At 37.0% G+C, this 237,582-nt stretch overlaps 1 protein-coding gene and 1 non-coding gene across 3 annotated transcripts; one reads left to right on the top strand and one right to left on the bottom strand.

Moving 5' to 3' along the window:
• Positions 1-23,103: 23,103 nt before the first annotated feature.
• ABCC9 (ATP binding cassette subfamily C member 9) lies at positions 23,104-140,344 on the bottom strand. 2 transcript variants are annotated; one of them, XM_049783877.1, is made up of 38 exons: positions 140,197-140,344; positions 136,033-136,174; positions 133,550-133,671; positions 130,033-130,199; positions 128,702-128,944; positions 125,700-125,891; positions 123,408-123,560; positions 122,677-122,832; positions 120,622-120,756; positions 118,540-118,702; positions 111,572-111,612; positions 110,145-110,287; positions 101,278-101,386; positions 89,575-89,682; positions 88,248-88,320; positions 86,937-87,042; positions 77,982-78,020; positions 76,365-76,466; positions 73,274-73,358; positions 71,743-71,823; positions 69,889-70,026; positions 69,410-69,535; positions 66,998-67,094; positions 61,944-62,173; positions 61,072-61,220; positions 60,590-60,659; positions 58,076-58,233; positions 53,296-53,388; positions 49,809-49,911; positions 39,563-39,664; positions 38,890-39,010; positions 37,154-37,284; positions 36,550-36,628; positions 35,472-35,580; positions 33,380-33,483; positions 30,360-30,493; positions 28,408-28,470; positions 23,104-23,278 (listed from the first exon to the last, which is right to left on the bottom strand). In XM_049783877.1, the coding sequence occupies exons 1-38, from the start codon at positions 140,336-140,338 to the stop codon at positions 23,141-23,143; spliced, it is 4,647 nt and encodes a 1,548-aa protein (XP_049639834.1). In that variant the 5' UTR covers positions 140,339-140,344; the 3' UTR covers positions 23,104-23,140. The 2 variants fall into 2 exon arrangements, with proteins under 2 accessions (XP_049639834.1, XP_049639835.1); XM_049783878.1 differs by lacking the exon at positions 23,104-23,278 and adding an exon at positions 27,593-27,763.
• A 72,315-nt stretch (positions 140,345-212,659) lies between these two features.
• On the top strand, positions 212,660-212,766 carry LOC126023715 (U6 spliceosomal RNA). Its single transcript, XR_007500801.1, has one exon. It is a non-coding gene; the product is annotated as a U6 spliceosomal RNA (small nuclear RNA).
• Positions 212,767-237,582: the final 24,816 nt, after the last annotated feature.

The raw sequence follows: 237,582 nt of genomic DNA, 5'->3' as shown, positions 1-237,582 counted from the left end.
GGAAAATTCGTTTTGTGGCAATATTCAGACAATTTTTGTTTAGTGGCATATACTCGGCGTATAAGAAGACCCGATTTTTTGTTGACTTTTTTTTTTTTGTTTCAAAAGTCATCTTATACGCCAGAAAATATGGTACTTCTTTTTTTTTTTTTTTTTTTTTGGTTTTGGGCAACACCCGATGACACTCAGGGGTTACTCCTGGTTATGCGCTCAGAAAACGCTCCTGGCTTGGGGGACCATATGGGACCTCAGGGGATCGAACCGCGGTCAGTCCGAGGCTAGCACAGGCAAGGCAGGCACTTTACCTCTAGCCCCACTACCGACCCCAACCACTACTTAATAGAGAGAGACCTAAGAACCCAAATAAAGACCCTGCTCATATTTGGGAAGAAGTTGTTAGCAAACAAGTAGTCAAATAATATATAATTTTATACAATTATGTAATACCTTTACAGTCAATGGTGCTAAATTATAATAACAAATGAAGCAATAGAAAGATTGACAGTAACTGGGACTGGGTACTGGCAATCTCCAGTGCATAGAGGTTGGGAAAGTTCTTTATGAAGAAAAAAAATATATTTTAACAAAGACCAGGTAGATGTTCAATGGAAAAAAGAATGTCTTGGGCAGCTCTATAGCAAATCTAAAGGCTCTTTAAGGCAGGAAATAGTAGGGTGTATTTAAAGATGAACAACCAGATAAATATCTCAGAGGGAGTAGAGGAAGGAAAAGGATGAGATGAAGTAGGAGCACAGTGAATTTACTAATTTGACCACCTCTCCATGTACTCAATAAATATTGGCCGAGAGTCTGTAATTGCTATGAAATATATTCACCTAATCCTTGATGCTTCTGTATATTAGGTCATTTCATTTATTTTACATACCAATCAATTGAAATGTATCATAATGGTTAGAAGTTAATTCCTATAGGTAGAAATTTATAAGACAAACTTTAGAATCCAAATCTCTTTTTTCTCAATAGATCCTGTTTCAAAGGGATAATAAGTAATCCATGGTTCAGTTAAATGAGAATCACCAGTGACATCATATGGTTCTACAGGATAGGTCCCTCAAACAAAAATATTTTTCTAATTTTTTATTTAGTTATATTAATATACATTTTAATTGAATCATCATTAAATACACAATTATAGCAGTTCAGTTATACAATGCACAACACTCAGCCCTTTACCAGTGCACATTTCCTGCCACCAATGTTCCCAATTTCCCTCCTGCCCCTCCCATCATCTCCCTGCCTTCCTCTGTGGCAGACATTTTCTCTCTCTCTCTCTCTCTCTCTCTCTCTCTCTCTCTCTCTCTCTCTCTCTCTCTCTCTCTCTCTCTCTCTCTCTCCTCTCTTTCTCTCTCTCTTTCTCTCTCTCTCTCTCTCTCTCTCTCTCTCTCTCTCACCCTTTGTTCCCTTTAGAACAGTAGTTTGCAATTCTGTTACTGAAAGAGTATCATGCATATCACTTTATGTCCTTTCAGCAATTGTCCAGAGTGATCATTTCCAACTATCTTTGTCATAGTGGTGCCTTCTCTGCCCTAACTGCACTCTGTACTCCCTCACTATTTGTGCCAAGCTTCTGACCATTTGTCTTTCCAGCCCTGATCTCATTTTCTTTGAATATTATTACCATACTATTTTTATACCCCACAATTGAGTGTCATCATCCTATGTCTAGCCCTCTCCTTTTGACTTATATTACTCAGCATGATATTCTCCATAACCATTTATGCATATGCAAATTTCACACATGCATTTTTCTAAAAGCTTCTTAGTTTCTGTTATGTGAATGTACCATTGTTGGAATAATCAGTTTTTCCCTGAATCAGTATGACTTATTAGACTTCACCCTTAACCACTATGGTTCTTCTTTTACATATCAAAACCCATCTGGGTGGGAGCACCTCTGGATAGGCTTTCTACCCCCAACCCCTGTTCTCTATCCATGGGGGTGGTTCTATCTTCCTAATAAAGACTTTGGTTGGTCTGGCAGGTCTTTCTCTTCATGTGATAGAAAGGTACCCAGACCCATGTTTCATCTCTCAAGTCTGGTTTGGATTATTTCCTGTGGCAGCCCTGTTCCAGACCTGCTTCCCCTTTCCTTTTAGGATTGCATTATGAGGAATTATCCATATACCACTCTATATAGATATATATTTTTTTTTATCAACTCTTCTGTTCTCAGGTACTTGGGTTGTTTTTAGAGTCTGCTACTGAGAATAGTGCTGCAATAAATACAATAGTGCAGGAGAGCTTTTTTGCTTTGTGATTTTGTATCCCTAGATCATATACATAGGAGTAGTCTTTCTGGGTCATATAGAAGCTCAAATTCTAGTGTTTTGAATATCCATATTATTTTCCAAAAAGGCTAGACCAGTCTATGTTCTTACCAGAGTGAATGAGAGTCCCTATTTCCCCATATCTATATCAACAGTAGTTGTTCTTATTCTTTTTGATGTGTTCCAGTCTCTGTGGTATGAGATATTTCATTGTTTTGTTTTGCATCTCCTGATGATTAATGAGAAAATTTTCATGTGTCATTAGCCATCTATATTTCTTTTTTGATAAAATATCTGTTTATCTCTTCTTCCCATTTGTATATGGGGTTAGACTTTTTATTTTTCTAAGCTCTAACAGTGCCTTACTTATTTTAGATATTAACCCCTTATTAAACTGTTATTGGTTAATATTTTCTCCCATTTCATGGGCAGTCTTTGTATCTTAGGCATCATTTCCTTTGAGGTGTGGAAGCTTCTTAGTTTAATATAGTTCCACTTGTTTATCTTTGCTGCTACCTGCTTTGTCAGTGGTGCTTCATGTTTGAAGATAACGTTAGCTTCAATATCATGGAATGTTCTGCTTACATTTTTCTCTATGTACCTTATGGTTTTACGTCTGATATCAAGGTCTTTAATTCACGTTGATTTGTCTTTTTTGCACATCATTAAAGTGAGGTCTGAGTTCATTATTTTTCATGGAATAGGCCAGTTTTCCAAGTCCATTTGTTGAAGAGGCTTTCCTTGCTCCACTTCATATTTTTTGTCCCTTTAATCATAGATTAATTGATCATATACCTGAGAGTCAGTCTCAATAAAATTTATTTCCTTGATCTGAAGTCTATTTTTATATCAATACCATAATGTTTTAATGACTACTGCTTTATAGTTCAGTTTGAATTTGGGGAAAGTGATGTCTATATTCTCCCCCTCTCCCCAAGGATTGTGATAGTAATTGTGGAGTTTATTTTGCCATTTGAATTTTAGAAGTGTTTGATCTATTTCTTTGAAAAATGTTATGGTTTTCCTTATAAGGATTGCATTAAATCTGTATAATGCTTTGGGAAATATTGCCATTTTAATGATGTTAATTCTCTCAGGTTTAACAGGAGGATTAATACAATTAACAGGATTAATGAGGATTAACAATTGTATTTCTATTTCTTTGTGTTTTTTTTTTATTTCTTGAACAGTGTTTTGTTGTTTTCTTTGTATAGGTCTTTTACCTCTTTAAGTTGATTCTAAGATACTTAATTTTCTGAGGAACAATGACAAATGGAGTTTTTTTTTTTTGAGGGGGTGCGGTTTGGTCACACTCGGCAGCACACAAGGGTTACTCCTGGCTCTACACTCAGAAACCGCTCCTGGCAGGCTCGAGGGACCATATGGGATGCCGGGATTCGAACCACTGTCTTTCTGCATGCAAGGCAAGTGCCCTACCTTCATGCTATCTCTCCAGCCCTGAGTTTTTTTAAAACTCTCTTTCTTTTCTTTCATTATTTGTATAAAGAAAAGCCATGAATTTTTGTACATCAATCTTTGTAGTCTGCCACTTTACTATACAAATTTATTGATTCTTGAAGGTTTTTTTGTAGAGTCTTTAGGACTTTATAAATAAAGTATCATGTAATTTGCAAATAGTAAGAGCTTGAATTCTTCCTTTCCTATATGGATGTCCTTGAGATTCTTAATATGGCCAGTCCTGCTAGTACTATATTGAATAGAATTGGCAAGAGACACCAACCTCATTTTGTGCTGAATCTTAGAGGAAAGACTTGTAGTTTTCCTCCATTGATAATATTTTCCACAGGCTTGTGGTCAATGGCTTTAAGTATATTGAGGAAATTTTCTTCAATTCCCATCTTGAGAGTTTTTTTTTTTTCTTTCTTTGGGGGAGCACACGTAAGTGTACTTAAGGGTTACTCCTGGCTCTGTGCTCAGAAATCAAACCTGGCAGGCTCAGGAATGTGATGCTGGGAATCAAACCTGGGTTGACAGTGTGCAAGACAATAGCCCTACCTGCTGTGCTATCACTACTGCCCAAGAGATTTTTCTTATCATGAATGAGTGCTAGGTCTTCTCAAATGCTTTCTCTGCATCTGTTGATATGATGTAGCTTATTTTTTCTTTTATTGTTATGGTGAATTATGTTGATTGATTTGCATACATTAAATTATCTTTGCATTTTGATATAAAATCTACTTTGTCATCATATATACTCTTTTTGATGAATTATTTGATTCTATTTGGTAAAATTTTGTTGAGGATCTTCGCATCTGTGATCATGAAGAATATTGGCCTGTAATTTTCTTTTTTGTGTGATGTCTCCGTCTGCTTTAGTATCAGGGTGATATTAGCTTCATAGAAACTATTTGGGTGTGTTTTTCTTCAAATTCTTGGAAGAGCCTGGAAAGGATTGGCAATAAGTCCTCTATAAAGATTTGAAATAATTCACTAGTGAATCCATTTGGGCCTGGATTTTTGTTTTTTGGAATGTTTCCCAACAAAAATACTTTATTGGGAAGATATAATCATCTAATAAAATAATAAATATTTATTTTTTGTTACAGGTTTTAAAAAAGTATATTATTTTTGAAGTTAACATGTGCCCAATAGAAAATGGAAAATAATAAGAAACAAAGAACTCACAATCACACAGTTATTTCTGAAATGCCCTTTCAAGGTACTATTTACCTACACTACTAAGCATCCATTATGTTATTAAAATAACAGGTTTATGTATTATGCTTCTTTATACATTTCAAAGTCCCAAAGCCATTATGAGTATTTGGTAAACAAGAATACACAACACCAACTCAGTTTGGAAAAAAAAAAGCAATCCAGTCTCTGGTGGCAATGAAAATTTATTAAAAGACAAAAAGCAACAATAAGGCTTCTAGATAGATATTAAAATAATAAACATTTGTAAATGACATAAGCCAGAGGACAAACACAAGTATTTAGAATAACTGGGCAAGGGAATGCAATATTTTAAAGGGAGATACCTAGATCACTATTGGCCCCAGAGTGTAGGGAGAAAGATAGAAAAGAAAAGAAAAGAAAAGAAAAGAAAAGAAAAGAAAAGAAAAGAAAAGAAAAGAAAAGAAAAGAAGGGGCCGGGCGGTGGCGCTGGAGGTAAGGTGCCTGCCTTGCCTGCGCTAGCCTAGGACGGACCGCGGTTCGATCCCCCGGCGTCCCATATGGTCCCCCAAGAAGCCAGGAGCAACTTCTGAGCGCATAGCCAGGAGTAACCCCTGAGCGTCACAGGGTGTGGCCCAAAAACCAAAAAAAAAAAAAAAAAAAAAAAAAAAAAAGAAAAGAAAAGAAAAGAGAAGAAAAGAAAAGAAAAGAAATCAAAAGCAGGCAATAGGAGACAGACATAAAGCAACAACGAGGAGAGGCAAGGATCAAGGTGGTTCAGTTACATTGGTCGTATAAAGGAAGGATACAGTTAAATAACCAAGCATCAGATTCAATGACACTGAAATAATGAGATCCAAAATTAACAACTAAATTAAAAGGTACCTGTCAAGGTGCATTTCAGGGAGAAAACCTAGGTATACTGTTGGAGGGAAGTAGATACTGGTGGTGGGTACACGGAATGTGTAAAACTCAACGATGAAGAACTTTGTGAATAAGAGTGCTTTGACAATATTTTTATTTGAATTTTATTGAAACTTTTATTTTATTGTGATTTACAAAGTTGTTCATAGTTGGGTTTCAGATATACAATGGATCAGGACCAATCCAACCACTAGTGTCTGCCTCCCTCTACCAATGTTTCCCAAGTGCACCCCATACCACCCATTCTGACCACAATCCCCCAAAGCCTGCCAGTATAACAGGCCCATTTTAACTTTAGATTGTTAAAGTTTGGATTTCTTGATTCCATTGTTGTTGCCTTTGGCTTGGATATTTAGTTTTGTTCTTTTTTTTTTAACACTACTAATGCACCTTAATGTTTGACCTCTGGCCCCAATCCTTTTATATTTGTGTTTTTCCTCTTCTACTCAGTTTCTTTCCTTCTCCTCACTATACTCTGGGAACAAGGATATTTGAAACAACTCCCATTTAGACCATTTCATTCCTTCATGCAGTTAATCTAAATACCACAGGTAAGTGATATTATTCTGTATCCTTCTTCTGGCTTATTTCATTTAACATAATATCTTCCAGTTCCATCCTTGTTGCTCAAAATTTGCATGATTGCATCATTTCCTACATCTATGTAGTATTCCATTGTAAATATGTACCACTACTTCATGATCCACTCATCTTTTGTTGGACATCTAAGTTGATTCCAAGTCTTAATTATTGTACTGAGTGCTGCAATGAATAGCTGTGTGAATACATCCTTTTGGGTGAATGTTTTTCTATCCTGGTAATAGATACCCCAAAGAGGGACTGATCGGTCATATTCTAGCTCAATTTTGAGTTTACAAAGAAATCTCCATACTGTTTTCCATAGGGATTGGACTAGGCAGCTGAATAATTTTTTTTAAGGAAATGAGTATTTAAAAAGTTTCACTGGAGATTATCTTCCCACTTATGTATAAGAACTTCAGAGACTTGTTCTGAGGACAAGATGACATGATTCCAATAAAATGAGTAGAGAAGTAACAGATGATTGATAAGTAAGTACCTCATGTGTATTTGTTCTCATTAACTTCTTAGGGTTGTTATTTTTGATAATAGTAAAACAAATCTCAGAATTGGAGGTGGAGAAGATATAGATCCACTGGTTTCTTTATTGGTTTTCTAATTTAAGATGAAAAAAACAGCATCATCTTTTATAAACTTGATTGCTATTTTTGAGAGTTCACCAGGCATTGGAGTGCTAGCTCCTATTGGCATCTTCTCAATTCTTACATTTAGTCTAGACACTGGGGACTGAAAAAAAAAAACCAGCCAGCCAAGGTACTGGCCATAAAATAAGGACCCAGGAAATCCACATATCTGTTTTGCTGTAACAGGGTCTCCAGGAGAAAATTTTCTTAGATCAAGTAGAAAGTACTCAGGACAATTATTGACTGCTTGTTGTGTATGAAATACTAATACAATGTGAGCCTGGTAATTTGGAAAATTTCCCAAAAAAAAGATGAAAAAGAAGCATTTATTTTCATGGCCTTGAAGTAAATGCCTTGATATTTTGTCATGAAGAAAGATATTTTCAAATGATCTTGGGATCCATCCTGCCACAGAAATACTTCCCAGGTTTTTCTTAAGCTCTTAGAGAAAGAACAATTCCCAATAATGTCTTTATTCTTTGCTAAGCTTTCACATCACTATGTTTTGAAAGCTCAGTGACTCATGTAGTGCTTGGAAAGAGAAAGCTGACATTTTCCAGAACTTTCTGTGGGTGACTCCTATTGACACCTTTAAAAAAATGCCAGTTCTGCAGAAGGGATTATTGAGGTTGGAAGCATTAAAGGAATATTTAGACTTTGGGGCAGTAGGGATCATTGGTCAGAATTTCTTTTTTTTCTGTTAAGTAATGTGGATTATCCTGTAGGTTAAAATGCATCGTGCCAGAAAAGCTTTCATCAGATCATTTTTATAAATAGGTTCATACTCAAATTTGATATTTGTTGCTAATTAAAAATGCCAAATGAGAGGCCAGAGAGATAGCATGGAGGTAAGGCATTTGCCTTGCATGCAGAAGGTCGATGGTTCGAGTCCCGGCATCCCATATGGTCCCCTGAGCCTTCCAGGAGCGATTTCTGAGTATAGAGCCAGAAGTAATCCCTGAGCACTGCCGGGTGTGACCGCCCCCCCAAAAAACCAAATGACTCACTGATTGCTCAAATTTAAATTTGGTAAAAAATGATTTTCACTGTAAAACAATGGAATATTTTAAAGTATTTGCATCTTCCATTAAATTAATGGAAGACTTCTATATATTATTATATATTATTACAATTATATAAGTAATCAACAGAGTGTTAGAAAGATTGGTGTGATGTCCACTTCTTGCCATTTACTTGGTGGGTGGCATTTAGCTATATGTTTAATCTCTTTGAGCCTCAGTTTCTTCTGCTGTGGAACATACAGATATCAAAATTACATCTCTTAAAAGAGATGAAAGTGGAAAGAATCCAGAGGTCCACTCATCAAAACACATTTTCTGGTTTGGAGAGATAACATGGAGGTAGGGCATTTGTCTTACTTGCAGAAGGATGGTGGTTCAAATCCCAGCATCCCATATGGTCCCTTGAGCCTACCAGGAACAATTTCTGAGTGTAGAGCCAGGAATAATCCCTAAGCGCTGCTGGGTGTGACCCCTCCCCCCAAAACCCCACACATTTTCTATAATGATAACATTTGGTAGTTTATTTAATCATTTGTTTTTTATTGATTTATCACTTAATGTTTTCAAATCAATATAACCTAATAATATGGATATTTTTATAATGATAAATGTTTTTTCATAGTGATTTGGAGAAAATATTTGATTTTCTGAATATAAAATTTATGTAGTTATCATTTTAAGTAGTGTATTTTTTTTCTGTTTTCGTGATCACAAGATATCTTCTTGAGCATGTATCAAAGTGCTTTTTCTTTTTTGGCCAGTGATCTAGTAAATGAATTATATTAATTAATTATATTAAAATGATGGATTACTTTTACATTTATAAACTAAAGCAATGAGTCATTATAATTAATCATTTAATGTTATTATTTTAAAATTTTATTTATTTAAAATAAATGCTTCACATACTTGACATAGTTGATCATACATTGTTTCTACATAAGTGTTGTAGAAGAATGGTGGTTCGAATCCTGGCATCCCATATGGTTCCCCTGAGCCTGCCAGGAGTGATTTCTGAGCATGGAGCCAGGAGTAACCCCTGAGCTCTGTCGGGTGTGACCCAAAACCAAAAATAGAAAGAAAGAAAGAAAGAAAAAAAAGAAAGAAAGAAAGAAAGAAAGAAAGAAAGAAAGAAGAAAGAGAAAGAAAGAAAGAAAGAAAGAGAGAAAGAGAGAAAGAGAGAAAGAGAGAAAGAGAGAAAGCGAGAAAGAGAGAAAGAGAGAAAGAGAGAAAGAGAGAAAAAAGAAAAGAAAGAGAAAGAAAGAAAGAAGGAAGAGAGAGAAAGAAAAAAAGAAAGAGAAAGAAGAAAGAACAAAAGAAAGAAAGAAGAAAGAAAGAGAAAGAAGAAAGAAAGAAAGGAGAAAGAAAAGAAAGAAAAGAAATCGCTCCTGTATCCACATGGATACCATGTGGGACACCGGGGATCAAACTATCCTGGGTCAGCTGCTTTCAAGGCAAATGCCCTATCAGTGCGCTATCGCTCCAGCCCCTATCTTCCATTTTCTTAAAATTGTTTTGACTTTTCTGGGAATTTACAAATGATAGCTAGTATTTGTTCTAAGATCTTGAAGAATGTCACTCAAAATTTGCTGATGGTTGCACTGAATTTACATAATGCTTTAAGTTTCCCTTATTTTTCCATCTTATTATGATGGACATTTGGACTGATCTTATTTTTAGTTTCACTGTTATAGTAAAGTTGTCTTGAACATATCTGAAGGATTCTTTATATAAACATAGCCTCCATTGTTATGGGATACATACCCAGGAGTGGAATTTCTGAGTTCTAAGATTAGCACATCACTAGCCTTTATAGTAAAAACTGCTGGTTTTCCATACTATTTGTATAATTTATGTCATGTGAGTTATATATGTTATTTTCAATATGCTGATGTTTTGTACTGCTGGGCTCTTTTTTTTTTTTTTTTGGTTTTTCGGGCCACACCCGTTTGATGCTCAGGGGTTACTCCTGGCTAAGCGCTCAGAAATTGCCCCTGGCTTGGGGGGACCATATGGGACGCCTGGGGATTGAACCGTGGTCCTTCCTTGGCTAGCGCTTGCAAGGCAGACACCTTACCTCTAGCGCCACTTTGCCGGCCCCAGACAATTTTTCATGATCTTTTTTTTTTTGGGGGGGGGGCACACCCGGCAGTGCTCAGGGGTTACTCCTGGCTGTCTGCTCAGAAATAGCTCCTGGCAGGCACGGGGGACCATATGGGACACCGGGATTCGAACCAACCACCTTTGGTCCTGGATTGGCTTCTTGCAAGGCAAACGCCACTGTGCTATCTCTCCGGGCCCTATTGCTGGGCTCTTAGTTTTATTATTTTGTTGTTCTGATTGTTTTTCTTTGCATTTGATTTATATTATTAATAAAGGATGATGTTGAACACATTTTACATACTTATTGTCCTATTTTATAATATCAGCGATTTTTTGTTTTTAGTTCTTGTGATTATATTCATATTTGTGGAATTTCTCCATTCTCATAGAGGTTAATTTTGTCATGTGATTTTAATTTTGAATGTAAAGAAACTTTATTTTTGTCTCCTCTCTTCAAGAGATCAAGATTGTATGTCAACAGGCTGATTTGTATTTATCTTTTTCCCAATTACAGGGCTATTAGTATTGTAGAGCTAACTTTATATACTTTTTCAGCCATAATATGTCATCTTGTTATAAATTAGAATCATATAGAAATTTAATAGGTGCTAACAGCTAAAAGCTTACTGCATGAGTGAAAGAAAACCATGCAGTCTCTCAAGATATGGCATATGTAGTGGTGTTCAATACTAAAATTTAGGTCAGCTTTTTAAATCATAAAATTGTTTCATCCCCATTCATTTTGGGTACTCACAAAAAAATCACTGAAGTCAGCATGGTGGTTACTGTTATACTTTTTTGATTTTACTTTCTGCAAATGAGTACATGTAAGCTCAGATTGTAAGTGAAAATTAAATATATACAAACTTAAGATATATCCAAGATATGATTCGAGACTAGAACTCAGGTCTTTTCATTCTTGAACCAGTTCCTTTTATGCTATAATTTAGTATAATTGCATCTTAACTCACATAATTATTCTTCATCATATATATGATATACTATAAAACTTCTTAAGCTCTATGGAAAATTAGTTTACTTTCTCATTTGCAATTTATATTGGTATTTTCAAGTATGCCTTGAAGTAAGGGCCTCAGTTTGTATCTCAATTTTATTAATTCTGGCAAGTTCATTTTCTCATTTTGAACTTCAGTTATAAATGGAGTTATTAATATTTACCCCAAAGTTAAGTAATATAGTACTTAAAAGGTTCATATTAAGTCTACTCAATATATGCTAGCTTTTATTATACTTTCACTAGTATTCTAAAGAGATGGCTTATGCAGCATATATTAGATTGACAGTTGAGTAGATCTCATATCATTTCTCTTTTCTTTTCCCAGGGATTTTGCTTCTTTCATGCAGCTTGATATAAGATGGTCCTAGACATTACAGAGATTGTATGATATTTAAATCATAAATCATTATGTCATCTCTAGATTCTACTGGCACACGTAACTGAGCTTTATTAAAATATTATTTAAGCCAAGAACTTCTCATGGAATATTATACTTGCTAATTTTTTCCCCTGTTTTTGGTCCAGAGCCTAAATGTCTTGTGTTTTCAATATAGTATTTCACTGCATTTAGTATATGCTAGAATTTCAGTCAAGGAGAACAAAGAAGGCCAACTCCTATAGACAGGTGAAATCTTGTCACTGCCAATCCATCACCTTTGTTATCTTCTCTTCCTTACTTATAAAGGTCACAGAGCATGCAGCTCCTGGGTCAAGCCCTGGACATTTGACAGATTTTAAGTCTCAAGTTACTGGCATAAGGTGATAGCACACTTCAAGTGATGATATTACAATCAATAGGGTGCTTGCCTTGCATGCAGCTGAACTAGTTTTGATCCCTAACTACCCATATGGTACCCTGATCACTGTCAGGAGTGATAGTTGGGTGTAGAACCAGGAGTAACACCTGACTATTGCCAGGTATGCTCTACCCCCAGTAGTCATTGGGGTAAGTTGGTGCCTTTCTCGAAAGTTGTCTTGTAACTTTTCATAGCTGCTGAGAAGCCTAAAATGCATAGGATAATGCAAGTCACTGCTTGAGAATGCGTGGTTGGGGAAGATGCCTCTCAGGCTCTGTGTTATGTTGTCATTCCCATAGCGAAGTAAAATGTGGGCCAATATTTAGAGGTCATCACGCATGGCAGGAGATTTTTGTTTTGTTTGCTTCTTTGTAAAGAGAACAATACCTTCTTTGGAGCAAAGGAAGAATATGGGACCATATAGGTCCTGGAGGATTTGCCAATTGTAAGCTTACTCATGTGACTAAAGAAAACCTTTCTCCTTTGCAGGTTGGTGATTGAATTTGGTGGTAGAGCATATGTTTTGCTTTTATGAAGTTTTAGGTTGGATACCCAGAACCTCAACTGAAAAAGAAAAAAGATTTTCATTTCCTTTGAAATGACTTTTTTTTTTTTCAAAGAAAAAATTACCAGTAGGCAACTGATCTTATCACTCTTTCTGGAACTATTGTTTGTGATTTGGATTCCGTTCCTACTTTCCTGTTGCTTTCAAGGCTCTTTTAAATTCTTGTCAACGTAAGGAATTGCTTCCTTTTGGAAGATACTGCCTGACCACAGCAATTTAGGTTGGAATTCGATCTTTGACCCAGTGTAAAGTTTTCCCGCCACATATAACACAGAAAAAGAATCTAGATAAAGTAAATTCCATGCTTGGTGTGTTTTGATTAGGCTGGAAATGAAAGAAAGGAAGTCGTGGCCCAGGCATTGGGAGATGTAGTTTCAGGTAGAAGTTGTTCTACATAAAAAGAGATAATTAGAGGGATAGAAATGGCACTGAAGGAAGCTGAGAAATTTAAAGCAAAGAAAGAGCTGAGATATGTGCTGTGGTCCCTGGACCTGGGTCAGAATTCATTTTCCATAAGCCTGATTATTCTGCTCTCTCAGATTCATGTACTAAGAATCATTTCAATTCCATATTATTTACCCATTATTACCTCCAGTGGCTTCTCTACAGTCAAATAAACTTGTAAATGATTGGGGGCAATTTATTTATTTATTTATTTGCCTCAGTGTCCTAGATAATACATCCAGTATGTTTTATTTTAGAAGAGTTACACATTACTTTTTCCTTATTAATACTTAACGATTATCTGTTAGTTTTAACACCTGGCATTGAGTAACGGTGTCATGCCTCAGTATATGAGTATGCTACATTGTACCCACCACTGAAGTTCTACTGCCATCTACCACCTTACCACCATAACAACCCCCGCCCATCCTCTTTTTTGCTCCTCTGGGAACTGCCATGTTTTCTTTTTTCAGTCTAGGAGTTATTTTTGTATGTTTTGTTAGTTCATTTGTGTTGTTTGTATTTCATGTATGAGTAAAACCATCTGGTATTTATCAGTTTTCTAACTTATTCACATAGAATAATCTCCTCACATTCCATCCTATGTTGTCATCAATGGCAAGAGTTCATCTATTTTCATGGTTGAGTAGTACTACATTGAGTATATAAATATATACTTATATGTCACTGGAGACTTGGGATGGTCCCATGTGTATAGTGCTGCAAAAAACATTGGGTTGTATAAATATTTTTAATTAGTGTTTTATCCATTGGATAAATGCCTGGAAGTGATATTGCTTGGTCAGATGATATTTCTAATTTTTTTGTTAGATTGATTTTGGGCTATACCCAGTGATGCTCAAGAGTTAGACCTGACTATCTGACCATGATTCATTCTTGATAATGCTTGGGAGATCATATAGTATTCCAGGGATCAAATCTGGGTTAGCCTTGTACAAAGCAAGTACTTTCCATGCTGTACTATCACTCTGGCCCCAATTATAGCTTGTTAAGGCATTTTCATCTCTTTTCTATAGAATATATACCAGTTTACATGCCTATCAAAAATAATTCCTTATAACCACACTCATCAATACTTGTTTCCAATCTCTCTGATATACATCATTTTCATAGGAATGAGATGATATTATGACTGATTTAGAGTTTCCTGATAAGGCTGTTCAGCATTTTTTATGTAGCTGGAGATATCTATAGGTCTATGAGAAAAGTGTCTATTCAGAGTTTCTGCCATTTTCAAATTTCTTTTGCTATTGTATGGTTGTATGTGTTCTTTATATATTTGGGTGGTTCTGGTAATATTTTACTGAGTCAAAAAGTTGTCATTACCTTTTATTTAATGTAAGGTTGGAGGGAACAACTGGCAGTACTTGAGGGCTTTTCCTGACTACATTTCAGGGGTCACTTCTGGCAATGCTTGTGGGATCTTATGAGGTGCCTGGCACCAAACCAGAGATGGCATGTGCAAAGCAAGTGCCTTTTATACCGTTCCAACACTAGCCCAAAAGTTGTCTTCCTGTTATGGTGGTTTCTTTTGTTGTACAAAAGCTTTTGTTTATTGTAAATTTATTTGTTTATTATTTTTTACTTTTTTCCCTTGCTATTGGCATGGAGTCCCCAAAGATATCTCTAATGCTGAATTGTTATTTTAATATAACACATATTTAATACAGTGATTATATGCATTACAATATATATTACAAGTATGTAACATAAAATTTATACTACTTTTCCTGTGAATACCATTTTGTCATTAAAAGGTAAAGACGCTGAAGATATGAATAAACTTATCGATGAAAATGAAATAACCAAAGTTAACTTATTGTTTCCTCAAAGTTAAGTTATTGTCACATTCTGAAGAAGGGAGACAATGACATTTGTCACAGACTTCTGTGACAACTATTTTATTTTTCAGAACTATAAAAAGAGCTTATGCACGATAGCTAAGAAATGTTACTATTGTTTCCTTGGAAAGCAGTTTTAAAACTGGTTTGATCTTCCTATGACTGGAAATACAACTTGTGATCAAGGACACACTTCCTGAGGTGGCAATGAAAAAGCTACACTTATATGCTATTGTGATTGGTTTAATGTTTGTTCGGGGGCCAGGCCCAGTAGTGCTCAAGGATTTCCCCTGGCTTTGATTTTGGAGATCACTCCTGGTGATTCTTGGGCAACATATGCAGCATTAGGAATTGATCTGCAATGACTGCATGCAATGAAAGCACCTTAAACCCTGTACTATCTTCCAGCCCTAGATAGTTATGATTGTCAGAATCTGACTCTTCTTCTTTTTCTTTTTTTTTCAATAATATTTTTTATTTAAACACCTTGGTTACAAACATGATTGTGGTTGTGTTCAGTCATATAAGAGGACACCTCTCATCACCAGTGAAACATTCCCACCACCAATGTTCCAAATATCCTCCTCTCCACCCAACAATCTGACTCTTCAACTACTTTCCATTCAAGGTATCTATAATTAACTTGACTAGTCAGTGTATTCATATGACACCAACATTCATAACTACAGTACACTTCTAAGTAAGTCAGATAAATCTAAATAGATATGCATGTCCTAATGTGGGAATAGAGTTGTTATAGAAACTGAGGTGTTGAAGCTAAGCAGAAACCTATAAAGAAAGGATAGCAGTATATGTCGATGGATTAAAATGGTGAGGAGCTTTGTTTATATCTCGAATTGATTAACATTTTTGGTATCTTTTCTATCAAGATTTTTTTGGCTGGGGCCCTTCCAATAATTTTTACTCAATCAGTTTGGCAGTTCAATGTAAGTGCCTAGGATGCAGCCCTGCTTCAGCCAGTCAGTTCTAGGAATTACCTGGGCTACCCAGCAATGTTTGGGGATGTCCAGTTTTAAACCCAAGGAAGATTGGGTGACCATGTGGCTTCAGGTCCGAACTGTGTTATCATCATGTAAGACACATTCATTGCTTAGCATGGATGAGCTAGCTAAAATCTACTTGGCTTTGGCAATAAAAAAAAAGGTCAGTACTCTTTCATTCAATAATAGCTTATAATGTGCATAAAGAGTATATATACAGTCTTCATAGAAAAATGAGAACTAGTTATTTATGCAGTAGGAAGATTATATTTGTGTAACTGTTTGTATGTGGTTGTGCATGTGTATTTGTATGGTCCTGAGGGTTGAACCCAACGCCTCACATATGTAAGACAAGTGCTCTATTACTGAGCCACATCCATCTGGGTTGGTTGCATACATATAAAGTGTCCTACATGCTGTGATATCTCTCTAGACCTGGAGTATTTGCTTTGAATGAAGGAGCACCTGGTTTGATCTCCAATACTGTGTATTCCTTCAAGAACTAAGCTAGAAATGACCTTCTCCCTAACCTAAATAAATATCCATTGCTGGTTATTAACCTCAACCAAAGTAAGTAGAATATTAAGAGAGATCAACAAACTTTTTGTTTTGGCTTTTGGGTCATAATGGCTATGCTCAGGGATTACTCCCAGTGGGTTCTGTAGAACATATGTGGTACTAAAGATCAACCTTGTTTTTATTTTACTGTTTAAAAAATATTGGCTTGGTATTGTATAATAAATTACTCTTTTAGGTTGATCAAAGAGATTTTTTTATAACCAAGATTGATTTATAGATAGATGTAAATCACCAAGGTGATACCTGGCTCTTCTGAAAAGTATATTTTATATTTACTCCATTTCATTTATTTTTATACAGAATAAAGGGACAGTCTCCTTTTTTGGGAAGGAGAAGCCATACCCGGTGGTGCTCAAGGGTTACTCCTGTCTCTCTGCTCAGAAATTGCTCCTGGCAGGCGTGGGGGACCATTTGGGATGCTGAGATTCAAACCACCATTGGTCCTGGGTCAGTTGCTTGCAAATCCTACAGGCTGTGCTGTCTCTCCGGCCCCCTACAGGGACAGTCTCCTTAAACAGAAGAGTTTTATGAATAAATGCCACCACATCTCTAATCAAATAGCATAGAATAATCTCCTCACATCCCATTCTATGTTGTCATCAATGGCAAGAGTTCATCTTTTTTATGGCTGATTAGTACTACATTGAGTGTATACATATATACTTACATGTCACTGGAAACTTGGGATGGTCCCATGTATATAATGCTGCAAAAAACATTCAGTTGCATAAATATTTAATTAGTATTTTGTCCATTGGGTAAATGCCTGGAAGTGATATTGCTGGGTCAGATAATATTTCTAATTTTTTGTTAGATTGCTTTTGGGCTATACCCAGTGATACTCAAGAATTAGACCTGACTAATCTGATCATGATTCACTCTTGATAGTGCTTGGGAGATCATATAGTATTCCAGGGATCAAATCTGGGCTAGCCTTGTGCAAGGCAAGTACTCTCCCTGCTGTACTATCGCTCTATCCTAGACTTTGTCCTAGGATCTGTGAAATACAAAGATCTTTAATGACAGAGGACTGATTTAGTCAGCCACAACTGAGCAGAATGTTTCCTGGCAACATAAAAAGACCTTGGGGTTCGATAATGAGTATCTCTAGAACCTGTAGTTGCTAGCATGACAGTATGCTTCAGAAGTGGAGAAACCCTGAATCTCTTGGGTCAAAGGAATTCCCTTTCTAATATCCCCAACCCATTTTTTGCCTATGCAAAAACAAAACAAAACAAAACAAAACAAAGGGAACCTTACCACAGTAACCCTCCCCCTGTTTTCTTTCTCTCTTTTATTTTTGTTTTCTTTACTTATTATTGTTGTTTTGTTGATTTTTCTTCTTGCTGTTGTGTTTTATGTCATTGCTGGTTTTGTTTTTCCAACGGAACCTGAATCATCTCATCTTGTCCTGCTTCAAAAATTGAGGGGAGAGGGAGTGAATGATACCAAGAGCAAACAATCACTTGAAATTTGAGTGGAAATAAAAAATGATCAGACCTAGACACCAAACCCAAAGTCAATGAAAACAAATCAAGACCCCCAATCTATAATAAGTGATACACAAAGGAGACCTGTTTGACCAGGGGGGCAAAAGAGATAGGTATCGGATGCCTGCTGAGAACAGGGGGAAAGGGAGGACAATGTTGGTGGTGGGAATGGCCCTGATTCACTGTCACTATGTACCTTAAATATAATGTGAAAGATCTGTAACTCACGTTTGGTCGACAATAAAAATTAAAAAAGATAAAGAATGGTTGCCAGAATTTGAATAGGGATTGCATTAAATCTATATAGTAATTTAGGTAAGAGTGATTATTTTTATATTGATTCTTCCAACCCTTGATCATGGACTATGCTTCCATTTCCTTAGGTTCTCTCTAATTTCTTTCTGAAGTGTTTTGAAACTTTTGTGGTATAGGTCTCTCACCTCTCTTGTTAGGTTAATTCCTAAGGTACTTAATAGTTTAGACACTATTTTAAGATGGCTAGACTTTGACCTCTTTCTCTCTGAGTCATTATTTGGTATAAAAAAATGCAATAGATTTGTTTGTTTTGACTTGGTGTCTACCATCGCACTTTGCTGTATTGCTTTATTGGTTTCTAAGAGTTTTTCTGTGGACCTCTTTAGAGTTTTTGATGTATAGCAACGTATCCTCTGGCAAATAGGGATATTTGACTTCCTCTTTTTCTACTTGAATTTCCTGTGATGCCCTTCTCTTGTCGATAGCTATTGCTTAGGATGTTTTTTAATACTATTTTGAATAAGAGTGGGAGACAGTGGTCATCCTTGCCTAGTGTTAGGACCTTAGTGGAAATTCCCCCCCCTTTCAGTTTTTCACCTTTAAGAATAATATTGGCTGTGGGATTCTTATAGATGACTGTTATTATCTTGAGGAAGGTTCCTTTCATTCTATTTTGCTGAGTGTTTTCATCATGAGTGGTTGTTGAATTTTGCCAAATGCCTCTCTGCATCAATTGATATGATCATGTGGTTTTTTGTCCTTCTTTTTGTTGATATGGTGTATGTCGACCAATCTTTGCATCCCTGTGATGAAACTCACTTAGTCGTGATGTATAATGTTTCTGATGTGCTGTTGGATTTGATTAGCTAAGATTTTGTTAAGAATTTTTATATTCTTGGGCCCGGAGAGATAGCACCGGCAGTGCTCAGGGGTTACTCCTGGCTCTAAGCTCAGAAATCGCTCCTGGCAAGCTCAGGGGACCACCTGGGATGCCGGGATTCGAACCACTGTCCTTCTGCATGCAAGGCAAATGCCTTATCTCCATGTTATCACTCCGGCCCCTTGATCCAACCTTCTACCCTGTGCCTTTTGATGAGAGAGTTTTGTCCATTGGCATTTAAGGAAATTATTGACTGAGAGGACTGTTGTGCCATTATATTGTATAGAGTTGTTGTTTTAATGAGGTAATTAGTTTGTGTAATTTATCTCTGAGTAGTTCATTTGGAGTTGGTTTGGTTAGCACAAATATTGTGAGTGCCTTTTTTGTCTGAGAATTTTTTAACCCTCCCTAATATGTTAATGAGAGTTTTGCTGGGTAATGGACTCCAGTTGAAAATTTCTTTTATTCAGTAGTTTAAATATGTCATTCCACTCTTTTCTTGCCTGGATTGTTTAAAATAGAAAATCTGGTTTGATTCTTATGTCCTTTCATTTATACTTGAGGAGTTTTTTTCTCTCATTGCTTTAAAGAGTTCATTTCTTTTTTTTTTTTCCATTTGAATCACTATATGTCTTGGAGTTATTCTATTAGGATCTATTTTGTTTGGCACTATTTTTGCCTCTTATATTTATATTGCAGCCTCTTTCCAGAAATTGGGAAAGTTTTTTGTTATTATTTGCCTAACTACTTGTTCTTCTCCTTTTCCTTTTTCCTCCCTTTCTGGTATATTTTGTCTCTGATTTCTTTATTGAAGTCTTTGTCATTGCTGCTTATAATTTTTCTTAGAGTTCATTTTTGCTATACTCCACATGTGTAATTCTGCTATTATGGCTTGCTAACATGTTTTTTAGTTCCCTTGGTTCCATTTGTATGTATTATCTCATCTTCTGAGACTTCTTCTTTAAGTTCATTGAATTGTTCATCTATAAATTTATATTTTTTCTTTAAATCTATAGACTTCACAATTTTGCAGGTCAGTGATTCTTTGATTTCTATCACTAAGACATTGAGTGCTGATTTTAGGTCATCATTTTTAGACTTCTGTGTTTTGGCAGACTTGGAAATTTGCTAGAATTTCTCTCTATATCCCCAAATGCAGATGTCTTAGTTTCCCCATAGTTCTTTGCATTTGGTGGGTTGGAATGCTAGATTTTCAAGGTGTTTAAAAAAGTGGTCTACTCAACTGTTTGTAAAGAGGTGAGTAGAGGTGTATCTGTTTTTTGAGGTTATTTTTTTCTAGATAAGTGATGCTATTTAAGTGTGATAGAAATATTGCAAACTACTTTCTTGTTTTGTTCTTTTCTCTTTCTTCTTTCTTTCTTTCTTTCTTTCTTTCTTTCTTTCTTTCTTTCTTTCTTTCTTTCTTTCTTTCTTTCTTTCTCCTTCCTTCCTTCCTTCCTTCCTTCCTTCCTTCCTTCCTTCCTTCCTTCCTTCCTTCCTTCCTTCCTTCCTTCCTTCCTTCCTTCCTTCCTTCTTTCTTTCTTTCTTTCTTTCTTTCTTTCTTTCTTTCTTTCTTTCTTTCTTTCTTTCTTTCTTTCTTTCTTTTTTGGCTGTACATTATCTAAAGGAAAGAAATGCTAGGACAGAGGTGCCATGACCTTTATGGTAGCGGGTGAAGAGTTCTTAGGGGGGGTGTCAGGTGTGTTTAGAGGGGCTCATATGGGACTCAGTGGTACCTCTGCCAAGCTAGGTGTTGCAAATCAGCCCTTGATGGGGTTGACTGATGGAGGGATGGAGGATGAGGTCTTTCCCCTCCAGCTCGGAGCACACCTCTGCCACCCTGTTCAGCCAGCGGTTCTGCGGTGAAGCAGCGGATAAACAGCTAGCAGACAGTCAGGCTTGTGAAAATATTAGCTTTATTCGGTGGACAAGACTGAAGCCCAAAGCCTCAGCGTCAGTTCCAGCCAAAAGCCTCCCGCCTTCCACAGACCCTTGCTTTTATCTCCCAGAATCAGGTACCACCTAATGGTGGGAGCAGAATCAGGAACCACCCTAGGGTGGGAGCAGAATGCCAGGTCACACCGTAGGGTAGGGCACAATCACGGATCAGGGTAGGGTCAGTAACATAATAATCCCATTGAAATGTTTACATACACAACACTAGGTAGGATTTTCATGCTTTGGGAATGGGATGGCCGATTGGGCGGAGCCCACAGATCTGACTAGGTAGTCAGAAGTCTTCTCTCTGTGTTAATTTTTAATGCTCATGTGTCAGACTACAACAGTCCACAATCCTCTTAGCAAAAAATTTTGTCTTAACAAAATCCTGTTATTTTAGTATAAGTCATTATTGTATGTATTGCTTTGAAGAAACATTCAGAAATTAAAACATATAAAACTGGGAGAGCTAGCATTGTTTTTTATAAGCTATAGACTTTCATTTTCTCAGTACAAAATATTTCAAGATGAATTATTTCTACATTCTATAGGTAATACATATGACAGAATAAATGATTAGGCAATGGAAAAATAATTTCAACTTTAATCAGTTCAATTTTGGTAAACAATTTAGCACATTGACTTAAACACACTTAATTAAACTAATTGATGGGAAGCTGGTGAGCACCTGTCTCTAAGAATGTTGACCGGGATTATCTATTCAGTATTATTACACATTAACATCTGCTGAAGCTGCAACATGAAGCAATATTTCTCTGGGTAAACTGTTCATTTTTTCTGTTAAAATAAACTAACATGATTACAAGCATCATTTAATTCAGCCCTACAAAATTTTGTAAGATCCAGTAATTAGTAATTTTGTTTTAGTGTTCGGAGGCAAAAAAAGTTTTTAATATAGAGATGAAAGGGTGATGATTTAAGCTAAAAAATAAAACAGAACTTATTTTCCATTTCTGAGGAATTTATTTTTGGTTAAATATAAAGACTACATTCAGATAAAACCTTGCCTTATAGTGTATTATGATAGATTATCCAAGTGTGAATATACAACATAATAGACTGAACTCAGTAGTTATAGGAAGAAAAACTAAATTCTCTGCCTCTATCAGTTGTAACTTTGAATCTTAGAATGCATATAGGTCATCATAAAATCAGTAATATATAGATCTGATATAAAAATAACTGAACTAGATGGGCACAGAACTGAAGCAGTTAGCTTTGGCTGCTAGCTCCAGAGTAAACATAACTTTTAAAATTAGAGCAAAACATGCATATGTGATATGACTGGGCATACATATAAAGCAAATATACTCTTCCTCCTGGGAACAGTCATACATTCCTGTACATACATACAACTATTTGTGTGTCTTCTGCACAAATAAGGTCCCTTGCCTATGCTTCCAATGTTTGACTAATAAGGCATTTTTAAGATACTGGACCATAATCACAGATATTCAAAACCTTTTTAGTCAGTGCTTTGGTTTTAAAATATATGTCATAACTTCTTGACAACAGGAAACAACTTAGATGAGAGACTGCTAAAAGAAGTATTCATATTACTAAGTCTATTTAATACTGAAGAGAATCTCTTGAAATATATAATAAAGTCAAGTGTCTCATTTTCTGACTAGAAAAATTTTCTGTATATTTATCCAGTAGCACTCAGAGACACCAACAAAAAAGGAAAATAGGCTCTTACATAAGAGTATAATAATAATACTGACTTTTATGCCTGGGACATACTCTCCAGACTTAACATTATGAGAAGACATTGCTGTGAATTTTTCACTAAAAGCAGCTTATGTGTCAGTGCACTCTGCTATTAAAGAAAAATCGACTTCATTATTAGATGGACAGTGTTATCTTGGGAAGCAAAACAATGTAGAAGAACAAGAAGAAAGGATAATGTGTGCCTAATGCAATATTCACTAGATGAGCGACACTGTTACTCATTACAAAGTTCCTTAACAGAAGCAGTGAGTTTTTTACAGAAATGTGAAAAAATTTAAGAAATGCCACTTCTTAAAGTTCAGTCTGGTGATCCTCAGTTTTAGATATTATTTGAAGTACACCTTTTGTTCGAAGGTACCCCTTTACATGTCTGCACGAACAAAAGAAGCAAATACTCCATCTTCTTGAGCCAAGAGGCTTTCAGGCGTGTCATATTCCAAAATATTCCCTCGCTTCATCACAATCACCAGGTCTGCTGTCAGAATGGTGTGAACACGATGCTGTGAGTGAAAAAAATGTACATTTGTTACAAATTTCTGGACTTGAAACCAAGCAATGGGAGACTTGGCTGTTATTCAATCAGGATATGCAACAGGATATGCAAGAAGCATAACTCCTTTTTTTGGGTGTGGGGCACAATAGGCAGCACTCTGAGGTTACTCCTGGCAGGCTTGGGAACCAATATGGGATGCTGGGGATTAAACATGAATCGGCTACATGCAAGGAAAACACCCTACCTGCTATGCCATTACTCTGGCCCCAAGTCTTCAGTTTTGTATTCAAAGTAGCATTTGGTTAAAAACTTAAACACTGACCATTGTGACTAGTTTCATTTGGGTTGTAAGAGGTTGAATCTAGAAGAATTATTAGTTTTATGGAAATTGAAGTAGACAAATAGAAATTGGTCAGATAATTCAAAAAGAAGAGGAACCATCAAGAACCAGAAGAGTGATTGTTTAGTTTAGACCAAAGTTTCTGATATCTTCTGTAGAGTCCACTAATTATTTAGGTAACACAATTGGAAGAAAGCAATTAAGTTCTAGGAAAATAGCAGGGGAGGGCTATACTAACATGTACTCTTGAATAAATTATATTATATTTAGAGCCCGGAGAGATAGCACAGCAGTGTTTGCCTTGCAAGCAACTGGTCCAGAACCTAAGGTGGTTGGTTCGAATCCAGGTGTCCCATATGGTCCCCTGTGCCTGCCAGGAGCTATTTCTGAGCAGACAGCTAGGAGTAACCCCTGAGCACCGCCGGGCGTGACCCAAAAACCAAAAAAAAAAAATTATATCATATTTAAAGCATCTCATCTTTTATTGTGAGAGTTCACTGCTTTTCTCTACACATCCTCTGTTGAGAAGCTTTGGTTTTAGTAACCAATAGTGATGGAAAATACCAATTATAGGGTACACAAAATGCTTCCCACATATTCTTGCTAATCATCAATGTTAATGTTCATTCCTCTCTCCACTTGATAAGGAAGACCTTGAAATTCATGGAGTAAGAAGGAAAGCAAAAGACTGCATGGATATGCGTAGCAGAACCAGCCATCAAAACAGGTTGACTGGCTTCAAAGTGTGAATTGTCTGCAGCTGCCATCACTCTCTCAAGAGTATCTGGTTACTCTATGGGAAGATCACCTGCCATAGTTAGCACCATGCAAAGAGCCCAGTTTTTGACAATGTCTGGGTTTGCATTTTATTGTCATTTATCTATGCAATGTTGAGCAGTTGATTTAATTGGGTGCCTCAAGTAGCATAGATTTCACACCTGTAAATGATAACCATAATATCAACCCTGAAGCACAGTGGTGAGAATCAAAGAGACAGTTGGTGTAAACAACTTAGCACCTTCTTTTCTTTTTCTTTTTTTTTTTTTTAGTTTTTGGGTCACACTCGGCAGTGCTCAGGGGTTACTCTTGGCTCTACACTCAGAAATTGCTCCTGGAAGGCTTGGGGTACCATATGGGATGCCGGGATTCAAACCACCGTCCTTCTGCATAAAAGGCAAACACCTTGCCTCCATGTTATCTCTCCACCCCCAACTTTACACCTTCTTAACCCATAATACATAAGCAAGTAATAAAATACATTATTTACATCTTATAAGTAATAAGTGTGGAATATATATATTTTAATAGTTTTCAAGGGAGAAATCTGTACTACTACTTGCTACTTGTACTTCTATTCTGGGTAAGATCAGACCTATTCAACAAAAACATATAATCCATAGGGAACAAAGGTGATACAAATATTAATTTTTTTTTAAATTTTCGGTCACACCCAGCAACATTTAGAGGTTACTCCTGGCTCTACACTCAGAAATCACTACTGGCAGATTAGGGGGACCATATGGGATACCGGGATTCGAACCGCCATCCTTCTGCATGTAAGACAAATGTCTTACCTCCATGCTATCTCTCTGGCCCACACATGTTAAATTTTTAGGGATTGCATTTTAAGTTACAGAAAAACAGGTGAAATCTATTTTAATAATGCACTTTAACTTAGTATATCCAAATTTGTAACTGTTCAAAGTAGAATCAATGGGAAAACTAATTATGTATTACTTAACAATGAATATTTATTCTGAAAAATGTATTTTTAGGGGGATTATTCTGTGCTAATTAAGTATACCAATCTAGGTGGCATATTTACTGTAGACCAATAGGACCACTGTTGAATTTGCATATAGAGAATGACTGGAAGGCTAACAACTATCCATGGCTTTAACAATACAATATTTTAATCCTTGCATGAGTTCTAAATTTTTTGAAATTGAGTTTTTCACAATTATAGTAATTACCCTTAATATGAAATACCTAATATCAATTTTTAGCTAGATAAATGAGATGAGGGGCTACCACACTTCACTTAGACCATATGGATCAAGACATCAACATTTCCACAGGCAAGGGAAACTAGAAAAATTAGTCTTCAGAAGTTCAAAAGGTTTTCATAGAACCTAAAGTTCAACCTAAAGCCTTTCTGAAGGGCAAAAGTCTTTCTTCTGCTCTAGACCTGGTAGTCTCAATGTTAAGACTTACAGAAACATGAGGAATTGGTCATAGTTGGGTTTTACAGCTAGAAAAGAGAAGATCCACATAAATGAATTGTGATAACGATGCCAACTTAGAACATGGATAACTATTTCCAGCATCTGAGACAAACATGTTACCCATTAAATAATGGTAATACATGATGTATACTTAAGGAATTATCAAAAATTGTAGAATATTGTTTGCAAAATGACAGAACTGCTATGTACATCCATGCATTCAGCAGAGAAAAGCCCAAATAACTAAAATAGTTAATATAAACTATGCATTTTCTCTTTAACAATTAGTCTTTAATAACCATATCATAGATGTTAAAAAAGTACTTGACTTCTAAGTCCATAAATAGAATACTACAAACATTACTTTGCTATTCTTAAATAATGTTTATTTTAAAAATAACATTGAAAATTGAGCCAATAAAAATAAAGATATCTGGCTTTTATTTTATTATTCCAAATTATATTTTTGCTTGAGAAAGTGTGGTATAAGTTGTACTCATGATTATGATTTTTTTCAAAATGGTCTAGAGAAATTAATCATGAGTAAATAAATTACTTTCATAAACAAATGCCATACACTTAGCCATGAAGGCCTTTTTATTTGAAAAGTCAGAGGAATTTATTTTTTAAGTTCTAACATAATTTTCAGAGGTAGTTAACAAAATTAATGGAATGCTTTATAGCAGTGGAGGAAAATACTTGTGAAAGCAGTGAATCATTTTACAAGGAGGAACGAGGAACTTGCAAAGGAGAAATGCTCCCTTGGAAATTTATCCTCCTATACAGCTTCCTTTATATCATTTAATATAAATACATATATATACCATATATCCATTTCTATCTATCTATCTATCTATCTATCTATCTATCTATCTATCTATCTATCTATCTATCTATCTATCTATCATCTATCTATCTATATCATACATCCATCCATCCATCCATCTATCTATCTATCTATCTATCTATCTATCTATCTATCTATCTATCTATCTATCTATCTATCTATCTATCATCTATAAATCTCAATATCCTAGTCACAATACATTGTAGGAGTCTTAAAAGACTGAATGGGTAAAATATTTTAAATCTATAGAAAAATATTTATTAAATGGAGAAGAAAATGAAATTATAGAAGAAAATGTAAAACTTTGTTATATAAGGCAGTCTCAAATCATTTCCAAAAAACTATTTCACCATGACATGCTCCATGCAAAAAGCAAAAACAAAAAAGCCTTTTTAGGAAGCAAGTGTTTGCTTTCTTCTCCCATTCCAAATAGCACCTACTTTCTTGAGTAAGAAAGCTCTTGAAACTATTAGTGAACCATATTTCAAGTTAGCCTTTGTCTCGCTCACCCACAAAATCCTTCATCCTTTAGTATAAAGTAGGGATTTCTCTTGATTTCAACAGAAGAAACCAAAGTTCATTAGGAAAGTGAGAAGAAGCTCTGTTTGCAGAAGATGGTTCCTGACAAGGAATAATTTTCTGTCACCTTGAAGAAAAAACTGTTCTTGAAACTGCTTTTTTCTCTATGGCATCACACAACAAGATGGATGCCTATACATTGTTGTATGTGTATTCTTTGCACGGCATACAGGCATGTGCAAACATATGCATGTGCTACTTATGGTATTGGACTAAGTGTGTAATTATGCCCCAGTGTTAGTTCCTGCCCCACATGCCTCATGCCTCCCCTATTAATCACTGCAGTTGCCTTGCCTTCTTAAGGGCTGTTGCCAAGATAACTACCAGAGAATTGAGAGACTTGGCAGAGAAGTACATCATGGTCTACTTGTGGGTCATCACCAAAGTAGAAAAGAGGCCATTCTTGTGGGCGAGCAAGCTTTCAACAGTACCACACTCCACTAAAATACCCTCAGAAAAGACTAAAACCAGGCCTGCATCCATAATAGAAGAGACACGGTGCTGGAAAGAAAAGTGGAAAGAAGAGAAAGAGTCAGCAAGAGGGAAACTTTCCAAGAAACACATTAAAAAGAGATTTTGCTAAACATTAAATCTGAGTGTGAGAAAGAATCCCTTCATCTACAAATAAGGAAGACGGCTACTCTTCTATTCAGCAAAGATACAGCATAAACTCTGGAGACTGAAAGGATCCTTCAGTTTTGGGCTATGGAAAGTCAGAGCAGTGAGATGTTCTGTTTCTGGGTAAATAGATAAATGAAGAGAAACAGAAATGGAGTATAAATGGCTATAGTATTGGCTGTTAAATTTAGGGTATTTTTTGAGACTGCTCCCCAAATAATTATGGCAAATAATCCCATATGAATTATCATCTGTAATTGGGGATATAACACTGGTTTTTACAACCCTCGTATTTGTGGTGTTTTATCATTGAAATTTGAGGGATAGAGGAAAAGACAGTTTTGGAGAAAAGTATCAAAGTTTTCTTTACAGCTGTTTTAAAATATGATTTTTGCATAGGTATAGAGCCATGATCAGATAAAGACATATTTCAATATAAAAGTGGTGTAATTAGTCAAAAGTAGAGGCAACTTAGGCTTGGAACAGAAATCAGGGAGGAGAAAAACAACTCCATCAGCCATACTTACAGCTATTGTGACAACCGTGCGGTCTGCAAAGGCTGTCATTACCACTTTCTGTAAAATGTTTTCCTGCAAAATAAAAAAGGTAGTCTGAATTTTCTTTAGACTATTTTTGTTACCATACTAATTGATTCACCAAAAACAATGTACCATGATGTCCAAACCTAAAATCAAGTGCTGCTAAGCCTATGAATAAGAAAAGGTGTGGATCAGTCATAGCATGGAGATCATGCTGAAATCTAGAGAGATTTCTAAAATGCACATAAAATACAGTGACCAAAAGAGAATGGTTGTGAGGTACAGGGAAGAGAAAAGGGGTATCAAACGGGCATAGGAATGCCCTTTCAAATTATAGAACAAGACTAATAACACCCTAAAATTGTAATATCAGTTGTAATATTAGTTGTGTATAGAAAATGAAAAATGATTTATATGCCCCAAATTGAATTTTGGCCCATAAAAAGAAGGACTTATATTCCTACCACAAGTCATGTATCTATTTCACAATATATTTTGGGAGACTGCCTTAGGGAAAAGATTGAGTATCTAAACAATTATTTTCCCTTTTCTACAGCATCTTTTATTTTTTGAGTGCCTTATTATTTTTTATTCTTCTCCTTTTTTTTTAATCACACCAGTGATGTTTAGGAGTGACCCCAGGCATTGCTCAGGAGATCATATGGTAGTGCTGGGGATTAAACTGAGATTGCACATACAAGGAAAAAGTCTTAACAATGCATTATTTCCCTTGCTCAGAGTGCCTAAGATGGCCTAAAATGTTTGCAGCTAGTAGTTTATGGGCAGGTATAGGTCCATAGTTTTAGAAATGTTGAAAACCATTGGCCTACAGCACTGGTTATAACTACTGGTTTATGGACCAGGGTGTGGGACAAGTGCTGATATGCAGATAAAATAAAGCCACAGAACACCACCATAATCCTAACTGAATAAGGTTTTTCTTTCATTCTGGAGTCTTACCATCAATTTTATTCTCTTTCTCCTTCTTTCCTATTTCTCATGTAATTGATATAATGTTTATATTATTGTTTTTTTTGTAAAGTAATTCTACCTATTTAGCGAAATGACTTGTTAGACATTATATTAACTTTGAGATGCTAGAGATATAGTACAGGCATAACATGCTTTGCACACAATTTACTGAACCCAGTTAAAATCTTGGAGCTGCCAGGAATGATCCTTTAGAATAGAGAGACCAGAGTAAGCTCTGAGTACCACTGGGTCTGGCAAAAAAAAAATACACAAACATGCAAACAAACAAAATTCTATACTGATATATATATGTATATATACATACATATATATAATTTCTTTAAAAAGGCAGAGTTTGTGGTTTTTATTTTGTTTGCCTTTTGGACCACACCCAGCAGTTCTTAGAGGCTTCCTCCTGACTCTGCACTCAGAGATTATGCCTGTCAATGTTCCAGAAACTATATGGAGTGCTCGGATTGAATTTACTAAGTCAGCTGCATACAAGGCAAACATTCTATCTGCTATACTATGTCTCCTGCTCTAAAAGCAAAGATTTTTACCTGTAACCATGATCCCATTGAGAAGATGATTATTAATTCTAGAGAATACTTCACATTGGTTTGGTAATCAAAGTTTGACAGACCATATTTTAGAACATGTATGAAATATAAACACTTGCATGCAACATCATTTTACATCAATGAAGTACTCAAGTTTTGTTTGGAAAATTTTTATATGATGGAAAATAAATAATTTTAAAATGATGGCAAATTGAGGCTTATTGGCGATATTAACTGCTAGAAAGAAGTTAGGTCACCTACTTGTAATTCCCAGTGGACTCCCATAGAATAGACAAGGAAATGAGGAAAAGACACTTCAGAGTGTTGAGGATTGAGGGACCAATATGGAAATATTTTGTGGTACGTGTGTTCAGCTTATCCTTTGAGAAATTTGAGGCAGACACTCACTGTGGCCATGTCGATAGATGCTGTGGCCTCATCCATGATGAGAATGCTACTTTTTCGGACAAAGGCCCTGGCCAGGCAGAACAGTTGTCTCTGTCCAACGCTGAAATTCTCCCCTCCTTCAGTGACCACTGCATCTAAGTCAGAGAAAGAAGTATGAATATATGAAAAGAAAATGCCACTAAACACAGCATTGGAAAGCATATATGCAGCCTGGAAATCATTAGGCAAAGGGACAAGGACTAAATTTACATGGAAAAAGTGAAGAGGGATTTTACTTTGAGGCATTGAAAATGATCTAAGGCCATCTTTTTTTTTTAATAGAAGCAAATTCTTTCTAGGATGATATAAGAACAACACTAAACATTTTGAAAACTAGAAGACTTTGGATACTGTTTCATTATTGAATATGATTCTTTAACGAGTTTATATAATATAATATCTAGTTCTCAGAACATTGAAATTATTGCCCACGATGACCTGGTTAGCCTGGAGATAAGAATGTTCATAGAATATTCTCAATTCTATTTCTGGTTTTTTTTTATTCTAACATTACACTGAATTATAAAATGGAATTGGATAAGAACTGGGTTATTTTTTGTACATCTGTATATTCCCAGGATTTTGGTACCTGATACTAGGCTAAATAAGACAATATTGCATGGAAATAAGTTATATTTTCATTATCATCTCCCTATTTTTGTTTCCACCCACATTCCATAAACTGTACCGCTTTCTTTCCAAAATATTTCTCATTAGAATTCAGGCACTTTACTAGAGTCCTGGGGGAAAATATCTACCGATTATATTTTCATTGCATCAGATTCTTAGTTTCTCATGCTCAGTTATTCATTTATTATCCAAATTATATTTTCATAACAAATAAGGAATTGAGTGGAATGATGACTTTTACCCCAGATCAAGACTAAGCCAAATTATTATCAAGAAATTGAGGAGAGGGGCTGGAGCAATAACACAGCGTTAGGGTGTTTGTCTTGCATGCAGCCAACTCAAGATGAACTTGGGTTCAATTCCTGGCATCCCATTTGATTCCCCAAGCCTTCTAAGAGTGATTTCTGAGTTCAGAGCTTGGATTAAATTTAAAAAAATTGAGAAGAAAGAGAAAATAATGGCTGCCAATACTTCCCAGCTAATCCAGTCAGATACTTCTGTGATATTCTCATCTCTCTATATAAGCACATTCCCTTTTCTAAATGAACTACAGCAGTCCAACACCATATCCTACAGCTTCAACAGAAACAGCCCAGTTCCACAACTTAACTTTATAAAATGGACAATCCACAAAATCTATATTCGATCTATAGATCTTGGATCATATGTAGCCATGTGACACCTCAATATTTTATAGTAGTGTCAATCCAATAGTATCACAGGAAAACTGATGGAAAAACTGCATAGTAAACTACCAACCTCAGTAAGAATAAACAGTATTAACACCATAGTAAATCCTTCTACACTGACTTTAGCAACACCATGGTAAAATATAATTTTTTTTTCAAATTGACTCTTGATTGATCTAAGTTGTGTTAATTTCATTTGCTTTTGTGTTGTAACAAATGATATGGAAAATATTTTTTTGTGCCTACATGAAGGAAGTCTATGGATGGGAAATTGATGAAGGGTGGTGGAATTGGTGTATGAAAATTTGATGACTGAAATAACTGTATTAGGAACAATTTGGTAAATGGTGGTATTATTAAAATTACAAAATAAAATAAAAAGAAATGGAGGAGACCCTTATTAAGACAGTTATACATGGCATTGTAATTTTGTATGAAAGTCAGTGTCAAGTATCAGACCTCATTGCTTACACTGTACTATAACTCTCAAACACTGTATTGTTACCCCTAAATACATGCCAGAATTCAAAACACAGTTGCCTGTAGTTCTCATGTTAGTGAAGAGGACAACTGTCTTGATCAGAGGTGTGGTGTGTTCTCTAAATACCCAGGGAAAGGGTCTACATGCATTGCTAATTTCTCAAGTTCAGTGGTTGAGTTCTCCAGAGGAAATGTAAAAAATATTATTATGGGAAAGGTCAACAGACCTCTGGAATTACTGCCATGGCTAGGACAATAAAATTGCTCTTGAAGACATTCTGTCTCAGATTTTTGTTTATGAGAATACCATCTCTTATAGCTTAATTAAAATGATAAAAATGTTATTTTGGAGTACATTCTCTTCTGACTAAATAAACACATAACCATATTTTATCTTATAAAAGTTTCAAATTGAAGCAATACTGTATGAAACACTGTGAGTTTTTATTTCAGACCTACTGGTTGAGGACAAGTGGTTATGGAGATCACATCACATGATCAGAATGGCTAAAAGGAAATATTCTGACTAAAGTTATATGTGCCCTCTGATAGTGAAAAGATAAAAAGATATAAATGTATGAACTGGATATGCCTTTTTTTTATTTTGGTATTTGGGTCACACTCGGAGGCGCTCAGAAGTTTCTCCTGGTTCTGTGTTCAGAAGTTGCTCCTGGCAGGCATGGGGGATCATATGGGATGCCGGGATTCGAACCGAGGTCCGTCCTGTGTTGGCAGTGTGCAAGGCAAACACCTTACTGCTGTGCTATCGCTCTGGCCCCAGAACTGGAAATACTTTGGAGTGCATATGTAAAATAGAGTATGGTAAGTTTCACCCTATTGAACCCTTTTATAAATCTTTAGGTTGTGAAGAATCTTAAAGATCTTTAGATAATATTTTTTTGTTATTTTTTGTTTATTTTTGGGCCATACCCTGGCTATGTTACTCCTGAGTATGTGATCAGAAATTGCTCCTAGCTTGACCATATGGGACACTGAGGACTGAACCCAGGTCTGTCCTCTGTCAGCTGCAAGCAAGGCAAATACCCTACCACTGCGCTATCTCTTCGGCCCCTTTAGATAAATTTAAATACAGAAAGATTCAAGATTAGCATAAATTACATATGGAAATATGTAGACTTAGTTTTTGTTTATTAAAATAAATAAACTATTTAGAAAACATACCAAGACCTCCTGGTAGAGATTTGACCATATTCTTCAGTTGAGCAATTTCTAGGGCCTCCCAGAGTCTATCATCTGTGCATTTGCATTCTGGATCCAAATTAAACCTACAGGAAAAAAATCAATTAATAAATAGATTTAAATGCTTAAATCAAGTTTGCTTTAGATGTTATTGATTCTCAGTTTTTAGAGTAGAGGGTACAGCAAATATTTAATTCATGAATTTACCAGAATACTAAAAATGAATTTTCATGATAAAAATAACAAATTTATATGCATCTATAAAATAATTCATTATTTGAATCATATTTTCATACTGGGTCAATATAACTTGAACAGTATCTATGAAAATATTCCTACTGAATTGCTACTAAATACATAAACCCACATGGGAACATGGAATACTATTTTAGAGAGTTTTTTGTTTTGTTTTGTTTTATTTTGTTTGCCAAACCTGGTAGTCCTCAGTCTTACTACTGACTCTGTAATTATGAATCACTCTTGGGGATCACACTTAGTGTCAAGGATCAAATCAGATTGTAACATGCAAGGTAAGTGCTATGCCTGCTGTACTCTCTCTCCATCTCCATAGAAAGCAATTTTAGATGTGTTATGCTGTACCTATTATAGCATTCGTATTCACAATAAGTATGTGCAGAGATTTAAATTCAGCAAGGGATTGCTAAATAACTTGAATAAAATAAAATAAAATAATTTTAGAGATGAAATGTTAACAGTTATGCATACATTTTCTCTTGAATACAGAATTAATCGTTAAGGAAGTGGAAAATATTTCTTGTAATTAAGTGGAGATGATAAAAGAACAAAGGAGAACCGGGAATTGATGAAGTGAGTCAGTGGGAATAGGTGGATGACCACATGTAGATATGGATTCATAGTCCTACATTTTATTAAGTGGGTGAACTAGGTCAAGTGCTCTGAATTCAGGACCCTCACCTGTAAGATGAAAATAATAGTATGGATTATAGAACAGTGAGTTGATAACTGATTAGGGCCACATAAATTAAAGTTACTGGAAGTTATAAAGTAGATAACACTGTTTTGCCCACTTTGTGCACAATGGGAAACCTTATCTCAGCAAGGACATGGTGGAAACAGCTTCTTAAAAGCAAATTATTTATTTATTTTTGAGCCATACCTGGCAGCTCTCAGGTTAGTTCTATTTCTGTGCTCAGAAATTACTCCTGACAAACTTGGGAAATGAGATGCCTGGGATTGAACCTGAGTTGGCCATATGCAAGGCAAATGCTCTACCTGCTGTGCTATCATTCTGGCCCCTCAAAAGCAACTTTTAAAATTAAACCAGCATGAGATATAGAGTTAAAAAGTAATTTATAGTTAAGTTTCAGTCGTACAATGTTCCAACACCTATCCCTTCATCAGTGTTCATTTCTGCCACTAATTTCACCAGGCTCTTGTCTTCCCACCAAACTCCTAACTCCAGCATGCCTCTATGGCAGGCACTTTTCTTCTATCTCTTTTCCTTTTAAGCACTTTTGTTTGCAATATAGAAGAGGCATCATGCAGACTACTTTATTTTCTTTCAATTTCCAGTTTTATCCAGAGTGATAATTTCCAACTATTATTGTTATAGTGGTCCATTCTCTATCCCACCCGTCATTTTTATTGTCCTTAAAAGCAAGTTAGTTGGGAAAAAAGTTGTGATATCTGGGGTTGAAGTGAAATTTAGAAATAAGTCAAGCGTGGTATCTGCTGAGATAGGGGCTTGAGAAAAGACAGCAACTCTTTGAGGAAAAAATTTTTGTACACACCAGCCAAGAGTCCCTGTCCCTGTGACAGAGAGAAAATTGGCTTTTGTAGCATTAAATTGGAAGGGAGGAGCTCTTGAGGCATGAGGGAGTGCTCAGCAATTGCTATTCGTAGTTTAATTTCACCATTCTTGGATTTCTTAAGCAAAATATTTTCCATTTAAGCATTAAAGACAGGAGATTTAATGCTGTCATCAAGATGACCTCACTTCTTCTCACCCAAGAAACTGTTCTGAGAAACTCCCAAACAGAAGCAAAGGGCAAATCTCTTTTGTACCTAAATTTCTGTCTAACTCATCACTTACCTAATAGATCCACTGAAGAGAATTGGATCCTGCAGAATGATTGAGAGCCTCGAACGGAGAGTGTGCAGTGGGAGTTTTGAAATATCTATTCCGTCAATGACAATCTTCCCTGTTAAGGAAGAACAAAAATGACAAGCATGTAGGAAAATTACATGCAAAATATTTGTCAACAAACTGAAATTACTTTCTAGTGCAGGGTTGAAATTTAGAAGATAAAACTTCCTATTTAAGCAATAAAACATCACTATGTGAAGGAGAGAGTTAGATGCAGAATAGTCTCACTCATCTATGGGTTTTAAGAAAAATCAAAGACATTTTTGCAATAATTCTCAGAGACAAAAGAGAAGAAGGCTGGAAGGTCCAGCTCACGACATGAAGCTCACCACAAGGAGTGTTGAGTGCAGTTAGAGAAATAACTGCATTGAGAACTATCATAACAATGTGAATGAATGACGGAAGTAGGAAACATGTCTGGAGTACAGGTGGGGGTGGGGTGGGGAAGAGGGAGATTTGGTACATTGGTGATGGGAATTTTGCACTGGTGAAAGGGGTGTTCTTTACATGACTGAAACCCAACTACAGTCATATTTGTAATCAAGGTGTTTAAATAAAGATATTAATTCTCACTAAGCATGTAACATAGGTTTTGGAGATATTTTCCCCCAAAGAGTTTTGTTTCTTTGTGTTGTACCCAGTTGTGCTCAAGTCTTACTTTTGGCTCTGTATCAGGGATCACTTCTGGTAGTGCTCAGGGGACCATATGTGATGTTGGCATTCTAATCCTGATTGTTTATGTGCGAGGCCAGCTCCCTCCCCACTTGTTAAACCAAAGTTCTGGCCCAATATTTTTTAAGCAACAATCTCTAGAGATGAGTTCATGGCTAATAATTTTATTTTTCCAATTCTACATTCTTTCTTTCCATCCGGAATGTTTTTCTGGGATACCTGCCTCAAACCATGCATTGTAAGATACAGAGTCCTCATAAATATTTGGTTTTGTTTTTGCAGGATTAAATACTTTCTTGTTGCATTTTTGAACACGAGAGCCAGTGGAAAAATTGGTTTGCAACTAACTCACCATCAAATATGTCGACCATTCGGAAGAAAGCCAGAGACAGTGAAGACTTTCCACTACCAGTGCGGCCACAGATTCCCACCTGAAAAAGAAGCAATGCTCAGGGAAGGGCATGGACAAAGGACATGGAATGGGTAAAAGCATGCTAACTGGGTTGACAGAACACAGTGAAACTGCAATTCCTCATTCTCTTTTCCAATTTTCCATATTATTTTAGAAGTGAGAATTTCCTAACAAAAGTAGATCAAGTTCTTTTATTTAATTTTAGTGCTTACTAGCTCTCTTCATAATAACTAAAATAAACTAGTTTGAGACTAGACCTAGTATAAATTCAAGTATTCTCAAGGGAATTATCTAGTTTTGTCAGGAGCCAGAACTTTTGAAAAATATTGACCCTTCCCATCTTCAATGGAAGATTATGAGTGGCGATATAATCTAGAGACTTCATACTTTATCCTGATCCTGTGCTACCTTTTCTCTCTAGGGAAGGTATTATGATGTGAGTCTTACAGAGTACCAGGGAGGATTTCCTAAGAGCTTCAGTGAAAATGGAGCAGGTGTTCAGAGGTTTAATTTGTAATGAATCAAATGGCAATGAGTTTCATACCTTTTGCCCAGGTTTGATGTAAGCTTTGACATGTTTAAGAACAGGTTTGAGATTATTTTCATATCTGACACACAGATCATGAATCTTGATCTCCCCTTCCTGTGGCCAATGCTCTGGAACTTGGGAAATATCTGGGAGTGTGTGGGAGGGTGAGAACAGGGCGTGGGGAGAGAGAATAAGAAAAGGGAGGGGAGAAAACAGATAAATGTCTATACATGTACATATACATATATATTCTCTAAATATAAAGTAATACTGAACAAATTAATTTTATTTTCTTTGGTATCTTTATTTAAAAACCTTGATTACAAATATGATCGTAGTTGGGTTTCAGTCATGTAAAGAACACCCCCCTTCACCAGTGCAACATTCCCATCACCAATATCCCAAGTCTCCCTCCTCCCCACCCCACCCCTGCCTGTATTCTAGACAGTCTTTCTACTTCACTCATTCATTTACATTTTATGATAGTTCTCAGTGTAGTTATTTCTCTAACTGCACTCATCACTCTTTGTGGTGAGCTCCTTATTTTTTAAATTAAAATCACATTCAAGAGCCTCTTAATTTATTACGTTTAAAATAAAATTTAAATTTTAAGAAGATATTAACAAACAATTTGCCTCTTAAGCATTCTGGAACTGAATACTAATCAAAATTGTTTGTGAATGGAATCATTTGGTCCAAAAGTTGGTCATCAAATACCAGTGATTAAAATGTAAGAAGTGTGGTGTAAAGAGCTGTTTCAACTCATGTGATGCCAAGTTATTGTTTACAGAGTCAACACCTATACCTGAAAGGACCATGACATGATAGAAGTCAATTCAGGTGGGCAAGGAGCTCCATGTTCTAGGGGACTTAAAGGGGACAAAGAGGATATTTGAGAAGAATCTCAAATAATGAAGTATGAAGGCACATGTTTGCAATACATGCAACATTGGTAAGAGCAACAAAGAAGGAAGGGAAGTTTCGCGTGTGTATAGGCAGGAAGAAAAAAATATGGGTGGATGATGAGAAATGAGATAACTGGTAAATGGGCAAGAGTGAAACGATGGTCTTATCTAACTGCAATCTGAATTTTTTCCTTAAATTTATATATTTCTTAGAGGATTTAAGCATCTGAAGCACAAGTGTAACAGTTGAGATAACTCTGTTCTCAGTACTAAGTTTCCAGCCTGTTTTATGCTAACAAAGCTATATCTCAATCAATATTTTGAAATGCAATATTTTTTGTTTTTCTGTTTGTTTGTGGTTTTGTGCTACACCGGTGGTGCTCAGGGGTTACTTCTGGCTCTACACTCAGAAATCATTCTTAGGAGGCTCAGGGATCATATGGGATGCTGAGGATTGAACCCAGGTCTGTCCCGGGTGGGTTGCAATGCAAGGAAAACATCAACATCCTATCGCTCTGTTATCACTTCAGCCCCTGATATCCAAATTTCTTGACATCTAAGTTTTAAAGGTCAAAGGATTCAATCAATCAAATTGTATGTCACTGGTTAGTGTAATCAAATGCAAATATATAATAATTATTTTTTGATATTTGTAAATAATATTTATTTGTACTGCATATTTAAATTTTTCAGGCCTAAATAGCCCTATATTTTCAGGAGAACATAAACAAAAAAGTGAGGTTGATAGGGGATTCTTTAAACTGGAGTGGAAAACAAAAGCAATGAGCTATAATAAATATTGGTTTAAAATATTCAAGTGATATGCAATAATATTCAGAACAATACCCATTGTGCCTTCATAGTTTTCAGACTCCATAGTCAAGAAACTGTTCACTTTTTTCACTGCCCCCATCTGGACTTCCAAGTCAGCCAAGTTCCTCACAACCCAGTTCAAATAATTGGTTATCTGTGTTAGGTGACAACAAAATAAACACATTGATATTAAAATAGTAGTTGTAATCTTGGATATCTGATTACTTTCACACAGTATATAGTAAAAAGCACACATCTTTAAGTGTTACTAGATATCAAGGCCAGAGAAGATGACATAGACCCATGTTGGCTAAGAAGACCTTTGCTCTTATCCAACAGTCTCAAATGTCATTGTTTAATCAATCTTCATCTGGTTTCCCTAAAAGAAAGATAGTTGTGGGTCCTTCTATTTGCCCTTTTCTCATTTTTATGCATTTTATGTCTCCAAAGTATTTTTAAGGGGCCAGAAATGGGGTAAGGGATCAGGTCAGGGATCTCTAATAATATAGTCATAAGGTTTGAGGAGTTAAAAACAATCTGGTTCATGCTCTCAGAAGTAAATCCAAGCTGTCCTACAAAGCTGAATTTAGCCCCAAATTGATAAATATTTGCATTATGTAATCTTGTCAGGATTTCAGACTTTTCCTGTAACATTCATTAATGTACATTCAACATTACACCAAAGAAGATTTTCAGCCAAACCTACCGTAAGTGCATATAGCAGACCTAATCCTACCAATCCTGAGTTGGAAGACCCACTAATTGATGCAATGGAAGCAGTGAGGACAATGCATGCTCCCAAATAATCCTAAAAAGGAAAAAATAAATAGGTTAAGATATTTTTCTCAAAGTCTGAAACCAAAAATCACAATTAACTTAGAGAAATTAAAATAGAAAACATACCCCATTGCTGTACATTCTGATATGTTTCCCAGGAAGACTTATCAAGACAAGAAAGAATGAACACTACCTTAGAGATGGAATGAGTATGATACAAGGGTCTCATATTCATGCATATAAGGAGATAGAGAGCCAAAAACTTTTCCAGAAGTTCAAGTGCATTTGATGGTACAAACAACATCAAACACAGATTTTGTTTCCCCCATACTCCTCACCCAAACTTTCTGCTGCACTTTGTTGGCCAGACAGACAAATATTTTGGACTTGATTTCTACCTGAAATGTTATGCCCACTTAGTCTAGAGTTGTGACAGATGCAGTAAGCCCCTGTAGAAATTGGTCTCTGTTTAACTTGTTGGGATCTGTATTTGAATTTTGTGTCAGTTTTATGCTAAGAGTCTGGGACAGTACGGATTGCAGTATCATCATATTCCCTATGTAATTAGATACATGCAAATGTTTTCAGAGGATTTGAATTGTCTATAACTCAATTATAAACTTTCTGGGGGCCAGGCAGGAATCCCATGAAGTGCCCAGAAGATGCAAAAACCACTCCCAGTAATTCCTAGGCTAAATTTATATCTCTTATGAATCAATGCTTCAACCCAGGGGTGCTGAAGGGACTATGTGGTGCCAGGGTTCAAGTTTGGGTCCTCTGCAGCCTCTGCCAGGCTGGTGCTCTAGTCCTTTGAGTCATCTTCCTATGGCAATTCCAATGACTACTCCTTTTAAAATCCCAAAAGTCTCCAAGGTATGCTGGAAACTTAAAGGAAGAATAGGACATATTTGCCCATTTTATGCCATTTTCTTCCATTCTCACTTCCCAGTATTTTAGTGTATTATGATGCCTTGCCATTTGAGAAAGTGATTAAAAAAATGAGTAATGCTTCATGTCCCAGAAATAAGGAGACTATCAGTCATGGACACTCTCTAATATTATCAACAAGAGGCTGAAGCAATTGCACAGTGAATAAGGCATTTGCCTTACATACAGCTGATCTCATTTCAATCCCTGACATACCATATGATACCCTGAACCTGCCAGGATTAATTTTGAGCATGGAGCCAAGAGTAACCTTTCAGCACCATTAGATGTGACTTAAAACAAGTAAACAACCCTCCCCAAAACAAGAAAACAAAATGCACAGTGAGGTTCTAAGACTTTAGTGAAGGTTATGTATAGGCAAAGATACTAGAGTCAGAGGCAGTTATTTCTCAGACCAACTCATATATGCACTTTACTGCTTCTTTGATCCAAAGATTCAACATGGAGCTGACATCTTTAAAGATAAAACTTGGTGAGGGGAAAAAAACTTTAGACTTGAATCAGATAGGAACTTAAATGCTGGCTTTGCCAACTGCTGCCAAGTGACTTTGGGTAATTTTTAATGCCTTGATGACTTAGTTCCTTCTTAGGAAAATAGAGTTGACACCCAGTGCATAGGGATCTTGAAAGCGATAAAGATGTTAAATATCAGTTAGCTAAACCCATTTATTAGTATTCCACCTTTCTTCTGGATCATTTTCAGATGCTTGAAGCAAGCTTAAAAGTTTGTGTGCATCATAAAACATCAAAGTTGAAAACAGATGTTAAAATTTAATTTCCCATTGATTCCTGTGCTCTCTATGGGGAAGATAAAAAGAAATTATCATGAAGAACTAATTCCTGGCACAGCAAATTCCTTCGAGGTAGTAAATACTTCTTTGCTTGCTACTTAGACTATATATCCATTTGTTAACAACATGTTATATCCCAATCATATGTATTTTTCCCCTTAATTTGAAACAAACACTACATGGATGCTATATTCACCCAGTCTGGGCTACTTATTTATGTTTTATTATCACCAACACACTCCCCCAATACTCTAAAATTTTTACAGCAGTATGAGTTTTTTTCATTCTTCTTGAGTAAGTGTAATAATACTTTCAAAGCTGTAAGTTTGCTATCTTAGTATCTTTTCTTCTAAGTGAGAGATTCAAAGAGTTTCTATGACAAGTTCCAGATGTTACTTCTAACAGGCTACTCCTGGCTTGAGGTCTGGGAATATACCATTTGACTTCTGAGAAATGTCTTAGATCATAAACAGCCAGGACTTCATTTCTCTTAACCACCTTCACTCACTTATTAGCCTTTTCCCAGTATTAGAAAGAAGAATTGCATTCCTCCTTTTATTTATGAATTCATTCATCCTCTATCCATACATTTATTCATCCTTTAAGTTTGTGAATTAGATATCATTTCCATGTTTGGGATTATCAAGACCTTCTTTGTACTTAAAAATGATGTAGACTCTGATGACTTAAAAAGAAAGATGTTCGAAAGTGGCTACTCAAGAGCCTACCTTCTCTGACATGTAGAGAACTCTTTCCTGCTTATCCTGCCAATCTTGGGGAAACAAACCTTGTTTCAACCAATGAGTCTGTCTGAAATGCTCTCCCTCAAGTCCTTATACAAGAAGCCTGATTCATGTATGAAAACAACCATATTAAGTGAAGAGTTAGGACCAAGCCTATCAGGAAGAGAAGGAAATAAGCAAGTTGAAAGATGCTCAGGAGAATGTGTCTGGAGTTTGCAAAGGCCAGTATAGCTGGCGAGGAGCACATGGGAGGAGAGATATGGAAGCAGTACTAGGGAATTGTGGCAGGGACTGAGACAGTCTCCACATAGTAGTGCACAGGATTTGCATTTTGGTGAGCTCTGCATTTCTGCTGCAATAAGTTCACATGACAATAAGTAGACTTCTTCCAGAACAGAATGGGTAGGAATAGAAACCCAAACCCAAACCTACAGCTTTCTGAAGTCATCAAAGTATCCAGAAATGTGACAGGTTTCAGAAGGATGTGGGGATTTAGTACTGAGAAAATGAGACAGGTGGGCTGTTCCATACAAGTTATTCCTGTAAGGGACCAGAGGTGTAGGGTATACATGTAAGGACATGCAGAGATAGCATGTAGGGTGGTTTTCTTGCATGAAACTAACCTAAGGTTCAATGCCCATCTCCCTATATGGTCCTCTGGTTTCTTACAGAAGTGATCCTGAGTGAAGTCAAGAGTAGCTCTGAGGATCACTATTGTGACTCCATCACTCCCCCTAAAACCTAATAAGACCAAATAAAACAAAGACAAAGTTACTTTAGGCCAGATTCTTTGGTTCTCAGAGGTTACTACTGCTTCTGCATTTAGGATTATTCCTGGCAATGCTTAGGGGACAATATGAGATTCCAGAGATAGAACTGGAGATCAGCCACATACAAGGCAAGTACCCTACCCACTGTACTATTACTCTGGCCCCAATGGTTACTTCATTAAGAGGCTACTAGGCTATAATAGCTCAGAGATGCTTCTGACTTGGGTTCAATCCCTGGCATCCACCAAGCGTGCCAGGAGTGATTTCTGAGTGCAGAGCCAGGAGTAACCCCTGAGCGCTGTCGGTATGTCTCTCCTCCCCCTCAAAAGATGTAAAAAAATGTCAAAGACTCATTGTTGATAAGAAGTTCTGTAACAAGTCCAAGTCTTCTAATTCCAGACTTAGAAGTGTAAACCAAACCAGTATTTCTTAGAAAACATTGCTATGCCTAAGTGTTAGGGGTTTTTTGCTTCTCTCAAGTGAACAACACTCTGAAGTAGGCAAGCATGATCTTTCAGCGTTGAATTATTATTATTTTATTCTCTCGGTTTTGGAAAAGACTCAATAAACACTGTTCAATTGAACCAAGCCAATAAGCCTACAGTTAATACAGCCATATCTAAGACTTTGAAACAAGATATTATTGAGTTTAAATAAAAAGAGATTAGAAAGCAGGCAATATAAATGTGCAAACAGAGCCAAGATGTGGCTCAGTTGTAGAGAACAGGCACCTTTGAGGCTCTAGGTTCTGGGTTCAACCCCTAGCATACATTATTAATATTTTATCATCTACTTAAGTATTAGGAAGGAAATGCAAAATTTTATGTACTCTTGGTCCCTTCTATCTGTTCTCCCTTGCCATTAAGTTTACTTAATGTGGAATCTTTATAGTTTGAAATGGGTTCTGGAGTTACTTGTAATAATGAATGGTAGCCTTATTCTGATAATAGAGTCATGGGGTCATGAAATTGATAATGGGTAATAATATTGAAAACCAGAGTGTCTAAAAGAAAAAAAAAGAAAGAGAAGAAAAAAATGTCTGTCATAGAGCAAGCAGGGGAGAGGGCTAGGGGGATTGCAGAAGGGAAATTGGTGGCAGAAAATGTGCACTGATGAAGGGATGGGTATTGCACATTGAATGACTAAAGCTCAACCATGTACACCTTTGTAACTGTATCTCACAGTGATTCAATTAAAATTTATTTATATGGGGCCGGAGAGATAGCATGGAAGCAGGGCATTGGCCTAGCATGCAGAAGGACGGTGGTTCGAATCCGGCATCTCATATGGTCCCCCGAGCCTGCCAGGAACGATTTCTGAGTGTAGAGTCAGGCATAACCACTCAGTGCTACCGGGTGTGACCCAAAAACCAAAAAAAAATTATTTATAAAAAAGGGTCAGATGGAAAGAGCTGACCAGTGAGTGAATGGACATCTCTGCTCTCCCTGGGTAATTTATAAACTATTTTCATAGTTTTCACTATGATTATTAGACATTATTATTATTTAGTTGTTATTTTAGAAAATAAAATATGCCAAAATATATGTAAATAAATATTGAGTTGTTTTTCACACCTTAGCAAAAAAGCTTTTAAAGCATAAGCATAGCAAAATGTTCACGCAATGTAGCCATTTCAAAAGCTGAAACATACTAAACTTAAATACCAATGAGTGCGAATGTCTTCAGTTTACTATACATAAAAATGTCCACTTATTTATCATTATAATATTCCTATACTTTGGTTTAAAAAATGAGGTACAGTTCATATGAACTCCTTACACCAACTTTTCAACTGCTTTCCAGATTATTATCATCACTCAAAAATTATTTTTCTAAGGCCTGAGCAAAGTTTAGGGAGTATCTCACTAGGATTTTTATCTTAATCAGAAGAAAATGGGAATTTCTTTTGTGTCTAGTGTTAATTGAGGGAGTTCAGAGCAAAATCACATAATTGCATAGGGTAGTGCTAAATGAATATATCAGAGCCCCTTGCCCATTTTTCTTCTTCTGTCTTCCTCCTGTGCTTCTCTCTTTGTTGCTTTATTCTCCCCAAATCTGCAAAACCTGAGTGGACCAATTCTTTAGTATTTAGCCCCTCTCCAGGTTCCCAGTTAGTAGCTTTTTTAGCACATCTGTGAGCTGACAAGCACTGTTTGAGGAGGCTGAATATGCTGTGCTAATGGATCTCATTAAATTCTACTTACAGATGTTCTCTTAACATAATTGAGCTGTGGTGAACTAAAGAGGACTAAAAATTAATTCATATATATGTATATGTAGATGTAGATGTATAGCCCAATTTATGGTTGGATAATTAGAGCCCAACTCACAGTTTTTCACATCACTCTTCTAACTTTCCAAACCATCCACGTATCTCTCTCTCACCAAAGTTATCCCTGACCAATGACCCTTAGGCTCAATGTATTGACAGTTAAATCTGCTCTAGCCTTTGTGGAGATGCTGGTTTCATGGCACGTTCAATTCATTGACCATAATTAATCTTAGGAAAGTTCATGAAAGACCAAGCGACCCTGAATTCACTCCTTCTTCCATTTCCTCTGTAAAAATGATTGAAAGGCAATATATTAAACTAGGAGCAGCAGATGGTTCAAATAACCCACATGGTAGAGACATCACCCCAAGGATACTGGCCATGTGTCCTCTGCTGCTGAGGCTGGAGGCATTGAAAACTGTTCCTTAAACACCCAATCATTCTAGTGGTAGAAAACCATGTAAGATGCAGAAGAAGTAGACTGAGCAGAGGAAATAGAAGTTGCCACATATATGTCTGACTCATTTACAAACACAGGCCAATCCTGTGATATTTTCTGTTGTGAGTGGTGAGGTTTGTCTCATTTAGTTTGTGAACTTGACCCCCTTCTCCAGAAGGCCATGTCTAAGCAGACATGGTAAACAATCAAGGAATTCTGAGCCTCAAACTCTCTGTGGGATCTATAAAAATGGAGATTTCCACTTAGCAGACTCACCCATGAATAGTTTTTACATCATCTCTCTCTTTCACATGGTCCTAGAAGAACCCAACTAAGGAATCATATGTGTTTAGGAGAATGTAGGTAGACCTCAGAAGAGCAAGATCAATAATCTTTGTGTACAGGAGTCGTGTACATAAAAACTCAGTGCTTGCTTCACACATAGCCCCGGAGTCAAGTTCACCCTCAAAACCTTACACTTCAGTCTTTTCATTCTCAAGGCCTTTTTGGCTTTGGCTTTTGTGATGTGAATTTTCTTTTATCCCATTTACCACACAGCAAGACAAAACCTTGGAAAGACATCCTTGAGATAGAGTTACACAATGTTCGCAAATGGAAACACCAATGCCAAAGAACTGGGATTGTTTAGTGCAAAGGGATGAAGAAAAGAGCCGAGCTGAGCAAAGGGACGTCAGCAGTGTTCAGAGCTTAGGCTTAGCACAAAAGGGGCCCCCCATCCCTTTCCTTGGTCCTCAGCAGAAAAACAGGCCTTCTGCTGCCAGAGACGCCCGGTGGTCTGCCAGCCAAATTCATTTATCTTCTCAGATTCTTGTTCTTTCTTGATTTGAGTGTGTTGTGACCTTTTATTTTATTATTTTTTCTAATTCAAAATAAGTATGAAATGAACATGGTGGGTAGGGCCAAGTCCTCCATAGGGAATACTCTGCTCAAAGAAGGAAATAACTTGGGATTGGCCAAACTTTTACTTCACATGACAAGGGAAAGAAATAAGACTTATTACATGCATATATTATATTTATGAACTTATATATTTATATCTTTTAAATTAGAGTATCAAGTCAAGTTGATATTAATTTGGATCAAGGGTTAAAGTTAGGGTTAAATTCAACAACATATGGTGCCTTTATTCTGCATTTCTTCTTGAGGTTTTGTCAGAAGAATTATAGTGACATTGTTTTTGGGAAACTAGAATAGGGAATGGAAAAAAAGGGCAGAGAAAACAATGTTCCTCTCATCTCTCTATCAAGGTGCTGAGTCCATGAATCAGATCCATCCCCAATCTGGATCAGAATATCCCAGCGCTCTCCCTTGACTTAGCTTGTACCAGGCAACCCTCCTTGTCCTGTTACTTTATTGTTTCTCTGCTTTGGGAACTTTACTAATCTTTGCTTTAAGCAAAATTGAAAAGAAAGGTAAATTGTGGGTACTGTGGATAAATATAAATGCTGAGTCCCCAAGCCAAATGTTTGCTACTTTTATTTTGTTTTTGTTAAATTTCTGGGCCACTGCCAGGCTCTACACTCAAGGATCACTTCTGGCAGGGTTCAGGGGGCCATATGCATTGTGAAAGAATTAAAATATGGGTTGGCCCTTTGCAAGGCAAGTGCCTACCCACTGTAGTATTTCTCCAGCCACAAGTTTCTGTTACCTTAAAAAACAGTAATGACTTATAAGGGAGACTGTGTCCAGCTGTGGGGGTTAAAGAGCATATCACACCCTGGTCTCTGAGGAATTGTATCACAACATTCAGCTTTCTGGCCCAAAATACACTTGTCTCCAGTGGTGGGTGAAGTCCTCATGAAGCCACTGTCTAATGTTGACTTCCCACTGGGGGTAATCTGCTTCTTCCCACACAACTTTTAGATTACAACATTTTTACTCAAGGGCACTGGAATAAAAGGGAAACTTTTCATTTCCCAGAAAAACAGAGGGAGCACATCTTTAAGCTTTAGCTTTAAGCAGTGTCAATATTTAGAGGGAATGTGTGGGTACACAGATGTATTCAAACACACAAATTTACTGACTTAAATACCACAAGACATACAATCTGAACACAGAGGACTTGAGACTTTCACTTCTTCTGCCAGCAGATACTTTTAGAACTTTGCAATGAATGTGCTTCTAGATTTTAAATGGCTTATCTTGGTAGTAAGACCAGACAGTGCAACTCAAAAATTATAATGCATGGAAAAGATGTAGTAATGGATGTCTTTGGTACTGTTGTAGAAAGGTATAGAATGAATAGCAGTTTCTATTTCAAATATTAGTGTTTTCATTTTCTATAGGAGGATCAAAATTGTATTTTTTCCATTTGTTTTCTGAGGACACATCCACAGAATTAGCTACTCCCAAGCAATCCTTAAAGGACCATGTAGTCCCAGTGATCAAGCCCAAGGCTCCCACCTGCAGTGTCTGTGCCCAGCCTTTTGAGACACTTCTGTAGTCCTCCTAAAAATAAGATTATTTTTTTATACAATGAACATAAAATTAAGTCTTCATACTCTTTCATGTGAGTTTAAAGGACTGGATTTTTAGTCAAATAAAAGGAAAACATTTGAAACTGCTGACTATGATTTACTCCCCACCATCCATTTTTGGCAATCTAAAGACATTGTTATTTTACCTCCTGGCTAGGAGAACAAATATAGTGTTTGTCTGAAGAATCTTCAGGGCATAAGATACTGTCCTACCCAATCCACGGCTATCTGGAAGGTGTTTCTTGTTCAACAGGCAAAGCATCTCTTTAAAATGTGTAAGACATATTGCTATATTACTAGGTACTCTCTACATTAATATTTTTATTATGGTAGAGAGTTATGCTCACTAGACAGACACCATGACAACTAAAGCTGGGAGGAGGGGCAAGATCAACCTTCATTCTCTCATCCACAACTGAAATTTTAAGTTTGGGTCCTGTAGTTGCACCATGCCATGTCAACTTTCAATTTTCTATCTGCCCTTTTAGATATGTGGAGTATTGAAAGAAAGCCTGTTTGTGCTAGGGATGCTTGTTTGCTGAAGCAGCAAGAGAGAGGCTCTTAAAATAGCACAGATAATCTTTTCTTATCTCAAACTCACCACCAAAGTCACCCATTCCTATTGTAAATTAAGCAGACCAGTTTGTATTTCCCTCTGTCTCCTTTGTCTCCTTCCTATTCCTGATAATTGACTGACAATCACTTACTTACTGGGGCTGGTATCATTTTTATTCCTTTCTTTCTTCAAAACCATTTCTATTCAGGACCAAAGTGGTAGCACAGTGATAGGGCATTTACTTTGCACTTGGCTGACCCAGGATGGATCCCTGGCATCACAAATGGTCCCCCAACCCAGGAGCAATTTCTGAGTGGAGAGCCAAAACAAACAAACAAACCCCATTTCTATTCAAATGCATATTTCACTTTTGGAGAGTGATTTAAGCATACCCATTGGTTCAGTTCTATTTCCTGCTGGTATTCGGAGACTATGCAGTACCAGGAATCAAATTGTGATTAGCGTATTCAAAGCAATCACTTTAATCCCACTACTATGGCTTGTGCCATTAAAATTCATATTTAATTTACTGCATCTTTAATTAAAATGCATATTTAATGTAAACAGGGGTCTATACTATTTATTTTAAATTCTAAATCCATACAATATATGCCCTTATACTTATTTTTAAGAGGGAGGAATTGGGACACACATTAACTTTTTAAGTCAGTACCCCACCAAAACCTGTGTCTTGCTCCTTTGTTTCTATTTCATAGGAATCAGAGGATTAATTTTTTTTCATTTTTAACATTTGGTGCCCACTGGATCTTCCACTGAATTATAGCATAAGAAGTTGCTTTTCTCCAGACCTATCTGGTTCAGTGGAGGAGATGAATGCATCTGTTCACGTATCAAATTTGTTCTTTTGGAAAAAATAAATGTTGAAGTTATACAAATATTTGCCATTCCATTAACTTATGTAATCTAGAGACTAATGATCACAAGATGAATTTTTGCTTTTGCTGGCTATTTGTCTTGCCATTAGCTAAAACATGAAGACAATTTCATCTGTAATATAAACAAACTAGAGCTATTTTCAAGGGCAGAAAATATGAAGTTTGAGCCGAGTTTCCAAAGCAGGCTAACTTTATAGTTCTCTCCCCCTTTGCATCAGGCCTCTCCTTTAGTCTCCATTTCAAAATCATGCAACGAACGTACCGTTCTGACCTCCAGCCATCTGTTGGCAGCCGAGAGAAATAAGTAGGCAATGTTGTTTGTGTCTGTCAGCTCCAGCATGCGTTGCTTAAATCTGGTTTCATGCCTGCAGAAAACAAAAATATTATGACGTTAGCCACCCAATGGGAGGAATAATAAAAAACAGAAACACTACTAAGCTACTGACTTAACATGGTGACAAAGTGACAGGATCCAATGGCCAGTCAATGGATTTCTACTCCAGAATCAAGGCCAGGTGCTGCCGAACACATTCATGTTACAACTTTGTCCTCTTTTCTTTGTTCTTCGTCTATTTTCTTTGCTGTTTTGATAATGAGGAGGGGATGCACATGAGGTTTAGTGCTTGCTGGTGGTCACACATTGCAGCACTCACACTCACCTGGCTGTACACCTGAGATCGAACATCATATGTCAAGGGTCCCAGACAGAAGAGATGTAGGGACCTCACTGTGTGCATCTAAGGGACACCAGAAGTCAAACTTTGGGCCTCATGCCTGCAAGGAAGTACTTTAGGCACTGAGTCATTTCTGGGGCTCCAAAAGTCTTTGTCTCATGACAAAGTCCTATGAAGGAGCATTTCATGAATTTCCACATAATCTTATACCTGTAGAGACAGGGTATGACCTGTGTCTCAAAGGCTTTACCCAAAACAGAAAATGCTACATAGAATAACAATATACCCTACCTACTCTTTAAGGCATTTACTTTACTATCCCAAAAGATACAGTTGAACTTGAATGAAGGGAGCTAGATGATATCCAGAGAAGACAGAAATTGCTTTCGCAACAGGCAAAAATGTACTTTTCTAGTTTTCCAAGGTGCTACTGGAAAGCAAAGAAGAAAACTAGCATGCCAAGAAGTTAATTATGGGGAAATTATTGGACTTGGAAGATATTCTCATTAAGAAAATATCACTTATGCCCACGGTGCTGAAGGACTGAACTTTGGGTATGCAGGATTTATGGTGTTCTCAATTACATACAGTTAGATATTGACTCCAGACCAAATTAAGCTTAATTCCTAGTGATGGACATGTTCTAACCAAATTCTATTACCTGTATTAGAAATAATTTTTTTTTGGCTTTTGGCCCACACCTGGCAGTGCTCAGGTTACTCTTGACTCTGCCTTCAGGTATTAGTCTTGGTAGGCTCAGGGGACCATATGGGATGCTCAGGATTGAACTTGGGTTGGCTACATACAAGGCAAAAGCCCTATCCACTATATTATTTTTAAGGCCCCAGAAATAAAACATTTTATATAAGCCTCATCCATTTGAACGTGCGATCCAGTTTCTCATAGAAATGCCTGCTGCAGGGTGTAAATTGTATCTAAGATACATGCAAAAAAAGACTCAATTTTTCTGCTACCATCCTGGAATGACAGAAACAATGAAAAGCTAGATAAAATAATTAAAATAACTATTTGGAATGGTGGAGGCAATACCAAACTTAAATTTTGGCTTATATACTTTCCACCATGAAGACTTGCTCTATGGAGAAGTTTGTCTCCACATTATATTTACAAAGAACTGAATTGTCTAACAGTGATTTGTAGCATTTTCTTAGATAGGAGATGGTCCTAAACTGCCCCCATATTTAAGTAATTTTACAAACTGTTATAGTGAACCTTTACTTATGAAAAAATTAAAAGAGATGCTGGGTAGGGCATTTCCTTGGCCTGTGAAGACACCTACATAGGCTAATTTAAAGCAAATATTTGATATCTATCCAATCAATCTGATCCTTCCAATATGCCAAAACTAGATAAATCAGATCATTGACTCAGATAGCAAGGTATGACCTACAATAATCAAAGGAGTCAGTAATCTTTTCCAAATAATGACCCTGCTGAGAAAAATGGAGTCTGGACTCCAGTGGTAGGCACAGGAGAAAACATGTTGACCTGAAACACATCAAGGTGAGTCAGAGCAGTCCTGGAACATGAATGTCCTGGTGTGTGTGAACACTTGTAGAGTGGAAGAGTGAAAATAAAATGGTACAAGGGAAGGCTTGCAAGGGATAGGATTTACTGTGACGGTCTATGTGCCCTGTAAAGAGGTATCAGAAGGAACATTTTCTCTATGCTTGGAATGTCTAATTGATTTTTATTTATTCATTCAACTCTACACAAGACATTAGAACCTACAGAGACAAGACAGCACCTCAGTTCTGGAGGAGTCAACCACTGGGTGAAGCCAGTAGACATGGTGGAAACACCATATACTGCATAAATATTAGGGTACAGAGAGGGTGGATCCCACAGACCAGAGAATCCATATCAGGAAGTGCATTAGTGGATAAGGAGAGAAGAAAGATGAAGTGGGGGAAACCTAGAGGGTTGGGGGGGTGGGTTGGGTGTTCAAGAGTGGCTAAGGATGAGCTGAAATTTTCAAGGAAAGAAAAAGCAGACAAATAAGGTCAATAAGAGCAAAGACACAGAAGAGAACACCCTGAATCTTTAGGGGCTTTAGACAGCATCTTTCCTAGAGGACTGGGGGAGGGAAGGATTGAGGGATAGGAATATGGGTAAAGTGAACGGGATAGAGCCCTAAATGGCTTCCCTCCATCCAAGGGTGCCCTATAAGACTCTCCCTGGAGTTTGGAGGTACTTTTTCAGATCTACTCTTTAAGCATTTGTAAATGGAATTGGCAACAGCCTGGAGCAGCAGTGAAAGGGGAGGGGTGGAAACACAGTGAACATTCTTTCTGTGTGTTTCTATTTGGCAAGAAACCTTCTGTTTTCCTAATGGAAACTCTGACACACTCAGCCTGTATCTTTTCATCCAAATCCAGCTCATCTTCTGAACATTCTTAGACCTTTATTCTGTCAGAAAAAAAAAGCAGGAAAGGTCACAGAAATCTCAGTCTAATTTAACTGCGATACTTTGGTGGTAAAGAATTGAGGGAGTTGACTGCAGCTTGGGAGTACACTGCGAACCCCAAATACAAGAAAGAGAGAAATCAGCCTCAGCAATAAACCCAAAGTTTCCAAGAACTCGAAAGACTCTGGGGATATTGGAGAGACTGAAAAAAAAGGAATTAATGGACGAGGAAAGTGCGTATTTGATTCTTGACCACAAGCACCAAATGTTCCAGTCCCCAAATCTTCCACCTTCTTTTGGTTTGTAAAAGCTGGTGTTTATGCTATTGACTTCACAATGAATCCAGATGAGCCTGAGAAGGCAATTGTACCTAGAAATTGAGTTTTCTTTTACTTCTTCCAACCATAATTCAAGCACCAATGTTCTGCTCTTTCACTGTGATCTAGAATTTTCCTAATAAGATCAGAATATAGATTTTTGTCTGAATCACTATATTTCGTTATTAAAGTCTAAGGCTGTTCTTTATCATTGTATTTTCCTTATTTTTAACAGAATCCTGCTAAGCACAAATAGTAATTATCAGTTTTTCATAGGTAAGTATTTGTGGATGACTGTACATTCAATTAATGCAAACCAACCAAACCTACCTAAATGCCCGTATGGTTGTGAGTCCTTCAGCTGTTTCTGAGAAGTGGCAAAGAAGAGGGAGCTGTGTGCTGTCATCAAGTTCCTGGAGATCCCTGGACAGAGAAGAGGGTCATTGGAAATAGCCCATGCACCATTTTTTAGAGAAAACTATGTTCCTTCTCAATTAAGTTTATTTAAAAAAAAAGTGGGGGAACGCCAAACCCTACCACTCCAGCACCCACACTTTTTCTTGTTTTGTCTTGATTTGTTAGTTTTTGACTTTATTTTCCTTCTCTTTTTTCTTCCACTTTTCTCATTCTTTTTCACTCTTGTGGTTATTATTTAGAGGTTTATTTTTATTTTTATTTGCTGGGTCCATTTTTTTCTTTTTTCTTCCACGTTTCTTTTCTTTTTTTCTCTCTCCCTTCTTTCTTTTTTTGGTAGTTGTCACCAAATTTTTTTCTCCCCTTTTTCTTATCCTTTTTATCTCCAATGATGGTGGAATAGATGCTCAATCTACAACAAGCTTAAAGTGGAGACCAGTTGCACTAGCATACTGGGGGGTAGAGGAGGGAGATATGGGATGCATACTGGGAACAGGGGCAGAGGGAGGACAGCACTGGTGGTGGGAATGCCCCTCATTCATTGTCACTATGTACCATAAATGATGCAGTAAAAGATTTGTAATGCACTTTGGTCACAATAAAAATAAAAAAAAAGATTATTTTAAAAATTATTCTATTTTTTCTCTAGTGCCCAATTAACACAACTTGTAATAGTTTTCAGTTTAAAGAAGAGCAGAATGATGGGTTTACAGTAAATATGAGTCTAGGTTGGACATTCATCAGCTAAAGTAAATCACTATGGGTGCCTAGGAAAAAGCAATTAATTGAAATGTAGGGGATTGGTAATATATATATTTTTAGCAGGCAGATTAGGTAAAGACTTAAACACAAGAAAGGTTCAACAAAATAGACACATAGTGAAGCAGATGCTTCATACACCTATCCCTAGGGATTGGGGAAACTTGGGTCTGGAAGCAACATTGGCACAGAAAATAAACCACAAAAAATTGTAGCAATAGAACAGGTTCAGGAAAACTTCCACCACAAGCTATCTACTAGCAGGTAGATAGTAGCTGTGGAAACTGAAACTGTAAGCAGCTTCTCCCTGTCACCTGAGGTCTTTGTTGGGAAGAGAAAGACCACCAATTCAGAGGTACTTCCAGTCCATGAATGACAAGTACAAGCAGAGAAAAATTATCCTAAATAGAATGAAAACAAGTTACTCCAACAAAGTAGTACAATCTAATCCAGGGCACAACATTCAGTACAGAAAAAAAAAATCTGGCAAGTTCTTTGAGGTTGAGCCTACAGTCCCTTCTGGTGCTATATTTGGGAAGAAGATCAAGCATGTTAGGATTAGGACATATTTTAAAAAAGGATTAGAAATGAAATGATCTGGGATGTACAATAGCAATCTATTTTGAAGAACTTCTAAAGGATCAAAGAAAGACACAGGGTAGTTTGTAGGCAAAGCAATTTTTGTTTGTTTGTTTGTTTTGGACCACACCAAGTAATGCTCAGGGGTTATGCGCACAGGAATCTCTCCTGGCTTGTGTGATCATATGGGATGCCAGGGATTGAACAGAGGTCTTTCCTGGGTTAGCTACATGCAAGGCAAACACCCTACCACTGTGCTATTGCTCCAGCCCCATGGTAGAGCAATTTTAATAGTTCTGACTTAGGGACCAGAGATATAGTACAGAGAGTAGGGCTTGTTGTCTTGTATGTGGCTGAAAGGTTCAATTTCTGGACCCCTATAAGGTCCTCTGAGCCCTTCCAGTATTAATTTCTGGTCACAGAATCAGAAGTAATTCTTGAGCACTTATGACTGTAGACTACAAACAAAAAACTAAATAAAATTTCTGAACTAGTGTGAAGTTGGTGAGAGTTAAAATAGGGAAGAACAATGAGTAAGTCTTTGGGAAATTGAATTTCTAAACTATTATGACTAAGAGCTAGGGAAATAAGAGAGTAGAACACACCATGATGCTATCCACAGGACCTCCAAGGAACTAAACATGAGTGCAAAGGTTTATTTGATAGATGCCTGAGTCTGTCACTGTCCAAAACTCAGCATACTTGGAAACCTTTTTCTTCCCCAGATGAGCTCCACTTTGTAGAAGACAAGTTAAGAGCTATGCCACATGTTTGAAAAATTTCTTGCTTTTTATGTTTTCAGTAATATTTTCCCTGCCCCATCTCCTTATTCAAAAAATAAGAACATCAGCCTGGTCATTCAATTAACATAATGAATATGATTAGATAATTAATTTTAAACAATTACTTTGAGCCAATCTGTGCTGTTTGTGTAACTACCAAAACAAATATTTCTAACCCAGGTGTGTGGGTTCACTGACCTCTTCAGAGGAGAGGAGAAGGTAAATGACTATAGTGAAGGGGAAAAATCTGCTTCTTTTATAAACTAAGAGACTATTTATAAATTTGACACTACAACAGGTGGCCACTACTCTGAGAGTCTGGTGAGAGGAGACAAATTAGGGAGGAGAGAGTCTTTGCTTATAACTATATTTTCTGAAGCCAAAAGTCCCAGCTTGACTGTGTACTACTATAAATAGAAAACTCTTAATTTCAGAGCTAAGTGCACTTTAGACCTCTGATTTTAGATACTTCAGATTTTCTGGCATTTCCTGTAGTGAGTCTCCCATTTAAATGCTCTTTGGTATTTCTTTTTTTTTTTTTTTTTTAATTTTTTTTTGCTCTTTGGTATTTCTAAAATAATCTGTCACCTCAACTTTTCCTCAAGTCCCAAAAGTAGTCCAGAGGAGACACAGGGACCATATTGGACATCATGGGCACTTGGGTGGTGGGGTATGCAATAACTTTGTACCTCTAAACCTAACACCATAGTAACCATATTACCTAAACTTCTAATAGTAATTATAAAATACTCCTTTGAATACTTTTGTAGTAGTCATATTTGCTAACTTTCAGATGATTTCCATGGGAATGATATACAATTCACTGTCATTAGCAATTCTTTCTAAAACTGATCATCCCACTGGTAATTTACACCCATAAATGCTGTATTGTAGCAGTCACTCACTACCAATGCTTACAGATTACTTTTACAATGAACAATGAACAATTCTGATTTATAATGGACAAGAAATATTTTCTCTAACATTTGCACTGAATTTGTCTTGCTGGAAGTACATGATTAAGGTAGGATCTGACTGTTGGATATGAAATATCCAGAGGGAAGAATTCATCAGGAAACTGCCAACAATATAAGGCAGCTGTGAATTTTCTGCTCCTCCAGCAGAATCAGTTTTAATACTGAAAGTGAAAGGAGGAATTTGATTGACTTCTCTCATTCAGTCTGACTTGCAACATAAAAATAAGGATGAGGCTGGCAATAAAAAAAAGTTCCTTTTAGTTAAATAGAACCCTAATAGGCAAAAGACCCTGCTACATAGGACCCCAAAAGACAACGTGTGTGTGTGTGTGGTGCGTGCGTATGTGTTTGTGTGTGTGTGTGTGTGTGTGTGTGTGTGTGTGCTTGCATGCTAAGACAAATCCTGACCCCAACTAGGTTTGAGGACAGAAGTTATACACCACCCATTGATGCCCAGAGGCTATTTCCAGCTGTGCTCAGGGCAATCTATGTGGTGCCAGAAAATGAACTAGGTGACCTCACAGAAGATAAGAGACTTACTACCTGTATTATATCTCCAGTCCCCCAAATAGTTTTTTTTGGGGGCACACCTAGTGATGTTCAGGGATTACTCCTGCCAATGCACTCAGAAATTGCTCCTGACTTGGGGTACCATACGGACGCTGGGGATCCAACCACAGTCTGTCCTAGGTCAGCTACTTACAAGGCAAACACCTTAACGCTGCATCACTGCTCTGGCTTGTCAATACTGCTTAGCTGAGAACCACTAGGGCTATACCCAGCAGTGCTGTGGATCCCTATGCTTTGTTTTAAAAACAGATTATGTTTTAAACATTTGAAATTTTTTCCTACTGTAGACTATACTGACATTAGATCATTTATCCTTTGGAATTCTGGTTTGTAAGTTTCCTGTCAATGTCACATTCAGAGGAAAAACAAAACAACAGGAAATACAAGATGTGAAAGTGTCTAAAATCCCAAACTTCATGGATTACCCAAACTTATTTATGGATGATTTCAGGCTCAGCTAGGCAGTTATAGTGACAATTATAAAACATATCTAAATTAAATAGAATATCAGTATAGTTTTTGTCATGTTAAAAGAGATAGTATTTCTGCATGATGGAGCCCTAAGTTTAATACCGGTACCAACACAGGTTCAATACTCCCAGTACAGTATAGCTCACCCCCTCAAGTACCCCCCTCCATTATAGAACCAGAACAATAGATTATGGCTTCAAAAAAAAGTATTTTTCACCTAAATAGAATTTTACAAAATCACTTTTTAAAAAAAAATTGCTTCTTTGTCTTAGCAAGGTTTTAAGATATATTCATATTGTTGCCTCAATAGTTTGCTCTTGATCACTGCTGAATTGTGTGCCAACTTTGTAGTTCTTCAACCTTCTTATAAGGGGCAGATAGCATGTTTCTAGTGTTTTGGTATAGCAGATCAAGTTTCTAATATTATACAAGTGAACAAAATTGTTTGCCTTTTCAAATCCTCTCCCTTATCTTGAGAAAACACTGCAGCAAATATGGATCAGAATAGGTCAACTACATAGGATCTTTTAAAGATGACTAGATCACTGTGTTACTTACTTAGAGGCTACACGGAAATATTTCTGGATAAAATAAAAGGCGACTCCAAGAGGCACAAGTGCAACCAGGAACACTGGAGTAGCGTAAGAAATCATGCCAATAGCTGACAAGCAGAGGAGTGTTGAACGAGTTAGAGATTCCAGTGTTGGAGGGATGTGCTGTTAAGGAAATAATTTGAAAGGATAATGTTTTAGTTCAAATAAAACATTGGCTACAAAGCAATACCATGGTCACTTACTTTCTTTATTCTTAAGTATAGAGTTACAAAAGTACCATATAAACATTTTCATCATAAGCATTTCTTCACTTCTTTTTCCGGATTCACTCACTTCAGTTTTGTATATATATTCCATAACCTGCCTACTTAGAGGACAGTTGTCTACTTATCTGCCTATTTATCCAGGAGAATTAAGTGGAATTATACAATAAATATAATTTGCCCATTTGTTTTATGTTATGGGAAAAACAGATTGTTCATTTTCCGGTGCCACTTTATATAAATCTGTTCCTTTTTAATGGTTGCTTGTAATCAGAAATAAGATTGACAGAAATGACTGTAAAGTGCTAAGTAGTTAAAAAAAACAGCCAAGGCTGGGCCTGGAGAGATAGCACAGCATATAATAAATATGTTATTTATTCCCCTAGTGCACTATTTTCCAAAGAGGATAATAGCAACTCCTGGGGGGGTTCTGGGATGGTCTAATTGTGGAAATAGCCTCAGATACACACTGGGTTGGTTCCCTTAAAAAAGATAGATTTCCAGGGGAACTCTAGAGTTTTTTTTTCTGAAAACGGTTAATAAACCATAAAGTTTGGGAAGCTCTGCTCTACTGTAAGGTTTTTAATTTGGGGTGTTTTTTTCCTTTATAAAATTTAAATTTTTTAAATATCGTAATTTAAGCACTATGATTACAACCATGTTTTTAGTTGGGTTTCAATCATAAAAAAAGAAGACACCCTTGACCAGTGCAATATTCCCATCACCAATGCCCCCTCTCTTCTCTTCTCCCCCTACAAACTATAAAATATTTTTTTTTGGTTTTTGGGCCACACTCGGTAATGCTCAGGGGTTACTCCTGGCTATACACTCAGAAATCGCTCCTGGCTTTGGGGACCATATTGGACTCTGGGAGATTGAACTGCTATCTGTCCTACATCAGCTGCATGTAAGGCAAACACCCTACAGCTGCATCACTCTGGCCCCTACAAACTATAGATTTTTATAATCTTTCTGTATGTATGTTGTGATATATACATTATATTATATTTGTATATACAGATATGCATATGTTGCAATGTATTCTGTATATATTTTCTTACAGCTAATCTGCTATATTTTAAATCTACCTTGGCTGTTTTTAACTACTTAGCACTTTACAGTCATTTCTGTCAATCTTATTTCTGAGTTTTTTCTTATCTTTAGCTAGACTTTCTAACCTTGATCTCTGTACTTGGTCTCCTATATCTTATTTTACAGTGTGATATTTTTATATGGCTCTCTATTTCAGTTTTGTTGTTTATATAGATGCCTAATTGTTTTCTGACACTTTACTAAAATTTTAATCCTTTTCCTTCTGATTTAAGGCACCGTAAAAATTTTGAGTATGTTGTTATTTTTTAATTCTTTAATGTTGTCTTTCAACATCCTTGTTTTTTATGATCACTGCTTTGCTTAGTTTTGCAGCTTTTGTTCTTGTTATCTTGTAGGGAAAGTCTCTATAGAACTATATGATTCATAGGATTGTTGAATATGTTTTCTTCACTTGAGGTTTATTTATACTTTTATAGACTTTTGTTATTATTTAATATAAATTTTCACTTAATAAGTTTTAATAAGTATAGAGGGTTACTGTTATGATATGTTTATACAGATATTATATTGAGTTTTTTAATTATTGTACTAATTATGTTTATATTATCTTTGTAATAAGCTCATTTGCTTCCAGCAATATTGGGGGATAAGTACTATAGGGAAAGGAAATCCTCAGAAATTGACAGATGGAAATTAGACTTTGGGGGGAGACCATAGTTTACTTTCTACATATTTCAAGTAATGATCTAGACCTGAAACATTTGGTGTTATGAAGCAATATCAAACATGCATTTTAAGAAACTCAATAGAGTTTCTTAAACATTTCTTGATTTTGGCTCCCTTCCAAGCTTGTTTTCTTCCTGTATTCTTCCTTTACTATTGGTTACTGCCCTAATTTTATACCTTAGTCTTACACTTACATGATTTTTTTTTAACCTGGGGCCTCCTGGAATATTTTAAGAACCTATAGGATGCTATATAGGCCCCAGTTAAGAAATGCTGCCCTTAGTTTGAATGAAAGTTTTCCCTTAAGATTTTGCTCTAGAATTCCCTAATGGTATCATATCTGCATGAATAAAAATAATCCTTCATTCAAGTATAGAAATTTTCTGTTTCCTTGAGGAATTATTATGCTTTGTCTTAAAATGCTATTTAACCTATACTTGGAAGTTCATTTTTGAATTTGGAAGTAACTTACTTACCTGATCTATAATATTGGTATCAGCTGAAAAGCGGTTGAGAATTAGACCCAAGGGTGTTGTATCAAAGAATCTAGGCAATAAACAGATTTAAAATATGACATTGAGATATTCTCTGAAACAAGATAATGTTTGTGTATGATAATGTACAGCTTGAGAATCATAAAAATTAGAAATTCTCTACTTACAGGGGCCGGGCGGTGGCGCTAAAGGTAAGGTGCCTGCCTTGCCTGCGCTAACCTTGGACGGACCGCGGTTCGATCCCCCGGTGTCCCATATGGTCCCCCAAGCCAGGAGCAACTTCTGAGCACATAGCCAGGAGTAACCCCTGAGCGTTACTGGGTGTGGCCCAAAAACCAAAAAAAAAAAAAAAAGAAATTCTCTACTTACAATCATACTAAAGAAGTTCTTTAAAACCTCACATTTTAATAAAAACTGTAAATATAAAATTTCATATGTGAAGATCAGAAACAACTTTTCTTTACCTTATTGGGCCAAGAATTATTTTATTGAGTAGATTGTGGTGAAGATTTTTGGCAGCTGTGAGGCCCATCCATTCCACAGTGAGGGATGTGACAAGGCAGAGGAAAATACCTGCTCCACAGAGAATGCTGAATCCAGCCACATAGAAGGTCTAAAGGCAACCAGCACACAAAATACTTTGAAAATGAGCACTGGGTTTTATCTGAATAGAACATCCATCTTTGATTCATATAGAACAATATTATCAACTTCATTTTCTCTGTCATTTAGACAGTTGCAATAATACAGTTTTTGAAGATTCAGGGTAATATCAATCATAATTTCTATGTCAAGGCCTCCATTATTTCATTCATTGTTTTTACATTACTAAAGGAAGATGGGGCACTAGAGTCTTATTTTCATATGTAAAATATTCTTGACTTTCTATATGGTAGAGTTCATTTTTTCTACTTGAATTTTAGTATGATCAACTCATACATTTGTGTAGGGAGATAGTAACAAAATTCCAAGTGTTTGTTACACACACACACACACACTCACACACACACACACACCTTATTTGTATCTATCTCTCTTGAATCCAAACATTATTTTTATTTGATTCTTATAAATTTGAAAAAGAAAAATGAGAGCCAGGGAGATAGCTTAAGTGGTGGAGGACATGCTTAGTATGTGCAAGACCTTGAATTTGATTCCCAATACAGCACACCCTTCCCTTTGTATGTCCCCTGCCTCTATCCTAGCACTACTGGTTATGGTACTGATTTTTTTCAGGACTAAGTCTAATGATGAACTTTGAATCATTACAAAAGTCCTATGACATTTGGGATCTCATTGCTAATCCCAGATTTTTCCAGGTGATTTGAAAACAAACCTGATCAGCTTTGCCTGTGTTGTTAATTTTATATTCTGATGTCCATGTGGCCAGCCAGTAGTCAATTGCTACAATAACTGAATGCTTCAGAAGCTTTGAAAAAATCATCAGGAAGAGCAGGAAGAATCCTCCTGAAGTCAGGTATCGCCAGCAGGTCTTCCATGGCATTTTAGTCCTCAGTCTCAGCACTGTAGACATGTTGTCATCCTCATCTTCCTCCTCTTCTTCCTCTGCATATAAACATTTCCACAAGATTCAGGTGAGCATGTACCAGAAATGTTTGTATTATAAGCAAACAGTACAAGTACACATGGGATATTCTTAAAGGATCTCTCTTTAATTTAGTAGAAATATAAATACTTGTCTTGGAATTTTTTTAATGTTTTTAGTAGGGAGAAGTGTTCTTTTACTAAAATAGGAAAAATGATTGAATAAATAATTTACAAAGAAAACATAATATGCCTACATGAGATACAATTGCATGTCAGATTGGCTGGTGTAATGATTTTTAAGTATATTATATTATTTAAAGGATTGTGTTGCCTAGGGGCCGGAGAAATAGCATGGAGGGTAAGGTGTTTGCCTTTCATGCAGAAGGTCATTGTTTCAAATCCCGGTGTCCCATATGGTCCCCCGAGCCTGCCAGGAGCGATTTCTGAGCATAGAGCCAGGAGTACCCCTGAGCAATGCCAGTGTGACCCAAAAAACAAAAACAAAAACAAACAAAAAAAAAGAATTGTGTTGCCTATAAAACCACATGAGAATATTATAACCTGCCAACATTATAATTTTATTGAACTCTAAAATTTTGAATTTCTAATATTGCATCAGGGGAAACAGGTTCTTAAGTTTGTGTCTAAATTGAGAAGAAACAAAGTGTGGTCTCTGTCTATGTCATTTCATATGTGGTCACACAAGAGCTGAGGCAATGAGATACCTAAAGAGGGCAGAGGAGGTTGTCATGGAGAATAATAACAGAGAACTTCAGAGATGTTTACAGTGGGATTCTTTGGACTAAAGAGTGAGTAAGGTAAAGTAAGGAAAGGCATTTGACTTGCATGCTCCCACTCTGGATTCAACCCTTGGCACCACATAGTGTCCCCTGAGATCAGCATTGAGTGGTCCCTGACAAATCCAGGAGTAAGCCCTGAGCACTGATGAATATGGCCCCCAAACTGAAAAAATTAGAATACTTCAATAATTTTAAACCTGCCAACTGCACCTGTTCCACACACTAAAATATGGATTATCAATTATATTTTAATCAGTAGACCAGTGATTTTCCTTTCTAGACCTGTAGACTGAAAGCCATCACTGGATGAATTTCACTAGTTTTCCAACATACTCTAAATGTAAGAAATTGTGACATTTCTTTTTAGAACACCATGATCATACATACAGTCCTACAACTCTTGTTTCTTTTCTCTCTTTTTTCAAAGGCACTTTTCAATGCTTAGCTGTGTGTGCCCATGATCATAATTGTGTGCATATTACAGGGTGGGGGAGCAGAACTGGTCTTTGTTTAGAAGATTATCAAACCACAGAGAGAAAAATAGGAATTCCGTGGAATACCAAGCATCTGACATTGGAGCAGAATAATCAATGAACAAGTCCCAGATCATTTACCCTTTTGAAGAGTACAAGAATCAAAACCTCCATGTCCAAAGGAGTGGGCACTCACAGAGAACTAGCTATCTATCTCAAATCCATTCATTGTCTCCATAAGGAATGGAATTTCAACTTTCTATAGCAATTCAGCTTAGGAACACGTTTCTCCACATGATCTCATTCATTTATGTGAAGGGCTGGCCATGTAAGTACAAACAATACAAACAACTACTTTCCTTCTTGCCTTCCTGGTGGCCTGCACAGACATATTGATGAGACCCAGAGCAGCATCCTAAACTATAATGTGAATGTCCTCATCTCTTTTCATGTAAATATTATCATTTTACTGGTAAACTCTTTATTTTTATTTCATACCCGAGAAAAATGGTTTAACACAAGTCTAAAGTCCTAAGAACATTTTGAGAGGATTATGCGAGAATACCTGGGCTGCTCCTCTTTCAGATATCAGTAATTTAGAAACATACTTAAATTCATGTCTCTTTCATAATTTTCTCTTCTCTATTTTTTATTTTTACCTATTCTTTAAAAAGTCATTATTACCATTTTTTACTGAGGTACCAAGATTTGCAATGCTGTTAGTGTTATTTTTATGCATACATCATTCTACTACCACACAGGCCATAAGTACCCATCTATTATTTTTTTTTCTGGTGTTTGGACCACACTTGGTGGTGCTCAGGAGTTACTTCTGGCTATCTGTTCAGAAATAGCTCCTGGCAGGCATGGGGGACCATATGGGATGCCGGGATTCGAACCAACCACCTTAGGTACTGGATCGGCTGCTTGCAAGGCAAACGCCACTGTGCTATCTCTCCGGCCCCCCATCTATTCTTTATAAACATTTTTAAATCAAAGAAAGGAGATTCAAATCTATTCTTCATTCACTCATTTATTCAATAAACCTTTGTTAAAACATTTTTGTTCAAGGGAATCAGAAGGTGCAGCTCAAGACAAAGGTATTTTTTGTCTTGAAGTCACACTTTTTTTTTTTTTGAGTGGGGGAGCACACTGGTGGTGATCAGGACTTACTCCTGTGTCTATGATCAGAGCTTGTTCCTGGTGGTGCTTAGGGGACCATATGTGGTGCCAGGGATTAAATCTAGATTGGCCATATGAAAAGCAAAGACTTTATCTTCTGTTCTACATTTCTGCCCTCTACATTTTTCTCTATTTCTTAACTTGCTTGAACAAATTCAGTTTAGGAAAAATTGCAAAGAAGAGTGGAGCAGCCTCATTTCCTCTATAGACCTAAGTGATTTATCTTACAAATATTTTGGCAATAAATGTCAAGGCCTTGTAATTATTTCAGCTCATTTCTCAAATCTCCAATAATTCTTTTTTCCATCTATACCTTCTTAGATTCATACAATTGAAATGTAATAATTGGCTTTCTAATCCCTTTTCCTGTATTATGATGCTGCTATGAAAACCCCAGGAGAATTTACTGAATGACTCAGTATAAATGTTTCAAAACAATTTTGGAACCTATTTCCCATTTATTGTTTGCTCCTTAAAGAATGATAGTCTATTAAGTTTGTGACATCTCTCCAATTTATCTGAATATTAATATAGATCTTCTTACAGATATATGCCCTTCCCTTCAGTTCTATTTCTCTCATACCGCAAATATATTGTCAAAAATCTATTGTGGGGCCGGGTAGGTGGCGCTGGAGGTAAGGTGTCTGCCTTGCAAGCGCTAGCCAAGGAAGGACCATGGTTCGATCCCCCGGCGTCCCATATGGTCCCCCCAAGCCAGGGGCGATTTCTGAGCGCATAGCCAGGAGTAACCCCTGAGCGTCAAACGGGTGTGGCCCAAAAACCAAAAAAAAAAAAAAAATCTATTGTGAAAGCCTGGGGGGAAAATCATGCAGTTTTCAGCTATGTAAATAGATCTGGTTAGTATCATGATGAGTGCAATTAGTTAAAAGGAGAGGGATAGATACAGACTGATCCCAAAAATATATGGAATATCAAGAATGTAGTAGGGGAATAATAAATGCTCAAAGACAGCAGAAACTGAGATCTAGTGTTTAGTAGGAAGAAGGGTAACGTGGAGAAGACATTGGAACAATGATGGAGGGTATGGTGCTAGAATGGTTTGTGTGTGAAACCCTACCATTTATAGTACTGTAAAAAACAGTGACTAAAATAAAATTAATGCTGGAAAGCTAGTGACAACTGTAAATTTTTCCTTCACATAAATAATAAAATAACTCTACCAAATGCAAACAGATACTGATAACATCATATGAAATAATGATCTTTTAATAAAAGGTTAGAAATGATCAGTGTTGTCGTGTATTCAGAGAAAAAGAAACCCTCATTCATTGCTGCTCAGATTATAAATAGGGTGCAAGGCATTTGCATTGCAGGTGATCAACCCTGGCATCTCAGAACTTCAGAAGTGACTACTGAGTATTGAGCCAGGAGTAAGCACTGAGCACCTCCAAGCTACATACAATTCTTAAAAATAGAACAAATAATCCAGCAATTTCACTTTGCATCTATCCCAAGAATACAAAAAACCTCATTTGGAAAGATATGTGGTCTTGTTCACTGTGGTGCTACTTAAAGTAATTAAGATCTGGGAACTGCTTGAACTACTCACTGCAGGTGAGTGGCAAAGAGTGATGTGGTGTAGGTGCACATTTATATACTACTCAGCACTAGGAAAAGATGAAATCTTACTTTTGCTGCAACATGATCACTGGATAATGTCATGTTACATGATAGTCAAGAAAAGAAAGCAAACACCAAACGATATCACTTATATGTGGGATATACAGAATCAAAACAAGGAAATAAACAATATCCAATCAAAACCAGCCCTTAGAGTTTGACAATAAAATGGAGGCTACTAAAAGGGGTGAATGAGAAGGCACCTGAGGCCAAGTTGGAGGAATATTGGTACTTTAGTGACAGGTGTGGTACCGTAGCATTGTCCTCTCTGAAAATAAATATTAATACTATTGTAAACCATGTGTCCCATAATAATATTAAAATTTTGGTATTTTTCTTGTTTTAGTTTTTTCTTTATTTTTGTTGTAGTGACACACCTAGAAGTATTCAAGCCTCGCTCTCAATTCTGCTCTCAGAAATTACTCCTGGCAGTGTTCATGGGACCATAGAGGATGTGATTAAAACCAGGTTGGTCCCATGCAAAGCAAAAGCCCTACCTCCTGTAATCCAATGCCATTCCTCAAAAAAACAAGTAACTACATTAGATTTTTCATCATGATGTCCTGATTGATTGTCTATACCTTTTATTCCCTACTATTCACCTCCTTTCCAAAATAGTGTATTTGGTTTCTCTCTTCTGCCTCAAAGTGCATTGCTATTCCTCATGCACAGACATCCATCACGGATGTTGGACCCTCACATCATGTCACCTGTTTGGATATTTCATATACATGGTAAAGATCTACCTTCATCTTCATCCTCCATCTGGGCTTTAGCCTCTCTTGAGTACATAGCTCTGCGCAGAGTTTTCCTCTCTAATGTGGTCTGGTCAGTTTCCATGTCCTGCAAGAAATATGTGGCCTTAGACAAAAGTCAATTCAAAGTGAATTAAAGACCTTTATATTAGACCCCAAACTATAAATGTCCCTGAGGAAAACATAGGCAGAACACTGCAAGACTTAGATCTCAAAGTAGTCTTTAATGATTAGATGCATCAAATCTGAACAAATGGGACTACGCCAAAGTAAAAAGTTTCTTATGGTCAAAGAAACATGGAAAAAATTATAGTGACATTTTAAGCATACCAGGCAGAAAGTCCATTGCATTGTACAAATGAAATGGTTCTTGTTGATCATATCACTTTATAACTGAAGGCACATCACTGTGTTTTAACTCATAGATAGAAGATGTGGGCAAGTTAAGTGTGCCAGGTGAATCCATTCATGAAGTCAAACCATCATTAACATCACCTGCCTGTCACCACACTTGAGCTTGTTAGCAACACCTGCCCAAGTTCTCCTTTGTGTGTGGAGGATATTTAGGCACTTGGAGTCCCTAGAACAGCTTTAGGAGTTTGTTGTCCAAACAGCTGCTTCTTGATGGCAGAATGAGTGTTGTCCCATGGGACACAGATACTTTGCCTTCTAAGGAGATAAATGGCAATATTCAGAATCATTCCCGGTTATCACAGCTGTGTGGCAAATACTTCTGGTATCTTATGGGTAGAAGATAGTGATGATACAAAATATGCTACAATATACAGGCACAATCCTACACAAAGTGAAGTTTGTCCCAAAATGTCTCCAAGCTGAGGTGAGCAAGGCTGGCCTTGAGCCCAACACTGATGCAAAAGAAAGAATAGGCCATCCTGTGGAAGATATTAGACAGAATATGGTTTAGATGTTACAGGTGAACATCAAAGAATATATTCAAAAGGTAGTAATAAAAATTGATTTGTAGGGGCCAGAGAGATAGCATGGAGGTAGAGCATTTGCCTTGCCTGCAGAAGGACAGTGGTTCGAATCCAGGCATCCCATATGGTCCCTCCAGCCTGCCAGGAGCAATTTCTGAGCATAGAGCCAGGAGGAACCCCTGAGTGCTGCCAGGTGTGACTCCCCCCAAAAAACCAAAACAAAACAAAACAAAAAATTTATTTGTGAATCACAGTAGTTTTAATAAAGTAAAAATGTTTTCCCTATGGGGAAAAGATCAGGGAGCAGATAGCTTCCACAGAATTCTAAAAGCAATGTCCTGATAGAATATGCACTGTCTGACAGAAGCAGGTTAGTCCCCAGTGAACCTATGTATCTATGCATGGGGTCAGACCTGGTTATCACGAGTGGGAAAAAATAAAATTTTAAAAAATATATTAATATCGTGTCAAGTTCTCTGGTGGTTGTTGTTTTTCCAGATATTTTCAAAGTAAACCATAAGCAGTCCACTCCTTTAGCTGATTATTATTATTATTATAACTATTATTCCATCTCTGGTATATTCCATCTATCATAATATTTCATCCATGGCATCTTGATCACTGAGATTATGTCCTTTGGCACATCCCAGCAAGTTTATCATCAAGTGTCTTACAGTATAATTTGTAAGCAAGCACTTGCTGGCTGAAACTTGTAATGTTTTTTGATGAATATCCTCACTTCAGCACTCTGTGGTTTCTCCTATTCTACTTAAAGATTTTTGCAAGGAAATTTTCTTTTGTGTGAAGTTTGCTTTTGAGCTTTTTGGCAAATAGAAGAGAGAATTCCAGTTTTTCTTTATGAAAAAAAAAACACATTTCTTATTTCTTGGTAATCTTCTAAATTTACTGTTACACAAAGCATCTATTATCATGCTCATTCCTGGCTAGGAGAACTCAATTCTGGACACATTTTTGTTTCACTCAAGAGAAATCATTTTGAAAATTTACTAATATTCAGTTTGATTTTGAACTGTTATCACCTCATTCAGTTCCATCATAGTTAATATGAACTAGAATTGCATTGTATATAGACAATATATAGTTTTAATTCCAACTGGTATCATCTATAATGTCCTCTGTATAACTTTAAGTTCTTTGACCTCTTTGACTATCAGTTTTATTATTTGCAAAAGTGAGATGTTTTCTTTGTCCCCCCCAATGTTTGCTTTGATTATTTATGAGATTTTGTGAAGATAAAATGAACTCACATTATAAAAGGCTTTGTGAACTTTAAAAATATATACACATAATTGTAATTTTATCATTTCAAAATAATTTATTTGTTAATGTTAAAATAAATGCTTCTAATTCCTAATTATAACTATTATATTATCAAATATTAAATGATATCAAATTTTAGTCATCAACTGTATATTCTGGATTCTTCTGAACCCTGAGTAGGTACCTTTTCCAGTTCTTGATCTTGTCGATTCATAAGTGTTTTCCAATGTTCATAAAGCTCAACATCTTTGGTTTGAATATCCTTTAAAGTTCCCTCTCTTAGTACACTTCCGTCTTTCATGGCTATGATCTAAGAAAACACATTGACAGAAACATCATCAGATCTGTGACCAAAAGCTTTAATTAGACAACTGAATTTCTTTTCTCTCAGTAAACATTGATTTGGTTTGGTTTTGGGCCACACTCAGTGATACTAAGGACTTGCCCCTGGAACTATGCTATGGTATAACTCCTAGAGGTGCTAAAAAGGGGGGAAGAGGAAGGTGGCATATTGTGGTTCCAAGATGAAATCCATGTCAGCTACATGTAAGGCAAGAGCTTTAACCCCTGTGCTATTTCTCTGGCCCAGTAAACATATCTTAATATCACTATTCCTGTATAGGACCGATAGAGAAGTGAATGAAATTTCTTTCCATCACATACCCAGTCAGCATGTGTTAGATACTGCAATTTGTGAGTCACAAGGACAAGTGTCCTCTTGTCATCCTGGAGAAATTTCAAAATTCCTTCCTGCATTAAGTGATCACTCAAGTGTATATCCAGGGCTGAAAATGGATCATCCTGCAACCAGAAAAACGAACACGTGATGAAATGTTCCTCAATTTGTATCATAACTCAATTTTTCCTGACAGTAGAAATGCAAATTGACTAAGGACAAACTCTATGTCAAACACAATTTATAATAAACAAACTCTGAATAATTTCCAGTTGCTGGGAAGATATTTTTAACGTTTCTTTTACCTCATTTATAAACTAAATAACTATATTTAAAATAGCTTGGACTTTTAATATACAGACTCATCCAGTCTAAAAACCAACATTATTCAATAGCATACAATAAATAAAAAAATAATGAAATTATAATTTAAATAGTAAACTTTGCATGGTAAAATTGGGCATATACTCTGGGATAACAAGCACAGGAAGTTCCTGCATTTCCGTTCTGCCATGGAGACACAAATATAGAGCTTCTCACAGCAATCTCAACTGTGAGAGATCCACAAGCTAACTTACGGGGCTTCTACTGTGAAAATACTCATGTCCCAATGAACAGGTCAGGTTGAGACATACTCTGACTAAATACTCTACCTCAGCACAAAGTCCTAGAATGTGAAGGGAATTGTTAATTCTAGATTTCACCTGAAGATAAAAGAAGCTGCCTCCAATGACCCAACTGGTAAGACTGCACTCACATCATCACTCTTTGTAAGCTATAAGTGCTTGGGTTTACATATCTCAAAGGATTAAAGCAACCAAAGTAGTTATTATCAGAAACAAGAGCTCAGCACTTGGTGTGGGTTAGACTCTCACCTACAAGTCCATGGAAGAAATCAGAATGGATACTTCACAAGCTGTTACCTGAAGATGCTGGCTGCATCTATTGTCCATATTTCTAGATACTGAAGTCCAAAACTGTCCAAAACATAATGGGCACTTCCCCTGCCCATCTTTTATGCTACCTAACTTTTATGCTACCCAATGAACTGTCTTTCAAATGACATAGCTCTTGGAAGCTGGTGCTGACACATATAAACCCTCCAAAAGTGTATCAAATGTAGAAACAGTTTTTAAACCACTATGCTATTATAATCCATCTTAACACTCAAAGTGCAGGCAGAAGATTAACATTGTGTAGTTCCTTGTCAGATAGAATCCTAATTGGTACAAACTCAGATGCTGCTGGAGGGTTCAGAAAATAAAGCTTAAGAGCTGCATTACATGTAAGGAAATGGACACAGTGATCAAAAATTTCCCAACAAAAAAAATCTAAGGACCAGAGGTCATCATTTTTTGAAGTCACAAACTTCTAAAGAAGACCTAACACCAATGCTTCCAGCCTCAATTTACTAGGTCAGCATTACATTACAATAATAACAAAAATCATTGCAGGAAAAATTCTTATCTACAATTTAATTTGAAACTCCATAGAGTATTCTTCCCTTCTTAATTTCTCAGTTTATCAATAACACGTTCTCCAGCCCTTCTTTTTATGCCATGAAACATAAATGAATATAAGATAATATTCATTTGATCCACCACTATTCACATTTCTCTCAATTTTATTCCTTGTGGTTAAATAATTTATATAAGCAATCCAGTGAGCACCCTGGCCTCTTGGACAAGAATGTGTATCCCCCAACTTTCAATCCAATGCTTTGATTAGATTCATACCAGGAGGATTTATCCCTCCTATATTCTCCTTAAATGTGATACTTTGAGGATTCTTTTGTAGAGGGAAGAAGAATATATAAATAAAAGTATTTATATTAATCTTACCAGGAAGACAATGTTGGTGTTTTGGTAAAGTGCCCGGGCCACACATATTCTTTGTCTCTGACCCCCACTCAGGTTGATGCCCTGGAGAAAATAAGTAAATATTTATAATGTAAGTAACTTCTTCCACTAGTAAATAAATTAGTAAAAAATTACCTGTTAGTAAAAATACTCCTTTAAAATACCAACTCCTCTAAAACTATCTTAAATTAATGGTAATCTATTCATTTAATTATGATATCATGGGCAGAATAAAAGTTACAACCTGATCGATATATTGTTTGACTATGTGAAGACAAATTTTGACTGGTGATAGTAATCTTCCTTGGTAACTGCCAAATATTCAAGTAATTCTAAAACTTTGATTAGTTTTTGTGAATTGTGTCTGTGAATTTTAGTCTGTAGTTCTTAACTTTGGAATTCTATGTTTAGAACTAGGCAGTAACACGCTTTTGTAAACAAGTATTATTTATAAAATGTTTATATGGAAGGATTTAGTATGAGGTCTGTGGGGGGCTTTTAATTCTCATTTATTTTAGTTTTTCAAAATTGCATTAAGTGATTTTGTTTTCATCCTTTCATAAACATAAAAACTAGATTAGAGAAATCAGGTGCATGATTTTTTTTTTTGAATTTTGGGCTACACTCGGTGGTAATTAAAAGCTATACTCATTGCTGCTCAAGGAGCTATGCAGTTCTTCAGAAGCTAGCCCAGGTTTTCTGAATGCAAAGCATGTACTTCAGCCTTTTTATGTCTCTCAAAACTCTTAAGTGCCTGGTCTTAAAAACTGTATCTATAGAGGCTGATACAAGTCAGCTACAGCACTCACTATTAACTGGAATGTTCCTTTACTTCTTTTAGATTTAGCTTTCTCAGCTACAATATGTAGGTCACAACATCTCCCATACAATGAAACTAATGTAAATTTTATAATTCCTCTGAAGATTTTTTTGGGGTAAGGGAACATACCCAGTACTCAGGAGAGACCATATGGCATGGTAGGGAATCTAGCCCAAGTCAGCTGTATGCAAGGCAAGAGTTCTACTCACTGTAGGACTATAGCCTATAATATCATATTATATTATGTATGTTATGCTATATTATTTTTATTATATTATTTTTATATTATATATCCAGGTATGGTAATATTTTGACTATATTTAAGACAAGTTCATAACAAAAACAAAGAATGCTGTAACAAAAATCAATAGATGTTGTGAAGAGTAAAAAATATTAGTAACAATCTCACTTTTCAGATAAATACAAAGTACACTACTAATAAGAAATAAACACTAGAGCAAGGTCAGAGATTATTTTCTTTATGCACTGTGAGTGGCTGGCACTTGTAGGGTAGGATGGTTACTAGGCAAACACTTATGGGAGATTAACATCAAAGAGCTCCCGTTTGCTTCTGGAACTTGTCATCAGAATAACATATAACCCCTAAGTGCTTGGATTTCATAATTAATGGTTAAAGACAACCAGAAGACCTTTCTAAATTGTTGTTTACCACTTAAATTCAACATATCTCACCCGCTCTCCAATTTCAGTTTGGTCTCCAAATGGCAATAAGTCAATATCTGGCTGAAGAGAGCAGGCATCTGTGACAGCTTTGTACCTTTGAGAGAAATGGTTTTGAAAATTCAGTTCACTGTTAGCATTCCACCCATAAACTCAGTCCCAAGACCTTTTTCTTGGCAGAGGAAACACAACCTTGCTTGAACAATTTATAATCTATTGACTTCCAAATAGGATTGTATACAAAGATAAATAGATCTTGTAGCTCAGTCTTAAAAATGAAGCAGAAAATGAATAGCAAAATACACAGTAAAAATGCAGCTTGTTCGGTGCAATAGTGTACGAAGACAGAAAGTACTACTAGAACATACAGGAAAAAAATCACTCTGACAGCTCTGAGGAATCAACGATAGTTCCACAAAGAAGACCATGTGCAAATTGGCTCCTGAAAGTCCTACTTTACCTGAACAATACAAAGAGAGATAGATTAAGGAACTGGCAAAGGGAAAGAATTCTTGGTACTGCACAGGAAAGGCAATATACAAAGTTCAGAAGGGCCAGAGGAGAGGTTGTGTCTATATATGTTCTCATGAAAAGGAAGGAGAATAAAGGACATGAAGGAGTGGCTGTATTCACCTTATCCAAAGCTAGTAATGGAAACTAGATTATAAGAAAAAGGAAGTGTTGGAGGGTGGAGGCATCTAAGCACTTGATTTTCTCAATCCTAATCTCAGTATATAGATACCATTCTTTTTTGTAATATCTTTATTTAAACACCATGTTTACAAACATGATTGTAGTTGGGTTTCAGTCATAAAAAAACACCACCTGTCACCACTGCAACCTTCCCATCACCAATGCCCCCATCTTCTCCCTTCCCCACCCCACCCCCCCCATCCATATTTGAGACAGGCTTTCTACATCCCTCACTCACTGACATTGTTTTGATAGTTCTCAGCATAGTTAGTTATTTCTCTAACTGCACTCACCACTCTTTGTGGTGAGCTTCATATCTTGAACCAGTCCTTCCGGCCCTTATCTCTAGAAATTATTTCAATGTCTTTTATTTTTCTTAAAACCCATGGAGGAATGATACTATTCTGAGACACCATCTTGGTTCTTTCCTCTTCTCCTCATTCTCTTTCCCCTCTTATTCTAGAATGCATTTCAATCACCATCTCTTTTGGTGAAGCAGGTAAGCTCCCTGCTAGCCAAGGCAGCAAATGTTTCAAGTTCAGGTAACTATTTTTTCTACTTCAAATTCATCCATACAAGTTCATATGCACACATATACATATTTATATTTCATCTTATTTATCTGATGATCTCTCTTCCAAAGATTGCCATCATTCTTCCAAATGCAAAGAATTACATTCCAATAATGTTTAAGTCCCTCAGCTATCTAATCTTAGAACTTCCTTTACAATCTACTCTTTTACTCTGCTTACTCATATCTTTTCTGTTTGGCTGGTTCCCAGGACCCCAAAATTCCAAGTGATTTAAGGTCTTTTATTTACACTCTTTGCTTTATTTTGCCCACTCTCCCTCCTTACCAAGTTCTCTTTAACTTTCTTAGAGTCACTCTTATGAAGTCAGCTTAAGGATAAAGTCATTAGGTCTTTGTATGCTCCAGTGGTGTTTAAATTGTAGCTAAAATATGGCTCATCCTGGAGGTTTGCTTTGTTTTTCTGATCCACATCTGGCTGTTTTCGGAGATCACTCGCAGGGCTCAGGGACTCATATGGAATGCCAGGGATAGAATATGGGTCAGCGACATACCTTACCCACTATACTATCTTTCTGGCCCAAAGGTGGTTCATTCCAGATGAATGTCCTCAATCATTAGACCTCTGAGATGCCACATTTATCTCCACAGTTATCAAACTCTTCTTATCTTTAGGTAGGTTCTTTAACAATCAGTTTTATCAATTTAGGTTTATTAATAAGCTCAGTAGTAGCAGTGACACCTAACACTAAGTAAGCACACTTTGACTGAACTGATCAGATATTTGAACAATCTACCACAGTCACCAATTTTTCTACTTAACATTAATTAAATTCCAGATGTTCAATATCACTTAAAATTAGTATTTCTGGGGCCTGAGAGGTAGAAAGTATGGAGGTAGGGACTTGCATTACATGTAACCCACTCAGGTTTAATCCCAAGCATTCCATTTGACCCACAAGTACTACCAGGAATAAAATCTAAATGCAAAGCCAGGAGTAACCCTGAGCATTGCTGGGTGTGTTCCAAAACTATACAAAAAGTATTGCTTGCCTCCTCATGCCAAAATCTCATGGCAGAGATAGTAAACAAAGCAAATTAATCCTTTCTTTTAACATTGCTTTTGTGTTATGGGAATTGATCAGAGAATTAATACCCTTTTATTGATTGGAGTATGTGTGTATATCTGTGTGTGAAGCGAATTAGTTTACTGAATGCAACTTGCTTAGAAAAATGAAAGAGGAAAGAAAGGGGAAATATATTCCAAAGATAAGACAGGCTTCTCCATAGTGGAAATAAGGAGGCACAGAAATAAGCAAGCAAGATATGTGTTCAAAGGAGAACAGGAGTAAGCCAGAATTAACTCTGATCAGTAAAAGAAAGTGTGATAAAACTGTGGTCAGATTCAGAGCGGTTACCCATAGAACAAGTATGAGTAATTAGATATCAGTATCTCAAAGGTGATGATATCTCCCTGGAGGACCTGGAACTAACCCTAGGGAGGGGAGTGGGAGGATGAAATTAGGGAGAGCTTTTTGTTTGTTCAGTGAAGGAAGAGACATTTCCAGTAAGGGGGTGGGGGTGAGTGAATTCTTTTTCTAAAAAGGGACCAATAAGGGGCAGTTTCCAGATAATCTGATTGTAGAAAGGTCAGGGAGGACATTTGGTGTATAAGATGTTCTTGGCAAGTACATGACAAGTAGAAACTTCCAGTGAGACTTAAAGTTGACTCAAAGGAACTAATGTTAGGTTGAAGAAGGGTTAGCAGGAAGGAAACAAGTCCCATGAAAGACTCCAGAAGCCATGACCCAGAAATACTACAAGTACTACTAGGAATCAAAGTATCTGTTTTAATTTTGAACTGTATACATTGAAAGTTACCTCTGTTTGTTGAAAGGACTTCCAAAGGTAATATTTTCTTCTACCGTTGCATTTAATAACCAAGGCTTTTGAGCTGCATAAGCCACAGAATACCTGTTCCGACTGGAAACGGGAATAAAAACAATCAAATTATGCAGGATTCTGTGCTATACATGAATTTCAGTACAAAAATGATAGTCAACAAAATATCTTAAACATAGAAATGAAAAATTTCCTAAAGAAGAGCATTTTAACAACAATCAAACATATTAATGGTTAAATATTCCACCAGATTAAGAGGAATTAGAATATAGTTTTGCATATGCATATATGTATATGTAGTATGCAAAACTGATTTTGGAATAGTAATGCAGTAAATAGATAAATATATAATTATAATTATATTTATATATAAATGTATACATGTATAAATATATATTTATATATTTTAGAAATATTTTATATTTCTATAATTTTATATATTTTATAAATTTATATTATCTTATATATAAATTATATAATTATAATTAAATATATAATTTGTTGAAGCTTTTATTTCACCAATGGCAATAACTTTAAATTTTCTTAAAATAGTAATAACAATTCAGTTTTTTAAATAACCAAATTTATATTAAAATGATTACTCTGCTTTCCTAAAAGTTTTATGCAGATCGCCAAAAATGTGAACTAATTTTATAATTATAGTATATATTTATGATTTTTATGAACATAATCTAAGATAATAGATAGGATGTATTTTAAAACAGAATAATACTTTGACTTACTTCAGTATTGAAATAGCTACAATTTGTAAGTACATATTTCAATACAGATTGAAATAGTTGGCTTTTTTAATGATAGCCTCCTCCCACTTTTTTGGCTTACAAATTTTACCAGATGTCTATACATCAGACTTTAATTTTAAGTAATGAGGAAAAGGCATGTGAGTGATGATAAAGAAGATGAAGGGATTGGGTAGGGAGGGCAGGGCAGGACATTGGGTTAAAGGTCAGATATCCACAATTAGTTCATGGTCTGTAAGTACTAAATAAGGAACTGAGGTTAAAAGAGCACAATAAGAAAAGGAAAAGTTAGGAATATTCTATGACCATCCTGAAATATGTCTCGGGCACTTGGAAAACATTCACATATAGTATATGATACTAGAGTCTGAGGTACCATAAGAAAAATAAAAAATAATTTCCAATCTGAGACATGCCTGTTTCTCCCTCCTGTTATTTATGTGTTTTGTTTGAAATAGATGGAGTACTTGCATCTCCATCTCTATCTTTTTTTAATACTATGTAACTAAAAACAACATATATAGCACAGCTTGCATTTTTGTTTTGTGAGGTTCAAAATTAAGTTTGCTAAGAACAATCAAGTTTCTGCCAAAGTTGAGATGTGTCTGACTCATGGGGATGAAAAGTGTTGACACAATGGGCCATTTTGTTGGGAAGACTCATTCTCTTAGCAGTTTGTAAAGACTGGAAACCACTGTGGTTGAAAATATGCTGGTAAATTTCAATAAACAACTTTGTGAATGATCAGAATGGATAAAAGCTGTAGAAAAGATTGCAAATCAAGTGAAGACTGCATAAGAAAGTTAGTAAATGCAGATTAAAAAATAAATAATACCTTCTGGTTGCTTCAAAAGAAGGTTCAGATTCATTTACACTGCAAGTATGGCAAACAATGTTCATTAATTATGAAATATATAGATTGAATCTGTACACAATCAGGTAAGCTAAAAATAAGCATTAAATTTAGTGACTACATATCCCAAGAAATTTTGATATTAATTTCAAAAACATGCTGGGTAATTAAAATAATTTCCATTTTAACCTCACCTAGGTAATACTTGGTAAGCTCCAAAAGATAAATAATAATGTTCTCTTTACTGTAGAATTTATCGTATCAATTTATTTTCTGGGTTTAACTCTTGTATTTAAAATTTATAAAATTCATCTCTCTATAACAGAATTTTTAAAGCTGTTTCCACTTACAACCCCTTTTCTCCTAGAAATGCTACTTGGATCCTTATTGAGCAGGAACCTAAAATCGTAATATAAATCAAATATTTATTAATAATAAAATTTAAAAATTTATTTTAAAGGTGTTGCTATATTTTCATGGCCTCTACATTCAGCTACAATATCCTAAATAACATTTGATCCACGGTTTATAAAGCTAGACTCTCAATTGAATTTTTTGCTCGTTTAAAGATTTGATATCCTCAAGGCTTGCATACCTATTAAAGTATAAACTTCTTCTATCTTTATTATGGATTCACTCACTGATACATTCACTGTTTCTCTAAAAACATAAGTACATAAAATTTGTTGCAAAAATAAGTAAAAATATATCATCTGCTTTGAATTCCTGACTATCCCAAGGTGTAAGAGAAAAATTTTGGTGAAGGAGGCCCTGAATTAGTTTTTAAAAAAATTCTCATAATAGGTCAAACAGCAACATTAGATTTAGCTAGTAAAATGATTAATATGTAAGGAGCTATTTCCTAACAATCTAATTAATTTTGTATTATGCAAGGACATGAAGATAATTCTTTGCTTTATTTTTCTAAAATATAATTATTCACTTGAATTCCATCATTCTGAAAGATCTAAATTTAAGAAAATACATATAATTAAAACCTAGAAGAGTTCCCCACAATAGATGCTCCTGGTTTTAGAAGGTATATGCCTTTGAGGAGATTTCCCCTTGAACATTACCCAGGATATTTAGCTAATGATTACTAAAGACATTATGGAATGGATAACAGAGTCAGGAACAAACAACCTCAGACTTTATGTTCCCTCTCAGTTATTATACTTTGGTTTAAGCTTTCATGAAAATAATATCCCCACTAAATGCATATATTTCCAAGTGATATTTTTCCCCCATGACATGCTTCATATGCCCCTCAAATTTTTTTTGTCTTTTACAGTGATAAAAAGCTAGTAACTTATCCTCAGTGCTTATCTTAATCTGGGGGAGAACAAGAGCTAAGGAGGAATAGGTGAGTGGTAGAAATTAAAGCAATGAATTAATCTATTCAGGTTCACATGACCAAACATACTGTTTGCCAATTACTATTGTTTAAATTTCAATGATCATCTAGCATTAATTAAAATATGTTTTTGACCCCCTCCAGTGTCAAAGTACTAGCAATAAAGTAAATAAGATAAAGACATCTCTTATTTCTGTTTGTGGGAATATGAAAAAGGAACTAACAGGATGATAGGGGAGAGGAATGGTGATTTCGGTCATAGATAAAGGTCACACGAGTCCTGCATTACCGCAGTCATGTGATGACCAGGATGTAAAGCTGACAAGAGTGGAGCGACTGCTCAAGGAGTAAGGATGGCTAAAGTGGACTCGCCTAGACGTATTTGCTTCTGCTTCCTCTTTTCAGATAATAAATCTCTCATCAGGAAGGAAATGTGCCTTCCTGAAATAAGCAAACAGATAGTATTCTACCACCTCTCTTTTAATAATTACTTTATTTAAGCACTGTGATTAAAAAATTGTTCATCATTGAGGTTCAGTCATACAATGTACATCACCCTTTACCAGTGCACATTTCCCACCATCAATATTCTTAGTTTCCCTCCCATCCACTCATACCCTGCTTCCTTCTGGAGCATTCATTTACTTCTCTCTCTCTTTTTCTCTGATACTGTGGTTGCACTGTTGTTAATGAAGGGGTACCATGCATATCACTTTATCACCTTTCAACACTCAGTTCTTGTCCAGAGTGATCAGTTTCAACTATCATTGTCATAATGGTTCCTTTTCTATCTTAACTGCACTCGTCACTTTTTGTGGCAAGCTTCCTACCGCAGACTGGTCCTCTGGGCCCTCATTACTATTGTCTCTGGATATTATTGCCATCTGTCTTTTATTTTTCTTATATACCACAAATGAGGGAAGTTATTATTTGTCTATCCCTCTCCCTCTGACACATTTCACTGAGCATCATACTCTAGATCCATCAATGTATAAATCAAATGTTATTTTATTGTTCCTAATAGCTGCCTAGTATTCCATTGTGTAGATATACCAACTTCTTTAGCCACTCATCTGTTGTTAGGTACTTGGGTTTTAATTTTTTTTTGAATATCAATAGTTTTCCAAAAGAACTGGACCGGTTTAGATTCCTACCAGCAATAAATGAGAGTCCCTTTCTGTTTCATCCACACCAGTATTGATTAGAAAGTATTCTATCCTTTCTATTTGAGCTATGGGACCACCTGGCTCTTCCCCAGAATCTCCTCTTCTGGGTGTGGTATCATCTCTCTTGGGAAGCAATGACATTAAATAAAAAACAGGAAAAGGCATTTTAGATTAGAGAAAATGCATGTGGTATAACTTGGAGGTACCCCAGTCATGTGATGACCAGAATGTAAAGATGACATATGGGCACAAATAAATGGTGAGGGAAGGAAAATGGGAGGTGGAAGAGGTAGAGGAGAGAGGGAGATAGAGAAAGGAAGAGAGAAAGATAGAGAGAGAAAAGACACAATAGAGAGATAGATGGTGAATGCCAGGGCCAAGAACACTAATTAAAAGAACAAGAGTGGAAAACAGGAAGGCCATGCATATAAATGCCCTGAATCTGGAGAACAGTGAATGGAAGCAGAGTAGGGTGTATATTCAAATGTTCCAGGATTTAATGACTGGCAATACAGGTGAAAAGAGAAGCAGGAGTCACATATAGGACCCTTAGTTATGACAGCACATCTTCTGGGGCCACCAGTGAAAAGGGCAGCAGACACAGGCAGTGTGACTGGGAAGCAGGTTCCTTCCCAATACCACACTGGGAAGCAGGGTTGGAAACTCTGGTGAAACATTTGTAGACAAAGTCTCTAGGATTTCCCTCATAATATCAGCTTCAGACACAGGAATATTGATACCATACTTTTTAATGAAAAGTTAAAAAAAGAAAAGACTTCGAGTCTAACTTGTGTCCTAAATTAGTAAGAGAATAGAAAAAATATAGGAAACGAAGTGGTGGGAAGTTGTGTGATAACCTGGAGAGTGTGGGCAGAGGCAGGAAAGAAAAAGGCAAAAGACAACCCAGAAAAACATTATTATTTTCAAATGGCAGAAGAAAGAAGACCGCAGATTGAGTGAAAAGGTTCTAAGAGGTTGACTGGACCATGAGTTCACTGACAAGTAACAAAGAACATTTATTATTTATTTATTATATATTTATTGTTTTGGAACCACACTGGACACTCAGGGACAGTATAGGATGCCAGGAATCAAACCTGAATCCATCTTAAGCTGCATGCAAGGCTAATACCCTACCACTGTCCTATCACTCGGGCCCCAAGAAGAATTTTTCAATAAGGAATATAGGCAAAAATGTCAGGAGACCAAGTAAGATAATGATCAACAGAGGCCTCAGAATTTAACTCCCTGACCAGACTGCCAGTGTAGAGGAATTATTTTAGTGGAGTGGCAGAGGAAGAATCAAGGAACTGGAGAGAAAGTGTTAAGATGTTTTTCATGAATAAAAGAGAAAGGATAGGGAAATATATGGAAGGTTCTGTGGAGTGGAGGGGAGAGAGAGAGGAAGAGAGTGAAGAAGGGAACTTTTAAATCTATAAATAGAAATGGAAACACTCCAGGAACTAGGTTAGACATGAAACAGATCAAATATGACTTTGACTTTAGGGTGTCTAGTTCTGTGAGGAGAGTAACTCCATTTGTTATATAAACAAAGAGCAGAAGAACTAGAAGAGAAGGCACATTTCATTCCAGCTGGGAGAATGATAGAATGTTTTCAAATGAACCACCAGGCTGGCACTTGCACATTTGAATTGGCACTAGCAAGCTGAGTGAAAGTTTTACTCTAGAGAAGGCTTTCTAGAAGCAGCATATTTTGGGGAACATTAAATGACAACATTTAATTTATTTTTATTTATTTATTTTTTGGTTTTTGGCCCACACCTGGTGATGTTCAGGGGTTACTCCTGGCTATGTGCTCAAAAATCGCTCCTGGCTTGTGGGACCATATGGGATGCCGGGGGTGGGGTGGGGGGAAATTGACTGCTGTCCATCCTAGGTCAGCCAGGTGCAAAGCAAATGCCCTACAGCTGCACTACTGCTCCTGGCCCAAGATACGAGTTTTTAAAAACAACTTAGACAGGCTAGTTCATGTAAGATACTAATAGAGTGAGCAAAGGCTTTTGAATATTCCTTGTCTGCTTTGGCCAACTAAAAGAAGTTATAAGCAAGAAGAGAGTCATTCAAGTTTCATGTAAAAAATAAATCAACAAGTTGAGGAAAGGTGAAAGGACTATTAATGTGGGTTGCTCCCAAAAGTCTCAAGTTCCGGAATGAAGGAGATTAAAATAGACAGAAATGTAAGGACAGACAAGAAAAGTAACTTTGGGTTTTATAGGCAATGGAGAAGACATGGAAGGAAAGACCTGGTTAAATATTTGAACTCTGACTTGGTGTCTCCCAACTGAGCTCATGGAGTGGGGACACAGGCCTACAAAGGTGCAGAGGAAGAAGCAGGTTTTTTATTCATTATTTGTATTTATTTATTATTTTTATTTCTGGGTTTTTTTGGGGGGGGCACACTCATTTGATGCTCAGGGATTACTCCTGGCTAAGCACTTAGAAATTGCCCCTGGCTTTGGGGGACCAGATGGGATACCAGGGGATCAAACTGTGGTCCTTCCTTGGCTAGCGCTTGCAAGGCAGACACCTTACCTCTAGCGCCACCTCACCGGCCCCCATTATTTTTATTTTAGTCATTGTATTTTATTCATCATTTTTATTCATTACCCTAATTAAACCTTTGTTGACTCTAAACTCAAACTTAGCCACATCTTTTTTGTTATTATAAATCTGTTATTCTTCCTGGCATTCATAAAAATACAATCAAATAATTATGAAATGAGTTTCTTACTTTCTCTTCAAATTCCTTACTCAGCAGTAAGTTTCATGAAAGTTAGATTCTTTTTCTTCAACGAGATGTAAAGACCTTGGGTAAAACTGGCCCACACAGCAAAAAGCTGGTCATTTCAGGAAGAAAGGGCATGCCAAGCCTCTACCCTGCCAAAGACATGCTTGCTTCCATCACCCAGAATTACACTTTTTCTGATGGTCCCACCTCACTGCTTGTCTACTATTTCCTTTAGGGACACCAATATGACCAAACTTCATGTATGCTGGTCTCTGATCATTGATATTTGATATCAGCAGGGCTTTTATTTTTGGAGTAAGTGAGGGGTCCTGCCAATCCATATCTTCTTTCTTCCAGGAGACCTGGCAGCTCTGTACATGCCCCTAAAAGTTGCATAATCGGTAATAGTACTTTGAATTTCTGGACAACTTCATTTGTTTGATGCTATCATCCCTATAGGATCCCACCAATTTAACAGAACAGACAGCTAACAATAAAAGCTTAACAACCCTTCTGCCATTGAATTAATGACTTCATTGGAGATACAATAATTTCCTCAAATGTGTTTGCTACTCCACTTTTTCTTTTTTCTTTTTTTTTAAGAACCCTTTCTCTTCCTTTTTCTTTTTATTTATATTTTTCCAATAGATTTTCTCTTATTTATTTGGAAACAAAACTATCATGGTCAAGTATGTCAACTATGTGATTTATTTTCTTTAGATAAAGTTAAATAAAAGAAAAAGAAATGCTCTCCTTGTTTGAGAGACCAATTTTTAAATGGCAGATAATGAAATGTAAAAACAAGAAAGCAAAGACTTTGGTGATGGTGGAGATACAATAAATTTGTAGGACAAAAGCATTGTTACCACAATAATAATAAAAACCGTGTTTTAAAATAACACGAAATTTAAAAGAATTAAGACACTAAAGGCTTCTATAAGAAAGACTGGTTAATGCAGAAAGGTCTAGTATTAAGGTGGAAAAGCAGTTGGTGGTGATTTACTGCTGAACATTTTCTTTGTAGAGTTTGTGTGCCAGTCATCAGAGAGATAGCACAGGGGCAGGGTGCTTGTTTTGCATGCATCTGTTCTGGTTTAAGCTCTGTATCCAATTTGATCCCATAAGCTCTGCCACGAGTGATTCTGAGTGCTTCTAGGTGTGACCCAAAACAACAATAAAAAATTATCCAAAAGAAGAAAAGGTAGATAAATATGATAAATGTGTCATCCATAAATAAATATATTCCTACTCTTGCATTTCCCATGAATTTCCCATGAATTATGTCAGTTCTCTTCTCACATATAGCAAATATGTATAATCAAATTCAACCACATAATTTATTTTTGCTTCTAAAATAAATAAGATTTATTTTAAATTCTAATAACAGGTCTGATCTGATTGCATGAAAATCCTGGATCCATGCCTAAAGTCATCCTCCACCATTGATATGAATGAATAGTGCTGAAGACATCAGCAATAGTAGAGGCCAGGTAGAAAATCCCCTACTATGTGCAAGATGTAGTCCATATTTCTTTAAGAGGACAAGTAAAATTTGATGTTTTAGCTACTTTTAAGTAAGGTAGCTGCTAGCACTTATGGTAGGGGAGAGTGACTTTGGCAAATTGAAATAGGAAAGTACTTACAAGAAACGAGTCTTGAGTATAAATAAGCTATACTATATCTGATCAAGGTAAACAGACCCAAAGCAATGTTCAAAAGGCCCATAAAAAAGAGGAATTCTTCACTTCATCATTCTCTTAGAATCAATCAATGCTATAAAACTGTTTATACTAAAAGGAAGGTGTAATAGCAGGTCAGATGACACAGAGAGAAGAAAGGTTGGTGATAGCATAAATAAGAAATAAATAGAGAGAGAGATCAACAATATTGGACATCTCACATGAAGACCACCATCATAACACATTCTAAAACCATCCAGCAGTTTTATGCCTAACATGCTATATTAATAAGAAGTAATGTTTAACAAGAAATCTGAAAAAATACTCATTTGGGCCAAATATTTACTTTTCAACAAATAGAGGAAACCCAGAAGTCTGAAATTCTGACAATTTGAGAGATTCTTTTTCCAATTCCTTTATCCTTTCCCACTTTGCTGTGGCTACGACAGATAAAATTGACTCAAATGTAGCATTTTCCTAGAAGACATCTTGGCATCTTTTACTATCAGGCTTTAGGAAGGTGTTTCTTAAATGAACAGAAGAACTTCTTCTCCTTCCTAAAGTAAATATTGCTCATAGTAATGGGAAAAGTGTTTTACAGGAATTTGTTCATGCTACCTGGAGAATGTGATGAAAAATAAAATTCATACAGATACCAATTCCTAGAGCTAGAGGCAATGATGCAAGGATGAAAGAAATCTCCTTGAATCCTTTCTTGCTTCATTTCACTTGTGCTGTAAAAAGTTTCATACACTTCAGTGTGTTGAAATTAAAAACGTCTTAGCTCTGTTTTACTATGTCATCTGTCAAGAGCAACCATTTATAAATTAGCTGTGCTTCTAAAATGCTTCTAATGATATGCTGTTAAAATGCTTCTAATAAGCTTTGCTTCTTACTGCCCTTTCTTATTGGACCAGGAATATTGTTTTTCTTTCTTTTATTCTTTATTCATTTTATAAATAAAACAAGAATAAGTAACAAAGAATTATTAATCTATTATTACATCATAACAACACGATCCTGAGTAATTTTATTTTCACAATGTGCTTTGACAATCCGAAACCAACCCCTCAAATGTCCAGAAGTACCATCCCTAGCATTTCTTTCTTTTGTCCCCCAAGTTGTCTGCCTTCCATTTGACCAATCCCTCTCTAAATAACTAACATTTGTTTTCAATGGGTATCAAAAGAAATGGCTGATTCCTCTTGCTAATCCCTTATGAAACCTTTATAAATAATTTCCAGATACTAATCTACGTAGCAAATCATTAAGAATACATTTAGGTTTAAAAAGAGAATGAGTTTTCCTTATATTCTTTTATTAGAGGGTGAATTTTTCATTATTATTAATAGTGTTATCCCAAGTTAAAATTTCTGTAGTATTCCAATCTGATTTTTTTTTTTCGTTTTGTTTTGAAGTCATGTCTGGCTTGCTCAGAACTTACTAATAGCTCAACATTCAGGAATCACTCCTGGAAGTGTTGAGAAACCATCTAGAATGTCAGGGATAGAAACCAGGTCTGTGTGCAAGGAAAGCACACTATCTGTTGTTCTATCAGTCTAGTCCCATTTTAAGCTGATTATTATCGTAGCCAAATAAATATTTTATCCTATGATGAATTTTCAAAATACATTGCTCTACAATTTTAGATTAATGACATTTAATTTTTCTACTCATTTAATTAAAACAATGTTTTGTATTGTGGCCAAACATGTCTGTGATCAGGACTTAATTCTGCTCTGTGCTCAGGAGTCACTCATAGAGGTGCCTGAGGAATCAAGATCAAACCAGGGTCAACTGCATGGAAGGCAAATGCCTTAACCCTTGTACTGTTTCTCTGGCTCTATGTAATTCTTCTCATTTTTTTTTTCCTTAAGAAGAGCCTATTTCCTACTTTTTCTCAGGTGGCAATGTGTGACTCTCATCCATTCCTTGGAAGACATATAGATACAGTAAAAAGCCACAAAAACCAATGAAAAGTGCACATACTTGCTCCAATGAACCTTTCCTCCTAGTGTCTGCATCTCACCAAGGATGGCAAGGAGTAGAGAGGACTTCCCACATCCCACTTGACCCACAATCATGGTTAATTGGCCTAGAGGAATGAAAAGAAAAATAATACACACTTTTCTTAGGAAAATACAAACAAAGCATATTTAGAAAAACCTAGTGATTCATAGCTGGCCAACTTTGAGCTCTAACCATAGGGATTCTAAACAATTCTCTCTGTAATACACAAGATTTCTTGAAAAAGAAAATCCAATTTAAGAAAATATAGGTGACCTCTATTTATTATTTACCAAACCATGAAAATAGTTGGCATCAGTAAAGAGTGCAATGAAATGATTGCCTAAATAACATTATTTTTTTTGTGTGTGTGTTTTTTGGGTCACACCTGGCAGTGCTCAGGGGTTACTCCTGGCTCAATGCTCAGAAATTGCTCCTGGCAGGCCCGGGGAACCATATGGGACGCCGGGATTCGAACCGATGACCTTCTGCATGAAAGGCAAGCGCCTTACCTCCATGTTATCTCTCCGGCCCCAAATAACATTATTTTTAAATTTTAACCCTATTCAGGCAGACAGATTGTTTTGACTTAAATAGATAACTATGATTCAAACATGATAGGGCTATTAGAAAGATATCTCTTCAAGTATTGACTTTTATTTGCATGCAAAATGGGAAAAGCTCAAGCTTCTGACTATGAAACCAAGTCAAGCAATCTCATTCAAATTCTTAGATTATTTGAATAAAAATTGTTGTTTATTGAGTCTTAAATATATTGATGTTTTTTATCATTCTTCTTTCCCAAGGGAAAAAATAATCAAAAAACATTTTCAGTAAATCATAATGGTTTCAATAAAATTAAATTAAAAATCATTTTCACAGAAGCATTCATTAAGTCCCTTCTCATTAAACTATGATATTTCCATTATTGCCATAAGATAAATCAGTAAATGAACTAAAAAAATTTAATTTGCCAGCAGTTTATCCAGGCTCCTGAGCTCCATGCTGCATAATATTTATGTCTTTAAAAGTCTTTTTAGGAGCCAGAGTGGTAGGGCATTTGCCTTGCACACAGCCGACTGAGGATGGATGGTGGTTTGAATCCCGGCACCCCATATAGTCCCCTTTGCCTGCCAGGAGTGATTCCTCAATACAGAGCCAGGAGTAACCCTGAGCACCTTCGGGTGTGATCCAAAAAGAAAATAAAATTAAAGGTCTTTTTATAGGCTCAATGATCTTGAAATCTTATCACTGTGATAATTCACACTTACAGAAATAAATGATTTCTCGTACCTGTTGGAATTCGAATATCTATATTGGATAAGGTAGCTATACCACTGCCCCATGAGAAATACCCATTTGTGACCTAGAAAATAAGAATGTATAAATCAGTCTCTAAAAATCTTTTGCATGTAATTACTCGAGAAAAATCCCAAATACAACAAAGTTTCTTTTTAAAACTCTAAAAGGATTTCACCCCAAAAGTCCAAGAGCAGATAATATATTTTCAAGAAAAGAAACAAAGTTTAATTTAAGAGCTTACTCTAGATAATGTCCATGTTAAACTGAAAGTTATAATACTCTTAAGAGTGGAATATAGGAGCTGGAGAGATAGCATGGAGGTAAGGCGTTTGCCTTTCATGTAGAAGTCATTGGTTCGAATCTTGGCATCCCATATGGTCCCCTGAGCCTGCCAGGAGCGATTTCTGAGCATAGAGCCAGGAGGAGTAAGTAACCCCTGAGCACTATCGGGTGTGACCCAAAAACCAAAAACCAAAACCAAAATCAAAACAAAACAAAACAAAAACAAAAAAAGAATGAAATATGAACAAATAAATGATATAAAAATACATAGAGGCCATAAATAAGTAAAAGTGCATAAAGATACATTTCTGGCAAAGGTTTCAAGTATAAGAAATCATCATTAATAATACTGAAAATAACAGAATCTCAATCAATTAAAACAAAAGAAGATTCATTCTCCAAGGGCCAGAGAAATAGCAGTGCTAAGATGGGTAATGTGTTTGTTTGCCTTGCACGCGGCTGACCCAGGACAAACCTGGGTTTGATCCCCTAGCATCTCATATGGTCCCCCAAGTCAGGAGTGATTTCTGAGTGCATAGCCAGGAGTAACCCCTGAGCATCACCGCGTGTGATCCAAAATTCAAAAAAAAAAAAAAAAGAATATTCATTCTCTAGTTACTAAAGCGTACTGCAAGGGATCCCTGAATTGATCTCTGACATTACACATCCTCTGAAAACTGTCAAGTGTATCAAAAATAAAAATAAAAGGACATACGTGGGGCCAGAAAGATCAAACAGGGAATAAAATGCTGGCCTATCATGAGACCAGTCTGAGTTGAATCAGACATAGGGGTAAACCTTGAGCACCACTGGATGTGACCTCAAAACAAGACAAAAACAAAAACAATAAGGCATGCTTTTTATGATCAATACTGGGGTCAGGCATGAGAAAAGACTGAGAATGACAAGAATCATATGCTCCTTCAAAAATTTGCTTAAATGTAACAATCAACAATAATCACTATAGATAAAACTTAAAACACATTTGTAGAATCTTCCCCTGCAATAGCAAGATATTTCCACTATGAATTATCACCTTGATTGCAATATCCTCTGTCTCCAGAGGACGAAGCCGTCGGGTTGATTGCTCATAGCTGTCCAGTTGGTATCTCCCAGGCTGCTTCCTGTTAAAAGTTTTCGTTTGCTGTATTTCACATGAAAAAAAAAAAAACACAAGTTAACACTTCATGGGAAAATTAAATGAGATTTTAGTGGACATGAAATACATGTTGCTACTTCACTTAAATCCCACAGATAAAGGACAACTGTATGTCCCATTTAAATTATTTCAAAGTACTCCCTCACACACATAAATAAGAAGAATACTGCTGTAATATGAAAGTAAATTCACAGTCTTTTTTTTGGGGGGGGGCACACCCAGCGTTGCTCAGTGATTACTTCTGGCTGTCTGCTCATAAATAGCTCCTGGCAGGCATGGGGGACCATATGGGACACTGGGATTCGAACCAACCACCTTTGGTCCTGGATCGGCTGCTTGCAAGGCAAACGCCGCTGTGCTATCTCTCCGGGCCCACAAGTCTTTTGATAAAAATGAAAATGTGGATTTTTCAGTTTGAAAACAAAGGAAGTCTATATGATCTTAGATATGCCCTTCACCCTCATTATAAAGAACTCCGTATTAGATCAGGGGTTGAGTTGATTCACACAGGTTCAACTTGAATCTAGTTGTGCGACTGCTAAGCTTTGTGACAGTTTCCTTAACATATCTCATTTCCTCAACACATCACTTAAAGGTTCTATATCTTGGATATACAAAGTACTCACAAAAGCTAACTCCACAAAACCCAAAAATCCTATCAAAAATTGGGAGAGGAGATAAACAGACACTTCACTTCTCTGTGGAAGTTCAATAGATAACCAACAGACATATTAAAAATGCTCATCATTATAATTGGGGAAATCCAAATTAAGACAATAATGAGATATCATTTTACACCAGTGAGTATGGCACATATCAAAAATGATGGGAAAAATCACTTTTGGGGATGTGATGAGAAAGGAACTCTCGTGTATTGTTGGTGTGGATTCTGCCTGGTCCAACCTCTATAGAAAACAGTATGAAGGGTTCTCACTAAACTCAAAATTGAGCTGCCAGCAACCCCGCTTTTGGGCATCTATTCCTAGGACCAAAAGACATTCATCCACAAGGATGTATGCACACCACTACTCATTGCAGCACTTCATATAATAGCTAAGATCATGAAGGTGTGGTGTGGTGTGTGTGTGTGTGTGTGTGTATACATATATACATATATACAATGGAATACTACATAGATGTAAGAAATGATATAATAATGCAATTTACAGCAACATGAATGGAACTGGAAGATGGTATGTTAAATGAAGTAAGCCAGACAAAGAATAAATACAGGATTATATCATATGTGTGTGGTATTTAGAATAATCTCATGAAGAAATGCAATGGTTTAAATGGGAGTTTAAACCTTAGCCCATTGAACACCCTTAGCCCCAGAGTATAGCAAGGGGAAAGAATAAAACTGAGTGAAGGAGAAACAGAAATACCAAAAGATGACATTAAGCAGTCTGAGGTGGATTGGAGAAAATAAAAAAGGACAGAACTACATATTCAAGCCAAAGCCAACAACAGTGAAATCAAGAGAACCAAACTCTAACAATATAAACTTTAAATATTCCTGTTATATTGGCAAGCTGCGGGGGTGGGGGGGTGGGAGGGTGATGTTTGGAATATACTCTGGGAACATTGCTGGAAGGAGGTTGACACTGGTGGTGGAACTGGCCCTAATCCATTCATTGTATGTCTTAAATTCAACTATAAAGTACTCTGTAAATCACAATGGTATTCTAAAAAAGGTCTTATCTCCCTTAGTATCCTAAGGTCTAAAATCTCATACAGTCACTGTAATCAGGTTGAAGACAGAAATCATAAACATCACCCAAGCAGTCATTATAGGATGGGGGAAAGAACCACACAAAAATTTAGGAATTTTTCTCAAATGTGTAGATTATTTCACAAGAAGAATCATGAGACTATTAGATTATATGTTCCTTTCCTCAAATATTAAGGCATTATTCTGATTCAAAGGACTAAGTAGGTGGAGGCAGCCTTTTTTTTGCCAATGGCCATTTGGATATTAATAAAATTCATGGACCATGTACAGTGATTGTGGTCCATTGATGCAAAGCATATATATCTGTCTCACCATGGACCAAAGCCAGATAATTTGGACCTTAAATGGTCTTGGGGCCAATGCTCCCCACCCCAAAAGCCTCATTGGAAAGATAAGACCAGCTGCCAGTGGTGGTCTTCAAACACATAAACTTGTTAGGTTATAACTAGAAGTTTGGCATTGTCTATTTTTGACCTTATGTAAATTCAATATATAAGTCAAATATACATTTGACTATATATAATAAATATATACTATATACATATATTCTTTATATAAAAATAGGCAAAGGTAGAAAATTCAGTTGTAAAAATCTCTAATTTAGTAAAATGTGTGAACTCATTTGTACCAACCTGTTAGTAAACTCAGTTATACTAATCTCTAGTTTAGTAAAACGTGTAAATTCAAAACTTGTTCCGTGTGTATAATATGCATATAAATGCAAACAGAGAGAATGATGTCTTAAGTACTTATAGAGTTTACAACAACTAAATAGTTGTATGATTGGAAGTGGTTAAATTACCTACCAAATAATGGAATTCTAGAATTGTGAAATGTTTTTAGGCTAGAATTTCAGGTTTAGATTTTTGAAAAAATACAATGAATTCAGACTATGGTAATCAGAAGAATGATTCATCAGTAACTTAATCCAAAAGGAGAGACTCCATTTCTACTTGTCATCCACTAGCAACAGAATCTCAAGCCATCAAATAACATATTGCTATACTATGCGGAAATAAATACACACAGGATTGGAATCCATTGATTTGAGCTAGCAAGCAGACATTCTGTCATAGAATGCATTTTACTTTTGAAATAAAGGTGCTATCAAACTTTGTCTTAGTTTTATTTTTTTTTCTTCCATAAGTGTCCCTGATGACCCTAAAAGCATTTTGCTTGAGATGATGTAGAAAATCACTGTTCTTCATGCTGATTATCTTTTCCACATAAGACAGGCCCACACCTACACATCAATCCACTCTCTTCTAGCCCTGGAGAGATCCAAAGACATTACTTCATATTCTCCACAGAACTCATGAGAAGATGGGAAGAGAAGTGTTGACAGAACTTGAGTTCCACAGATATAATCTGAAGAGACTTTGGCACTATCATGTCCTTAAAGGTCCACAGAGAGTCTACAACCAAGACTACATATAACACTGTGTTTTTAGAGGACATAGCATCTCACTTTTATTATTTTTAATTTTTTATTTAAAGAACCATGATTACAAAATTATTAATAATTAAAAGCTTTAGGCCCATCATATTTCAACACCAATCTCACTACCAGTATCAACTCCCATTACCAGTATTCCTATACTCCATCATCCCCCTCCCTCATCCCCACTCCCATTCCCTTCTTACCAGGCACATTACAAAGTTTGGTAATTGCAGCTTAGATCTCCATATTTTTAGTGTTGTTGAATCTGTGCTTTGGGTTTATTACCACTTTCACCCATCATCAATATAATGTAAGTACTGACCCTTGCTTCTCTATTATATCCCTTTCTCCTCTTTCTTCCCTTTTTGGTTTCTTTCCTTCTCTGTCCTTCTCCTTAAGATCTAGGATTAAGGGTGATCTCGGCATTCCCCCTTTACTACATTACATTTCCTCGTCTATTTATCCTTTATGCCATATAAAAAGGGGATCGTCCTGAGAATGCAGCATCTTACACACTCTCAAGAAGGATTTGCCAAGGGTGTATTTTTTCTGAACACAAAACATTTTTTGCTCTGTCTTTTAAAGTGGTCATTTGTAGTTTGGCCCATGATTAGTGATGAATGGCCCCCAAATGCATTAAAGTTTGTCTGGTTTTAGTAACACAGAAGATATGAATGCATCTTAAGGGGATTCTTTATTCCCTTAAAAAGAGTCCTCAACTCTTGAGTTGAAGAAAAAGATCCCTAACTCTTTCTCCATTTACATTTCTCCTGTCAGGTCATTTCACGCAGGTCCATCTTTATTTTTTCCTCTAATATAACCATTTCTTTTTCTTTTATTATAAAATCTTTATTTAAGCACCATGATTACAAGTGTGATTGTAGATGGTTTCAGTCACAAACAGAATAGCCCCCTTCACCAATGCAACATTCCCACTACCATTTCATCATCCTACATAATTTCTCACTCTGCTCACACCCTCAGCTCTGAAAGATGACCCATGACTTCTTTGGTAATTCTCATCACCCAAAGTATGACAAGACTATTTTTAAACTATCTTTTCACTCTACTTCATATCCTGGATTTTTAGTCCATGTCTACATAATAACAAATAAGTATTTTTAAACACACTTTAACATGGTTGGTGGCTTCTTCCTAAAATCCACACCTGCTCAATAACCAAACTTAGTAGAGTGAAAAAAAATAAATCCAGAAGAAATCAGACAGTCTAACTATAGTCAAGTTTGAGTCTTCACTATTTTAGTTGTTATAAACAAGATGTATTAAGAGAATTAATAAAGACTGGCTTTTGGTAAAAGGCCTTGAACCCTCAATCAATTCCAGTAAGAATATTGCAGGTGCATTTTTATTTGGTTCCAACAATGATAAACATTTATTTGGGAAACAAATATTTCCTTAAGAGAAACATGAATAGTATTACTATTACATTAAAAAACTCATTAATTTTAAAATAACTTTTCTCCACTTTATTGTCACGAAATATATATGGATTTTAGAAGATTTTCTTCAGAATTTTTTAGACACATTTAGAGTGGTACAGCCCAATGCCACTGATTTAAATATTATCTAATGACTATTATTATAATTATTTAACCCAGTTTAACTCAATTCTGCCTTTTCTTCTAAGATGTCAATAAATATCTTAACATTATCAGGTGCAAATATTTCTTGTTTCCACCCTAATACCAGCCAACTTTGGTTTTACACAATTTCAGTTTTACCCAAGAGTCAAACCAGTAACTTAGAATTCATCATTCAATACACTTTCTCCCTCATTCCTTCATTAACAATCTTTCAGCAAGTCTTTATTTAACATGAAATGGTCATTAAACACTTCTCACATCAACCATCGACAGAGTTATTTTAACCATCATCATTTCTTGGAAATATTTTATGTTAATTTTCTATTTGGGGGGGGCAATGCACATAGAGGTGTTCAAGAATTCTTTTTTTTTTTTTTTTTTTTAATTTTTTTTTTATTTAAACACCTTGATTACATACATGATTGTGTTTGGGTTTCAGTCATACAAGGAACACCACCCATCACCAGTGCAACATTCCCATCACCCAAGTCCCAAATCACCCTCCTCCCCACCCAACCCCCGCCTGTACCCTAAACAGGCTCTACATTTCCCTCATACATTCTCAATATTAGGACAGTTCAAAATGTAGTTATTTCTCTAACTAAACTCATCACTCTTTGTGGTGAGCTTCCTGAGGTGAGCTGGAACTTCCAGCTCTTTTCTCTTTTGTGTCTGAAAATTATTATTACAAGGGTGTCTTTCATTTTTCTTAAAACCCATAGATGAGTGAGACCATTCTGCGTTTTTCTCTCTCTCTCTGACTTATTTCACTCAGCATAATAGATTCCATGTACATCCATGTATAGGAAAATTTCATGACTTCATCTCTCCTGACAGCTGCATAATATTCCATTGTGTATATGTACCACAGTTTCTTTAGCCATTCATCTGTTGAAGGGCATCTTGGTTGTTTCCAGAGTCTTGCTATGGTAAATAGAGCTGCAATGAATATAGGTGTAAGGAAGGGGTTTTTGTATTGTATTTTTGTGTTCCTAGGGTATATTCCTAGGAGTGGTATAGCTGGATCGTATGGGAGCTCGATTTCCAGTTTTTGGAGGAATCTCCATATCGCTTTCCATAAAGGTTGAACTAGACAGCATTCCCACCAGCAGTGGATAAGAGTTCCTTTCTCTCCACATCCCCGCCAACACTGTTTATTCTCATTCTTTGTGATGTGTGCCATTCTCTGGGGTGTGAGGTGGTATCTCATCGTTGTTTTGATTTGCATCTCCCTGATGATTAGTGATGTGGAACATTTTTTCATGTGTCTTTTGGCCATGCGTATTTCTTCTTTGTCAAAGTGTCTGTTCATTTCTTCTCCCCATTTTTTGATGGGGTTAGATGTTTTTTTCTTGTAAAGTTCTGTCAGTGCCTTGTATATTTTGGAGATTAGCCCCTTATCTGATGGGTATTGGGTGAATAGTTTCTCCCACTCAGTGGGTGGCTCTTGTATCCTGGGCACTATTTCCTTTGAGGTGCAGAAGCTTCTCAGCTTAATATATTCCCATCTGTTAATCTCTGCTTTCACTTGCTTGGAGAGTGCAGTTTCCTCCTTGAAGATGCCTGTAATGTCCTGTAGTGTTTTGCCTATGTGCTGTTCTATATATCTTATGGTTTTGGGGCTGATATCGAGGTCTTTAATCCATTTGGATTTTACCTTTGTACATGATGTTAGCTGGGGGTCTAAGTTTAATTTTTTGCAAGTGGCTATCCAATTGTGCCAACACCACTTGTTGAAGAGGCTTTCCCTGCTCCATTTAGGATTTCCTGCTCCTTTATCAAAAATTAGATGGTTGTATCTCTGGGGAACATTTTCTGAGTATTCAAGCCTATTCCACTGATCTGAGGACCTATCCTTATTCCAATACCATGCTGTTTTGATAACTGTTGCTTTGTAGTACAGTTTAAAGTTGGGAAAAGTAATTCCTCCCATATTCTTTTTCCCAATGATTGCTTTAGCTATTCGAGGGTGTTTATTGTTCCAAATGAATTTCAAAAGTGTCTGATCCACTTCTTTGAAGAATGTCATGGGTATCTTTAGAGGGATGGCATTAAATCTGTATAATGCCTTGGGGAGTATTGACATTTTGATGATGTTAATCCTGCCAATCCATGAGCAGGGTATGTGTTTCCATTTCCGTGTGTCCTCTCTTATTTCTTGGAGCAGAGTTTTATAGTTTTCTTTGTATAGGTCCTTCACATATTTAGTCAAGTTGATTCCAAGATATTTGAGTTTGTGTGGTACTATTGTGAATGGGGTTGTTTTCTTAATGTCCATTTCTTCTTTATTACTGTTGGTGTATAGAAAGGCCATTGATTTTTGTGTGTTAATTTTGTAGCCTGCCACCTTGCTATATGAGTCTATTGTTTCTAGAAGCTTTTTGATAGAGTCTTTAGGGTTTTCTAAGTAGAGTATCATGTCATCTGCAAACAGTGAGAGCTTGACTTCTTCCTTTCCTATCTGGATTCCCTTGATATCCTTTTCTTGCCTAATCGCTATAGCAAGTACTTCCAGTGCTATGTTGAATAGGAGTGGTGAGAGAGGACAGCCTTGTCTTGTGCCAGAATTTAGAGGGAAGGCTTTCAGTTTTTCTCCATTGAGGATAATATTTGCCACTGGCTTGTGGTAGATGGCCTTCACTATATTGAGAAAGGTTCCCTCCATTCCCATCTTGCTGAGAGTTTTGATCAAGAATGGGTGTTGGACCTTATCAAATGCTTTCTCTGCATCTATTGATATGATCATGTGGTTTTTATTTTTCTTGTTATTGATGTTGTGTATTATGTTGATAGATTTACGGATGTTAAACCAGCCTTGCATTCCTGGGATGAAACCTACTTGATCGTAGTGGATGATCTTCTTAATGAGGCATTGAATCCTATTTGCCAGGATTTTGTTGAGGATCTTTGCATCTGCATTCATCAGTGATATTGGTCTGTAATTTTCTTTTTTGGTAGCGTCTCTGTCTGGTTTAGGTATCAAGGTGATGTTGGCTTCATAAAAGCTATTTGGAAGTGTTTCTGTTTGTTCAATTTCATGAAAGAGTCTTGCCAAGATTGGCAGTAGTTCCTCTTGGAAAGTTTGATAGAATTCATTAGTGAATCCATCTGGACCTGGGCTTTTGTTTTTCGGCAGACATTTGATTACTGTTTTAATTTCATCAATGGTGATGGGGGTGTTTAGATATGCTACATCCTCTTCCTTCAACTGTGGAAGATTATAAGAGTCCAAGAATTTATCCATTTCTTCCAGGTTCTCATTTTTAGTGGCGTAGAGTTTTTCAAAGTAGTTTCTGATTACCCTTTGAATCTCTGTCATATCAGTAGTGATCTCTCCTTTTTCATTCCTGATACGAGTTATCAAGTTTCTCTCTCTCTCTTTCTTTGTTAGGTTTGCCAGTGGTCTATCAATCTTGTTTATTTTTTCAAAGAACCAACTTCTGCTTTCGTTGATCTTTCGGATTGTTTTTTGAGTTTCCACTTCGTTGATTTCTGCTCTCAGCTTTGTTATTTCCTTCTGTCTTCCTGTTCTTGGGTCCTTTTGTTGAGCATTTTCTAGTTCTATTAGCTGTGTCATTAAGCTACTCAGGTAAGCTCCTTCTTCCTTCCTGATGTGTGCTTGCAAAGCTATAAATTTTCCTCTCAGTACTGCTTTTGCTGTGTCCCATAAGTTCTGAGAGTTTGTGTCTTTATTGTCATTTGTTTCCAGGAACCTTTTTATTTCCTCCTTGATTTCATCTCGGACCCACTGGTTATTGAGCATGAGGCTGTTTAACTTCCAGGTGTTAAAGTGTTTCTTCTGAGTCCCTTTGGAGTTCACAAATAATTTCAGAGCCTTGTGGTCAGCGAAGGTAGTCTGCAAAATTTCTATCCTCTTGATCTTATGGAGGTATGTTTTATGTGCCAGCATGTAGTCTATCCTGGAGAATGTCCCATGTACATTGGAGAAGAATGTGTATCCAGGTTTCTGGGGATGGAGTGTCCTATATATATCCACTAGGCCTCTTTCTTCCATTTCTCTCCTCAGGTCTAGTATATTCTTGTTGGGTTTCAGTCTGGTTGACCTGTCCAGTGTTGACAAAGCCGTGTTTAGGTCCCCCACAATTATTGTGTTGTTGTTGATATTATTTTTCAGATTTGTCAGCAGTTGTATTAAATATTTTGCTGGCCCCTCATTCGGTGCATATATGTTTAGGAGAGTGAATTCTTCCTGCTCTACGTACCCCTTGATTAATATAAAATGTCCGTCTTTGTCCCTTACAACCTTCCTGAGTATAAAGTTTGCATTATCTGATATTAGTATGGCCACTCCAGCTTTTTTATGGGTGTTGTTTGCTTGGATAACTTTTCTCCAGCCTTTTATTTTGAGTCTATGTTTGTTCTGACTATTCAGGTGCGTTTCTTGTAGGCAGCAGAAGGTTGGATTGAGTTTTTTGATCCATTTAGCCACTCTGTGTCTCTTAACTGGTGCATTTAGTCCATTGACGTTGAGAGAAAGAATTGTCCTGGGATTTAACGCCATCTTTATTTCAAAATTTGGTGTGTCTTTTGGGTAGTCTTGTCTTAGATTAGGTCTTTCAGTTTTTCTCTTAAGACTGGTTTTGTGTCTGTGAAGTTTCTGAGCTGTTTTTTGTCTGTGAAACCATGTATTCTTCCATCAAACCGGAAAGTGAGTTTTGCTGGGTATAGTATTCTGGGTGAAGCATTCATTTCATTCAGTCTTGTCACAATATCCCACCACTGCTTTCTGGCATTGAGCGTTTCTGGTGACAGGTCTGCTGTAAATCTCAGGGAAGCTTGCTTGAACATGATTTCCCCTTTTGATCTTGCTGTTTTCAGAATTCTGTCTCTATCTGTGGGATTTGTCATTGTGACTAGGATGTGTCTTGGGGTGGTTTTTCTGGGGTCTCTTTTGGTTGGTACTCTTCGGGCATGCAGGATTTGATCACATATATTCTTTAGCTCTGGAAGTTTCTCTTTAATGATGTTCTTGACCATTGATTCTTCCTGGAAATCTTCTTCCTGGGTCTCTGGGACTCCAATGATTCTTAAGTTGTTTCTGTTGATCTTATCATAGACTTCTATTTTCGTCTGTTCCCATTCTTTGACTAATTTTTCCATTGTCTGCTCATTTGCTTTAAGTTTTTTGTCCAATCTCTCCTGCTGTATGGAATTGTTATGTATCTCATCTTCCACAGCACCAAGTCTATTCTCAGCTTCTGATACCCTGTCCCAGAGCTTATCCATTTTGTCATTCACTTCGTTTACTGAGTTTTTCAGGCCTGTTAGTTGACATGTTATTTCAGTTTGGAGTTTTGTCATTTCTGCCTTCATATTTTCTTGGTTCTTATTAGTGTTCTGTTCAACTCGATCCATGGTTTCTTGGAGTCTGTTGAGCACCTTCCATATTGCTAGTCTAAAGTCCTTATCTGAGAGGTTGATTAGTTGTTCAGTCATTATCTGGTCCTCAGAATTGTCATCTTCATTCTCTATGTCTGATGCTGGCCTGCGCTGTTTCCCCATTGTCACATTTGTATTGTGGGTTTTTCTACGTGTTGTAGTGGTATTCATTGTCTATATGATGTAGGCAGCACACTCCTCTGGCTCCTCCCTTTCTGGATGGGCTGACTTGCCTCTAAGGGAGGGGAGTCCTCCGTGGATGAAGCCTCACACTGGGTCAAATCTTAGGCCCGAGCATGTAACAGAGAAGACAGTCCAGAGAGAAATGTTTGCTTCTGTGATATAGCGCCGTTCTTAGTGTGATTTTTCCTTCTTGTTGCAATGGAGTTCTTTCCTTAGAAAGAGTGCACGGCCGCGTAGCGAAGCGGAGCGGCCGTGCTCCTCTGAGCCTCTTTTTGCCCCACTCGCAAGAGTTTCACGCAAGAGGACAGTAGACAGACATAGACAGGTCACACTCACAGTCTTTCACAGCTGAGCCCCACTGGGCCGGTGTACTTTTGCGGATTTTCCCCGCCTGGTGTCACACACAGGGAGCCAGCTTTTGCAAAGGATAGCCGGTTTTTATGCTCTGAAGTCCCTCCCTGAAAATGGCGTCTGGGCGAGCGAGGTTTCTGGAGGCTCTTTTTGCCCCACTCGCAAGAGTTTCACGCAAGAGGACAGTAGACAGACATAGACAGGTCACACTCACAGTCTTTCACAGCTGAGCCCCACTGGGCCGGTGTACTTTCGCGGATTTTCCCCGCCTGGTGTCACACACAGGGAGCCAGCTTTTGCAAAGGATAGCCGGCTTTTATGCTCTGAAGTCCCTCCCTGAAAATGGCGTCTGGGCGAGCGAGGTTTCTGGAGGCTCTTTTTGCCCCACTCGCAAGAGTTTCACGCAAGAGGACAGTAGACAGACATAGACAGGTCACACTCACAGTCTTTCACAGCTGAGCCCCACTGGGCCGGTGTACTTTTGCCGTTCAAGAATTCTTTACAACTGTGCTAAGAGAAAATTGCAGTGCCAGGGATCACACCCAGGCTTCCCATATGCCTGCATGCATTGGCACTTAGCCACTTGAGCTATCTCTCCCTGGTACTATCTTGTGTTATTGTATATATTTTGCAGTAAAAGATTTTGCCTTTCCTTTTGGATTAACATGCACCATTCTTCTAGGAAGAAGTCCTTGAAGATTTCTAAAGTAGAACCTCTCACATTGTTAATTGATTTTAGATTTTTTTCGAGGCTAGTCCTAAAAATCGGTGACAACTTTTCTTGACGTAAATGTAGAGCTTCCATTCTGTTTCATCCACTCTTGCAATTGGCCCCCTTTACAGATTCTAGAATAAAGAGAAGGACTTACAAGGCCAGTGTGTTTCTTGCAAGACTCAAAGGTAAGAGTGCCTTCCCCAGATCGCCAGCTGTCCTCGCCAATCTCATCACTCAGCAGAAACTCATTCAACTTTTGAACACTGCAAGAGATGGGGAGCAAACACAAATATAAATTAAAACTAAAACCATCATCAAGTACTGCTACTCAGATGAGCCTCCTTCCCATTCATTATCCTGGTTGCGCAGTCCTCTGTCAGGACCGCCTGGGCTTTCAGCTAAGATGAATGAGCCTCTTAACTTGTTCTGCACAGATGAGTTTTTAGGACCTGGTTCTTTTAGTGCTAATATTAGAAAAGACTTAGGAAAACCAAAAGTGATGACCCTGAATGCAGCCATTTTTTCCCACTTTTTTAAAAATCATCATCTTCTTTATTTTAATTTTATTTATATTATTTGGTCATTTTATTCCTGATCAAAGGCTGTAGAATTGGGGAGGAATTTGGAACAAAATAGTTTAAAATAATCCCAATAATAAAGTTTTTTTTATTCAACTGTATACAGAAGAAAACCAAAATGTGGGGTTGTTAAGGGCAATGTTGGAAAGAATTCAGCATGGACCATACAGACTTGGGCCTTATCCTCAAAGCATGTTCCTGAGTCACTTAAAATTTTATGTAGTCTGTAAACTTTTCAAGAAGCGTATCTTCTAGTGACTTGTTACCAAAGGGTGTCCAAGGGCCAGCAAAATCAGCCTCACCTAGAATTCACTAGGAATAAGAGTACCTTATGCCTTTCCACAACCCTCAATACCTACATCATATTCAAGTCCCACCAGCTCCAGGACTGAACCCCAGCACTCTGTTTGAGAAGTCCTGCTCTGACAAAGTGCTTGGCAGACATTCCTGAGTTGCCTTCTCCCTATGCTAGACAGGGATGCTTTGCCCACCCCCATTCTATTCTAATGTTCTTAAGTCAATGTCATGAGATCAGGAACAAACTTCTTCCCTGAAGTAAAATAATACACTAGAAAAAGTTCTATAGGATTGCAAAGAAGAAAGGCTATGTTGATCAAGGTAGGAGGCAGAATGTGGCCACAGTAACAGGAGCCAACCAGTAGCTATGATGGGGCAAGTTAATCTTTGCTCAGAAGGGAGCTAGAAGGTAGAAATCGCATGCTAATAAATTCAAGGATACTTTTTTACCTTTTTTTTTTAAATAGTCAAGTTCTGTACTTCCAAAGAGGTATGCATAATTTGCTTTTGTCAGAGGCTACTAAGTGAAGAAAAGCAAATTTAATCACGTCTAATTCACCATTCTGTGAGTCCTGAGCCTTTATGTCCTACAACCTTCTTCATAATAAACATAACAGAAGAAGATTTAAAAAATGGTGGGCAATGAAACTATTAGCTTACCCATTGTTTTCCTGAAATAATGAAGAAATAATCACTTACAAAATGTTTTGCCTAAGTAATATATTATTGTATGCATATGCCACATTTTGTTTATTATTCCATGACAAATGTTTGAGTTGTTTGGTCATTGTAAATCCTGCTGGTGGTGCACGGACATCCATTCAAGTCCTTTCTTGTGATTCTTTGGAGTATAAGTGTAGCCCTGGAGTGGTAATATAGTAATTCTAGATTTGTTTTGGCTATTTTCCATAGTAGATACACCATGGTTTGTCAATCTGGACTCTTCTCTGTAATGTATTAGGATCATTAAGGCTTTGGTTTGTATACACTGAGTCTTGGTCAGCACAGCTGATCACACAGATTTGGAAGACAGCTTTCAAAAGCCTAATAAAATGGTATTTTATAGCCTTCAATAGCAGTTACATCTCCTTTGCTTGCATTTGGTATACAAAATCCATTTGGTTCTCACAGTTTAAAGAGACTAAATTTTAAGGAGCACAACTTTGTCAACCAAGGAATTCTCATAAAACACTTTGCCCTGTGTCTTTATACACAAAGCAAATTCTAGTCATTGTTTTTCACATGGCTCTCTTTAATGCATTCTGACATAGACTCCATAAATGCTGGCTGAAGAACCAAAGGAAGAAACCAATGATCCAGACCATTTCCTAGTTAGTCAATTCAATCTTCTTGTATATTTGCACATACAAATACACACACCTTACTGGTGGCCTAATGGCTCCTTTTGGGTTGATCAGGATGAAATAATAAAGTTTGAGCTTAACTGGAACATGGGGAAAATCTTTATTTTCTCTTCTCAGCATTCACTTGAAATAAACATCAGACAACTTTGCCATATTACCTTTCTTTGATCCATTCCCTTTTCTGTCCCATGATTCTGAAAAGTAGCAATGCTAACCACTTTACAACTAAAGCATCGAAGTTCCCATGGTTTGGCCTCCCTCAGCTCTTTAGATCCTGAGCTTCTCTTTCATCATTCTTTTTTTTTTTTTTTTTTTTGACTTTATCTTTTCTACCAGAGCATGGATTTTTTAAAAGCAAAGGTTTTCACTTTTCATTAGAACCTAGGCCAATGCCAAAATATAACTCAGTCACTTCTCAAAAAAATGTCTGGTGAATGAACACATGGGTAATACAAAAATCATTGCTTTTGCATGAATGCTTGTGCAGAATCACAGAGAGCCAAAACAATAATGGAGAATGTATGAATCCTGCTCAAGGGTGAAGGGATTTCTGCCATGTACTGAGATGAATGTGTGAAAATGCCAACCTGTTCATGTGATAATTCTTCAATAAGTGCTCCTTGTTCCATAAGAACTTATGAAGGTATCACCTCCTACTTATATTTTAACTTACTTAATTCACAACATACAACAAAGCTATTACTGTGCTCTTTGGTAAGAAAGGAAGCTGAGATATAGAGCCCTAAGTAATAGACCTGGAGTTGATTATTTTGCATTAGAGCTGGAATTTGAGAGGAAGAAGAGCTGGTAGCAACCAATTTGCTATGCTGTCTCCAACATCTGTCCAATTCAGTACTTTGCTAATTTATAATTTATATAAATAATTCACAAAACTATCTGAGGATTTAGAAACATGAGGTAATTTTGAATTTTTCAATTTTTATTTTGGAGGTTTAGACAGTTTGAGAGGTTGTACAATAATTGAGAATAACTGATTTTGCTGTTGATAATTATATGATTTTCTTTTATAGAAACTATGGAATTTTATTCTAATAAAGACCAGGATAAAGCAAAAACAGACTATGATAAATAGCTCTGATAATTTATTTTATTAAAATGCATCAAAATAAACTAGCCCAACATAAATTCTTTTGGGAGGTAGCAAGTCATGTTATGTTCCAAGAAATCAAAGGATTCATCTTACCCATTTTTCCCTTGGCAAATACATCTTTGAACAGAGATGCTGCTTTGTATATCAAGTACCAGAACTTTTCATTCTAGTTATCTACAAAGTGTGAAATTGTTAACATAGATGTTCCTTCAGTAAAGCAAAATATATCATGTATTTTCTTAGTGATAAAGCAAAGTGAAATAAGACAGGTCACCTCAAAAATACCACTTATTGGGGCCGAAGTGATAGTACAGCAGCAAGGCATTTGCACAGGATAGATCCCAGTTCGAATCCCAGCATCCCATATGGTCCCCCGAGCCTACCAGGAGCGACTTCTGAGTGCAGAGCCAGGGGTAACCTTGGAGCACTGCTGGGTGTGACACATAAACAACCAAAAAAATCACGTATTTAAGTATCTGAATATTTTAAGGAACAGTATTTCTCCATTTCTTTAATCTACATTGCAAATGTGGACTAGAACACATATGCATTATATATCACAACTATATCAATAGTGAGAGGAGAGTACCTGGGACTGGCTGTTTTCTACCATCTTTTATTTCTATGTATTCCTACCCATCAAAAACTGACAAAACATTTTTGGTTACTAAACTAAGCAATACTTTTTGCAAGCAAACAGTTTTACTGCATGCAGCACAGGAATTCACAAGGCATGGATCTCCCTAAATTAGAACCTAAATCTATTATGTGTACCTAGGGCCCAAATTGTGTACTCTCACTAAGTTTCTGAACGCATTGAAAGTCACTCCACAAAAAACTTCTGACTCCGTTGTCTCCCAATGAGGTGGTTTCACACTCAGCTGACCAAAGTCTCTGATGATAAACAAACAGCTCAGCTCCTTATGGGCCAACTGGCATGCGAGACTGGTCACAGGTTCCCAGCAGGGAGAAGAATGCCAGACCCAGTCATCAGTGGGAGATACTCACTGGGATTCCCAGGGCCAACACATATTGGGGAAAGGTCAACCACTTCTGTGAACCAACCATCACTGGAGGACTCAGATATTAACTACTGAAAATTACTATAGAAAAACAAGAGTTTATGAATCCATTCTACTTATGAACTCTGGAGTTGAGTCGTAGAATAAAAGACTGGTGTTTTTCAATTGGTAAAGGCTTGATCCCTGTGATGAGCAGCAGAAGTGCTCTGCAGATAGACACACAGGAGAGTCCTACCCTCTGCTTTCCTTGGATTCACTATAGCATAATTGCTATACTATGGACTTGGGATACAATCCTAAGCAATGGGTTTGGTTTTGTTTTGTTTTGTTCTTAAATCAGTCCCTAAAGTGTTTTTGTTGATCCCGTTAATCCCACACTTGGTAACCTCTCAATTTCCAAATTATCCATGATTAAATTGTCAATTGCTTTCTGTCTCTCCTTGAAGTTGAGAGTTAAATTTTAATTAAAAGTGCAATCATGAGAGAGACAGCTAGTAAATGAAGCAAATGAAAGTAAGGACCAAAATAGCAGGGATTGGCCGTTTATCAATTTTATTGTTTGGAGTAGCCTCCCTTCCAGCGCACTGCCTAATATGGAAGTGGTGCTACAAAAATCAGTTCATCATCTGGATGAGAGTTTCAGAGGCAGAACAATAAGAGGAAAATAGATATGAGGAAGTGGGCCTAACATTTGAGCTCCAGTTACTCCATAGTAAGTAACTAATGAGGACCAATTTAGGGAGCAAAATTGAAATCACCTAACAGATGACACCAAGTGACAATCAGAGACTATTAAGGGATGATATACAAACATCACATATACAAACATGTGTTTAAGTGTATGTGTGTATTCCTTCCCTTCCCTTTGCTGTGGTGATCTTGTTTTGTAATGACACACACAGACACAGAGTTAAGGTGCTATCTGGGGGGATATCACATATTTTGTTTAGATATAGTGCTTGCACAGGATTTCAGTTTGTAGGCCTTACTAAGAATCATACCCTTGGTTTCACTGATTATACACATTTGATTGTGGTATGCCAAAGATGTCAGAGTTTGCTATGGCATCAGAGTTCCTCAAGAGTAGAGTTGCCAGGATTGCAGGGAGCCCCTATGAAATTCAAACTCATAGCCTCACTGGGATCTTGGCTTGCAAGTAAAAACTCTGCTTATCTAGCCCTGGGTCCTAGTGTTAAGACTTTGCTAAGTCAATACAACTATTTCTGGAGAGTCTATATTTTTTGAGGCACTATGTTTCTTGGTTATTGAGAGATATTGAGAAAATTATCCTCATTGTGAAAAAAACTCACAATTGACAAGCTATCGTTGTCAAAGGAAACACCATATTCTATAATTTAAAGAGTCAGTTTAAAGATGATAATTTACAGCAACTCAAAATCTTGGCATTATTTTCAAAAGCCACACATGAATATAATAATGGCTGCATATACAACCTTCTGAGGTATTATTGTTGGATAAACAGACACCCAGGAAATAAATATGCTTAGATATAAAGATGATAGACTGAGGAGGAGGGTTCTAAAAGGTGATTTAGGACCCTTAATTACTCATTACTAGAACACTGGCACCCTTAGGGAACCCCTATTGGTGAAGGTCCTATATTCTCTCTTATCTGCCCTTTCTCCCAGAAGATACTTCAAAGACATTAGCTACTACAGGCCCCTCTGATATGTAAAGGCATAACTCAGTTTGCCAATTGCCTGTTAACATTTGCCCTTCTTTTTGTGGATATTGGTTTTAAACAATAAGTATTGTATATGAAGAACAGTCATGGCTCTCAGTCTACAAGGCTACGAGCCCTTGACCCCATGCTTTTCTCTCTTATGTCTGTCTTGTATTTTAAAAAATTTTTTTTCTTTATTTAAACATCTTGATTACATATATGATTGTGATTAGGTTTCCATCATGTAAAGAACACCCCCTTCACCAGTGCAACATTCCCACCACCAATGTCCCAAATCTCCCACCATTCCACCCCACCCCCACCTGTACTCCAGACAGGCTTTCCAGTTCCCTCATTCATTCACATGATTATGGTAGTTCTCAGTGTAGTTATTTCTATAATTGCACTCACCACTCTTTGTGGTGAGCTTCATGAAGTGAGCTGGAAGTTCCAGCCCTCCTCTCATTGTCTCTGAGGATTGTTGCAAAAATGACTTTTATTTTTCTTAAAACCCATAGATGAGTGAGACTATTCTGCATCTCTCTCTCTCCTTCTGACTTATTTTACTCAGTATGATAGATTCCATGTACATCCATGTATAGGACAATTTCATGACTTTATCTTTCCTGATGCTGCATAATATTCCATTGTGCATATGTACCACAGTTTCTTTAGCCATTCGTCTGTTGAAGGGCATGTCGGTTGTTTCCAGAACCTGGCTATTGAGAATAGTGCTGCAATAAATATAGGTGTGAGGAAGGGGATTTTGTATTGTATTCTTGTGTTCTTAGGGTTTATCCCTAGCATACCTGCTTCAGGCCTATTCACCTGGCTTATAAAAGCTGAGAGCAAATCTCTACTCTGCCTTGATCATACTGAGGTAGAAGTTACAGAAGAGCATAGCAAATGTACTGTGGTAAATGTAGTTTTCTATCATACTTACTTATGCAATAGGATTAAAAATGGAGGAAACTAGTCATTATCATATTACAGCTATTTTTGTAATTGTATATTATGGGAAACTAAAACTGGTTAAAAATAAAGAAACTCATTTATAATGGAGATAAAGATTGAGTGCTTTTTCAGTTCATTTCCATTTCCAAAGATAAAAAGCATGAATTTTTTTGTCAGATTACACTGAAATTAAAAGAGTAATTGGTGTTTTATGAACAACTGTCATGGGTGCAAATATAAAGTGGCACAGCTTCTATGAAAAATGTGAATTATTTATCAAAAATAATATAAAGCATTTATAAATTCTGGACTGGGGTTACTGATATATAAAATACATGCCCTGTATTTGCAAAGTTTGCCTTCAATTCCTAACATACACGCCCCATACCTCAGTACTGCTGAGAAGAAACCAAGCAGTCCATAGCAGTATTGAGTCCAAGAGCACCTTATCAAAAGACCAAAGTACTAAACTATCAGGCATGCAAGACCTGACCAGGCATCTCTGAGATGCTCTTTAGGCTTTCCAATTTCACAGGGAATTGTTGCTATAAATAAAACATACACATTCTGACTTATTCATCAAGACCTTAAACATGTGCATTTTTTAAACTAGATTTACTTTTGTATTAATTATTAATTATAAAGTCCTAGTGGTGCATGAATGAATGGTGAGGCCTTTGTTGGCCCATCTGCAGCCCCTATGACCTCACAGGTCTGTAGGTGTCAGGGTGACATCGAAGAAATGATTCACAGGTAGTCAGATGAAGTTTCAGGAGACATCAGCTTTATTACAAGGCCCTAATCACCATGTACATATTCCTCACATCCCCGGCAGGGGTCCTCAAACTTTTTAAACAGGGGGCCAGTTTACTGTCCCTCAGACCATTGGAGGGTCTGACTATAGTAAAAACAAAACTTATGAACGAATTCTTATGCACACTGCATATATCTTATTTTGCAATGAAGAAACAAAACAGATACAAGTACAATATGTGGCCCGGGGGCCATAGTTTGAGGATCACTAAGCAGCCTCTTTCCTGCTCTTGTATCTATCCTGTTTCTCATTTCTCCAGACTGTGTCTGTCCTTCCTATTGCTTCTGATCTCCATCCCTCCCCCAGGCCACTTTAATGATCAACCACAGACCCCTCCCAGCTGTGGAGTGTCTGACCATCCAGGTAAGATTAGCATTTGGCTCTGGGAAGAGGTAACAATTTTCCAAGTCTAGACATTTGACTTAAAAAACAGGAGGAAAGTTTAAAAATAATCAAAGATGTTAGCATTGATGTTACTTATACTATTCAAACAGGAGAGAAAATAAAAATATTCTAATGTCCAAATAAAAGAAAAGAAAATTATCATTAAATTGAGCCCTTCCATATTATGGATTTCCAATGATCAACTAAGTATAGGATAAAAAGGAATAAATAAAACAGTCAAATCTAAATAGAATAAACTTATTTATTTTGACAATACATTATTGTCTTTAGCAATAACACTGTAAAATTAGTTTCTTCTTATTTACTAGGACTGGGAATATATATTAAAACTGGAGAGTACATATATAGTAAATTTACTCTTAATAAGACAGCAGTTACCTAAATTGTCTATAGGACAATTTTAAAAGCATTATTTTTCTAGAGAAAACGTTAAAAAAAATGGAGAAAGGGTTATGGGGGAAGAAGAAACATTGTATAGAGGGAAATGAGAACCAAATTATAATTACCAATTATTTAATTTTTTGTAACTGAGGGGATTGTACTTAATTTTACCTGCTATATTTATCATCTTGACTATAGTAAAAAGTAACAATAAATGTTTTTCCAGTGCATAAAAAGTCAAATCTACATAACTTCAGAAGTTTGAACTTAGAATAGTTATTTAAATACAAAATAAGCAACTGAAAACCAGTACAAAAAAAACATAATAATGTTGTGTTTTTTTTTTTTTATTTAATCTCATGAGCAGATGACCTTCTGTTAGTCTGAGTGCTCAGGACCAGCTGTACTTACCTTATGATGGCTTTAACTGCAAATCTGACCACCGTGGAGAGAAGAAACAGTGGGGTGACCAGGATATGAAACAGAGACAGTGACGCAAAGGCCTCTGCAGGTTTCAGATTGTTTCCACTGGCATAGGCATGAGTCACAAATGTCTGCAGAGACAAAACACTTTCAGAGAAAGCCAGAGCAGTTTCATAAACCCTGACATTCAGTTTGACTAACCTGAAAAATTCTGTGATACCTATCTGTACACTATAACTAGGACCACAATGACCACACCTGAATTACTATTGAAAAGAACAATCCATGCTATGTCTAAATTTTTTTATCAGTCTAAATCTTGATGGTATATGTGGGAAACTTGTGTTCCCACTGGAGATCTTACAAAAACTGCCAATGCTGTATTTAGAGGCAAATTCTTTCCATGTTTCCACACAGCACTAATCATGCTAGGGATCACTGTAAGAGTTCACAATATCCCTACTAGGCTCATGGCAATGCTCTCAAATCCCACTCATCATGTGCCACTTTGCCCACACAATTTTGATATTTTCATTAGTCATAAAGCATCTGGGAAACTTACTAGCACCTTCTTTCAGTCTCTTGTCAGCCTCTTTGAAACTAACTCATTCACTCCATCCACTGGATGCTCTCAGAGTTATTCTCAATGGCTGCATCTTTGTTACTCTCATACCTAAATATTTCTAAAAGTCCTGCACTATGTTGTGGTGGGGGAAGCAGGTAATAGAGAGTAGATTTAATTATTTCTTAACTATTATTAAGAACCCAGGCAGGACCTATTCAACTTCATCTGGAACCTTGTTATTTTATATGGGAGGGGAGTTGAGGGTGAAATACAACTGGCAGTATGTAGGGCCTACTCCCAGCTCAACACTCAAGGGTTGTTCCTGGCAGTGCTCAGGAGACCATATGAAACAGGAGATTAAACCCCAAGCCTCCTATATGCAGAACACTCATTCCAGAGCTTTGAGCTATTCATCCTGACCATGGAGATATTTTTTAAATTGGTCATGAGTAGGGGTCGTTCATAGAGTTCTAGTAGATAGAAGTCAGAGATGATGCTAAATACAGTAAATCAAAGAATAAGTCCTTACAACAAACAATTTTGGATCAAAATTTCCACAGAATCCTGGCTGAAAAATGCTAGTATAGAGCAAGTGCAGCAGAGATTATAAAGAGATAACTAGCTAAAGAGAGGTAATAGAGACCACTGGTCTTCCACTGCCAGTCTGACACACTACCAGTTCAAAGAGATAGAAAGGTTAAAAACCAATGTCTATTGCAGTGCTTATAAATGCCAATGCTCAGGTGTATAAAGGTTAAAGAATGCTTCTATAGACCCACAAACATTTTGCTCACAACTTTTTCGAAACATTACTTAGTTCCACTAGTAAAAGCAAGAAAAGGCTTCTCACCGCAAGAACAGCTGCTATGGGAATGGCTGCATTCATGAAGACTGTGGAAAGAAATCAAATGTATTAGTTTCATTGAGCTGTGAAATGTTTTCAGTTACTTTAACTCATCATCTTTTATCACTTTAATTTTCTGTGAAGACAGGAAGGACCAAGGGCATTAAATAACATTATGTCTGGAATCCACACACATACTTCTGGTTGGTATTTGCTTGTTTGAAGTTGTCTGAGCTCCCACAAATTAGTATTCACCAGAAAATATTTCCTTCCCTTACAAAGTATTTTTATGAAATGTTGCAAGTATCAAAAATAATCATTTGATGATGCAAAGTATTCACATTTAATAGGAGTGCTCTGGAGAACATTTAAAGTCTGTACTTATGGCAACCAATCTAATTAAACATAGGAAAACTGGATTATTACCAACTTTTCTTAGCAGATTATGAACAAGAATTTGCCATTACTAAAATTCTTCTCCCAACAATAATATTTTCAGTTATAGGTCTTTCATTAAACAGTATTATAATGTCCAATCCTCTGCATTTTAAAATAAAGTGTACTCTCAGCTAAGCAGGATAGGAGTAACTGAAGCTAGGATAACTCATTTTTTAGGTTAAATGTTAGTATTGGAAAGTCATAGAAAAACAAAAACTAAGGTGATTACTTGGAGCTATCTTTTCAAAAGCCATACAATCTTGGGAATTAAAGCCCAAAGGATTGTGTGAACTTCTGGTAATAGAAATAGGTAATGGAAGAATATGAGTGAGCAAGTGAGCACACTTGAAGAGTGTCCAAGATCACCTCTGTTACAAAAGCAACTTGTACTTTTGCAGCTCCAGATAGAGACCATTTATTAAATCTTTGTGGCTGGATGGTTCTGAAATCTAGACTTTTTTTTCTGAGATTCAAAATGGCAGTGATGATAAACCACACACTTCTCTTGGCATCTTCTTTCTTTTACTAGTCACCAACATTTATTTTCTTTTTAATACATTTTAATATAAGAATCATGATTTTCAACGTTACTTATTAGTGTGAAACATATAATATTTCAAGACCATCAGTGTTAACTCCCTCCACCAGTGCTCCCATGTTCCTTCATCCCCCAGACACTCATATCTCCTGTCTGCCACTTTGATGGGTGCATTACTAAATTTAGTGGTTGTAGCTTAGATCTCATGTTTTCAGTGTTATTGAATCTGAGTTTGGGATGTATAACTTTACCACTACCATTTCACCAGTATAACATAAGCCCGGTTATATATATTTATAAGGGCATTTTATTCTTTTCCTCTCTTTGTCTTCAGCGCATTTTACTTTCTACAACTTTAGGTTGTTTCCTCTTAATAAAAAATAATAAAGAAAAACTTCTGGACAAGAAGTAGGTGTCAAAAGGCGATAATGTGATATACATAATACTCCTATAATAATATTGCAAATCACAGTTCATTAAAGAAAAAGATAAGGAGTGAGATAGAGAGAGGAGACAAAAGAAAAATGTCTGTCTGCACTAGAGGCAGGCATGGAGGAAGGCAGAGGGAAGACAGGAAGGAAATTGGGGACATTGGTAGTGGGAAATGTGCACTGGTGATAAGATGGTGTTGTACATTGTGTGACTACAACTCATTCATGAATAACTTTGTAACTGTCTCTCATGGTGGTGCAATTAAAATATTAATTTTTTTTAAAAAAATAGGAAATGCTGTTCTCTTAGAATCTGTAGGTGGGGGCCTGAAGAGATAGCACAGTGGCATTTGCCTTACAAGCAGCCGATCCAGGACCAAAGGTGGTTGGTTCGAATCCCGGTGTCCCATATGATCCCCCGTGCCTGCCAGGAGCTATTTCTGAGCAGACAGCCAGGAGTAACCCCTGAGCAATGCCAGGTGTGCCCCAAAACCAAAAAAAAAAAAAAAGAATCTATAGGTGAACTATAAGATGAGATGCACTGGAAGGGCACTATCTCCTGTGCAATGAAAACCCAGGATAATTTTTGACCCTAAAATACTTAACTGAAATTGCTCCTTAGTCTGAAGGGTTTAGTTTCAGGATCCCACTTCCCTGCCTGCTTTATTTATTCAGATACCTAAATATTTTATTTGCTTGGGGGCCAAAATCTGGCTCTACAAGTCCCTTATAATCAGCCTTCCATATTCACAAAATTCTGTGGCCCCAACAGCCATGAACTCGTTCCAACTCTGCTTAACCAGAGTTGAGTTGAATCCATGACTGTGAAGCCTTTGTTTATGTGTAAATTTGAAAATAAGCTTGCGATTAAACTTTCAAAGCTAACCACACCTGTGTTGTTCAAGTGGCATGTTTCTACAGCATCTCGGTACCAGATGCAGGCAGCAGATATTCTTTCTTAGAGTTGAGATAGTCAGGTGAAATTTAAGGTCACACAGCTAGGAGCCAAATCCAGGTATCCTATTCTCAAACTCCACTTACCATTATTACTCCACAACCCTCACTTACTACTGCATGATAGATATTGTATGCATTTTTTAAATTATGTCAACAGCTCTCCTGTACAGAGATGAGCAAGCAGCTTTGGGACAAGGAGGAGCACACAGCATTCCAAAGGAAGAGGCCACAAAGCGAGGATTCAAATCCAGATTGTTCTGGTCTAAGAACTTTATGTTCTTTCCACTTCTTCACATAAAATTTTGTCAAAAAGAAACACATAAAATAGCATCTTTTTTTTCACCAAGAAATTAAATCCATAAGCAGAATGTGACCATTTGGCAATAAGACTAAGAAATTATTTACTATACTTTATTTCCCTCCAAATTATTATCTTAACTGGAAAGAAGACAATTCATAAAAGTTGGGATGGATCTTTAGTCCTACTGATATTTGGGCTGTCAACTTCTGCTTTTTAATATTTTTGAGTAACATTGATATTCAACTTTCAGGTTTCATTTGCTTTTCTAAGCACTTGAGCAACTTTATCTTATTTACTTACACAATTTGCAGATGAAGAAATTGAGATGCTCCCCCCAAAATGGATCAGATGATACAGCCAATTAGTGCCTGAGGTAAGATTGCACTTTAGGTCAGCTTACCCTCTAAGGACCAAAATTACCACAATGTGATAAATTTTATTCCTTTCATCCTACTGGTCTAGTATTATCATATTATCAATATTTCTAAGTTGTGGCACCCTCATGCCTTCAGTCTCATACTCTGTGAGAATTATTATTACTATTACTAGCTCATGGGAGTTTATTAGATAGAAGATCATTTACTAAGGGTTCTATGTGAGATAATGAATATGAAGCACTTTACAGAGAGCCTGGAAGAGGTCAATAACTTGTTCATATTGGCAACATTTTTCTTTACTCTTGACTTTCACCCAACATGGTAGACACTCTTATAAATGGAACAGATTGAAGAACATAAAATATTTGGTGAAAGCTAATAATGAGGGGCTGAGTTGGGCCAGATAGTCAGTTCTATTTGCAACATAGAGCTAATTGAAGCTTTTAAGCTCCAAGAGCATTTTACTTAACCAAATCATAAAGCTTGGAAATGGTCTACTTTAAACTTTATACCACTAACTAAGAATTCTTCCTGCATACCATACACAATTAAGCATGCTTAATTTTGTTACTTATTCTTACTCTTCCTTTGTATGGCCGCCTCTGTCTTCTTTTTTTTTTTTTGTGAACTGACTTTCAAAAGACAACCCAAATCTCATGTTCAAAAAGTAGATTAATTTCATATCTCTGTCACTAAGCAGCAGGGTGATTTGTGGGAAGGTCAAGATACTTAAGCTTCCTATTTTAATATTTTTACTTTCTAAAACATTAACTGATCTCAATTACTAGGCAGTTATGAGTATTCAATAAATATTGAGGATTTTTAATAAATATTCAATATATTGAGGATTAAATATATCCATATATTCTGAGAGACAGTATAGTGGCTAGAGAGCTTGCCTTGTATGTGGCCTACCTGGGTTCGATTCCCAACATTTGATGGTTTCCCAAGCCTACCAGGTGTGATTCCTGAGTGCAGATTCATGAGAAAGCCCTAAGCACATTTGGTTGTGGTCCCAAGACAAAGAATATAAGAAGTATACATCTATCAAGCCACTTGTGCCAATAATTCTCTGAATATCTTAACTTTTTTATCATTGTCATTATGATATCTGACTATAAGACTTCTCCTTAATGAAAATTGGGCTTCACTCTTAGGACTGTATTGTAAGCACTACCAGTAACCAGATATATGAGTAAGTGAATATCAGTTATTCCTCCTTCTGGCATTTCAACACTGTATTAGCACTGTGCACAGCTGGAAGACGAATCTTCTTACATTTCACCTCTAGCATACTAAATATTCAGGCTAGAATAAATGAATAATATAAGGTAAATATTCCTCTAAATCTTTTTTTACAATAGAAGTGCTTATAATCTCTAATAACTAAAGTAGTTTAGTATATAGAGGAAACAATATATAAACCTACAAAAGTTTCATGCCTTCTGGGATCAACAGAAATGAGCTAAGCTGATACAACTCAAATAAAATATTTGTAGGACTGGTTTGGCTGAGCTTGCAAAATTATATAAACATAAATTCTTTTAGAAATTTTTATTTTTATTGAAACCATTGTGCTCTACAAAGTCCTTTATAGTTGAATTCAGATAGACAGTGAATCAGGGCCATTCCCACCACCAGTGTGATCATCCCTCCATCAATGTTACCAGAATGCATCCGATACCAACTCCCGTTGGCCCCTGGTCTGTCAGTATAATAGGCCCATTTAAGTTTAGATTGTTAAAGTTTAGGTCTCTTGATTTTATTGTTGTCTTTGGCTTGGATATTTAGTTCTGTCCTTTTTTTCTCCACTTGGTTCCTAGCCCCCATTCTTTGTTTCACTTTCTTCTTTATTTTATAGAAAAATGCAGAAATATGAGGTAAAACAAAGTAATCCATCTTCCAAGGTTCTATGAAAAAAAAAGAAGCCCCTATTTAAAAGATAAAAAAGAAAAAAAAAGGAAGGAAAAGGGGGTGGCAGTCTTTTGCATAGGCACAGCAAATGTTGGGAAAAATAGAAAAGAAAAACCTTTGGCCTAAAAACAGGAAAACTCTACCCATGAAGTAGCCTCTCATAAGACTACCTACAGGCTCCAGGCATGCTAAAACATAAACTATTTTATTAGGGGTGAGGATAACCATCTATGCTCAGGGATTACTCCTGGCTCTGCACTCAGGAATCACTCCTGGCAGACTTGAGGGACCATATGGAATGCTGGGGATCGAACCCACGTCTGCTGCATGCAAGACATGTTATATTATCTCTCAAGCCCTAAACATAAACTCTTGATTCTTGAGAACATACTTTCACACTTTGAGGGAAATAATGTTTTCTTGGAAACAACTGCTTTTATAAAAAGTGGATTTGAAGTTACAGATACTGTTGTGTTTTTTTATTAATATCTTTATTTAAACACCTGATTACAAACATGATTGTAGTTGGGTTTCAGTCATGTAAGGAACACTCCCCTTTACCAGGACAACATTCTCATCACCAAGTCTCAAATCTTCCTCCTCCCTACCCCACACCCACCTGTACTCTAGGCAGGCTTTCTACTTCCCACATTCATTCACATTGCTATGATAGTTCTCAATGTAGTTATTTCTCTAACTGCACTCATCACTCTTTGTGGTGAGCTTCATGTCATGAGCTGGACTTCCAGCCCTCCCTCCTCTCTTTTGTCTCTGAAAATTTTGCAAGAATGTCTTTTATTTTTCTTAAAACCCATAGATGAGTGAGACTATTCTGTGTCTATCTCTCTCCCTCTGACTTATTTCACTCGGCATAATAGATTCCAGGTACATCCATGTATAGGAAAATTTCATGACTTCATCTCTCCTGATGGCTGCATACTATTCCATTGTGTATATGTACCACAGTTTCTTTAGCCATTCATCTGTTGAAGGGCATCTTGGTTGTTTCCAGAGTCTGGCTATTGTAAATAGCGCTGCAATGGATATCAGTGTGAGGAAGGGATTTTTGTATTGTATTTTTGTGTTCATAGGAGTGGTATAGCTGTATCATATGGGAGCTCAATTTCCAGGGTCTTTTTTTTGTTTGTTTGTTTCATTGTGGTGCTGGGACTAGAATGCAGGGCCTTGGGGCTGGCGAGGTGGCACTAGAGGTTAGGTGTCTGCCTTGCAAGCACTAGCCAAAGAAGGACCACGGTTCGATCCCCCGGCGTCCCATATGATCCCCCCAAGCCAGGGGCAATTTCTGAGTGCTTAGCCAGGAGTAACCCCTGAGCATCAAATGGGTGTAGCCCGAAAAAAACAAAACAAAAAAAAAGAATGTAGGGCCTTATACAGGCACATAGTTGATCAATTGCTTAGACATATCCACATCCCACAAGTGCTCTATATTTAAAAGTTCTTGAAAATGCATTGAAAGTAGAATTTTATGCAAACATCATTTTGTTTCTCTCACCTGAAGATGCTGACAATTCAAAAAAAATGGTATTTGAAGTACAATTTCAAGTACAAAAGAAAATAGAATAACCAAAGGAAGCACCCCCCCCCAAGAGACAGGTAAGACCATTTCAGATCATTTTAAAGCATTTCTGTGGATTAAAAAAGGAAAATGGTAATATAAAAGAATCAATATAGATATAAACTTAAAAAAATTAACTTTCATCCCAATTGTAACTCAAAAAAAAGTTCCAACTCTAGGTATCACCACGAATGTGTCATTTTACAGATAGACCAAATAAGGACTTCAGATATAAAGTAATATGGTCAGCTATAAGGAATTAAATTCAGGTCCAGCTGATCCATAGTTTACTCTAAAAATTAAGTTTAAATAGTGTCAAATGGCACATGGACAACTAGAAAGAGTTTATGTGGAAAATAAATAGACTTTTTTTTTTAGTGAACTAAACTGTTCATTGATACCAATCTAACCCAAATAGGTCACATGTTTTGATGCAACTTACTGGAGAGTGATGTATATAGGGCAAAGGTTTTGAGACTTGATAATTCCTTCATTCTTGTTTCTTCCACACTTTTGCAGAAAATGTGCTCCCAGGCATACAGCTTGAGAAGTTTGATGCCTTTCAGTATTTCATTAGTTTTCTTCAGTCTTTCTGTGGAATAATCCTATAAAACAAAAGCAAGATTAGTGCCCACAATATCCAAGTGCATTAGAGGCAGGTAATAAAAGAAGATTAGAATCTCTGCAAATGCCCCAGCTCTGACTCTAAGATGGGCCATGAGATTCTCAAAATAAATAGTTTAAATTCAGAAGAAAATGTGAATTTTTTTCTCACTAGAATCTTTCAAAATGGCTCTATGACTTTGCTTTATTTCTATCTCTATTTTTTAATTTTTATTTATTTATTTATTTATTTATTTATTTTTTTGTTTTTGGGTCACACCCAGCAGCGCTTAGGGTTACTTCTGGCTCTATGCTCAGAAATCGCTCCTGGCAAACTCGGGGGACCAAATGGGATGCCAGGATTCAAACCACTGTCTTTCTGCATGCAAGGCAAACACCTTGCCTCCATGGTATCTCTCTGGTCCCATGACTTTACTTTAATTAAAAGCAAGTTCTTAGTAATGCACACCTGAAACATATATGATACTATATGCAAGGTTACTTCAACTATACCTAAACAAAGAGCTTCACACTATTTTCTTTAACAATGTCTTCATAGCTCTACATTTAGGGAAAAGAGTGTGCGACTTAGATCCTGCTAATATCAGGATCATTTTGGTCTTCTCCTGTCAGCACTAAGGAGATAATCCATGAATTTAAGTCTATTTGCTCCTTAAACACACACGAGAGTATACACATTTTGCTTCATAATACAATTCTTGAGACCAAACTGATCATCTAAGAAGTTCAATTTACTGACAACTAATTTGCAGAGAAACTTGTAAGAGACTTAAAAATATCAATTAGTGATCCATTCATATTTCCTTCACCAACAATGATTACATGAGAATTACCAGAAAGATACTCGTGGCCTAGAAATCACAAAAAGTAGGGAGAGATTGACCAATCAGACCAATCAGAAAGGAGGAAGCGAAGACCACAATTTTTCATTCATTCTCAGGTCTCAGATGCCTGATGAGTGAGTGTAGAATGAGTGAGTGAACAAAGTGCTAGCAACTAAATCAAAGAATATGTCTGGGACCTTGTCATGTCCTCCTCCTGTACCCTCTCTCATACTTTTCTGTATGCGTGTTTGGAATAAAGAGGGTTGATGGCTCAGACAAAAATCCTGAGTAACTTCCCAGGAATATCAGAAAAACAAATGATCAAATCCACTTGCATGACAGGCATCTTTCTCATCAGAGCAGCCACACCAACTCTGGCACTGATTCCATCGGTGGCTAGGTCCTCACATTTCATGCTTGATTCACAGACAGTTTTGCTCATGGCTGTCTGTTCAGTTGAACTTTATTCTTAAATGTGCTGTCAACAATTTTATTAGTTGAAGTCCTCTCTTTCCAAGAAGACAATTTTGTTGGCTCAAATAAAAGGATTTCATGGCAAAGTGAAACCAGGCAGGGTCAAAAGCTGCTCTTTTTCTGGTTTGCCAAATTGACCATGAACTTCTCAAAGGAGTGAGTGGCTGCTGTGGAAGCAAGGCAGCTCCCAGGGTCCTCCCAGGGTTAGACCCAACCCCAGAGAAAAAGAATTTCAGAAGTTCAACCTGACCCTTTGTTACTTGGTCTGTTTCTTCCTCATCTTATTTGAATCTACTGGCCTCCAGTACATGTAGTATTCTTGAGACAAGTGATGGAGAAGAACCAGTCAGTGGCTTTTCCTTCTGGCTCTGACAAACACTAGAGGTTAAGATACTGGTATTTTGAGTTTGGGATCAGCATGTCTTAGCTTTCAAAATCCACTTCTAAAAGTTATTTCTGCAGCACAGAATATACACAGCTACTATCTACCGCTGAAATACTTCCAAAGAATCCTGAGTGGTCTGCATTCCTTTGCTATATTTTAAAAGTAAAACAGCACCAGTAGATTTTTCCTAATAAAAGTTTCAAAAGATATTACTTACCAGAGTGCTCTTCTGAGCCTCTGCCAACTTGGTGGCAATGAAGTACTGAATTGGTGCCAAGAGCACAATGACAGCAGCACCAACCAATGCACTGGACCCGAGTAAGTTATAAAGCAGGATTACTCCCATGATGATCTAGGGAGAAAACATGAACACAGGGAATTAGTGTATGTGTGTGTTGGAGAGTTTCGACTACTGCATGAAATTAAATACTTTTGCTGGTGAAATGTAGTATTTCTTCATTAACATATTTATTTGGATGTCAATTCAACAACGACAGGGATTTGACTGGGATTTATTTGGAGAAGGCTAAGAGCAGTAGGATCTTATTTTTAGTATGTTGATGCATAGGTGTCAAAACAATTTTCTACAAGAAGTTGTAGAGTGAGCCCATGATGCTCCAATTTCCAAAGCAAGTCTCATATTTTTAAGAGAACATGATGTGACATTTCTTTTGGAAATTATGTCACCTACTATAAATTTGACCTTCTGCCATAGTCCTTAGTCACAGTGCAAGTTGTTCTAGGAAGGAAGGGCAGAAAGCACGACACAACCAACAGTCTGAAAGAGTAAGTACTAAAGTGTTGCTTATTAAATAGGGGAGATTTGAACTCCTGGATTTCTCAAAGATTGCAAAAATTACAAGAAGTCCAAACCTCACTAGAAATGGAAAGTTCTTAAAGTTGGTCCCCATCTCACCTTATTTCTTTTTATTTTTTTTCCTTTTATTTCCCTAAACCCTAAGTGAAGTACTTAGACCATCCATCTTTTATTTGCCATCTTCTTATTACTTCTTAAAAAACTTGGTATCTTTTCTCCTTGAAAACTATTTTCCCTAGTAATTGAGATTAGAATATTGACAAGTGAATTCTAGCCATCAGTTAAAGCATTAACCATAGTGATCTTTTCATCAGACAAAGCATTACTTTGCTATATGTAGATTACTATAGCATGATATTGACATTTTTTGGAGGCTATAGCATATATTAATTGCAAACCAATCAGTTCTTTGGAATCAAAACGAAATTTAAATTTCCTTATTTATCTCTGACCCAAGTCAGATCCTGAAATCACTAGTGTGACTTAGATTATACCAAGCAGGCAGCCATTTAATGACCTTTAATGTACAACTTGAGGAGAAGGTAACAAAGGACACAAGATACTTTACATCTTACAATACTACCTGATATGCACTTTACTTGATTTAAATTGACATTAATAAGGGCAAAATGTATATGACCACATATTCCATATCATCTGTATTTAATGAATGCAATATACAAAAACATAGGGACAGAAACTGAACTCAGTGAGAACTCCAGGCTCTGCACTGTTTACAGGACACATGCTTTGAAAGACAACATTCCATATCATATAGAAGACAAAAATGAATATATTTCTTATAGCACTCTGAACCATAGAAGATGAATGACCTGTGTCTTAACTAAAACTACATTTTCATATAAAATAATTCAATAGCAGTCCCTTCTCAGTGTTTCTATTACCTTATTAAGTTTGGCATTTTATAATATGTAAGTTGTTAAAACCATGGGTGGATTAAAGTAGTAGCTCCAATTTCTATTACAGTTTGCAGAAATGAAAAGGGTGGGTCCTCAATTATGTGACTTGTTCAAATTTAGACAGTAATAATTAGATCTTAATTAATGAATCAATACCCACAAATATTGGGCCCCAAGCTAAATGCTTCCTTCATATTTACTCAATTAATCTTAATAATTTTAGCAATTCTACCAGGAAATACTACTAGCATTACTATTTCACAGTTAATGAAAACCAATGCTGATGGAATGAGGACAAAGGATAGAGCAAATATTTGAGTCTTAGCAGCACCATTGCAATCCCACATTTTAACTTATGTATAATAGCATTTTGAGATTCAGCTCCTTTGTACAAAAACACAATACCAATGGGAATGGGTAACAAAAAGGCATCATAGCAGCACTTTCACAAACTTTACCCATTACCAAGCTAAAAACCATTTATGCCTTATGTTTTGTTTCCTCTATTCATGAGAAACTACTTATGTTGATTTACCTGAACAGGCATAGCCCAGAGATTAGGGCACAGGAACAAAAACCACATAAGTTGATTTGTTTCAATGGCGACCAAGTTATTGATCTGGCCGAGGGTCATCTCACCCATGGATAAATTAGATGTAGAGAGTCTAAGGATTTTATTGTATATCATGGCCTGTAAAGAAAAAATACTAGAGATGTACTTGGAAAATCTAAACATAATCAACAATAGTTATTCTTATAAAAGTATGTTTACACTTTTAAAGGGATGTAAAAACCTATAATATCACCTTCTTAAGCCAACCACTATTTTCATTTTAACAGAACTACTTCTCAGTTAAAGAGACTCTACTTTCTCTTCTAGCAATAAAGCCAAACATACATTCCACTTTAAGCATAAACTTTAGAACACACAGAAAAAAAGAAATGTGAGATTTAAAAGTATTTTTTGCATTGCATTATTATTGCTATTTTTGGTTTGAGGACCATTTCCATTCTTTCTCAAGGGCTATCCCAGCATTGTGCTTGAGAGCTATTCCCAGTACAAAATTTGCCCATTGAGCTGTGTCTGTCTGGCCTTTTATTATATTGCTATAAAAACTAATTTTAGTTCAGTTGGCTTTTCACTAGATATGTGCTTATTTTAATAAGTTGATCCCAGAAGAGCTGATGCTGTAGTATCAAAGTGAAAATGGAATGGAAATGATAGTTAGCCTTTTCAAGAAAAGATCATTCACAGCTTGCACATACCAGCAGAGCCCCACGGAGGTTAATGCCAGTCTCTATGGTCACATAGTAGGAAGCCTGCAAAAATGTCCTTTGTAGAATGAGGGCCAAGAAGAGAAGAACTGCCAGCACATAAGCATTTTCAAGAAATTCCTTTGATGAAAGGGTTTCTGAAGTCTTATCCCAAAAAGAAAAAGAAAAATAGGTGAACACGTGTCTTGTCAGAAACTGAGCATATTGGTCAGATTGTTTTTAAATCTTAAAAACTTCCTATTTTTATAAGTTAACATTGAGATGAGCTATTCAAAGATATTTTGGAATTTTGCTATTTGACAAATGAAATCAGTTAAGTGTGCGAAAGTCTCAACTGACCGTAAATATTACTAGAAATAGTAAAGTGTAGAAAACAAATACATTTTTATCTTTTAAAAATTTGGAAACATTTTCTATGAAGATATATTTTATCAAAGTTAAATGGGAAGGAAGCTGTAAATGAAAACAAAAGTTGTTAGAGTGTTAATTAGAAACTAAACTAAAAAACTAAGTTAGATAGTTGATCCATCAGAACAATGTGACAAAAATATAATATCTGTAGACTTTAAAATCATTCTATCTGGTCAAATTCTGCTGGTTTTCAGCCATCTGAATTTACTCTAAGGAAATAAATTACACAATATCACCAATTTGGGCAACTCCTTGGTTTTCCTACTTTCTATTCTACTTTTAATTCCTTATTCATTCATGGAAAAATGTGTATTTTCTTCTTGAAAAGAAAAACTTGTATAGAACATGTAGGGGAGAAATAACTGTTATTTAGAGTCATGTATATATTAGAGTTAGCAAGAACGAGAAAAATCCCCAGAGGAATATCTGTTAGCTTTAAAACTTAGTGAGCAGAATTAGATCCAAGGATCTGGACTGAGCACTGTTTGTACAGATACGAACAGTTCTGAAGAGCTTACAACCTAGGAAATCAGGCCTTCCATTGAAAAACACTGATTTCATTATCAGCAGTACTTAAGAAGCATGGGTTCAAGGAGAGACAATATGTTCAAATTCAAGGAGAATCTCATTTCAGGAGGACTATCTATCTCACTCTGGAGATGCCTTTAAATGGAGGCTTAAAAACATGAAAAGGTAGAGATTAAGAGATGCAGGGAATCAGACGGAAAAACTAGCTATTGGAAATATATGAATCTGAATTAAGTTTATATTTATGAAACTAGGTTTCTATCTAATTCCATAAAAACTAATTTTCTATGAAATTGACTCACATTTTAGAAACTAAGAAGTTTCTTTTTTCTTTTTTGTTTTTGGGCCACACCCAGTGACGCTCTGGGGTTACTCCTGGCTAAGTACTCAGAAATCGCTCCTGGTTTGGGGACCATATGGGATGCATGGGGACCAAACTGCCGTCCATCCTAAGCTAGTGTGGGCAAGGGAGACGCCTTACCACTTGCGCCACCGCTCTGGCCCCGAAACTAAGAACGTTCTAATGCAGCCTCTTGCATTGGGAAATTAAGTATTTCACTCATATAACAGTAAATGCATAGTTTCTTAGGCCATAGAGCCCTGAGGTAGCGATTATCACTTCTTTTATATATATATATTATATATATATATATATATATATATATATATATTTGTTTTGGGCCACACCTGGCGATGCTCAGGGGTTACTCCTGGCTATCTGCTCAGAAATAGCTCCTGGCAGGCACGGGGGACCATATGGGACACTGGGATTCGAACCAACCACCTTTGGTCCTGGATCGGCTGCTTGCAAGGCAAACACCGCTGTGCTATATCTCCGGGCCCGTGATATCACTTCTAATAGAAAAAATCATAATGTGACTCTCTCCAATAGTTATGGAACAGAAGGATTTTTTTTTAAAGAAGAGAGAACATTTGCATGTATTACCAATCACACTACTAACAATATTGGTCACAGACCTCTGAAATAGTGACTCAGCCACCCACTCATACGCAGGCACAAACATACTTTAATGGGGTGCCATAAAGATCCAAATAAATAATCAGTGTAAAATTTCTGAGCATGGTTTCTGGCACAAGATAGAAACTTATTAAATATTTATAGCCTTTGAATCTAAGAAAAAAAATTGTTGGCCAGATTCATTTAATGAATGCATAAACACATGATTTTCTCTACAAGGAATATTATTGCTTTTTTAAAAGAAAAACATTTAATTCTAGAGAGCTCATTTGAATTGCTTGTAAAAGTATACTGGAAAAAAAAGTGCGAACTGACAATTAAATTGCCAATAATGTCTTCCATTTTCACTAGCTCCAGGGACTTACTCCAGGCGTTTTTGTCATAGTTTGAGTATCATTCACACGCTGAACTATTCCAGAAATGCAGAGAGGGCCAGCAAACCCTAATAAATCAGCAAGGTAGCGGAATGTACTGCTAAGCAGAATTGGTCGCCCAAAAGCTCTGTACATGGCGAGCCATATAGATGGAGTTGAATTGGGGTGATCTGCTGCTTTTTTCTGAAAGAAAGAGAAAAAAACAGATAAACCAAAATAAGACAGTGGCAAATAATTTTAATAACTCTGAAAATTCATCCTGTTATCTTAAAGTGAATATGAATAGAACCCTATACATCCCTTTTAGTATACAACTTTAATTCTGAATCCTTGTAGGCTCTACAAATTGCCACTTTTGGATGCAAGTTTTTGAAGACACAGAATAAAGAATAACTGGGACAGATTTTCAAAGAACTTTTACAAAGAGTTAGTTTTAGTTGTCAAATTATTAAACTGAAATCTAGACTAAAGTCAATTTTCTTTGATTTGGAAAAAGTCTTTGTAATGTATTATTTTATAAATAATGTAAAAATGTAATATTATTTCACGAGTCTTACCAAATAACATCGAAAACATGATGATAAAAAGGTACAAAGATCAAGGTACCGGTATGGTACCAAAAAACTGATCAAGATTTCTGATTACATGAAATTTACCAGTCAAAATTCTTACACTAAACATCTTAATTTCAAATAGTTTTTCCTTGAGTATTTCTTTCCCTCCTTCCCTCCCTCCTTCCCTCCCTCCGTCCCTCCCTCCCTCCTTCCCTCCCTCCCTCCCTCCTTCCCTCCCTCCCTCCCTCCCTCCTTCCTTCCCTCCCTCCCTCCCTCCTTCCCTCCCTCCCTCCTTCCTTCCCTCCCTCCCTCCTTCCTTCCCTCCCTCTCTCCCTCCTTCCCTCCCTCCCTCCCCCTCCCCTCCCTCCCTCCCTCCCTCCCTCCCTCCCTCCCTCCCTCCCTTCCTTCCTTCCTTCCTTCCTTCCTTCCTTCCTTCCTTCCTTCCTTCCTTCCTTCCTTCTTCCACAAATGGTGGCATTCTGAGCCACCTGGCTCTGAGCTCAAATATCGCTCCTGCCAGGCTCAGAGAACCATACGGGATGCCAATCGGGGATCTAACACAAGTCAGCCACATGCAAGACAAATGCCCTACCGACTGTACTATTTCTTGGGCCCCATCTCCTCAGAGTATTTCTTATAGCAAAAGGTTGGATGATGTGAGGACTTGGGGGAGGCACAACTGGCTCTGTGCTCCAGGATCACTTTGTCAGAGCTCACAAGGACAATGCTGAGAACTGTTACTTTCTTGTACTTCCTCTCTCTTTTCAATCCTCTGGCTATTTCTTTTCTTATCTCCATGAATGGTAGACAAAACCTCAGAAAGTTACATTACACTTGTGTTTCCTAATTATTTCCTCAAAGAAATGAAGAATGACATATACTCATACCATCTTATGACTTCTAAAATATATATTTACTTGTTAGAAAGATTTTAAGACAAGAACAATAACAATTTTCTCTTAGAGTGGAGAAAGATAAGTGTTTTTTTAATATTGGATAAGAAGTCAATTTAATGGCATAGATTTTAAACAGGTTTTATATTTAATTTACTATTAGATAACTCATTTGATTTTGTTTTGTTTTGTTTTTTGGGTCAAACCTGGCAGCACTCAGGGGTTACTCCTGGCTTTAGGCTCAGAAATCGCTCCTGGCAGGCTCGGAGACCATATGGGATGCCAGGATTCAAACCACCGTCCTTCTGCATAAAAGGCAAACACCCTACCTCCATGCTATCTTTCCGGCCCCTGATTATTTTTTTAATTATTTATTTTGGTGTTTTGACCATGTGTGCCTGTGCTCAAGAGTTACTTCTGGTTCTGTGCTCAAAATTCACTTTTGGGGGGCCGGAGAGATAGCATGGAGGTAAGGCATTTGCCTTGCATGCAGAAGGTTGGTGGTTCAAATCCCGGCATCCCATATGGTTCCCCGAGCCTGCTAGGAGCAATTTCTGAGCATAGAGCCAGGAGAAATCCCTGAGCACTGCCAAGTGTGACCCCCCCAAAAAAATTTACTTTTGACTGGATGTGGGGTAGTCACTAAAAGGGAGTGCCTAAGATAAAATCCAGGTTGGCAGCATGCAAAGCAAGTACCCTAACTTCTGTACTATCTTTAGTTAAATTTAACAGTTAAACATCTTTTAAATAAATTTACTTCAACTTTATTTATAAAAGACTTTAACAAACTAAATTCAAGATATTCTGCTATAATAGTAACATACTAAAGTTAGGCTATATGTTGCTAGCATATTAATCTTTACTGAAAAAAATTTTTAAATGTTGTGCAATAGTTTTCTACAGAGGTAAAACTGGAAAGATGACTCAGGTTTCTTAAGTAACTATTTCCTGCAACATTAATTTCATAATGAAGCAGATTATTTTCCAGAATTGACTGTCAATGCTTTGTTGAATATTATTTAAAACAGTCAAAACTCAATTTATTCAGCCTCTCAGCATCCATATCATTGAAGTTAATGATGCTCTTTATTTAACTAAGCTTCTCGTTTTGAAACCTATAGAGTGAAAACTTTGATAAAATATTTTAGTTTTTTAATAGTGATTTAATGGTTATATATATTTTTAATATTTGTATTATTGACAATACTTTAAAAACCAGTTAATGACAAAGTTCACTAAATTATTCTGTTTTACGGTAATAAGGATTAGACATACATGATCACTGAGCCCAATTCTTACTTTCCAATTGGCTTCAGATATGAGACAACACTCTCCCTATTCTTCCTCGGGATTGACCACACAAGAAACACACCACAAGTACATTCCACTGGCTCTTGAAGTTTATCCTCACTAACCAAACTGACATGACTCAAAACTACTGGGAAAACATAAAATCTATTAGTTTTTTAGCCAGTGAAAACTATGTTTTTCTATTTAACAGGATATCCTCTATAATTATTGACATTAAAAACAGAGAGAAAATTACCTTTTGTTCTTCATATGCATCTTTTAGGCAAACATAATTGGTTACTGCCCTCATTGCTATTGGTAGTTTTCCAATTGCCTTCAGATCAATAGGCTTCTTATGAGCAGATATGATAAGTGTATTCATCCACCAATAGGTTGCTTTTGACAATAAATTTACAAATGGTTGAAGAAATCGCACACCCAGATCCTGGAGGTCTTCTGGAGGTTTTACTTTCTGAGGATTCATGAAGAATACATATCTCTGTGGCAAGAAAAAGTCCACAGAGTAACAAACAATCCATTTTTCTAGGCATATTCAAAATAAAATAAAAAATTTTAATATTAATGACTGGATGTAACACTTATTTTATTTTCATTTATTCACCTTTGGTTTGGGGGTCACACTCAGTGGTGTTCAGGGATTACTCCTGGCTCTGCATCTGGGAATGACTTAGGCTGGGGGGGACCATATGAGGTACTGGAGTTCAAACCTAGGTTAACCACATGCAAAATAAATGCCCTAGAGGCAGGATTGGTGGCGTTTGCCTTGGGCATGCTGACCTAGGACGAGCCATATGAATTGAGTCCCATATGGTCCCCCAAGCCAGGAGCAATTTCTGAGCACCTAGCCAGGAGTAACCAGCTGTGGCCCCAAACACACACACACACACACACACACACACACACAATAATCACCCTAACCCCTGTACTCCCTCCCTTGCCCAGACTCTTTTTTTATTTTAATATCTCCTTCCATATGTTTCTAAAATATTCTTTGAAATAGTTTTCTTTTGACACATGACATTAACTAGTTAATATCAGAATGTCACATTTTTATCCTCTTGAGGTCAACACATAAAAGGTAAGCTATTTTTCAAAATCAATTTCTGATCATCAATATTTCATATCTACAATAAAGCCAACTCAATTAAGGTTTTTTTTTTTCATTCTCTAGTTTTTGAAACATGTTATCATCACTGGTATTGATGGTCAAATTGTAGTCTTGCTAATGCAAGTAGTGTCTTTTCCACTAGTCTTCAGCATGGCCCTTGCCATTCAGAATGAATTCAAAGGGCTCCACAGAAAACAGAGAGATAAAAATATGTCATTATTATGTCAAACCCCAAAGCTGGAACCATTTTGTACAAGATACTACAGGCCAGATATAAAATGGTTTCATACATATTATAAACTGAACATAATACTTGAAACACCTCAGACACTGGATATTTATGAATGAGTAAACAACTTCTATGGAGATTTCTGGTTCAATTTTATATTATCTTCATAGATAATAAACATTTACTTATGTTGATCATTTTAAAATTAATACTAAGCTGAGATACTTACTCTGACCCGGATGACGTTTATCTCCACAGCCATTAGGAGTCCATTCAAAATGACCATCATAGCAGTGATACAGAAACGCAGATCTGATATTCCCCAACCTGACTGCCAGTACTTGACCAACTTTATGGTTTTGGTAATAAAGGCCATCACCCAATACAGGAACAGAGCTGGAGATTAAGAGAAAAATAGTCCTTCACTGAAATTTTTTTAACTTCAGTTAAAATTTTAATATAATGACAATGCTTTTCGATTGCAAAGATAATTCTTTAATATTTTAGTTCTGGTTCATTTTATTTGTTAAGAGACTAATACATGAGCTTTCCTACATTTTGAAGCTTTGAATTGAAGGCCAAGTGATGATTTCAGGATAAAAGTGATTCCAGTTTAATCACTCATGAGAGTCAGGCAGATGGAAGGCCTGTAAATCAGGACTCTACATTCAGCAGGACATGAGTGTTCATCTGTAGATGGTAAAATTGACGTTGCTTTTTTATTTATTTATTTATTTATTTTTGGTTTTTGGGTCACACTCGGCAGCGCTCAGGGGTTACTCCTGGCTCCACGCTCAGAAATCGCTCCTGGTAGTCTCGGGGGACCATATGGAATGCCGGGATTCGAACCAATGACCTTCTGCATGAAAGACAAATGCCTTACCTTCACGCTATTTCTCCAGCCCCTGATTTCATTTTTAAAGATGTTCTGACTTCATGAAGAATTTGCAAGTTACCAGCAGTGTCATCTGTTCAAGATGATCTTGTGTACATCCAAGAGGTTTAGCTCATGATATTACCCAAAATTACTATGAAATAGGTTTGCCTTACAGATCATCAAAGCAAAAAAGTGACTTTTGTCACCCAAATGATTGGAAACATTACTACAAGTGTTGCCAGAGCAGAGAGAGCAGACATAAACACTATCAGCAGTAACAATTGAATTATTTGATATTCAAACAATATTTCATATAAAATATTTCCAGATTATACATTCTTGTTAATTGTACATTACACTAATATAGACTATATATTCAACAAAAATACAAGAAGAAATTATCATTTTAAAATCACAGATATGGGTGGTGTAGAGAGCTAGCTTAGTGGAGTGGAATATATGATTTGCATGTGGGACTTTCAGTTTTATCCCTTAAAATATTTCCCAGAGTACTGCTCTGGTACTGAGAGGCATGGAAAAAGGTAGATAAGTGATAAAAGTGATAAGTGATAAAACAGAGTAAAATATAAACAAAAGAATCTAGATAAAGGCCTAGGAATAGTTACATAGACATTTCAGTTTTCTGAATGCTGCTATTCATATTATACTCTTGGAACAAAATGACCAGTTCAGAGATCTTTAAATAATTTCTAGCTCAAATTTTTTCTCACTTAAAATAAAGGCCAAGTTGAACTTAAGTCTCTGTAGGTCCTTCTAGCAATCTGATCAAAGTGGATGCTTTGTATGCACAAAAAAATCTGACTCTGCAGGAGAGATGGCTTAATCACCTGACCACATGCTTTGCATGCAAGAGACCCAGGGTTCTGTACTCTATCCCACATGGTTACCACTGGCAGGAATCACCTCCAATCACATAACTGGGTGAAGCCTCTGACAACCACTGGCTATGTTTCCAAACCCAAAAATTTTAAGTACAGAAAAATGGTGACTGAAAATTTTAAGTACAGAAAAATTATATTCTGTTTTCATTTCCTTCAAAATATTATTAACATGTATTTTTTCTGTCTAATTCTATCTTAAACACTCACATTATCATCAGTTTATCTTAAGAGCATAATCTTGCAATAGCTAATCTAAATAAGAACACAACATCACCAAATCTTCCAAAGTAGATTGGTCTGGGCTGACGACTCTGGAATTTTCTTTGAATGGACATGGGCAGATTTTCCTTTTTATCTGGAGGCACAGAAGCCCACTGCCATACCCAACACCCTCCAATGTAGAAATAGCCCAGCTCCACAAATAATCTCATAAAGAACAATAAGGGCCCAAAGAGAATACAGCAAATAAGGCCCCTGCCAACAACCAACCAACTGAGTTTAATCTAAAGTATTCCATTTGATCCCTCAAATACCTTCAGGAGTGATTCCTGAGTTCAGAGCCAGGAGTAATCATGAAACATTGTTTATTGTACCTTCAAACATGTCCCCTTCCTCCAAAAAAAGAATAATGAGAAATTTTATCTTCTCAGGCAGAACAGGTCTACTCACTGAAAACTCTGGAATGTTCTTGTAAGGGGAAAGTCAGATCCCCACCAGCACCAGAAATCCCAGCACCATCCCTCAATACCCCCCATCTCTTAACAGAGAATCATTCGAATTCCACAAATAAATTTTTAAAAGAATACAACGCAGTTGTATCTTTCCAGATAGACTGGTCTGAGCTGACATTTGTGACCTACTTGGAATGGGGGCATGCAGATTACCTTCTGCACCAAATCACAGCAGCTTGAAGTCACACATGAGACCCTCTGACATAGAAGAGGCCCATCTAGACAAATAAACCTCACCAAGCTGCCAAGCCACCACATAGTTTTACCTCCATAGCTCCTGGACATACATGGCCCCACAAAACTTCCAAATTTCACACTACTTTAAGCCCAGTAGGATCACAGAAAATGTATTGTTGCATACAGACAAATAAAATTGCACAGAAGCCACCAAGGTCACTGAGCAAAAATAATAACACAGTAGGATAAACTAGTAAATCCAGTAAATTCTTAGCAATGACTTCAGTAACACCACTGTGAGATATAACAATCATGACAATCATGACAAACTGATTTTTATTGATCTAGCTTTTAATCATTCCATTTGCCTTTGTGTTGTAACAACAATGTGAAGTAAATTTGGTTTTTGAAACTAGGGATTTGAAACTAGGACATTAGAGGAGGAAAGGTCATACTCGTGGTGTTGGGATATTTAATGCCTGAAACAATTGTATTATGATCGACGTGGTAAATTATGTTTATGTTAAAATAAAATATTTTAGGAGTATAATCTAACACTTCAGATTCCTGGTACTGTTTTTTTTTTTGTTTTGTTTTGTTTTGTTTTTTGTAATTACTTCTAGAAACTCAGTTTGTAAGAAGGCAAGTCTGGTACCTAAAGGAACATTCCCACCATGCCTCAGCAGCAGTTCGGGAAAGTTCCCACTTCCATAGAATCCACAAAAGCTTGGAATTTGGCAGCTACTTTCCAACACTGACCCTACATCGGAAAAGTGGAACTAGATGAGATTCAAAGCACAGTACAAAGGCGCTATGAGGTTTTCATAAGACATTGGGCCAATATGTAACCACTGCCACTTAGACACATACTACAAGGGCTACTCCTATGAAATGTCCTAATATACTGAGGATTTTCACCCTAGATGTTCTGGCTTTCTCTTCCTCCTACATGGAAAGGGAGCTACAGAAAAATTCAGTCTTCAGTTCCAATTCCTAGCCTGCTCCAAGAGAACACAAGTAAATCAGCTCATTGTGGAGGAGATAAGTGGTCAAACTTACCTAAGAGCAATTTAGGGAAGTTGGATGTCTCGATGTTATGATAATACACGATGGATGTGGTGGTGGCCACAAAGCCCATCACAGCTGGCATGAAGAGGTGCAAGTGCCTTGACTCCCGGCGCCTAGAGAAAGAAATAGAGAATCTGGGGCTCATTGTGCTCTCATTGTGCTCCCAACTCTTTCCATCCAAATTATTCCCATGTCAGAATGCAGGTGGCAAAGGGAACACAAAAAAGGAGGGTTGGGAGACATCACACTGTACCATAGACACTACCCAGCACAAAGCTCTGGGTGACAAGCCAGGTCTTGTGATCCCATCTTCATAACAGCAGTGCTGAGATAAGTCAACAGCTAGAGCAAGGAAAAGCCACTCAGTGAACCAGAACTCTAAAATCTGCCCAACTGTTTGGTCTTAGGATATTTATTCATTTTTGTTCAACATGTGTGTGCTTGTTTGGGATGCAAGATATTGTTTATGATGACAAAGTTTGGAGTTCCCAGGTCCCAGCAATTATGCATGAGAAACTGTAACTCAGGGACCCAGGGTTCATGCCTGAGGTTTTAAAAGCCTGTAGAGGACCTTTTTAAATGGAAACTTAAAGAAGTAGGAACTTTATACACAGAGACAGATGAAAGTCAGACAGAGGCCCCTGATAGGAGTCCTAATTGTGAACAGTGAAACAAGCTATTCTGGGAGCAGTGAACTGAACCGGGGGGGGGGGGGGTGGGCAAAGAAATAGGATAAAACTCAATATTTGTGATACACAGCCCTCAACTTCATCATAGAAAAAATTTTTCTCAATTCTTAAATATAGCAATGCATAATGATCAAAAAAAGATAATAGTTTAAACTGGATCAACTCTGGGAAATTCATATCTGAAAGGTGTGGTTAATCAGGGTAATCAAATGAAATCTCCAGTAGTAGCTAACTGGTCAGAAATCCAGGTCACTGCCTGCAGCCTGCGTACTTTGTCTAAAGTGGAGGGTAGTCTCAGGAGAACTCCTTCACCTATCAAATCAGCCTCTCTGCCAGAAGCTGGTGTTGAATTAGTTCAGACCTCAGCTCCTGCCAGTGTCTGGGAATTGCAGATTGATGGGGATTAATGTTGATTGGGATTCTGGATAAAGCTTATAGCATAAAAGACTATAAAAGGAGAAGGGAAATAGCGGGGGGAAGCCTTTAACTAAAGAATAGAAGGGGTAAGAGCAAGTTTGCATTTATGCTTTTTTCTTGGAATTTTTTCTGCTTCTTGTATCACTATGAGAATGATTTTTTTTTTTTTTTGCCATGAGCATATTCCTCATCAGTATTAGTTCCAACTGTTCTTTGAACAGTTGGCTATGCATTTGATTATGCTCATGAGCTATATGTCTGGAAAGAATTCAATCCCACCAACCTATTATCCAGTTTTTAGTAACCAATGGGCTGATGTGATATTCATGTTGGCACAAATATAGAAACATGTAGGGTTAGCCCATGTATTGGGGCATAAAGAAAATGAAGACAATTGACTCTATTTCTATAATATAGTGAAAAAGATTTTAGACATTAGCCAACAAATCTTGTGGATATGAAATATAATATAATATTATTTTTCCTTTTATCAAAAATAAGACATTTACAGAAACACAGAGCACTGTTAGAAAACATTATGAAATAGTTGGCCCACGACAAAAGCATAAAAATTTCATTCCTTATTAATTGCAGCAGAAAAACATAAACAGATGTCAGAGAGGTTCTCAGTAGATAAGGGGAAAATTAGTTTGGGAACTTCCTTTCTTACAAACTGTAAAGATCTTTTCATAGAAACTCTGCAGTGAAAGTTATACTATTCATCAGTATTTCATAACCAAACTATTGAGTTTCTTTTTTTACTACATGATAAAAATATATTCCTCACACTAATGCTCAAGATTACAACTAGATTTTACTATAGTATAATTTCACAATACAAAATCATTTTATAAAAATTACAAAATTCCTTCAAAAATAGGAGTCTTACAATCAATCATTTAAAACAAATAATATTGTATTTGTCTTAGTTTATGGCTCAGTTAATTACTGGTTCTTAGACTTCTTCACTGCCTACAATATCTGTCTTTGCTTTTTCACAAAATAAAAGCACCTAAGAACTGACTATACACTTCTATATATTTATTTAAATTCAGTATTAACCAAGTCAAGCCTGCTTTGATATTTACAGCTATTTTGATAGATAATCAAATATGCAATGGGATATTTTAAAGGAAAGAATTCATAGGCTGGGAAGATGAAGGAGAGAAAGAAATAGTCTTGGAGATCTGAACATGTTGTCAATGAAACTGTGCAGTATCTCAAAAATATAAAAACTCATTATCATGACAAAATAGGTAAGAACAAGTATTCCTAATAAATGATGACCAAAAAATTAAGTCTAATTTTGTATACCTCTGGACTCCATCCATATCAAAATACCCACTGATGTGTGATCAGATCACTTACGAATCAGAAACAATGCCTTCTGCTATTTCACACACATGAACAAATAGGAGAGCAAAAGTAAGGATCCATCTCAGGTTATGTCCAGGAAAATGGAGCCATGTATTGTGATGAATTTGTACTTTTGAGCTTTGACTTCCCCAGCCTAAAAAATAGAAAAGTGATCCATGATAATGCGAAAGTTATGTTATTTTGTGATATGCTTTTTGTGGGGAACTCTTGAGATATTAGTGCCTTCTAGGGAAGCTATGGAAATATTTATCTACATTCATTGTTTGTTAATATACGCATTCAGGATCAGGGATGTGACTCAAGTAAAGGACACTGAATTAGAGTTTTGACATTGTGTTTCCCCAACACCACTACCACCAGGTGGTTTCAGAACTTTCAGGAGTGGCCTCACTCCTGAAACAAAAATTTTACACTAGGGTATAGTGCATGTTCATTATAGAATATATAACAATTATTACATTGCTCAGACAGCTGTGAATGATTCCAAAGTACAGAGACAGGAGTAACCCAGAACATCACACATAGCCCAAAAACAAAGAAACAAACAAAAATAAAAAAAAATCAATGATGACAATTTCTCAGGAACAAAATTAACCTTTAAGGGATAATGTTATTCAAAGAGTTCCTAATGACAGATCTTTGGTTTGTTCAAAGGTAAATATATTTAAAATTATTGGATATATGGTTCTCCCATTATGTTGCCTTTGGCCTTCTATTGCTATCTTTCTGTGTATCTTTAAGACCCACATATAAAAGAGATCATTTTGTATCTATCCATTGCCTTCTGACTAACTTCACTCAACATGATATCCACTAGTTCCATCCATGTTTCTACAAACTGCATGGTTTTGTTCTTTCTTAGATATATATAGTATTCCATTGTGATTATCTATTACAACTTCTTGATCCATGCACTTATAGTTGGACATTTGGGTTGTTTTCATATCTTGTCTGTTATACTAAGTGTGGCTATGAACACAGGTGTACATATAATACTAATCCACACAATTGAGTTGGAGGGGGTAGAGGAAAGAGTTCTCTTCAAAGAAGTCACTTGGACTGGTGATGGATATATTATTGGAATTATGTGCATGAGAAACCTTTATTAATAGTTTGTGAACTACAGAATCTCAATAAATGATTTTTAAAAATCATTTGCTATTAAGATGGGAGAGATACTATGGGATACTATGGAAGATATGGCACTTGGTTTGTAAGCAGTCAATCAAGTTCAATTCTTAGCAACACATATGCTCCCTATGGCATATGGTGGGAGTGATTCCCTGAGCACAAAGCCAGGAGTAATTCCTGAAAACAGCTGGGTGTGGTCTCAAAAAAAAAGAAAGAAAATAATAGTTTGGATGTCTAAAAATGATCAAAATATGACCAAGAAAACTAACCCCCCAAACTGTATTTGATGATGTAAAACAGAATTCCTTAGTTGAGTCAGGTTACACTAGCACTATTCAACAGCAGTAGTATTTTTTCAAAGAAAACTACAAACATGCTCATTAATGAGTTTTCCAGAAATCTTTGGAACACTGTGGGTTCTAATAGCTTACATGTATAACAACTTTAGAGATAGAATCTAGTAAAAGTTTGATAATTTCTCCTCAAAACTTTCAACAGAATAATTTCAAATCTTAAATGGTATACTAAGAAAATGATTTCCCGCTTTTGTTTCATCACCTCATTTTTCCTTATTTATTTTTTTCTCGATCATAAAGAAGCCTTATATGCTTCAAAAATAAATGGACCTTTGTGTTTGAAACATTACAAAAAGTGATTTCTATAAAAGAAATTGATTTATTTCTTAGCTGTTCCTGAATAAACTTCACTATTGGAAGATTCGTCATGCTTAGCTTTGTTAGAATTTGAATTAAACTCTTTTTTTAATTTATTTTTTGGGCCACACCTGGTGACCCTCAGGGGTTACTCCTGCCTATGTGCTCAGACATCGCTCCTGGCTTGGGGGAACATATTGGACACTTGCAGATAGAACCAAAGTCTTCGTCCTGGGTCAGCTACGTGCAAGGCAAACACCCTACTGTTGAGCTATCGCACTGGCCCCTAGAATTTGAGTAAAACTCTTTTTTTCTTTTTTATATACTTTATTTAAACACCTTGATTACATACATGATTGTGTTTGAGTTTCAGTCATGTAAAGAACATCACCCATCACCAGTGCAACGTTCCCATCACCAATGTCTCAAATCTCCCTCCTCCCCACCCTACCCCCCGCCTGTACTCTAGACAGGCTTTCCATTTCTCTCATACATTCTCATTATTAGGACAGTTCAAAATGTAGTTATTTCTCTAACTAAACTCATCACTATTTTGTGGTGAGCTTCCTGAGGTGAGCTGTAACTTCCAGCTCTTTTCTCTTTTGTGTCTGAAAATTATTATTGCAAGAATGTCTTTCATTTTTCTTAAAACCCATAGATGAGTGAGACCATTCTGCGTTTTTCTCTCTCTCTCTGACTTATTTCACTCAGCATAATAGATTATGTGTACATCCATGTGAAGGAAAATTTCATGACTTCATCTCTCCTGACAGCTGCATAATATTTTAAAGAAAAACCTCTAGAACTCTTTTCTTTTTCTTTTTGGAATAATATAATTTCCCTTACAGTTAACACTTCTTTACTTCATTGTTGCTAATTTATGCTCTCTCTCTAACTCAGGAGCCATTATTTTTTAAAAAACCTACCATTTCCATGGGCCGAAGTGGTAGACCCAAGTGGTGGGCACAGAGGTAGGGCATTTAACTTGCACATGGCTGACCTAGGACAGACTGCAGTTCGATCCCCAGGCTCCCCATATGATTCCCCAAGCCAAGAGCCATTTCTGAGCACATAGTCAGGAGTAACCCCTGAGGGTCACCAGGTGTGGCCCCAAAACAAAAACAAACAAACAAAAAACCCTACCATTTTCATTCCAGTGCCACTAATTCATATATCAGCACCCTCCACTTTGTCAATGTTTAAGTTACACCACCACTATGAAAGACCTCCACTAGTTTATAAAATAAATTCAAAACAGACTCACTTTTAGAACAAAAAGCAAAAATAACACTAGTACTGGGTTCTCAGCAGCACTTAAAGAGACAGCAGCTCCCAAAGAGCTTGAGTGACCTCACTCAACCTTTCCCAGGACTGACTTGGTCCGGAGATTGATTTATCACTACTGCTTTTATTCCTTGTCTATGTGATTTTAGGATTCATGAGCAATTTGGTATGATTTGGTGCATTATTGGGAGAATCTGAAAATGCTAAAATATATATTTTTTATTTTCACTTTACACCATTTTTTCTCATGAAATATTTTATTGAAATCTTTGAAGTGGGGAAAATATTGGATAGTGGGGGAAGCCTGCATCCTTTGTCAATCTCTATTGCTCAATGCTAGTGATACAAGTAGAACTATGATAATATTTATGTCAAGAAGTTAATAGAAAATCAAATGATGAATTATTAATAGTAGAATTATTATCACATAATGCCTAGTGTTTCTATGTGTGGTCATTGTGTATATTTAAAATCCGTGCATATTAAAAAGATAGCTAGCTATGCACCCACTTTGGTTACATACAAGGCAATTGCCCTACCCACTGTACTAGTTCTTCAGCAGCTGAGAAAATTTCATTCCTTCCCCTCTTTTCTTTGCATTTGCAGTCTTTCTCCCTGAAATATCCCATTGTCATATTAAGTTTTTATCTCAGTCTCCTTCTGTTTTGTGCCTGTGCCACAGTGACTTTAACACACCCATTTAAATGGATATTGCCAATGGCTGCCATACCATTCTGTCTTTTAACCATTTCCCATTCTCTTCTGCTGGCAGCACCAATCAAATGCTGAACAAATCCTTCCAGTATCTCTAACAGAATAATTTCTTACCCTATCTCTAGAAAACAGCTACTTCTACTTGAAGTTCATTTATAAAATGGCAAATGAGTTCTATTTTCTGATAAAAAAAATCATATGCTAATATATAAACGATATAAATAACTGCAAACCACAGATAGTCGCTATTTTCTGATGAGCGTATATTAATCCTCATGCTGGAGAAATTAAGTCACATTATGTCAAATCTTAGTTATTTGTATTTTTATTAACCTTCCAGTGATTGTATGCAAGACAACAAAAAATTACTTACCAATAAACAATATTGGAAATGTGATAAACAGCAGGAAGACATGGGGGACAAGATTGAGGGCATCCACAAAGCAGGGGTTTTGTAATACACCTTTGTAGATATCATAGGAAGAAGCATTATTGCCACAAAATGAAAGGCTCATTGCTTCTTTTTTGATTTACTCTAAAAAAAAAGAAAAGACATCTCTTTATAAATTATCTTTCACAAAGTTACAATCACAAAGATGCATTATATCAAAATAATTAATCTATAATTTTGGAGTTGAGAATATAGGAAAGTCCATGCCCAAATCATTTGAGTTTCTTACAAAGATTTTACAATTCTAGAAGTACTTTTTAAAATTTTTATTGCAACCAATATTAATTACAAGACTTTCACAGTTATATTTAAGGTACATAGTGACAGTGAATTAGGGCCATTCCCACTATCAGAAGTACATTTTAGAAAAACCTTTTCATATGGAAACTACATAATAATACCCACCAATAATGGTACCTCAAAGAAATGCCTCCCAAAAATTATTTCAAAGACAAAAATGATCCTAGTTCAAGAAAGTTAGTATGGCTAGTCAAAGTTATAGTACAGTATGTGTTTTGGCACGCAGCCAATCTGGATTTAATACCCAGTGTCACATATGTTCTCCTGAACACTACCAGAAGTAATTCCTGAGTATAAAATCAGAACTAATCCCTGAGCATCACCTAATGTGGCCCTAAAACCAAAACAAGGAAGGAAGGAAGAAAGGAAGGAAGGAAGGAAGGAAGGAAGGAAGGAAGGAAGGAAGGAAGGAAGGAAGGAAGGAAGGAAGGAAGGAAGGAAGGAAGGAAGGAAGGAAGGAAGAAGGGGAGGAAGGAAGGAGGGGAGGAAGGGAGGGAGGGGTGGAGGGAGAAAGGGAAGGAGGAAGGGAGGGAGGAAGGAGGGGAGGAAGGGAGGGAGGGGTGGAGGGAGAAAGGGAAGGAGGAAGGGAGGGAGGGAGGGAAGGAGGAAATGAGTGAAGCCAGTCAAAATGGTATCTGAGCAAATTTTTTCCCATTTTTTTTAATTGAAAAATGCCTCCACAGCAACCTCAGCTAGATACAGTTTACAACAATGTTTTATTGACTGAAGCAAACAGTAATACAGAGAGACCAGTGGCTACAGATAGTAATAAAAAGAAACCAGCATGGGTGCAATCATCAGCCTATCTCAGAAGAATATTAAAACTGAGTCTTTCAGACTGATTCAATACAGGGCATGTTAAAGGTTCAACCAACAGACAGCTTAAGTTCCACAATCAGTATCCGTACAGGAAATGCACCCTACTCAAGGTAGGAGACCAAATTTGTCTTTTCACTCAAAATCTTTGTTCCATTAACAGTCTCACCTGAGGAGCTTCCAGAGACAAAGAGAGAAAAGACACATGTGGCTTGGATGAACATTCCTGAGTTTGGGGCCTCTCTCAGCTGAATGGAGTCTTTTGAAGGACGCAATAGAGGGTGGTGAGAATAGCATATTTTTAATTGCCTTTCAAGTGAATTCCTCTCTATACTGCACAGAAATAGATGGTGGTGTCAAAACAAGGGACAACTCCATAAATATTCTCCTGTGAAATTTCAGTAAGAGTGGGGGCCGGAGAGATAGCATGGAGGTAAGGCGTTTGCCTTTCATACAGAAGGTCATCGGTTCGAATCCCGGCGTCCCATATGGTCCCCCGTGCCTGCCAGGAGCAATTTCTGAGCATGGAGCCAGGAGTAACCCCTGAGCACTGCTGGGTGTGACCCAAAAAAAACCACCAAAAAAAAAAATTTTCAGTAAGAGCTGTGACACACAAACATGTTTTAGAATGCCTACTATTTATTTCTTTTTAAGCTCTTAAATTGCAGGCACTTTTCCTAAATTATCTAAAGTCTATTAGTGTTTAATGCATACAATATCAAAAGAGCTATTTTCTTTTAATTTACAAAGGAAATGAACTAGGTTCAGTAACCTCAACCAGCTATATTTACATGTCTTTGTTCCTCTCACTGAATCCTACAGTCTTCAATTTATTATTTTTTAAGGAATTAGCTTATCTATTCCAATTAAAATAAGTAGTAGTTGAAGATAATAACCCCAGTGAACTGCTTGTATTCTCACTGGTTGTTTCTCTTTCATAATTACACACTGTGAATTCTGAGTTAGAGTGGTTGGAAAATGCTTAAATAAACAAAATCAAAATACTTGGCTGGTCTCTTTCATTGGTCACTGAATTATTAATGTTTACAAATATTCTTTTTCTCCTTAAGAAAGACAAAGAGCATTATATAAAGTATGGAAGCAATAAACAAGTTGTAAGAAAAAAATCAAACATTAATAAAAAGTTTCAAGCTGCATCATGTGAGGGAAAAACCTCTAGTCTTAGATATGAACCGGGATTTCCCAGGCTCCCAGAGCCACTCTCTGATTTCTTCCCACAGGTTCTAAACCCAACTAGTCACTCCTGACATCTAGTTCATCCTGCTCTCTTATACCAAAACTGCACAGATGCTAGTGTATCTGCACAAAGTCATTTCAATTTATATCTGATATTTGCAGACAAATGGGCCCTAGCACGTCTTTCACTTACCAATATACAACCTCAAAACTCAATCGACCAAACCAAGTAATTAGTTCTCATTGTTTTTTCATATTCAGATAACTTTGCATGTTTAGGAAAATAACCTGTAAGGCATATGTATTTGTAGCCGCAATTGTTTTAATAATAAATTCAATAGAACACTCTCTTAAGTAACGGAAACCTGAAACTCCATCAATACAAAACAAAAAGAATGATTGGGGAAAAGTACAAAGGACAATTGTGGTTGGGAATTGGAGAGAAACCTAGGCAAATCTTAAAGCCTATCAAAATGCCTGAGCCTAGTAGATGAGGACGTAAAATCAACACTTTATGCTTTAGCAACAGAAATCAAGGAGGTATTAGCTAGCAAAATTAAGTAATCAATAGATGAACAATTCAACCAACTCAAAGAAGTCTTTAAGAAAATGAAAAAATCCATATAAATGGAATTGAAGGAACTAAATAATGTTAGCAAGCTATAGTAGCAGAATCACACAGGTGGATAACTATATAGATGAATGTAAGGACAAATTACAAGTCAACCATGATAAAGAAGTCAAAAAAAATAAAGGAGAGGCAAAACAATGGAGTAAAATGTAAGACATTTAATGAACAAAGACAAGGGAATTAATTTCCAAATTATAGGAATACCAGAAGGGGAGGGAAAAGGAAAAAGTGGAAGAACAAGTAGTGAGTACTTTTTCACTCTCTGGAAAGTGGTAACTGTACAAATCCAAGAGACAAAAAGAAAATAGACAAGCAAAAGAGACCCTAACAAAACAACACCAAGACATATAGTTATTCAAGTAGCAAAAAAAGCAAAGAGAGAGGTGCACTCCTTAAAGCAGTAAGAAGAAAAACCTTAACCATAAGGAAAGAACATAAGAATCAAACCGTATCTCTCATCTGAAATGATCCAGGCAAGAAAAGAGTGGAATGACGTATTCAAATTACTGAATGAAAGAAATTTTCAACCTAGAGTACACTATTCGGTGAACCTCTCCTTTAGGAAAGGACTAAAACATTTTTTCAGGTTATAAAGAACTTACAACATTGATGATAAAAAAAACTAACTTCAAATGAATTACTCAAAGGTCACTTACATTAACCAAATAACCAATTGTAATACTATGAATCCTACAAAATATAATGGCATAACAGCTCTTTCAGTCAATAGTTTCCTTAAATGTCAATGGGCTAAACTCTCTTATCAAAAGACAGAAGAGAGTTGAATCAGAAAATAAAACCCAACCATTTACCATTTGCAGGAAACATTTTAAAATCTCAGGATAAATACAGACTCAAAATTAAAGGATGAAAAACAATTATATAAGACACAGAAAAACAAACAGGCAAACAAAAAAGCTAGGACAGCCACATTTAGTAGATCAAATTGCATTCAATCTCAAGAAAGTAATTAGAGATAAAAATGGACACTACTTTTTGATCAGTGAGTAACAGACCAAGAAGTATTAACTCTGATCAACAGTTATGCACCAAATGGAGAGTCAGCAAAGTATGTAAGGCTTTTTGCTCACAATCTATAGAAACATGATAGTAGTGGGAGATTTCATCATGTCACTCTTGCCACTGGATAGATAAACTAGGCAGAACATTAAGAAGAACATAAAGGGGTCAGAGCAGTGGTGCAATTAGTAGGGCATTTGCCTTGCACGTGGCTGACCTAGGAGGGACTGCAGTTTGATCCTCTGGCCCATATAGTCCCCCAAGACAGGAGCGATTTCTGAGCGTATAGCCAGGAGTAAACCCTGAGCGTCATGGGGTGTGGCTTAGCCCCACAAAAAAGAAGGACATAAAGCCCTAAATGAGAAACAAGAAAACCTGGAACTAATTGATTTACACAGAGTCTTTCATCCTCCAAAAGTTTAACATACATTTTTCTCAAGAGCAGATGAAACATTCTCTAGGATAGATCACATTTTAGGACATAAGGTTAGCTTACAAAAATTCACAAATATGGGGACGGAGAGATAACATGGAGGTAGGGTATCTGCTTTGCATGCAGAAGGACGGTGGTTTGAATCCCGGCATCCCATATGCCCCCCCCCCCAGTCTGCCAGGAGCGATGTTAGCGCTACCGGGTGTGACCCAAAAAGCAAAAAAAAAAAAAATTCACAAATATAAGAATTATACCAAGCATCCTATCAGACCACAGTGCCAGAGAGATAAGAGACTGATTGAATAAGAGGATGTAGAGAAACTCCTACACCTGTAGATTGAACAACATGCTTCTAAATAACAGTTGGATCAAAGAATAAATCAAGGAAGAAATAGATTGCTTAAGATTAATTCTAATCAAGAAACCAATTAACAAAATCAATGGGATACAGCAAAAGCATTAATTAGGGGAAATTAGGCCTTCATAAGGAAAGAAGAAAAAGATAAAATAAATAACCTAGAGGCACAACTTAAATATCTGGAAAACCAACAACAAAGAAACCCAAACTCAAACAAAAGAAATTAATTAATAAAAACCAGTGCAGAAATTAATGACTTAGAAACAAAGAAAACAATATAAAAAACCAATAAAACCAGGAGGTTTTTTTTTGAAAGAATAAACAAGATAGACAAACCATTGGCAAGACTCACAAAAAAATAAGAGAAAAAATGTTCAAATAAAACAGATCAGAAGTGCAAGGAGAGAAATTACTACAGAACTCCTAGAAAAATATATATTGAGAACCTATTGTTTTCCTTTATATAACTAAAGACTCAGAGGAGAAAGAGATCAAAGAGTCTATCCATTTAAAATAATGTCCAAAACCATCAGGTATCTAGGAATCAACCTAACAAGAGAGGTGAGAGGCCTATACATGAAATTTTCAAAACACTCATTAAAGATATTGAAGAAGATCTAAGGAAATGGAAGAATATTCCATGCTCATGAATTAGAAGAATCAATATTACCAAAATGACCATCTTACTAAAACTAACCTATATAGATGCAATGCAATCCCCTATACACAGTAGGACAAACATTCTTTTTGACTTAGAAACAATCAATTATAAAGTTTTCGTGAAATCATAAATGACCTAGGATAGCCAAATCCATATTAAGAAACAAGAAACTGGGAAGCATCTCATTAATTAACTTGAGACTTTACTACAAAGCCATAGTGATCAAAACAGCATGGTATTGGATCAAAGACAGACTTTTAGACCAACGGGTCAGAACAGAATATCCAGTTATAAACCCCCAAGTATATGGTCAATTAATATTTGCCAAGGGAGCCAAAATACTTGAAATAAAATAAAGACAGTCTCTTCAATAGATGGTGTTGAAAAACTGGATAACCACATGCAATAAATTAAATATTGACATATCTTGCACCTTATACAAGTCATTTTAAAGTGGATAACAGACTTTGATATTAGACTCAAATTCATATAGTTCATTATGAAATCATAGGCAGAACACTGTAAGACCTAGACCTCAAAGAAGTCTTTGATTATAGGATGCAAATTGCAAGGACTATAGATTCAAAGCTAAATAAATGAGACTACGTCAAACTAGTAGTTTCTGTATGGCAAAAGCAATACAGCTAAAACTAAAAAAATAGTTAATTGTGTGGGAGAAAATATTTGCACTCAACATATCAGATATAGGTTTGATATATAGAATATACACAGTACTCACAACAATTAACTCCACAAAATTTAAAACCCCATGAAAAATGGGAAGAGGAAATGAACAGATGCTCCTCTGAGGAAGACCAACAAATGACCAACAGATAGATGAAAATATGCTTATCATCACTTATCATTAGGAAGCTCCAAATCAAGACAATGAGATATCATCTTACAACAGTGAGGATGGTTCATGTTAAAAATATTAGGAACATTTGCGTTGGCAAATTTCTCACCAATAAGAAAGGTGAGATTTTGTAAGATGAAACATCATCTTTTTAGGTGAAGAGAAAGGAACTCTCTTCCACTGTTGGTGTGAATGCTGCCCTGTCCAACTCCTATGGAAAACAGTATGCAGGATGGTTTTCAGTAAAGTCAAAATTGAGCTTCCATACAACACAGCAATCTCTCTTTTGGATATTTATCCCCAGGACAGAAAAATATTCATCCAAGAAGATGTATGCACACAACTATTCATTCCCAACATTCAGTATAATAGCTAAGAGTTGAAATCAACCTAGCTGTCCAACAACAGATAAGTGAATTGTGAAGATGTAGCTCCCATATACATTGGAACATTACATAGCTGTATGGAATGGTGCAATCATACATTCTGCTGCAACATGGATGGAACCTAGAGGATATAATGTTAAATGAGTTAACCAGAAGAAGAAAAATACAGAATATTATTTATATGTGGTATTTAGAATAAGTGCATGAAGAAATGCAATGGTTTAAATGCAAGTTATTGATAACACTCTAGGCTCCAGAGTACAGTGAGGAGAAATAAAGAATTTGAGTGGAGGAAGAGAAACACAAATATGAAAGGATGGGGACACATGTAAAAAGATCTTAGATGAATTGGTGGTGTTTAAGAAAGGGACAGAGCTAAATATCCAAGCCAGAGTTAACAACTCTGAAATCAAAACAAACAGGACTATAATAATCAAAATCGAAAATGGGTCTATTATGCTGGCAGGCTGGATGCAGGGTATTGCTGACATGGGATGCACTCAGGAGAGCATTGATGGAGAAAGTCAACGCTGGTGTGGTAAGAATTGGTCCTAAAACGTTTTATGTCTGAAACCCCAATTATGAAGAACTTTATAAATCACAATGATTTCCAATAATTTTTTAAATCGAAAAAGTTTTACAATATGAATATTCCTCAGAAAAACTGGAATTTGCGCTCCCATATGATACAGAAAAAACCACTCCTAAAGATGCAAAAACACAGTAAAAAATAACCTCTGCACTCCTATGTTCATTGCAGCACTATTTATAAAAACCAGAATCTGTAAACAATCTTGGTGTCCAACAACAAATGAGTGGCTAAAGAAACTATGGTACATCTACACTGTGGAATGTGGAATGACTATGCAGCCATTTGAAAAAAAAAAATGAAGTCATGAAATTTTCTTATCCATGGATGGACGTGGAGACTATTATGCTGAGTGAAATGAATCAGAGGGAGAAAGATAGAGACAGAATAGTCTTACTCATCCGTGGGACTTAAGAAATATAAAAGACAGTATGGTTATTACCCAGAAACAATAGAGATGGGACCAGAAGGACCAGCCCATGATATGAACCTTACCACAAAGAGTGGTGAGCACAGTTAGTGAAATAACTTCACTAACAACTACCATGGCAATGATAGTGAGAGAAATAGAAGGTCTGTCTGGAAGACAGGCAGGGGTGTGAGTGGAGGGAAATGGGAACATTGATGGTGGGGAAAGTTACACTGTAAACTGAGGTGTATAATTAATGGACTAAAACCCAACTAAGTACATTTTTTGTAACCACAGTACTTAAATAAATAAATTATTACTTTAAATCAGAAAAGAAAAGTTTTAGAAACCATTCATTATATGTGGGTATCCCCTCCCCCAACTTCCTGTTTATCCCACCTGAATGGTCAGACCCACCCACACCTGGGAGGAGTCTGGAATTTGGAATAAAGAATAAAACATGCTGGCTGGGCAGAAGGGAGGAGGCAGCAGAGGTTCAAGGAATCTTAGAGAGCAGGAGAGAAGACGCTGCTTGGAATAAGCTTAGCATAGAAGCCATGTGAGGAAAATTCTAGTTCCAACACTAGGACTTTAGATTTTTTTGTTTTGTTTTGTTTTGTTTTGTTTTTGGGGGTCACATCCGTTTAATGCTTAGGGGTTACTACTGGCTGTGCTCTCAGAAATCGCTCTTGGCTTGAGGGAACCATATTGGATGCTGGGGGATCAAACCTCGGTCTGTTCTAGCGTTTGCAAGGCAGACAGATGCCTTACCTCTAGCGCCATTGCTCTGGTCCCTAGACTTTTATATTTTATAATTAAAATAACACTTATATGTTTAGGAGGATTAGTTAAGAAGCCTTTTGTGTATTAACAGTCTTTTTGTAATTTTTCCCACAATTTACTTTTAGTAAACTCTTTTAGGGATAAATCACTGACATACTTTCTAGTTGAGACCTCTATTTTACCTTTAAAAGAAGGTGGGACAGGAGAGAGAGCACAGCAGGTAGTGTGTTTGCCTTGCACCTGGCTGACCAGGTTCCTGACATCCCAAATGATTCATAATCCCTGAGTGTTGCCAGGTGTGGTCCAAAAACCAAAGCCAATGAAGGAAGGAAGGAGGGAAGGAAGGAAGGAGGGAAGGAAGGAAGGAGGGAAGGAAGGAAGGAAGGAAGGAAGGAAGGAAGGAAGGAAGGAAGGAAGGAAGGAAGGAAGGAAGGAAAGGAAGGAAGGAAGGAAGGAAGGAAGGAAGGAAGGAAGGAAGGAAGGAGGAAGAAGGGAGGGAGGAGGAAGGAGGGGAGGGAGGGAAGGAGGGGAGGGAGGGGAGGGAGGAAAAGAGAAAGAAAGAAAGAAAGAAAGAAAGAAAGAAAGAAAGAAGAAAGAAAGAAAGAAAGAAAGAAAGAAAGAAAGAAAGAAAGAAAGAAAGAAAGAAAGAAAGAATATTTTTAAATCAAGATGAGAGTCTAGAAAGATAGTACAGCAGGCTGGGAACTTGCCTTGCATGTAGCAGAGACAGGTTTAATCCTTAGTACCTGATATGGTATCCTAAGACTTCCAGGAGTAATCATTGGAAGCAGAGACAGCAGTAAGCCCTGAGCAATACTGAGTATGACCCCAAAACCAAAAATAAAAATAAATAAATAAAAGATAAAACTTAAAAATCAAGATGAGGTTATACACTTCGTAAATCTACATTTCATCAAAACTCACTATCATGTGAAAAGAACCTAAGACTTTTAACAGCAAATGGAAGGGGGAGTTCATAGGTATAAGCCAATCCGCTTCTGGGAAGATAGGAAAAACGAAAACTAAAGGACAAAAGTTAGTAATATAATTTTAGGATATTTTCCATATTCAGTAAAATGAAAAAGAAACTGTTTAGTCAGTTATTAATTGAAAGACACGTATAATCTATTTCCTAGAATAAGCCAGAAAATACTCTGCTAGTTTTATTATTTCATTCAGATTTATAACATTATCCACCTTACTACATTTATAAAAAAAACTTAACACTACATCATCATTGTCAGCAGAAGCTTTTGGTATAACCTGAATTTCTAAAATACATAATGTATTAGCTATTCTCATGGCTTGACTTTTTTTGTTTGTTTGTTTGGTTGGTTGGTTGGTTGGTTTGGTTTTTGGGTCACACCCAGCAGCAGTCGGATTACTCCTGGCTCTACGTTCAGAAATCACTCCTGGTAGGCTCGGAGGACCATAAGGGATGCCGGGATTCGAACCACCATTCTTCTGCATGCAAGGCAAACTCCCTACCTCCATGCTATCTCTTTGGCCCCAAGTTTGACTTGTTTTTAAACCAATCCAAAAACCTGTCAATCTATACTTTAGATTAAGTACATTCAAACTACATGATTTCTTTCTTTTACCATATAATTTGACCATGTATCAATCCTCTACCCTGTCCCAGTCCACCTGTTCACTAGCTCTCCATACCTCTCTCCTATCCACCTGCTGCTGATGTATCCTTTACCTTGCCCCCAGACCCTTCTTTCTTCAACACGCAAAGTGCAAGCACATCTCACAATCCAACCTGGCCAAAAACATGGTAGGTATAAATTATTGAAGATGTATTGATGATGATTTATTTACCAATGTGCATTTCATTCCATGGGGATTTTTAAGGAGTGTCTTGTCTCTAACTACCTTTCAACCTCCCCCTTCCTGGACTCAGGTTAAATTAGGAAGCCCAAGGAAAGGTAGACATTGCAGCTCTCACTGGCTTAAATCCATCACGTGACACTCCTCAGTCCTGCCTCGCTGGAGATTTTGGTTCAACTTTGTTCTAAGGCCCAAGCTTAGGGAGGACCAGGAGGAGGAGGCAGAAAGGAAGACAGACACCTTCCCAGCCCCAAAGCACATACACAGAACGTAAACCCACGCAAAGTTGTACAAGTCTTTATAACTGCTGACAGAAGACTTGGAGAACTTGACTGAATCAACTTTCAAGGCACTCCATCTCATAAAATTTGTATTGCAGGAGTGATTTAAAGAGTAGTGAACATAAAGGGAAAATATTCCTTGATGGACAAACTTCTGATTTCGTGACAATGCTACCCTTGTTTTTCTGATTCCCGGAAATGCACTGTCTACTGTTTCAGTCCCTTGGGACTTACAAAGTTCAAGTTTCATTGATATATATCCTGTGAACAAAAACTTTTCAGTCTTCTCTACTTTAGCAAAAAGCCAGTACTGATGTATAAGCAATTCCAGAGACCCCCCCCCCAACAGGACAGAAGCACCTGAAACAAGCACTTTAAAGGCAACATAGAAGCATTTACTCCTGTACAGCAACTCAATAGTTATTCCGAGTTTGACCAGATTCTGATATAAAAGAGAAAAGTAAGATTTTAATGAATGTACTTCGGGCTTTATTTTCTATCTAAAGCGTTTCAGGACCAGCTTGTTTAGGAAAAGAGATGGAATAAGTTCTTCAAAGTTTTGATTTCATGATATGAAGCCCTCTCTCTCTCTCTCCAAGAATACCTGAACAGATGGAAAATCAGAAGCACAAGTAATTACTGACTGATGATGCCTCATCTGCAAACGCCGGCTCAAATTTAATCACACCAGAGGAAATAGTGAGCTGACAACAGATAAAAATCCTTAGACACAACAATGAAGTGGGGGTGGGAATAAGCTTGGGCAATCACTTGAAAACCAACTTCAAAACCCTTGAGTTACCTTCAATACTAACTTCCAACATCTATCTTTAAAAGTGAATAGCGCAGGAGAGAGAGAGAGAGAGAGAGAGAGAGAGAGAGAGAGAGAGAGAGAGAGAAGAGAAGGGAAGGGAGAAGCGAGAGGAGAGAAGAGGAGGGAGGGAGAGAGGAGAGGAGAGAAGGGAGAAGAGAAGAGAGAGAGAGATTAAGCAGAGAGAATACCACTGCATAAACAATTCAGGAAATATCTAAAAGGAAAAAGACTGGATATAACTCTTTGCAACCCTTTCCACTGGGTTTCAGAAGGACTCTGCTGACAAGAATAAGAAAAGTTGGAAATACCGTGCCCATGCCCTCTGTTCTATTCGCTGTAGGTCCTTTAATCCCAGCAGCGGCCACCCGGAGGGACAGCACCAGAGTAATTGGATTGCCAACAGGTTAGCTCAAACTCCACAAGTTTACGCTTAATTGTTAAAAATCTGCAACTGATATTTATATAAAAGGACTCACTTGCTCACAAGGCAGCGTTCTCCTCCGCTGGCAGAAGCCCCGCCGCGCGCGCCGAGAGTATTTTTAGGGTGGTGGGAGCTCAGCTGCTGCCTCCTATCGAGTTTCCCAATTGCACAAAACTGCAGGAGCCTGGCGTGGACACAACACGCCTTGGAGGAGGCAGGAAGCTGGGCAGAGAAGCCCCGAGTGGAGCCTGGGACTGGCGACCCTCCCTACCCCCTACTCGGTCAGCTTTTCTCCCTAATGTGGCCAACTCGGGGTGCCACGGATTAAGGACAAATGCAGATCATGCAGGTCACAGGTGGCCCCCTAAATGTCAAGACACTGAAACGTGTTAATAGAAGATTCAGGGACTAGCTGAGTGGAGTCGGATTTGGATCTCCAAAGTCAACGCGTGCAGGGCCCTAGCTTGGATTTTTGTGTTTGATTTCCAGCGGGCTGGGCTCCAGGCTTTGAATGCGCCCACAAAAGAACAGAGTTGGGGGGGGGGGAATCTCAGTCCTCCCCCTTATCCCCTACCCCCCACCTCTGCCAGCTGCAAGGGAAAGGAAAAAGCTTGAGAAATCCTGCGGAGCTAGATCAGCGCTGTGCTGCGATAGAGCCTGCCAAGCCCAATGCCCCCCGCGCCTACAGGAAATTTGGCTACTACTTGGGGACTCATAAATCAAGTTCCCCTAGGGCAAAGCCTTCTCCGGGTCCCACCAAAGAGGACTTTGCACAGCTCCCCTCCTCCCCTCTAGCTCCTGATTCAAGGTGACACACTTTATTTACCCTCCAAATGCTCAAAGCATTAGCATCCCGTTTCCCCAAAGCAAACTATACATGGTCAATTGTGTCGCCCTCCTTTCACATTGGAGGGGTCCCAAACAAACCTGCCACTAATACTTTGCATGAATTGCCCTGATCACATGTAGGGATGGTCAGCCCACAAATTTGGTGGATGGTGCGCCCCGAATCTGCAGAGGCGGGGCTTCAAGCAAGGTGGTGGTCCCATCAACCTGAAAACCTCAGAAACATCCTCCTTGTTGGGGACCTCAGGCTTTCCTGGAAAACTTGGTAACTTTGCATCCCCAGAAGGGCCGTCAATATCCCCGCCCAGCTTTCTCAGTCAAGGTCACCCCGCGTTCCAGAGTGCGCGCTTCTTGATGCTGTGCCCGCTGCACTAAGAGGCAGCTGGGCTGCTGGGATTGTCCCCCCAGGACTGGAACACCACCGGGTCCATAGGACTTAGAGAGCCTCGCAGATGCATGCTGGAGGTGCTAAACCCAGACAGAGCTGGCGCTGGAAGGAAGAACCTGGTATCTTTTTGGGTGAACTCTGGGGGCTCCATGTGAACAAGAGTTGACCCTCTTACTGTTTACAAAACAAAACAAACTAGGACCAACAGCCTTATGAACATTGAGTGGAAATAAAAAATGATCAGACTTAAACATTAAGCCCAAAAGTCAAACAACAAGCTGAATGGATATCCTATCTACAAGCTATACACAAGGGGAACAGTTATACTAGCAACCCGGGGGGGGGGGCAAAGGAGGGAGATATGGGACACATGCTGGGAAAAGGGGTGGAGGGAGGACAACCCTGGTTGTGGGAATGGCCCTGATTCATGTCAGTTCATGGTACCTTAAGTATTACTGTGAAAGATTTGTCATTTACTTTTGGTCCACAATAAAAATTATTTTTAAAAAATAAAGAACTGTAGAAACAAAAATAAAAACAAAAAAAATCATGCAATTATTAGGATCGTTTAATGATGAGAATAAGTCTAGCTATTGTAGCAACATTTGAGGTATGGGAAAGTCTAAGGGTACCAATGGGTCCCAAGCTTATGAAACTATAAAAGAAACGTTGTAGTATCTTAATAAAAATAAACGATGTCATGTACTCATAAAATAAAAAAGCATGGTGTGAGAACCAGTTTAGTGCAACCCTCCCTGACAGCTTCAGAGACTGGAATTTGTCTAAAGTTTCTGTAAGTCCCTTTTCCCTTTCCCTATCTCTAGGATTAGAGGGGAGGGTGCGACCTAGGCAGATGGTGAGGGTAAAGGGAACTTTGAGAAGAGGGCGTGTGTGTGTGGGGGGGGGGTGTCCTTTGTGAAAGCAACACTTTTATTCTATAGGTATTTTCATTGTTAAGTAATCAGAAAAGTGAACTTCTCCTTACAGAATTTGAAGACAATTGTTTAATAGCATTGTAAAAAACCTTAGGTAATTCGAATAGCCATATAAAATTCTATTGTATAGCTATACCCTGATTTTAATCCATTTACTTTTATTGGGACTCATAGCTCTCACATTTTCCCTACCACACTTAATCCTCTAAGAAAAATTTAAAATAAAGGTTGTTTTTTCTTTATTGTGATGATCTTCTTTAAAATACTATTCTGTAGTTAGGGGGTATTGCTGTCTTTTTAAAGATAGGTATTTTGAGGACATGGCTATAGAATGCAAAGCCACGTTTCTGAAGATTTGGTATTAAGTTCCTTCCAAATAATCTTACATGCACTTAGACCCAAATTAGTACTGAAAGGTTTCTATTCCTTAGTTCTCTTTTCCTATTTCACAGCTAGCATGCAATTCTTCCTAGCATTTGATTTTTCCTTGTCTATGTATCTCTATATTTCCTGTTGTGAATGCCTTGTACACATACTTCTCCATTTAGTGAATCTTTTTTGTTTGTTTGTTTTTTGGGGTCACACCCGGCAGTGCTCAGGTGCTACTCCTGGCTCCACGCTCAGAAATCCCTCACTGGCAGGCTCGGAGGACCATATGAGAGACGCGGATTCGAACCAATGACCTTCTGCATGATAGGCAAACGCCGTTACCTCCATGCGATCTCTCCGGCCCCCATCTAGTGAATCATCATGTAATTGTCATTCCATAAATATTTTAAATTAGCATTTAAATAACCCTCTTTTACATATAAAACAAGTAGAAGCTAATGCTGCCTTTAAAAATTTGTTTGAATAGATTTCTTTTAATAAATTATATGCACAGCATATGTTAGACTTCCTATAGGACCCAAATCTTATGTATGTGTCTTCAGGATTCTTGCTGCTAAAGGAAAGTTTATTTGAGCAAAAGTAGACCTTTTTTTTTTCTTTATTGCATTTCTGTTTCAATTGTTTTAATAAATACCAACCTTCATTAAACTTAATTTTAGAAATTTTATAATCTTTTTCTATATAAGGAGTATAATCAAAATTAGTATTTTATCTGTTATTTGAATATGATTTGCCAAATCATCTTCAGTCCTGATACTTATAATCTATGTAATACTTTGTAATCTATGTAAATTTATTGAGGTATGTTTCAGGTCTGCTTACTCTGTTTAAGTCATTTAATTTTTTAATTTTTTCTTTTCTATTATTATGATCAAATAGAATTAGTTAATTAGTTATTATAATTTATATATTATAATTCTTTCAACCTCCTTTTTAATCAGTAGAATTTTTGTTTTGTTTTGTTTTTTGGACCATACTTGCCTGTGTCTTCAAATTTTTCTTAGCTATTTTCTTTCATATAAATTATTCTTTTTAAAAGGAACTATTTTTAGTTTTGCCCATGCAAACTATGGTTTTTCTATTCATTAAAATATTTATATCTGGGGCCGGGCGGTGGCGCAAGAGGTAAGGTGCCTGCCTTGCCTGCGCTAGCCTTGGACGGACCGCGGTTCGATCCCCCGGTGTCCCATATGGTCCCCCAAGCCAGGAGCGACTTCTGAGCGCATAGCCAGGAGTAACCCCTGAGCGTTACCGGGTGTGGCCCAAAAACCAAAAAAAAAAAAATTTATATCTACTTTATATTAGTTTTGTAATTTTTTGTACTTAGTAATTATACAAATTTTGGAGTCTATATTTTGTACAGTTATTCACAATGCTTTATATGTTCATATTCATTAGATGAGTACACATTTATCTTATATTCACTCACTTTGCTAAGCATTCTCCATACACTTAGATCGTTTTACCAACATGTACTTGACGTCACAGAAAAATGTTAAAATAATGGTATATTGTGTTATGTCTTTATTGGTATTTCCCTAAGCTTACAAGTTTGAAATCTTAACTCCATGGGGATAGTAATCCATAGATCCCATCTTTTAAAAGGCAATAGGTCTACATGTGGTCATAAGGGGCAGAGCTATGACTCCTATATCTAGAAGAGAATAGAGTTGACTCTCCTAGCTAGATAAAATATATCACAAGAAGGCAAATATATAACAAACAAACAAACAAAAGAACTTGTCAAGGAATGAGTTTTCTGGGTTCTTAATCTTGGACTTTCTGGCCCCCAGAACTATGAGAGATAAATAATTGTTGTGTTTTGTTGATTTGTTTTTACACACTGTTTTATGGTAATTTTGTATAGAAATCCAAAATAACTAAGGACATCTTGTGTTTCTCTTTCAAATACTTAGAACTTATTTGTAATCTAGAATGGATCATTAAGATGTGGTATCTATACACAATGGAATATTTACATGGCAGTCAGAAACGATACAATCACAGATATTTGCAGCAACGCTGGATGGACCTAGATCATGTTATGGTTTAAACGAAGTAAGTCAGAAGACAAAAGATAAACACAGAAGGTTAGCACTATTCTGAAGCACACAGAACATACATTCTTAATCACAACTAATACTTAACAATCAAATAACAGGGTCTAACAGGATATAAACTCCGAAAACACTGTAATAGTCAACATATACCTGGGAAACAGTGCCCAAAACACATGAAAAAACTAACAACACAAACTTTCGACTACACATTATACCACGAAGAAAACAGCAACACCAGAACAGCAGCATAGAGTGAACAGGTACGTAATCGAACCTTCTTCAACAGTGGACTCATAATAGTCCTGTAGAGGTCGTATACAGAACACAGAGTAAAGAATACCAAGGGCAAACCACTGACTCAATGGAAACATCCCATAACTCTACGTTTAATGAGGCCCTCTAATCTTACTAGATGTAAAATAACCTCGTCAGCTTCTTCTGTCCACAGGCGTTCTTGGATACATGGGCGACAAGCTAAGATGGGCAGCTCGGGATACCACACTAGATACCATACCTAGTTTGCACTACGAGATGACCCCGAGAAAACTCTTTATTTTTTTATTTATTTATTTTTTTTTTGAGAAATCTCTTTAACATACACTTTATCTCTAGGTTACCTTCTTTTAGGGTTTCAAGCACGTGACCAGTCAAACCACCAAAGCAGTAAACAGCAACGAACAGACTCAAACTACATACTCTATTCACTGAACACATTCAAGCAAACTAGCATTCCCTTGTTATTCTCTCCTCTCTTCTCACACTTGCTTTTTGATTTTTTTCTCTTCTATTCTTTTCTTTACTTTCTATCTTTTCTTTTCTCCCTTTCTTTCTAATGTATTTTTCTCTTTTCTCCCTCCCTACCCCTTCCATACACCTTACCCTTTCCCCCCTCTGGAAACCCAACTATCCCTCCACCCCTTAATCCCATCCAGACCTCCCTCTATATTAAAACACTTCACCCTCAGTTCCTAATCTATTAGGCAACAAGATCGACCTCCTACCCCAACGAACCAGTACCCAGCACCCAAGAGAAGGGACACCCAGTCAAACCCACACCTCGTCCCGGACAAGAAAAGACAGCCAACTCCCCTGCGGACTCATGCTGCGAGGCCCTCCCTACCTACTCCCCCTAATGTGGACTGTTACTTGAAACCGGACCTAGGTCCAAAAGTATCCCCAATGCAAGAACTCTTCCAAGACCTCCCTGCCGCAAATTTTTACCAACCTGAAGAAGGTCAGGGGGTGGGATAGGAAGATGCCTGAGAACCCACACATTACAACAAAAACCCAAAAGACAATGGGAAAAACTGTACTTCCAACATAGGCATAGGACCTGTAATACACCACCTCGTTACCTGCTCTCCCCCAAATGTAAGGTAGTCTTTTGCACCACTTTGGCCCTTTAAAACCTTCGCGAACTCATTTTTCTTCTTTTCTTAAATTTATTTATTTTTTTTTAAATGTTGGTCCTACATATACATTTGCGAGCACATACATTTTTATTTATTTCTTCTTTCTTTTTTTTTTTAATTTTAATTTTAATTTTTATTTTTATCATTTTTGGGTATGTGACCTGTGTCTGTTATACCCTCTGTCCACCCCCAGCTACACCGACAATATAATGTAGCACCACTTCCCCCTGCAAAGACACACTAAATAAAGGGGAAATCTTACATATATATATATAAAAAACAAAAAGAGCTCTTATCTACTAGAGATAGGAACTCATAGTTGTTTACAATACAGGGATATCTCCTACCTTGAAAATATGTCATGTGGAATCAGCTTAGACCTCAGGTGATTAGATACCATTCATCCAGCCTTGAAATCTGGATCCCAGACAAAGGATTGGCACAGCTCTTCACAACAGCTACAGGAAACAAACTCCATCTGAGCCAGCCTTAATACTGCGGGGTCAACAACAAGGGCCAGCTCTAACATGATATCCTGACAATGAGGAAAATGCGAACAACTTGTCCTGAGAGCAGATTAGCATACCTTACCAGATAACGACAAGACAAAACCAGAAGACGCGGCACCATTTGGTAGGCCCAAAAGCCAAGATCGTGACTTACAGATGACTGGCTACTAGAACCACGACCAGACAGTATACACCTTGGGCCCAATATAAAAGCCCTAGTTCAGGGTTTGCACTATGACTTGCACAATAATCATGATCCCTAGTCCCAAAGGTCTGACAGAGACAACTGCAACAGAATGGGGCTTCTGGAAGCACAAAGAAAGATGCTATCCTAGGAGCCATCCTAGGTTCAGTGCAAAGACCAAGATCACCAACCACAGAAGATGGATTAAAACGACACGACACTGAGGCAACAGAACCTCTAGAACCACAAAGACTGACTTCATCATAAGTCCCACCTCAGGATCTGTGCAGATACGGAGACCTCTACACACAGAGCTCTGATTGTATCACCCTGGACAGAGCAGAAGTCTTCCACACACACACACAAAAAAAAAACACCACCGGGAGAATAAATGATCCTGAGCAAAGTCTAGAGCTGATCCATGACAGTATACTCCAAGGACGGAGAAACCCCATATTTCTTAGGCCAAGTGAATTCCTTTAGAATGACCCCAATATTTACTGTGCCAGGGCAGGAGGGAAAAAAAACAAAAATACAAAAACCACAAAACCTTGGTTATTTCATATATACATATATTTTTCCCTCATTTATTAATGTTATTATTATTTTTATATACCTATCTATTTTGGTCGATTTCTCTGTTTGGGTGTGACTACTGAAATCGTGGTCCCCAATTATACTTATTTTTTTTTCTCTGTTCTTTTCTCTTCTTTCGTTATGTGCTATGCCATGTTTCTTATTTCAAGACCATGGCGTGTTTTTGGTTTGTTTGTTTGGTTTTTGGTTGTTTGTTTTGTTTTGTTTTGCTTTGTTTTTCATCTGTTTTTTTTTTTTTTTTTTTTTGTGGTGCTTACCGATATAGATGGAGTCCCCACTGGATAATTGACTCTTTTTTTTTTGGTACTGGTGGAGTGTTTCAACTTCTTTTTCTCCTTCATCTCCCAAATCGATGATGAGAGCCTCTAGAAGGATTCCATCCATTTTTGGAGTATTAGACTCTTACCCCAGTTTATTTATCTTCTCTTTTTCAGGCAAAATCATGCAACTTGAATTAGCTAGTCCTGCCTACAATTAGAGGGGGAGATAAGGAAGGCATTAAGACCAAACAGGGGCAAGACTACTAAGTAGTGGGTTGGATACAGAGGGGACCACATATTCTAGCCGCCCTGGGGTGAGGGAAGAGGGAAATGGGGAGGTAGGACAAAAAACGGAGGTGTAGGGAGGACAAATTGGTGATGGGAATCCCCCCTGATTTTATGTAAATATGTACCTAAAATGTTATTGTCAACAATATGTAAGACACTATGATCAAAATAAAAATTATATATATTATAAAAAAAAAAAGAACTTATTTGTATCTAAAAACTATGAAATCAGACTGAAGGCAAAGTATTTGATTTTATTAGTTATAGTCAATATATATTTAATCAACTTTTAAAAATATACCTTTCAAAAAACAAACATAATTATACATATACATAAATTTTTATCTTTACATAGTCACATTTTGAGAAAAATACTCTCAAAAAGACAGAATATTTCTATCTTCCCAGGAAGTACTAGAACATATTTAACTATAAGTAGTATACCTCACCATTACCCTTCTTGGGAAAACTGATTTGAAGTGAGTCACAATTGATCAGTAATAAATGTCTAATGAAATATCACAAAAATATAATCATACTACATATACCCTTTAATATCTACTTCAGTTAAGCATAATAGTTTTGAGATTTATTCATTTTGCTTCATATTTATGTATTTTATTCCTTTTGATTTCTGAGAACTTCATAATATGAGCATGCCATAATTTGATCACTCATTCACTTACCCATTCACTTATTTCCAGATTCTGAAAATGATAAACAGAGCCTCAGTAAAACTTCTGTAAATATAATTATTTTCCTCCAGTAAATCACAAGCAGTATATTTGCTGGATATAAGGTAAATATAGTTTCACAGAAATTGCCAAATTGTTCTTCAGAGTGATTGGTATATACCCTCCAGGAAAGTATGAGGCACCAATATTACCTATTATTTAACACTATTTAGGATCATCATGGTCCTTTTTTGAGTGTGTGTTTTTAATCTTTCTACAGGGTGTAGTTTTAAGTTAGTCATATTCATTATAGTAGGAATATTTAATATAAGAGATATTTTCTCTAGCTCAGGTAAAGAGCCCCGGGGAAGGGACATGTATGCAGCCTTTAAGTCTAGAAACTACCTCCAGTCTCAAACCAGCACAATATAAATGATAGAAGGTTAAGGGGACTTATGCTAAAACCAGAAGGAACTGAATTCTGAGAAGAATCTCAATGATTTTGGAAATAAATTCCCCAAATACAAGTCCAGTCAAGGCAAAACAACCCAAACACCTGGATTTCTGACCTACAGAAAGGTGACATAAAATAAAACCTCATTATGTCATTTAAGTGTATGTAATATGCTTTGCCACGATAGAGACATATTCATACACTTTTATTTTATAAAATGCCTCATTAAATTTCAAATATTTTTGTTTTAATTGGGTTACATGTCTTTTTATTTGTTATTTGATAGGTTGATTGTCTTGGATCCACCCCCTACGATGCTCAGGAAATATTTCTGATTCTGCACTCACAATCACACTTGGAGGTGCTCAGAGGACCATATGGTATAACCTGATTACTATCTCACTTTCTATCTTATTTTTTTTATTCTCCCCCCCCCACACTCACCTGTGTTTGAGACAGGCTTCTACTTCCCTCACTTATTGGACACATAATTTTTAATAGCTTTCCATTTTCTAAAGATGATGTCTGTTTGCTATAGTCTAGATATTGAGAATATTTTGTCAGTCAGTGTCTGGCTTTTTCATCTTCCATGATGTTTTTAAAGATTTTAAGCAAGAAGATCAAGTCAAATAATCAATAGTCTTTTCTCTAAAAGTATTTTATTATTTCTCTTTATACAGAGGTGATAAATCTATGTATGCCCCAAAGCCATAAGAATTTTCTTATATTTTTATAAATATACATAGGGCTATAATTTTTATATGTTTTATTTATGGTATGAGATGATTCTATTTTTTGGATGGGAAGCACACCAGCAGTGCTCAGGAATTATGCCTGTCTTTGCACTCAGTAATTACTTCTGGCTCAAGGAAACCATATCAGATTCTGGGGGTCAAACTTTGTTTGGCTGCATACAAGGCAAATGCCCTAATTATGTACTATTGCTTTGTCCCTTAGAGGATTCATTTTTATGTAAAATTTAGTTTTAAAAAACTTGTTACTCCTTAAACTACCTTGCCACCTTGATCAAATAAGGATTTCATCTTTGACCTTATTTCCATTCTTTTGCTTAATATTTTTTCCTATCACCACTCTGCTTGATATCAGAGGTTTATAATGTATTTTGAAAACAAGGCAAGTTCTGCAAAGTTTTCTTAAATTTTAAATTTGTATGAGTTGTTCAACAAAGTTCTTATTTCATTATATATTTGAAATTTACTTTGTTGATTTTCATCAAATTCTGCTAAAAAATTCTATTGTGTTTGTATTGATTTGTATGGGATTCCAAGTAGAATTTAAAGCTGTTGAAAATTTCTATTGTGTTTGTAAGGATTTGTAATTCATTTTATGTAGAATTTACAGCATTGTGTATTCTAAACCTTAAATATATCTCTCTATTCTTTCAGATTTTTTTTATCTCCCAGGTAATTTTCAAGCTTTCTCATATGCAAGTTTTATAAGTAGTTCACTAAATGTCTGAAAATATATTTTATGATTTTTATTTGCAAAATATTTTCAGCTCCTCATTACTACAATATAGAAATTACATTCAATCCTACCATACTGATAAACTCACTTTAGAATTTTAGTATTTGGGGGGAGTATTTTTACACTCTTCCTAAGATTTTATATACTCACAATCACGTCACCTACAAATAAGGAATATTCACTTTTTGCCACCATATCTGTAATCTATTTGCTTAATATTTTCTGATTTTAGTTCACTCGCTAACACTATTTCTGATAATAAACAGAAACAATGAGATTATATATTGTTGATTTGATTTTTTGTCTTGTTTTGTTTTGTTTTGAGGCCAGACCCAGCAGTGCTCAGCTTCTCATGCAATGGGTGAGTAGAGAACAAATGGGGTGCAAAGATATCTAAACCATAGCAAGGCAAATGCCAGTCCTCTGTACTATGTCTCTGGTCTCTTCATTAGTTTACTTTAATCTGAGTAGTAAATTAAGTCTCATAAAACTACAAAACTTCAGGTTTTCTATGGAGCTATTTTTCAGAAGTTTTATGTGGAAGAACTGTTCTCTACTTTCTGCCACAGTTTCCATACATCTCTCTAAACACATGACTAATTATGTCCCTCAACATGTCCTAAAATGCCCTTCTTCTGCAGTCACTTAGAGAATTATCTGTCAATTACCTGCACCAAACTCTGCTCACATATTGATATAAGGAAGATTTCTGGATCAGATATTACCCAAAGTCACTAAATCAGGAGAATGAACCATATGATAAGGAGCTAATGTATTTTTGCAAGCAATTACATTTTGAAAACAAATGTCTACTAAAGAAAACTTTTTTCTAGATTTTCCATTTTATTTTCTAATCACAATATTTAAATAAAGTCACTATTTTTTTAAAGAAAAAACTTTAGAATATTGCAAAGACGGTAAACTATAAGAGAGAAACAAAGAAATTAGTACAATAAAGTGGCACGACTGAAGTCTATTCTAGACATAGTCAAGCACAAAAGGGAAATAAATTATTCTTGGGAAAAAAATCATTGCTTTTTTTTTTTTTTTTTTTTTTTTTTTGGTTTTTGGGCCACACCCGGCGGTGCTCAGGGGTTACTCCTGGCTGTCTGCTCAGAAATAGCTCCTGGCAGGCACGGGGGACCATATGGGACACTGGGATTTGAACCAACAACCTTTGGTCCTGGATCGGCTGCTTGCAAGGCAAACACCGCTGTGCTATCTCTCCAGGCCCAAAATCATTGCTTTTAAAACAGAAAGATGCAATAGTTTGAAGACAGAAACAGCTTTGGATAGTAACAGAAATGCAACTAATAAAGTATTTTTATTAATATGTTAATTACCAGCCCAAGTGCTCAAAGTATAGCATTGATACTGTACTTAGATTTCCCCAAATCACATATTTTATATTTAAATATGACACATATATTTAAATCTATCACTTTTTTCCCATTTTTTATTTAAAGAACTGTCTCCAAGGTTCTAATGAAATATGAAATACAAGTCACAAACCTCAAAAACAACAAGGAGTCTGTTGTTTTGAGTCATTCCATTCAGGGTCTCAATTATAGCACATTTTTATGGTGCTTTGCCACTGGCTTATTTGGATTCAAATAAAGGTACTTGTCCCCCATTAATGTCAACATCTATATTTTATTTCATCAGTGAACAACTGTTGATGTTGTTAGTAGACTATCAGATGCTAGGAAAACTAATACGTTTTCTAGCAGACTTGATGAATATTCAATATAAATTTTGTATGCATTTTTTTATTTTATTTGTAGCACAGAATAGCAAACAATGCTAGCTTACAGTATACTTATTTCAATTCATCTACCAAGTTTATATACAATGCTCTCCTGTTGGAATAGCTCTGAGGAAAACATGGGGCTGAATTTGGAAAGTTATGAAAGAAGGCATGACGCTATACTGGTGATTACTTGTTTTCTGTTCTACTCAGCCCCCAGTGCTGAGGGACATAGACAGACTTTGTAAGATATAAGAAATTACTAGTGTTATGATGAGGTTAAGCATCTCACCTGCACAAATATCCTAGAAGCAAATTTTTTAATAAAACCTCCAACATTACTTTTTTGAGGGGAAGGGGTTTTGGTTCATACCCAGCAGCGCTCAGGGGTTACTCCTGGTTCTATGCTCAGAAATCGCTCTTGGCAGGTTCGGGGGACCATATGGGATGATGGGATTTGAACCACCATCCTCCTGCATGCAAGGCAAATGCCATACCTCCATGCTATCTCTCCGGCCACCCAACATTATTTTTTAAGCAAAGACACTATACAGAATTGCTTCACCATCAAACCAGTGATATTGGAAAAATAATCATAATTTTTTCGGCTGCCTGCCTGAATGTAGAGAATCCATGGAGATAAGCAAACAAGCTGGGGCTAACAAGATAGCACAAGGTTTGAGGCGCTTGCCTTGCACACAGCAAACTCTGATTCAATCCCTGGCACAGCATAAGGTCCCTTGAGCACTATCTGGAGTAAACCCTGGACATTACCAGGTGTGGCCCCCCTAAACCAAAAGCAAACACAAACAGAGCAATTGCAATCATAAGCATAATGAGGACTGGATGTGATTTTGGAGGGGAGTAGACTACCCAGAATCTCTACATAGTTAGAAATATTCTCTCTATGTTTAGGACATCCATAAAATCTAATTTATTTATTTATTTGTTAGATTTCTATGTAGATTTATTTATTTGAGGTGTAATACAGCTTTAAGCTCTCCACTGTCCTCTTTATACACTATGGAACTGGCTCCACCTCTCATCTTTTTAATTGCACTGGTGACTAAGATTTACAGTTTTGATGACTGTCTCTTCATCTCCCAGCTCTCAACTCCCAGCTTAAATAATATTTTGTCCTTTGAGGAATGACTTCTCACCACTTGTCTCTTTTCCCTCTTATTCCTGTCTCCCAGATTCTCATTAGTTATTGAACCAATGCCTTAATTGGACTCTCTCCATCTAGACTAGTCATATACCTCAAACATGGAAGCACATCACTCATGACTCTATGATTATACCTTCAGAAACTTAAGTTCCACACCCTCACCAATCTCTTATTTCTAACCAAACTCTCCCACATACTATCTGTGAGGCCAACTCCACTCTGATTGACTCAGTAATTTGAGTTCTTCCTATATAACGACCTATATATGCTTTCTTTCTTTTTTATTTTCTCTCTAAATATTGCTCCACTTCAAGGTTTTTCTAAAATGCCTCAATGTCTCCATGACCCCACTGGGGAATCTAGCCCAATTCCATTAAATAGATTGCCAAAGATCCTTCTTATTAAGAGTTGTAGTACTACTTCATTGTGCCTTTTTGGGAGTTTCTTCCAAAGTGTAGAGGCTCAGTTCCAGCCAACCATTCTTCCTCTGAATCATGATAATCCAGAACACAAGTCTTAGTGGCTGTTCCTTCACTTCTCCTTTCCAGTGTTAGTGTGGATCATCTAGAGAACATTTGGGAACATGTCCATGACCTCTCAAACAAGACGTCTTTTGTTATCCCTTAAGAATCATGCCTTAGCTTCAATAAGCTAATGCAATCTTTAGGAGAAACATGGCATTCTGTTCTTTTCTTTTAAAAGGTAAGCAGAGTTAAATGAAGAAAACTGCACTGGAGCAATGACATTCTATTTTTTTAATTAGTTAATATCTTTATTTAAGCACCACGATTACAAACATGTTAGAAAGAAATTAGTCGGGGGCACTTGGAGGGAAGAGTCCAGTAGGATTTTGAGGCCAGAATATTATTTTCTTTTTTGTTTTGTTTTGGTTTTTGTTTTTTTTTTTTTTGGTCACACCCAGTGGTGCTCAAGGGTTAATTCTGGCTATATGCTTAGAAATAGCTCCTGGCAGGCACGGGGGACCATATGGAACACCAGGATTCAAACCAATCACCTTAGGTCCTGGATCGGCTACATGCAAGGCAAACACTGCTGTGCTATCTCTTCGGCCCCAGAATATTATTTCCAATCAAGGAATTTTGTTCTGAATCATGCTAGAATTAGAGGGTCTGAAAAATAGAAAGCAGAAAGTACATTCCCCAGAAATTATTTTTAGGCATCGAGACTATTCATATTTATTCCAAGGAAAAACATAAATAAAATGTATCTATTCATTATTATGCTTCTTATAAATTTAGAAATATATCTCTGCACATATACGGGAGCTCCTACTGAGGATGTGAACACAGATAAACTTCCTTAGGAAATATTATAAAAGGATATGAGGCTAGAGTCAAAATTTGAAGGAAAAAAACAACAGCAAATCTTAATGCTTTTCCAGGAAGAGCAGATCAGAGGCTAATCTGGGAAAAGATCCTGAGGGCATTTAATAAACTCTGATAAGCACTGGAGATTACATTGACTCAGTCACGTAATAATGTTTTTATTCTTTTGCAAATGTGAAACATTTAAAGAGTGCATTTCCTCCTTTTATGATTCCTTTGGGGAAATAGTTATCTGTTTTAAGCCAAAGAAAGTAGAAGTCATTACTCTAGATAAAAAAGCAGTCATAAAAAAATCAGTGGGTTGAGATCCTTGTTTCCAACAGCCACAAACCTCTCACAACACTTGTGTCTCAAAACCAGGAGTTAAAAATTGAATTTATTAAGCCTTTCAGCAGCTATTTACTGAATTTTCATTGTGTATGCCGCATGTTGTAGTTGAAAATAGCTTTCAACAAGGTACAGATAGCATCTGACTTGCAAGAACTTTAAATATAACAACAAAAAAAAAGACACCATCTCTAATAAATGTGAGGAAAGTATGATGAGAGTGCATTTATTACCACACTCGAAAGACCAGAACTAATTGAAGGAGCATTCCTGTGGAAGTGACACATAAGCTGTATTTTGGAGGATGAGGAGTAAACCAGGTAAAGATCTGAAAGAAAATGGTCTTCTAGAACAGTGTTTCTCAACCTTTTGCTGACTGTAGCCACTTTCCAGCATTGTTTCCTTTCTATCACCTCTACATCCTAACTGATTGACCCGCAAGTCTCATGTTGTATTGTTCATTTGCCTGTGGGTTTTCGCCCCTTGGAATATTTGGAGTGACACATGACCCCCACCCCAGTAGAGAAATGCAGTCTTAGTTTAAGAGCGTGTGCAAAGGATCTTTTTAGGAGGGGGCCCGAGTTTGATCCGTGCAGAGCTAAGTGAAGTAATAGGAGAGAGAACAGAGAGACCATGGAAGGACACAATGAAGACCTGGATTTTAATTCTCAGGTCAAATCGAAACTAACTAGCAGATAAACAATATGGTTGATCTTTTATTTATTTTTTTTACACATAAAACCAGACTGAGATGCTTTAAAATGATCTACTTTTTGTTGAATTACTTTTTTGTTTGTTTGTTTGTTTTGGTTGATGATACCCATGGTGGTGGGGTGGAGACAGGGGCTACACTATGGAGTAGTGCTTAGATGACTGTGCAGTGCATGGCAATACACCCAGAATCTGTGCATGCAAAGATGTGCCCAACCCATCCTGACCCTGAAGGGGTTTTATTAGATATTGCTAAAAGGGGTTTTATTAGATTTTGCTAAAAAAAAAAAAAGGCTTACTGATTGAAGTGGGAGAAATTTCTTCATTATTTATATAGCATATCAATATAAGAAACAATCAACATAACTGAGTTGATTATTTCTCATGCGCATTTCACTAATTCAGTAAGCATATTATTTAATGTTACTCTAACTTCGCCAAGAAACCCCAAAGCTTATTCTTCCTTTATTACAGTTCATAGCTTGTGAGCAGAAGGCTTGCCTTTGAGTGGTGATTGGGACTTCAAGTTTCTTCCAGACATGGTTTCCACTATCCCCTCAGAGAGACTTTCAAGTTTTATGTACTGCACATTCATAGCATCTAGAGGTCCCCAAAATTCTAATGCTAACTCTACATTTGACTATGGGTACAAGGCATCTAGCTAATTACTGCAATAGTGAAAAAAAAAGGCATTGTGATTCCTAAAACACTTTCTTAAAAGTGACTGATGATTCCTTGAGCTGAAATGAGTCATGGCCAATCTATGTGTGATGGGGCTGGGAAAGTATTAAAGGCAGTTAAGGAGGGACAGTTCATCTTTCCAGAAAATATAATAAATACCTCACCTGGTATTACAGCTCCATACTTTAATTGCTGTTAATGTGATCTCTTTTTATACCCACAAAATTTACATTATTTTGATATTTTTATGAGCTTGTTATGAAGAAAATCATATGTTGGCTTAATTTTATATGAATGAATGTGAAGCAAATTCTTAACAATACTAAGCAAGATCTCTTGAGACAGGTGATCATTTCTGTAGTGCATAGGAAAAATTCTCAAGTCAGGGCTATAAGTTTTAAGAGAGGACCCACTTCCAAAGGTATCTGTATCTTATGCAAGCAGTACATATGAGACTCAGCTGCTCAGAAATAAAAGTTTAAGTGGAGATCCGAAGACCAAATATATCAATGTTACGAGGAACACCTAGTAGGACTTGCAAAATCTATCTGGCCAAAAACAGTTCTAGAATCTTTAAAACTTCCTGATCCATTGAAATCAGGAGTTTTAGAATAAAAGACAATTCCAGAAGTCTTTAAATAGATTTTTCCTTGAATGGTAAAAGTATGAAAAATTTTCTCCCGAACCCAAGTAGAAGGGAGAGGATTTAAGGAGTTTGTGAGTTGAATACAAGCCTGAGTTGAGGAACAAGGAGAAGATTACTGCACAAGTATACTATGTGCTATAATTCTTTGTGTGTGTTTTGTCAAGGGTGGGACCTATGGCCTTTTATATGCCATGCATGTGTTCTCTCACTGAACTACTTTTAGCTACTCTAAAAGGTGAATGTAAAATTTGAGAAACACTTGACCAGATGCAAGTGTGTGTGAGCATGCATGTACATGCATCCATACACACATACACACACCAGTTATACTCATTCTATGTGTTTTGTTATAGTTCATGATTCTCATGCCTACATAAAAAGTGGGCTAAAATAATCCCCAGTTCATTTGAGATCTCTGAACTCAACTTTCCTAGTTAAATCAATCAAGATTTTATTGTAATACTCCACAATCTTAGTGTGATGTTCAAACTGGGGTCTCAAACTCGCGGCTCTAGGCCACAAACGGCCCTCCGTACAACATTTTGTGGCCCTGCCCTAGAGGAATCTTTTTTTGTTTTGTTTTGTTTTAGTTGTTTGGGTCACACCCCCCAATGTTCAAGGTTTACTACTGACTTTGCACTCAAGGATCACCCCGACTTTGCCTCCTGTGGCCCACAGGTAAATTGAGTTTAAGACCTCTGATTCATTTCAGACTTAGGGCTTGTGTCTGAGAAGTATTAAAGAAATAGCTCATGAGACTGAAGCAATAGTACAGCAGATTTCACATTTGCCTTGCATGCAAATAACCGAAGTTCAATCCTCAACATCCTATATGGTCTTCCAAGTACTGCCAGGAGTAGCTTCTTAGTATACATAGCCAAGAGTAACCTCTGAGCATTTTCAGATGATCCCCAAACCAAAAATGAATAATTAATTAAATAGCTTATCTTTTTAGCCCTTTTATACAAGATTAAAATAAGGTAACATAAAAGCCTTTGACAGAACAAAATTCTAAAATAATAGTATTACTGGCATTTACTGATAACCAAGACTCTATTCATTAATCTATCCCATCTCAAAATAAAAAATTGTGCGAGCATACTCAAAATGAGGTTCAATTAATTTGGGGATTTCTATATTCAATATTTTGTCAAGACTAAATGGGTTTACACTTGGCTAGGAAAGTGAAAAGCATATTTCTTAAAAACTCCACTTAAGATATTTTCCATAATTCTTCTCTTTCCATCCCTCTCCTGACTTTTTGTTTCTATGGAAAAACACCAGGGAAAATATTTCAAGTAATTATTTTTAAAGACGAAGAGGAAGTTAAGGGAGTAAGACCTCTTTTGAAATAAACAACACATTCATACTCCCAGACAGACATATTCGTTATTAAAAATAAGAGCTAATAGCTCTCCACATTGAATAATAATAAAACTTTAATGAAGTTAGGGAAATATACAAAACTTTAAGAAAGAAAAGATTTACTTTAGGAGATGCAGATTAGGTAGAAATAAAAATAGAAATTTCAAGGGGGAAAGAATGAAATGTACAAGCAAATTTACAGCAAAGGGGATTGTCTTTTTAATAGAAAAGAAACATGCTTTGGAGACATTCTCCAAGATAGACTACATACCACCATAAAATAAAGAGGATAGAAAAAAAATTAACTCTTTCCTCAGAATTTAATGCACTGAAAATAGAAGTTAATCACAAATCAAAGTGGAGAAAACATTCAAAAAACACAGCTCAGTACTGAACAATAAATGAATCAAAGATAAAATCAAAAGATTCCGGGAAACAAACGAGAATGAGGACACAAGTTATCAGAACTAACGAGACATAACAAAAGCTGTGTCAAGAGGAAAGTTTATAGCAATTTAAGCATTCACAAGGAAAAAAGAAAGGACTCAGAAAAATAACCTAACTGTACACTTTAAGAAACTAAAAATGGATGCTGGAGAGAAAATAGAGTGATTAGGAAATTTTTCTTGCATGTGGTACATCCAGATTCAATCCCCAGCACCCTATATTGTCCCTTGAGTCTTTCAAGAATAAACCCTGAACAAAGAACCAGGAATAATCTTTAAGTATGGCCGGGTATGACCCCCACTACCACACACACACACACACACACACACACACACACACACACACACACACACACACACACACAAAGGGTGAGACAAAAAGAAAAGAAAAAACAAGAAGCATGAAAATGGCCAAATATAGAAGCCCAAAGCAGACAGGAGAGAGGAAATAATAAAACTTGGAGCAAAAATTAATGAATTTCAAATTTTAAATCCAAAATATTACTGAAACAAACTTTACGAGAAAAAAACATCTAATCCCATCAAAAAATGGGGAGAAGAAATGAACAGACACTTTGATAAAAAAAAAAAAAAGAAATACAAATGGCCAAAAGGAACATGAAAAAAAATGCTCCTCATCACAGATCATCAGGGAGATGCAAATCAAAACAATGATGAGATACAATCTCACACCACAGAGATTGGCACACATCACAAAGAATGAGAACAATCAGTGCTGGTGGGATGTGGAGAGAAAGGAACTCTTATCCACTGCTGGTGGGAATGCCGTCTAGTCCAACCTCTATGAAAAGCGATATGGAGATTCCTCCAAAAACTGGAAATTGAGCTCCCATTCGACCCAGGTATTCCACTCCTAGGGATATACCCTAGGAACACAAGAATACAATACAAAAACCCCTTCCTCACACCTATATTTATTGCAGCACTATTCACAATAGCCAGGCTCTGGAAACAACCAAGATGCCCTTCAACAGAATGGCTAAAGAAACTTTGGTACATAATACACAATGGAATATTATGCAGCCATCAGGAGAGATGAAGTCATGAAATTTTCCTATGCATGGATGTACATGGAGTCTATCATGCTGAGTAAAATAAGCCAAAGGGAGAGAAAGAGACACAGAATAATCTCACTCATCTATGGGTTGTAAGTCATTTTTGCAACAATCCTTAGAGACAATGAGAGGAGGGCTGGATGTAAATGTGGACAAAAGCTGTACTCTCAGAAGAATCATTTCTCCCTCTGCTCTCTTATCCAGAGTTATCCAAGCTCTGATAATACTTGTGTAAGTATGATAAACAAAACATAGACGAGTTTCTTCCAATCCCTGACAAAGGGGTGCAGGAATGGAAGGTCTCCAGCAATTGGCGCCTTTAGGGTCTGTCTCAACCTTAGAAGAGAGGTCAAATTTTATTCAATGTGCCATCCAGTTTGAGAACAGGAGTGCCTCACAGTATAGTACCAGGGTTTAGCTTTGGTAACCTTTGTTCCAGAGATTCCCACTCATGGGACATGTCATTTGTCAAATCATCATATGATTTTTATTTTTCCTTGTATATATATGTATATATATATATAATGTTGATTGATTGTGTATGTTAACCCATCCTTGTTTCTCCAGGATCAATTCCATTTGGTCATGGTGTATAATCTCTTTAAATATATTATTAGATTCAATTTGCTTGTATTTGTTGAAAATTGATGCATCTGTGTTCACCAGAGGTAAAAGTCTTTAGTTGTCCCTCTTTTTTTAATGTCTCTGCTTCGGGTGTCAAAATAATTTTTACCTAATGTAACTATTTGGAATTGTTACTATTTCTTTGATTTCCTGAAAGAGCCTGAACAGGATTAGCAGTAGGTTTTCTTTAAAGGTTTGGAAGAACTCATTAGTGAATGCATTTGCGCTTAAGCTTTTAGTTTAGAAAAGACTTTTATTTACCATTTCTATTTCCTCAATATTAATTAGTCTGCTCAGATATTCTTTATTTTCTTGATTCAGTTGTGAAATGTTATTAGAGTCCAAAAATTCTATCCATTTCTTTAAGATTTTTCATTTTTGTGGCATAAAGATTTTCAATGTAATTTTCAAAGAACACAAAAATCTTTAAAATTCTGTGATTTACATTGTGGCATCTCCACTTTCATTTCTAATTTGTTTTATCAAGTTTCTCTCTCTTGTTTTGTGAGTTTTCCTAGTGGATTGTTGATCTTGTTTAATTTTTCTTTTTTTTAGTATAAATTAATTTTTTATTTAAACATCTTGATTACAAATATGATTGTGATTTGGTTTCAGTCATGTAAAGAACACCCCCTTCACCAGTGCAACATTCCACCACCAATGTCCCAAATCTCCCTCCATCCCACCCCACCCCCACCTGTACTCTAGACAGGCTTTCCAGTTCCCTCATTCATTCACATGATTATGGTAGTTCTCAGTGTAGTTATTTCTATAACTGCACTCACCACTCTTTGTGATATGTCAAAAAATATTTTGGATTTGGAGGGGGATGAAAATCCTAATATATATATACCAATCCCCTCACTTCTATTTTATTATTCAGATAGTTTAACCTTATTGAGTTTTAGCCTGCTTGCTCAGAGAACCATATTTGATGTCAGAAATAGCACCATAAAGAGACTCTGCTGTTTCACATGCATGGCAAGAGTCTTAATCCCTCTTCCACTCAATTTATTTTCTTCTTTTTACTACACTGTAAGGCAAAGGATGTTTGAGACAACTACCATTTAGACCATTGCATTTATATATGAATATATTCTGAATATCACATATAAGTGATATTATTCTGCATTTATAACTTTTCTTCTGGCTTACTTCATTTAACATAATATCCTCCAGTTTTATTCATGTTTCAGCAAATTGCAAGTTAGCATCATTTCAAAGAGCTCTGTAATGTTTCATTGTATATATGTACTACATCTTTATGATCCATGCATCTATTGTTGGACATCTGGTTGAGTCCAACTCTTCACTATTGTCCTGAGTGATTGATTAGCCTTGTATACATTCTTTTGCATCCATATTTTTTTTACTGGGGATAGAAATTCAAAAAGCTTAATTGCTGGGTCATATGATAAATCAATTCTTACTTTACTGAGATCCCTCCATACTGTTTACCATAGGGTTTAGATCAGGCAGCAATACAATAGCAGTGGATAAGAGTTCCTTTCTCACCATATCCCCGCCAATACAATTTGATCCCAATATTTTTGATGTGTGCCATCCTCACTGGTATAATATCTTATTGTCTTGATTTGGAATACCTAATGATAAGTAATGATGAGCATTTTTTTTCATGTGTCTATTGGCCATTTTTTGGTCTTCCTCAGAAAAGAATCTGTTAATTTTCTCTTCCTAAAGAAACATATGGATGGAAATATAGTAGTAGTGGGAGATTTCAACGTGCCACTAACTTTACTGGACAGATTCACTAGGCAGAACACTAGCAAATACATATGAACTCTAAACGAGAAACTAGAAAAGCTAATAGATCTATATATAACCTTTTATCCTCAAAAAGCTGAATGTACATTCTTCTCAAGTGCACATGGAACCTTCTCTAGAATAGACCACATTTTAGGACATAAAATCACAAATATAAGACTATCAAGCATTCTATCAAATCTCAATGACACAGAGATCAAGATTTATTGTGAAAATAATATGTTGAGAATATCTAATACTTGGAGACTAAAAGTATGTTGCTCAACAACAGCTGGATCAAAACGAAAATCAAGGAAGAAATATAGAGATTTCTTGAGACTAATGCTAATAAAAGAACAAAGTACCAAAATTTATGTGCCACAGTAAAAGTAAAAAATGAGAATTACAAGCTGTTATTTTTTTCTAATTTTTCTTTCTTTTTTCTTTTTCTTGTTATTTCTTTCAAGCTGTTATTCTTGATGAAACAGATGTGAAGATCCTCAATAAGATACTAGCAAATAGAATCCACCAATTTATCAAAAAAAGTCATATACCATGACTAAGTAGGATATATCCCAGAAATGCAAAGATGGTTTACATATAAAACTCAATCAATATAATACAACATACCAATAAAACAAACAATAAAAATCATATGATCATATGAGTAGATCCAGAGAAAGCATTTGAAAAGACCTAGCACCCATTCATGATTAAAACTTAACAAGATGGGAATTGAAAAAACTTTCCTCAATATAGTCAAAACCATTTATCACAAGCCTATGACAAACATTGTACTCAGTGCTGAAAAACTGAAAGCTTTTCCTCTAAGTTTAGGAACAAAACAAGTTTGTTCAGTTTTGCTACTTCTATTCAATATAGTACTAGCAGGAATAGACATAGTAATTAGGCAAGAAAAAATATTTATGGAATCCAGATAGAAAAAGAATCAAAGTCTCACTATTTGTGAGTTAAAAAAAAACTATACTTGGGGCCAGAGAGATAGCATGGAGGTAAAGTGTTTGCCTTTCATGCAGAAGGACGGTGGTTTGAATCCCTGCATCCCATATGGTCCTCTGAGCCTGCCAGGTGCAATTTCTGAGCATAGAGCCAGGAGTAACCCCTGAGCAATTTTGGATGTGACCCAAAAACCAAAAAAAAAAAAAAAAAAAAGAACTATACTTAAATGACATCACCAAAAAAAACTTCTAGAAAGAGTAGATTTGTATAGTCAAGTGGTAGGATACAAAATCAATGTACAAAAGTCCATGTCTTTCCTATATAAAAATTGAAGAGAAAGAGAAATAAAATGATATTAAAAATAATCTCATTTACAACTGAGCCTTAGAAAATCAAATACCTCACACAAAGGTCAAATCAAATGGATTAAAATTCTTGATATCAGACATGAAATTATATGTATATAAAGCAAAACATAAGTATAATTTATTATATTGAAGCTAAAGTTATTTTCAAGAATGAAACACCACTGACAAAGCAAGTATAAGCAAAGATTTAAAAAAATGGGACTACATTACATTAAAAAGCTTCTGTACCTCAAAGGAAATGAGAACCAGACAACAAAGACCACCCATGAAATGGGTGAAACTATTAATACAATCTGATAAGGGGTTAACGTCTAGATACACAAGGCACTGATAGAACATAACAAGAAAATGTCTAACCCATTTAAAAATAGGGAGAAGAAATGAGCAGAAATTTTCTCAATGAAGAAATAGAGATGTCCAAAAGACACATGAAAAAAATGCCCTACATCACTAGTCATCAGAGAGATGCAAATCAAAATTACAATGAATTACCTTATACCACATGAACTGGTACATATTAAAAATAATAAGAACAACCAGTGCTAGTGTGTATCTGAGGATAAAATAACACAAATTCACTGCTGGTGGGAATGTAGACATATTCAGCTTTTGGGGGAAAAAATATGGACATTCCTCAAAAAAATTGAACTCTAATATGACCTTTTAATACTGCTTCTGGGAATATATTCTTTAGACACAAAAACACAATACAGAAAAGCCATCTTCATTCTCCTATGTTCATTACAGCACTATTCACATTAGCTAGTATATGGTTACATCCCAAATACCTGAAAACAGATGAATGAATAAAGAAACTGTGGTAATATACCTAATGCAATACTTTGCAACTGTTAGGAAAAATGAAATAATGAAATTTGTGGCTATGGAGAGTAGTATGCTGAACAAAATGAGCCAGAGGACTAGGGATAGACAGAATGATCACACTCATTTGTGGTATATAAATTTTTTATGGCATTAAAACCAAAAACATTAGAGATGAAGATCAGGAGAGCTGGTCCTTGCTAGTAAGCTTGCCACAAAAAGTGGAAGTGTGCAGTTAGGGGCAGATAAATCACTGTGACAATAATAGTTGGGAATGATAACTCTGAAGTAGAAATAAGTGCTGAAAGGAAATGAAGTGATATGCGTGGTATACCTTCAGTAAGTATATTGCAAACTAATATTTAAATAGGAGAAAAAGAGGAACAGCATGCACATGGGGAGTGTCTGCCTTAGAGGCTGCTAAGAGTGTGGCGGGGAGTGCAGAAAACAAACTGGGGATATTGGTGGTAGGAAGTAAGCATTGGTGAAAAAAAAGTCAATTATGAACAATTATAGGGAAAGAACAATTGTATTATGAACAATCTTGTAACTATGATATTTATATAAAGAAATTTAAAAAGAAAAAGAAAAAGAAAAGAATTTTAAAATTTTAAAAGAGAGGTCAGTGAGGACCGGAACAGTGGCGCAAGTGGGAAGGTGTTTGCCTTGCATGTGGTAACCTAGGACAAACTGCAGTTTGATCCCCCAGCGTCCCATATGGTCCCCCAAGCCAGGAGTGATTTCTGAGCGCATAGCCAGGAGTAAGCTCTGACCATCACTGGGTGTGCCCCCCCCAAAAGAAAAAAAAAGAAAAAAAAAGAGAGAGAGAAGTCAGCATCTTTGTCCTGCTGTTCTCAAAATAGAAACTTATATGGTATCAGAGAATTCACACTCTGAGAAGAAACATAAATATTGTATTGAAGGAAGTTCATGCATAAAAGCCTGGAAAATTTAAATGCAACTGTATTGTAGTTGATAATGTTATGGTTTAGTTTCTCCTAGATCCATTAAAATGAGTATTTCTTGAAAGAGGAAGATGTCCATAGATGCAGTAGCCATGCTTGAATCTGGCCAGCTCCATAGACTCATTTTTTTCCAAAACAAGATATAAACCAAGACATAAAAGATCATGGATACACCTGCCCATGCAGCAGAAAGCTGGCCATCTGGGAAGGAGAGAGTGGGCCAAGCCCTCACATGGCTGAAGCTGAGCCATCTGCCTACATCACCCAGAATTGCTCATGGCCTCACCGCAACAATCCTCTATGATTCCCTTGAGGACACCAATCTAACCAAATTTCAGGTATGCCAGTTTGGGGCCTGATATCCCCAGGGCTTTTTGGAATGAGTGGGGACAATGTCCCCCATATCTTTATTGTCTGTGAAACCTGGAAAACAGCCATGTCCATATGCCTTTGCATCCATCATCTAGAATCACCATTTTTCCGATAGCCATGCCTCATCACCACTCTACATTTTCCTTCACCTACACCAATCAGACCAAAGGGATGTCAATTTGGTGCTGATATCACCAATACTTTTAGGAGCTAGTGCAGGCACCTTCCCCCTATATCTTTCTTTTTTCCAGGAGGCCTGGCTGCTGAGTACATGTCCCTAAAAGTCACAGTATTAGTAATAGTGCTTTGAATTTCTGGACAACTTTATTTATTTGTGCTGTCATCTCTATAGGAACACATCAATATAACAGAATGGACACATAACAACAAGAGCTTACTAAACAGCCATCATATTAATGACTTCATTAGAAATACAATAATTTTCACAAATGTTCTTGCTACTTACAAATGTACTTACAAATGTACTTGCTACTTTTTCCTTATTTTTATAAAATTTCTTCTTTTCCTTTTTCTTTTTTTTTTTGTGTGTGTTTTTTAAGTAACTTCGCTTTACTTATCTAAAAACAAATGTGTTTCTTTGGTTTTCTTATGTGTTTTTTGTGTTTATTTACTGGAAACAAATGTAAACTATGACAACTATGTGATTAACTTTATTTCAATAAAGTAAAAAACAAAAACAAATATTTCTTAAAATGGGGGGGCTCCTTTTTAAGATGTATGCTGTCTTTTTGCACTTAGTCGTTTTTACAGGTGTCTCCAAGACCCAGCTATCCACCTATGATTCATAGTGTCCCATTTCACAGAGTCCCATTTCTCTTTTGTACTAACTTTAAAGCTAAACTTCTAGAGTTAAGTTTAACTTTCCTGAGATTATTCTCAGGACTCTGAGGTCAAACCCTCTTCTCTGTCCTGTTTTCCTTCATTCCCTTGCCAATTTCCTCTTTGATACCCATGACCACTAAATTCTCATTTCAAGTGTCGTCATCTAAGGAACTTGACCCCACACTCTCTAAGGGGATTGTTCCCAGAAAATAAACAGCACCTCAACAACAAATTTTACAAAACACAAGAGGAAAAGTTTATGGGAAAGAAGACTGGCAACAAGAATAAAATGATTAGAGCTATAGCAAGAGGTTCTTTCCATTAAAAACTTGACAGAATATATAAATGATCAGGAATAGATTAAAAAAACTAAAAATGAAAAATAAACAAAGTTTAAGAGATAAAAATGAAACAATAAAGAAGTTTCATATAAAATTATAGTAGTAGCAGAGAATGGACAGTGGTGAAAAAGCAGTATCAAAGTAACCATCTTTGAGTAGGTTATAGAAACTATTAATGAAAGTAAATAACAATTCCTATACATAATAAAAGTACATGCATCCAGAAAAATACTGTACAACACAAAAGCAAAGAAAACATCCTAAAAATAATCAGAAAGGAAAAACAGATTATCTATAAGGAAATTGTAATTGGACTACCAGAATATGTAGCCAAACAGAAAAAGAGCCCAGAGACAGAATTATAACATCTTCAAAGTAGAAAATGATAGATTAATATAAATGACGCTAACAAAACATTAACAAAAGAGGGTGGTAGAGATTTTTTAAACAGTGTCTGTGAGATATTATAACAGATTTTCTTCTAAATTTTATTTCTTTATCTAAGTGAATAGAAACCTCATGGCCCAATCCTAGATGATTGAGCAGAAACAGGTCTGGAAGCAAATGATGACATAGGAAATAGTCCATACACAACTATGTAGATAAAACAGGTCCAAGAACTTCCACTGCAAGCCCTCCACTTACTAGCCAAAGACACTAACAGGCAGAGATTAGTTGTGAAATACCAAAACCGTAAGCAGTTTCTACCTGAGACACCAGGGACTTTATTGAGAACCTAAAGATCACACCTAGGGGAGAACAGGTAGTCTTTGACACCAATCCAAAAGATACTTCAATCCAAAGGTGCTTCCATCTAATGAGTGACAAGCACCAACAAAAAGAATTATTCTGAGTAGAGTGAAGACCAGTTATGCCAACATTTAGGCATCATGGTTACAAAATTGTTCATGGTTGAGTTTCACTCATACAAAGTACACCATCTTTAACCAGTGTATGTTTGCTCCACCAATGTCCCCAGTTTTCCTCCCACCTTCTCCTACCCTCACTCCTGGCTGCCTCTTGGCAGACATTTTACCTCTCTCTCTTCATCTTTTTCCATTACTGACATTGTGCTTTGCATGATTGTTAATGAAGAGTCATGTATCATGCATATCACATTTTCCCCTTTTAGTACCCAGTTTTTGCCAGAGTGGATAGTTCCAACTATCATTTCAGAGAGGTCCCTTCTCTATCCTAACTGCACTATGCAACTATTGATAGCAAGTTTCCTATCATGGTCTGGTCATTCTAGCCCTCCTATCTAATTGTTCCTGAATATTATTTCCATACTATATTTTTTATTTCTTATATCCCACAAGTGAGTGATATTATTCTATGTCTATCCCTATCCTTCTGATTCATTTTACTTAGCATAATAATCACCATATCCATCAAGTATAATCAGATTTCATGAGATATTTTTCCTAACGTCAGCATAATATTAAATTGTGTAGCTGTACCATAGTTTCTTTAGCCACTCTTTTGTTGTCAGACATCTGGGTTGTTTCCAGATTCTGGCTATTGTAAATAGTGCTGCAATGAGCATAGGAATGTAGAGGGCATTTTTGTATTTTGTTTTTGTGTTCTTGGGGTATATTTCTAGGAGTGGTATTAGCTGATCATGTGGAAGCTCAATTTCTAGTTTTTTGAGGAAAATCCATATTGTCCCCCAAAAAGGCTGAACCAGTTGGTATTCCCACCAGGAGTAAAAGAGAATCCCTTTCTCTCCACATTTGCCTCAGCAGTTATTCTTATTCTTTATAATGTGTGCCCATCTCTCTGGTATGAGATGATATCTCATTTTTTTTGATTTGCATCTCCCTAATGATTAGTGATAAATTTGAATATTTTCAGCTGACCCTCTGGTAAATGATCAATTAATCTTTGATAAAGGTTCAAGAAATGTAAAGTGGAGCAAGGAAAGCCTCTTCAACAAGTGGTGCGACGGGGCCAGAGCAATAGCATAGTAGTAGGGCATTTGCCTATCATGCGGCTAATCCAGGATGGACCTGGGTTCGATCCCCAGCGTCCCATTTGATTCCCCCAAGCCAGGATTGATCTCTGAGCGCATAGCCAGGGGTAACCTCTGAGCGTCACTGAGTGTGGCTCAAAAACAAACAAAAGAAAAATACAAGTGGTGTCAAGAAAAACTGGTCAACTACAAAATAGCGGGGAGGGTAGAGATATCACAGCAGTAGGACGTTTGCTTTGCACGCAGCTGATCCAGGACAAATGGTAGTTTGAATTCCAGCATCCCATATGGTCCACAGTACCTCCCAGTAGAAAATTTTTAGTGCAGAGCCAAGAGTAACCCCTGAGTGTCGTCGGGTGTGACTCCCTGCAAAACAAAACAAAACATGAAAAAAAAAACTGGTCAACTACATGCTAAAAATTTAATTTATAACACAGATTTTCAATGAAGAACCTACCTGTCTTTGAAAGGAAGATCTTAGATACAAGAAATGGTGTGGATCAAGGAGAAACTAAACAGATAGACATACATGGGATTTATTAAATTAGCATTATTTCTAAAAACCTCCATGTTCATAAAAGTCTAATTTAAGGAAGAGGAAACTAAACTTTCAAAGAAATCTATTTTATTAATGACTTCATTAGTTATATAATAATTTTCACAAATGAGTTTGCCACTGTACTTTTTTATCTTTATTTTTCTTCACTTCTATTTTATTTTTTACTTTTTCTTTCCTACTTTTCAATAACTTTGCTTTCACTTACCTGGAAATGTAGTATGTATCAACTGGAATGTATTATGATCAACTATGTCAATTATGTGTTGTATTTTTTTAAATAACTTTTTATTTGGTTTTGGTTTGGGGGCCACACCCGGTGATGCTCAGGGGTTCCTCCTGGCTATGCATTCAGAACAAGATCCTGGGTTGGGGACCATATGGGACACTGGGGGATTGAACTGCAGTCAGTCCTAGATCAGCCGTGTGCAAGGCAAATGCCCTACTGCTGCACCACAGCTCCAGCCCCAACTCTTTTTTTTATTAATAATTTTTATTTTGAGCAAAGTGGATTACAAATTATTCACAGTAGTATTTTAGGTACATAGTGTACCATTATGAGTGTTATTGCTGGAACATATGGGAGCTCAATTTCCAGTTTTGTGAGGAATATCCATTTATTTTCCAGCAATGCTGAACTAGCAGCATTCCCACCATCCAGCTCAGCACTGGCTGTTCTTGTTTCTTTGTGAAGTGGGCCAATCTCTGCAGTGCAAGATTTAATTTGCATCTCATGATTATTGATGTGTAGTATTTTTAATTACCATGAGTAAACATCAAAGTCTGGAAATGGGGAAAAAGAGAGTAAATCCATAGAAATTTCATATTAAAGAAAAACAAAGATAAAAACAGAAAACAAGAAAAGTAAAAAAAAATCAATAGGATGGATTCAGGAATAATAAAGCATCATGATAATTCATAAAAATGTGTCAATGTCCACCTACCTTTTTTTTATAAATTTATTGAAACACCTTAATTACATACATGATTGTGTTTGGGTTTCAGTCATGTAAAGAACACCACCCATCACCAGTGCAACATTCCCATCACCAATGTCCCAAGTCTCCCTTCGCCCCGCCCGACCCCCGCCTGTACTCTAGACAGGCTCTCCATTTTCCTCATACATTCTCATTATTAGGACAGTTCAAAATGTAGTTATTTCCCTAACTAAACTCATCACTCTTTGTGGTGAGCTTCCTGAGGTGAGCTGGAACTTCCAGCTCTTTTCTCTTTTGTGTCTGAAAATTATTATTACAAGGGTGTCTTTCATTTTTCTTAAAACCCATAGATGAGTGAGACCATTCTGCGTTTTTCTCTCTCTCTCTGACTTATTTCACTCAGCATAATAGATTCCGTGTACATCCATGTATAGGAAAATTTCATGACTTCATCTCTCCTGACAGCTGCATAATATTCCATTGTGTATATGTACCAAAGTTTCTTTAGCCATTCGTCTGTTGAAGGGCATCTTGGTTGTTTCCAGAGTCTTGCTATGGTAAATAGTGCTGCAATGAATATAGGTGTAAGGAAGGGGTTTTTGTATTGTATTTTTGTGTTCCTAGGGTATATTCCTAGGAGTGGTATAGCTGGATCGTATGGGAGCTCGATTTCCAGTTTTTGGAGGAATCTCCATATCGCTTTCCATAAAGGTTGAACTAGACAGCATTCCCACCAGCAGTGGATAAGAGTTCCTTTCTCTCCACATCCCCGCCAACACTGTTTATTCTCATTCTTTGTGATGTGTGCCATTCTCTGGGGTGTGAGGTGGTATCTCATCGTTGTTTTGATTTGCATCTCCCTGATGATTAGTGATGTGGAACATTTTTTCATGTGTCTTTTGGCCATGTGTATTTCTTCTTTGTCAAAGTGTCTGTTCATTTCTTCTCCCCATTTTTTGATGGGGTTAGATGTTTTTTTCTTGTAAAGTTCTGTCAGTGCCTTGTATATTTTGGAGATTAGCCCCTTATCTGATGGGTATTGGGTGAATAGTTTCTCCCACTCAGTGGGGGGCTCTTGTATCCTGGGCACTATTTCCTTTGAGGTGCAGAAGCTTCTCAGCTTAATATATTCCCATCTGTTAATCTCTGCTTTCACTTACTTGGAGAGTGCAGTTTCCTCCTTGAAGATGCCTGTAATGTCCTGGAGTGTTTTGCCTATGTGCTGTTCTATATATCTTATGGTTTTGGGGCTGATATCGAGGTCTTTAATCCATTTGGATTTTACCTTCATACATGATGTTAGCTGGGGGTCTAAGTTCAATTTTTTGCAAGTGGCCATTCAATTGTGCCAACACCACTTGTTGAAGAGGCTTTCCCTGCTCCATTTAGGATTTCCTTCTCCTTTATCAAAAATTAGGTGGTTGTATGTCTGGGGAACATTTTCTGAGTATTCAAGCCTATTCCACTGATCTGAGGACCTATCCTTATTCCAATACCATGCTGTTTTGATAACAGTTGGTTTGTAGTACAGTTTAAAGTTGGGGAAAGTAATTCCTCCCATATTCTTTTTCCCAATGATTGCTTTAGCTATTCGAGGGTGTTTATTGTTCCAAATGAATTTCAAAAGTGTCTGATCCACTTCTTTGAAGAATGTCATGGGTATCTTTAGAGGGATGGCATTAAATCTGTATAATGCCTTGGGGAGTATTGCCATTTTGATGATGTTAATCCTGCCAATCCATGAGCAGGGTATGTGTTTCCATTTCCGTGTGTCCTCTCTTATTTCTTGGAGCAGAGTTTTATAGTTTTCTTTGTATAGGTCCTTCACATATTTAGTCAAGTTGATTCCAAGATATTTGAGTTTGTGTGGCACTATTGTGAATGGGGTTGTTTTCTTAATGTCCATTTCATCCTTATTACTATTGGTGTATAGAAAGGCCATTGATTTTTGTGTGTTAATTTTGTAGTCTGCCACCTTGCTATATGAGTCTATTGTTTCTAGAAGCTTTTTGATAGAGTCTTTAATGTCCACCTACCTTTAATCCTGTTGGCATTTCCAAACCTGGATTTACAAAGCTTAGTCTCCCCATCTGACCCCATTTCCTGCTGCTCTGCTATCTCCTGCCTACCTTGTACTCTTCCAATATGCATGTCCCTTCTTCCTGTAAGACCATTCCACTTGCCTTTTCCTCTGTCTGATACATTCTGTCTTTGCATTCTAAAACCACTTGTTGTATCTATGTTTATATTTTTATAGAAAGAATGCACTGAGGATCAACCATATTCCTGGCATTATATGAGGTTTGGGGATAAAACATCAAACAATAAAGACAACAAATTTTACTGCCAGAGAAAATATACTCTTTCATCATTTAGGAGGTCTCTTCTGACCATCAATCTAAATGTCAATGTCATTTCTATTTATTTCCTCCCTTCCCACTAGTGTGTTTCTTCTTTGAAAAGTGAATCCTTATCAATCATTTTCACCTCTATGCACTAAATGACATAGAAGGATGTTTCCAATAATGGTGTGATCTGGAAATAGTTGGTGAGAGGATGGAAACATAAATGGAATATTCATAAAAAGTGTATCAGAGGAGGAATGGGTTGAAGTTATGCTTAAGTAAAACAGGTGAAGTTGCTCAGTGTGCTTTGTATAAACAGAACAGAGCTTGAATCCAACTGGATTCCTTGGCCTCTGTTACCCATTTGCCAACCCCAGTAGTCACCTTTTCAGGGACCCTAGATGATTTTTTAATGTTAAGACCAATTAGTCTATAACATATGTCAGGGATATGAAAGCATAATCAGAGTTCTCCACAGTGATATGGACGAAGTGGTGAAGCTCACAGAACAGAAGCTTGAGGCACTAGGAAAACAGAAATTGGATAACTCCGGCTTAGACATTTTGCTGTAACTAGGTTAACTAATTCTGAATAACTAATCAGAAGTTGAACTGCTTCTCAATCAAAACCTAAGCTATAAAAATCTAAAAAACCTGGTGATATTGTGCATTTATCAACAGTATAGATTTTGTATATTCTGTTTATTATCCAAGACAAGAATGAGAGCCCCCAACCAATGATGTAGTATCTTCCTGGCTTATAATTATCCTTCAGAGTGAAAGAACTGGTGCAAATATTACTAAAGCCTAAAGGCTCCAGATAATAAACTCTGTTTACATGCTTATCAGCCTCTGCTCACTGAAGGAGAATTTAAAGGTGCTCTCTAGTTTCCTATATAGTTCCCCATCTCTAGTTCCCTGTCTTGTCACTGGGCCTCTACACATTGAAGTTAAAGCCTTGTATCAGGAATAGTGTAGCCACAGGCAGTACTGATCTGGTTCAGGGTATCTTCAACTTCTTCCACTTGAGCTTTTTTTTTTCCTGAGAAATGTTTGTGCAATCACAGGTTGCATTTTTGTATATAGATATACAAAATACAAAAAAGTACAAGTCTAACAGGTACTGATAAAAAAATGTAAGAGTTCTTTGTAAAACAAAAATGTAAAAAGCTATATGACCCCTATGTGAGATCTCAACCCACAGTTTAATGTGATAATGGCACAAACCACCAATGGTTCAATGTCACATCAGAAGACTTTTACCAACTGAAATATTTATTATTAAAAATGACATATTATTATTAATATTACACATTGAGCACAGAACCAAGAGATGGTTTGAGCACTGCCAAATGGGAGCCAAAATCCAACCCTCCCAAAATAAAACCTAGGAGTCTAGAGCTCAGATGAGTCAGCTAGATGAAGACATATTCCATATTGAGGATTTGCATGATTCTCCAATGAATGGATGTCTATAAAGATATCCCATCGATTGCCACAAAATTGATGAGAATTGTCATATAAAAGGACATTGTATTGGTAATTGAGTTTTTCTTATAATTCCTATAGACAAACTTTAACAAGTCCAGTCTTGGAACTGTTACATTTACTTTTGGAATGAATTTTCCCTGAACTATCTATTGCCTTTTGTATCTGAGTGGAGACTCATTTTCATTGCATCTAATGGTAATGAAAAATACATGGACATGTGCTCAAAACACTATTCTAAGCCACTTAATTCTCAAAAAAATAAAAGTCATTTTACTTTCTTTCACTCCAAGCCACAAGGCTAGTAAAAGTGAGATTAAAAATGAGCAACTTTGGATTTCAAAATTATGACTTTTGGGGAGGGGATATATGGGGGAACATCCAATCAGTGATAGAGGACATTTGGCTGGATGGTTTAATGCTAGGGTTCAGCAGTGCTGAAGGCCACTAGGTTGACACATAGCACTGCTACTGGTGTGCTATAAGACCCTACTGGCATGACCTATGAGCTAGATCCATGGCTTTATCCTACTGCTCAGGCTGATTCAATGCTCCTTTATATGTTAAATCCTGACACTTGAGTTCTGACTTCTACCATTTAATAAAAATGTATACTATACATATTGATGTCATATTTTCATGACCTACTTTGCCACCTCCTCTGTCTGCCTCCAACCTTTCATAGTCTTCTAACACTGATCTAGAATTTCCTTGAATATAGCACAAGGGTTTTCCTTGTCTGTGCATTTCTTCCTCAGCTTTTACCATTAGTGAGTACACTATTCTGGTTGTAGACTGAGATGAGCAACAAGCTAGGTGGCTGCTGTCCCTCACTCAGCTGTGGACTCCTTCATGTGGATTCTGAGACTTGTACATATTACAATATCTATATGGCCCAGAATGAGCTCTTAGCCCCTGTTCTGCTATCAAGATAGCAGAATTCTTTTCTTTTCATTTTTCATAATTCTTTGTGTTTGATTCAAAATTGATAAGAAAAATATTTTAGCCAGAAATTATATGCTTTAAATCATATTATCATCTATCATTCTAAAAGGATCTTGTTTTATTGGTCTACATATTTAGAGCAGGTCCTAATTGTGTGGTTTTTGGCTGAAAATATTCCACTTACTTATTACTTGCCTTATCACAGCCAAACAGCAAAACTTGGCAGCACAATCCTTGAGAGTGATAAGTTTTAGTATCCAGGGTATTGTTTCATCATATAGACTTGAAAAATCCCAGACATGATCAACTTCCCAAAGGAGATTTCAACTATTTAAAGTGGCATCTCCACCCTGCAAACCTACCCTTGGTTCAGAGAGTTCCCAAGTGGCTAATGCTTAATCCCTCTTATAAATTGTTCCACAGCCCTCTGCTTATAGAACCTTAATTTAGAGGATGATGTCACCCTTAACATTCCTGGGATGATAGGGAAGTGCACATTTTCATAGCTTTTCTTTACAGTGTTACTCCCTCTAGTGATAAGTTATGAGACTCATGTGAGCAATTTACTAATAGAAAAGGTAAATACAAGAGAAACATTGGCATTCCTGCATCAGAGGTTGTCTGCTCACTAAAGACTCAGCATGCTCTTATCCTGAATCTTCAGTATCCAGTGCTTCATCAACTTCTAAGAAAGCAGGAAGACCACTAAGAACAAGATAAATAGGCTCTCTCAAGTTTTCAATTCAAGACATGCCTTTTTGAGTGTCACTTACTGTTGAGAAACTGTACCCAAACCAGCTTTATTTAACTATCTATGAAAAATAGAATCAGTAAATGTTTGGTTTTACAGATTTCAAAAACTAAGGAGATTCTTTTTTGTTTTGTTTTTGTTTTGTTTTGTTTTGTTTTTTGGTCACACCCGGCAGCACTCAGGGATTACTCCTGGCTCTATACTCAGAAATCACTCCTGGCAGGCTCAGGGAACCACATGGGATGCCAGGATTCGAACCACCAACCTTCTGAATGCAAAGCAAATGCCTTACCTTCATGCTATCTCTCTGGCCCCAAGGAGATTCTAATACAAGTGGAAGGAAGCAATTTGGCAGTTTCCAACTGCAGTTTTCAACTCTTGAATATGGGAAATTGTGGGCACAGATTTGAAGAGTTCTCTCACAGGTTGCAGGTGGAACTACCCAACTGCTAGAGCCCCATGACCATTTAGAGTTGGTGGCAGCTTCTCATAAAGCTTGCTTCCATCAAGAAAACCTACTCATCTTTTTCAATTAAGTCATTAGCCTCTAGCCTTGACCTTCCCTGTTCATCTCCAACAACCTATGCAGCTCCATCCAAGTGTGGTCCTTACTTTGAATCTGAAAAGGTTGGATTAAGATATCTATATCTCACTTCACATTGGATGCTAAAGTTCCCATAAGGATGAACAGTAATAAAGTTTTACTAAATCATTTGTCATGGGAGGGTGCAGTACCTACATTAAAAACAATAGTGTATAGCTTATATAATATATAGACAATTGTATGCAGTACCTACATGAAAAATATATTATATTGCCTTTATAATTTACAGAAAGGAGTGCTGGATAGGATCTCTTCTTACTTACAGGGAAGGCATAATCTAGTGACTTTCAGCTTGGCCTCAGGGGCATATCTTTTTGGGGGGAGTCACACCCGGGAGCACTCAGGGGCTACACCTAGCTCTATGCTCAAAAATCACCCACGACAGGCTTGGGGGATCATGAGTTTCCAGGATTCGAACCACCATCCTTCTGCATGTAAGGCAAACACACTGCTGCTGGGCTATCTCTCTGACCTAAGGGGGCATATCCTAATGAGAAAACTATGATACATTTATTAGAAAAGTTCCTGGATTTTTCAACAGAGTATAGACAACTATTCCCTTAAGAGTTATGAGGATTTTAATCAATATAAGTTTATCAAGTCATAGCACCATAACTCAATATACAATCCAGCTACAAAAACCAGAACTTCAAATTCCTGTCTTATTCCTCCAAGTTCTTGGCATAAATTCATGTGTTTTTCTTCATAAACCCTATAAACTTTGTGCACAGTTCCTCTCTTCTTTCCGGACTCTGCTTTCTGATATACAGGCTTCTTTCTAGCACTTTCTTCCTGATGCTTCAAAATAAAGTGCTAAAAAACAAACAAACAAATAAACAAAGATAGAGGCATCTGCAAAGGGGTAAGTTGCAGAGACAGGGAGGGAAATGAAAAAGTAGACGATAGAGATCTCATAGGAGGGAAAAGCTGAAGGAGAGGTTAACCTGGTACAAAACTGTGAAAACTTTAGCCCCCCCCATCCAAAAAGATTGCTCAAAAAGGGGGAAATGCATGTATTGAACCCAAAGTTCAAATATTGAAAGGAGACCCATTGCTCTACTGAAGAAGTTTCTCCCTTCTTTCCTCCACATATACACAAAAAAAGTTTTATGTCTTCTTTTTAGTGTGTGTGTGTGTGTGTGTGTGTGTGTGTGTGTGTGTGTGTGTAAGATGGCAGTAGATAATTGGGAAGAAAAGAAGACACACAGAATATTAGGCTTTTACACCCCAGAGGGAAAATTACTTTGGACATTTAAATTTTGGCCGCTACTTTATGAATGTTTAAATAAAGACATTCAGATGTCTCTCTACATTTGAGGAACACACAGCTGCTTCTTAGCTTTCCCATCAACATTTCTAAAGACTACTCTGAGAGGAAACCAAGCTGGCTGATGATGGGAAATGGGCTGCAAATCAGGGAATTTCCTTGTCAGCTCTGAGTGCAAAATAAATAAGTCAAGATTATAGTATCGGGGGTCCGAGGACTACCATCTGATCATGAGCAGCAGAACAAGAACTAGCTAGGATTGTTACTTGTGTTTGGCAATACTAAATTGAAAGAATATTATTTAAGTGTCGTCTTTTTATACTTTACAAGATGGAAAAGGATAATTCTATATTAGTGAGAAAAGGTGGTTTTCTACTTGTAAGAATATATCTAATATATGAAGCCCGGGGTTCAAGCCCTGGCATATTACACATCAAGACCAGTCAGATCACAATTGTATGTCATAGAGAATCCTCTTTCCTTTTCTCAGAAAAAACTTTCCAGAAGTTCACAGAAGAACTGTGATCTTTTAGCTTCTGCTTTGAATTTTATAATAGATTCTGTTTCATAAAGTTACTCGGCAAATTGGGCTGGAGTGATAGGACAGTGAATAAAGCATTTGTTTTGCATACGATTGATGTAGGTTCGATACCTGGCATCCTATATGATCCCCTGAGCACCAGCAAGAGTAACTCCTTAGGTAACTGCATGCCATAGATTGTTGATACAGTTCTCATTCTCATTCATTGAGTAACTTTTTTGCAACTTATTTTCATTTTACAACTTATTTTCAGTTCAAGCTAGTTTGCATACTATTATATCATAGTGCCCACGTTTTCAGTTTGTTTTCAGGAAAGGAACCTGCATGCTCAAAGTCATTAGACAATACTTCATCATGTAGACTCCTTTTACAGTGCTTGTTATCATATTGCTTAATATTCTAGACTTGAAAATTATAAATGTTTTAAGAAAGCTCTATGCACATTCTAAACCAGGAAGCCTGTCTTCAGCAAAGTTTAACCACACCTGTGATGATTTGCCTAGGAATTTGAAAACCTTTCCATCTGACTTGCCAGCTTTATATTTTTTTATACAACCTGACCCTTTCCACCTGGGTCAGTTTTTCAACTGCAACCAATGGATCAATCTTCATTGTCTGTCTACGCGTGTGTGCGAGTGAGTGTGTTTTGGACACCTCTATGTCTGTCTAATATCTGTCTGTGTTGTACATAGTGGCTGTGTATTTTGTATATAGTCGTTCCTCCTGTTATATATAACTTTCCTTTTCTCCCTCTCCTGCTTACCATTTTGCAAATCCTTTTCTTTCCTTTCACTCCCTCACTTCCGGTCTGTAATTTCTTCCTATTATCACTTTTACCCTCAGTGCTTAACTCCTCAGAACCAAAACATTCCCTTCACACCAACCAGCTGCCAGCTGACTCCCAAAGTGAAAGGATAACCTTCCAGCCAGCCTTGCTTCAGCCCAGAAAGATATTGCCTCTACTACTGATAATGATTTGCTAGTAGCAGACCCATTTCTCTCACTTGTCTTCATTGTGGACTGTTGCTCACTAATGAATTCACCTTTTGAGAGGCCCTGAGCTCTAGGACAATTCCTGATCTGTGACTGCTGCAACCCATTTTTCAATCCACAAGACCACATTGCAGACTAAAGCTGTGCTCTGGATTTTATTCCTCCATTATTAGACTATTTCAAAAGACTTAAAGGGGATAGGTATATTTCCTTTGTATGTTTCTTTAGATGTATTTCCTTAATATGTACAAATCTTATTCTGCATTTCCTTATGTAGATGTAGTTTTTCCACCCCTGTTTGGATTTGTTTAGTAGAAAATTTTAGTAGATAAGTTTCTCCTGAGTTCTTAGTTCTCCTGAATTCATGATTCTAAAATCATGTTATAAGGATTGTTTATCATGTTATTTTTACCCCCATATGCACCAGTAGTATCATGTGACATGTTTCTTTTTTGCATAGGTACATTAAAATGGGAAACTCTTACATATAGAAAGAAATTCTTATCTAATAGGTGTAGAAATTCATAGATTTTATTTTATGGGGGGGGAGAGGTGGCCTTTCAGTTTGAACTTTCGTCATAGTGATTGATTAAGAGTTTAGTCAATTAGACATCTCCCGTTCACCCCAAATATTGGACCCCAGCATGGAGTCCAATTGGAACCAATACTAGTTTTCTGCACCAGCACTAGGAATAGAACTTCTAGGATGCTAATTCTTTCCTGGCACCAACTTTCTCCAGGGTGGGTTCAGATGTCACCTTGATGACTTGGAAACAGAAACAATTTGCTTTCAGGACAGATTTATCTGCCTCACCACCAAAAAGTAAGATAAAACTAGAAGACCCTTTATGACACCCTGACTTTGACATAAGATTTATGCAAAAACCAAGATCTCTAATTACAGAAGCCTGACTGTAACAACATTATTGAGGAGAAATTTTTCTTGGACCATGAAGAAAGACTTTGGGGTTAAACAACTTAGTATGCCTGGAACCTGTAGTTGATCTTATGGCAGATGCTTTATGGCTATATACACCCTGATTTTAGGCCAGAGATTTTTCCTTTCTATTTTCCTCAACTTTTTCTGTGCCTATGAAAAAACTGCAATGCTTTTTTTTGTTTGTTTGTTTTTTCGGGCCACACCCATTTGATGCTCAGGGGTTACTCCTGGCTAAGTGCTCAGAAATTGCCCCTGGCTTGGGGGAATCATATGGGACACCGAGGGATCGAACCACGGTCCCTCCTTGGCTAGCACTTGCAAGGCAGACACCTTACCTCTAGTGCCACCTCGCCAGCCCCAATGCAATACTTTTTTATTCTTTTAGATAGGGGCTCTAGCCTTTTTCATAAAACCATGGAAACAATGGTCCTCAAACTATGGCCCGCGGGCCACATATTGTATTTATTTCCATTTTGTTTTTCACTTCTAAATAAGATATATGCAGTGTGCATAGAAATTTGTTCATAATTTTTGTTTTCACTATAATCTGGCCCTCCAACAGTCTGAAGGACAGTGAATTGGCCCCTGTTTAAAAATTTTGAGGACCCCTGGAACATGAATTACTCTGTTTTACCTCATATTTCTGCATTTTTATAAATAAAATTAAGAAGAAAAAATAGAAAATATGGGGCCTGGGACCAAGTAGTTTCAGGTGCATTGATGGAGATAAAAAGGATAGAACTGAATATCCAAGCCAAAGTAAAATAAAAAAACAATAGAATCATGAGACCAAAACTATAACAATCTAAGTTAAAAAATGGGCCTGTTAAACTGGCAGGTCAGGGCTAACAGGGTGATGGAATAGGATGTACTCTGGAAACATTGGTGGAGGAAGATTGACACTGATGGTAGGACTGGCCCTGAATCACTGTATGTCTGAAATCCACCTATGAAGAACTTTGTAAGTGATAATTGTTTCAATAAATTAATATTTTATAGAAAGAGTAATTCCTGAGTGCAGAGCCATGAGTAATTCCTAAGCTTCACCAGTTGTGACCCAAAAACAAAAATTTAAATTAAAAAAAATAAAGTTGGGGGCCGGGCGGTGGCGCTAAAGGTAAGGTGCCTGCCTTGCCTGCGCTAGCCTTGGACGGACCGCAGTTCGATCCCCCGGTGTCCCATATGGTCCCCCAAGCCAGGAGCAACTTCTGAGCACATAGCCAGGAGTAACCCCTGAGCGTTACCGGGTGTGTCCCAAAAACCAAAAAAAAAAAAATAATAATAATAAAGTTACTCAGCAAATAGCCAAGAAAGGAAAATGTGACCACTCAAATTGGGTTTAATTGCATGCTTCACAAAACCTGCTGTGAAAAAAAAAATGACTATCAAGAGTTTTTCCCCATGGGGTCAGAAGGACTGCAGAGCTGCCATGAGTTCTTCCTGTCCATTTAGCTCACAAATGCATGACCTATGCACATTAGGTAGCAGGAAGTAGAAAGTAGAAGAAGGTCAAAGGGCATAAGCCAGCTGTCTTGTAAGAAACTTCCCATAAATTACACATTTCCACTTTCTCATCATTGATAGTGCTAGTAAATCCAGGGTAGAAAGGCACAGAGAAGTTGATCGTCTAGGCCATCTGTTGTTTGTCCCTGCCATAGGTGACTACAGACATTTGAAACCACTAGCCAATGCACAGAAAGAAGGAGTAGAATAAACTTTCTGTCGTATATAAGGACAAAAGCTGAATTACATTTCAGCTTTCCCAATCAAATTTGCAAATAATACCTCCCATGCCTCATTGACAGCTTAGTTCTCAATTAGAAGTCAGCCTATGCAAGGCAAAAGCCTTATCTATTCTATTTTTGGGCCACAATATAAATAAAACAATCTTATAGATGACAGTAAAAATCTAATGATAGCAATTTGGGTAATTTGAGTAAAAAGTTCATCATTATCATTTCCTTGCTACTGTTTCTCCCACTCCCCAACCTCCACCAAATCCAGACAACAAAGCAGATCAAGAAAAAGAATCCAGTTAATTTTTATCCCCTTTTTAGAGGGTAGGGAGGAATGTTTGGGTTACATTTGAGGGTGTTTGAGAGTGCCTTCCAGTGATACCTACAGGATCATGTGATACCAGGGATCTAACTGGAATCAATAACAGGCAAGGCTAGTCTCTTCAACCCGTTTTCTTTTTTTCTTCCTTCGTTTTCTTCCTTCGTTTCTTTCTTTCTTCTTTCTTTCTTTCTTCCTTCCTTCCTTCCTTTCTTTCTTTCTTTCTTTCTCTTTCTTTTTTCTTTCTTCCTTCATTTTCTTTCTTTTTTCTTTCTTTCTCTTTTTCTTTCTTTCTTTCTTTCTTTCTTCCTTCGTTTTCTTTCTTTTTTCTTTCTTTCTCTTTTTCTTTCTCTTTTTCTTTCTTTCTTTCTTTCTTTCTTTCTTTATTCCTTCCTTCCTTCCTTCCTTTCTTTCTTTCTTTCTTTCTCTTTCTTTTTTCTTTCTTCCTTCATTTTCTTTCTTTTTTCTTTCTTTCTCTTTTTCTTTCTTTCTTTCTTTCTTTCTTCCTTCGTTTTCTTTCTTTTTTCTTTCTTTCTCTTTTTCTTTCTCTTTTTCTTTCTTTCTTTCTTTCTTTCTTTCTTTATTCCTTCCTTCCTTCCTTCCTTTCTTTCTTTTTTCTTTCTTCCTTCGTTTTATTTCTTTTACTTTTTTTCTTTTTCTTTTTCTTTCTTTTTTCTTTCTTTCTTTCTCTTTTTCTTTCTTTCTCTTTTTCTTTCTTTCTATCTTTCTTCCTTCCTTCCTTCCTTCCTTCATTCCTTTCTTTCTTTCTCTTACTTTTTTCTTTTTCTTTTTTTTTCTTTCCTCTCTGTGGAATGACAGGGATTGAACCTGAGTCAGCCACATGTAAGGCAAATTTTCTATCTTCTGTACTATCACTCTGACCCTAGTTAGCACCTCTAATAAAAAAGGGGGGGGCACTTGAAAACCTACCTCCTATTACAAAAACAACTTGTCAAATAAAGATTTCATAAACTCACGAGCACATGTTTCTGTTTGCTCTACTACACCCAGTAACAAGGAGAGATCATTAGGCTCCAACAACTAGCAAGCTGCTTACAGATTACAGAAGGATATACTTAGAAGAAATGACATATCAAATAAGGATAAACTTGGGGTCTTGCAAGGGTTTTAGTTCTGAAAGTTTTATTTTTTAGCTCTGAGATTCTAATTAGTCAAATGTTGATTCTACAAATAATTTTATAGACTGTTAGTATTTCAGAATATTTAGTGAATGCTTTTGATAACTAATTCTTTTTAATCTTCTGAAATATATTTAGACTTAGGGCAAATAAAACAGTGTGATGAAAGGAGACATAGGCTAGATAGAAATTTTGACAGGTCTGAACTTTTCTACATGTAAATTCATTAAAAATGTAAAAAGAACATATGGACAAAGTTTTGTGGTTATTTTAGGACTTTTCTTAGTGATGCAAATAAGTAATAATTTATACCCAGGAGAATTCAAGACACCCACAACCTTCAAATAGCAATAACTCAACTTAATAGGAATGATCACTAGCTATTAACAGTTTTACACTCCTATCTTCATCCTTTGCCAATTCTATTAGGAAAAAGCTGTTTTCTTAAAATTGCTAATGACAATAAAGTACCATAATAATAAGAACTAAGTCAAGACAATAAATACAATGTCTGAAGACTATTCTAGTTTACAAAAGTATCTGGAAAGGGCTGTAAGATAAAAAAAAATATGGGTCAGAGAGATTGCATGGAGATAGGGTGCTTGCCGTGCATGCAGAAGGATGGTGGTTCCAATCCCAGCATCCCATATGGTCTCCTGAGCCTACCAGGAGTGATTTTTGAGTGTAGAGCCAGGAGTAACCCCTGAGTGCAGCTGAGTGTGACCCAAAAAGCATAAATATATATATGAATATGAGGCCAGGTTATCTAAGAATATATGAACTAGAACCACTACTTAATTACTTTTTTCTACAAATTTCAGCAATAAAAATATGTAAATAGGGGCCAGAGAGATAGCATGAAGGTAAGGCATTTGCCTTACGTGCAGAAGGATGGCAGTTTGAATCCCGGCATCCCATATTGTCCCTGGAGCCTATCAGGAGCAATTTTTGAACATAGAGCCAGGAATAACTCCTGAGTGCTGGCGGGTATGACCCAAAAACAAAAACAAAACAAAAAACCTAGATAGAGAGATGTATGCCTTTATCATATTTCTTACTTTGACCAATGTCAATAGATTGAAAATTTTCCATAATCAATAATTTTCTAGTTCATTTATTTTCTTTTACTCATGTGTTTTTATCACATTTACCATATTAAAATATCATCATAATTTTGCTACCGTGGGAAAGTCTTTGCTTGAAACAGATGTTAATGACAATTGGATTAAAAATGTTCAGAAAAGATAAAAACGATTGTGGGAATGAGTGTTAATAGTCTAGGGTTAGAAAAATATAATGATGTCATATTCATACACTTGGAAGATTGATGTTAAATTCTTCCTGCTTACTTGACCATGTGACATTGACTCATAATTGCATAGGTTTCCACATTTGAGTCATTTTCTTAAATGATTGAAATTTTCTGAGAAGGGATAACAAGAGAATTTTCTATTTTTTTTTCTATCACTCATTCCTCCCTCTCAGATCAATAGACTTGGAGTCTCCAAATAAAAACTTCAAGTGGTGTGTAGGGGTTTCTATCGAGTGATTTTACTTGGATTCTTACATTTTCACCAGCTTCTCTCCAAATGGAAGAGTGTAGGTATAATTTCACAGGCATTTCCCTTTCACTTCTTAGAAGAAATAGCAGGGGAAGAAATGCTGCTATCACCTCTAAATATTTGGGTTCTAGTCAAATGAAGCATTGGAAAAACTTGAAATGGACGCCCAAAATTTGTTCTGTGATTGCTTTCTTTTAGAAAATTCTTAGTTTCACCAATTGTAACTATTTTTTCCCAACTTTTGTTTGGTTGTAAACATGTGAGATTTTGAGCCACTCTATCACTAATAAGATTCCAACTTATTTTCTCCACAGAGAACCTCAGTGGAGAATTTTGACTTTACAGAGGATACAGAAACCACAAACCAGTGAATTATTTGGTCATTGTTCTTGAGTAAAACAAAATGAGTCATCTGGACCCTTTGTTCATTTTGTACAGAAAGGGATGGGAAATAGTAAGTTTGGATGTTTGCATATTTAGAAATACTTTACTAAACAACATATTTTGGTATGCAATACCAGCATAAACCTATTTTATAGAAATAAAAGAATATAAAATGGGCAATAAATGAACTGTGGCTAACTAGTCATTTGCTTTAACTAAATTCACTGGATAATTGCCTAATTCAATCCTTAATTTGGTTTGACTCATATTTTTTCACAAAATTAGAGTTAGATTTATAGTTTAAAAGTCTGATTTTTAGAACTTAGGAAATCTTTATATAGTATACACTGGGACTTTCCAGGCAAAGCAAAATAGCTCTAGCTTTTATTTGTATTCTTATCAAGCCCACTCTCACACAGCCTTCTGCTGTTCGAGCCTCTGAAAATGACTTTGCAGAAAAGTTATGATCTTTGGTCTCTTTGATCCTCTGCTTGTTTGCCAAATTAGTTATGATATCCCTCATCCCTTGAGAAGAAATGTCCCTTTATAACCAAAGATCCTTAGTTGTAGTTCAAACTTGAACTACAACTTGAACTAGTAAAATTTGCAATACAAATAGCAGCAACAAAATTTATTTTCTGGAATGCTATTAGTAAAGTTGAGGAGATCAAGGTATCAAGAAATCAAAAATCAAAGCACCAAGACACTCAGCTTAGAAGATCGGAAATTCAAAGCACCAGGTTTCTCTGTCATTCCTACTTCTCACCTTTCTGTATGTAGGGTGCATGTATTTCCCCTCCTTTCTGTGAGCAGCTCCCCTCTAGGACAGATTCCTGGCATATGGAAATTTCAGGATCCCATTTCTCTCATGATGAAGGCCACAGGTACATCTCCCTGTCACCTTTACATAGAGATTAAGGCTAAATTGGAAGTAAATTCAGTTGATTTTGGATTAAAGAATCATGGAGTAGGATTGCCATTTCTGTTTGAAAATGTGCCCCTCAATAAGGGGTAAAAATAAGGAATTTGGGGGGGGGGAGAAAAGAGTAAGATAAGATCATAAATTAATGTTAGGAAACTCAAACTATTCTTGACTGACTATTAAATTTCTCTTTTCAGAAAGGCCATCATCAGGTTTTGAAATCAAGATGTCAGTAGTCAAATACCTCACAGCAGATCCTGATACAATTGTTATTGGGCATGTTTAATGATCTTATAGCCTGTACTTTTTTTATGTGACAACACTGACGCTATTTTAAAATGGATCTTCCTGGTGTCTCTTTTCACATGCTTTTAAATACTGAATTATAGTGGCCAAAGCCATTATATTTTAAGTACTAAATTATAGTGACCAATGGGTAGAGTACTTGCCTTGTATGTAGCCAACCTGGTTAAATCCCTTCAACCCAATGTAGTCCTCTGAGCTCTGCCAGGAGTGATCTCTGAGTACAGAAGTAGAAGATCAAAGAACCACCTGTGTGCCTCTTCCTAAAATAAATGTTTAAAAATTGCCTAATTATATTAGAAGATCAATGTTGCTTGAGACTAAAGGCATCTTCAAGGAGGAAACTGCACTCTCCAAACAAGTGAAAACAGAGATCAACAGATGGGAATACATTAAACTGAGAAGCTTCTGCACCTCAAAAGAAATAGTGCTCAGGATACAAGAGTCACCCACTGAGTGGGAGAAACTATTCACCCAACATCCATCAGATAAGGGGCTAATATCCAAAATATACAGGGCACTGACAGAACTTTACAAGAAAAAAAGCATCTAATCCCATCAAAAAATGGGGAGAAGAAATGAACAGACACTTTGATAAAAAAGAAATACAAATGGTCAAAAGGCACATGAAAAAATGCTCCTCATCACTAATCATCAGGGAGATGCAAATCAAAACAATGATGAGATACCACCTCACACCACAGAGATTGGCACACATCACAAAGAATGAGAACAATCAGTGCTGGCGGGGATGTGGAGAGAAAGGAACTCTATTGAGAATGCCGTCTAGTCTAGTGGGATGACCCACTGCTGGTGGGAATGCCGTCTGGTCCAACCTCTCTGGAAAGCGATATGGAGATTCCTCCAAAATCTGGAAATTGAGCTCTTCCACTCCTAGGGATATACCCTAAGAACACAAGAATACAATACAAAAACCCCTTCCTCACACCTATATTTATTGCAGCACTATTCACAATAGCCAGGCTCTGGAAACAACCAAGATGCCCTTCAACAGACGAATGGCTAAAGAAACTGGGTGCATATACACAATGGAATATTATGCAGCCATCAGGAGAGATGAAGTCATGAAATTTTCCAATACATGGATGTACATGGAATCTATCATGCTGAGTGAAATAAGTCAGAGGGAGAGAGAGAGAGAGAGAGAGAGAGAGAGAGAGAGAGAGAGAGAGAGAGAGAGAGATGCAGAATAGTCTCACTCATCTATGGGTTTTAAGAAAAATAATAAAAGTCATTTTTGCAACAATCCTCAGAGACAATGTGAGGAGGCTTGGAACTTCCAGCTCACTTCATGAAGCTCACCACAAAGAGTGGTGAGTGCAGTTACAGAAATAACTACACAGAGAACTATCATAATCCTGTGAATGAATGAGGGAACTGGACAACCTGTCTGGAGTACAGGTGGGGGTGGGGTGGGATGGTGGGAGATTTGGGACATTGGTGGTGGGAATGTTGCAATGGTGAAGGGGGTGTTCTTTACATTACTGAAACCTAATCACAATCATATATGTAATCAAGATGTTTAAATAAAGAAAAAATTAAAAAAGTAAATAAATAAAAAGATCAATGTTGTCATTGCCACAGAAATAACAATAAATATACTTGCACTATACTTCATATTTACACAGATATCTATAGCTTAAACCTCAGACGATTTTTTTCTTCAAGAATTATTGAAACTGTATAGCAGGGGAGTACAGTTAGGACAAAAAAAGGACTATGACAATGACAGTTGGAAATGATCACTTTGGACAAGAACTGGGCGCTCAAGGAGATCAATGCTATATGCATGATACCCTTCCAGTAACAATATTGCAAACCACAGTGCCCAAAAGATAAAAAGAAGAGAGAGAAAAAGAAGAAAAACATCTGCTAGAGTAAGGCAATGGGGTGGGGAGAGGGAAGGAGTGAAACTGGGGACTTTGGTGTAAGAAAATGTCCATTGATAAATGACGCATGTTGTATATTGTGGCATTGAAACTGATGAACAACTCTGTAACTGTATTTCACAGTGATTGAATTAAAAATTATTTGAAAAATTCAAGAATGATTGAAACCGTGACAATAGAGGGATAGGTTATCTGACACTGACAATTAGATAAGACAAAGAATATGACATCCAGGGACCAGAGTGATAACACAGTGGTTAGAAAATTTGTGTTGCACACAGCCAATGGGGGTTTAGATCCCTGACATCCCATATGATCCACTGAGCCTACTAGGTGCATTTTCTAAGTGCTGATCCAAAGTCAGTAACACCAGAGTGCTACCAAGTGTGGCCACCAAACAAAACAAACAGAATAAAGATATAACACCCAGAGCACTAAGTCTGCAGGAATGTTTCAGAGGCAGAACTATCTATCTAGAATCTTTTATGTTTATGTTTGTTTCTTAGTTGTTTTGTTATTGTTGAGGCACCGTCATTTACAATGATTAATAATTAAGTTTCAGGTATACAATGTTCCAACACTAATGCCTTCACCAGAGTTCACTTATTTCGATCAATGTCCCCCAGTTTCCCTCTCACCATCTTTCCTGCCTCTATGGTAAACACCATTTTTAGGCACTGCAGTTTACAGTACTGTTATGGTAGGGTTTTATGCATAACACCTGGCACCTTCCAGCACCCCCTCCTCTTCCACAATGACCACTTCTTTCCACCACTGTCATAGTGTCCCCTTTTCTGCCCTTCTTACTTCCCCTCAACCAATGACATACTTCCTACTGAAGACCAATTCTAATGTTCTTTGTTTCTATTACCTTTGGGCATTTGTTACTACTGTCTTATGCTAGAAGTTAAAAGAAAAAAAAATTGACAGTCTTCACTGCTATCTCCATTAAACACACACTACACGCGCACACATACACACACACACACACATACTGTTTGTGCTTGTTCTTTGCCTCAGGGCAATCAGCAGAATACCAGTTACTGGAAAGAAATGTACAGAAAATCCCTCAACATTTCAAGAAATCAGGTAGCATAATGTCGTCAAGATACCATCATGTTTATCCCATAATTCACCTCCTACTTATAAAGAAATAGATATGAGAGATATTTCCAACTTCTCCTTCTACTCGACTATTCTCTGCAACAGCAAGATAGAAGGTAGATCTAGGCATTACTCCTACCTATCTTGCTTCTACTATGGACTGAACTAAGTGACCTTTCCTGCTTGCACTAACCATGAATGCATGAGCCTTCCTGACCCACCATGCAGTTGGCCTGTGTCTGACATCATTATGAAACTTGGTATATGAGATAATAAACTTAATGTCCTACAAGGATCTCCAAGACAAGCAACCTAGACTTAACTTTACCCTCTGCCATTCTTCTCCCTTTAGTGGGGATTAAAACAAAAATATAACCATGATTCAGGACACTGAAGCTAAGTTGTTTTGATATTCTCTTCTTTTGTAAGGACTGTCTATAAATGCATATATATATATATTTTATATATATATGTACTTTTAAAAATCAGTGTTTGTACTCTATAGTATTTTATTGCTGTATTGAAATTTAACCTTTATCTACATTTTTACTAAATACTTTCTTCACAGTATAAAACAAGGAATTTTCCATTAAGATGTGTTTATTAGGTCGTAGTTCATTATACATTAAGGAAGATCCTTAATGTATAATGGTAGAGATTTCTAAAAGATATTTGTTAGTATATATTCATTTTAAGGATTTAGACAGAAAGTATGTCAACAAGAAAGCACTGGTACACAAATATACAGGGTTTTTTTAACTTATATTTCCAGGTTTATTCCCCAAATTGATTGAGAAAAGCACTTAACTTTAATTAACACATCTGTAAACCTCTGTTCTTTCAAGAGGATTAAAGCTGTGTAAATTAAGACTACCCTGAAAAATTAAGCATATTCTCGCATAATAGGAAAAATAATTTTAAAGCAAGTTTTATTTGTGATAAAATATTTAAAATTTGAGCATGGCTTTTATTTAGTCATATTTGATCACATTCTAAAAGGCTTTGGATACAAACTAGAGAGCCCTCTCCTAGTTGATAAGTGACTTCGGATAAATGAACTACTCTCCAATTTCTTCCTCTAAATAACATCAGTAGCACCAAATGTTAGCAGCATGACTTAACTATAACAACATTCATCACAACTGAACTTGCTATTGCATACTGAGTAATATAAGTATGCACATTTGGGTAGGGAAGATAAATAATACTGACAACATTTGCTTCTGTAGAGAGTTGTTACACAGACAAAGATGATATACAGCCTAGTATTTACAGGAACAGAAAGAGGGAGAGGAAAAGAGAGGGGAGGAGAAGTGAGGGGAGAGAAGGGAGGGGAGGAGAGGAGGGGGAAGGGAAAAAGAGGGAAAGGAAGAAGAGGAGAAAAGAGGGGAAGGGAAAGGAGGGGAGGGGAGAGGAGGGAATGAGAGGGGAGGAAAAGAGAGAAAAGGGGAATAAGGAGGAGAGGAGAGGAGAGGGGAGGGGAGGGGAGAGAAAAAGAGAGACATACAGTAGTACTCAATAAATTATTCACTAAAGTTTTGTGACTAAACTTTGTCCTAGCTCAGTATCAGTAATTTGAAAGAGAGCTAAAATTAATGTAAAGAAAGTTATCATATATAAAAAAGCCAATTAATTTGTGTTAGTTATTGAAAGACTGTCCCAGTCTATAGGCTGATAACATGATTAAGATAACAATATATGGGGCTGGAGCGATAGCATAGCAATAGGGCATTTGCCTTGCATGTGCTAACCCAGGATGAACAGCGGTTTGATCCCCTGGCATCCCATATGTCCCCAAGCCAGAAGTGATTTTTGAGCACATAGCCAGGAGTAACCCCTGAGAGTCACAGGGTGTGGCCCCAAAATCAAAATAAATAAATAAATAAATAAATAAAATAACAATATTTGTCAAAAAAACATTAATGCTACCTGAAACCTTCTCATTTTAGCCACACTTCAAGTTGTTTTTCATTGCACCTGACAAAATTTTTAGTTTCATAGGAGTATGTGAAGTAAATAAATATAATTTTTGTATTGTTCCCATTTATAAATAAATAAATTTTCTGGACTAAGAAAAGAGTGTTATTTTAGCTGTTGGATTTCAATGGGCGGTTCTTTGGGCTAACTATTTCTTTAGTTGAAATTGCTCATTCATTTTATCTATATATGATAGTGATACACAGAGTTTTATCACTAGGTTTAAAACAATAAAGTCAATAAGCATATGAATTTGCTCTAGGAATGTCTTTTGCATTTGAGTTGTGAAAGATCAGACTTAAATTCTCCCTGCTAAGATGGTAAAGCTCATGACAGGATGAATATAGTCAGATTGGACTCTACAGGATCTCAAAACACTAGTGTGAATTTGAGTTCCAATGTGGAAACCCTCCTCCCCCTCATATCTCCTCTTATACCACCAGATTCCATGTTGACACATAGAGGCATGTGAGGCAGATAGTGCTATAAACCCAGCACCACACAGGACCATCTGGAACATGTCAGAGAGGTGAGGAGAACCATTCCTTCCTCCCTGCCCCCACATATAATGACCTAAAAGGAAGCCGGAGTTCATTTCCATAGCCTTCCAATGGCCCCTCCATCTCCAGAGAATTGGATTGGCTCTGTTGTAAGCAAAGAAACTGTTCATGTGGGAAGTGTTCATCCCATGGGATCTTACAATGGTTCAAATTTAAACAATAAATCTGGAGGAAAAGAAGAATGTGGGAAAAACAGAGTGAGTTCTCGTGTGTTTGTATAATTTTTACTCTTCAGCTACAGGGAGTCATATGCCATCAATGGCTTCACATTTTCAGTGCTTGGACCCAAGCCAAGAGGAAATCTAGCTACCCCCTCACTGAGGACAGTCCTGTGGCCTACAGAGTGGCCTCAGTGGTGAGAACCATGACCCAGGATGTTTCCCTTGTGCTTGGCTGGGGAAAGTGGACGTGCAGACCTGAGCACTAGGGTCTGCTCATTAACACTCTCCAGCTGGCTGGAGACATGGGATCCCAAAATAAAAGTGACGTGAAGCATCTTTAGGCCTGAGAAGGCCTTCCACTAACTCCAGGGTCTGAGACAGGAAAGAACTTTCTGTGATCTGGGCTTCTAGCTTACGTGCTGGGGAAGAACACTTTTCCTGCTGTGCTGTTACAGAAAGGACATGGGGAGGACTGGGACTGCCTCATCACAGGCCCCCTAAATCCCAGGAGGTGGGATCAGGTCTGGAAACCCGATCCAAACAACCTAGAAGACTTGCAGGCACTTGTGTCTGCCCTGTCCTTTGAGTCTTTCTCAGACATGGTCTGAGACAGAAAAAACAAAAATAAAGTTTTAGATTTTTATGGGAAATCATAGTAGATGGGTGATTTTTTTTACATTATTTATGGGAATCACAAACAAATGGAGGTTCTTTGCCAAGAGGATTCAGAGTAATACAACTAGCTATGTGCTTATCAGGGTAATTTGGCTGTCTGAACTATCTCCACCCACCCGAATTGACAGAGAGACCTAACTCCAATATCTTATCAACCTGCTTAAAAAATATAAATCAGGGGCCAAAGAGATAGCATGGAGGTAAGGCATTTGCCTTTCATGCAGAAGGTCATTGGTTCAAATCCCGGCATCCCATATGGTCCCCCATGCCTGCCAGGAATGATTTCTGAGCATGGAACCAGGAGTAACCCCTGAGCACTGCCGGGTGTGACCCCAAAACACACACACACACACACACACACACACACACACACATATATATATATATATATATATATAATAAAAATTTATTAGGAGTGAATCCAGAAACTGAAGCCTATAGATGAGGTGTGTCAATTATATCCATCACAGGATTCTTATACATCTGGTCTTGGTGAAATACATATTAAGTATGTTTCACCCTAAAGCAATAAGTAATGAGACCAGACTGAGATCGTATACAGCAAGTAGGGTGCTTGGCTTGTATGCAGCCAACCCAGGCTCAATACCCAGCATCCCATATTGATTCCTGTACCTCAGGTCAGTAGTGACCTCTGAGCACAGAAATAGTAGGAAGCTCTGAGCACTTCCAGGTGTGGCCCAAAACCAAAAATAGAAAAATAAAACCACCTGAATAATGTTGTCTGTAGATATCAGACAAGAACTTGACATTAAACTGGGTTACTGGCCACACATCGGATATTTCATTGTGTCATCTTCATCTCTATTGTCATTTACTTTCTGAAACTAAGTAATTCCGTTGATAGAAGATTCCAGTTCAGGAAGATTAAATACTTGACCAACCTCAACTGTTCATTTGCACATAGCCTAGGTGTGAGAAAAACAGTTTTGATAAATAAGCACATGTGTGATACATGTCTGATACATAAGCACACTTCATGACAATGACTAGATCATCATTGATTATTTTGGTTAATTTGCTTTGGCCCTCTTCAAATATTTTTAAAGATCTGTTTATTATACTTTTGATTCTGTGAGATATAATTTTAACTGGATCAGCTGTGCAATATTTGAGAATTTTGTTTGTATCACTCATCATTGATTTCATCATATAATTTGAAAAAAATCCTATTATAAAAACATCATTTGTCAAAATGAGTTACATTTTATTATTTTTGAGTTACATTTAATAAACAAAAGGTGATATTTAGAGACCCTAGAAATTGAAAAGATTGTGGAAATTATCCTTCTAATATTAATTTATTTCCTCTTTATTTCCCAAATTCTGATTGCCCACTAAAATATAGCAGGTCCTGAGATAGGTACTGAGAAGTCACTGAAAAAGAATAACCTCTGCTAATATAGCTTTATAATTTGGTGAAGGAAATAACTATTATCTATCAAGGATTATATGGGGAAAAATACCAAAAGTAGGGTTAAAAATATTGCAAACCACAGTGCCTAAAAGAGAGAGACAGAGGCAGAGAAGAAAATATCTGCTATAGATGCTGGTAAAGGGAAGGTAGTGTGGGAGGAAAAATGGGGACTTTGGTGACAGAAAATGTGCACTGGTGAAGAAATGAGGGTTGGAACTTGTATGACTGAAACTCAATCATCAACAACTCTGTAACTGTGTGTCTCATAGTGATTCAATTTTTTGAAGTATTAATTTAAAAGAAAAGTGAGAGTAAGAAAGATCCTAAGGATGAATATCAAATTTATTTACTTTAGACACTCAATAAACTTATCCATACCAGGGCTGAAAAAAAGCAAAGAGGTGATGAGGCCAGAGAAAGAGTATAGTGGATAGAATGCTTACTTTGCATAAACCAGGTTCAATTTTCAGCATACCATATGGTCTCCTGAGCCTGGTCAGAAGCAATTTCTGAGTGCAGAGCCAGGAGTAATCATTGAGCATCATGGGGTGTGGCCTGAAGCGAATACAAGGTAGCAAGGAGATAAGAGGGTAAATCCTGTAAATACCAAGTCCTCTAGGCTTAAGGGAACAGCCAATTCGAAGTCCCGAGGCTGCAAGCAGTTCTCCTTTATATGCTTGAAGAACTAAGGAGGCCAACCTTATGAAGGTTATCCACAGGATAAGATCAGAGATCCTGAGGCCAGACCTGATCTGACTTTCCAGTTCTTTATAGGAAGTTTGACTTTTATTCTCCATGAAGTGGAAGATTGGGGGAAGGAAGCAGACATTGGTAAAGGGACTGGTGTTAGAACATTGCACATCTGAAACTCAATTACGAGTGACTGTAACTCGTGGTGGTTCAATAAAACATTTTTTAATAAAAAATAGAATGTTACAGTTGAGCTTTAAGCAAATAAAATTCTGACTATTCTGATATTCTGAGTATTTTTTATAAGTACCTTTAGTTAAACACCTTGATTACAAATATTGTAGTTGGGTTTCAGGCATGTAAAGAACATCCCCCCCCCCCTTTACCAGTGCAGCATTCCTATTACCAATGTCCCAAATCTCCCTTCTCCCCAACTCACCCCCACTTGTACTTGAGACAGGCTTTCTACTTCCCTCATTCATTCACTTTGTTATGATAGTTCTCATAACTGGTTCTCTAACTGGACTCATCACTCTTTGTGGTGAGCTTCATGTCATGAGATAGACCTTCCAGCCTTCCTCTCTTTTGTCTCTAAGAACTATTGCAAAAATGTCTTTCATTTTTCTTAAAACATATACATGAGTGAGACTAGTCTGAGTCTATATCTCTTTCTCTGGCTTATTTCACTTAGCATAATAGATTTCATGTACATCCATGTATAGGAAAATTTCATGACTTCATCTCTCCTGACGACTGCATAATATTCCATTGTGTATATGTGCCACAGTTTCTTTAGCCATTCATCTGTTGAAGGGCATCTTGGTTGTTTCAGAGTCTGGCTATTGTAAATGGTGCTGAAATGAATATAGGTGTGAGGAAGGGATTTTTGTGTTTCTAGGGTATATATCTAGGAGTGATATAGCTCAATTTCCAGTTTTTGGAGGAATCTCCATATCGCTTTCCATAAAGGTTGGACTAGACGGCATTTCCACCAGCAGTGAATAAGAGTTCCTTTCTCTCCACATCCCCACCAGCACTGCTTGTTCTCTATTCTGAGTATTTTCAAATGTATTTCAAGACTGTGGGAACTGATGGTCCATTCCTTTCTGACTATTAACTATATCCACTTCAACTACTAAATAACAGAAATTACTTTTGAAGTTTATTTGACATTAATTTTGACTGCTCAAGAATACATACTTACAGTGCCATCTACTGCCTGATAGTAAAACTGTAACATCAGTACTGTGGAATTAGATACATAAAATACATAAAATATCCTTTCAACAGTCTATTGTGGAAATCAAATATCTTGCATACTGCACTAATACTGAGCAAAGCAAAGTATATAACTAACTTGACGAACAAAGTTTAATATTTAGAGGAGAAAAAGACACTTCTTGACATAGTAACCCCAAATTAGTTTTATAAAATGTAAAACAAATGTTAAGCACACATGTGTACAAACATGCATACATATGTGCATAACAAACTGTTTTAGATTAATATATAAATGCTAAAACATGACTTTTTATGAAAATATTATGGTTGTTTAAAAAAAAACAATTATTTCACATGCACTAACATCTGTTGACGCCTTCACAAATGTCTATAAGTCCTATAAGTAATTCCATACTTATTTGAAGCATTTCTACTCCAAATATTTGCTCTAGTAATTTGTGTCACTTATTCTCTGTGTTACCATTATTTCTAGGATATACTGTCAAATGAAATAGGCTTAGAAAGTGTATACTCTGTCATCTGGGAAAGGGGAATAAAATTATAAGTAAAAACACAACACAGTGTGTATATATATGCATACAGCCACAATGACTTAAATTAACATCCTTTAATAACATTAAATAAGGTATTTCTATGGAAGTCTGATCATAAACTGACAATTGAGCCAAGAATAAAATTTCTATACATGATATACTACACAAATTCTCTATTCTTTTATAGAGAATATGCTAACTTCAATTTAATAATAATTATTAAATAAATTCACATGAACCTCAACAGAATTTTATATTCAACATTTTCTCTTCCTACTTTCATGTCTCTTGAATTAACATAAAATAATATATTTACTTGGAGTGATTTGTGGATCTCACTATATTATCTAGTAAGAAGTAGGAACTATCTTAGTAAGAAACAAGCCTTTGTGTATTTTAGTAAGAAACAAGCCTTTGTGTATTTTAGTAAGAAACAAGCCTTTGTGTATTTTGTGCTTTTGAAATTGACGGTTCTTCACTCTTCTGTGCTTTTAACCCTCTTCAATATATAAGTAAAGGGAACTTAAGTGTTCTCAACACTTGAGTTACCCTCCAATTAATTGACAGGATGGTCAAAAGCAAACTAGAGATATGAGAAGAATAAAGTGGAATAGTCATTCCAATTATTAGTCATTCCAATTAGTCCTCCTTCCCTATCTCCCTCTCTCCTTCCATCTGTCAGTCACTCAGCACATTTTATTGAATTCTGCTGTGAGGAGTTTCAAGGGGGAGGAAAGACATAATGAATAAACATAGGCCCTTAGGACAAAGTCACTAACCAGGAACTAGGACTGGCGCAGAACCAAAATAAAAGTTGTGTAAATGAAGTCTTGTGTTTCTTCACTGACCTCTTGGATAAAGCCCTTAAATTATTCCTTGAAAACAAAAGCTCTCACCCCTCCTAGTGTCTTCTACATAAAAGCTTAATAGATATGGAGCAGATTGGACCTTAAATATTTTTCATCTTCCTATAACCCAATTCTATACAAATAATATAAAGTAAAACTTGGGATATATTTGCAAAACACTCCACTAAAAACCAAACGTATGCATACACATGTGTGAAAATGAATTATTATGGCCTATGAACTCTAACACACTGCAAGGCAACACTAAAAGGCACTCAAATAGATCCCATATAAATGAAAATATCCTTTGTTTTAATTTAATTTTTATTTTGATCATAGTGGCTTACATATTGTTGACTGTAGGGTACCTATCTGAGACCCACCCATTTCTGGGAGGGGTCTTGGGAACCGGATAATAGGTGTGACCTTACCTGCAAGACCCGGCCCATTCCTGGGAGGGGTCTTGGAATAGGTAGATAAACCCGAAAGCCAGGGGATTAAGGGGCTTTTGCCTTTTGGCCGTTTCCTTTGGCCCTGAAGATGGCTGAAGTGAGTTAAGACGCAGGGCTAGCCAAGAATGGCTGAATGCTTGAAAGGTTATGAGTAGGCCACATACATGTAGTGGATAGGGCATGAATAAAGTTGTTGCTTCCTGACGCCTGCCTGTGAGTGAGTTCTATACCTGTCGCTTTCCTGGACCCCAGACCCACCGGTTTATGGGGGTTGCGGAGCCACGTGGCCTGGGATGGCACAAAAAGAAATCCATCGCCATCCACCGCCATCCAGCCCCATCCTTAATTATGTAATGCAAGAGTTGACAATAATATTTTAGGTACATATTTACATAAAATCAGGGGGGATTTCCATCACCAATTTGTCCTCCCTACACCTCCGTTTTTGTCCTACCTCCCATATGTTCTTCCCTCACCCCTAGGGCTGCCAGAATATGTTGTTCTCTCTGTATCTAGCCTAATACTTAGTAGTCTTGCACCTGTTTGGTCCTGGTGCCTCCCTTATTTCCCCCTCTAACTGGGGGTCAGGACTAGCTAGTTCAAGTTGCGTGGTTTTGTTTGAAGAAGGGAATAGTAGTAAACTGGGGTAAAGGTCTAATACGCAGAAAATAAGCGGAATTCTTCTAGAGGGTCTCATCCTCAGTTAGAGAGACGAAGGAGAAAAAGGTGAAACACTACACCAGTACAAAAACAAGTGTCAAATATCCAGTGAGGACTCCAACAATAACGCTAAGCACCACCACAAAAAAAAAAAAAAAAAAAACGCCACGGTCTTGAGATAAGAAACATGGTAGAGCATATAAAGAAAGAAAAGAAAAGAAAAGAAAAGAAAAGAAAAGAAAAGAAAAGAAAAGAAAAGAAAAGAAAAGAAAAGAAAAGAAAAGAAAAGAAAAGAAAGTGTAAATGGGGGCAACAGCTTCAGTAACCACACCAAAACAAAGAAATCAACCAAAAATAGATAGGTAAATATAATAATAATGATAATAAATGAAGATAAAAATAATATATATAAAAAGATAAACAATATTTTGTGTTTTATTTCTTTCCCTCCTGCCCTGGCACAGTAAATATTGGAGTCATTCCAAAAGGAATTCACTTGGCCTAAGAGATATGGGGTTTCTCCGCCCTTGGAGTATATTGTCACGAGATCAACTATAGACTCTGTTCAGGGAAAATATGCTTTTTATGTTATTAAGTTCTCTTTCACTTACACAATTTTATGAGAAACATAAAATAAAAATGTTTTGAGTTTCTGAAACCTAGGAGATAATCCCCCAAATTAATGTATAAATAAGTTTTTTTTTTTATTTTGGTTTTTGGGCCACAAGTAGCTATGCTCAGAAATACTCTACACTCAGAAATAGCTTTTGGCAAACTTAGGTGGCTATATGGGATTCTGAGGATTGAACCCAGGTCTGTCCTGGGTCGGCCACATGCAAGGCTATCACTCTTACCCCATAGTTCTTATGCTTAAAATATCAAAGAAAGTGTAGACCAGGAAGACCAAAGCAATTTACAGCTGCTTTGATGAGAAGCTGAACCATGTCAGAAAATGTTAAAGTAGCACTCCAAAACTGAATATGGGCAATAATTCTATTTTTGTTATCCTCTTTTGAGAAAGATTCTTTGAAAAGTTTCTACAGTTCCTGTAATGAAAGTTAAAAACTCAAACAAGGAGTTGGAGAGATAATTTATAAGAAAGGGGACTCACCTTGCATATAGCTGACTCAAGTTTGATCCCCAGCACCACATTTAGTTCCCAAACCCCCACCAGAAATGATCTCTGAGCACAGAACTAGTATTACAACAATAATACACTTGTTATTATTCAATAACAAAGAAAGCTCAAAGAAAAGTGTCAGAATGTATTGTAGGCTCTCAGAAACTGTACTATCTAGAAATATGAGGGACTTTATGTGCAGATCCAAATCCAGATAGAAATGGACTACCAATGGCCAGTAGCCCAGACTACTGACAGATGGTCAATAGAAATTTTATTAAGGCTATCTGTGCTTTTTGTATTCTATCCTATTTTTCTGGTCCATGTAACTATGTTATATGACTATAAACAAGGGTATTTAACCATGAGGGATGAAAAAGGAAAGGAAACAATGCTAAAAACTGGGAACATATTAAAACGATTTGCCTGCTGCAAGGAGACGGAAGCCAGATACCTGTATAATATAATAGTGCTCCCTTCAGCAGCTCATAAACTAAAACTGGAACAATGCAGAAAATATTAATATGGGCCCTGTGCGAGAATGACATGCAAATTCAAGAAGCATTCCATATTTTAAAAAATCAGGATGTTTGTCTTTAGCTCAGCCTAATTGTAATAATTCTATTGGGAATAATAGGGTTCATATGGTCATGTGTTCCTGGCTCAATGTAATCTCAGTAGGCCCCAAGGCCATTGCTTTAACTTCTGGAGCATTCTCACGAATGACTATACTAGAAGACATGATGTCTCAATCATATTTGGACTCAAAAAAAAAGCACCCAAAGGATCAAACCTATAATAATAATAATAATAATAATAATAATAATAATAATAATAATAATAATAATAATAATAATAATAATAGAGTGCCTTAAACCAACATGGGCTTAGAGTAATTACCAGGAATAAGCCCTAACCACCACCAAGTGTAGATCAAGCCCAAAAGCCATCAAACAAATAAACAAAAAAATAATTATTCTCCTGGCATTAAATATGGGCCATGGAAAGCTAATCCATATGTGCTTCCAATAGGTGCTCCAAAGCTCATTTGTGTAAAGCAGGTAAATGCCTAACTAGCAACAATTCAGACAGATATTTTAAATTGCCATTATGATATTACCACAAATAACATAACCACATTGTTCTTCTAGTTTAGAATTCTGGCAACAAGCTATACAAAAAATAAGAGTTTTTTAATTCAGAAAAGGAAGTAAAAAATTCCCAGTGGATTTGACATGACATTGATGTCAGCATATAAACCAGAATAGATCTCATCCACTCCAACCTTTTAAGCTATATCTCTGATCTCTTTATTGATTGATTTGGGACCACACACATAAGGTTACTTCTGGCTTTGTGTTTGGGGTTACTTCTAGCAGTGCCGGTGATCACTTCTGTGAGGGGATTTGAATAAGAATTGGTCAGCAAAGCAAGCAACTAAGCACCTGTACTATCTCTCCAATCCTAATTTATTTTTAATTTTTATCTCATAACACTGCAATGTATAATAACAAGAGCATGTCTTGCATTGAAAAAATTAAGATTGGGTTACAAAAGGGAATTATCATAGTCATGGTCATTAAACTCCAATTTTTGGAGTTTTGCCTATTACCTTGTACTTTATGAAGATGACAAAAAGATCTTTGAAAACACACAATATTAAAAATATATTGACATGGAAAATTAGAGTATATATTGCATAAAACAGCTATATCATGATAGTGACCCATTTTTCACTGTACTATTAAAGAGGCTATTCCATTATGAACCTAAGTCAAAATTAAATAATCAATAAATTTTCTGGAACAATATAATGCCTTTCTCTGCTACATCAACTTTATAAGAACCCAAATATTTTGAAAAAAGTCCATTTTATATATTTTGGAAAATTGGTTATTTTATATATGCAAAAATACAAAAGAAAAACTTTCAATCAAATAGACTAAGAGGCTTAAAATAAGCAATCAATGCTGTTAAGTTCAGAACCAGGAAAGGTATTGAATTGATGTTTTCAGTTTCAGCAAACAAAGAATATGACACTCAATTTTATTTTTACATTGAGATTTTATAGATATTGACAGCATTCTAACCACAAGTCGCAGAATATATAGTCTTTGTAAGTGTTCCCAGAGGAGATTCAACAATAGATTGGAAGTAAGTCTCAGAAAAGTCATGCAGGTTGAAATATCAATCATCTGTCAGATCATAATTTATATGTCTAAATAACCAGAAAAATATGTTAAAACCACAGTTCATAAAAAAAAGCAACATGTCACTGCACAAATATTGGCTCAATAAAGCAACCAAAATATTATATAAGTAGTAAGTTATAGGTATTCTGTGAAAGATAACTATCAATCTTTCTGGGATGTAGCGAAGTAGTATAAGGAAGTTTATAGTCGGGCAGCCTACCTCCACAAAGAAAGAAAGACACACTAACAAATCTAAGCTTACAAATGAGGCAAGTCAAAAGTATAGAAGCAAATCCAGACAGAGGCTTGGCTGGGCTCAGAACACTCCACATGCCAGGATTTCGTGGGCTTTTGACTGGTATGTTGGGGGCTCTGGGCAGGACAGCTAGCCATAGGACCCCTGGGCTGACCACTTTGTCCAGGCGAGCATGATTTCCCCCACACCAGGCGGGTCTTCAGGGCCACGCCTGGTTAATCTGGCCCTGGGAGGAGGGGGTGAGAAATTCCTTCCTAGGCATCCAAAACCTACAGAGGCTTGGCTGGGCTCAGAACACTCCGAATGCCAGGATTTCTTGGTGTGTTTGCCTGGTATGTTGGGGGCTCTGGGCAGGACAGCTAGCCATAGGACCCCTGGGCTGACCACTTAGTCCAGGGGAACAAGATTCCCCCCACACCAGGCGGGTCTTCAGGGCCACGCCTGGTTAATCGGGCCCTGGGGGGAGGGGGTGAGAAATTCCTCCCTAGGCATCCAAAACCTACAGAGGCTTGGCTGGGCTCAGAACACTCCACATGCCAGGATTTCGTGGGCTTTTGACTGGTATGTTGGGGGCTCTGGGCAGGACAGCTAGCCATAGGACCCCTGGGCTGACCACTTTGTCCAGGCGAGCATGATTTCCCCCACACCAGGCGGGTCTTCAGGGCCACGCCTGGTTAATCTGGCCCTGGGAGGAGGGGGTGAGAAATTCCTTCCTAGGCATCCAAAACCTACAGAGGCTTGGCTGGGCTCAGAACACTCCGAATGCCAGGATTTCTTGGTGTGTTTGCCTGGTATGTTGGGGGCTCTGGGCAGGACAGCTAGCCATAGGACCCCTGGGCTGACCACTTAGTCCAGGGGAACAAGATTCCCCCCACACCAGGCGGGTCTTCAGGGCCACGCCTGGTTAATCGGGCCCTGGGAGGAGGGGGTGAGAAATTCCTCCCTAGGCATCCAAAACCTACAGAGGCTTGGCTGGGCTCAGAACACTCCACATGCCAGGATTTCGTGGGCTTTTGACTGGTATGTTGGGGGCTCTGGGCAGGACAGCTAGCCATAGGACCCCTGGGCTGACCACTTTGTCCAGGCGAGCATGATTTCCCCCACACCAGGCGGGTCTTCAGGGCCACGCCTGGTTAATCTGGCCCTGGGAGGAGGGGGTGAGAAATTCCTTCCTAGGCATCCAAAACCTACAGAGGCTTGGCTGGGCTCAGAACACTCCGAATGCCAGGATTTCTTGGTGTGTTTGCCTGGTATGTTGGGGGCTCTGGGCAGGACAGCTAGCCATAGGACCCCTGGGCTGACCACTTAGTCCAGGGGAACAAGATTCCCCCCACACCAGGCGGGTCTTCAGGGCCACGCCTGGTTAATCGGGCCCTGGGGGGAGGGGGTGAGAAATTCCTCCCTAGGCATCCAAAACCTACAGAGGCTTGGCTGGGCTCAGAACACTCCACATGCCAGGATTTCGTGGGCTTTTGACTGGTATGTTGGGGGCTCTGGGCAGGACAGCTAGCCATAGGACCCCTGGGCTGACCACTTTGTCCAGGCGAGCATGATTTCCCCCACACCAGGCGGGTCTTCAGGGCCACGCCTGGTTAATCTGGCCCTGGGAGGAGGGGGTGAGAAATTCCTTCCTAGGCATCCAAAACCTACAGAGGCTTGGCTGGGCTCAGAACACTCCGAATGCCAGGATTTCTTGGTGTGTTTGCCTGGTATGTTGGGGGCTCTGGGCAGGACAGCTAGCCATAGGACCCCTGGGCTGACCACTTAGTCCAGGGGAACAAGATTCCCCCCACACCAGGCGGGTCTTCAGGGCCACGCCTGGTTAATCGGGCCCTGGGGGGAGGGGGTGAGAAATTCCTCCCTAGGCATCCAAGAATTACAGAACCGCGCGGGGGCTCACGCCCCCGCGCGTACTTCATGTACTTCATGTAATCAGAATATTCCTTATTCTTATGTTATGTTTTCCGTATACAGAATGTTTATTTTGTATTCTCCCCTTTCCCACACCCCTACAAAGCTCTTTTTTACTCCTTAACTCTCTAACCCCCTCTCAAACATCACTAACCTAGTTTACTCTTTTTAACTTCAGTAGTGTACAATCCTAATCACAGTCCAAAGCTATGCATTGTGTGTGACAACCCCAAACTGTTTCAAGATACATAAAATGGACACGTATTTCTTTAGAATATTTTGTGTTTTTTCTCTGACAGCTATAATTCTTACTAAATGTTGTCTTATACAGTGATGATTCTAACCACTTTTTATCTTCTCTTTTTGAGCTGTTTAACAAGGAATTTTGGTGGAAGAGTCTCCCAGTTTAATGCTTATGATTGAACCATGTCTTGGGAATCATTGTAATTGTTCTTTTGGCCCCCATATGCGCCAATAACACCATGTGGCATTGCTTCTTATTTGCATAGGCACATTAAAATGGGAAAATAGTATAAATACAAATAAGATCCTATCTAATAGAGATTGGAACACACAAATCTTGTAGTGCAAAGGGATCTTACACCCTGAACACTGACATAACGACCTGGCACAGACCTCAGAAGAAAGGGCATATTCCATTCTCCCCTGAACCAGGAAAGCCATCCACGAAACATCCAGGCTGGTCTATAACATCACCTGGAAACAATCCTCTACCACGGAAGACCTACACTGCTCAGACCTCGACCTGCTCAAAAGAGACTTCCCTTAACACTGAGAAGACTTAACAACAACAACGACCTGCTTACAGGACAGGGCTCCCTGCATTGCCCTTTGATTGTGAGGTGAAAGGAGAGGATGCTCCACATCCTGACTTCAATGTAAGATATGCAGGTTCCAGGATCTTTAATACAGAAACATGATACCAACAACAGAGACTGTGTGAAAAATAAAAGTGTGTTGGCACTACAGACTATGTATTGGATTGGACGATCTAGCTTGCCTGGAGCCTAGACTTCGTCTTGTGCCAAGAAACTTCAGGGGTCTGGTCTCTTTGTACTTAGGCCAAGGTTATTTCTTTCCATGTCCCTCATATTTTGGTGGGCCTATGCAAACAACAATTGCCACTCTAACACCATTTTTACTGTGCTCCTTTGACTCTAATCCTTAAAAAGAACTCACTTAAAATTTGAGGTTAACTTAAGCTAATATGCATGTATATGGAAATGTAAGAAAATACTATGCCTGTAATGTTTAAGGAGTTACGTAAGTTTTATGGCTTTAGATTTCCTTGTGTACTGTTAAGAAATATTATAATGTGTTACAATCTGGGGACTTGAGGAACAAAGTAATTGTACATGGATTCTGTCTTATTTATCTTAATGTTCTTTGGCTGAAATTTCAAAGTTAAGATATCAGCAAGGGGACTTCTGAGAATTATGTTATGGGTGATTGTCCTTCCACTGTAACTTTACCTTGTCCTCTTTCTTTGCACCCTTGTTCTCATAATTAAAAATAAAAATTAAAAAAAAAAGAAATAAAAAAAAAAAAAAAAAAAAAGAAGCAAATCCAAAAAGCAGTAGATGGGAAGAGGTAGAAACTAGAGTAGAAATGAACAAAATAGAGATCAAATAAATTTAAAAATCAGTGAAAGCAATCTTTTAAAAATAAGCCCCAATTTATTAATACTTATTAATGTACTACTTCTTAATTCCTAGGTTAATAAGTAACTTGACTTTTTATTCTTGATGATATTCCTAGAGAAAAATATAATAATCAGAAACAAAATCATAACAGATATTATAGAAATACCAAGATCAAAAAGAGTAAAAATAATCATTCTATGTAAACATAATACAAGAAATTGGATAAATTACAGAAACTAATTCTTAGAAAGATACATTATACCAAGAATCAAGAATAAATAGAAATACTGAACATAAAGATAACTAATAACAAAGTCAAGACAGAAATATGCTCTTTCAGAAAGTAAAAGCCCAGAATTAGATAGCTTCACTAGTAAATTCTTCCAAGATTTCAAACAAGTATGTGTTTGTGCACTGTGTGTGTTCCTAAAATTAAACATAACTAAAACAGTGCAATTTCTAATGGGCAGTTGTTCCAAATAAACACTTATCTAAGACATACAGATGGTTGATAGGCATATGAACAGATGCTGTTATTTATTGGAAAAATGCAAAACAAAATAACAACCCTTCTGTCTTCTTTCAATGTTTCCTTCTTTTCACTCTTAACTACATTTCTTCTTATTATTCACAATTTCTTCTATTCCTTCTGGTAGTGACCATGGGACTCACCTCTTAATAATGCTGCCAACTTCCTCCACACTGCCTCTGTGCTGCGACTCTGTCTCCTGTGCTCTCTTACCCGCACTCGGACCTTCACTGCCCAAAAGCCACCTGCAGGCAGCCCTCCCAAATGATTCCTTTGAATCCTGGATAGTTGTAGTTTGGTTGCAATGTTCAAATCCTCTCATCACCTGAAGGACGGACATCGATTCCCATAATTCCCCACCCCCTCTCCCACCGGTGACTGTCCTGTAAAAAAAAAAAAAAATGACAGGCAGCAGCCAGCTTGGTGGTCCGGTAAGCTGGCTAAATGTCCTCAGTAGGCCACATTTGGCCCATGGGCCATCATTTGAGGACTCCTACTTTAAAGGAAAACAAGTGTTGAAGAGATTATGGAGGGAAGAGAATTCTGGTACTGCTAGTGATAATGTAAATTGGTGACACTATTTTTTGAAAGCAGTATGCACAGTTGCCAAAGATTAAAAATAGACATTTCAATGGTAAAGTGGTATCTCAAAATGCCAGAGCATGAGGTTGGCATGCAATCCCAAGGATCCATCTCTAACAGAACCTGAGCCTCTCAGCACCAAGGGAGTGAACTTCATGGCCCCAACATTGTTGTGCCTAAAGCAGCAACAAGAAACATTACTTCAGTGCCTCAGCACTGAACCATCAAGACTGTAGAGCAGAGTATCACTGGGAGTTTTCATCTCCTCACACACCAAAAGAGTCTGTGTTCCTGCTATCCCATAAAGACAACGAAACACTATTTTTTTTATATTTTTAATGTTTTGATTGCTCTATTTAAGCACCATGATTACATGATTGTACATTGTTGTTTCAGTCATACAATGCACACCATCTTTATGAGTGCACCTTTCTGGCCACCAATGTCCCCCATTTCCTTTCCATCCCTACCACCCCATGCCTGTCTCTTGGGCAGATAAACACTAATTTGAAGGGACATTTGCCCCCTTGCTAAGTCTACTGAAGCTTTATTTAAAATGTCCAAGAACTGGAAACCACTTAAATGGCCAATAGCGAGTGAGTGAATAAAGATATCACATAAATGCACAGTGAACTATGTCAGCAATCTAAAATATAGATGACATTTGCCATTTTCAACAACAAATGGGTGCTAGATAGTATTAGTTTTAGTGAATTTAAAGGCAAACACTATGTGGTTGTCCTCAATATGTGATAAACAGATAAATCAACAGATAATATAAGCTTTTAGACTATGAAGTTAGTCATTTTCAGAAGGAAAGAAGTGGGGGTAAATATAAAGAGGGTGCATTTCTATGTAAATTATTTAATAAGACTTCCAATGGTGAACTTACTGTGCACTTCGTTTTTTAAACACATATGTTTTAAATCTCCATAATGCTATGATGAAATATTACTCCAATAAATGAATTTGTTAATGTGAGGCTCTTTCTGTAAATTCCTAAGTCAATTTCTGGGATCTTCATTGTTTTTTCAAGCAATAAAAATATCTGGAGAAAGAAAATAACTATCTAAAAAATAACAATAGGAGAAAAATAAGCCATTTAATAAATGAGTGCTGCAGTTTGAACCAAGGCACCTAGGAATAAGGCAAAGTTCCTTACCAAAAAGAAATACATGAGGCCGGGCGATGGCGCTAGAGGTAAGGTGCCTGCCTTGCCTGCGCTAGCCTTGGAGGGATCGCGGTTCAATCCCCCGGTGTCCCATATGGTCCCCCAAGCCAGGAGCGACTTCTGAGCGCATAGCCAGGAGTAACCCCTGAGCGTCACCGGGTGTGGCCCAAAAAAAACAAAAAAGAAAAAAAAAAGAAATACTATACTTCTGTTTAGAAACAATACTTCAATATGCCCATCATTTTTGTACAGGGTACTTCTTGTGCTAAGAGACTCAAGAGTGCAACCTACAGGTTTTAAGGGTCTTGCAGTGGGATTTAGGGTCTCCTGACCCCACCCACATCCATCTTGTTATGGAGAAATAGTATAAGTAAATTAAATTCCAGAACAGAGTAAACAAACACCACTAATCACCTAAATAAAATAAATTAATTCCCTGCTTCTTCCACACTCAGAAAATTCTGACCGCATGTGTCTACCACACACAAAGAGGTGACCTCACCCCAGGAGTAAATCCTGTTTTCAATCTCTTGGCAGCTTATCAGTGCCTGGTTGCAGAAATTTCCAGCTGGTTCATCAAACAATTATTATAGACTGATTTCTTGCTCACCTAGAGCCTATAGTTTTTTCTCTAAATATACAGATATACTTGTATATACTTTTTAATTCCGCTCTGGGGTAGGTTCTGTTTTCTCTTGATCAAGTATCCCTCGCTCATTTTTATTTATATAAGTTTTTATTGAAACCATTGTGATTTTCGAAGTTCTTCATAGCTGGGTTTCATACATATAATATTTCAGAGCCAATTCCACCATCAGTTTCAACCTCCTTCCACCAATGTTCACAGAATATAAGCCATGCCACCACCTGTGCCCCCCCCCAGCCTGCCAGCACAAAAGATCCATTTCAAGTTTTGATTGTTTAATTTGGGTCTCATGATTTCATCGTTTCTGAATCTGACTTGGATATTTGGTTCTGTCCTTTCTTAAAACCATCACTGCAATTTTCCTAAATATATTTTTTCAAAAAATTATTTAAATGATCCATACCCCCACTGCCCTCAATATGTAATTAACAGCCTAGCATCACAGTTTCACTACTAATCTAGGAAAAGATGCAAGCCAAACCATTAAAATTTATGGCTCTTTCTACTAAAATTTCTGGGGCACCCTCTGGAGGAGGCTGAGGCCTTGCACTACTGAAGCTCTGACAGACTCTTTCATACCCCCAAAGTCTCCACCATACGAATGGCCCACTTCACTGCCTCTTCACTGCCTCACTACTAATCTTTGCAAAGACAACAAGCCTAGAGAACTCCCAGGTACACAGGTCCTGAAGCTCTTCGAGCACAAGGTAGCATCTACCAAATTTCACTGTACTGACAGCCTAGTAGGAGCACAGAAAATTAGATGAGAAAGTAGCATAGAAGCCACCTAAGTGCAATAAGCCTAAACAATAACACAGAAGATTCAGCTACTATTAAACAGCTCAGTATTTCTCAGATCATGATTTTTATAACCCCACTGTGAGATAGAACAATTTTCATACTTTCTTTTACATTGTTTTAATAATTTTATTTACCACCTCATTGTAGCAAGCAGTATAACATAAATTATTTTGTTGCTGCCAAGAGGGTGGGCTTGGGTGTGTGTGAAAAACTGGTGACAGTGGTGGAGAGAAGGTCTGCAGTAGTGGTAGAATTGGTGCTAAAGCATTGAATGCTTGAAACAACTGAATTATGACATCTTTGTAAACCTACAGTGTTTTAATGTTTTATAAAACTGGAAAAGTAAAGAAAATTATTAAAATGTTCTTTTTTTGTAATGCCCACATCCAGCAATACTCAGGAGTCACAGGGGTTATGTCAATGTTACATACAGTAGGTTTTGTGAGGCCCAGGGCTGGATAGTGCCTAGCACATATAAAGCCTTGAAAACCCAGTCTACAGTAATAGCATGGGGAAAAGTTTAAGTATTTTCCTTGCATGCATCAAACCTCAATTTGATTCCTGTCACTACATATGTTCCCCTGAGCCACACACCAACCAGAAGTGATTTCTGAGTGTAAGATGGGAGTAAACCTTGAAAATAGCTGGCTGTGATCCCAAAACAAAACCAAAAAATATTTGAAACTCATTGATCTAGACCCTTAATCTTCAATCTGTGAACAGTAACTGGCATGGAAATTTCCTGATGATCCCTTTCACATTTCTAATCTCTAAGCAGCCACAGATATAAATCATAACTCAATAACATATTTAATAAATAAAATGCTACCTGCATTGGTTTTTGTCCTAGTCAGTCCTTAAAATATTTTTCAAATTTTCCCAGCTGAAGGAGGCTGGTTGAGATCACTTGAGTCAGTGAGTGGAATAGGATGATATTCAAGTTTTGCTTGCAAACTTCTAGAAGTTGTCTTAAAAAAAAAATAGAAGAAGTTGAATGCAATAGTCAGTGTTCAGAATGTGTGTTAAAAAATAATTCCAGGAGGCATTATTAGATTTGATGTTGTAGATGTTTTATGAGGAGAAGCAACCTCAGAAAAAGCATGTCCTGGAATTGCAGGAAAAGAAATAATATCTGGGACATCCTCAACCCACACTCCACTGCAAGCTCCCCACTTGTGAACAGAGAATGGGAGTGAATACACTGGCCTTTAAAATCATTTTGAATAGAAGTTCTGCACACACCAAGAGTTTCCAGAAATAGAAAATAAAAGAAAATGTGATTTTTTTTTACCGTTGGCAGGTAGCACAGAGTCCTATTTGGTGGTGTTAACACTTCACGTGAGGAGAGAGAGAGAGAGAGAGAGAGAGAGAGAGAGAGAGAGAGAGAGAGAGAGAGAGAGAGAGAGAGAGAGAGAGAGAAGGAGAGAAGAAAAGAAGAAGAGGGAGAGAAAGAGGGAGAGGGAGAGAGAGGGAGAGGGAGAGGGAGAAAGAGAGGTATCAGCAGCCAATGATCAGGAAACTTTGAAGGTCCATGGATTTTCCGGGGAGGGTGTAAGTACTGTGTCCACTGAGTTGGGCTCTAATTATGCCTTAATTACCAAGCTGAGCAGAAGTCATTGAAAAGGGAGCTATATCCAGGAGCATTTTTATTTATTGCTTATAAATATAAATAATGAATAAAAACTGCACAGCTAAATAAAAATTAAAAAATCATGTATTGTAGTAAATCAAAAGGTTAAAACCCTTTAAACATAGGCTACTAGATTGTTCAGTACAGGTAGTCAATATTTTCAGTCACATTAAGGGAAGAGAATGCCATTGACCAGGAATAGCAATATTATTTTAAAAAATATGAATATGAGAGTTTCTTGTCACAACTATATAAATCTGACAATAGGTGAAAAAGGGAATGGTCAAAATGAGATAAACTAAGGAAAGACAACATTTAAATTATTTAAATTTCTGTGAGCTCAGATAAACACAGAAAGAGAAAATGAGTTTGGGGGAGCAATAATAAATAAGATGCAAGTTTAAGATAATTTATAGCACACAAATTTAGCATTTTTGCTTTTTCATGGGAAGCATCCAGAAGCAATAAAAATATATATATATACTAGGCAGGGAAATGGAAATAAGCATGAATAAGCAACAGACACATTGGGTTCCTATTCAGATCAAAATTTGAGAATGATCTGAATAGATTAAAAGTCATAATAAAAAATGCAATTCAAGGGCTGATAGCACAGTGTGAGCGTGCTTCTCTTACATGTAGTCAACCAGGATTCAATCCCCAACATCTCAAATGGTTCCCTGAGCCTACCAGAGTAATTTCTGAGCACAGGGCCAGGAGTATTTCCTGAATGCAGACTGGTGTGGCCTAAAAATAATTTTAAAAAATGCATTTCAATTCAAACTTAATTTTCTGAAATAATAGAAGATAGAAATTTTTACCCAGAGTAGAAAACATGAAATAGCCTGATAAAGTTTCACATTTCAAATAATCCTTAGAATGGTACATATCCTAGGGCTGGCATGGTAGCACAGCTGTAGGACATTTGCCTTGCATGTGGCTGATCTAGGACAGACACAGGTTCAATCCCCAGCATCATCCATATGGTCCCCCTAGCCAGGAGCAATTTCTGAGCACAGAACCAGGAGTAACTCCTGAGGGCCACTGGGTATGGCCCAAAAACAAACTAACAAGAAAAAAAAAAAGGTAGATCACAAACTCTCTTTCTCTCTCTCTCTCTCTCTCTCTCTCTCTCTCTATATATATATATATATATATATATATATATATATATATATATTCTGAATCTCTCACCACAGTTGCTAAAGTTTGACCAAAAATCTCTGATAGTAACAAAAATACCAGTAGCCAAAATGTATTAACTCAGATGGAATGAATACATTTACAGAAAGAGATATATTCTACCAGAAATGACTCAAGAAAGAATGGAAAAGCTGTATAGACCATTAACCAGACAGAAATAAAAACAGCACAAGGAAAAGACCCAGGCTCAGTTAATAACATTGATAAATTCAATGAAATGTTTTAAGAATGGACCTCAGTTCCAATGTTACTGGAGTTAACACCGGTTCACTGTACCTTGTGAATGTTGATGCAGACGTACTTCACAAGGAGCTTATTGTATTATTTTGCAACCTATTCCAAGTTTTTTTTTCCTATTCCAAGTTTTATCCATAGCCACGTGGCTCTCTTAATGAGTGAAAGCTCTGTTGTAGAATTTTAAAGACACTTATGATGGCATTGTGCCATGTAAAATAAAAATCCAAGATAACCTCCCCCTTTACAGATTCTTGACTTGGTCACATCTGGATAGGCTCTACCTTATAAAGTAATTATATCAGGTTCTGTCATGGATTTACACTTTGGGGAGGCAATTATTCAGTTGGCCTGTTTGATCTGTCAACTTACATTACAGATTATAAACCAGAACATCCTCAGATTTATCTCAATACTTCGAGATTGGCTTTTATATTCTCCAAATCGATTGATGCAATCCATCATTAGTGAAAACCAAAAACACATGATCATCTCACTATGTACAGAGAAAGCACTTGAAATATCCAGCACTTAATTTTTTTTTTTTAGTTTTAGGTACCATGGTTTACAAATGCAGGATTTCATCCATAAATTATCCATCCACACACTAAATTGCTTCTCTCCACCATTGTCCTGGTGTCGCCCCACCCCCACCCAAATCTAGCTCTTTTATGGTGATAAAAAAATTCAATGAAACAAGAAAAAAGAGGCTAAGAAAAAAGTTTCTTAGCCCAAAGAAATGGGGAAAAAAACACACAGCTAACACTCAGGGTTTTACTCTAAAACTTTAATTGCAATTCTTTGGGGTGCTGTAACTCTTAACTGTTCTTTGCGACAGCAAGTTCAGATTCCTTTCAAGAATATACAAGTATGGAGCTGGAGCAACAGCAGAGTAGGAAGGGTGTCTACCTTGCATGTGGCCAACCCGGGTTCAACCCCCGAAACCCCATATGATCTCTGAGCCTATCAGAAGTGATTTTAGAGCCAGAAGTAACCCCTGAGCATAGCTGGGTATGACCCTCCAAACAAAACAAATAAAGAATAAATGAGTATAACTGAACCATCCCACAATTTTTCATGAACATCCACCATTTTCTGAAGCAGTATGGAATAAAGAACCTCTCTGGCCAATGCATTGCTGGTACCATCACTGAATTAGTTCCAAATCAAGGATGTACTCTGGCCATCTGGTCTCCCTTAACCCTGTTGGTCTATTCCAGCTTCTACTGCTGAGACCTTTCCAATTTGGCCCCTGGTAAACTCTGAGAACAAGAAGCTCCATGCTGACTTGTCTGTCAGGAGGGGAGCGTCCTGGCCTTGACGGGGTGTACCCCATGGCTTGCTAGCCTCTGAAGTCCAGGTGGTGCAGGAGGGCTTGGCTCAAGGGAAGCAAAGGAAATGGAGGAAGAGCAGTGGAGAGCTCCAGGGCTGCGCCAGGTAAACAGAGGATGCCAGTTGTGGAGGTGGCATCTACACCACCTCCTGCTTCACTCAGTCTCCTGCATCCTCCAATTCTCCAGGTCTCTGTGAACCACAGCCAACATATGTGGCTCTGGTGGCTCCTGTGTACGACGGGGAACGAGTCCAGAGGAGCCCAAGATTAGCAGTAGTGAGACCAGGCCTAAGCAGAAGGCACAGCTACACCCAACCACAAGCTTCTGCAAGAGCTCAAAAGCAACTTGTGCAGGAGACTATCTGCTCGGCAGAATCTTTTTGTTCCAACTATAGATTTTTCTCTCTAGAGGCCCTACGCCAAACCTTTCTCCTAAGATATTGTGACAGGTGCAGCAAAGGGGTGGTAAGTGGTTCACTTTGTTATAAGGGGGCTTTAGCCCTGGCTTTTTTCCCTAGCTCCGTCCCAGGATATGAGTGAGAGATAGAGAGACAGAGAGACAGAGACAGAGAGACAGACAGAGAAAGTGAGGGGAAGGGAAGGAGGAGAGAGAGAAAGAGAGAGAGATTTGTCTGGGTGTAGACAGTGCAGCATCTGTGGGTGACCGGTACACTGAGGTTCGGATTTTGTGCGTTGGGAGTCCTAGGGTGAGGTGCAACCCTATGACAGGCAGCTTTTGGACCTCCCCGCTACAGACTGAATTGCCCACATTATGGCTGAGCTGCACCTTCAGGCTGGTTCTGTTGGTGGCCTGTCTGACCTGGAACACAGCGACTGTTTTAAAGCAAAACTGAGGTGGGCAAAATTTTGTCCGATGAGCATCCTGTTTGGGGGTGATCAGTGCTGTAACCCAGAGTTCCTTTTGCCTGCTCCTCAGTCCCCTAACACATGTTTTCTGCATGAGCTCAAACCTATGGAAGCCTGACTTCCTTAGCTTTCCCCAAGATCCTGTCCTATGGGAGAAGTGAAAGCTCCAGAAACAACAACTATTATTAGAGCGTGTCTTTGCAATCTGCCCGCTTCTGTCTTCCCTCCATATCAGGTCAGACTTGAAGCAATAATTGAGGCTGGTTCTCGTAGGGATTTAAAACCCATTTTCCAGCACTGCAGACTCTCCAACACCAGGTGCCCAGCTTCAAAGCAGCCATGTCTGTGCTGATAGCATGCAGCATGTGCTCCAGAGGCTACAGCTTGCTGGCAGCCCAAATCTCTCTCCATAGTGCTCCAGGGCTTTCTTAGCCTTCTCTGCATGATTTCAGAATTTTGGGATGATTCTTTGTTTCTAGTGTGATCTTGTTGGTATTGGAGGGGTCCCATACTCCCCAAGCACTCAAAAATGTTTCCAGATAAATTCATGGTAACTGTTTATTCATTGGGCACCACTTCCATTAGGGAAGGTTTCATCAGATATCTAAGAAGATTCTGTAACTACAGCTGTTGTGGCATGGGAGGGCTGAAATGAGGTCTCATTTCAGACCTGCCTATTTGGCACCTGAGCTCCTCTTCCATGTTTTCTATATTTATGGTCACGTCCAGTTTTTATAGAAAATGGTCAGACTCCATTATCATCAGTAGAGCAGAGATAGTTTTGCATCCTCTCATTGGAAAAATACTGTTCCACAACACTGTCTTTCCAGGGTCAGCCAAATCCTTCTCTAGTTGCACCAACCTAGCTGCCAAAATCTGCTGGTTCAGCTTTGCTATTATATGGAGCCCTAAATCCTTGTGGCTGCCCATGCACTCTGATTTTCCTGCTTCCCTCCACCTTCAAAACTCCCCTGCCAATTATAGAACCATGACTGAGTGTGCTTTAACGAATATGTACCCAAGGAATTCTCCAAGTGAAGACCATCATTCTCCAATGCTTTGAATACTACCTTCCATTTAGTCACCTCCAGCTTACCTTTTTTTTTAATAATAATAATTTTTTATTTTGACCAAAGTGGATTACATATCTTTCACAGTAATATTTTAGGTACATATTAACATTGAGTTAGGGGAATTCCCATCACCAAAGTTGTCCTCCCTTCACCCCCATTCCCTGCATACATCCCATATCCCCCTCCCTTAACCCCCAGACTGGACTGCTAGTATAACTGGTCCCCTCTGTGTCTAGCTTGTTATAGATTGGATATAGATTCTGTTGTCATTGGCTTTGGATTTGGTGTTTAAGACTGATCATTTGTATTACTACTTAACGATCATTCAACTGTTTGATCCTGGTTCCCTCCATTATTTCCCTCTCAATTTGAGGGGCAGAATGGGATGGTTCAAGTTCTGTGGTTCTGTTTAAAGAAAAGAAAAAAGATAATGGGGTAAAAATCAAACAGACCAAAAATGGGCGGGGTCCTTCTAGAGACTCTAAACATCAGTTTGAGAGAGGAAGGGGAAAAAAGAAGAGAAACACCACAAGAATTCAAAAAGAAAAATCAAACAAAAAAATTCAATGAGCACTACAGCAATAAAGTCAAGCATCACACAATCATCACAGTCCTGATACAAAAACAAAACAGAGCACAAAAAACAAGAACAACAAAAAATCAAACAAAATAATTATTTTCTGTTTTATTTTTTTAACATCAAACCAGCTTCCCTTTTAATACTTCCTCCAGGGATTGGAAGGACAAAGGGAGCCTCCTGACAGCTTCATAAATTAGCATAGTAGGAAGTTTTTCTTCAGGGGCTGTAGTGGAAAGCTCAATTCTCTTTGAGTCTTACAAATACCCAGAGTTTGATACATAGCATTTTTCTGCTGGTCACCCCTTTTCTCACTAGCTCTATGCAAGCGTGCAGGCTCCAGGCTACTTTGGGGAGTTTATTCTTTGGTCTAGTTGATTCTCATATTCCTGAAGATCATTTTCCTTGATATAAATTCAACACTCAGCTGTCATGTGGAGAGTGATTGCCAGATGCTCCTGCAATGTTGATGGGTGTGGTAGGCATATTGAAGCATGGCCTATGCTCGTTTGGCTGAATGTCAGGTGTGTGGCTTTACCCATGTTTGCTGTCCCAGTACAATCAACTCCACCTTGAGTTGATCTTTGCACTTTTCTTCCTTGCTCTTTTCCTTGCTTGTGCAGCTGGCATGGTGTTGATACTAGGAATATAAGAATAAATTGATAGGCTTTCTTGTATTTGTCACTTGTGATATTCTAGTTGGCCATAAAGTATACTTTTGGTGCTGGAATTCTTGATTCCATCTTCTCCTATTTAAGGTCAAAGTGCAGAGCAGCAGTGATCTTGGAGATGCAGTGCAAGGTGAATTCTGCTTCTTTCGATTGACTGCACAATTGTAGTTATTTGGAGCTTCTTTTGCTCCAAAACCAATTTTTATAACTGTGAGTTTTACTGGCCATGACAGGTGCCTCTTGCTGTGTCCTTGAGTCTTATTTGTTGATTTCCCATTCTTGAAATTAACCACAGGTTAAACAACAAACAGGAAGTGGGAAGTCCAGGTACTGATACATAGTGCAGTTATTACTTAAGGGTCTGAATAACTCTACATATTAAGTTGTTATCATCTTGGTTACTTGTCTACTATACTCATTTAGCTAGCACAGAAAATAAGTCATTCATTAGTGTTAGCTTTCTGGGTGCGTCTGAAATGTCTACTGGCCCAAATCCAAAAGTCACAACCAAGATCTGGTTGATGACTGTGTTTAATAAACAGTGTAGGTCGTGTTTTTAGCATGGTCTGCTATGTCCCATAAAAGAGCAACACCTTAAATTACCAGTCTCCTTAGGCAGCTTATGGCAGCATGCTCAATGAATGAGAGCACCAGTCCTTGTTACTATGTGTTTCATTCAAACTTCCACACTTGAAGCAATCAAGTGAATAAAACAACTCTAAAAAGTAACAAAATCAACAATATTCCTAGACATAGTAGAGCAGAATGGATGGCTCCCTAAAGGATAAATCTGATGTTTAAAGAGATCTGTGTCTGTTCTATGTTGATCCTTGTTGGTTTTAAATAAACAGTATTTCCAATTTATGTAATATTGCATCTGAGCGTTCTTCCCATAAAATTTCCTCAAAGTTGGAACACTACCACTTTCCAGTTTTTTTTATGACAGTTTTTCCAACATTATTTATAGGTGTGTGAAAATTTTCCTTGAATGATAAGGAAAGCAATATGAGTGTTGACTTAGGAACCACGGATATTATTAGTACTTGTGAAATTAGGAGAATAAAACTAAACAGCTTGACGGTTTGATTTTTATTTATTGGTGGAGGAGCTCAATAATTTTTTCACTCATAAATAGTAGAAATGCTAAGGTTTTGATGTAGAAATCTACTTTCCAATGACTCCATTCTAACTAAAGGCATGTTGACAATTTGTGTTTTAAATTGTATTAGATCTTAAGTTATTTAATATATGCAAAAAAGAAGCAAGGGGTTAACTTTGAAAATACTTGATGTTTTGCCCAGTTGGGAACTGCAGAGAAGTAGTTATTCCTGCTGTCTCAACAAGTTATTGAAATCCAGTTGAAAAATCTTTATTTTAATTTTGTCATATGTTAGGAAGATAGAAATCTAAGTAGGTAGAAAGCAGGGATAAACAATAGTATAAATTGTGCAGGTGTACTGAGGCAAAGAGCCTTCTAAGAAGAAAATCAGACTGGTGGGTACTCCGTTGAAAGCCAATGAACCTTTCTAGGTGAGTGATCCCTGAGCATAATGCCAGGTTTAAAGCCCTGAGCACAACCAGGTATGGCCCCTCCTCCCAAAAAATTTCCTCTTGTCCTTTTGTAGTAAGTAACTTCCTTGCATTCACCCTTAGCCCTGGACATCAGAGATCTGTTCTGTGTCTATTTCTTCTCCAGATTGTGGCAGAAGTGGAATCAAAGGAACCTTGAGACTAGATTCTTACACTTAGAAAAATACATGTGAATTTTTTTTATGTCAAGGAATACATCTATTTCTTTTTCCATTTTTTTGTTGAGAAGACACTGAGTCCATCCCATTTTCCTTAAAGAAAATAAAGAAATATTTTTCTAGGTATGACCTTCCAAACCATACCAGGAGCTTTAGTCATTGCAAACATAGGACAAAATGTCTTCAAGCATGATGTGAGGGAATCTCACAAAGGTGTGATAAAGAGTAATTCTAGTTAGCAGTGAATGATTGAAAATCACTTTGAAACCAGAGATGATAAACTTTTGCCAAAACAGAAAGAACATGAAAAAGATCGGGCTTTGGGAAACAATTAAGATAAACTTCAGGAGTTTAAATTATGACTCAACGCTCTTTCACAGACTGATCACCATTACTGATATGTGCCCATGATTAGTGTTGCATTTATATATTCACAGAAAACTCTGTAGTTTAGAAAAAAGAAACATATTACAATTTCTGAAGGTCAGAGGAGAGTTGAGCTTCATTTTTCAAAAAATAAAAAAACTGAAGTGCAGATTTTACACAACTCAGTTCATTTATGGCGAAGTTGGAAAGATTGAAGAAAATTACTGACTTTTTGATATCAAAAATAATTTATATTCAAAATATATACCCATAGATGTGACATCTGATTTTTGGTAGATATTTATATGACATGTCTTTGACACATAGCCTGAGACTAGGAGATGAATGATATCAACTCTGGCTTTCAGTTTTCTTTGCAGTTCAAATTTTATTGTAAAATTTTTACATCTTCTGCCATCTAATAAAAAGATAGTTATTATGAGCTCTCTCCTGAAAATAAGGCAGTAGTCACATACAAAAGGTCAGTTTCCACAGGAATTGAGGTTGATTTGGCAGGGTGCAGTGTAGACCAGCCACTTAATGGCTTCCCCTCAGCCAGTAGTTTGAAAAATCACAAGAAATCTGAGCCTGAAATACCCACCTCGACTGTTCTCTGACCTTCAGAAATTGTGATATGCTTCTTTTTCTAAACTACAGAGTTTTCTGTGAATGTATAAATGCAGCACTAATCATGGGCACATATCAAATGGTGATCAGTCTGTGAAAGAGCATTGAATCATAATTTAAACTCAAAGGAAGATAATTACCACATTTTATTGAGTAATTCCATTTAGACACAATTTGTTGTAGTAATTAACCCCAACATAAAGAGAAACTTGAATGTAAAGTTATTGGGTGCCGCAGGCTATCTCTGGTCCAGCAGCATCAAAGGATTTGTTTGAATCCACTCCAGGGAAGTGGGAAACACTAACAGTGTATAGTGAAATATGAAGAAATAAGAGATCACACAAATCCATGTGAACATGGGAGAACAGCATGTTCTAATCTTGAATGTGTGGGACAGGTATATATGAGGTAAATTGCCAGTCACAGATGTGAAAAGAATGTTCAGACTGACAGATACTTTTAGTATACAGAAACATGAACAATAGCCTTGTTTGATCTATATAACCATTCACCTGGCTAGGGGGATATGCAGCTCTGGTGAAAGGAACTATATTAAGTAAGAGTTGTCAGTTAGAAGGGAGAATGTTAATTTTAACATCTCAAATCAGATTCTTCCCAGCTAGCTTCAGATGTAATTTTGGGGGAATTAGCAAGCATCTAAGTTTCCCTGTCAGATTTTCTATTTCTGTTGGAAGACATTGTGTGTGTGTGTGTGTGTGTGTGTGTGTGTGTGTATGTGTGTGTGTGTGTGTGTGTGTGTGTGTGTGTGTAAGGAGCAGGTGAAAGAGGCAGGCTATATTTAAAGAAATGAAGATTTTATACCTGGTAAAAGTTTCAACTTCCCAATGCTACATCCTGGCCATTTTTTCTTTTAATTTTCTTGGTTGTGGGGCCACACCTATTGATGCTCAGGAGTTACTCCTGGTTATGCACTCAGGTATCATTCTTGGCTTAGGGGGCAACATGGAATGCCAAGTATCAAACCCAGGTCCCTCCTGGGACAGCCATGTGAAAGGCAAACACCCTACTGCTGTGCTATCGCTCGGGCCCCACTGGCCAAACCTTTTCTATGTAAATTCTGAGGTCAAAGTCAAACAAGTATTCAAGGCCCTTTTAGAGATGCGCTCTCTCCCCCCCCCCAAAAAAAAAAAAAACAGGAACTAAAAAGGGATTTTAAAGACAAAGAGAAAAAAATTGTTTCTAAGTGTCTTTATTTTGGTGCTGAGACTATTTCCAGGTAAAGAAAAATTTTATCAAGGCTATATTTGCCTGTAATGTACATAGCAGAAAGAAGAAGCATCTATAGGCCAATTAGATGTTACTTATGCAGGAAGCATAATGTCCTGAACGCAGATCATACCATAATACAAATTTCAAAAATATTTCTCAGGAATTCATTCAGCCATCTACACTGGGAGGAAACTTCCCAGAAGGCCTTCTGGTGAAATATTTCTCAGGAGCTTTCAAATCAGTAATCCACACTAAGGAAGGAGATGGCATCTTAGTGGGCCTCTGATGATCCTCCTCTAGAAATATAGAAATTTCTAGTTATCGTGCAACAATTGGGGATCATTATTGCCTTATAAAAATTCAACTATAATAATATGCTGAATCAATTAGATTCTGCCTATTAAAAGTAATTTAAATAATGCTTCACAATAAGTTTAAATTTTTATAATGCTTTAAATTAAAAAATATTAATTAGTGCAACTGGAGCAAAAATATAGTGGGCAGGATGCTTGCCTTGCATGTAGCAAATTTGGATTTAATCCTCAGCATATTGTATGGTTGGTATCCTGAGCGCGCCAACAGAGTAATTCCTGAGATCAGAGCCTGAGCTCTGTGTGGCCCCAGAACCAAAATAAAAGATATATATCAGTTAGTATATATATTGTAATAAAAATGTATAAAAAGAAAAAATAGTTGCAAAATCTTTGCTCAACTTTAGGGATAGAAGCGAGGTCTTTAGTGACATACCCACTTATAAATGACAGCCACATGTATTATTGTTTTGAATACATGAAAGACTAGAAATCCTAAAAAGAAGGTAGCTTTCTTGGGATTCTTGCAGTACTGAATGTTGTGTATGTAAATATTTTGGGGGATTACTATGTTACTCACCCTAAACTGATTGGTGATGGTGCCCTACCCTAGGGTGTGACCTGGCATTCTGCCCCCACCCTAGGGTAGGACCTGATTCTGCTTCCACCATTGGTTGGTATCTGATCCCACCATTGGGTGGTACCTGACTCTGGGGTATAAAAACAAGGGTCTGTGGAAGGCCGGAGCTTTTTTTTGCTGGAACTGAAGCTGAGTCTTTGGACTTCAGTTTTGTCCTCCGAATAAAGCGAATATTTCCACGAGCCTGACTGTCTGTGAGCTGTTTACCCGCCGTTTCACCTCAGAACCGTGGGCTAGACAGGGTGGCAGACGCGTGCTCCGAGCTGGAAGAAAAAGGTCTCATTCTCCATCCCACCATCAGTCAACCTCTTCAGGGGCTGACTTGCTACACTGAAGACCAATGGCTATGAGATGCAGACCTCAGTGTGGCTTCATTCCAGAGATTCAGCAACATTAAAAAATTAGAACAGGTGAAGGGTGCTGTATTTTGTATGACAGAAACTCAATCATGAACAACTCTTTAACTGTGCATCTCATGATGATCAAGTTAAATAATTTATTAACAAAAAAAGATAAGAATAAATTAGAATAATAGAGATAATGACCAGGAGGGTCAGTTCTTGGTAGGTAGCTTGTTACAAATACAGGGAGTGCAGCTAGGGTAGAGAAACAACCACTACAGCAATGATAATCAGAAATGATACTTCTGGACAAAAACTGGGTGCTGAAAAGAAATAAAGTGATATGCATGATACCCCCTCAGTAATAATATTATATAACAATATCTACAAGAAAAGAGAGAGAAAGAAAGAATGAGAGAGAATAAGAGAGAGAAAGAAATGTCTGAGACAGGGCAGGTGGAGAGAGGGAGGGCAGAAGGGCAACTGGGGGCCCTGTGGTGGTAGAAAATGTGCACTGGTAAAAGGTGTTGTACACTGTACGACTGAAACTCAATCATGACCAACTTTGTGACTCATGATTAAATGATTAGGTACAATTGAGTTATAATTGTATCTCATGATTAAATTAAAGAATTGATTTATAAAAATAAATGAAACAAAGGAAAAATATTATAACAGGACCTGCAGAGAGTATAATGGGCAGGGAGCTTGCCTTGCAGACAGCCAAGCCAGGTTTAGTCCCCACCATCCCATATGGTTCCCCAAGCACTCCAAGGAGCATTCCCTGAGTACTATGAGTGCAGAGTCAGGAGTAATTCCTGTTTGGGGGTTTGGCCCCCAAACAAACAAAAATTAGAAGAGACTCTGCTCTTCAGACCCATTGTTTCTAATGGGTCCATCCTGGGTTCAGCTCTGTAACAGCCTCTCCATTCATCTAGAATAAGCACAGTCCCCAGAAACCGACCTAAGATTAAGGCATAGCTATTAGACTGTATTATGGTCACTCCTGCTACAATTTTTATTCACAATGATCTAAATCACCTGGTAGTAAGAAAAAGCAAAGTATAAGTCTTTCCTAGATTCACAGGTGGAAGTATAGGCCACTGATTCCTAGACTTGGGCCTAGGGGTACTGAATACAGGTCTCAGGTCTCCAGAACTATGAGACTAAATTACTGTCCTTTAAAGCCAGAAGATTTGGGGGGTAAGCTGTTCCCTCTTAACTAATACTTTGTTATGAGGCTTCATTGTTCTTAATTTTCCTTGGAATATCTTGATGTGGTTCGTGTTATCACGCCGAACACATCGACAACGTGACCATAGAGTTCCAACATCTCACTCGTGGCAATCCTGCCCTCCTGACTAAGGTCTTTTCCCTTGAGTCTATTCATGGAAAGGACATTAGTCATTCTTCTCTTTTTCTTTTGTGACATTAATTTGTATTCCTTACTTCCTGCTACATCTTTTTAGTTATGCCCAGCAATGTTCAGGGCGGACACCTGGCTTTGTACTCAGGAATAACTCCTGGCAGCACTCTGGGAACTGTATGGGGTGCAGGGTATTGAACTCTGGTTGGCTATGTGCAAGGCAAATTCCATTTTAAAAAGTCACTCTAGCTTTACCTGCTACTTTTTAAAGGGAATTTCCAAGTACTGCTCAGGGGAGTTTGTGGGCTACTCCCTGAAGCACAAGATAAATAATTCAGTCCTAGAACCTAAAAGTATGAGGGACCAGCATGAGTATTCTGAAAATACTTGGTGGTCTCTAGGCCTGGGGGTTCCAGGGATTGAATTTATTTGAGTCCTTTTACAGGCAAGGGATATGCTCTTAGCTCCGAAATATCCCCTGGCCCTCTACTTACCACCATGTAGTGAATGTCAGGATCTCCCCTCACCTTTTGATTAAAACAATCAAACACAAACTCTTTGAAAAGTACAATAATTTTTAAAATAAACAGGTAAATTCCATACACCTGTCTCTCCAAAGTGCTTATATGAAAATTATCTCAAATACTTGCTCTTTTGTGTTCCCAGCAACATTTATTCAGAAATGCACAATTAAAGAAGTAACAGGTAAATGAATAAAGAAACTATGATAGAGTGCCAGGACTACTACTCCAAGGACTGAGGCACATGTGTTTCATGTAGAAAACACAGATTCAATATTTGATCTCATATAGTACCATTCAATCCCCAATGCCATAGAGCTTCTGAATGCCAACTAGTGTGGCCCCAAACAACAAAAAGACTCACAACAAGCTCTGACATTTACAGACTCAATGAAAAATTACTCTGCCATTACAGAAGATATGCCTTTAGGCACAAAAATAGATGGAAATTGAGGTGATTATTCTAAGTGAAATTAATAAGGAAGTGAAAGGCCAAGTAGTTTTATTCAGTTTCATTTAGACATATATGTATATAGTTTCACTTAGAAATAATTAAGCAACTAGATAAAATGGCAAAGCTAGCTCCTACATTTGGTGAAAACTATGCTAGCTACGAGAGGAAAAGGGGGTGAAACCAGGGGGTGAGGGTGTTTTGTGGTAGGATAATGCTAAAAATGTAGTGAGGAATTGGTAGTAATTGGATGGTAGGAATAGGTAGTAATGGACGTGTGAAGTAAAACCTTTAAATCTCACAGTACTGCCTACAGCAGTAGGTCTTGAAAACATGAAAAAAATTAAAATTAATTGATTAATTAATTAAATTGAAAGCAATTAAAGAAAACCTCATAACTCCACTTAACCACTTAGCCCCTTCTTTTTCCTTAGAGAAAATCTTCTTGATG

Source organism: Suncus etruscus, chromosome 11 (assembly GCF_024139225.1).
Source record: "Suncus etruscus isolate mSunEtr1 chromosome 11, mSunEtr1.pri.cur, whole genome shotgun sequence".
In the NCBI taxonomy this organism is placed as follows: Eukaryota; Metazoa; Chordata; class Mammalia; order Eulipotyphla; family Soricidae; genus Suncus; species Suncus etruscus.
This window is presented reverse-complemented; position numbering and strand designations above follow the sequence as displayed.

Excerpts from the sequence above, each read along its gene's own strand:
- ABCC9 (XM_049783877.1), bottom strand. The coding sequence starts at position 140,338 with ATGAGCCTTTCATTTTGTGGCAATAATGCTTCTTCCTATGATATCTAC. Across the intron at positions 67,095-69,409 it reads AAGATCAAGAACTGGAAAAG|GACATGGAAACTGACCAGAC; the intron begins GTACCTACTCAG and ends TATTTCTTGCAG. Across the intron at positions 61,221-61,943 it reads ACACAGGCAAAGCTGATCAG|ACCTTCTATGTGGCTGGATT; the intron begins GTTTGTTTTCAA and ends GGTTGCCTTTAG.